At 43.2% G+C, this 288,358-nt stretch overlaps 6 protein-coding genes and 1 long non-coding RNA gene across 8 annotated transcripts; 6 read left to right on the top strand and 1 right to left on the bottom strand.

The window, feature by feature from the left end:
• Window positions 1–63,807: 63,807 nt before the first annotated feature.
• On the bottom strand, window positions 63,808–242,676 carry COL22A1 (collagen type XXII alpha 1 chain). Its single transcript, XM_081918646.1, has 65 exons — window positions 242,571–242,676; window positions 216,550–216,714; window positions 213,874–214,440; window positions 182,291–182,365; window positions 174,403–174,514; window positions 172,679–172,802; window positions 170,661–170,936; window positions 169,650–169,730; window positions 168,645–168,758; window positions 168,052–168,096; window positions 165,006–165,059; window positions 164,355–164,393; window positions 150,642–150,695; window positions 149,093–149,146; window positions 147,985–148,038; window positions 146,491–146,544; window positions 145,764–145,808; window positions 143,562–143,615; window positions 141,576–141,629; window positions 140,837–140,872; window positions 140,317–140,346; window positions 137,903–137,956; window positions 137,150–137,203; window positions 129,312–129,365; window positions 122,299–122,352; window positions 121,219–121,263; window positions 120,157–120,210; window positions 117,995–118,048; window positions 117,462–117,506; window positions 117,083–117,145; window positions 116,013–116,066; window positions 113,374–113,415; window positions 112,161–112,193; window positions 109,207–109,260; window positions 108,046–108,099; window positions 106,065–106,118; window positions 104,762–104,815; window positions 103,971–104,024; window positions 103,427–103,531; window positions 101,662–101,706; window positions 101,477–101,554; window positions 100,174–100,209; window positions 97,826–97,879; window positions 95,315–95,359; window positions 94,414–94,461; window positions 93,813–93,926; window positions 92,348–92,401; window positions 90,171–90,224; window positions 87,089–87,142; window positions 85,264–85,317; window positions 84,374–84,427; window positions 81,902–81,955; window positions 81,423–81,476; window positions 80,288–80,332; window positions 79,913–79,966; window positions 78,786–78,839; window positions 77,612–77,665; window positions 76,169–76,240; window positions 75,920–75,955; window positions 75,349–75,393; window positions 74,528–74,707; window positions 72,566–72,632; window positions 71,508–71,690; window positions 69,194–69,271; window positions 63,808–67,678 (listed from the first exon to the last, which is right to left on the bottom strand). The coding sequence occupies exons 2-65, from the start codon at window positions 216,638–216,640 to the stop codon at window positions 67,491–67,493; spliced, it is 4,848 nt and encodes a 1,615-aa protein (XP_081774772.1). The 5' UTR covers window positions 216,641–216,714; window positions 242,571–242,676; the 3' UTR covers window positions 63,808–67,490.
• A 12,035-nt stretch (window positions 242,677–254,711) lies between these two features.
• LOC309374117 (proto-oncogene Mas-like) lies at window positions 254,712–258,982 on the top strand. Its single transcript, XM_081918966.1, has 2 exons — window positions 254,712–255,062; window positions 257,493–258,982. The coding sequence occupies exon 2, from the start codon at window positions 257,539–257,541 to the stop codon at window positions 258,529–258,531; it is 993 nt and encodes a 330-aa protein (XP_081775092.1). The 5' UTR covers window positions 254,712–255,062; window positions 257,493–257,538; the 3' UTR covers window positions 258,532–258,982.
• Window positions 258,983–262,979: 3,997 nt separating this feature from the next.
• LOC309374111 (mas-related G-protein coupled receptor member H-like) lies at window positions 262,980–264,788 on the top strand. Its single transcript, XM_081918958.1, is given in 4 exon segments — window positions 262,980–263,075; window positions 263,194–263,335; window positions 263,576–264,193; window positions 264,196–264,788. Coding segments are annotated over 2 exon segments (1,011 nt in total). The 5' UTR covers window positions 262,980–263,075; window positions 263,194–263,335; window positions 263,576–263,614; the 3' UTR covers window positions 264,628–264,788.
• A 7,355-nt stretch (window positions 264,789–272,143) lies between these two features.
• Window positions 272,144–273,721, top strand: LOC309374113 (mas-related G-protein coupled receptor member H-like; the record flags this gene model as incomplete). Of its 2 annotated transcripts, none has more annotated exons than XR_014170354.1 (2): window positions 272,144–272,219; window positions 272,338–272,455. XR_014170354.1 is itself a non-coding variant. In XM_081918960.1 (2 exons), exon 2 carries the CDS (start codon window positions 272,714–272,716, stop codon window positions 273,719–273,721), a length of 1,008 nt encoding a protein of 335 aa, XP_081775086.1. In that variant the 5' UTR covers window positions 272,144–272,219; window positions 272,675–272,713. The 2 variants fall into 2 exon arrangements, 1 of the variants encoding a protein (XP_081775086.1); XM_081918960.1 differs by lacking the exon at window positions 272,338–272,455 and adding an exon at window positions 272,675–273,721.
• Window positions 273,722–278,249: 4,528 nt separating this feature from the next.
• Window positions 278,250–280,107, top strand: LOC309374119 (mas-related G-protein coupled receptor member H-like). Its single transcript, XM_081918969.1, has 2 exons — window positions 278,250–278,286; window positions 278,522–280,107. The coding sequence occupies exon 2, from the start codon at window positions 278,576–278,578 to the stop codon at window positions 279,560–279,562; it is 987 nt and encodes a 328-aa protein (XP_081775095.1). The 5' UTR covers window positions 278,250–278,286; window positions 278,522–278,575; the 3' UTR covers window positions 279,563–280,107.
• A 2,406-nt stretch (window positions 280,108–282,513) lies between these two features.
• On the top strand, window positions 282,514–283,840 carry LOC309374798 (mas-related G-protein coupled receptor member H-like; the record flags this gene model as incomplete). Its single annotated transcript, XM_081919978.1, has 2 exons — window positions 282,514–282,533; window positions 282,652–283,840. 2 exons carry the CDS (start codon window positions 282,514–282,516, stop codon window positions 283,379–283,381), a joined length of 750 nt encoding a protein of 249 aa, XP_081776104.1. The 3' UTR covers window positions 283,382–283,840.
• Window positions 283,841–285,804: 1,964 nt separating this feature from the next.
• LOC309374247 lies at window positions 285,805–288,106 on the top strand. Its single transcript, XR_014170448.1, has 3 exons — window positions 285,805–286,232; window positions 286,691–286,855; window positions 287,284–288,106. It is a non-coding gene; the product is annotated as an uncharacterized lncRNA (long non-coding RNA).
• The last annotated feature ends 252 nt before the right edge of the window (window positions 288,107–288,358 follow it).

The following is a 288,358-nucleotide window of genomic DNA, read 5'->3' as shown; positions in this document are numbered from 1 at the left end:
TCAATATTTTATACTGTTTGATTTAAGCTGCTTATAGATAAAGGTAAAGGGACCCCTGACCATTAGGTCCAGTCATGACCGACTTTGGGGTTGCGGCGCTCATCTCGCTTTACTGGCCGAGGGAGCCGACGTACAGCTTCCGGGTCATGTGGCCAGCATGACTAAGCCGCTTCTGACTAACCAGAGCAGTGCATGGAAACGCCGTTTACCTTGCTGCTGGAGTGGTACCTATTTATCTACTTGAACTTCGATGTGCTTTCGAACTGCTAGGTTGGCAGGAGCTGGGACCGAGCAACGGGAGCTCACCCTGTCTAGGGGATTCGAACTGCCGACCTTCTGATCGGCAAGCCCTAGGTTCTCTGGTTTAACCCACAGCGCCACCCGCGTTATACCTGCTTATACATGTTGTTAATTAATAAATATGTTATCGCCATGATTTTTAGATTTGTTTTGAGTCTTGTAATAGAGATATAAAGACATTGAGAGAAAACCGAGCCCTCTTACTTCTCAGTCATATCAACAGAGGAATAAGGCTCCGAAACAGTCCTTGGAACAGATCTTCCCCCCTTTCCTAAATCTCACAATATTGGCCTGCTTTATGAAGAGTAAAGTATTCCAACCCTCCCTAAGTCAAAAATCAATAGAGAGCTCACCAATGTAACACTCTTTAAAAGTGCAATTATCACCAGAATTGCCACCACATTGCAAGACTCACACATCTCGTAACACAATTACACTCCACTTTAGGTTAAGTTGATCTACTCTGTTGTCGATATACTATAGAGGGGGAAAAACCAACAACATGCAAACTTCTATAGAGCCGTAAGGATTGGAACCAGGATGTAATGGATGAGAATTCTAAACAAGTCAATGCTTTGAAAACAACACAAAATGAAATGGATGGATAAACACATTTCTTCTCACCACCCATGACCTAAAATCCACTTGGGAAGGGTCATAGCTCAGTGGTAGAACATTTGCTTGGTATGCAGAATAATAATAATAATAATAATAATAATAATAATAATAATAATAATAACAATAATAATAATAATTTATTTATACCCCACCACTCTGGGCAGCTCCCAATAGAATTAATGAAATAATAATAATAAAGTGATAAAACATCAGATGGGAGGGCATTCCACAGGGCGGGCACCACTACCGAGAAGGCCCTCTGCCTGGTTCTCTGTAGCCTCACTTCTCACAGGGTGGGAATTGCCAGAAGGTACTTGGAGCTTGACTTCAGTGTCTGGGCTGAACAATGGGGGTGAAGACATTCCAGGTTCCAGCTTCAATCACCAGCATCTTAGGTAGAGCAGGAAGAGACCCCAGTCTGAAATTCTGGAGAGTGACTCCGTTTGAGCGCAAATAATACTGAACTGGATGGGCAAATAGTCTGACTTATATAAGGCAGCTCCCCCCCCCCTCTCTCTCTCTCTCTCTGTGTGTGTGTAATCATCTGCACCTAAAAAACCCCAACCATTTCCATTCAGGCCTTTAATGTAATTGCAGGTAGTCCTTATTTACATACCAATGAATGACTGCTGGTTAATAGTTATGCTACACACTGTTCAGCTCTGCCTGCTTTTCTGCTGCTTGGATCGGGAGACAGCCCAGCGTTTCAGATGGGTCCTCCCTGGTAACTTATTGCCAATTGTTTGCTCTTGAGCACTGCAAACGGCAATAAAAAAATAAACAACGCACAGCCTGTGCCCATCAGAAAACCCATCGCCTTTTGATCAGCCGTGGATGAAATAAGATGGGATAGGTGCCCAGGGCAAAGTAACTACCAAGTGGCTAATCATGTAGTAATTGGTTCATAAGTATGCAAGAGGAGCTCTGCTGAGTCAAACTAAACAGCCCACCCAGCCAGGCAGCTAGCCTAGTGCTGTGAAAAAACTTGTGCCTCCCCAGAAACCCATAAGCAATAGCTTTGTCCCTCCTGATCCACCCACATAATGATACTATGTGATATTGTACCTCTGATCTTGGAAGTAGCATATTTTAGGGCTGTGCAGGGCAATTTACCCTATGCCACCCTGGGTGGAAGGAACACAACCACCTCCTTCTGGATATGTCTCTGAAACAATTCAGAGAGAGGGCCTTTTTATTATTACTAAGGGTTGAGAGTCCCATGGACTGCAAGAAGATCAAACCGATCCATTCTTAAGGAAATCAATGGGGTTGTAGCCCATAACATCTGGTAGGAACCACAGTGGCTACCCCTGCCCTTATAAACCAAGCCACACAGGGCAAAGATAATGCGTTTCGGCTAAGCAGCTCATACAAAAGCTCCCAGGTTGAAGTGAGATTTGGCTGAATGCCTGATCCACCTCTGTGCATGACCTGCGGAAAGCATCCTCTTGTCCTTTGCTTCATCCATGGTGTGGAGAAGTGGAGAGGGAGCTTTCATCCCTCTTTCATTATCCTAGAGCTTAAGGGTTATCCAGTTAAGCTTAATAGTGGGAAATTCAGGAGAGATCAAAGGAGATACTTCTTCACTCAACACATTGTTAAACTATGGATTTCTCTAGTGATGGCCACTGAATTGGGTGGCTTTAAAAAAAGAGTAGACAAAATCAATGGCTACTTGCCATGATGACTATGCTGAACCTCAAGTGCTGGAGGCAGTGTGCCTCTGAATCTACTTCTTCTTTGGTGATAACTTGTAGCTGAGTAAGATTGTCTTCCATAAACACGGTTTTAACAATGAGACCGTAAGTGACTGTGGAGGCCAATTCTGGATCCACACGTCCTTCCACAACACCAACTCCTCGAAATATTCCATCAATGGTGTCTCCTCTGAATATGAGCTGCTGAGAATTGCAAGTGAGGAGACTGATGTTCTGCTCAGGTTCTGCTTGTGGATAATGGTATCTGGCTGGCCATTGTGAGATCAAGATGTTGGACAAGATGGGCATTTGACCAGATCCAGCTGCAAAACACTTATTATGTTCTGTGGCACAACATGGCTCATCATTTATGTCTCCAGTGATGCAATTGGCACATGGTCTAATCCATGGGTAGGCAAACTAAGGCCCGGGGGCCGGATCCAGCCCAATCGCCTTCTCAATCTGGCCAACGGATGGTCCAGGAATCACCATGTTTTTACATGAGTAGAATGTGTACTTTTATTTAAAATGCATCTCTGGGTTATTTGTGGGGCATAGGAATTCATTCCCCCCAAAAGAAATAGTCCAGCCCCCACAAGGTCTGAGGGACAGTGGACTGGTTCCCTGCTGAAAATGTTTGCTGACCCCAGGTCTAATCCTACACATTTAGAGCCATACTGCTTGATCAATAGGGTCACATGTAGGACTATGTGACACTTGAAGGTTTGTAGGGGGCTGAGAATTATGGGTTTGAAGGTCTGTGTCTCCACCACACTTTTTTTAAAAAAGGAGATACATAATGTTCACATAACATAAGCATGACAGGAGCATCTTTCTCCTATCTTTCTCCTTCATGTCCTACTTTTGTCCGTGAATGGAGAGCTTTCAATTATGTCTCCCTGTCTATATGGTCAGAAAACGGCACAACCCAATAACGGATACATCATTTGGGGCTAAGGATTGCTCATTTCTGCTGTTTGCCAACACAGCGTAAATAGGACTGTGGCATCAGCTCCTCAAAAAAGCTGCTAATTAAATGGAGACTCCAACTATAAAATTACTTTGTTCCCTAACAGTGACATAGGAGGGCAACTTCAGCGACATCAGAAACACAGCTATAGTAGCGACTGTCAAGCATGAAATGAGACTAATACATTAAATACATAAAATTACAATATTTGCTCAGACAACAAGCTGTCTGATAAGTGGCAGATGGAGAAAAGGTGGTAAAACTAATGGAGGAATCAGCCGTAGTCTAATAACGAAGAACCCAAGCTAGCTGGTTTTGTTCCTTGAGTGCAGCATAGCCTTGCCAGTTCTATTTATACAGAGATGCAAAAGCACAACATCAGCAACCTGCTTTAAAATGGCATATTTCACTGATGGCATGAACCTGGTCTGGCTATAAATATATAAGCACGCAAACATTCTAGACATAAAGATTTATACATCTCTGGGGTTTTGACATCATTTTAAAGGGAGTTTTCGCAGCCCCTTCGTAATCAAGAGAGTCTATCTCCACGGTGCTGCTGCATGCTTTTAGTCAACAGCAAAGTGATGATTTGGAATAATATTTAGGGAGCCCAAAGTAATCTGTAGGCCGCTGGTGGCCTTTCATTGTTAGTTTAGGCTGATGAAATGCTCGCAGGCCTCCATCCATCATCACACAGCCACGTGCACCCTCTTTATTACGTGGTACGGCTCTCTAGGCAATGTGCAGAAAGAAAGTGGATTAAAAAAAATACTGCCTTTGATTTATGGTGGTCAGGAATGAGCTGTTCTCATGGCATTTCTCCATCGCTTTGGATATATTTCATTGGGGAAAGAGAAGGGAGGCTTACCAAAACAATAATAAAAATAAATGTCTTTTAGTCTTCAAGTTGGTGTGTGGGGGGGAGTAACTCACCACAGGCTGAAAGTGGATTGCACAAGCTCATTGCAGCCATTGCGAGATGTTTCCAAAGGGGCAATAATGCAGTATCTCCTATGACCCTAATACAGGAGGGAAAGGAGGAAACTGCCTCAGTGTTTTGGGGGATAGGATAGCTATGCTGCTGAACCATTGTTGTTGTTGTTGTTGATTACCCTACTTTACCCCAAGGTCCCTGGGTGGGTTAAGGTAAAGGTAAAGGGACCCCTGACCATTAGGTCCAGTCGTGGCCGACTCTGGGGTTGCGGCACTCATCTCGCTTTACTGGCCGAGGGAGCCGGCGAACAGCTTCCAGGTCATGTGGCCAGCATGACTAAGCTACTTCTGGTGAACCAGAGCAGTGCATGGAAACACTGTTTACCTATTTATCTACTTGCACTTTGACGTGCTTTCGAACTGCTAGGTTGGCAGGAGCAGGGACCAAGCAACGGGAACTCACCCTGTCACGGGGATTCGAACCGCTGGCCATGAAACACAGGGGTGAGGACCTTCAGACCTGCTTGAAAGCTTCCCAGGGCCCTCTCTAAATGCTTTCTGCCAACAAACAGGCTGTCTGGAACCTTATCGCCTTAATGCCCTGCTTGTGGATTTCTCATAAGCATCTGGTTGGTGAAGTAGATGAAGCAGGGATTTTCTTAAGTTCATTGTAATGTAATATGTAATGTGTCATAGTGAAGGCAGCCTTGATGGACAAATATGAACATACAACCATTTTGCTAGACTGGACCAAGATACATCTAACTCAGCAAGTAGCCCGAAAATAATTTAAAAGCTTCAGCATCCAGAAGATATGATAGTAATAAAATAATTAAATTAAATAGCCAAATACTGGTAATTAACTCTATCACCCACTGTAAGTCTTGATGAAATTTGCACTGATGTTCCACCACAAGCAGAGAGAGAGAGAGAGAGAGAGAGAGAGAGAGAGAGAGAGAGAGAGAGAGAGAGAGAGAGAAGGGCAAACCATGAATTCTTCTCCAGCTTAGATTTTCCTCTGAGACAGAGAATTTGGAGGGGACTTTGAGAAGCTTGCTTTTCCTCTATGCCTGGCTTTTATAAACCCTCTAAGTTCATATCCATGCCTGGTTCAGAAGGACTTCATGAGCATCTCTGCTGCTCGACAACTGGCATTCAGCAGTATCAATAATGTTAAAATGAAGATTAAGCGGGAAGCTTAACATTTACATGTGAAACTTTAAAGTTATTCTTAAAGGACACCGTCTGCTTGTGACTGTTCACAATCTGCTGTTCTCCTGAACATCCCCAGTTATAATGAACGGTTACTTGAACATGGGCACTGTTGCAGCCTTGTACATATGTCATTCATTTCATTTTAGCAATCCATGTGCAAGAAAACATATTTATAGGAACATAATAAGCTGCCTGGGACGCGGGTGGCGCTGTGGGTTAAACCACAGAGCCTAGGACTTGCTGATCAGAAGGTTGGCGGTTTGAATCCCGGCGACGGGGTGAGCTCCCGTTGCTTGGTCCCTGCTCCTGCCAACCTAGCAGTTTGAAAGCACGTCAAAGTGCAAGTAAATAAATAGGTACCGCTCCAGCGGGAAGGCAAACGGCGTTTCCGTGCGCTGCTCTGGTTCACCAGAAGCGGCTTAGTCATGCTGGCCACATGACCCAGAAGCTGTACGCCAGCTCCCTCAGCCAATAAAGTGAGATGAGTGCCGCAACCCCAGAGTCGACCACGACTGGACCTAATGGTCAGGGGTCCCTTTACCTTTTAATAAGCTGCCTTGTACCAAGTCAAACCATTGGTCCTCAATACTGTCAATATTGTCTCCAAGATTTCAGGCTCTCCTGGCCTTCTCCAGAGACACATGGGATCAAACCCGGGAGCTTTTACAAAAAAAGTGTGTGCTCTAACCACTAAGCCACAACGCTGCCCCTGAGGGGCAATTTCCAAATAAATAAGCCCAACAAATTCAGGTTGACTCGTGATTCCCACTGCATTGTTTTTAATGAGAAATACTCAAAACTGCCTTTTACTGAATTGTGCTCTTAATGTTGGACTTCAGGCACCTACACAACTATGTACAGTATATATAAAGGGCCAACATACCAAAATATTGGAAAATCCCAAAGTAAAAAAAGATAAAGACTGCAGTAGTAACTCAGGTTTTGAATTTGTTGTGTCTATAAGCCAGAGAAAACAAATACATTACTTTCCCAAATCATAGTTAAAGCAGCTCACAAGAACAGGAAACAAATCATAAATATGTGCGCACACCAGAAACAATCCTACATTTACTGAACACACAATATAGCAGTTATCAAGTATTAGCATGCTAACAGACATTGCAATATTATAATGTATGAATAGCATTCCTCGCATAAATGACCAGTTACACAAAAATATCTACATTTAGTTAATGAACCTTTCACAAACCAAGTCAAATTACTAAGATAAGCAGCAACAGCAGCAGAAAATATATCAGTATCGAAATGTTACTATTTAAAGTGATTTAAGGAGTTTTTTTAACAATAAATTTTAAAATAAATTCAAAGACGATCTGCAATGGCCAGGTGTAAGTGAGAACTGGACCTCTGCACCTCTAATAATTGTAAAGAGGGAATTTCAGCAGGTATCTCTGGTGATGCTACCTCTCAAAGCATTGGAGAAAGAGCCATAGCTCAGTGCTGGAGCATTTGCTTTGCATGCAGAAGGTCTCAGGTTCAATCCCAGCATCTCTAGGTAAGGCTGGGATAGATCCTGGTCTGAAATCCCAGAAAGCTCATGCCAGTCAGTGTAGACAATACTGGGGTAGATGGACCAATAGTCTCACTCAGTGCAAGACAGCTTCCTGTGCTCCTATATCTCCCTACAACAAGGGAGCAGAAAAGGTAGGTGCATTCATCTCTAACATAAGAGGAACAGATGCCATGTTCGCATTTTCAGTGCACTCAAGGGGAAAAAGGTAATGGAGTCCCCCTGGACGGTTAAGTCCAGTCAAAGGCGACTGTGTGGTTGCAGCACTCATCTTGCTTTCAGGCCAAGGGAGCTGGCGTTTGACCACAGACAACTTTCTGGATCATGTGGCCTGCATGACTAAACCACTTCTGGCACAACAGAACACTGTGATGGAAACCAGAGCGCACGGAAATGCCGCTTACCTTCCCGCCACAGCGGTACCTATTTATCTACTTGCACTGGTGTGCTTTCGAACTGCTAGGTTGGCAGGATCAAGGACAGAGCAACAGGAGCTCAACCTGTTGTGCAGATTTGAACTGCCAACCTTCTGATCGGCAAGGCCAAGAGGCACCACCCACATCAATTGCAAAACCTAAACTAAAGATGTTCACCAGTGCTAAGGAGCATCAACCAGGCAACCCATCTTTCACCTGGGACGCTCTATAGAACATTGCAGTGTTTTGCTCAAAAATACACACATCTCTCTGTTCTCTAGCTTTTCTCCAGATTCCAATAGTTTTTTGGCCTGAGCAGACCCATTAGAATTCACTTCAAATTCAGGTTTCTGGAGAGGAGAGGAAGGAGTCAAGAGACGTACAAAACTTCACTGAGTATTTTCCTTTTTCCTAATCTTGCTAGAATTCTTTTTGCCTTCAGATGCTGAGTGATGGTTTGCTCTATCAATTTTGCCTCAGAACTTGATTTTGGTTAAATATTATTATCTATTTTATTTCGTACAGATTACTGTATATATTGCTTGGTTATAAAAAGCACCGCAACAACCTTTAAGCAGTTTACACAATGAATAAAGCAATAGAATTACCAGTGAAATTAATAACAACTGTTAAAAGCAACTGATGGCGAGTTGAAGGGGCAATCAAATCAAATAAAAAAATCTGCATTGTGGTCTTTAGTATGCGTCTCTGGATATAGGAATCCAATCCAAATTTCTTCAAAGGCCTTGAGTAAATCACAGTTACCTAGCCTTGCTTCCCCATGTGCAAATGAGGATTCATGGTGACTTAACTCAGAGGTTTGTTCAAGACAGGCGATAAACAAATGATCAAACACACTGTCAAATGAAAACTGCTGTTGGAATGATTGCTGTAACTGAATAACATTCTCAGTCATGCAACGAAACTGATTTCAACCCAGGAAGCAAATCAAAGTAAACACAGGAACTGTAGCTCAACTGGTTGGTGAGTCATAGCAACAGAGGCACAAAACAGTTTCAAGGTGGGAAAAGATGCACACAGTAAATTTATTGATATGACACAATCTCCTATGGATGGCTTAAGGACATCCACAACATTGAGACAATCTAATGTTTGCTTACAGAGGAGTTACTGCCATTTGCACCGGATAACAACATCACCATGAGTCTTCATAGCAAGACACGGTATTTCTGGAACACGATCCTATGCACGTCTACTCAGAAATAAGTCCCACAGTGTTGTGTGGGACTCCCTTCCAGGTCAATGCGTACACGACTACAACCTTAGAATTGTAGGGTTCAAAGAAGGAGTCAAAAGGTCCCTAATAAGTATCTAAGAAGAAGATTCAGTGCCTTAGCCAAAAACATTGCTCAGTGCAGGACTCTCCGCCCATCACATCAGACTCGGTGTGCCCAGTGCTCAGTGGCAGAGTGCATGCTTTGCATGCAGAACATCACAAGTTCAGTCCTTGTTATCTTTTGTCAAAGAACCCCAGGTAGGAAGGCTGGAAAATACCTGGACACCAGACATTGGGAAAATGCTTTTAATATGCCTGTTGTGCCCAGAGTATCCAATATTCTGACTCAGTGTACAGAATGTGTTCCATATCAAACAGTACAAACCCAAGCTGTAAATAACAGGGAGCTTATGAACTCATCATCCCTAATTACACTCACTCTCTCTCTCACACACACACTTTTTCCACTATATAATTCAAGCTTTTGAGAAAGACTTTACTAATCACACACACACACACACACACACCTCGCTGCCTTAAAAAATCTCAGCAGAATATTTTTCAGAGAAATTTAATAAACAGATTGAACACAGACCTGTATGGGTTTTCTTTCTTTTTTTCTGAAAAAAAATGAACGATTGCTATGCCAGCCAAGCTGCTGTCCACTTTTTATTCTGAAGCGCTCAGCAATAACCGTTTTTCCCTTTGGATCCAACACATTGCGTCTCTTAATTATGTTCCCCCATCAACAACAATCAAATCCAGTCTTTCTCTCCCCCTCCCCCTCCCCCACTCTGAATATATTTGTTGTTTTTAAGATTAAAGTGATGACGGTAAGAGGAGGAGGGGGGGAATCTCTTTTTTAAAGCAGGCATTGGTTTGTGGGGGGGTGGGGAGAGGGATAATTTGGATACGTTCAAAATGGTTATTAAATCAGAAAGACGTGGAAATGCAATTGAGACAATCAAGGGCAGAGAGTTGGCAGAAAGAGGGAGTTGGGGGGAAATGTCCCTTACCTAGGTCTTCTCCGGCTCCTCTGCAGTGTACTGTCCTCAACTCTCTTTCCCTCCCTTCTTTTCTATCTGTCCATCTTCCAGAAAATGACAGAGTAGCGGTTGCTGCAGCTCATCACTGGTCCTGGTGCCTGAGCAGGTCTCCCAAGCCAGCTGGTTGAAATTGCAGTCAGTGTGCTACCAGGCACTGGCTTCTGCCCAGGCTGCTGCTGCTGTTCCTGGTACTGATGATGTTACGGAGGAGGAGGAGTATGAGTGGAGAGGGGGAGGAGGATGCCGCAGATGGTACTGATGCTGTTGCTATGGCAATGGAACTCAGCAGCACTACACAGTGCAACAGCTGCTAGAACTCCTGGTTCTTTCACAGGCAGGACCCAAGACTGGCTTGTAGCACAAGCTGCAAGGTAATGAGAAGGCATATTCTTCATTTTGACAAACACTCATCCACAACTTGATGACATGTAGCTGTTATTGGCCAGTGTCTGAGCTGCTGTTAGGATCTTATATCTCAACAAGATGCTGGAAACAAAACAAAAAAGGTAAAAAAAACGTGGCAGCAGCAAGAACATTACAGTTTGGAACAGAAAGAGCCTCAGGGGAAAAGGTCTTGAAGGAACAAACCCAAGTTATAGCTCACTCTTGTCCCTAGAATGCCCAGGACAAGAGCAGGGATCATTCTGCAGAGTATTTTATATGGGTCCTGCTGAGCTGGGGCCAAAAACCAACAGAAAGCCATGGTGAAGAGAAGAGCCAATATGGGGTAAGGTCTTGGGACCTGGGAAACCATGGTTCAGATCCCTACTCAGCCATGAAGCTCTTGGCTCTCACCCTAACCCACCTCACAGGGTTGTTGTGAGGTTAAAGTGGGAGGAGAATCTTGAGCTCCTTGGAGGAAAGGGAGTGTATTAGAAGGAGGAGATGAGAACACATGAGGAGAGAACATCAGTAACCTATATAGTGCTTGTTTCTTCCCCCATCACCTTCAGTTCTAGCTAAGAGCAGTTGGGTAATGCAGGAGATCTAAGTCTAGGCATGGCACAGAGTGAAGAGCTCAGAATGTTTCTCATGCTACCATGGGACCTAAACACCACCTCATGGCTGCTTTGAATAAAAGTTTGTCTTCAAATGTTATCAGTCAGGGATGGAGAACCTGTGGACCTCCAGATGATCTTCGGAGTCCAACTCCCATCATAGAATCATAGCATTGTAGAGTTGGAAGAGGCCTTAAGGTCTTCTGGTCCAGCCGCCTGCAATGAACAATCACAACTAAAGCAGCTCTGGCAGATGACCATCCAACCTCTGCTTAAAAGCATCCAATGAAGGAGCGCCTACCACCTTTGGAATGAGTCTGTTCCATTCTCAGACACCTCTTACTGTCATGCAGGTCTTCCTAGTGTTTTGTTAGAAGCTCCTTTCTTGTTGAATCCATTGGTTCAAGTCCTGTCCTCTGGAACAGCAGAAAACAAGTTTGTTCCATCTTCCGTGTGACAGCCCATTACATATTTGAATATTCCTGTCATAACACCTCTCAGTCTTCTCTTCTCCACACTAAACATACCTAAATCCTTCAACCATTCCTCATAAGGCTTGGTTTCCAGGCCTTACATCATCTTAGTTGCCCTCCTCTGCAACACACTCCAGCTTGTCAATATGTTTCCTAGATTGTGATGCCCAAAGCTGGCCACAGTATTCTAGGTGTGGCCTGACCAAGTTATTGTCAATCAGCGTGGCCAATGCTCAGGGATGATGGGAGTTGTGGTGATCAACATCTGGAGGAACAGAGGTTCCACACCCCTACTATAAATTGTGCAGGGAGGATGAGTACAGCAGACTTCCTGTTGCAGGCATTCAGCCCCAGACAGGAGGGCTGTGGTAGTGGCAACAGAGACGTTTTGAAGTAGGTGGAAACATGGAGCTGGTAATCATAAGACGTGAAGAATTAGTAACTCAACCTTATTGTTTAACTAAAAGCACTTAAAGAGCTATGGGGCCCAGGTGAGTGGGTGGTGTCAGATGCTGTTGTGGTTGCTCGAGAGTAACCAGGCAGGATTCTGACCTGTCTTTTATAGGCTTTATTTTGGTGCAAACTATTTAAAGTGAAGAGTGTCACATGTTCATGTCTGGCTCAATCGCTAGCAGAATCCGGGAGTGGTCTGTTTTGTGCCTCCCCCAACAGAAAAGTTTCATCACCCCCAGCCTTTTCTGCCTCAAACTACTGCGCATGATGGGCAATGGCAAGGGCGTGCCTCCCTCCTCTCTGGCTTGCTCAGGTGTGGTATAAAGGCTCTTACTAGCATCCTCTGGTCCTTGCACACCTCTTCCTCACTGGAGGTGGGGCTTCCCTCCTCGCTGGAAGAGGAACTGCTTTGCAAGATTTTCGGAGGCTCCCTGTAATACACCTGCCCCTCTATCTCGCCTCTGAGCCAATGGTAGTTCCCTGACATCCAATATTTGAGTGCTGGGTGGGGGGAGGTCATAGCTCTGCCCCAGAACATATGCACACATTGTTAATCAAGTAGGACCCTACATCTAAATCTCATCTGGCACCATGGTCAAAATAAATCCTCCCCCGGTGGTTACCTTAAAGGAAAAGAAAAGCAGTCAGGACAGCTTGCTGCAGATTTCCCACTGCTTCAGCCTCACACTTTCGATCAGGCCAGCAAACCTTGAGCTCACTCCTTTGTCATTAGACATGACCTCCCCACTGTTTTCTCCCCATGACTTTTCTGCTTCTGTCAGCATGGGCCGCCTTAATAAGCCATGCAAAAATACCGATGCACAGGAATGACTCCAAGGCAGCTTCCAATACACTGAATCAGACCATTGGTCCATCTATCTCAGTGTTGTCTACATTCAGTAGCTGCAGCTCTCCAGGGTTTCAGACAAGGGTCTCTCTCAGCTGTGCCTGGAGATTCTGGGGACTGAATCTGAGACCTTCTGTATTCGACTGAACATATAAAAAGGCTTCCGATATACTGAATCAGACCAGTTAACCAGCTCAGTATTGTTTGAGGGACATTTCTACACCTCTGGTGGACCTGCCCGAAGGTGAAGGCCTTCTGGGAGATGATACATAATGAACTAAAAAAGGTGCTTAGACTCACCTTACCCAAGAAACCGGAGGCCTTCCTCCTGGGCATGGTAGACCAGAGGGTGGCTAAGAAAGATAAAACTTTCTTTATGTACGCCACTACAGCAGCAAGGATCTTGATGGCAAAGCACTGGAAGACACAAAATCTACCCACATTGGAAGAATGGCAGACGCAGCTGATGGATTATATGGAACTGGCTGAAATGACTGGCAGAATTCGAGACTCGGGAGAAGAAGAAACGGAGGAAGTTTGGGAAAAATTTAAGGACTATTTGAAAAAGCATTATAAGTTGTATGAATGTTAAAAAATGCTTCTCTCTAGGAAATTATAGCTTCAGTATCGGTAAATCTTTGAATTGGTAAATAAGGCACAACAAGACAGAAGTGGTGTAATGAAATAATTTTATTGTGTTGAAACTAAAAATTAATGGATTTGGATTGAAATGTTTAGAGACCAGATATCACGATAAAATGGAAGATATATTATTATGTTTAAAATAAGTCAACAAATTGCTGAGGTTTTGGTTTTACAGAGAATGCAGTGTCCGGAAGATGGGGGGAGTCCATTAGATTTATGGAAACATGTATTTGGAATTTGAATTTTGTATATTATAAACCTAATAAAAATTATATTAAAAAACCAGCTCAGTATTGTTTGAACTGACTGGGAGTGACTCTCTAGGGTTTCAGACAAAGGACTGTCCATGGCCTACCTGTAGATACTTGGGATTGAATCTGAGACCGTCTCCATGCAAAGCAGATACTCTACCACTTAGCTATGGACTTCAAGACTTTACAAAAAGCACATCCACTTTTTTGTCTTATGGATATGCCTCTATTTTGTTATGAGCAAAACACATCACTTAAATCTAAGGTCATGCAAAATCGGAGGACCATTTTAACATCTATCTTTGCAACTAACCATGCAGTGCCACAGGCAAAACTACTGTTGTGCTGTTTTCACCTTCATGGTGTCAGAAGTGGTATCAGTAATAGCAGCCCTTGAGTCTTCTTCACACTTGCACTCGTGTTGTACCTCCAGATTTTAGAGGATGCAGACTCTGGGCCATTTAATGCATGCATGCATGTCACTCAGTTTATCTACACTTTATTATTGTACCCTTGATTGGCAGCTGAATGTGTGAACCAGCTCCACTCAAACACATTGCAGTGCAATACAAATGTTCCAGATATGTTGTCTAGGGATGGATAGATCTGTCAATTTAGATTTCTCTCCTTTCTCCAATCTTAAGATCCATTCTCTACATTTCTGAATCAGTCCCCACCTTCCCACAGCTGCCTAAGCCTCTTCCTCTCCTGGGTCCTTCCTAAGCAATCTGAGACTCTGCCGATAAGCCTGTCTCTGTTCCTTCCTCTTGTTTTCTGGTTCTGGGAGACAGGAGGAGTGGGAGAGGGAGCTGGTCACAGTAGGGGTGGGAGAAACCCTGGCTTCTGCACCAACCTGACTCATCTATGCCTCTTGGCCTCTATCCTCTCCTGCTTCAGCTTCCACTTCTGGTTCTGGATTTCTCTCTGTCACAGACTCCCCCTGCTCACTAAAACCTGTTACCTCTTCAGCTTCCAACATCTCCTCCTCCCAATCTTCTCCCACTTCTCTCTCTAACCACTGATTGTCACCCTACCACCAATCTCTGGGTTCTGGGCCTTCATTCCTTGGGGGGTTTCCCAGTTGGTGCCATCCACCACTCCTCTGCTTCTAGCCAGTCCATGACAGTTATCACGTGCAATTCATTACTGTAGACAGTGTTCCAGTAATGATAATGCAAATACATGTGAAAACTGGTCCGCCACCTAAGAAAACTCTGTAACCTATCTCTTGAATTGTTTGTTTTTTCCTCCTAGTTTGAAACAGTCATGGCTCAGTGGACAACCAGTGTTTTGTCTGTATGAAGCGTCTGGGTTTGGCACCTGAGCTTTTCAATTAAAAATAATGAAATAAGCTGGGAAATGTTTCTGTGTGAGACTGATTAGCTGCTGCCAGTTACAGTAGGCACGAGCTGTTTGGACAAAACAAAAACCCACTTAATTTGATATGGTGTCATGGCAGACAGTTTCTTATATTCTCCTATGATGGAGTGTCCACAGGTTCTCCTGATAATTCATTCTGGAAACTAATTAAGGAGATAAGAGTGGAAGAACTGTAGGTCTCAACAGGCCAAATATGAACCTGAAGATCTGCCAAAAAGCCCATAATTGTGGAATATTATTATTCACAAAGTGGAAAAGCTTTACTCCTTTATTACTTTTCTAACCATTTATCTCAGCAGGAAAGTAGTTTTTTGGCTGGATTTCATAGAACATTGTGATGACCATAGTGGAAAAAAAGAAGTTTGGTATAGACAGTTGTTGCTGAGCTGGTCTCAGAAATAAGAACTTGATAGCTTTCCCAAGGATTCAGCTGGGTCAATTCTGTCCCATTCCGCAAATCTTTGCCTATGGAAATGTACTTTTAAAAAATGTGCCATTCAAAAAGCACATTGGAATCTAATACCTACACAGGGAAAATAACTGGGATCATTAGGCTACAATGAAACTATTTCTTTTTTTCAACACAGGCTTTCTGCTGAAATTTTGAAAATGAGGAGGATTTTGGATTTGCATGGAATATCACAGTACTACTTGTACATGAAGCTACAAATTCATGTTTAGACAGGAAAGCAAGGGTTCAGTGGAATCAGATTTAATTTTGCAGAGCTAAATCCAAAAAGGGATTGGTGGAATAACTGCTACTTATGATGGCTGAATTCTTCCTGCAGAGACAGAGTTAGGTAAAGGGACCCCTGACCATTAGGTCCAGTCGTGGACAACTCTGGGGTTGCAACGCTCATCTCACTTTGTTGGCTGAGGGAGCCGGCATACAGCTTCCGGGTCATGTGGCCAGCATGACTAAGCCGCTTCTGACGAACCAGAGTAGCACATGGATACGCTATTTACCTTCGCGCTAGAGCGGTACCTATTTATCTACTTGCACTTTGACGTGCTTTTGAACTGCTAGGTTGGCAGGAGCAGGGACTGAGCAACAGGAGCTCACCCCATCGTGGGGATTCGAACCACCAACCTTCTGATTGGCAAGCTCTAGGCTCTGTGGTTTGACCCACAGCACCACCCACATCCCAGAGACAGAGTTACTGTCCTCCTAAAAACTGGTCACTTGGAAATATGGATGCGAAAGAAAGTTTGCATTTAAAAGTGAGCTTTCCTAAACTGCACTCTCTAAAACACGAACCTAAGCATGTCCATCCTTTGAAGATTGCATTTCTTGATGCCTTCACCCTGGTATCGCTCCCCTTTATCACATACACAGCCCAACAAAACAACGACAAGAATCCACCAACAACATACAAATCAATATGGCTATCCTGATTCACAAACATCCACCCCACTCACACATGAAAACAAAGTTCACCACAGCCAACCATAAACAAGCATCCACACCCTAGGCCAACCCCAACTTCTCTCACCACCAAAGGAACACAAGCGAATAGCAATGAGAACCTGCACAAGTGACGCTGACACAAAACCCCACACATTGTGGTTGTTGTCGTTTAGTCATGTCCGACTCTTCATGACCCCATGGACCAGAGCACGCCAGGCACTCCTGTCTTCCACTGCCTCCCGAAGTTTGGTCAAACTCATGCTGGTAGCTTCGAGAACACTGTCCAACCATCTTGTCCCCTGTCGTCCTCTTCTCCTTGTGCCCTCCATCTTTCCCAACATCAGGGTCTTTTCCAGGGAGTCTTCCCTTCTCATGAGGTGGACAAAGTATTGGAGCCTCAGCTTCAGGATCTGTCCTTCCAGTGAGCACTCAGGACTGATTTCCTTAAGAACGGATAGGTTTGATCTTCTTGCAGTCCATGGGACTCTCAATTCTTCGGCGATCAGCCTTCTTTATGGTCTAGCTCTCACTTCCATACATCACTACTGGGAAAGTAGAAACTTCACCACCCGACCCCACCCGCACTCACCATTCCCCCTCCCCCTCTTCCTAATGTAACACTAATGTCTCAACAAATGAATCTGACCTGTAGAAAATGCCACTTGAAAAAAAAAGAGACATTGCACACACTTTTGTAAACCGAGGGATCTTTAATACAAAATACATTTAAAAAAGAAGTTTGCATTTCTCCTAATTTTGCAGTGCAGTTCACCAGCCATGTACAAAAAAAAACAACACATTAATAAAAACAACGTATAAAAATGCATTATATTACTGAAAAAGTATTTCAAAACTTGTGCATATTTGTGAGCATCTTTTTTAAAGATGAACTTAAGCCTGGGGGCAGCGGATGGAGTGGAAATGAGAAAACGAAACTTATGGAATCACCCATCTTCTGAGCTTTGCAGAATAAATTGTTTGGCTGCTAAGGGTTGGATCATAGGCTGCACAAGACAGGCCTTTGGTCTGAACCAGCAGCCTAGTTGGGGGAGGTGTATGTGTGTTTCGTATTGCTGATTCCTTTATGTAACTACAGTGGGCACTTAAAAGCATTCTTTAGCCTTCTGACTTATAGTCCTACAGGGAAACATGCTCTGATGCCTTTTCTAAATTATTATTTATTTGCCAAGCAGTAGGAAATATACATATAAATTGGCTCAGCAGACAGATGGGGCTGTTTGTTTAAGGGTTTGTTTTCCCTGGTGGTTTTTAACTGCTTTTAGAGTTGACAATGCAAAAGTACCAGTTGGCGCTGTATAATTATATTGTTCTTCCCACCCATGGAAGTTTGCAGTCAAAGCAAAGCAATTTGCATCCCTAATTTCCCACCACCCTGGTTCTACATACCCATCACATAGTAAGGAACAATGACTGCAGTTCAACAGGTTGTGATTTGTAATGTACTGAGTTGAATAGGATCCAAAATGCAGCAGTCTGATTGGTCCTAGAACAATGGGATTCAGAATGCAGCAGTCTGATTGGTCCTAGAACAACAGGGTCCAGAATGCAGTCTGATTGGTCCACAGGAGCCACCCAATCCAGCTCCAGGTGGAAGTGAATCCGCAACCCGATTGGCCTACAGGTGAATCCCAGAATTAGCCAATCACGTGGGGCCCATTGTGTAAATAATGTATATAAAGCAGACATTCTGGGGAAACTTCCATTCCTCCTGACCACTATGAGCTGAATAAAGAGCATGAAATCCACTCTTGACTCCAAGTATATTTCAGGGTCCTATCAGGGCACTATTGAGGAATGATGGTGGCATGGGGGGGTATTGATAAAATGAAAAGGACCCTGAGGTTTGTAGAAGTACAAAAATGGGCACTCACACTTTACATTGTGGGGGCCCTTTGTGGGATCGTGCGTGGTTCTACAGTTTCCAGGGAGCTTACTGGCAAACGGGCTGGCTTGCCTCTCAGTGTTAATTTTTGGAGGTCCACGCCCAGCCTCAGTAATCAAGTTTCTTGCTGGGAAGTGGGGCCAGCCCCATTTATATATAGGGGCTGGAGCTGATAATAGCCAGGCAGTCGGCTCTGGAGATTCACCCTCCCTTTGTTTAATGTTTCTTGTTTACAGGTTAACTTTTTCTTCCTGTTTTGCTGCTGCGGTCTTTGGCTGGTTGCTGTTGAAGGGCCGGGAAGAGATTTTCCCTGCCTTGACAAGTTTTGTCTTCCCCGTAGGAATTTGTCACAACTTTGATGGTTATGGCCTTGGGTGGAATCCTTTAGTCTTTTCTTTCCTATGTGTGTGTGTGTGTGTGTGTGTGTGTGTGTGTGTGTGTGTGAGAGAGAGAGAGAGAGAGAGAGAGAGAGAGAGAGAGAGAGAGAGAGAAGTGGTGACTCACCCCCTTGCGGTGGCAATTCCAGGGTCCCCTCTTAAAGGGGTTATATATATGGATGTCACTGGCCATACACTAAAAGATTGTCAGTGAACTACCCTGACAGGGAGGGGATATGGGCTGGGCTGCCTGCTACACTTACGTCTCGCAGAGCACCCCCATATCCCATTTACCCTGATGAGCCCCAGTTCCCCACGGCTGGGGGGCTGGGCGGGATACACACCGAAGGCCTAAGCCAAGGTCTTCCTACATTCATAAGTTTAATAAAGTTGTGACCTAATTTTAATTCCATATAACGTTGTCAGAGTCTTTATTCCTTCCTTATGATCCCTGGGGGCTGGGGCTGTCGCCGCCTGGCCACACAAAATCATTTTTTTAATGAGTGAGAGTGCAAAGAAACAACTCTTAATTTAAAAAAAAAAGCAGCCCACTGCAGATTGAATATGCTCAGGACCCAAAATCACACATTGAGCTTCATGGCTGAGTGTGGCATTGAACCATAGCTGTCAACATTTCCCCTATTTTAAGGGAAATTCCCTTATTCCGAATAGGATTTCTCACAAGAAAAGAGAAAAGTTGACAGCTATGCATTGAACCCTGGTCTCCCAGGTTCTAGTCCAGTACTCTAACCACTACACCACAAGAGCTCTGTATGCCAGCATACTGCATCCCATAACTTTCTGGGTTAATGGAGTAGTGAATGGATTTTTTCTCAACGCAAAAAAACACAGAAATGAGCACTAAACTTCCACTAGATTCTGCTAGGTTTCTAGAAGTGGCCTTTACATCATACAAAATATACATAAAATGCCAAATTTATCCAATAAGCAAATATCAGGAAAGTGGAAAAGTGTTCCAATGCAGCTAACGTCTCTGAATATGGAAATATCTTTCATTTTCACACATATAATAGTCATCTATCTACCTAGCCTCATAACACATCCTTTAAACATAATCTTTAAAAGATGTGCAGGTGTCAAACACCAACTGGCAAAGGGTGGGGGGCATAGTTTCTGGTCTTTCCGCATGGGGGATGTAGTTTCTCCCAAACTGGGGATATAGGCATAGTATTTTTATTTCTTCTTCAGGAAATGGTAAAGAATGAATACGCATAATACAAGCCAGCTTGGAATCATTGTTCAGACATGGGATTGAAAAACCACCATCACAATTTATCTCTTTCAAAAGTATCATAAACTGAAAACAAGACAGAGAGATAGAGATACTGCAAAGGAGAAACCTGTTTGAATGAAACATGTGATCTGGATGTAATGCCAACAGAAAACATTGTTGGAATGGTGTCTCCAGAGACCACAGTTCTCCCTAGCTGCTAAATTATGGTACCATTTAGCAATTATATAATAATTGCTCCTCTGGAAGAATGAGTAGAGGTTTCTTTTGAATCTCCAAGAGCTGGGAATAGTAAATTTCTGCTGCAGATTCTCTTCTCACCCCAGTGCTGTAAAAAGAGGTTGGGAATTTGCATATTACACAAATTTATGCAAATGTATATCCTCATTTGTGAGTAGGGCAGAGGGAACGGTAAACATACAATGAACTGGGCTCTTGGTCATTAGCCTTTAATCAGGAGTCAGCAAACTTTTTCAGCAGAGGGCCAGTCCACTGTCCCTCAGACCTTGTGGGGGGCCGGACTATATTTTTTTTGGGGGGGGGGGAATTAACGAATTCCTATGCCCCACAAATAATCCAGAGATGCATTTTAAATAAAGGACACATTCTACTCATGTAAAAACACGCTGATTCCCGGACCGTCCGTGGTCCGGATTTAGAAGGCGATTGGGCCGGATCCAGCCCCCGGCGCTTAGTTTGCCTACCCATGCTTTAAATTGTATACTGGATTCTAGCTTGTTTGGACTCTCTGAGTTAAAAAGGTGTAATCGTGAGGTATCACCAACATTTGTCGTGGTTATTATTATATCATTTATATTCAATCTTTCTTCCAAGGAGTTCTAGGTGTGGGCATGGTTCCTTCCCCCAATACCTTTTACTCACAACAACCCTGTGAGGTAGGTTAGGCTGAGAGGTTGGCCCCAGGTCATCTTCACGAGGATTTGAACCCTGGTCTCCCAGGTCCTGGTCCAACACTCTTAACCAGCGCACCACTGTTTCCTTGACAGATGAGGAAAATAGCAACAACCCCAAGCTTCTTTAACACAGAGACACTGCAAAGTAATTACAGTGGTACCTCGGTTTAAGTACTTAATTCGTTCCAGAGGTCCGTTCTTAACCTGAAACTGTTCTTAACCTGAAGACCACTTTAGCTAATAGGGCCTCCTGCTGCCACCGTGCCGCCAGAGCACAATTTCTGTTCTCATCCTGAAGCAAAGGTACTATTTCTGGGTTAGCGGAGTCTGTAACCTGAAGCGTATATAACCCGAGGTACCACTGTATTCTGATCGAGTAAAAAAAAAATGCTGCAACTTTTTCAAGGTAGGAGAGTTAAGGGGGATAAAGAACCCCAAAACTTTTCTTTTGCCTTACCTTTTCAGAGGTCCCTGCCGTGTTTTTCTCTGTCCTGATGTAAAAGCCTTTTCCTACAAAAGGGGAGAGATGTTCCATTATGTGAGGGTGGGGATGGGATTTAGCTGGGGACAGTAGGCAGAGGAGAGAGGATCAATGGACAAGGACAAGGCATGGAGGCAAGCAGCTAAGCAGAAAGGTGAGTGGATGCAATGGAGAATCAGAGTCGAGTGTGGAGAGAGAGTGAGGGAGGAAGAGGCGGGGAGAACGATCCGCTTCCACTGGGGAAGACCGAACGTCAGCAACAGAAGTCAGCAATCGCAGACTCTAGGAGCTATGGAAGCAAGTGTAACTGGTCTAGCAACAGTAACTAACTGTGCCAAGCAATTAACAGCTTGTGTTATTTGTGTTTGCTCGTTGACGTTATTACTTACTGAAAAACTAAACAATAGATAGCTTTAGATCTATCCATCTATCCATCCACCGTAATTGCCAGTCTGTAATCCTCAACCTTTTCATTCATATATAATTGAACAATTAATATTTTTTTAACAGGCGCATAATTAATTGTGGCTTGGAGTTATCTGTGTTTGATTCTCTTCATCCTAGCTGAAATTCAGTTGATAGTGTTGCTTGGTTAAATTCTAAACAAAGCATAGTTTTATGTCTGTCTATCTGTATCAGTTCAACAGAATGCAGAATGCTTCACGTTAGGTTTAAGTTTATTAAATTAGTAAAACAAGGTCCCAAAGTGATTTACAAGTACAGTGGTACCTCGGGTTACATACGCTTCAGGTTACAGACTCCGCTAACCCAGAAATAGTACCTCGGGTTAAGAACTTTGCTTTAGGATGAGAACAGAAATCATGCCCCGGCGGTGCGGTGGCAGCAGGAGGCCCTATTAGCTAAAGTGGTTTTCAGGTTAAGAACAGTTCCAGGTTAAGAACGGACCTCTGGTACTTAACCCGAGGTACCACTGTACAGTGGATGCTCGGGTTGCGAACGTGATCCGTGCGGGAAGCATGTTCAGAATCCGCAGCATTTGCAACCCACAGTGCCGTGTCTGCACAGGCGGGGGTCACGATTTGGCGCTTCTGCACATGCACAAAGCACGATTTAACTCTTCTGCGCATGCGCAAGCACCGAAACCCGGAAATAACCCATGACAATCAGAGGTTTGAGTCAAACAAATAACATAAGAAGAGCTTGCTGGATTTGGCCAATGGCTCATCTAGTCCAGCATCCTGCCAACCAGATGCCAACCAGATGCCAGCGTTATACGTAGGGCTGCCTCGGAAGACAGTTCAGAAACTTCAGCTGGTGCAGAATTCAGTGGTCAGGTTGCTCACCGGCGCAAGGCATTTTGAGCATATTACACTGATCCTGGTCTGACTGCACTGCTACCAATTAGTTTCCAGGGCCAATTCAAAGTGCTGGTTTTGACCTATAAAGCCTTAAACGGCTCAGGACGTCTATACCTCAAGGACTCCCTCTCTCCATATGAACCTACCCGGACCTTGAGATCATCTTCTGAGGCCCTCATTTGTGTGCCCTGTCCTCTAGAGGTCCGGAGGGTGGCAACACGAGAATGGGGCCTTCTCTGCAGTTGCTCCCTGTCTGTGGAATGCTCTTCCCTGGGAAGTTCGCCTGGTGCCTTCATTATACACCTTTAGGCACCAGGCAAAAACGCTCCTTTTTAACCGGGCCTTTGGTTGCCTTGATTGACATCCTATACCTTTTTAAAATGTCACTCTTTTTGGGGTGGGGAGGGGGTTGTTATTGGGTTATTTTTATTTTATATATTGGATATCGGGCGGTATATAAGCTCAATAAATAAATAAATAAAATCAGAACCAAGATCCAAGCACAAGAACCCTCTCCCTTCCTCTGGTCTCCAGCAATTGGTATCCAGAAGCATTCAGAAGCATTACTGCACAGCCATTATGGCTAGTAGCCGATGGTAACCTTTGCCACTTTGAATATGAGGTTAATGCAAGGAATTAAAAAGCAGAGACATCACCTTGCCAACAAAGGTCTGTATAGTTCAAGCTATGGTTTTCCCAGTAGTGCTGTATGGAAGTGAGAGCTGGACCATAAAGAAGGCTGATCGCCGAAGAATTGATGCTTTTGAATTCTGCTGCTGGAGGAGACTCCTGAGAGTCCCATGGACTGTGAGAAGATCAAACCTCTCCACTCTTAAGGAAATCAGCCCTGAGTGCTCACTGGAAGGACAGATCCTGAAGCTGAGGCTCCAATACTTTGACCACCTCATGAGAAGAGAAGACTCCCTGGAAAAGAGCCTGATGTTGGGAAAGATGGAGGGCACAAGGAGAAGGGGACGACAGAGGACGAGATGGTGGGACAGTGTTCTCGAAGCTACCAGCATGAGTTTGACCAAACTGTGGGAGGCAGTGGAAGACAGGAGTGCCTGGTGTGCTCTGGTCCATGGGGTCACGAAGAGTTGGAGACGACTAAACGACTAAACAACAACAACACAAGGAATTGGAAGGTCAAGACCAGAACTTCTGCTAATGGAGGGCATCAGATTTGACAGAGATTGCACCTGTGAATGGAAGGTTCAAGCCTTTGCATCCTATGTGCTATAATCCTGATAACCGATAAGCACCCTCCCATGTCTGTTAGATAATATATTGTTATAGATTTTGGGGTGGCGGGCTAAACCTTATAAATTAATAAATGGTAGGATTCTGATTATTTAGGATGTGAAGGAAGGTGCCGAGATTGGGGATCTGGAAGGTTGCCAGGGTAAGTGGGTGTGAGACGACAGGAAAAGAGAGTTTCTAGCAGGTTGTTGTGGGAAGAAGAAGGGAGAAGAAAGACTGGGATCCATCTTGAGCAGGCAGGCTGAAGGTTGACTGCACTGCTGTGGGAGACAAGCCCCTCTTCAGATGACCATGCTGTAAACTTAATTTGGATGCCCTCCATGTAGACTGAAGGTGTAAAAGCTATGGCAGTCTCAGTTCTCCAAAGCAACATAAACCCTTTGAAATGCTTAATCTGCCTGTCAACTACAGAAGAAGAAGAAGAAGAAGAAGAAGAAGAAGAAGAAGAAGAAGAAGAAGAAGAAGAAGAAGAAGAAGAAGAAGAAGAAGAAAGCCCCAGACAAAGAACCCTGTGTGGATTTTGCAATGTTTCACATTTTGAAAGGCCTGCGATTGTTGACCCAACAGCTTTCAGCGTAAGATAGGCTAAACAGCTTGGAAGAAAACATAAGTAGACCTCTTTCTCTCTCCTTGTCCCCCCTTACACCCTGTTGGTGCTATCTCTCTAATAAATGAAGTGAAGACAGTGGCAACCTTATCTAGCTCATCAGCACAGCATGTGTAGGTCAAGCTGATGAAAGGGATAACTTCGCCCTGCAAGCAGAATTTAATTTAGCCACCAATCACTTAAACAAATACACCCACCCAGAAAGACAAGCCACTGTGCAAAGCCTGAAATGGAATGGACAGTACAAGGGACACGTTCATCTGGGTGAACTGCTCTCTTTCGCTTTGTTGGCCTGTGGGGGATACAAAGGAAATTAAGTGGTAACTTTGGGAGACGCGGGTGGCGCTGTGGGTTAAACCACTGAGCCTAGGACTTGCTGATCAGAAGGTCGGCGGTTCAAATCCCCATGACGGGGTGAGCTCCGTTGCTCGGTCCCTGCTCCTGCCAACCTAGCAGTTCAAAAGCATGTCAAAGTGCAAGTAGACAAATAGGTACCGCTCCAGTGGGAAGGTAAACGGCGTTTCCGTGCGCTGCTCTGATCCGCCAGAAGTGGTTTGGTCATGCTGGCCACATGACCCGGAAGCCGTACGCTGGCTCCCTCGGCCAATAAAGCGAGATCAGTGCCACAACCCCAGAGTCGGTCACGACTGGACCTAATGATCAGGGGTCTTTTGATAACTGTGCCCATCACAATCTGATGACCACATTTTTTTAAAAAAAATATTATTTATTTATTTATTTATTTATTTGTGAAATTCTGCTCTTTTAGGGATGGTTGGCTGGTTGGTTGTTTGGTTAGTTAGTTGTATGGAAAGGTCGGCTTCCTCTCTGGTCTAGGATATGAATAGGGGATCAATTTGATTCAGGTCATATTACCATAATGATTGGTCACTGTGAGAACGGGATGTTGGACTAGGTGGGTCATTGGCTAGAGGCAGTAGAACAGTGTTTCCCAAGCTTGAGTCTCCAGCTGTTTTTTGAACTACAATTCCCATCAACCCTAGCTAGCAGGACCAGTGCTCAGGGATGATGGGAACTGTAGTCCAAAAACAGCTGGAGACCCAAGTTTGGAAAACACTGCAAGAGACTCTTCTCAAATTCTTGTGAAAGGCAAACCTTCCTAATTTGCACTTTCAGAAAGAATGTGCAAACTGAAATGCACCCATCTTTTGAAGTTTGAAACGGGGATGGTTACATCCCTTGATACAAGGGGTGGCAGGCTATAGCAACTGAAGGTGAGGACATAGAAAGCTGCCTTATACTGAATGAGACCCATTGGTTCATCTAGCTCAGTATTATTTATGCAGACTGGGAGTGACTCTCTTCAGACATGGGATTTTCTCAGTCCTTCCTGGAGATTCTGGGTATTGAACTTCGGATCTTCTGCATGCGAGGCTGATGCTCTACCATTAAGCTAATTCTCAGTTCTAGGGTGCTAACTGTAGGGGGCTCTGGGTGCCTGAGAACCCACAAAAAATGTTGTGGGTGCCCAGCACCCACACCACAGGGCCCCCAACTCAACTTCTGGTGCCTCGAGAAGCACTGGAAGTCACGTCCAAGGCCTCGCGAGATCTCCGAGGTGCCACTGGAAGTCAGGTTCTGAGGCCTGGGGGGACGTGCATGTGACGTTGTGACATCATATACACTGGGCACCCATAACCTGGGGCCCAAGTCAACTCCCCTGCTCAGTCCTCCAAGGGTGCAGGAGTTCTGATCAATTTGCATTTGGCCATTTCCAGGTCATGTGACTTCAGCTGCTATTAAGAGCAAGAAGGCCCAGCTTTATTGATATTTATTAGGAGCCAGGTAAAATATGTCACCGTTGCTTTGCCTAGACATTTAATGGTATTTGATTTTAACTGAGTTATGTACTTTTTATGCTGGCTCCACTGTTTTCATTTATGCTGGCTTTTGCCTTTTGCTTAATGCTTTTTAATGCCAATACTTAGGAGCTGGCATTTCCACCGCTCTGTAGATATTATTTTAAATTGTGGGGACCTTGAGGTCAGGATTAATGCAGGCTGTGTCAGAACCATAAGGTCTGGGTATACCAAGAGTTGGGAACCTTTCTCAGTCCAATGGATGCATTTCCTTGTGGGCAACCTTCAGGGAGCCACATGCCAATTGGTGAACATTGCCAGAGACTAAGATGGGTGATGACATAGATGTGACTCAGACCTCTGTACATTGGGCTACATTCCAGTCATTCAAAAGTCATATCCCGTGAAGTTCAGTGGGACTTCCTTCCAGGTGAGTGTATATATGATTTCAGCCTGAGTTAGTTGCACCTGAATCGCCATGGAATTCAATGCAAACAGTTGGGTAACCCCCTGACTTGCACCCCATTGTTTGCAATGCTGTCTAAGTGACAATGCACCCTATGTGGGCCTATTTTTGAAAGTGACTCGGAAACTACAACTAATCCAAAATGCGGCAGCTAAACTAGTGACGTGGAGTGGCTGCTGGGACCATATAACACTGGCCTTGAAAGACCTGCTTTGGCTCCCAGTATGTTTCCAAGCACAATTCAATGGGTTGGTGTTGACCTTTAAAGCCCCAAATGGCCTTGGCCCTATATACCTGAAGGAGAGTCTCCACCTGCATCATTCAGTGCAGACACTGAGATCCAGCTCTGAGGGTCTGCTGGTGGTTCTCTCAATGCAAGACGTGAAGCTACAGGAAACCAGACAGAGAGTTTTCTCAGTCAAGGAAAGCAACAACTACAGTGGTACATCGGGTTAAGAACTTAATTCATTCTGGAGGTCCGTTCTTAACCTGAAACTGTTCTTAACCTGAGGTACCACTTTAGCTAATGGGGCCTCCCACTGCCACTGTGCCGCCCCGCACAATTTCTGTTCTCATCCTGCAGCAAAGTTCTTAACCCGAGGTATTATTTCTGGAGTCTGTATAACCTGAAGCATCTGTAACCTGAAGGGTCTGTAACCCGAGGTACCACTGTATCTGACTTTTAGAAGACACCTGAAAGGAGTCCTGTATAGAGGAGTTCTTAATGTTTGATGTTTTACTGTGTTTAATTTGTTGGAAGCCACCCAAGTGGCAGGAGCAACCCAATCAGATGCATGGCATATATTGTTGTTGTTGTTGTTGTTGTTGTTGTTATTACTCAAACATTATGTTCATCTATGGATGTCCAAGGGCATTAGAAGTGCAATAGTTACTCTCACTTTCAGTAGAGTTAATCTCACCCCCCCACACACACATTGTGCACAGGTAAAAATTAAGGGAGGGAGAGCATCGTTTGACCCATTCCCATTTGCAATATGATAATACTCAGAAGGAATATGTGATCTCATTGTTAAAGATCTCAATGCATCACAGGTACAAAATGTGGTCTTGCGAAAGCCAAATTTGTGCCAGACAGAGAGGAGACTCTTTCAGTCATTGTGTGGTGTGTGTGTGTTTTTTTGGGGGGGATAAATCATTAGTCAGCATCGGCCCTTGTGGACAGCCCCAGTGAACTGACTTGTGCATTGCCTTGGCAGACACTCAAGGTCAATTTCAATTGAGTTACTCCCTTGGCTAGCAATATGGGGCTATGTTTACATCAGGAGCAATATTTTCAGTCTCAATGAGGATTTTGTCCTGCCAGCATTGGCAGCTGTGTTTTAGAGCAGTCTTTGTGGGGTCATTGCAGATACTTGGCCTCATCTGAATAAGAACTCATGATAGGAAAGGAAGGCTTCTCCTACTGTCTTGGTCAAGTATTTTTTTCCAGCTGTGGCAAGCCAGATGCGTCTGAGAATCACATGAGCAGGGCATGAGGGTGACATCCCTCTCATTGGTCCCCAGCACCTGTTGTTTATTGTGCCCTAGGGGGCTTAGTTTGGTCAGAATTGAGGCTTAACTTTGATCAGGATTGCAGGTTTACACTTGACACATTACTTCTTGTAAATGAGCCACTATAGTTGCTAGAGGGCTGTGAAAATTTGTGCCCTGGGCTTTTTAGCTTTGTCTACCCATGTACTGGGGCATGGGTGGCACTGTGGTCTAAACCACTGAGCCTCTTGGACTTGCTGATCAGAAGGTTGGCAGTTTGAATCTCCGCGACGGGGTGAGCTCCCATTGTTCGATCCCAGCTCCTTCCAAACTAGCAGTTCGAAAGCGAGCCAAAAATAATGCAAGTAGATAAATAGGTACCACTCCACCGGGAAGGTAAATGGCATTTCAGTGTGCTGCTCTGGTTTCAGTGTTCCATTGTGCCAGAAGCAGCTTAGTCATGCTGGCCACATGACCCGGAAAAACTGTCTGTGGACAAACGCCAGCTCCCTCGGCCTGTAAAGCATGATCAGCACCACAACCCCAGAGTTGTCCGCAGCTGGACTTAACTGTCAGGGGTCCTTTACCTTTTTTATTTTACCCATGTACTTTGTGAAACCAAAGAGGCACATTGGTTGCCAGATGTAAAAATAAATAAATATCCAGCTCTCCTACCCCACTAATAGGATGTCCTGCAAATGTTGTGAATGAATTACAGTTCTCATCAGCATCAGCCAAGATGACCATTCCTCAAGGATGATGGGAGCTGTGGTCCAAAAATATCTGGAGGTCACCGTGATGGCTACTCCTGTCTTAACAGAATAACAAAAGCATGAAGGATATATGACAATGCACATTCCCCCTCAAGATTGCTCTGTAACGCAAGTTTATTTAATGTAGTGGCTGTAAAATAATAAAAAGACAATGGAAACTGACAGTCTACCATGGGCATTCATGTTTGGTATTAAAAATTAAGTGAACAACATAGAACACAAGTGAAGGGCTTGCAGGAACACAGGGACAGCAATCTTCACTGTACTGTGAACTGGCCTGAAAATGAGTGAAATGGGAGAGAAACCTCTAAGGGAAACTCAAGTGTTGTGGAGAGCATTAGAAACATGTCTGCACATGATAACTTTGCAGAATGTGCAGTACAGGGCTTTGTAATTCGGAAGAGAAATGATTAAGAAGAGACATGATAAGAGGCTTGTTAAAATACAAAGAATATGGAGAATGTGGACGACAATGACTTTTTCTTCCGCTTGCCTAATACTAGGATAGAGTCACTCAATGGAATTAATTAGTGGTAGATTCAGCAGAGACAAGAGAAAGTACTTCAAAGAACACATGATTAACTGCAAGAATTCGGCCGCTTCACAAATTATTCACATCAAGAACATAAGAATAGGCTGGCAGCTGGTTCAGGCCATGTAACACTAACCTGAGATTTTGAATTAGAGCCCAAAAGGCTGACATCTTTAAGTTAAACTAAGGTTTTGCTGAAACTACAGACGGAGGAAAAAGTCATCCCCAAGGGTAATTCAACCCCCTGCAATGCAGGAATCTCAACTAAGGCATCCATGACAAATGGCCACCCAACCTCTGTGTGGAGTTTGCCCTCCTAGGTGTGTGACATTATACTGGGTTCATAAGGAAAGGGTTAACTAATTGTAAAATGACTCACCAATGGGAACCCAAGGGGAGGAGTTAGGAGTTAGAGTTAGAGTTGTTGAGAAGGCAGTCTGGAGTTAGAAGAGAGAGAGAGGATAAGTCTGTGGGTTGGGCTAGTCTGATGTGAGAGAGTGAGAGAATTTGTTAAGAGGAGTCAGTCAAACAGTTGAGATAATCAGTCAGAAGGTATTAGGAAGGTATAGGCCAGTAAAGAAACTAAAGTTAAGATACTGACAGGAATATTATCTGACAAACCATAAACTTGTTAATTTGGTTCACTTTTAACAACTGTCTGGACTCAGAGTTTTACCTGAGAGTAAAGGGTTGGTGGCAGCGGGGAAGCAAGCACAGTGGTGGCACAGGGATCAATAGACCGTTAAATGTCCGGGGACCCTGTGTAATCACCACTCTCTGCTTAAAAACGTCTAAGGAAGGAGAGTCCACAACCTTCCAAGGGAGTCTGTTCTACTGCCGAACAGCTCTTACTGTCAGAAAGTCCTGCTTGCAAGTTTCCCTCATGTATCAGTTTGCCCACTGTGAGAAGAGAATGCTGGACTAGGTGAACCATTGACCTGAACCAGCAGGTTCTTCTTACGTTCTTAACACGTGGAGGGCATCAGGTTGAGGAAGACTGCACTATATGAGCCAGTGTGGTGTAGTGGTTAAGAGTGGTAGACTCGTAATCTGGTGAACCAGATTCACTTCCCCGCTCCTCCACATGTAGCTGCTGGGTGACCTTGGGCTAGTCACACTTCTTTGAAGTCTCTCAGCCCCACTCACCTCACAGAGTGTTTGTTGTGGGGGAGGAGGGAAAGGAGAATGTTAGTCGCTTTGAGACTCCTTCGGGTAGTGATAAAGTGGGATATCAAATCCAAACTCTTCTTCTTCTCTTCTTCTTCTTCTTCTTCTTCTTCTTCTTCTTCTTCTTCTTCTTCTTCTTCTTCTTCTTCTTCTTCTTCTTCTTCTCTTCTTCTTCTTCTTCTTCTTCTTCTTCTTCTTCTTCTTCTTCTTCTTCTTCTTCTTCTTCTATCTTTTACTAAGCCTTCATCACCATGAGCATCACTTGCGTATAATGCATTAGGTGCTATACAAAAACAGAAAATACAAATTGCTGGCCACAGGATCCCCATCTAAAGGAGGGGGAACCAGAGGTAAAAGACCTTTAATTATACAACAGTGGGTGGCATTCTGCCTTTCAGTTCTAACCAGAAAGGATGCATATGCTTCCCGCTGAAAGTTCACCCCCAATTGCCAATAGGGCTTGTTAAGTGAACTGTTTCTTCTATGTTGATTTGAACTTTCATTCAGAAGCATTATGTACAGGCAGTCAATACTGAGCAGGATCAATGAGAATGCACTTAACATCCAGGCAAAACCAACAAGAGGTAAGAATGACTTTAACAAACCTTTAAGATCAAGTCTTATCCCTGGCCATACGTCTGCATGGAACTCAATTAAAAGCCACGCTTTGATGCAGCCATATGCCTGGAGGTCAGTCAAGCTCTGCTTTGCTTCACAATTATAAACTTGATGTTGCACTTCATGAGAATTATAACTGATGGGAATATTAATTATAGAGGCAAGCGGTCATAATGAGAGCTGGGCAATTCATACATGCAGACATATGCAATTTAGAGGAATGTAAAACCTTGACTGAGTTGGCGATTAAAAGATATACCGTATTTTTTGCTCTATAAGACTCACTTTTCCCCTCCTAAAAAGTAAGGGGAAATGTGTGTGCGTCTTATGGAGCGAATGCAGGTTGTGCAGCTATCACAGAAGCCAGAACAGCAAGAGGGATTGCTGCTTTCACTGTGCAGTGATCCCTCTTGCTGTTCTGGCTTCTGAGACTCAAATTTTTTTTTTATTGTTTTCCTCCTCCAAAAACTAGGTGCGTCTTGTGGTCTGGTGCGTCTTATAGAGCAAAAAATACGGGTACATGCAGAGTGTTGAACAGGAGATCTTGCAAAGAATTTGGCATCCTGAGTGTTTCATATTTCATTTGTTTTTAAGTCAGACAGGCCTTTAGCTTCATGAATGCACAAGGAAATTTGACTGCATGCAGGGAGTGTCTGGAGAGACTTCAGACTCTGCAGGAAGGAGGTCTGAGCAGAATTTCAGGGATTAGTGTGAAATTTAGTGCTTTGAATATCATCTTAATACTCCTCATGGACGACAAAAGAAAATACATGATTCCAAACCAGTAGAGGTTATGGAAAATTCCTTTACTTTAATGTTACAGAATTATTTTTTGCATTTCACATTTAGTTAGAGTAGGGTTACTTTCATTTTGTAATTCAGAGTGTGCAAAACATTAATCCTAAATGTCTAGCATGAAGTGAGTGAATGTTCTACTCAAAACAGCAACCATAAATCCTGGACTCTTCTGAAAGAAAGATGTGCCACTGGGTAATATATTAGGCCACCCTGAGACAAAAATCATGGTTCTGAAGACCAGCAGGAAACAGAAATGAAGTCTATTATCAAAGACCTTCAAATGTAGCACATTTTGATCATGAAAAGTGTCTGGTTTAATATTGTAAGTAATTCCTGCACTGCAGGGGCGTTAGACTGAATGACCTTTTGGGTCCCTTTCCCACTTTACAATTCTATAATTTGCTTGTTGTTGTTTAGTCGTTTAGTCGTGTCCGACTCTTCGTGACCCCATGGACCAGAGCATGCCAGGCACTCCTGTCTTTCACTGCCTTCTGCAGTTTGGTCAGACTCATGTTTGTAGCTTCAAGAACACTGTCCAACAATCTCGTCCTCTGTCGTCCCCTTCTCCTTGTGCCCTCCATCTTTCCCAACATCAGTGTCTTTTCCAGGGAGTCTTCTCTTCTCATGAGGTGACCAAAGTATTGGAGCCTCAGCTTCAGGATCTGTCCTTCCAGTGAGCACTCAGGGCTAATTTCATTAAGAATGGATGCGTTTGATCTTCTTGCAGTCCATGGGACTCTTAAGAGTCTCCTCCAGCACCATAATTCAAAAGCATCAATTATTCGGCGTTCAACCTTCTTTATGGTCCAGCTCTCACTTCCATATATCACTACTGGGAAAACCATGGCTTTAACTATATGGACCTTTGTTGGCAAGGTGATGTCTCTGCTTTTTAAGATGCTGTCTAGGTTTGCCATTGCCTTTCTCCCAAGGAGCAGACGTCTTTTAATTTCGTGACTGCTGTCACAATTGCGGCAATTTGCACTTGGAATCAAACTTTGGACATCTAGGAATTTTCAGATCTTAAATAATCTTGCATAATTTTAAATTTCAGATCAATGTTTTATTCACTGGGTAGGTGGGTGTGTAGGTGTTTTGCCATTATGAATTGAGATGATTGACAAGTCGGCTGCTCCACCCACCTGTCACATTTGGCCTATCAGAGGTAAGGGAGATAAAGATATGGCCTGCTGACTAGATCCAGTTCTCCACACCTGTTGTTGTTCAACAACGTATGGGGACATATGTTCACTCTACTAATGGGTCTGTATAGTTAGCCAGGACAACCATCACTCAGACTTTGTCTATGTGGTTAAAAGTGTGAGGGGCAGGAGGGGAAAAGGGAATTTGATATTGACTTTGGAATGAACCAAGAAAAGAGGAAATATATTTTCATCATGCGGCAAGGCAAAAGCCCAACGGGGAAAGATAATTAACGGAAACAAATGTCTCTGCTTGAGGCTTTGACACCAGCATATATATATATATATCCATGACAGGTGAGAATTGGGACATCAAAATAGAAATTATGCCACAGGGGACTTTCGCAAAGTGACAGAAGCCTTAATGAACACAAATAAGTTTTGAAGTGGAAAAGGGAGCGGGGGAAAGAGACTAAACAAAAATTAAAAAATGAAACTTTAATCACTGCTGTTTGAAATTGATAATAATAGAGTAAGTCTGCACATTTCTTTATTAACCACCAAACCATACATATACCTGTAGTCACATGCAAGCCATCAAACCAGGAACAGGGAGACCAGGGTTCAAATTCCAACTCACAACCATAAAGCTCACCCGGTAATCCAGGGCCAATCTTCCTCTTTGCCTGCATTCAGACTGGGACATTATGTCACAAATGGGTTGTTCAGATCTGATTTGTCTGTGTGGGTGATTAGCGCATAAGAGTCTGCACACTCCCATTTTTTCCAGCTGCCATATTTATTTCTATTCCACAGTTGCTGTCTGCACCAGTGGGCAGAACTGGACAGAAAAAAAAAACTTTTGTGTGATTGCTGAAGTTTTTTGCCCCTTCCCTCAACCACTCCACAGTAGTTAAAGTAAAGGTAAAGGGACCCCTGACCATTAGGTCCAGTCGTGGCTGACTCTGGGGTTGTGCGCTCATCTTGCTTTATTGGCTGAGGGAGCCGGCGTACAGCTTCCGAGTCATGTGGCCAGTATGACTAATCTGCTTCTGGCGAACCAGAGCAGCGCACGGAAACGCCGTTTACCTTACCGCCAGAGCGGTACCTATTTATCTACTTGCACTTTGATGTGCTTTGGAACTGCTATGTTGGCAGGAGCTGGGACTGAGCAACGGGAGCTCACCCCATTGCGGGTATTCGAACTGCCCAACCTTCTGATCGGCAAGCCCTAGGCTCTGTGGTTTAACCCACAGCACCACCCACGTCCCTCACTAGTTAGCTTAGACCCATACTAGTTATCTTAGAATAAAACTGTGATTTGTTGATACATGGCATCCACAACAGGACTCTGAATGAGGGCCGCCCAGTGCAGAATCTTGTGCAGTTATTACTTCTGGTGATTTGGAATCTATCTGCACTTCCATACAACCTGTTTGTTGAGGATTCATCCTGATTTGTTTTCGGGGAGAGTAGACAACGTTGGCTATTTAATTAGCATTTGTTTTGATTTGTTGGCAAGCAGGTTGGATGATGTAGCATCCAAGCAAGTGTCATCCTGCATTTCCCCATTATTTACCTGATCACAAAAAGCCTGAATTAGAGGAAGAGGGCTTGTTGCGCAATCAACTATAAATGCGCAACATGGATTTGACAGTTTGTGATTGAATTCCACCTGCAAATTTGGAGTTTTGGAGGGAGTGTTGGGAGAGGGTTTTGGAGTGGGTTGGGATTGAGGTTGAGAGGATAGGGAGGAAGATAGGGAGTGAGAGCTGGTTCTGAGCAGAAACATCCACTCTGAGGAAAATATCACAAGCTAGAGAAAGGAGTCTCTGAGCTTGGAGTGAAGGACAGTGTGGGGTGTCCTGTAAGAGTAATTAGGCCAGGAATTAACTGGGAGGCTGAGTTTGAGACAGGAGAAGTAGAAGCTGTAAAGAGACAGTCTTCTTAGGTCTCATTCCAGTCAGGAGGGGAGAGATTCTTCTAACAAGAGAAGCAGTAAAACCTTGGGTCCATTACTTGGAGTACCGCAGGAGTAGGATTGTCTAAGGGGTGTGTCACTGACAGAAAGTACCACCTTGTTAAGAACCAAATCATTAATCATAGAATCATAGAATCATAGAATTGGAACAGACCACAAGGGCCATGGAGTCCAACCCCCTGCCAAGCAGGAAACACCATCAGAGCACTCCTGACATATGGTTGTCAAGCCTCTGCTTAAAGACCTCCAAAGAAGGAGACTCCACCACACTCCTTGGTAGCAAATTCCACTGTCGAACAGCTCTTACTGTCAGGAAGTTCTTCCTAATGTTTAGGTGGAATCTTCTTTCTTGTAGTTTGGATCCATTGCTCCGTGTCCGCTTCTCTGGAGCAGCAGAAAACAACCTTTCTCCCTCCTTGTCAGGAAACTGCCATCGGAGCTAGAGGCGGAGGGAAGGCTCCAGAGGGATGCCAGAGAGGGTCCCAGTAGGGAGAGAGACAGCCCATCCGCTGGGGAAGGAAATCAGCATAACACCAGTGGAGAAGGGGGGCAGATGGGGGCAGATCCCTGCTCTGCCTCTTCTGTCACTTCCTCCTCCAAATTCTCACTGACACAGGTGTCCAGGCAGGTGTGTGTGTGTGTGTGTGTGTGTGTGTATACACACAAGGTGTGACTGAACAATTCGGTGAATGGTCACAGAAATCATAGAATCATAGAATCATAGAGTTGGAAGAGACCACAAGGGCCATCGAGTCCAACCCCCTGCCAAGCAGGAAACACCATCAGAGCACTCCTGGCATATGGTTAAGAACCAAAGTAATAAGTGTGAAGTTAAGTTAAGAACCAAAGTAATAAGTGTGAAACAATTGAGAAAACCTTGAAGTGAAATGAGTATCCTAAGTTTTATCCACTCGTGTCTCAAACCTCCCTGTTAAATAAAATTTTTATTGTTAATTTAAACAACAAAAAAGAATTCCACCTGCAAATAGCAACAATCTGAAGATGCCCTGAGGTTCTATTACTACAGCCTAAAGTTCTCTGAGCCTCACTTGTTTCAAGGACTGACTTAAAAAAGAAAAGAAAAACAGCCTTCCCTCTTGCAAAGCCAGGAGCGTTGTTGTTCTGCTTCATCAGCAGAATCGAACATTTCCATTTCCTTTTTAAAAGCTCCAAAGACTTGAGCATTTTGCTAGCTGTCAACAGACAAGCACTGCAGTCGGAGCGAGCTGCAGAACTGGCGCACTTGACCCAGTCAAATGTTACGGCGCCAAGGGTCGAGAAATAACCACAGCAACAGACTCGGTGCCAAAAGGGGAGGTAGGGAGGATAACAGCTGGACTAATAAAGTGAAAGATCTCTACAGTGTAACAAGGGTCCAAGCGTTGTCGCTTTGCATGGTGTGTAACTCAGATGGCATTTCGGAGGCACCCACCGTGAGCTGTTGCTTCAGGGCACTGGGTTAACATGCATCAGTGCTGGTGGAAACATCTTGGGGACCCGTGCGAATTGCTCTTTGCCTTAGGGCTAGGAAAAGATGCTGTATTTGAGCGGAAAGCAGGAACTGTGGCTGTAACTTGAATTCAGTGAAGCTTTCAACAAAGTCCCCCATGATATTTTGGCAGAGAAGCTGGCCAAATGTAGGCTAGAGAATGCTACTGTTATGTGGATTTGTAGCACTTTTACTAAACAAACCAGAATGCTCGCCAATGGTTCCTTTGCCCTCCTGGGGGAAAAGTGGAAAGTGGGATGCTGTAGGGTTACGTCCTGGGCCCAGTGTTCTTCAGCATCTTTTCTATGCTTATGATAACATATTATTCTCTCAGAAACTCCAAGTGTCCCTGATTTAGAGAAGCTGTCCCAGTTTCTGATTTGATTCCATAATGTCTGACTTTTCCTTAGGATGTCCCTATTTCCAATGGCAAAGTTTTGGAGGGTATGGAGTTATCTGACCCCTGAGCTGTCTGAAGGTAGGCCTGTACAGGGAAGTGTGTTTTTTTAATGTTTAATGTTTTATTGTGTTTTTATATATGTTGGAAGCTGCTCAGAGTGGCTGGGGCAACCCCATAAGATGTATGGGGCATAAATTTTCATTATGGAATGGGATGTCCTTATTTTGATCAGAGAAATGCTGGAGGGTATATTCTCTTGCTAATTATGCTGTTTTATATTTGACTTCCTTTAGTAATGCTTCATTTTGAAATATTTTAGTTAATATTTTAGTTTCCTGTTAACTATGTTGCTTTAAATGTATACATTATATATCACATTATATTATATATACATTCTTCAGTAATGTTTTATTCTGGATTCTTTTATTTGATGTTTTAAGGTAGGTTGTAAACCGTTTTGAGGTGTATGTCCCCCTGAAAAATGTAAAGAAGTATAGAAATGAAATAAATAATAATAATAATTTTCCGATGACACCAAACTGGGAGGGGTATGTAATATCTCAGAATATAGAATCAGGATTCAAAATAACTGTTACAGATTGGAGAAGTGGGCCATGTCAACAAGATGAATTTGGGTACTCTCAAATATAAGGTTTTCTACACTTAGGCAGGAATAATCAGATGCACAAATATGGGACACCTGACTTGACTTTTGGAGTGATGCTTCATTTGAGAAATGCCAGCTCCCGGAAGTCTCTTAGGACTGCTAGTCTGGTTATAAATTAGACACAAAGGTGAGAACATCATGATATATGTTGGCTGTTGTATGAAATGGCATTGACTCCTGAGGCTTTCAAACGTATGTTTGTCTTCATTTCCTGCTTCTGTGATTTACGGAAGCATCTGCTTTTCAAGACAGGCCAAAATGAGCCCTGGGTATGATGCAACAGACCTCTGTTTACATACGTAGCTGAGATAATAAAGGAAAAGAGCCCAATAAGTTGGGAAGTGTAATGAGACTTGAAGGCACTTTTTACCATCTTTGGTGGACCTGCCCAAAGATTAAGGCCTACTGGGAAATGATCTATAATGAAATTAAGAAAATCCTTAAGTGGACATTTGTAAAGAAACCGGAGGCTTTTCTCTTGGGCATGGTCGGCCAATTGGTACCAAAGAAAGATAGGACATTCTTTATGTATGCAACTACAGCAGCAAGAATCCTGTTGGCAAAGTATTGGAAGATGCAAGAACTACCTACTCTGGAAGAATGGCAGACGAAGGTGACTGAATATATGGGACTGGCAGAGATGACCGGCAGAATCCGTGACCAGAGGAAAGAGACAGTGGAGGAGGATTGGAGAAAATTTAAAATATATCTTAAAAATTATTGTAAAATCGTGGACTGATAAGATGTTAAGGGGAAAGAAACAAAGAACTACAGCTGTAAATGTTAATCTTAAGTAAATCTAAAAGAGACTTGATTAAAAAATTGACTGAAGGGTTGCTAAAAAAGAAAATGGTAAAATAAGGATGCGGTGAAAGGGAGGTATGGGGAAGTCAAATTCTGTTGTATGTTTTTGATATATGTGTTTTGTTCTGTATTGTCTTTTGTATGTTAAGAAAACTAATAAAAATTATTATAAAAAAAAGGAAAAGAAGGCACTTCCCTGGGTACTTGTGGGCTCATGCAGAATGAATGAAAGGTATTTGTTCAACAAATTGCAATCAATGGGGCTTTTTCAGGATGTATGCATGGGTTGTTTTTATTTATTTTTTATTATTTTTATTTATATTTTTATTATCTGAGATGCAGGTGGCACTGTGGTCTAGACCACTGAGCCTTTGGGGCTTGCCAATCAGAAGGTCGGCGGTTCGAATCCATGCGAGGGGCTGAGCTCCCATTGCTCTGTCCCAGCTCCTGCCAACCTAGCTGTTCAAAAGCATGCCAGTGCAAGTAGACAAATAGGTACTGCTGTGGCAGGAAGGTAAATGGTGTTTCTGTGCGCTCTGGCTTTCGTCATGGTGTTCCGTTGCGCCAGAAGTGGTTTACTCCTGCTGGCCACATGACCCGGAAAGCTGTCTGTGGACAAACGCCGGCTCCTTCAGCCTGAAAGTGAGATGAGTGCCACAACCCCATAGTCACCCTTAACTGGACTTAGCCATCCAGGGGTCCTTTACCTTTACCTATTATTATTATTATTATTATTATTATTATTATTATTATTAATAATCATAATATTAGTCACAGAGTAAGCCAGTCAAACACACAGTTCAAAGCTGGAACCAACATATGATCTTCACAAGCTTGGCTGAGTTTCAGGCCTAGTGAGCACAGCTGCTCAAGCCCTACAGGTCTTACTCTATGAACCAGACTAAAATCCCCACCTCCCTACAGCTGCCTATATCTTTTCTTCTCCTGGTCTTCTTCCAAGCAATCAGAGACTGTGTCTGCATGCCACCTGCCTTTGCTCCTCCTGTTTCATACCTCTCCTGGTTCTGGGGGACAAGGAGGGAGAGGAGCCTATTGCAGCAGGAGGGGAGACACTTATAACTCTTCACCAGTCTGACTCATCTCTGCCTCTTGGCTTTCCTCATCCCACTCATCTGTTTCAGATTCTGCCTCTGATTTTTGACTTCTCTTAGTCATAGACTCTCCAAACTCACTAAGCCCTATTACCCCTTCAGCTTCCAACACCTCCTCTTCCCAGGCTTCTCCCTCTTCTCCCTGTGACCACGCATTGCTGTCCCACCATCGCTCCCTGGGCTCTGAGACTTCTTCCCTTGGTGGTTCCCCAGCAGGTTCCTCCAGCTATGCCTTTGAGTCCAGCCAGTGTGTGACATTTAAGAAATTTCTTCATCTGTAGATATCAGGCTGGTTCACAGCATAAAAATACAATGAAAAAAACGACAAAATGCATAATAAAGACAAGAACAATGGGTTAAGAGAGGGAGAGGTGAACACAAGGGTGGACAACATAGTTTCCTCCAGCTGCTTTTGGAGAACAATTTTCATCAGCCTCCGCTAGAATGGTGAAAGACCAGTTATGGTGGGAATTGCTGTCCATTGACATCTGAAAGGAACACAATGGCCACCCCTGGGCTAATAATAATAATACCCTGCCCATCTGGCTGAGTTTCCCCAGCCACTCTGGGCGGATCCCAATCAAGTGTTAAAAACAGTACAGCGTTAAATATTAAAAACTTCCCTGAATAGGGCTGCATTCAGATGTCTTTTAAAGATAGGATAGCTGCTTATTTCCTTCACATCTGAAGGGAGGGTGTTCCACAGGGTGGGCGCCACTACTGAGAAGGCCCTCTGTCTGGTTCCCTGTAACCTCACTTCTCGCAATGAGGGAACCGCCAGAAGGCCCTCAGCACTGGATCTCTGTGTCCGGGCTGAACGATGGGGGTGGAGACGCTCCTTCAGGTATACAGGACCAAGGCCGTTTAGGGCTTTAAAAGTCAGCACCAACACTTTGAATTGTGCTCGGAAATGTACGGGAGCCAATGCAGATCTCTTAGAACCGGTGTTATGTGGTCCCAGCGGCCACTCCCAGTCACCAGTCTAGCTGCCGCATTCTGGATTAATTGCAGTTTCCGGCTCACCTTCAAAGGTAGCCCCACGTAGAGCGCATTGCAGTAGTCCAAGTGGCAGGTAAGGTCTCAGCCTGCATACCAGGTGAAACTGGTAGACAGCTGCCCTAGACACAGAATTAACCTGCACCTCCATGGACAACTGTGAGTCCAAAATGACTCCCAGGCTGTGCACCTGGTCCTTCAGGGGCACAGTTACTCCATTCAGGACCAGAGAATCCCCCGCCCCCGCCCACCCCCTGTCCCCCCAAAACAGTACTTCTGTCTTGTCAGGATTCAACTTTAATCTGTTAGCCACCATCCATCCTCCAACCGCCTCAAGGCACTCACACAGTACCTTCACCGCCTTCACTGGTTCTGATTTAAAGGAGAGGTTGATCTGGGTGCCATCTGCATACTGATGAACATCCAGCCCAAGTGCCACACTAGCTATTTTCTATATATAACTCTGGTCTCCTTCATGGATCACTGCCTTGTCGTGGTGAAGGGGCTTGAATAACTCAGAGAAGTTATGCCGTGCAGGGCCACCCAAGATGGGTGGAGGGTTTTGACCAAACGTGATCCACCTGGAGCAGGAACCGGCAAGCCACTCCAGTATCCCTGCCAAGAACACTCCATTGACAAAGACAACAGGCATATAAAAGTTATGACGCTGGATGAAATGGTTGGACAGTGCTCTCAAAGCTACCAACATGAGTCTGACCAAACTGTGGGAGGCAGTGGAAGACAGGAGTGCCTGGCGTGCTCTGGTCCATGGGGTCATGAAGAGTCAGACATGACTAAATGACTTAACAAACAAAAAAATAACTCTGGTAATTTTGGTTACTGTAAGTGGTCCATTTACGGTATATGAATCCTTCCTTTTGCTGGTTATTTTGTTGCTGTTCCATTCCAAGGTCAAGGAGAGGGGATGAGAAATCTGTGTTAGTAGAGACAGCTATGCATGGCTGCTGCTGTGATTAAGAGTCCAGAAGGCAGCACAAGCGTAGCCCACAGGCTGTATTGTTCTCTGGGCTCATAAATCACAGCTCTCGCTGCAGCCATCGTCGTGCTGAGACCAAGAACTCAAGTTGTGCCTCTGGCCTGATCTAATTTGTGTCTGTGGCATCACTGATGGTAAAATCCATCAGTTTCATACCCAAATAGACCAGGTAAGTAAAATATGGTGGTGTTTGTTTTCAGTACTGTTGAAAACCATCCAAGAAAGGAGGGAAAGGAGAATGATGGTGCTCTGCTCTAAAAAGTTTTCACTAAAAAATCTGATAAACTAAATTTGGGAGCCAGACGTGGCCTCTGGCCACTGCTTGGCCTGAGGCTAAAATCCTGTGCAGACATACCTGGGTGCAAGCCCCACTGCAGAATGTGGAACTTATTTCTGAGTAAGCGTGTACTGGGTTTTATTTATTTATTTTATTTTTAAATTCTACTAGTCTGTTTTTATCCCAGTTTTTCCTCCAAAGAACTCAAAGCGGCATGCATTGCTTCCCCCCTTCTCAAGCTTTGTCCTCAAAACAACCCTGTGAGGTAGGTTGGGTTGAGAGGCAGTGAATGGTCCAAAGTCACCCAATGCGCTTTATGACCGAGTGAGAATTTGAACCCAGCTCTCATGGGTCCTAGCCCAGCAGTCTAACCACTATATCACAGTGCCTCTCTGTGCTTCATTAGGCCTGTAAAACTCTACCCCTGAGAACTGTGAGTATAGGGTGGTATATTATTATTATTATTATTATTATTATTATTATTATTATTATTATTATTATTATCCCTGTGCACCTTCTAGGTTTGTCAGGTGCTTTGAGGAAACTACTGTTTCTCTTTGATATATTAAAATTGAGCATGATGTCTTATTATTTTATTATGCTTCATTTCTTGAATGGTTGTTCATCAGGTACAGAAAGCTGACAATGCAGGTAATTAATAGATATTTGTTTACCAATACGCACGATCGTTTTGCATTGGTAGCTTTGTGAGCATTTGTTTTGAACTGCTGCATGGAAAGTGCTTTGCCTGTCTGTACATCTGCCCCCTGTTCTCTAAAGGTTTGGCTGCCTCTTGAGATATTGGTCGCCAGACTCGGCTGGAGGGTTCCTGAGATGGGGAGTGGCAGACTTCATTGCCATTTGGATGCTAGCTGCCATTTTGAATCAAGATGGTGGACTGAAAGGTCACATCACAATGTTTTCCGGTTTCTAAAAATTCCTCGGCAGCTCTGGGCACTCCCCACTAGTATTCAAGAAACCTGAATTGTATCACTTGTCCCTTTTGTGGCCTGGAGATCCATGCTTGCTCACACAATTTGCAGTAGCCCAGTAAACTATCACACAGACCACATTCACACATTCATATAAAGCACTATGCTACCCCTTTAAACAGTCATAGCTTCCACCAAAGAATTCTGGGAGCTGTAGTTTGTTAAGGGTGCTAAGAGTTGTTTAAAAGGTAAAGGTAAAGGACCCCTGACAGTTAAGGCCAGTGAATGACTCTGGGGTTGTGGTGCTCATCTTGCTTTACTGGCCGCGGGAGCCGGCATACAGCTTCCGGGTCATGTGGCCAGCATGACCAAGCTGCTTCTGGCGAACCAGAGCAGCACATGGAAATGCTGTTTACCTTCCTGCTGCAGTGGTACCTATTTATCTACTTGCATTTTTGGCATGCTTTTGAACTGGTAGGTTGGCAGGAGCTTGGACCGAGCATTGGGAGCTCACCCTGTCATGGGGATTCGAACCGCCAACCTTCTGATCGGCAAGCCCAAGGCTCAGTGGTTTACACCACAGTGCCACCCACGTCTTGAGTGTTGTTAGGAGACCCCTATTCCCTTCAGTGAGCTACACTTCCCAGAGTTCCATGGGAAGAGGATTTTACTGTTAAACCACACTGGGAACTGACGATAGAGAAGAATGCAAAGAACACCACCTTTTCCTGCTTTCTAGGTTGGTGGTTTTGCCCATGCATGTAAGAAAAGGACACAAAGATGATACTGTGCTGTATGCAGCAAAGAGAGATTTGGGAGGTAACCGGGGCTAAAAATGGCACAAGGCAATGGGATGTCAAGTCATGGGTGCCCAGTTATTGGGCCCACTGCCCCCAGCCTTGCAGTGTTAGGCCACCTCCTGGAATTCTGGACATTGCCCCCAGAATTGGTCCTAAAGGGATCTGTGGGGGAAAATATTACCCCAGGGATTCTTGTCATTCTTAAACAGACAGTGAAGATGCCCTACAGGTAAAGCTAACTAGGAAAGCGCTTTGCAATAAAGTGCCGAGACTGAAAATGCAATTAAGTTGAATCTAAATGGACAGAGCTTCTAATCGACACATTAAGGATTCCCAAATGAGTTCATTATGAATGCCTCGCCCGATAATGCAATAATGGGGGAGAAGGGGCAATTACATTTTGGAAAGGGCAAAGGTGGAGGAGGTAAAGATGAACACAGTGCAGAAATGCTGAAACTCAAGCGGAGCGTCTGCTAATGTCCCTTCCCCCTACTTTCTCTCTTGGCTTTGTTGTGCTTTTGTTCCCGCATCTCCAATATGCAGGATGGCAAAGGAACTGCTGACACTGGCAGCTTTGATGCCCATCTTCAACTCAGCAGGCTGCACCGCATTATACAAGGAGTCACACTGTGCCAGCCCCATGTTTCCCAGCCAACAACCCAGAGGCAGATGGCAACAAGGACCAAATCTGCTCACAAAACTAACACTCCCCCTGTCCCGTCCCCCCCATCGTGCTTGTCTGCAGGGAGAATTGCAGCTCTGCTTTAAAGAACGAAAAAGGAAGGAAGGAAAGCAGGCTATCTTGGAGATGATAGAACATCAGGAGAAAGAGATGTTGCGTCAAGAACAGGACTTTGCACCAAGCCAGGACCTTGGGCTTTAAGGAGCATGTAGATGGTCCATCTGGACTGGACACAGCTGGGCTGTAAATGCCATTTATTTATTCCATGTATTTAAAGAATTTGTATTCCACTCATCAGCCCACCTGAAAAAGGCTGCAGGAGCAGCTTGCAAATAGAATTGACAAGATACTCCCAGCCTATAGGCGTATATGTATTAAAAGACATGACACAAACTGACTGTTATCTCACCAGACCTAAATTAGGAGGCCATTATTGTACCAAGCACTGATTGACAGCACAATCCATTGTATGTTTGCTCAGGAGTAAATGCTGCTGAGGAGGGCTGTGGACCAGATCCAACTGAATCCTGAGCCAAATCAGGCTGATTCAGGGTGGATCCTGAGTTTGCCCAAGTCCACAGCTCAGAATCTCCTTGTGTTGGGCTTACGGAGTAACCACAGGCTGTCAAGGGTGTCTAGTGGAGAAGAGAGGTAGGCAGCCCCTTGTGAAGCAACACCCAGCAGTATTGAACTCGACTACAAACAGTGCAGTCAGAAGGAGGGGAATGATACAACAACTCATGCCTCCACTCCCTCTAAACATCCAAACCCTAAAAAATAGGGTTTAAAAAAAACCCTAATTAAACATTAGTCTCACTCATCCTCAAATTCGTTCAGGGTCAAATCCTGTCCAGGTGTCTCCTGGGCCACTCTGAGTGAAGGTAAGACTGAACAGGCCCAGCTTCGGTAGCAGAAACCATCCACAGTCCTGCCATGGATTTCAATGGAATGAAGTCCCAACTATGGGCAGATCTACACTCATAGTTTATAATGTTAAAGAAGGCTTATGGATTGGTCCTTCTTTCAATGTTCTTAATGCATTATTAAAATATGACATCAGAGGGCATTGGAGAAGAACCAGCAACTGGAAGCAGGGAGACAGAAAGAAACCAAGGTAAAAACACACAAAAACCCCCAGGTTAATTTGCAACTATGCCCTGTGACATTTTAGAACAATATACCAGTATCTAATATCATCCTAATAACGTTAAACAAGTCAGTAGATCCAGTCTATATCTTATAAAAATGGCAGCCTAGCTTAAGCTGCCAGTGATGGTGATGGAAAGATGAACCACCTTCTACATCAGCCCCAAGTTTTAAGCGAGCCCCATCTACCCACAAACCTGCCACTTTCCAGATTTTCCTGCACTACAGTTCCCATCACCCTTGACCACTGGCTATCCTGGGTGGGGCTGATGGGAACTCAAAACAAGTCACTAGATTGGGGGAGGCTGGAATACATAACTGAGAGCAAGTGTCCTGTGCAGTAAACAGCTTTAGCAGGGGATGAGATTGAGTCATCCTTACATCAGCTAGAATTTAGGGCAAATTTTGAGGGACTGAATGGAGAAGGATCTTTTCCAGACAACAATAGAAACTTATCAGACTCCTTTGTGTTCTCGTCTAAGGCAGTGAAGGGGAAGAGGAGGGAGGAGGAGGATAAAAGGCTTATTTCTTCATGGTAGTTGGGGAGAAGTGAGAAGGGATTAAGTCGTGGCAGCAGGAGGGAGCGAACTAAGAGAAGACACTCTGGTTGCTGTGATTTGGGGGAGTTGACTTTACTTTGGCAACTTAGTGTTGCCATTAAAATCTATTGGGCATTTTATAACAAATAAAACTATTCAGTATCACTCAGCTTATTTAAAGGGTCTAATATTTCTAGTATCTGGTATTTTGTGAGAGGGCGAAAAAGTTCCTTTCCATCCAATTCCCGTATCCAGTTTCCCCACATCACATATTCCATGGGATGCAATTATCAGCAAAAAGGAATTTGTGGCCACACAAAGGAGCTTCGAAGGGGCTTGTGCAGAGATGGTCAAAGAGCTTTCAGCACCTTGGAGAGCAACTGGGAGAAGATGCTCTTATGCAGAGTGGGATTGGGTAGCGGTAAAAAGAGGGGCTTCCATTTCAACACTGAAGGATATTGTGGAAAGTAAGGGATACTAAAACATGTTCAGAAATGAGTCACATATTTATTTTTTTAATATAATTTTTATTAAGTTTATAATATACAAAATCCAACTTCCAAATACATATTTCCATAGATCTAATAGACTCCCCCCATCTTCCGAGCACTGCATTCTCTATCGATTCAAAACCTCAGCAATTTGTTAACTTATTTTAAACATAATAATATGTCTTCCATTTTATCGTGATATCTAGTCTCTAAACATTACAGTCCAAATCCATTAATTTTTAGTTTCAACACAATAAAATTATTTCATTACACCACTTCTGTCTTGTTATACCTTATTTTCCAATTCAAAAATTTTCCGATGCTGAAGCTGTAATTTCCTAAAAAGGAGCATTTTTTAACATTCATACAACTTATAATGCTTTTTCAAATAATCCTTGAACTTTTCCCAAACTTCCTCCGTTTCTTCTTCTCCCGAGTCTCGAATTCTGCCAGTCATTTCAGCCAGTTCCATATAGTCCATCAGCTGCGTCTGCCATTCTTCCAATGTGGGTAGATTTTGTGTCTTCCAGTGCTTTGCCATCAAGATCCTTGCTGCTGTAGTAGCATACATAAAGAAAATTCTATCTTTCTTTGCCACCCTCTGTTCCACCATGCCCAGGAGGAAGGCCTCCGGTTTCTTGGGTAAGGTAAATCTAAGCACCTTTTTTAGTTCATTATGTATCATCTCCCAGAAGGCCTTCACCTTCGGGCAGGTCCACCAGAGGTGTAAGAATGTCCCTTCCTCCTCTTTACATTTCCAACATTTGTTGTCAGACAGGTGATATATCTTTGCAAGCTTGACTGGGGTCATGTACCACCGGTATATCATTTTCATAATATTTTCCTTCAGGGCACTACATGCCGTAAATTTCATTCCGGTGTTCCATAACCTTTCCCAGTCTTCGAACATAATGTTGTGCCCCAAATCCTGTGCCCACTTTATCATGGAGGATTTAACAATCTCATCCTGTGTATTCCATTTAAGCAGCAAGTTGTACATTCTCGAAATTAACTTAGATTTTGGCTCTAGCAACTCTGTCTCTAATTTCGATTTTTCCTCCTGGAAACCCACTTTTTTGTCCGCTTTAAAAACTTCCTGGATTTGGGCATAATGCAACCAATCTCGCACCTTGTTTTTTAACTTTTCCATACTCTGCAACCTCCAATTATCTCCAATTTTTTCAATTATTTCCCAATATTTAGGCCAGTGGGCCTCCATATTGAGTCTTTTACGTGCTTTGGCCTCCATCGGTGAGAGCCACCTCGGAGTTTTACTCTCCAATAAGTCTTTATATTTTGACCAGACCATAAAAATTGCCCTTCTGACAATATGGTTTTTGAACAATCTATGAACTTTAACCTTGTCGTACCACAAATATGCATGCCACCCAAAAGCATTATCAAATCCCTCCAGGTCGAGGACATCGGTGTTCTCCAATAAAATCCAATCCTTCAACCAGCAGAGGGCTGCAGATTCATAATATAACCTCAAGTCCGGCAGGGCAAACCCCCCTCTTTCTTTCGCATCAGTTAGTATTTTAAACTTTATTCGGGGCTTTTTGCCCTGCCAGACAAATTTAGAAATATCCCTCTGCCATCTTCCAAAACATTCCACCTTGTCCACGATCTGGAGGGCCTGAAACAAAAATAACATTTTCGGCAATACATTCATCTTTATAGCAGCTATTCTACCCAACAAGGAAAGTTTCAGTCTTGACCATGTTTCCAAGTCTCTTTTAATCTCTGACCAACATTTCTCATAATTGTCCTTAAACAAATTCAAGTTTTTGGAGGTCAAGTACACCCCTAAGTACTTTACTTTTTTAACCACATTTAGTTCCGTTTCTTTTCTGAACTCCTCTATTTCAGTAGTTGTCAAATTTTTTGCTAGGACTTTAGTTTTTTGTTTATTCAGCTTAAATCCCGCCACCCGACCAAAGTCAGAAATTAATTCTAACGCTCTTTTAGTACTAGAGGCTGGCTCCTGTAATGTTAATACCAAGTCATCTGCGAATGCTTTCAGTTTATATTGTTTCTCTCCGACCACAATTCCCTGTGCCAACCGGTCATTTCTGATCATGTTCAATAGCACCTCCAGGACTGAAATAAACAGCAGAGGAGATAGAGGGCACCCCTGTCGTGTCCCTTTTTCAATTTTGAACTCCTCTGTCACCACGTTGTTTACTATCAATTTAGCTTTTTGTTCTGAATAAATTGCTTCTATTCCATTTTCAAACCCCCGCCCTACTCCCATCCTTTCCAAATTTTTCTTCATAAACATCCAAGAAATGTTGTCAAAGGCTTTCTCCGCATCAATAAAAATCAACACCGCTCTTGTATTTGAGTTTGTCTGTAGGAATTCCAAAATGTCAATGATGTTTCTTGTGTTATCAAATAAATGCCTGCCAGGGAGAAAGCCTGCTTGGTCCTTATGAATCACTTCATTTAATACTTTCTTAAACCTGCTTGCCAAAATGTCTGCAAAAATTTTATAATCCACATTTAGGAGTGAAATAGGACGGTAGTTTTTAAGTTGGGTTTTTTCAGTTTCTAATTTTGGTATCAACGTGATGAAAGCTTCTTTCCACGTTTCCGGTGCCTTCTTCCCCTCCATAATCTGGTTACTAACTTCCAACAGTGGTTGTATCAACGAATCCTTCAGTACCTTATAGTATTTGGAAGTAAGTCCATCTGGTCCTGGAGACTTGCCCAGTTGGAGGTTCTGAATGGCGCATTCAATTTCTTGGAACGTAATATTACAGTTCAAGGTTGCTCTCATTTCCTGAGGTATTTTTTGTAATCCATTAGTTATGAAAAATTGGTCCACCTCCGAATCTTTTTGTGGCCTTTGTGAATAAAGTTCTTTGAAGTATCTCTGGAAACACTTTCTAATTTCCTCGGGTTTCTGAACCATTCTCCCTTCGATCTCTAGATTTGTAACTGTATTAAGCTTTTGTCTCTTTTTCAACTGCCAAGCCAGCAGCTTCCCACACTTGTTAGCAGATTCAAAGGATCTTTGTTTCATTTGTTTAATTTTCCATTCCACCTCCTGATTTATCAGTTTCGAATATTGTGCCTGGAAAAACTTCACTTCTCTCAATACTTCCTTTGATTTAGGCCTGGATCTCAATTTTTTCTCTCCTTCTCTTATTTTCTCCAAAATCTTCTCCTTCTTTTCATTCCAGAGCCTTTTTTTGATCGTATTCTGCTGTATTAGAAACCCTCTCATAACTGCTTTACTTGCGTCCCAGATTGTTCTTTTTTCCACATTTGTCTTTAGATTTATTTCAAAATAATCCTTTAAAGCTTTTTGGGCCTTCCTAACAATCTCCTGATCTCTTAACAAAGCGTCATTCATTTTCCATCTGAAAGATCCGGTTGTATTTAATCTCAGTTCCATTCTCAAAGCATTGTGGTCGGAACAGGTTTTTGGGCAGATTTCCACTTTTCTAGTCTTAGGTGCCAGTCCTCTAGTTATCCATATTTGGTCGATTCGCGTCCACGTCATATGGGCCTCAGAAAAGAACGTTCCTTCTTTCCCTAGAGGGTTCTTGATCCTCCATATATCAGTCAAGTCCAAATTGTCAGTCATTTCGAAAAAAGTTTTTGGTAGTCTGCCGTCTTTCGTTATGTTAGCACTTTGCGACTTATCCATATTCACTGAGACGACTCCGTTCATATCTCCCAACATGATAATGTTGTTGTAATCCAAATAGTCCAGCATAGTCTCATGCAGCCTCTTGAAAAATTCCGATTTCCCTTCATTTGGGGCGTATATTCCTAAAATTAAAAACTTTTCTCCTTGTGTCTGAATTTCAACCGCCAAAATTCTGCCCTGTTCATCTTTAAATACAAATTTTGGTGACAAGTTCTCCTTTGCATATATCACCACTCCTCTTTTCTTGACTTTGTCCGATGAAATAAATTCTTGGCCTAACCTTTTATTAATTAACACTTTTCTGTGGAGTCTTGTCACATGTGTTTCTTGCAAGCAGATAATGTCCAATTGTTCTTTTTTCAAAATATGAAATACTTTTCTCCTTTTTTCTGGAGAGTTCCCGCCATTTATGTTCCAACTAAGAAGCTGTAGAGACATCCTGGTCTAGTACTTAAGTATCACAGTTGGGTAGCTATGTTATCCTCCGTTCCCGAAGGATGTGGTGCCGGTCCGCCTCCAGATGGTCCTGGTGGTAATCCCGGTGGTGGAGGCCAAGAATCTGCGGCTCTCTTTTGGAGGTCCTCCTCGTTGTCGTGCAGGAACTTCTGCTGGTCCTCTAGTGTTTTAATTCTTACCTTCTTTCCTTTATAGGTAAATGATAAACCTTGAGGGAATTCCCACCTGTAAGGAATTGCGTTGTACCTTAACAGTTTGGCCAAGTCTGTATATGAGGCTCTAAGGTCCAACAGATATTTAGGAATGTCTCTATAAATTTCTGCTCTTTTGCCTTCAACTTCCAGAGATTTTTTAAAATGTTGGCCTAGTATCTTGTCTCTTTCCTCTCTTGTTCTCAAACAAACCAAACAGTCTCTGGACTTGTCTTTCTTAGCCGATCTTCCCAATCTGAAGGCCGTCACAATTTTAAAGTCTTTGTCTTCCTCAACCCCCCAAAATTTAGAAAATAACTACGTCAAAAATTCCTCTAGGTTGCCCTGTTCCAGTTCTGGGACGGCCCTCAGCCTAAGATTGCATTCCTTACTTTTCAATTCCACCATTGACAGGTAGGCTTGCTGTTCCATTTCAACACTGAAGGATATTGTGGAAAGTAAGGGATACTAAAACATGTTCAGAAATGAGTCACATAAACACGGAAATGGACATAGGGATGACTGGTTGGAAACTAGTTTTTGTTCTAGAACAAGGATGAGGAGAGGGAATAACCTAAAGGATTAAAAAAAATTTGCTACTCTTTACAGGACCACGAGTAACAACTGCTTAGAGCTTTTATTACAATCAAGTGGTATATAAAATTTCTTAAATAAATAAATGCCTAACTACAAGAGTTTTAGGTGTTTTATAGCTCCACCATGGAATTTATTGATGTACATCATCATAGGATAAACAAGCACACATTCATTGGGGTAACACAGTCCATGCTGTTGGGTGGCATTTTCCTTATCCCAGTCTTTCCTAGAGATTTGTGCTATATTTCCACCACCCCGTCCCTTATTCAAGACAGTTCTCTCCCCTAGGGACAAAAGGCTGTACCTTGGTTAATGTGGGGGTGGGCAGAAAAGCCCTTCCACCACCAATGACTTCTGAGGTAACGGACAAATGGCATCTTCCTGCTCCACACTGCACCTAGCCCCTATTATTTCTGGGAACACCTTTGACTGGCCGGCTGAACTAGATGGGTCTCAAGCCCTCAGTGAGTTGGGACTTCCTTTGCAAGTGAAGACAGGCTCTGGTGGATTGAGCAGAAGAGACCAGTAGTGGGTCCAACAGCCAAGAAGGTGATTTCTACACATGCTATAGAAGGAAGTGAGGGGTAGCTTCCTATGTTACTAATCACCCAACCACTTTAAAAAAAAACAAACAAAACAACTCGGGGCTAAATATGCACATGCATACCAGGTCCCTTGCCCTTCCTGCCCTCTTGTCAAGGAGTCCCCTGAGAAGAAGTCAACTGAGGTGCTGGTGGGGGGAATGGCTCATTGCATCATTGCATGGGTTGGATTAAAGGTGTCATTTACGAGTCCCTCCAACACATTTATCCCATGGACCAAATCTCAAACTTCATACAAATTCCTTTCCCCTTGGGAAAGGGAGAAGTTGCAACCATGTAATTAAAATAGAACGTGACCATCCTCTGCCTTAGGAAGGACTAGAATACTTTAGCACCCCCTAATGTCTCAGTGTGGTGTTGAACACTTCTTAACTATTGTTTCTCTTGCTGCTGTCGAATAACTGAGGACCAAACTAGACATGGAATTATTTGTGTCTTTGCACTATCTTAACATGCATTATTTTTTAACAAAGCAAATTTGATTTGATCCTGGAATTTCCCGCTTTTCTATAAAATGTCCCTATTTTCATCGGAGAAATGTTGGAGAGTATGGAATAGGACATCCCTATTTTCATCAGAGAAATGTTGGAAGGGATGCAAGGGAGCAAGCCCAGAGGAGAGCAGAAAAACAGTGCCTCTCCACTCTGGCTTGAAGTGGCTAGGAGACTGTATGCCTGTCCACATGTCCCCTGGGCTGCTCCTCCTCTCCCCTTGCAGGGTCACTGATGCAAGTGTACCTATGTAAGTCTCTGCTCAAGGGTCATATAGTCCAACCCCCTGGAATCCAAGAATCTCAGCTAAAGCACCCTTGACAGATGATCACCCAACCTCTGCTTTAAAAGCCCCAAGGAAGGAGAGTCCACCACCTCCCATGGGAGTCTGCTCCACTGTCAAACAGCTCTTACCTTCAGAAAGTTCCTCCTGAGGTTTAATTGGAATCTCATTTCTTGTAACTTGAATCCATTGGTTTCGGTCCTACCCTCCAGAGCAGGAAAGAAAACAAGCTTGCTCCAACAACCATGTGAGATATGGCCTCCATCTTATATTAGTGGAGCTGGTCATCCCGGGCTAAGTGCAAAACATTACATTTAACCTTACTGAAATTCATTTTCTTAGTTTTGGCCCAGTTCTCCAATCTAGTAAGGCCATCTTCAATTCTGATTCTGGTTTCTGCAGAATTGGCCACCCCTCCCAGTTTGGTGCCATCTGCAAATTGGATGAACATCTCCTCCCTCTTTTTTGCTAGTCACCCTTTCTGGGGGCTGATTGGGAATTTTGGGGGAAGCCGTGGATTGGCTCTTGGGACTTCCTTCTTCCTCTTCCTCTTCCTCTTCCTCTTTTTTCCCTACTCCATACTGAAAGGTTATTTGATTTTCTCTTGATACTAGTATTTGTTTGGCACTCAGTTCAGAAAGGTAATAACTTAATTGACAGAACCTTGAGACATTGTGAGGGTTTAAGGGCATTCTTGAGTCAGCTTACAGAGCCTTTTGGCTTGGGACGGTACTTGGGGATGATAATAATAATAATAATAATAATAATAATAATAATAATAATAATAATTTATACCCAGCCTATCTGGCTAGGCTTCCCAGCCACTCTGGGCAGGCAGCTTCCAACCAAATATTAAAATACAGTAATGCATAAAACATTAAAAGCTTCCCTAAACAGGGCTGCCTTCAGATGTCTTCTAAAAGTCTGGTAGTTGTTGTTCTCTTTGACATCTGGTGGGATGTATTGCTTGGTGAATGCTAGACAGCCACGCATGTCAGTGCAAACCCACCTTCCTGTGTTTACATAATTTGATGATTGCTTGGGAGGTCTTCTAATATTATATTTAATTAAATAAATAAAGCCTTTCCACCATGACTCTGCTTTCTGAGTCTTCTTCCCTGGTGTGCTGGCGAAGTGATGTTGAAAAACAGCTCACGTGAGGACTTTTGTAGCAGTGCAGTCCCGACGCAAATGCCACTATTATCGGAGAAAAACATTGCAGGCTATCCCTGACACAATGGGGGCTGCACTGAGATGCAAACCAATGTTGATTTCATTTACTGTAAGTGAGGATGAGAACAACCAAGTGGAGCAGAGAGGAACCGCAGACAATGTAAAGCTGCAGAGAATTGATTAAGGAAGCATGGCAGAAGGAAATAACCTCCAGAGTAAACAAGCCGTGCTGGGATTAAACAAGCCTTATTAATAATGTGAACTTTTATGAAAGCTGAAAAGTTCTTAATTAAGGAAACAGTGGAGCATCCTCCTTCAGCAAATAAGTATCCACTGGAGATACAAGGATAATAGAAAAATAAGGAAAGCTGAACTCTGAACAGGGCACAAATGAAATGCTGAAAGGGGTCCCCAAATCTCTCCATCATTAAAGGTGTAGGGATGTGCATAGATGCTAGGAGAGGATATATTTATTAGAGATTACTCTAACGTCCTGACTTTTATGAGTTCAGCAGAGTTCATACCTAGATGCATTAGCTTGTTTTGCTACTGCATCACACTGTTGACTCATGTTAAGCTTATGGTCTCCTAAGAGGTCAAGCCTATGAAGATCTGTTCATCACAATGACTATATGACTCTCCTGTTACAAAAGACAGTATTCCTCTGAATACCAGCTTCTTGGAGCTCAATGCCCTGCATATTGAAGTCCCAGACTGAACTCTCATTGGCCACTGTGGGGAACATGATGCTCATTTGATAGGTCCATGACCTATAGCAGCAGTTGGCTGTGTGATACCCTGACTTTGTACTAGGTGAGCTATGTAAATTTAATATCTGGTGCAGTGTTAATAAGCAATCCAATCTGCACACGGAACTGCAGAGGGAAGACAGGGGTGAAAGTATCTTTTTATCCCTTTGCTTCCTATCTTTCCTCTGCAATGAGTCAATCATTGGAGGAGGTGATTGGCTTGATCTCTCTCCTTTTGTGTGGGATGGTGCCATTTTGGGCCATACTTGGAAAATGAGTGTGCTGTTGGTCTATGGCAGTGGTTCTCAACCTGTGGGTCCCCATATGTTGTTGGACTACAACTCCCATCATCCCTGAGCTCTGGCCTTGCTAGCTAGGGGTGATGGGAGTTGTAGTCCAACAACATCTGGAGACCCATAGGTTGAGAAAGGCTGGTCCATGGGATGAGATCCTAATGAACATTTCTCTTCCTTTGGCCTGCAAATGATGGTAATATAGCGTGCATCTCCGTGAATGTGACGCTATTAGGTTATTCATCTTTCCTGATGGTATTCAAAGCATCCCCCCATTGTGGAACAGGATGAGCTGAAGAGCTCCTACTCTTAAGAGCTCTTTGTGCAGAAGGCGCTCTCGTTTCATCACGCTGATAGTTTCTGAGCATCTCATCATTTTGCTCCTGGCTCACTTCAAGGGGAGGAAAGGGAGCCATTGACGTTTTAAAATAGCAAGGGAGGAAGAAAAGGGTGTCAAAGAGATGATGGAAGGAGCTGAGTGGCAGTGGGGGGGGGGACTTCTGGAATGCAATGTATGTTGAACCTGAAAAGGAAAGGAAAAGAATAAAATGCTGATGAGATTTTTTTATATCTATAATTCTTGTGTGAAAAGGAACAGCGGAAATGGCATGATGGCTCTTTGAGGCTAAGTTTGGAAGGGAACTGAGAGAAAAGAGAGTAAATCTGGGACACTGGGATGGGGTAGGGGGAATAACTCAACAAAAACCAGGTCAGTTGCAGTCCTATCAAGCAGAGGCCAGTCAAGAAGTTTGGCCAATGATGAGAGGTGTAAGGAATCCATGCATTACTGCTGAGGTCATTTCCAGATAGGGTTGCAAGGTCAGTAATATGCCAGAATCTGAGATGTTGGGCCCAAACCTAAGACCTAGGGTCAGTCCCTGGTGATGTCACGGGCCCCAAAGAGGTTGTGCAATAATTTGCACAGACAAAGGTTAATTGGGAGGGAGAGGAAGGGGAGGCGGTCATACACATCCCAGAGAGTCAATGCAATAATAATTTGCAGCTGGCTCCTGCTGGACTGAAGCTTGCAAGCTTGTTTTTGTGTGTTCTCACTCACCTGGAGATTCAAGTCCCTCCTCCTTCCCCTCCTCCCAGCCCCCTGGAGTGGGTCAAACAAAGCTGGAGACTTCAAGTCAGCCCTGTAGGGTCTGGCAACCCTGTTTCCAGATGTCCTGCTAATTGAGCATACACCAATATATATTTGCAGGGACGTTTTATGAGATTGCATCAAGCGAGTGCTGTTGCACACGTTCCAGTGTGTTTTCTCACCAGCTTCATTACTGCAAATCATATGATCCTTGGGGGAAGTGGGCTTGCTGTGCAAGACCTTCTGATCCACTATAGGTGTGTGACCTTATTTGTCAGCATGCGACTGAATCCCACCCTCCAAAATAGCAACAGTCTGAAAGCATTGCAGGGAGTCAGCTAGGAAAGCACCTTTAGCGAAACACTAAGCCTGACCTTTCTTTCCTTCCTTACTCCTATAGCTGTTTGGTTTGATATCTTAGATCAAAATACATTGGTCTACCATCACAACATAAATGATGAAGCCATTTAGACACAGGAAGCAGCTTTTCTGGGTTTCTAAGCCAATCAGCACAGCTGGACTCAGAAACAATCACTGCCAGTGAAATTCGGGACATCGGAGGGCAAAGAAAAAAGGGTTTTTCCTGGCCATCTCCCCATATGTTGGCTGAGGCATCAAAGCAAACCTCACTGGATGTGAGATGAATGCCAAATAATCAATGTAGTCTCATCAAACAACTTCTTGTTTTGGATACACAAACATATTGTCCAAAGCTTTATCAAGAAGAATCCTTTCAGCAGGTGCCCCCATTCCTCTTCATGTCCCCATGCCTTTAAGGGTCCAGTAACAGAGATGGATTTAGGGGAGCACAACCGGTTCGGGAGCACAACTCGGTTTGCCAAGCCACAGGAGGTGGTGGTGCCAAATTTTGGCATTGTATAGGACACCACTGAAATTTTAAAGCCCAAAGTCCGCCACTTCCTGAAATAGGCAGTGGCTCAATAACAGAAGGTCTGTGTGTTCCTTGATATTTTGCTGTCATATAACCATTAAAAGGCCCATTAGCCCTGCCAGAAAGAACGAGTGAATAAATAAACGAAGGAGTGAGCTAAAACCCCTGCTCCGTGATTTGGGAGCCTGACACTTTAAGTGGCAACCCGCAGCGTAAATCGCTCCAGAGTAGTTAAAGGAAGCTCTGTGCAACTCACTCAAATTGTCAGTGGGCTGCAGGTTGAGACTTTTCACCAGCGTGGACCAAAAGTTGAAATAAACAAGAGGGAACAAACACTACAGTTCAAGCACAAGATAACCGAGAGAAGATTAGATTTTAATGTTGTGGCAGCACCTCAAGTTAATGTTCGCTCTGCGTAATGGTGCCATTAAGATATATAAGGCATGGTTATGTTCTCATCTTTCAACATCCAGGGCTTGTAGGCCTGAGGCAAAAGGACTCTGCAAACATTCAGGATGGAAGGAGGGAGGGAGAACAGTGGAGAGAAGCATGCTTAATGGTCAGCCTGGGAAGGACAGCCAAATGTTTCATTGTTGGTGCTAGTCCTGCACCTTATGCTTCCTTCTGGCAGTGGTGATGTGGGGATGAGTGTGAAGTGGGGGGAAGACTTTATCCCCCTCCCCATCACCAGTGGCAGCAGCAACAGGCAGCTCTTGGGATTAGGGTGAACTGTGATTGGAGGAGGGAGTTGGGGATGAACTGTGGAGAAGAGGGGACTTTGGGGTGAACAGTGAGAAGGGTGGATTGGCCACAAGGTGCAGGGTTTGGCTGGTAGTCTGGGATGGGGGAGTCAAAGGAGCTATGAGGGGAGCAATGCAAGCAGGGATGGCAGCCCAAATCCATATCTGTTTATATGTGTATCTATCTATGTCAGTGGCTCCCAATTAGCTCAATACTCTGGACCCCTGTTTATCAAATTCCAAGCCACTGACCCCCTACTTTTGAAAATGTTGGTATCTCCATGGTAGTCTTTATTATGTGAATGATGCCACCATACTCTGCAAAGGTACGGGCCCCCAAAGTGGAGTGTTGCAGACAGCTGGCAGGTACGTGTCATGGATCCCTTGGGTGTGGTCCACAGAGCCCCCAATTGGGAAGCACTGATCTAGATATTGGGCACATTTAGGTTTCTGCCTGAACACTCAAATGCTGTTTCTGTGGAGAGGGGCAGGATTGTGCAAACAATTCCCATCCCGGACATTTGTCACACGCTCCATCCTGTGCCCCCCTACCCGCTACTCTTTCCAATGCTCTACAGGGAAGGCCTACAGGGGGCTTCTACTGACTACTTACTTGAGTGGAAGTAGGACACTTTAGGCGACCGGGAAGCCTACTTTATCAGTGTCCTTCATTGCCTAGAGAGTTCTACTTCAGTACAAAGCAACGCTAGCTCCTGAATGTAGACAAAAAGGTCTCATTCTGCCCTCCCCCCCCCATTCTACACTGGTGGTCCCCTCTGAACTTACATGGCAGCAGGCAACACCAGCGGTGCAAAGAGAATGGAATGGCTGTCCAACAGTGGAGGAATGGCAGATGAAGATGATGGATTTTTTGGAGCTAGCCAAACTGACCGGAAGAGTCCACGACGAGAAAGAGGAGGAGTACCAAGAGGAATGGAAGAAATTCAAAGACTATTTAGTTAAATATGTTAAGATAACTTAAATAGAATTACGTGCGAGTATCAGATTGGGCTAGGATTTAAATATGTGATGTTGTAGAATACTATGGATAAAAGTCAAAATGAAAAGAAAGAAAGATGTTAATGGACCAAGTAAATATTATGTGAAAATAGTTTTGGAAAACTGCTATAATGATTTATATGGAAACTCAGCCAGGGGGATTCGAGGAAGTCACCCAACAATGATAACAAAAGTGGAAATAAGATAGTTAGGATATATGTCTGTCTGTCTGTCTGTCTGTTTTTTGATGTTTTCCTTTTATGTTTGTGGATATGTTTGTTATAAACTTGGGAAAACTAATAAAAAATAAAATAAAAAAGAGAATGGAATAGCTGTGCCCAGCCAACATTTAAACTGCTTACAATGTGCCCCGTATAGCATCCGTCTCGATCATGGTGGGGAATTAAAATAGCAGGTAGACCTAACTGCCTGGGCACTGCTCAACATGCTGGATCAAAACTTGGTTTTAAAATTCATGAGCTGTAACCTGCTGGGACAGAGGACAGTTGCTGACATTGCCTATGTGGGTGACCTAAATAGAGATGCTGCAACCTCGTTCTGCCCCACAGATTCAGACACAGGCTACTTGCCTCCTACTTCCTAATAGTAAGGGTTAAGCATGTTGTGATTAGAAAGTCTCTATCACCCTCTGCAGAGCTTTTTGCCCCAAACATGGCTGTATTGCACAGTTGTTGTTGTTTAATATTATATATATTTACCGCTTCATGGCAAAATTGATTTCTATGTGATTTGCAAGAATAAAAATCAATTAAACAAGCATTAAATTATAAACATTTATACTTACAATGCGTAATAAACAATTACATCTTCCTCTTCATCATCATCATCATCAGCAGCAACAATTTAATTACCACAATTTAAATACCACTTAATGCCAGAACAGAATTCTAAGTGTAAAACCAACTTCAAGAAGCATTGGGATATAGATATACAGAATTATAATCTACATAAAAATAAAAATGCATGGCTTACTACTAAGAGAGCAACCCTTTTTACAAGAAGCCAGTGTAAATCAATCTGGTGTAAAGTTGCACCAGAGAAGTGGCGCTACTGCTGACGGAGGCAAAGGGCAGCCTGGCAAAAGGAAAACAACCCTTTAAAATAGTATTAGAGTTACACTATCCATTTTGCTGGCCTAGTATATGCTGGGGTGCCAGGTCACATGCTCAGCCTAAGTCCTGCCCCACAACCTGAGTCTTATGTCCCCAGAATTGGGTTGCCATATTTTGAAGAGCAAAAAAGAGGACGCTATGACGACTTCTCATTTTAAATCCCCCTATACTATATGTAGGCTGTAGAGGCTGTGATATGTTGCTTAGGGGGGCAGGAGAAGATAAGGTCAGAGGAAAGCAAGTCTTCAGCCAGCAGTTATGTCTATGTCTTCATACAGAAAGTATAGCCAGAGACATTTTGTCAAATTTTAAAAATCCACCCAAACAGAAATTTTACCCCTGAAAAAGAGGATGTGTCCTGGAAAAAGAGGGCACATGGCAACCCAACCAGAATACCCTCTTCTCAGGGCTTACACCAGTTTCAGATCAGCCATGTTTGGCTCAGCCAGCTGCATGCTGTATGGGTGCAAGGATGCAGGATTTAAGCCAGCATAGCCCAGCTGCACCATGGACCTCTCAGCTCAGCAAGAGATCATCTGGATCCTAACCTGCTCCTCCTGGTGGATCTTGCTAGGGGGTTGCTCCTTAGGTCGTTTGCAACAATAAAAACCAATTATAAACATCCATAATAAAAAACACACACAACAAAACAATCTAATTAAAATATTTAAAAATACATCCATAATTAGAACATATGCAATGCAAATTCAGAGCCAATGCATAGGACACATTGCAATGGACCACATGAAAATGAGAAACATCTATCCAGCGGAGACAGGATCCTGGTGGCATCATAGCCTGATTGCCTAGCATAGATCCTACCCTCCACAATCTGGATGATATGAGATCGTCAAAAGGTGGATTTAGGAACTTCAACATGAAAACACATCAGCATTTTAATATTCATTTCTTCTAAAGTACACATTGGTATGCAATTTTCCCCAATATGCACATTTTTTTTGCAAAGCAATTTCGCCCAGTATAATGCATTTTCTCATATAATGCATTTTTGGATGTCATTTTCATGAATGCGTGCATTTCTATGCATACTCAAATCCATAATATATTTATATTTCATATGCATTATTTGGAGAAGTGTGAATTCCAAATGATGGCTGCCAAGTGTTGTTACGGGAAGTGCAAATTAGATATGCTTCCCTGTAAATGTTAACTTCTCTCTCAGCTCTACTTACCCTACACATAGATTTCTATCCCCTTAAAGAGGCAAAATACTCTCTGATCGCAACAGGTCCTCCACTGCACACTTCAGGAGGTGGTTGCACCAGTGGATTCCCTTCAAAGCTGCAGGAACAGTAATTTGAACCCCAGTCCAAGTTTACCAGCTGACCAAAGTTGGATGGGAGAGCCTTGAGGTTGTTCTGTCCTAGCCAGAGAGTCTTCAAGGCCTTTAAGGAACAGACTCCCCTTGGCAGATGCCTGAGAGAATTGAAAAGCAGCAGCAATGTTTCCAGTTTCTGCAGCTGCTGAATGGCATCAGGGATGGTGCTGATGTGGTTATCAGTAGCATCTAAGAAGACCAGGTTCCTCAGCTGACAAACAGGTGCAGGGAGCTCTGCCAGGCTGTTGTTTGCCAAATGGAGACTATGAAGCTTCTGGAGGCCTCCTATTTCCTCAGGCAGAGAGGCTATGCTGTTGTTGCTGAGGGTCAGTCTCTCCAGCTTGCCTAAGGAGCCTATCTCAGCAGGGACCTCTTTCAGGTTGTTGGAGTCCAGGTAGAGCAAGGCCAGGTTTTGCAAATGGCCGATCTCACGAGGGACAAGATCCATCCTGTACCTCAGGCAGCTCTCTCGTTCCGGAGTCATCTCCAGAACTCGCAATCCTTGCAGTGCAAAGATCTGGCGAGGCACTGACATCAACTCTTTGCCTTCCAGTTTGAGCCTTTTCCCACCTTTGTACTGAGGGTCATGTTCTGTTGGCATTTCCATTGCTGGTCAGCATAGAGTAGGGGCAGAGGGAAGTTGCCGGCTAGTTTCATCCTCCTTCTTGGTGAAACAGGAGGAAAGGGGTCATGGTCCACTGTCAGCTGCTTTTGAGACTTCCCTCAGCCTGGCTCTCAGTCCACCTGAGTTCCTCCTTGTTGTAAATACAGAGAGCTTTCAGGTTGCTCAGCTACATCTGGTAGGTAAACACCTGTGTCTCTGGAGAGCAAAAACTTCCTCATCTTTTGTGTAGCTCCTGACAGAAAGTACACAGCCCAGCCCACACTGTTTTCTTTACTTAAGCAAAGCTAACTTCCATTTCAATGTAAACTGAAACTACAGTTCTGTGCTATTGATTACCTTCACCATCTGTCAGTCCTCACCTGTTACAACCTGTTTTTTCTTTTCTTTTGCAGTCGGACACTTTGCAGTTGCTTTCACCCAATTCAAAAGGCATTGATATCATTGGGAATGCCGGTGATGCAAGATGGCTGTCTTTTTCCTCCATTGGTCTCTACATCACAGACCCACCATGTACTCCTATTTTCCAGGGACAGTCCTGGATCTGCAGAAGCGGTCCCAGTTTTTTATTTGAATCTGGAATGTCCCGCTTTTCCTTAGGACTTCCCTATTTTCATCAGAGAAATGTTGGCGGATACGACATCATCCCTTTTTGTTGCTGTTGTTGTTATTTAACCCTATGTTCCATTAACCCTAAGTTCCTACGGTGGATTGTGATAATCAAAATGTTAAAAACAGTTTGAAATGACTTTGAATCATAGAAGCACATATTTTTAAGGTGGGACTTAAAAGTATACATCTCAGCTGCAAATGCCAAGGAAGAAGAAGATGAAGAGTTTGGATTTGATATCCCACTTTATCACTACCCTAAGCAGTCTCAAAGCGGCTAACATTCTCCTTTCCCACAACAAACACTCTGTGAGGTGAGTGGGGCTGAGAGACTTCAGAGAAGTGTGACTAGCCCAAGGTCACCCAGCAGCTGCATGTGGAGGAGCGGGGAAGCGAACCCGGTTCACCAGATTACGAGTCTACTGCTCTTAACCACTACACCACACTGGAAAATAGGTGTGTTTTCAGCATTTGCCAAAAGCTGCATGATAAAGATGCCCTTTCCTAGGTTGCCACCACCAGAGCTTCTGAAGGTGGTGGAACAACTAAGAGGACTTCCCCCTGCCTATTTTAACACCAAAGGGGGGTCTGTAGTGAAGGAGGTGTGAGCTCCTTCAAATAGGCCCAGAAATGAACTGGTAACCAATACAGCTGTTTTGAAACAGAGTTTATGTGAGAGTGGAACATAATCTGGCCACTGGATTTTGAAACAATTGAGGTTTTCGAGTCATCTTCAAGGGAAGCCCCATGCTGAGAGCAATGCAATAATATGCTTACTATATAATGCTGAATGTCAAAATAGGCTTCTAAGAAGTTTACAAGGACAAAGGACAGTTACACAACCATTAGAATATAAACCTCTACAATATAATCCTCTCAATACATTAAAACAGAAACATTCATAATAATAATTTAAAAATGCAATAAAAACCATTCCTTGAAAATATAGCAATTAAAACTTGGGACTTAGCTGGAGAGATAAGTTGAATGTCTGTGTCACCAAATGTGTATTTAACAATATATGAAATATTTCACTTAGCAAGTTACGAAGGCTGGTCTTTTATTAGCAAGGATGGACAAATAATCCATATCGGCTTCTGATTTTTCAAACCTTATGTTCCATTGGGCCCAGTGACATATCCATTTGTGAATTTTTTTTCTTTAAAAAAGTATGCATGAAAATAAATAAGCATTTTTGTATGCATGCCTCTGGTAACCTACCCATTAAGATAAATGGTGCTTTTTGAATATTTAATTTTATTACATAATGCAAAATAACATGTATATACATTATAGCCTGAAATTATTCCGAGAGGAAAAGGTTTCAGATGCCTGCAATCTTTTGTGCCAGAAATTGAGCACAGCACACAAGTGCAGTGGGCACGTGGGTGGGGAAGGGTTTAATAATCCCACTGAAAACAGCAGCCACTGCCTTAGTCAAATAGAGCCATGAGGCAGTGTTGCAAAAGGGACCACTTACAAGGGACAGGAAACAAAAATTCATCACCAGCAAAATGACCCCCATCCCCAATATTTAGTCCAACAAGAAAGAGACAAAGCTGCAAATCAAACTCCCTTAAAACATTTTGGCTAAGATATTTATTTGCCAGCAAAATACTTCTGAGATTTCTCCTTCAGAGACAACACAGGCATCATAATTATCTGGAATAGAGCCTGCTTGCTACAATCACAATAATTTAGACACTCCACAGATTATACTGTTTCATTTTTTCAAAAAAAAATGAAAGCACTGATGCCATAAAACCCACATAAAAATAGCACCTTTAAAATATATATAAATAACATTTGTCTTTAACACTAAATCAACAGCACAGTCTAAGAGCTTCTTCCGTTGAAATGATGAATTTATTGCATGGGCTTGTTGCCTGTTCCTCCACCACTACTATTGTATCTATTGTACTTGGCTGCTTCAGGTTAAAAAAGCCAGCTCACTTAACAAAGGGGAAAACAAAAGCCCAACCACATGGCTGCCCCTTGGCTAATATTGGCAAAGAAAAATTTGTAAACAAGAAGGCAATGGGTGCCAAACGGAATTTGTGAGATTTGTGCCATGGCATAGCCATGTGAGCTCAAAGTTCCACTATAGAACAACTGCTTTGCATGCATGAGGTTTCAGATTCAGTATTTCCAGTTTATTTATTTTTTCAAAAAGGATCTCAGGTACCCAAACTGGGAATGATTATCTGCCTGCAGTGGAGCTCTGGTGAGCTGACAGAATTTAATGGATCAAGGGCCCGTCTCAGAATCAAATAGCATCGCATCTTCCTAGAGTTCTGGAATTGACCTGGCAGATTTCCCATTGACTACAGCTTCTCTCAGCATCCGGGATGCAATCCTGATTGCAGTGCCCCAGCATAGGGATGCTCTGATCCCACCCAGGCAGTTCTTAGGCTGATTCCAGCATTGGAATTCAACTTTGCCCCTGGGAATGGTTCCCTCTACCAACCACAATCACCCACCAGCAAAATTAATGCCAGCTATTTCTCATGCTCTACAACAGGCATAGGCAAACTCGCCCCCCCAGATGTTTTGAGACTACAGTTCCCATCATCCCTGACCACTGGTCTTGTTAGCTAGGGATGATGGGAGTTGTAGTTCCAAAACATCTGGAGGGCTGAGTTTGCCTATGCCTGTTCCACAAGGACCTGGATTCAGACACCAGGCCCTTTGGCAGACCAACTCTGCATTAAAAAGATGTCTGCAAACATAACATGAAGGCTGGCAATTTCAACCCCACCATGTGGGAATCCCTCACAGGAGACCACAGTGCCTGGAGACAGACAGGTTGTACATCCATAGAAGTGACCAGAGGAGGAATGACCACTGGGAGGGGTGCAGAGAGAAGACGCCATGGTGTATCTACAGCAGCACAACCCAACACCTTCATCTTCCCCAACTGCAACAAATCATGTCTCTCCTGTATCAGTCTCAACAGCCACAGCAGGCTCTGCAACCTTCCAACAGCTTCACTCCTCCATTGTCTCCCAAGACAGATGGGTGCCAACAATTTCACTGCTTCAGGAAAATCTTCCAATATGCTGTGGTATGTGATATTAAAGACACAGTCCTAACATCCCAAATTCATTCTTCGAGGGTCACAGGTAGGACTGCAGTGGGACTGACTACTGAGCAAACAGGTCAAGGATTGCACTATTAAAATGTGTTTTTTCAACTCACAAATTAACCAGTTTACAGTGTTACCCACTCACCCTGAGCCTTGGGGAACTGAGCCAAATCAAGGAACTAGAAGTCAAAAAATTGGGTTTGGACTGATACATTTTGCTGAAGAAGCAAATACTTGTTACATATATTCCATCACTTTTATGTATTATTTATTTTGTTATTTATTGAATTTATATACCCAGAGGTCTCAGGGCAGTTTAAAAAAAAGACTTTTTCTCTGTCATTTTGTTTAATAATGACTGGATGCAGGTATGTTGGGACACACGGGTGAAAATAAAGCAAGAAATATTTAGGAGATGATGAGGACAAGGACAGATTTTCAGTTACAGACCTGATTCTTTGATTCATGGGGCATTGCTTAATCATTGGAAAATGGAAGTGGTACAGAAGAAGTGCACAGGGAAAAGTGGTACTTTACTCCCCCTTCTCCTGCCAGCCACTTTCCCTTCACCCTAGACATCCCCCGCCCGCAGCTGAAACCTTCAGACGTGGGTGAGAAAAGCAGGTGGCCAGGGAGGAATGTATGGGAAGGTGAATGGGCCGGTGAGAAGCCAAAGGCCTGTAAGGGGAGGGGCTGTAGATCAGATGGTAGAACATTTGCACTGCATGTAGAAGGTCTGAGGTGATGACATCTCCTGGGACCAGCTCCCTGTCTGAAACGGTGACCTGCTATCAGCCACCGTAGACAATTCTAAGCAAGATGGACCAATGGCGAGACTTGACAGAAGGCAGATCCCTATGTCCACATTTAATTAGATCCCATATTCAAATCCATGAAGACTAGAGTCTTATTTTATTTTTAGGGGAAGGGCTCAGTGACAGAGCAACTGTTTTGCATTGCAGGAAGCAGGTTCAGTCCCAGATTGTGCTGGGACAGATGCTTGATGGAAATGCTGGAGAGCTGCTCCCTGACAGAGCAAGAAATGCCGTCTAGATGGACCAAGGAGAATCTGAGGCTCCTAATGACAAACTCATATGCAAATTGTAAGATCGCAATATAATCTATCACACTGCCTCCATGCTTTGTAAAGTGGGTATATTCCCTGGGCTGATCTCTATCATACCGTTTAATATTAGCAAGTCCCTCCGCCTTACAACTTGGGCTAAACAAAGCCCTGAATAATTACATCTATGATCTTTAGACAGACAGGAGGTACCTCCAGCTAAGTAAATATCCTGTTCCAGAAACTGATTGCAATGGGTGTACAAATTTACATCGTTGTTCCTAATCTCCCGCTGCCACTTATGACTTATCCAGCCAGAATGCGACCTCTTTCTGTCACATTGTTCACTTCCACGTCTTTACTGCACCCCTAGCTTGGCCTTCAGAGATGATAATAATACTTTTTAAAAAAATCAGCAGCCAAAATGTCTTCCTTTTCAGCTCTAACAGGGATTCTTTCTATACTTCATTGACAATATTTATATATATATTTAAAAAACCTTCTTTTAAAAACAACTTTGAATTTGCCCTGATATTAGAGAAAACAAAAGCAAAACAAAGAACACTTGTCACCTCATAAAAGAATAGCAATTTATAACTTCTTATTTATGATAAACTTGACCGACCGGCAGCATTGGATGGTTTTAATAGTCTACAAGGCCTCTTGAAAAGAAACAGAAGCAGGGAAAACAGGCGAGACCTCGCAACTTCCTTGCTTCCTTCAAGTTTCAGACGTAGGTCCATAGGAGGTCCGTGGGCTTTGGGACCTTGCCTTCTAAGGCCCCTTGACGTTGCTAGGCCTGGCAGCCAGGCTTGCATAGTAAGCACACTGAGAGGGGTCACATTGTCCATTGGCTCCTGGTGGCCCCTGGGGACCCATTAGTCCAGGAACGCCCGCTTCGCCCTGGGGGCCAGGCGATCCTGGCATCCCATCTTTGCCATAGCCAGGTTCACCCGGGACACCTAGGGAACAAAGCATTGTGGGTAAGCATCACTGCCACGTTGCTGCCAGCCTGACCAAATAGTGCTGGTGCTTGGATGGTCAGGCTCAGGATAAGGCAGCTTCACCTGCAAAATGAGCTGCTGTCTAAAGGTGGTAGAAAACAAAGCTGGACCAAAGCCACACATGGTAGCATCTTCACAGTGAAAAGTCTGGTGGGTACCAGATTGGCATGTGCATTTCATGGCCCATCCCAGATAAGGAAGACACATGCGTGATAGTAAACTTTTTCACCAACAAGAGAAACACCCACTGCAGCTTCTGTCAGGAGCTCGTCCTACACTCGAGTAGGACCCTGGCAGAGACACATGCCCGACTGGCATGCTCTCCCCCTCCTGATCGATCGTTCGGGAGCTTCAAAAGCTTTCTTCAGCCCGAACGTCCCAGCGACCGATGCCAACAGACATCGGCGCACTTAGGGATCCGTGGAGTTAGTGCAGCTTGCGTAACAGACCTCAGCAACTCAGCATTTTGGCTAATCTACTTTATTTACATATAAACACACACTGCAACATGGCTCCCTCTCTCTATAGCATCAGACAGCAAAGAGAAAGAACAAAGGATAACATTCTGTCTCTGTCACTTCCCACTTTGTGGAGTCAAAACATACACCGTCATGTTATAGACAAAAATCCAATGACTGCAATCACGGAGCAGGAATTCTAACAGCTTCTACAGTGCTCTGGACAAACACAGAGACACACTTCTAGCCTCTAGGCAGCTGTCCACAAGTCTTGGCCTTGCAGAGCAACTGCAGCAACAGGGTCAACCCCTCTGCTGGCTTATATACCCTCCCTTGACAGGTTGTGCCCCTGCAACCTGAGACTTCTCCTGCTTGGCAGTCACTGCTGCTCTTCCTACTTCAAGTCCCTCCTGGTTATAGGAGACAGTGGGGGCAGGGGAAGATGTGGAGTCTACTGACCCATCTGTTGACTGTGCCTTCCTCTGTCTCAGACTGCCCTAACCCTGTTCCCTTGCCCTGGCTCTTGCGTTGCGGGCAGCGTCAAGCTCCATAATAAGAATAATAATTTATTATTTATACTCTGACCATCTGGCTGGGTTTCCCCAGCCACTCTGGGTGGCTTCCAACAGAATATTAAAATACAATAATCTATTAAACAGTAAAAGCTTCCCTAAACAGGGCTGCCTTCAGCTGTCTTCTAAAAGTCTGGTAGTTGCTGTTCTCTTTGACATCTGGTGGGAGGACGTTCCACAGGGTGGGTGCCACTACCGAGAAGGCCCTCTTCCTGGTTCCCTGTAACTTGGCTTCTCTCAGTGAGGGAACTGCCAGAAGGCCCTCGGCGCTGGACCTCAGTGTCTGGGCAGAATGATGGGGGTGGAGACGCTCCTTCAGTTATAAATTACTAGTCCCCTCTCCTTGTTGCCTGCCTCTGCCCCACACTCTTTGGAGTCCTGCCAGTCCCTGACAATGCTGCATTCTATCATGCCAAGTTAAATCTGCTCATCCCTTTACCCACCTGGAATTCCTGGAGGACCAATTTCTCCCCTCTGGCCAACACCAGCATCTCCTTTCTCTCCTTTGTCTCCTCTCTCACCTGGTGGGGAGGACAAAACAAAATTTGAGCAGCAGAATTCAGAAGATAAAATGGAAGAGGAACCTGATTAGGACCCATTTTATTCTTATTCCACTCTCCAGCATGTTAACATTCACCACTCTGTTCTATAATGAGCTAAAACGTTTGGACTTTAAAAGAAACAAATACTTGTCTTTATGAGGTTTATACTTTCCTGTTGTTAAAAATGGACAATAAGAGAGTAATCCTATACAGTAAGCCCCACTGAGCTTGATTGCACTTACGTCCATGTACTGCATACATTTTAGGGTGTGAAAATGCCATGGCATAGCAAGGAAACAGGGACGTGGGTGGTGCTGTGGGTTAAACCACAGAGCCTAGGACTTGCTGATCAGAAGGTCGGTGGTTCGAATCCCCGCAACGGGGTGAGCTCCCGTTGCTCGGTCCCTGCTCCTGCCAACCTAGCAGTTCGAAAGCACATCAAAGTGCAAGTAGATAAATAGGTACTGCTCTGGCGGGAAGGTAAACGGCATTTCCGTGCGCTGCTCTGGTTCGCCAGAAGCAGCTTAGCCATGCTGGCCACATGATCCGGAAGCTGTACGCCTTGGCCGATAAAGCAAGATGAGAGCCGCAACCCCAGAGTTGGCCACGACTGGACCTAATGGTCAGAGGTCCCTTTACCTTTACCTAGCAAGGAAATAATGCCCAACTGGGCATCTTCGGGAGAAAAGGCTAAGGAGTAAACCCTACACAAATCTGGACTGAGGTCCCTAAGACAGTTGGATGGCATCTTCCATGCCTCCTTCTGGAAGTCTGACCTGCTGGGAACCAGAGGGCACTGTTCCTGCCTCTCTCCACCTGGCCCAGGGCTTCATAAGAACTGCTGCTGCCCAGCAAGGACTGGAGTATTTTGGGGAAAGTTTTGTCAGGAGTTTTTGTTATTATTCCTTTTTTTTGGGTATCTTTATACTTATGTGGAAATTGATCAGTTTGGTTGTGTAGTTTTTGATGTGTTTTATTTATTTTTATGAATACTTTGCTATGTTTGTAACTATAAATCTTTTCATATTGTAAGCTGCCTTTAGGACTGTTTTAAGTGTGGAAAGGCAGTATACAAACAAAATGATGATGATGATGATGATGATGATGATGGCAACAACTGCAGCCAAGCGGGTGTCAAACATATTTGTTATGTACTGAGTTGAAGAGGATCCAAAAGGCAGCAGTCTGATTGGTCCTAGAACAATAGGATTCAGAATGCAGCAGTCTGATTGGTCCTAGAACAATAGGTTCCAGAATGCAGCAGTCTGATTGGCCCACAGGAGCCACCCAATCCAGCTCCAGGTGGAAGTGAATCTGCAACCTGATTGGCCTACAGGTGAATCCCAGAATTAGGCAATCACGTGGGGCCCATTGTGTAAATAATGTACTGTATTTTTCACCCTAGAGGGTGCACTGGCCCATAGGACGCACCTCGTTTTTTTGGGGGGGAATGAATAAAAAAAAAGTTATTTCCCCCACCCCCGAGCTTCCCCTGACCCCAGCCCCTAGAACAGGCTGCTATCTGCAAGCCTTGCAAGCCCGGCGACAACTCCCGCCGGGCTCGCAAGGCTTGCAGATAGCTTCCTGAAGCCTGGAGAGTGAGAGGGGTCGGTGGGCACTGACCCCTCTCGCTCTCCAGGCTTCAGCGAAAGCCTGCATTCGCCCCATAGGACACACACACATTTCCCCTTCATTTTTTGAGGGGGAAAAGTGCGTCCTATAGGGCAAAAAATACGGTATATAAAGCAGACATTCTGGGGGGACTTCCATTCCTCCTCACCACTATGAGCTGAATAAAGAGCATGAAATCCACGCTCGACTCCAAGTATATTTCAATATTGCTCTGCTTTCCTCTTGACCACATCAGCAAGGCTGAGAGGGGGTTTTGGAGTGTGGGCAGCCCAGGACCTCCATACACGCTGCCTAGGCTTGTGCCCCAGGGAGGTCACTTTGGTGCTGCTAAGAATGCAGGAAGCAGCAGTTACAAATTACTGGTCTCTGATTCTCCAGTGGTTTGACTTCACTCCTAGAGTCTCTCAAGACAGACAGGTGCCAACAACACCTTGTTTTTCCAAGATTGACCTAGCTTTAGAATGTCGTTGTGCATCATTTCCTGTTGCAGAAACTCTCTTGTTGTTCCAACTGTTTGCAAATATTAATTCTGAGTTCTCCATCTCAGCCCAGTTGCTGCTCACCGTACTTAAGCCTCACTCACCTTTGGGGCCCATCGGTCCTGCTGGTCCTTCTGAACCAGGCTGTCCAGGCCTGCCAGGTTCTCCTGGAGGACCTCCTCTGCCTGGAGGGCCTTCCTTACCAGGTTCTCCTGGAGGCCCTGGTCTACCCTGAGGTGCTTTGACGTGGGCTGGCTGCATCTGGCTTATGAGGTAGGGCAGTCTGGCTGCAGGAAAACATAGAGAAGGTTATTATGCGTGGGGGTCTGGAAAAAGGAGGGGAAATGTTGGAGCCAATGACCAGAGAAATAACTTCCAGCAAACCTTCCTTACCTTATCAGCTGTTCCCCGAATGCTTAGCTAAGAAATCCTTGGGGCTCTTGGACAAAACCTCATTCTACGTTCTTGTCCTTAGTTGTTTTCAGATGCATTGGGCTCTTGATACTCAGCTTAATATTGTGTCTCATTTTCAAAATTGTGCACCAGGAAAGCATAATTCAGTGACCTCTACATATTTGCAATAGTTCCCCTGTTTTTCATTATTCAGATTTTGATGGTCTTGTCAAGAGGTTAATAATATGAAAGGTACTAAAGTCTCACCTAAAACTACTGGAAAACCTGTCCAAACTTAGTACTAGAAACTTTATTCTTTTAACAACAACATAAATTATAATTCTCAGGATGTTAAACTTTGCATTTAATCAAAGTGAACATGCAGCTTCAGGGAACAGGAATTTGACTTTCTCTCTTCCTTCCCTATAGCCTTCCCTGGAGGCTGCCCCAATTCCCTTGAAAAGATTTTGAGGGTGAATGGGGTATGGTGGAGGACAGGGAAGGAAGGGGAAGTCTTGGAGCACAAGTGGTAGTGAGATGAATCCTTTTTTTTTAAGCAAGACATTTTTGGTCCATTTCATAAACCCATATGCTGAAAATCATCCTCAATCTTGACTGAACCATCTCAGTCCAGGTCTAGTTGCTACACACACACACACACAATTTTAGTTTCTCCTTAACTGTCTGGACTCCCATGTCCACATCTAGGTCTCTTGCAACCATATTATACATGTAGGATGTATCTCTGTCACTTTGTAGTCAGTCTCACCATCAAGTTGTTTTCCTAGCTCTTCTTGGATGAGCCTTCGCAGAGTTTCCACTGATGGAGTGTCCCCCTAAGGAAGGAAGGAAGGAAGAGTTCAATGTTCCAACAATATTTGTGGCTTATGTGATAGGGAGACTTGAGGAATTTGTTTTCTGCAAATTCCAGTGTGAAGCTGACCTGGAACACACCTCCATTTTCCTCTTGAAATTGCATCTCAAGTAATAACATGCTAACTGCCTGTAATCTTTTCTGTGCAGATTTGGATAGATGAGTTTTTCATTCTTCTACTCCCCTTCCCAGCTGTTCAGTGCTTAATGCAAGTCCTGTTATATTAGGACTAGGACTGAACATGTGTGGAAATTATCTCCATATATTGCATTTTCAACTTGAAGAAAGCCTCGGGAACTTTTCAAGGTAATAGATGTCCTTATTTTCCAATTAGCAGAAAAACGGCAATCGCACGGATCTCCAAAAATACTCTCTCTGTTACTTTAAATAAAAAATAAAAAACAACCTCACAATCACTGGTGCAACTTAATATTTTCCCCCATGTATGCTCCTGAAAAATTAATTCTAGAAGGGGTTTTTTTGTTTTTTGTTGTTGTTGTTTTTTGTAGTCATGCCAGTAGTCATGAGTCAATGTCAACAGAAAATGTTCTTTTCTTATTATTAAGGTCACCATCACTGTTACCAGCAATCTGTTAAGGGCAGAGGGACTCTTGACAATACATGGATGCAACTCCCTTTTAGGATGCTCAGGTGTCCTTTTTTATAGAGGACATTCCTCTAGCTTAAGGGCTGCCCAGTTTCAATCCAGTTGCAAGAGAGCAATAGGGGTCTCAAAGTTGCCGGTGAACAATTAGAAACACCATGGGAATAGGCTAGACAAGCACATTGGTTCCCTGGCCCCAGTCTTCCCCACTATGTTAAGATGCACTGTACTTATAATAATAGAAGAAGAAGAGTTTGGATTTGATATCCCGCTTTATCACTACCCTAAGGAGTCTCAAAGCGGCTAACATTCTCCATTCCCTTCCTCCCCCACAACAAACACTCTGTGAGGTGAGTGAGGCTGAGAGACTTCAGAGAAGTGTGACTGGCCCAAGGTCACCCAGCAGCTGCATGTGGAGGAGTGGAGACGTGAACCCGGTTCCCCAGATTACGAGTCCACCGCACTTAACCACTACACCACTGGCTTCCAATTTTATTATTGGCAACAATTTTATTATTTGTTCCCCACCCATCTGACTGGGTTGCCCTAGCCACTGTGGGTGGCTTCCAACAAATATAAAAGCATAATAAAACATCAAACATTGAAAACTTGCATATACAGGGCTGTCTTCAGATTTCTATGAAAGGTTGCATAGTTACTTATCTCCTTGACATATAGTGGGAGGGGATTCCATGGGAGGGGTGCCACTGCTGAGAAGGCCCTCTGCCTGGTTCCCTGTAACCACACTTCCTGCAGTGAGGGAATAGCCAAAAGGCCCTTGGAGCTGGACTTCAGAGCAATGGCTGAGCAATGGAGGTGGAGACGCTCCTTTGGGTATATCCGGCCAATGCCATTTAGGACTTTAAAGGTCAGCACCAACACTTTGAATTGTGCTTGGAAGCGTACTGGGATCCAATGCAGGTCTTTCAGGACTGGTGTTATATGGTCCCAGCAGCCTCTTCCAGTCACCAGTCTAGCCGACACAATATGGATTAGTTGTAGCTTCTGATTCACCTTCAAAGGTAGTCCCCCCACTGTTGCAATATACTTCCTATTTATATTATAGTATGCATTTCTAAAGTTGCATCCATATGCATTAACATATGCAAATCTGTGGCCCCTCTTGTTCTTCTTTGAATATGTGTGTGTAAATGCCTCTTTCTCTTTTTTATAAAACACGATTGACATAATTGACAGAAAACTAAAATGTTGTCTTAAACCTTCTCCTAAAACCCAGTTTTCACACGACTCACCCTAGGCCCAGGAAATCCAGGTTGTCCTGGAGGACCAGGGGGTCCAGACTGCCCTGTGTCCCCTGGTGGTCCTGGTTGACCCATTAATCCAGTGTGTCCCTTGCGCCCAGGAATCCCGGGATCACCAGGTGGGCCTTTCTCTCCAGCTGTGCCTTTTTCACCTTTAGTGCCAGGATCCCCCTGTCGGATAAAAACAGCATGGAATCAAAAAATGGTAAAGTTGGAAGGGATCGACAGGATCGTCCAACCCCTGGAAATGCAAGAATCTCAACTAGAATAGAATCAGAGAACTGTAGAGTTGGAAGAAAAGAACGGAGCCTTCAGCAAAGAGCTTTGCAAAGCATGCCAGATGGATGGGCTGTGGGCAAGGTTGTGATATTGCTCCATTAGACTGAAAGGGGAAGATTGAAACAGGCTATCCTGAAAAAAGAAATGTTCGTGGGAGGGAAGACTATCCTTCAGAGGACCATCTTGTCCCAGTAGGCTTTTATCCATAAGTGTTTTTTGTCCAGACAGCTAGCATACCTCAAATGCTTCCCAGGACCAAGAAAGAAACTGACATTTGGGTGGCCAGGGACCTGAGATATTTGCAAGCTGTCAAGCTGGTTGAATCTGGGTTGGCTCAGAGATATGCCAAATCTTAACCTTCAGTTATAGGGGATATAGCTCCACTTATTTCTGAGCAAGCCTGATGTAAGCCACAGGTGTCTTGCCCATCTCTCATGCATTAAGGAAATGATTTCTGGCAGCATCACCCAGACTGCCCTGGGCACTTCCCCAATGTTGTTCAATATCGACATTCGTGAAGCTCTCCAACTTACCCTGTCACCTTTGTCTCCAACACCACCTGGCTTCCCTGGAGTGCCCTGCAAGGACATAAAGAGGTCTGAAATAAGAAATGCCAATTAAAAAAAAAAAGAATAAAATATAATGTTGCTACTTTTGGTGCTTCCAGAAGGGACTTAATTTGCAAGTGGATCATTGAGATACTGCAAACAGATCACTGGTAAATAAATTTTAACTTATCAAATTTCTTCCTACCCTCCAAAAACAAATTCAGATTAAATTGGAGAGTGTGTGTGTCATATGGACTAGCATTTTTATGGGAAGAAGTAGGGTTTGTAAGGGTGTGGTTGGGGAAGGGGAGAGTCACAAGGCCACATAGAGAGGCCCACAGGGCCAAATTTGAACCCCAGGACCCTTCCCCTGTTGTAATAGTACCTCCCACCCATCCAAAACCAAGAGCAGAAGAATCCAGAAGCACAAGGAAAAGCAATTTGGAGAGATTTAAAGAAGTTTTGCACCTGGGTAAAGTGCACATTGAGAATTAAGGAAGAACAACAAAAGTTGTGCTCTTGTTTCATGTCATCTAACAAAGACGTCAAAACACACCTCTTTCCCTGGGATGCCCTTTTCACCTGGTTCTCCCTGTGAAATAGAAAGCACAAAAAGGATAAGAGCCACACAGTCAGAAGCTACTTCTGATAACCCAGCTACACTTGGTGAAATTCCCTTTGGGCTTTGGGCTCCTGAAGCCTCCTTCACAGAGTTCTAGCAGGTGACACTGAGCAATTACAGACAAATGAGGTCCTATTATTAGTTCTGTCTGCAGTGTGTGACCAAAATTGGTTTGCTGCTTACAGGAGGTCCTCGCGGCCCGATGAATCCAGGGAGTCCTGCACTGCCAGTTTCTCCTTTGCTTCCTTTGGGACCCTGGGGATACGAAGAAGAAGAAAAAAGAATAAAGAAAGAAATGCTGGTTGATATTCTGATCAGTATCATTAAAGATGTGGGAGGACCTACAGACAAATCGTGGATTGCATGACGGCTAGATAGTCACAAACAAAGGATGACTATTCCGCTCTATCACTTGGGAAGACAGGCGAACTAATACTACTGTAATGGAAGAAGCAAAGATCCCCAATGTTGAAGCAATGATTCTTCAACAACTTTGTTGGACTGGTCATGTTGTGCGGATGCCTGATTATCATCTTCCAAAGCACCTACTCTATTCCCAACTTAGAAATGGAAAGTGTAATACTGGTGGTCAACAAAAGAGGTTTATAGGCTGTCTCAAGGCAAATCTAAAAAAAAAATTGTAGTATAAACACCAACACTTGCCTGTGAGCGCTCCAGTTGGAGAACAGCCTTTACCAAAGGTGTCATGAGCTTTGAAGACATTCAAACTCAGGATGCAAGGGAGAATCGTGCTAAGACGAATACACGCTTGGCAAATCCACACTGTGATCAACTCCCGCCCAGAAACCAATGTCCCCACTGTGGAAGAATGTGTGGATATAGAATTGGCCTCCACAGTCACTTACGGACTCATTGTTAAAACCGTGTTTATGGAAGACAATCTTACTCGGCTATGAGTGATCGCCAAAGAAGAAGATCTTGTTTATTGGTCATTCAGATGCAGCCCCTTCTACTGATAAGAAACTGATGGGTTTGCAGATGGCTCAAATAAAGTGATGAGAGAATGGCAAACAGGTTTCTCTGCACACCTTCATACGGTTCACCTTTCTTGAGACCTTGCCAAAGGACTACTTGATTCCAAAAGGGGCTTGTCAGATTCAGTCATCTGGATATGACTTGTCATTTCCCAGAATCCCCACATTTCAGTTGTGCTAATGCTTGCTTTCCAACTTCCTGAAATGGAAGCCTGCCAGATCCATACTGGACTACTTTCCAAGTATCTGGTGTTCTCAGCCAGTTGCACATTTCTTCTCTAGGAGGCTGCCAGCTTGGTCTGATTTCAATATATCCCATGGATAAAACATACCATTCTTTCTTCTCCATTTGGCAATAAATCACAGCATGTAACAACCGCTCATCCTGCTTCATTCATTCATTCATTCATTCATTCATTTATTTCATTTGTATTTCAACTTTTTTCTCTAAGATGGCATACATAGTTCTCCCCCTCCTCATATAATCCCCATGACAACCCCGTGATGTAAATTGCGCTGAGAGGGAGTAAGATGGCCAAGTGAACCTTGGTCTCCCAGCTCCTAGTCCAATACTCTAACCACTACACCACACTGCTTGTAATGAGGCAGGGACAACAAATGTAGTACTTACTGGGTTACCTGGAGAGCCTGCTTCTCCTGGGGGGCCTGGTGGTCCACTCTTGCCCTGGCGGAAGGGGGAAAAACAGCAAGTAGTCTTTTTAAGAACTTTTAAAAATAACTTTATAAGTTTTGTGTCTTTGTTTCTCAATTTGTTTCTCAATTACATGGTTTTCTAAGCATTGTGGTATTTTTTAAAAAATAATGTTTATTAAAGTTTCAAAAAATTACAAAAGTGAAGAAAAGTAAGAGAGAAACAAAATACAGAAAAAAATAAAAACAATTAAAAACAAATCCATCTTTCCATGTCTTATCTCTCATTTACCTGTTTCCTTGACCTCCTCACACCTCCTTTTTTTGTATTCTAGTTCAATTGGTTATTTCAGCAAATCCTTTCCATCCTTGTTTTTATCTTACTAATTTATCTTAATATATTGTAACTTTACATTCTGACCTGTTAACAATCCATTTTTACATACCCCTTTGTAACATTACTGCTAAAACCACATAACTTCATTCCAGCATCCTTCTAACATTCCTTAATTTTACAGTGTTTCTGTAAATAGTCTTTAAATTTCTTCCATTCTTCCTCCACCGACTCTTGTAAGCATTGTGGTATTTTATGCATTGTAACTTGCAGTTATTTTTATTGATCATCGTTTAGTAATTATTCATTGTAATTGTTTCGAGTGAATCTGTTTAATTATTATTTGCTGATGTTTTGAGAGTGGATTTTATTGTGTGCTATTATATTCTACTAGATTATTGAATGTTACTTTATTTGATATAAGTTGTTCCATTTTTAAGTTATGTTTTATTACGACTTTCTGTACTGGGCCAGATTGCTCTAAGATGTGTGTTCTTGTATATTTTGTTGCTGGAAACTTCCTTGTGTATAGTAGTATAGGAAGGTGATATACAAATTAAAAGTGAAATGGAAGAAAAGAAAAGAAAATGAAACTTGGGAAGATGAGACAAAAGACCTACAATTGGAAACATTTCCACACTGGATTATGCATACATTTGCACAATGAGTGCAATTCTGGTTGGTGCACAAAGTCGTGCACACATTGGATTGTTTTCCTTAAGAGGCACAGACTCATCCCTCCAGAGTCCCTTGTACCACTTGGGACCCAGTGGGATGTGTCACACATGTTACCCAAAAGCCATAGGGAGAAACAACTCACTGTGATTCCCCTGAGTCCACGTGGGCCCTGGGGTCCTGCAGGGCCTGGATCCCCCTGCAACACAAGAGTAAAAGAGGCTGGGGTGAGAAAGAGTCATTTCTAAATTGCTAATCACATGGAATATCAAAGCGATGTGCAAGTAAAAAAAAACTGATAAAAGGAAGGAAAACACTGCTTCATTATGATCATCAAAACACTATAATCAGAATAAAGGTAAAGGACCCCTGGACGGTTAAGTCCAGTCAAAGGTGACTATGGGGTTTAGCACTCATCTAGCTTTCAGACCAAGGGACCCAGCGTTTGTCCACAGACAGCTTTCCAGGTCATGTGGCCAGCATGACTACACAGCTTCTGGTGCAATGGAACACTGTGATGGAAACCAGAGCGCACGGAAACACCATTTACCTTCCCGCCATAGCGGTACCTATTTATCTACTTGCACTGGTGTGCTTTCAAACTGCTAGGTTGGCAGGAGCTGGGACAGAGCAACGGGAGCTCACCCCGTCACAGGGATTCGAACTGCCGACCTTCCAATCAGCAAGCCCAAGAGGATAAGTGGTTTGGACCACAGCACCAACAGTGTCCCTATAATCAGAATAGTCAATGAGTGGCTCGCCTGTCTGGATGAGGTGTACTTTAACATGTTTACAGATGAGAAAGGAAGTTAGTTGCAAGCTGGATATACTGTCCAACTTGTGAGCGAGGACTGACTCATTTTCCTCTGAAAGGCGACTAAGATAATAACAAAAAAGCTAGAATCTTATTAAAATCAATGAGCAAGATGGTAATAGAACCAAAACAAAACAAACACAAAACAGGGATGGCCTCATTCTCAGAGGAAATTCATCCCTATTATATCAAGCATGTTCTCATGGCAGCATTTTCAACCCTAGCAGACGGTCCACATACCTTCTGTGAACGCCCCTTTAAAATAGTTCCAAGCGTGGGCCCATCCCATTCTCATTTACCACTTCCATGTACTTCTTGAAATTTCAGGTTTTGAAATTATGAAAGTCAGTGTTTCAGAGCTGTGCCAGTGTTTCCTTTCAGCCCTGACCCTGATAACACTCACTCCACCATTTGCAGAATCATAAGAGCTCTTATTGAAGCCAAAGTGGCACACTTACATCTTTTCCAGGTTGCCCCTCGCGGCCGGGTGGTCCTGATGGACCTGGTTCTCCCTGCAACAGACAAGGGTGGGAGGGAGAAAATTAGAGGTTAGAACAATGTGGAAGTTCCATAAAAATTCCTAATGACCCAGATATGTGATTTGAACTTCCACAGATGGCTGTCCCAAAACTGGACTCAATCTATGAGCAGGCATTGATAGGGTCATTGACAGGACTTGACTCCAGTCCTGGTAACAATGCAGCTTCAGCCATCAATGTTAACTATGAAGCCTGACCTATTCAACACTGGTGATAGGAGAGGTCTTCTTGTGGGCAACTCTGCCCATTTCAACCACTGTTTGAGTCAAACTGAAGGTCCAGTGCATTGCTCACCCTTGAGCCAGGTGGTCCTGCGTCTCCTCTCGGTCCCTTAAAACCCTGAAAGGTGAAATGGAGAGATACGTAAAAAGTTATTATTTATATGCATTTTAAAGGACCTTCTAAGTTACAGCTTTCTTCCACAATGGAACTCAAGGCAAAGGGGGAGGAGAGCTGAAGATAATATTTCACATCTGGCAACCAATACGCCTCTTTGTTTTCAAAAGTCTTAAAAAGCCTGGACCACAAATTTTAACGGCCCCCCAGCATTAACTCTGGATGTGTCTACTCAATTCTGACCAAACTAAGCCTCCTAGAGCACGATATAGATCAGGAAGCTTAGTTGGGTCAGAATCAAGTATAGTCGTACCTTGGAAGTTGAACAGAATCCATTCCAGAAGGCCGTTTGACTTCCAAAACGTTCAGGAACCAGGGCGTGGCTTCTGATTGGCTGCAGGAAACTCCTGCAGCCAATTGGAAGCCATGGAAGTCACGGCGGATGTTCGACTTCCAAAACGTTCAGGAACCAAGGCGTGGCTTCTGATTGGCTTCAGGAAGCTCCTGCGGCCAATTGGAAGCCATGGAAGTCATGGCGGACATTCGGGTTCCAAAGAACATTCGCAAACCGGAACACTCACTTCTGGGTTTGTGGCATTCGGGAGCCAAAATGTTCAACTCGCAAGGCGTGCGACTTCAGAGGTACGACTGTATACGCCTCCAGAGTTAATGCTAAATACGGCACATTACTGCTGGGAAATGAACCACCATAGCCACTAGAGTGCCGTGAAAATTTGTGGCCCAGGGCTTTTTAGACTCTTCTACCTGTGCACTACTGAAACACGATGTTCTTAATAAATTACTTTTGAGGCATGATTATCTCATGCATACCTATGTTTCCTAGTATGCTCGCGTGCACGCATGAGGATGTGCACAGACCCCTCCTCTACAAGAACATACCTTCATTTTCTCCATAAATAGAATCTAGCCTTCAATGAACATTTGCATCATTCTTGCTGCAGGAAGACCAAGCTTCTCAGGTAGTGTATTCCATGCTAGCTAATGGAGAAATATGCACCTGCCCCCTCCTCCAAAGATTCCTGGTGGAAAAGGACATATTTAATGGACCATGGTCGCCTTCAGCTGGACTTACCGGCAATCCTCTTGCTCCCTCTGGTCCTGGCAGCCCTGGCTCCCCTTGTTTGCCCTATAAGAAACAAAGCACATTTATAGCCTGACAAGAGAGAATGATCTCTAACATGTGGGTGCCTCAGGATCAAGCTCGATGTGATAACATTCACAAATCTATGTGAATTGTCATTTAAAAGTAAATGCTATTTAAATAACATATATATGGGTCTGATCCAGAGTTAGACCCTGGGTGGGGGGAGCAGAGGGTCTTTAATATCAACCCCCACCCATATATTTCCTAAAATGCAGTTTGACTTCATTTTATATAAGAATCTTTCTTCACTCAGAAGTAAGCAACACATTCTATGACATCACAGCATCTCAGCCAATAGTGGCCTCATGCCTCCCAGGTCCTAACCCAACACTCTGACCACTACAGCACACTTGTTGTCTTGCAAAGATAATACCAAATTGGAAAATATGTAAAGTTCATCTCCTTACTGGTTCTCCAGGAGGTCCTGGCTTTCCATCTTTGCCATCCTTTCCAGAAATACCCTAAGAGGGAAGTAGTCAAGATTACAGATGCAAGGAATGTATACAATGTTTGTTTCCTTAGGAGCAAATATTGTAGATTCATAATTGTGGATAAGCACCCCAAATACTGCAAGTCAGGTTCCTAACTCATTGATAAATGGAATTTATAGACCACCATCTCAATAAATGTCAGGGCACTGTAAAGCAACATATGCAAGCAGAAGAAAAATAATGTGCAGCATTAAAAATAGCACAATGCATCAGCACGAGGTACAATATGCAAGCTTGTCAACTGGCTGAGCTGGAAACTCCACGGAACGATACCCAGGAAAAGAACAAGTCAGACAGCCAATGTCTCATTAGCTGCAATGTGAAACAACAAGCAAAGTCACATTGCAGAACGTCTCGAGCCAGGGGTCGCAAATAGGTCCACGGGGACCTAAGCAAACCAGAGAACCTGTCATGGGCACAACACACAGACATAAACACTCTGCAAGCCAGTCAACACAGCAACCTAGCATATAGGCTGCAACAGAATGCTTCATTCAAGCCTAATTTCAGCAGGGTGGGAGGGAAAGCGACCAACGTGGCCCCAGTGAAGAATTCTGTGCATACCTGGAGGTGCCACAATGGCAATCGCCTCTTACTGGGGATTAGCCCTGGCTAGAGAGTTCCAGAAAAACATCTACTCCTGCTTCATTGACTACGCAAAAGCATTTGACTGTGTCAACCACAGCAAACTATGGCAAGTTCTTAAAGAAAGGGGAGTGCCTGATCACCTCATCTGTCTCCTGAGAAATCTCTATGTGGGACAAGAAACTACAGTTAGATCTGGATATGGAGCAACTCATTGGTTCAAAATTGGGAAAGGAGTACGACAAGGCTGTATATTGTCTCCCTGCTTATTTAACTTATATGCAGAATTCATCATGCGAAAGGCTGGGCTGGATGAATTCCAAGCCGGAATTAAGATCACCGGAAGAAATATCAACAACCTCAGATATGCAGATGACACAACCTTGCTGGCAGAAAGTGAGGAGGAATTAAAGAACCTTTTAATGAGGGTGAAAGAGGAGAGCACAAAATATGGTCTGAAGCTCAGCATCAAAAAAACGAAGATCATGGCCACTAGTCCCATCACCTCCTGGCAAATAGAAGGGGAAGAAATGGAGGCAGTGAGAGATTTTACTTTTTTGGGCTCCATGATCACTGCAGATGGTGACAGCAGCCACGAAATTAAAAGACGCCTCTTCTTGGGAGAAAAGCGATGACAAACCTAGACAGCATCTTAAAAAGCAGAGACATCACCTTACTGACAAAGGTCCATATAGTTAAAGCTATGCTTTTCCCAGTAGTGATGTATGGAAGTGAGAGCTGGACCATAAAGAAGGCTGATCGCCAAAGAATTGATGCTTTTGAATTATGGTGCTGGATGAGACTCTTGAGTCCCATGGACTGCAAGAAGATCAAACCTATCCATTCTTAAGGAAATCAGCCCTGAGTGCTCACTGGAAGGACAGATCCTGAAGCTGAGGCTCTAATACTTTGGCCACCTGAGGGGAAGAGAAGACTCCCTGGAAAAGACCCTGATGTTGGTAAAGATGGAGGGCACAAGGAGAAGGGGATGACAGAGGACGAGATGGTTGGAGAGTGTTCTCGAAGCTACCAGCATGAGTTTGACCGAACTGCAGGAGGCAGTGGATGACAGGAGTGCCTGGCGTGCTCTGGTCCATGGGGTCACAAAGAGTTGGACACGACTAAACAACAACAACAACAATTCTTCCTGCAAAGCATGGGTTCTACCACTAACCGTCAGCTGTACCTTGTTTCCAAAATGGGTTTTTCTCTGTCTTGTGGCTTATTCCCTGCCTCCCCTCCTCTGATGTTTTCTCCCCTATATTCCCTTTCTCTCGTTACAAATTGTGCCACAAAGTTTTAGCTAGGAGAAATTTCATTGATTTTTTTTTTTTTAATGCATGCCAATTCAGATCAGAAGATCTCTCGAGAAGTCAAGCATAGAATGCACACACAACATCTCAGTATTGCCGCTTATGGGGGGTGGGTGGGCAATGCCTCAAAAGACATTCATGATGATGATGATGATGATGATGATGATGTATTATTTATATGCTGCCCATCTGACTGGGTTGCTCCAGCCACTCTGGGTGGCTCCTAACAAAAAAAATTTTTTTTAAAAAAATACAACATTGCACATTAAAAACTTCCCTTCAGATGTCCCACACCTGTTTATCTGTTTGACATCTGCTGGGAGGGCGCTCCATAGGGTGGGGCCTGACATTCGTGAAGTCACATTCACCAGGAACATATGCAAGTATGCCACACAATCTTTTTACTGTTGAAATATGCCAGGGATTCAAGAATACTACAGTCCCCGGCATATGAGATGTGTCAATGTTTACAAATGCAGGGATAACTCACCAGACGTCCAGGCAATCCCGGTGGCCCCTGAGGTCCTGATGGGCCTTCTTTACCCTGCCAAAGAGACACAGACGTGGAGATGTTCACATAAGCTTTCCAGGCAGAGACATCCCCAGAAGAACAATCTGTTAGCAAGGCCTTCTGAATTTATGCTCAATATTACTTAGGCCTTTGGGATGGGGGGAAGAGAGTGGGTGTAGAAGGGAGCAGAACTTACCTGACCTCCTGCCAATGAAATCACTGCAGCTTACTGGGAGGGAGACTGGAAGGGGCTAGGAGGAGGGGAGGTCAGCATTGCATGGATAAACCTGGAAGAGTGCCAATTTGGCTCTTGACCTCTCTTCCACTTTGTCCCTCCCACTCTCCCTCCGGATTAGCAGCAATGACTTTGCTACCAGGAGGTCAGGTAAGTGCCCATAGTTGATGCCAGAGCAGGAAGTGGGTCAAGCACATATACACACCCCGATATGGCACTCACCTCCCACTTGCAGGACTCTTGTCATTAACATACATTGTTATTTGTCTTTTAGAGATCTTAACATGTGGGACACCACTCGGCCACCTAGAAATATACTTTGACTCCTCTGTGTGTCCCACCGCCATTTATTTATTTTCTGGCGTTGCGGCTGTACTCCCCCTGTTCCACCACACTAATGACACATTTTGAATTTATTCATCTTTCTAAATTAATGGAGAATTTGGCTGAGAGTTTATAATCCACTAGTCTTCATCTGAGCATCTCAGTGGCTTTCAAACCTTACAGATTCATGGAATGCTTTCCACATCTACTTATTTTTCCAAGAATCCACTATGGGACCACTTAGGCAAATGTTGGCTTCCTTGGGGGGGGGGAGGGAGGCAGGGATATGACAGATTGAATAGTGACTTACTATTTCTCCAGGGCTTCCCAGTGGTCCTGCAGGTCCTGGGAGGCCCTCAGACCCCTAAATAAAATGAAAAAAATAACATTTCTGGCCATTAAAGATGGCAGCTTGCTTCTGAATCAGAAATAGTCTCCTCAAACAACATGGAGGCAACTCTTACAAGCCTTTGGACTTTCTTTAAATGAAAGCCCAAAATGGTGGGCCATAAACTTTGCTATGCATTCAAGATCAGCATAATGCCCCCCCCCCCAAATCCAACATACTGTGGGATGTAATCCATTGAAGCAGTCAAATACAACATTCCTTGTTTCCCTAGCGTAGACACAGGCAGGGGGATGTTACTCCAGCCAGTATAACTTCCTGGCTCACTGGTCTGAAGCATCCTCCCCCTGCATGTGACCAGGCAGATGGATGTGACCCTCGCTGACTCTATAAAAGAGCCGAGTCACACAGCCATCTCCCTCTTGATGCCATGCTGCTCTCCTGTGGCCATTTTGTTCTCTTGATACTGTTTTCTTAATGCATTTTGCTGTCTGCTGGCTCTCAGCAAGCAGCACATGAGCTCAATCCCCATATGGGATAAACTCACACTTTGTTATGTAACTACTAGCTAGAGCCTGCCTTCAGGGATCACACTGTGAACTGAATGTGAGTAAACTTCTTGTAAGTTTGAAGGAAAGACTCTTGTGTCCTTTTTTCTTTTAAGAGGGATAAAAGGGGACACCAAGAATAATCCATCTGGGCAAGCTGGATTGGTTTGCTTAACTAAAGAGATTCAAACGAATCTGCAAACTAGCTTCCTGCTGTATTGAGGGGATTCTGCTCTGCTACATGACTCACTAGCGTGAGTGAAGGAAGGATAATATTTAATTAATATATCATCTATTATCCTTAACATTCCCACACATACAAGAGAGGGCCAGTGAATTGCTGTGGGCTTCTTCTGGGTCTATAACCAGATGGATGGGTGCAGTGCAAAAGAAAAAGGGGTGGAGATAGATATAGATAGATACATAGATTAGATAGATGATGATGATAGATAGATAGATAGATGATAGATAGATATATGATAGATGATAGATAGATGATAGATGATAGATAGATGATAGATAGATGATAGATAGATTAGATAGATAGATAGATGATAGATAGATATAGATAGATGATAGATAGAGATAGATGATAGATGATAGATAGATAGATAGATAGATAGATAGATAGATAGATAGATAGATAGATAGATAGATAGATAGAGATAGATGATAGATAGATAGATAGATAGATAGATAGATAGATAGATAGATGATAGATAGATTAGATAGATAGATAGATGATAGATAGATAGATAGATAGATAGATAGATAGATAGATAGATAGATGATAGATAGATAGATATAAATGATAGAGATAGAGATAGATGATAGATAGATAGATAGATAGATAGATAGATATAGATAGATAGATAGATTAGATATAGATATAGATAGATAGATGATAGATAGATAGATAGATAGATAGATAGATGATAGATAGATAGATGATAGATAGATGATAGATAGATTAGATAGATAGATGATAGATGATAGATGATAGATAGATAGATATAGATAAATGATAGAGATAGATAGAGATAGATAGATAGATAGAGATAGATAGATAGATGATAGATGATGATGATAGATAGATAGATGATAGATAGATAGATAGATGATAGATAGATAGATGATAGATGATAGATAGATGATAGATAGATAGATAGATAGATATAGATAGATAGATGATAGATAGATAGATGATAGATAGATAGATAGATAGATAGATAGCATCTTACAGGTGGACCTGGATTTCCAGGCGGGCCCATGAAGCCAGGTATCCCAGGATGTCCCTGCAGAAGACAACAACAGCATTTCACATTCACTTAGCATCTTCATTTGCAAACCACGTCCCCAAAGAACCTCTGGAATCTCATCAAAAGCTTGCTAGCAACCAAGCGACCAGGAGAGCGAGACGCCCAAAACATAAGCTAACTTGGCATCACAATTCCATGCATAGGTTTCCAGAGCGTGAACTTGCATGTTTCAACAAACTGCTTTTAATACACATAAGCTTCTGGGAACGGAGAAGTTGTCAGGAAACATTACAGGGTTGGCTGGGTGCAAGAGGCTAACAACTTGTCGTGCGTGCAGCAAGAAACTGCGCACCCCAACCGCCCCCATCCACAGCTGTGCCGGGTCTTTGCTTTGGGAACAGAATCAATTTAACATAATTCAGCATGCCATTTCCTCAGATCACTGCAAACATTGAATAAACAAACATTCCCCTTGCATGTTGAATGTCTGGTTCAGTGGTTAAGCACATGTTTGGGTCAAGCACATGTAACACAGTAGTGAATATCAGTGTGGTTGGTGATTTTTTTAAAAATAAGAGAGCTGGTGGAGGGGAAGTTTGAGCAGGAAGGTGGAAGGGGTACTTAACACAAACAGGAAGCATCCAAAGGACCCCGTTAGTAGAGGATGTGTTAAGGAAAGCGTGTTGCGTGTTGAGTCCCACAAGCCACCCCCAAAAAATACACACTTCACACAGAATTTTTGTTTAAGGTTTTTGGCATGATTTTGGCCACAACTTTATTCAAATACAAAATATGTGAGTGGTTGCTTAGGCAATTGGTTATGACTATCTGTCCATGCCCTCAGGGACAGAGCTGGGCATCCTGCCATCATTGGAAGCCAGCGTGGGAAACAAATATTGGGTGAGAAAATGGAGCTGTGCCACAGTCCCTCACCTCTCACCCTCATGTTCCTGTGGGGCTTGCACGGCCCAAGTCCGACTCCGGGGACAAGGACAAAAGAATGGCAAGCCCCTGGATTCCTTTAACGGAATTCCCTTTCGCATCATTTGGAGGGGTAGGCACTTACCCCTCCAAGCACCAATTAACCAATGCCTAACCGCCAACCTTACAAGTTGTGACGATTTGCTACGCAGTAGGCAAAAACCAAATGGCACCAGCCAATCAGCCAGATGGCAAAATTCCTACCAGGCCCCCGCACCAAGGCGAACGACCCCATGACAGGCATAGCAAGGTCAATGGAGTATGAAACCACCGGTGTAAATCAGCCAAGAGGACGTCCTACGTCCGTTCCCAATATTTAAAGCCTCTGACCCCTCCTCCATATTAGCAACATTCAATACTCCCCAGACACCAGTTTAACCCCTTAAAGCTCGGGTTCTAAAAATACACATTCACCGCAGGTGGCTTGCTTCCCCAACCGCAACACGTGCTCTCTGCTAGGGAGAACACGCTTTCTCCTTCAGGGAGAGCACGTGTTGCGGTGGGGTCTACTGAGCCACCCCTTTGTTGCTGGGTAAGTTCTCCAAGATGGCCAGGGGGCATTGATTGGATTGCCGAGTTGCTGGGGGAAAAGTTATGTTGCAATTTTGGTGGGAGGGGTAAAATGTTTAAATACTCTGCACGCAGCCTTGTACTTTCTCTTTTGCTGCGTGCAACGAATCACCCGCCCTAGAATAAGGGGTTGTTGCGTTGACCTTGCTATGCCTGTCATGGGGTCATCTGCCTTTGAGCAGGGGCCTGATAGGAATTTTTCCACCTGGCAAATTGGCTGGCTGGGTGGTTTTTGCCTACTGCGTAGCAAATCATCACAACTTGTAAGGTTGTGGTTAGGCATTGGTTATAAATCTGGTGGAGGAGGGGTTAGGATAGGCTGGGCCTGCCCCTCCATGGTTGCTGCGGAAAGGGAATTCCGTTAAAGGAATCCTGGGGCTTGCCATCTTTTCGTCCAATCCCTGGAATGGGACTAGGGCCGGCAAGCCTTCGGGGAGCAGGCGGGTGAGAGTTGAGGGTCTGTGTCTCAGCTCCAATTCTTCCCCGACTTGCTTTCCCCCGCTCTGTCTTTCGGTGGTGCCCGGAAGTCAGTTCTGTCCCCAGGCGGGGGGACAGATAGTCTTAACCAATGCCTAAACAACCACTCACAGTTTGTATTTTAATAAAGTTGTGGCTAAAATCATGCCAAAAATCTTAAACAAAAAATTACGTGTCCGTTGTGAGTTATTTTGGGGGGTAGATTGGGGACCTCAACACGCAATAATCATATACAGAACCTGCTGTGCCTTGAAAGGAAAACTCATTCCCCTTTCATTCTAAATTAATTAATTCAATTCTAAATTTCTCTCCCGTAAGTTTTACTAATTGTACAAATTTGATATTTCACTGTACAGTGGACGCTCGGGTTGCGAACGTGATCCGTGCAGGAGGCACGTTCGCAACCCGCGACCCACGTGTCTGCACACATGCGGGTCGTGATTTGGCACTTCTGCGCATGCGCAAAGCTCGATTTAGCACTTCTGTGCATGCGCAAGCACCGAAACCCGGAAGCAACCCGTTCTGGTACTTCCAGGTTTGGCACAGTGCACAACCCGAAATTGCGCAACCCGAAGCTTCTGTAACCCAAGGTATGGCTGTAGTTCAGTTGGCAGAATATGAGGTTCTTAATCTCAGGGTTGTGGGTTCAAGATCCATGTTAGGCAAAACATTCCTGCATTACAGCAGGTTCGGACCAGTGGGCCCTTGGAGTCCCTTCCAATGATGCAATTCCATGATTCCACACTAATAGCAATAATTTTGTTATTTATACCCTGCCCATCTGACTAGGTTGCAAATTCCATGATTCTATATATGGGCCTGTTCTCTCTTGGGCAACCCGTGCCTTATGCACTTTGCAGTTTAGGGTGACCACTGACAGTCTTCCCTCAAGTCAGACTGGTCCGTGTGTGATATATTGATCAGCGGTGTTCTGATGTGGTGGCTAAAGAGCAGGTCAAAGGTCCTGTTTGGTGATTGAGACATGTTGCTTACTGTACTGTTCCAAGAAGCATCTTTCTGCCTCTTTTTATTTTACCTGTTCACCCTTCAGTCCAGCCTCTCCAGGCGTCCCACGGTCTCCTTTGGCACCCTAACAAAAGACAGAGGAATTCAAATCACAAACCTCAATTACATTTTAAACGTAGTGCACTGCTTTCCCAACAAAGAAACATGGAGGCACACACATTTCAGTGTTTCAGTTGTCAGTGAAAGGTTTTCTCAAATAGCAGGAGCTTAACCTCCTCTCACTGTTTAGGGAAGCTTTTAATGTTTAACAGACTACTGTATTTTAATACTTTGTTGGAAGCCGCCCAGAGTGGCTGGGGTAATCCCTAGTGGGATTATTAACTGCAGGCAGCTAGGTCTAGCAACCATTTTGATTTTTCACAATCAAGAATGCAGCATTGCTCCAAGGCATTGTGGAAAATTTAAACAGTGGCTTGATTCAGCCACTTAGCAATTCTTTGGGGTACTAGTCCAGGGGAGGGTAGCTGATGGGTCTCAGAAGCTCAGTGAGTTAGAGACTTTCCCCTGTATAAAAGACAAGTCTCCAGTAGATTGAGCAGACAAGACCAATAGTGGGTCCAACAGCCAAGAAGGTGGAAATGAGTGGCAGATGGGGCTCATCAACATGGGAACATATCCCATCTAGGAGAAGGAAAGCTCTGATCCTAACCCTCTGTTGCTTTGTGGCTACACTCATTCATGAGAAAGGCCTTGGGAGTAAACCCTGAGGAAAAACCCATCTCCTGTGTGTTGAAGGACATCTTCGGGAGAAGAAAAAGCGAAAGAGTAAACGGGTGGCGCTGTGGTCTAAACCACTGAGCCTAGGGCTTGCCGATCAGAAGGTCAGCGGTTCAAATCCCCACGACGGGGTGACCTTCCATTGCTTGGTCCCAGCTCCTGCCCACCTAGCAGTTCGAAAGCACATCAAAGTGTAACTAGATAAATAGGTATCGCACCGGTGGGATGGTAAACGGCGTTTCCATGCGCTGTTCTGGTTTCGCCAGAAGCGGCTTAGTCATGCTGGCCACATGACCCGGAAGCTGTCTGCAGACAGACACCGGCTCCCTTGGCCTATAGAGCAAGATGATTGCCAGAGTCGTCCGCAATTGGACTTAATGGTTGGGGTACCTTTACCTTTAAATCCTACACAAATCTGGAGTGGAGTCCCTAAGGCTACTTGTATGCCTCCTTCCAGCAACTCCTGTAGCCAAGCTGGTATCAAATGTATCTACTTTCCTTTGGACCACACATTAGTGAGGCCAAGAGGCGGGGGTCTTCTCATCTGGGCAGCCAAGGGCCTCAATACACACTGCGCAGGCTTGCACCCCAGAGAGGTCACTTTGGTGCTAACACAGCAAAAACAACACGGGAGGCAGCAGTTACAAGTTACCGGTCTCTGCAACCACATCAGGCACTGCGATTCTCCAGTGCTTTGACCTCACCCCCAGAGGCAGACTCCATTGTCTCTTGAGATAGAGATAGGTGGCAACAACAACAGGTGGGGATGCCAGTGTGAGCAGAATTAGCCCCAAATGCATTGGGGACAGCTTACCCCATTTTGAAGTAAGTCAAGTAAGACATATTTACATGTTTCTAGATATGTAATAGCTTCTAGAGTCTTTTTAAATGCTTGTAACTGGTTTAATGCTATTTTTTAATTGTATTGTTTTATCACATATATCTTTGCTGCCCTGGAGATGAAGGGCAGGATATGATTTTAATAAATTAATAAATATTGACAACTAAATACACCCCACACAACCTTAGGACCAGTAAGTCAACAGCGGGAATAAGATCAAAACATTTTCACTCAGCCCCAGCCAAGGAGTTCTAGAAATGCCCGAAGGGGAAAATCAGCCACCATCTCATTTTTCTTTGCCTCGTTGGCATTTCCTTGAGTTTCTCCAAGCAAAGGTCAATGGGCTCAAGATTTGAGGACTTGCCTTTTTATGACACGTGGCCCATATTCTCAGAAGTGGACTAAAAGCCATTTCAAAAGTCTGTCAGATATTTTAATAAATGGGAGGACGTTATTTAGGTTAGAACTTCAGCAATTCTGGTAGTCTGGTTTGTTTTCTCTATCTCTCTCTATATTTTTAATTGTACCCCCTACCCCAAAGAAACCCTCTTTCCCAAGAATGGCAGAGATTTCATCCTGTTTCTTTCCAACAAAACCCCTGACATCTCAAAAGAGGAGACAAAACTGACCTTGGGACCTTCTACACCTGGTGGTCCGGGGTGACCTCTGGGTCCCGCCTCCCCCTGAAAAACAAAGAAAGATCAGATGGACTTTGGAAGGTAGCAGAAGACCCCACATATTCTTTTTTATTTTTTTATTTTAAATTTTATTAGTATTTTCCACACAACAACAACACGAAAAATATCAAAAAATAACAATACACAAAACCCAACATACAAAAAAACTCACAAATCCATATGTTACAAGTTAATAATATAAACACTAAAAAGAAAAACAAACATTGACTTCCACCAATCCCACAACACCTCATTTACCTCTCATTGTATCTTCCTGTTTCCCTGTTTCCCTTATCCCAGCATCTAGATATAAAACCCTCTTCGGTATTCTTTCACTTCACAAGGTTATTCCAGACTCAGCCAGATTTCTGTCCTCGAACCTTGACTTTTAAAGTATTCATTTAGAAACTCCCATTCCTTTTTCACTTCACTTTTGGGTTTTTGTCTTATTATATCTGTCAATTTGGCTAATTCTAAATATTCTGAAAGCTTACATAACCATTCTCCCCTAGTAAAAGACCCCACATATTCAGTGGACGGGGAAATCACATATATATGATCCAGAATGCCAAGTTTTCCTTCCATTTTTTTTTTAAATCAATCAGTGGCACAGTTTCAGCAGCTGCTTTTTCCCTATACCATATCTATGTTGGAATGTTGGTGTGAAAGTTAGCATGAAGTACATGGTTGCAATTCACTCATTACGTTTTTGGTTTTTTTTAAGATAGCCATCACCCCCACTCCCCAGTTGGGATCAGGGGAGATTATCCCGGGCTGACTAACCTTTAGCCCACCAGATATAACTGGACCGCAACCCCCATCACCATGACCATTGGTCATTCTGGCTGGGGCGGATGGGAGTCCAACAGCAACTAGAAGACCACAGCTTAGCTACTCCTGGTCTAATCTTTTCCCCACACTGTTGATCAGTGCATTGACATGTAACAGTGTCTAGTGTTCAGCTACCCAGTATATTTCCGAGCACAATTCAAAGTGTTAGTGCTGACCTTTAAAGCCCTAAATGGCCTCTGTCCTGTATATCTGAAGGAGCGTCTCCACCCCCATCGTTCTACCCGGACACTGAGGTCCAGCACCGAGGGCCTTCTGGCGGTTCCCTCACTGTGAGAAGCCAAGTTACAGGGAACCAGACAGAGGGCCTTCTCGGTAGTGGCACCCGTCCTGTGGAACATCCTCCCACCAGATGTCAAAGAGAAGAACAACAACCAGACTTTTAGAAGTCATTTGAAGGCAGCCCTGTTTAGGGAAGTTTTTAATGTTTGATGTATTGCAGTATTTTAATGTTTTTTTGGAAGCCACCCAGAGTAGCTGGGGAGGCCCAACCAGATGGGTGGGGTATAAATATTATTATTATTATTATTATTATTATTATTATTATTATTATTATTATCTTTCATACCGTTTTCCCAACTGGGCCTTCATGGCCAAGTGGACCTGGAAGGCCTCTATCGCCCTTGAATCCTGGCATTCCTGGAAGTCCAGGTGGTCCGGGAGGGCAGTCACTGCAAACATCCTTAAATAAGGGGGAGGAAAAAGGAGAATTAACACTTCACAGTTGTGGCAGATGGCCTCTTTCTGGCTGGTGTCTAACAGCAATGGAAACTGCCTTATTATACAAAGAAAGAACATTGGTCCATGTTGCTCAGTACGTTGACTGGCATCAGCTCTCCAGAATTTCATGCTGGAGTTGTGCCCTGATGTGCACAAGTATGCAAATCAGAGCAACTGATGAAGATAGAAGCTGAGATGTGTTGCCACATAAATAAAACCACTGCTTTCTTAATCAAGTATATTTTTTTTAAAGTTGACCAATCAATTTAATGATGGTGACAATGGCAATGATGACTAGGGGGAAATGAAAATCCAAAATGAAGATGTTTGTGCATCCACTTTTAAGAATCACACACACACTCTGCAATTTTTTTTTTTTAATGGTTTGATGAGATTTTCTTTGAACACAAGATCCTGGAGCATCCCAGGAAAAAAACAAAAAACCTTACCTTAACTAAGAGACTGATGTCACCAGGAGATAGGAGAGGAGAGGCACCCTGAGGGGAAGAGAAAAAGAACGCCTGTCATTTCATGCTATCCTTGAAGAGCCATTTCAGAGAAGCCGAAATCAAAGCATCCCTCAGCGGATGAAAGAGATTAGCCTCACAGGGCCAAGAGTTCAATTGATTATACGCATCATTTGAGGGACAACATTGCTGAATCACCTCTCACGCAGGGAAAGTTGTTTCCATAGCACTGATGCAACCTAAGAAAGGACTGTATAGAAGACTTAGTCCAAGTCTCTGCTCAGTGCTGTTGATGTATTTCTTTGATCAATTAGTATATTAACTACTGCCAAGACCACATAACAATGGTCTTGAAAGACCTACATTGGCTCCCAGTATGTTTTCGAGCACAATTCAAAGTGTTGGTGCTGACCTTTAAAGCGCTAAACAGCCTTAGTCCAATATACCTGAATATACCTGAAGGAGCGTTTCCACCCCCATCATTCTGCCCGGACACTGAGGTCCAGCTCCAAGGGCCTTCTGGCGGTTCCCTCACTGCGAGAAGCCAAGTTACAGGGAACCAGGCAGAGGGCCTTCTCGGTGGTGGCACCCGCCCTGTGGAACACCCTCCCACCAGATGTCAAAGAGAAGAACAACTACCAGACTTTTAGAAGACATCTGAAGGCAGCCCTGTTTAAGGAAGCTTTTAATGTTTGATGTATTACCGCCCAGAGTGGCTGGGGAAGCCCAGCCAGATGGGTGGGGTATAAATAAATTATTATTATTATTATTATTATTATTATTATTATTATTATTATTATCAGGGGGGGAGGATTCTGGGCCCAAAATAGGTATGAAAATGTGACAATATTAAGAGGGAGGGCTAGAGAGGTTGGGGACATACCGGTTTTCCTGGAGGACCTCGTTCACCTGGATTTCCTGGCAGGCCCTACAGGTGAGGAACAAAAGGAGTATGAGGTTCTTGCATTCTTATTCTGCACAATACACACCACAATACTAGCTGACTACTCTAGCCACACCTCCTTGGAAGATAGCCGAGTACCATCGCAGTGGAGTATCTGGGTGGGGAGCAAGAGGCAAGACCATTGATTCTTCCCTGCTATGGGCCGTGTGCCCACCTAGTGTCCCCTCTCCTTTCTCAACAGAAAACTCAGATAATGAAGCCTCACCAGGGAATACATATGAGTTTCCAGAAAGCTGCGACTCTGCTGATTGAGAGCACTGAGGAAATGAGGTATGGATGAGATATGTCCCTTGAAAATGTTCTTGACACTTTCTTGAAACAGGAAGGAGCAATTCCCAGGCAGCACAAAGCAGCCAGAGTCTCATCAGAAACAATTTGAGAGGGGAGAAGGAAGAGGGTCATTTATCATGGGGGGGCTAACAACACACCGCACAAACATGCTTGATGAATTCAATATCTACATATTCGGACACAAATTGTCCCGATCCAAATCTCCTGGATTCGTGCGCACATGGGAACTGATCTGTCCACTAGCTTTTCCACACTTCTTGAACTTTCCTACAAAGTTTTCCGTTCAACTGAAATGTGTATGAAATTAATGATTTGATAGAAATACCATTTCAGGAAGGGGGGAAGCTTGCCCCCCACTTTTTTCTGGTGAAATATACTCGGAGTTGAGAGTGGATTTCATGCTCTTTATTCAGCTCATAGTGGTCAGGAGGAATGGAAGTTCCCCCAGAATGTCTGCTTTATATACATTATTTACACAATGGGCCGCATGTGATTGGCTAATTCTGGGATTCACCTGTGGGCCAATCAGGTTGCGGATTCACTTCTACCTGGAGCTGGATTGGGTGGCTCCTGTGGACCAATCAGACTGCTGCATTCTGGACCCTATTCAACTCAGTACATAACATCTGGTTTGCAGGTTTCTTTTGGCTCAAAGATTACTACAGAAATATTTGATGTATATAAGAAACAATTGTAAATCTTTGAAGACACTGGTAGGGTTGGAATAACTCTTTCAGAGAATGGTAGATAAATATGATATGTAAAATACGAGATTCTAGAATTTATTTGATACTTACCAAAGGAATGGAGGGAAGTCTGAGGCTCGGTAGAGCTTAGTTTAAATATGTAACTTATATATGTAATATATGAATGTATGTATGTTTACTAAAAATTAATAAAAAGTATTCTGCAAAGATTACTACAGAAAGGGGGAAAGACAGATTTACAGGTGAGCATTTGGAAGAGATGGAGATCAGAAACTGACAAGCTTGCCCTGTTCTTCCACTTTTTAAAAAGAAAAACAGCTTGTCGTCCACAGGGGAGGGGAAAATCTTGAGTATTGTTTTAAAAATCTTAACCATTTATAACCTGACCTTCACCTTCACATGTACCAGTTTGTGTGTGTGTGTGTGTGTGTGTAGGATGGGAGTACAGAACATAAAATGAAACAACCTATGGAATAAGTAAAACAGCAGCAAGGGGACGCAATGCTTAATCCTTTCCTGCTCACCATTTCTCTACTCCAACTTGCCCTGCAGATGTTTCGAGGGAGCATACGAACGCAAGAAGCTGCCTTATACTGAATCAGACCATTGCTTCACCCAGCTTAGTGCCGTGTGCACTGTGTGGGATGTGAAACACAAGAGCAGTCAAGTACAACATTCCTGGAGTGAACATGTTTGCACATGGGGAGGAATGTTTGTCCAGCCAGCAGGTAAACTTCCTGTTTCCTTCTGGGCTGGGACAGACTTCCTCTGCATGTGACTGAAGGTGGGTGTGGCCTCACCTGTGCAGGTAATGTCAAAAGCACAGGGCAGGGCAGCCATCTCTCTCTCTTTTTCACCACATGCATTGAAGACACAACATCTACTAAGCCAAAGATGCACTCTTGGCTTCCAGCTAAGAGAGGATAAAAGGACTGTCTTCTTATGAGATAGATTCTAAGTGTATGTTACTTCATTAAGCTAAGTCTGCCTTCTGGGATCTGATTGTGAACAGAATGTGAGTAAACTCTTTTTATACTTTTGTAAAAGACTGTGTCGCCTCTTATATTTTATGAGGGAATAAGGGGAACATACCAGAACAGTTATTATAGAGGCTTTAGCGAGCCTGAGCAAACGCATCCGTTGCAAAACTTAAAATTAAGGGGAATGTTACTCTGCTGAAATTGTGGAACTTGTTAACACAAGTTGGATAAGGATATAATCAGACAAAATATCCTCTCCTGCATCCCTGAACATTCCCACACACTGATTTGGCAGCAACAATCCAAGGTTTCAAGCAGGGCAGGGGCAGTCTATTTCAGCCATATCTGGAGATGCCAGAGATTGGATCGGGGCCCTTCTGCATGCAAACGTGATCTAACACTGAGCTACTGCCCTTCTCATAGGCATACCAAACACCGATATGTTTACTTACATCCTGACCAGATGGCCCTGGTTGACCTTGGATGCCTGGCAAACCTCGGGGACCCTAGAAAAAAGGGGGATAAAATTAATAATTCCAAATATGCTATTTTATTCTCCCCCCCCTAAAGAAAGAGTTTTTAATAGCTTTACAAAAGAGAGCATCAAAATAATGCAAACACACCAATAAACATTTTTTTAAAAATATAAAATACAGTCTCCTACACAAACACACACACACTGCCACACAATTGTTTATTTCCTACATACATTTATAGGGCGAGTCACAGATTTAATTTCAGGAACAGTTATCACAAGAAAACCGATTGGCAATTTGCCCATAAATAACAGACTAACCTGCCTGCTGGGGAACTGCTTGCAGACAACACATACTGTACATGAATTTGTGGCTACAATTGTGCAGTGATTCTTTTCCCCCAGTCCTGCCCTATTATTTTAGGATCTGAACCTGCTATTGGTTGCTTATAGCTGATGACAAACATCCCACCTATGGATGACCTGGATATAGCAATATTTCAGGGCATTCTAAGGTGTGGGTTTGGGGAGATGGTGGCTGCCCCTAGCAGGCACCATTTTTTCCTAGGGTGACATTAGTTCTGTCTTCAGGATTTCCAGAAATCCTTGTTGGGACACAAAAATACTTATTTGAAAAGAGGATTTCCTATTTATTTTTTTAAAGAAAAGGTAAAGGACCCTTGGATTGTTAAGTCCAGTCAAAGGTGACTATGTGGTGTGGCACTCATCTCACTTTTAAGGCTGATGGAGCCAGCGTTTGTCCACAGACAGCTTTCCAGGTCACGTGACCGGCATGACTAAACTGCTTCTGGCGCAACGGAACACCATGAAGGAAACCAGAACACACAGAAATGGCATTTATCTTCCCACCACAGTGGTACCTATTTATCTACCTGCACTGGCATGCTTTTGAACTGCAGGAGCTGGGGCAGAGCAATGGGAGCTTACCCCGTCGTGGGGATTTGAACCACCGACCTTCTGATTGGAAAGCCCAAGAGGCTCAGTGGTTTAGACCACAGCGCCACCTGCGTCTCTTTCTTAAAAAGAGGGAATGACTACCTCACCATGTCATGTCAAATGACAATTTTTGTGTGTGAAGTATTCCTGGAACATAAAGTCGCCTCCACCTTGGGTGCCTTGAGATTATCTCCTTCCCAAATCTGAGCCAAAAGTTATTCCTTCACGGTGAAGCTGTACAAATCATATAACTGGGCTCAGAATGAGTGAGGTTGCCATTGCTTTGTAGCTGTAGGACGACTCGGACTTGTTATTGCAATTTGATCAAGCTGGCAGCTGCAAGCTAATTTCCTGATTATAATCTGCACCATGTCCTCAAGTGACATTAGCTCTTCATCTTCAGTGTGTGCTTGACATGATATAATTCATTTTCTCTCTTCTGCTGATCACATGGAATTGGGAGGTTTGCCTAAAAAGAGGACTTCTACCTGCACAGATGCCATTTCTTCTCAGTACATTTCCGAGCACAATTCAAAGTGTTGGTGCTGACCTTTAAAGCCCTAAACGGCATCGGTCCTGTATCCCTGAAAGAGCATCTCCATCCCCATTCTTCTGCCCGGACACTGAGGTCCACCCCCGAGGGCCTTCTGGTGGTTCCCTTTCTGCGAGAAGCCAAGTTACAGGGAACCAGGCAGAGGGCCTTCTCAGTGGTGGCACCCGCCCTGTGGAACGCCCTCCCACCAGATGTCAAAGAGAAGAACAACTACCAGACTTTTAGAAGACATCTGAAGGCAGCCCTGTTTAGGGAAACTTTTAATGTTTAATAGATTATTGTATTTTAATATTTTGTTGGAAGCCACTCAGAGTGACTGGGGAAACCCAGCCAGATGGGCAGGGTATAAATAATAAATTATTATTAATTCTTATTCTTATTCTTATTCTTATTATTCTCCCCACCCCACCCCCTGAAACTGGCCCTGGAAAGCCCCCAGACTACAGGGAGGGGAGAGAGGGCACCATTATATCCACCAAACTGTAATGCTTGCACACAGACAATGGTTGCAAAAAGCATGACGATGAATTCCACCAATAGAAGTTCAGAGTTGGAAGGGATCCTGGATGTTATCTCATCGAACAGCCTGCTCAATGCAGGGAGATTGTGGACTCTCCTTCCTTGGAGGTTTTCAAGCAGAGGTTGGATGGCCATCTGTCATGGATGCTTTAGCTGAGATTCCTGCATTGCAAGGCTTTGGACTAGATGACCCTCGAGGTCCCTTCCAACTCTACAGTTCTGTGGTTCTATGACACCAACTTCTTTCCTTCCTATCAACACCACAACCTGTGCATACTTAGAAAGACATACTGTACCGATGGGCCTTTATCTCCAGGTGGTCCTGAGGGGCCCTGAAAAACACACAAGAAAGAAAGAAAGAAAGAAAGAAAGAAAGAAAGAAAGAAAGAAAGAAAGAAAGAAAGAAAGAAAGAAGGCATTGTGAGTTTTGATCACATTAGTTGTCATTCAAAAATGGGGGCTATTTCCCACACACACACACTCCCAGTCACTCAGAAAATTAGTCACAGGAAGACTGATCTTAACCATTCTCAGCCTACTCAACTTATGTGAATTCCGAATCTTTTATTCTGTAAAAGTATATTTTATTCTGTTAATCTTTAATCTTGCACTTGTTTATGTTTGCTTGTTTTGTTGAAATCATCCTGAGGTTCTGAATGCACTGAAGGTATAGGATAAAAATGAGCATAACATTAATTTATATATATATATATATATATTAATAATAATTAATTTGGTTGTCAAGGACAACGTTCCTGGAATGGACATGCTAGGGCAGGCATAGGCAAACTCGGCCCTCCAGATGTTTGGGACTCTAACTCCCATGATCCCTAGCTAACAGGGCCAGTGGTCAGGGATGGTGGAAATTGTAGTCCCCAAACATCTGGAAGGCCGAGTTTGCCTATGCCTGTGCTAGGGGGTGCTTTGTACCAGCCAGGAGAAAACTTCCTGTTTCCTCCTGAGCTGGGACAAAACTTCCTCTGCATGTGACTAGATGTGGGTGTGGCCTAATCTGGGTAGAGGAGCACACCTCCTTCTTTTGCTCTCTCTTCTCCATTTTGTTTTTCTACGTCTTAGCAGAAGTGACTGTCGGCAGTCACTTGGGACTAACTCCCTTATGGGGTAGTTCCACATGTATAGATATACTTTTGTAACCTAAGTCTGCCTTCAGGGATCCAACTGTGAACTGAATAAATGTGAGTAAATTACTTTTATATAGACTTTAATAAGATTGCTGTGTCTATTCTTTTTAAGAGGGACAAGAAGGGATCTTACCAGGAATCTTATATGGAGAGGCTCCGATGAGCCTGCAACAATCAAACCCCTGTGCGTTTAAAGGGGAATGTTTAAACTCTGCTAAGATATAGAACTTGCTAACACAAGTTAGGAAGGACATCATCAAACAATATAGCATCTCCTCCCTCCCTGAAAATTCCCACACCTTCTGCAGTGCAGTGCCCAGTCCCGCCACACTGGCTGCAACACCTTAAAACCACCTCTGGCAGATGGCTCAGATCATACAAGTCCTACAGCCCAAGGAGCCATTGACAAATGCTTGTGTTGTATCATAGGCCAGAGGGCAGCGTGCTTGGTACTTACTGGTGGTCCAGAAAGTCCGATGCCTGGTATCCCCCTGTCTCCTGGCTGACCTGGAACTCCAGGAGCCCCTCGATCTCCCTATGAGAGAGAAAATATAAGACTTAGGCCTCAAGAATGTCCATTTGAGAAGGTCTAACACTATTGTAATGATCAAATGCAACAGAATGATAAGATAGAGCACCCACCTTCTGCCCGAAGGGTCCAGGCAAACCCGGTGGTCCTCTTTCTCCCTAGAAATAGATGGAACTATAAAGTAAATGTCACCAACTGAGAAAGATGGAAATGTCTAAGAAACCAGTCTTCAGAAAAGGAAAATGGCGCCTACAACTATCACATTGTTCTTCGTAGAGATAGCAAAACTCAGTTATGTTCCCTGGTGATTATATAATAATGATTATAATAATTATTCTGTACCCAGAACCCAAAGTGTGTGTGTGGGGGGGGACTATTTAAACTGGATGCAGAAGTACATTCCAACAGCAGACTACGATTGCCCTAAAATGTTATTACTCAAGTGCGTGAGGATCACAAGATTCATATGTGAGCAAAAATTTGAAAGGACTAGCGGGTGAGAAAGATGGAGAATTAATATCAAAAAAAGCCTGATATTGCTTAGGGGAAGCAATTCAGAATATCAGATGTGCTGTATATTATTAAAGAAACAGAATTTTCAGGTGTGGAGGTCTTCACCCAGGGAACTGTTTTAGCTCTGTCACTTGCAGGTAGCTGCAAATTAAGACGCAAAATTGCTTGACGGAGACTATATACTGGACTTTCCAACCTGGTGCTCCAGATGTTTCCAATTGTGATTCCCATCAGACCCAGACAAAATGACCAATGGTCAGGGATGATGGTAGATCAAGGGGCCCCAAGTTGGAGAAGGTTGCAATACACGTAAAAGGGGACATTTTGCTCAATCACTGTTCGAAACCAAGCAGGACTTGCTAATGAACTCTTTTTCCTGCCACTTGACTTTATTTGTTATTTTGAGGACACAACAGGCAATGGCCTGTAAAAGCCATGAATTATTCAAGTGCACATTACTGCACCAAGGAAGGAATTGCCTGACCTCTTTGGGAAAGGAGGCAGAAAGTTTGTTGAGTTGCACATCCAAGGTTTCTGGTCCCTCAACTGCTCAAGGCTCCTTTTAGCAATTGTGAACATGTAGCCTTTCTCTACTTCCTTTGATTATCCTACTATAAAGGACCACAGTTCTGAGGTTAGAGACAATAAATCCTCTCCTTCCAAATTTTAGTCTGGTTTTTAAAGGCTGCAATCCTATGCACACATACTATGCCCCATTGAATGCAGTTGATCTCACTGCAGAGTCAGCATTCATAGGATTCCATCATGAATTACTTTATTTTGCATAAAGTACTTAGTTGGCAATCTGCCATTTTCCCATATTTAAGTTTGGACTTCTGCTAGACTGCAGTTCATGCAGCTCATTTCTGCTTTCCTTATGGGATCACACACACCAAAGAAAAAGAAAATGTTAGACCACAGCTCCTACAATTCCTGAACACCTGGAATGGGGCTGAGGGGAATTGCTGTCCAACAACATCTGCACACCCAAGGCTTCCCAGCCCCCTACCTCAGAGGTTAGCAGTGTACAAGCATATACGTGCATTGATTAAATCACTGTGCAAACAGGAATGTTGATGCCATTGCACAATACTTATCAATGATGTTTATTTTTTTGTACTGTTTCGTAACGTCCTTTCGAAAAGAGAGAGATGCAGACTGAAAATTGCAGAAAACTATACGTGTATCTATTTCCAAATTGATTTTTGAAACTTTCCCAGTTCATCCTAAAGGCAAGGCATAGAATACTAAGCAGAAGAACAGGATGGTGATTGACAGAACAAAAAGAAATGGAGCAAGAGACATTCACTCAGTCCTAAATTGTTAACTACTTGGTTGCGCATGTAGTTTACAAGTGAGACTTACTCTATCGCCATCTCGACCCTTGCCGGGTAGTCCAGGTTCTCCAACACCTCCTGGCTCACCTGTAGGCCCAGGTGCTCCTGGCTTCCCTTCTTTTCCAGGATCTCCCTGCAAAATATTTGACTGTGGGATAACCAGCCTCATATAACCAACATGCTTAAGTATAATTAATGCACAAAGGGTTTAAAATCACAGAGTAAGCTGTCCTGCCAGGCTTAGCTCACCTTGGGAAGGGACTAGGTAATCAAGCCTTTGTTCTGCTTTCAGTCTACCTGAGAAGCTCAGCATGTAAAGAAATCTCAGCTGGTTGCTCCAAGCTCAGACCGCATGGCTTTCACAAGCCTTTACCAATAATATAGGAACTTTCACCACTTTGGAATGAAACTAAGTTTTACTGTCTGTGCAGCATTTTCTGAATGCTGTATGGAATAACAAATGAATCTGGCATTTGAAGAATTTGTGAGTAAACCAAACATTTGGTCTTTTTCTATACAAGAGAAAGAGAGATGCTTTGGACAGGCATATTTTCAAGAAAGCAGTTTTGTACCTTTTCTCCTTTGGGGCCATCATTTCCAGGTCGGCCAGGATCTCCAGGTACACCCTGTAGAGAAAAATAAAATGAACCAGTTAGCCTTCTGTGGTTGGAAGATATATGGGAAATCACTGAGAGAATTCATGTAGTATGATATTGCTTTAACTATATGGTGTGAATGCGATCTTGCTTTCTCTCATTTCTTGCATTTTTCTCATTTTAAATTTGGTTCTACCTAAGTTAGATATTTTTTTTAAAGTCCTCATAAAATTCCTTACCAATTTAATATGAATTTCTCCTAATACACATCTTTTTGCAAAGCAATTACCCCTAATATACCACATATTATATGCTATCTTCAGTAAGATATAGGGAAGATTTTTAATGTTTGATGCCTTACTGTGTTTAAATTTGTTGAAAGCCGCCCAGAGTGGCTGGGGTAACCCAGTCAGATGGGCAGCATATAAATACATTTTATTTTATTTTACTTTTATATTTTCAACATTTTGACTGAGTATGCACACTCTTATACACATTACTTGGCTGGAGTATTGCAAAATCTGAAGAAATGCAGATTTTGAAGGATGTGCATTGTTTCGGTTCACACATTGTTTCCTCTATTGCAGAGGGTTGGACTACGTGACCCCTGGGTTCCCTTCCATCTCCACAATTCTATGAAGTGCAAACTAGGGAGATTTACCTTTAAATGCCACCTGAACTGAATCTTCCCCTCTTCCCTAATCACGATCCAAATCACCTTGCTATTCAGGATATACCCAGAGCTGATGGTTATGCCTAATACATACCACATTTCCAGGCAAGCCTCGTGGCCCTGGGGGGCCTGCAGGTCCTGGAGCACCCTTTTGAAATAAGAAAAAGAAATGTTTATAATCCAAATTTGGTATAAAATGAGTCCTATTGCCAGGTACAATATAAAGTGCACTTGCAATTTGAAATGAATTTTCTACAGATAGAGAATGCATTGAAAACACACTGAAAATGTAGACTGGGATAAAAATTGTTCATCTTAAATGAGGGAGAGCCTTTCGGATCAGCTCTAGTCTGGGGGAGGGTGGGACATAGAGGGAAAGCATTTGCCATTACAGTCGTTGCTTGGTTGTCGAACACGTTGGTACTCAGACATTTTGGCTCATGAACGCCACAAACCCAGAACAAATTTCCTTCCAGTAGCACCTTAAAGACCAACTAAGTTAGTTCTTGGTATGAGCTTTCGTGTGCATGCACACTTCTTCAGATACACTGAAACAGAAGTTTCCAGACCCTTCTATATAGTGAGAAGGTGGGGAGGGGTATTACTCAGAAGGGTGGTGGGAATGGGTGATGGGCAGATAGCTGTGATGAGCCTGTTGACGACTCTTAACGACTGCAATAGGTCTTACAGGAAAAAGCAAGGGGTGAGAAGGTGAAAAGTGGCTTTGTCATGTATAATGAGATAAGAATCCAAGGTCTTTGTTCAAACCAGGTGTCTCCATGGTTTTAAGTTTGGAGATAAGTTGCAATTCAGCAGCTTCTCTTTCCAGTCTATTATCACCAAACTTAAAACCATGGAGACACCTGGTCTGAACAAAGACCTTGGATTCTTATCTCATTCTTATCTCATTCTTATTTAAATTGCATCTCTGGGTTATTTGTGGGGCATAGAAATTTGTTCATTTTTCTTCTTCAAAATATAATCCAGCCCCCAACAAGGTCTGAGGGACAGTAAACCGGCCCCCTGCTGGAAAAGGTTGCTGACCCCTGGTAATCCGGCATACACTTCCCTCCGATAAGCCCTCCTGAAATGAATGGGAGCTGGACCCAGATCCTGCTTATTTCAGTGGGGATTTGGGCAGGACGTCCCCACTAGAATGGGCCCATCAACTTTTCTGCATGGAAACACTTACTTGAACTGCCTGAGAACCGAATTTCATTTGAGTGGGGATGCATGTTTTGAATTTGGAGCAAGGGGACTCCTACTGTGTGGATGACTCAACACCTCCTCTCCCCCAGCAGTGTCTCAAGGGAAGTTGCTCATATGTAACAGATGAATTTCTAACGCTCATCTGACTATCTAGGAAAAAGAGTTTCTAAAGCAGAGCAAATACTTACAGTCTCTCCTGGTGCTCCAGGGCCCCCTGGTGCCCCTTCTTGCCCCTTCATACCCTACAGATAAAGAAAACAAGGGTCAGTCTGATGGGAGAAGGGACCAAGTTGCTGGATGTTCAGAGAGCCAAGCAAAACAAAAGCAGCCAGCTCAGAAAGCAGGCGCTAAGACAGCTGCTAAACCTGCTCCCCTAACAAAGGACATAGTTTCCATATCCATTCATGGAAAAGATAATAAACCCTGATCATCTAACTGAGCTGCACAAGGCAGCTGATTAAGGCCTCATCATCGGAGCCCGAGAAATAAGTTCCCCCTCTATGGGTGCCAAATTCAACAAGGAGCTTTTACTGACTGTCAATAACAGAATTGGCTCACCCAATTCCGTGTCAACCGTGTCTCCCTTCTCCCTCTCTCCTTGAATGGGGAAGCTCACCATATCGAAACAAGATAGCTGATTTAAATTCAGCCGCAAGCCAATTGCAAGTGACCAATAACTACCTTGTGGGCTGCAGGTGTGGTGAGGGTTGAAAACAAGTTTCGATATGTGCTACTGAGAGCGTAAATGAGCTGGAAACGCTACCAAACTTTGAGAAAGGAATGGAATTTTTCAGGCCCAAGAAGAAGCACCACAAGATTCAAAGCAGAAAATCAAAGTACTGGACTGTCTTAGACATAGCCCTACAATCTGCTAGAGAGAGATTCCAGCAGCTACAACAAGATACAGTAATTCCCCATTTGGCTTTCTGTGTAATATATACGGTATCAACCCAATAAATCTACTGAAGACATGCTTAAGGCTGCAAGAATTCAAAAAAATCATTGGCGCACAATGGAAACAAATATATTGATGCTGAAGATCTGGGCTGTGAACATACAGCGAAGGCACAAAGACTTACAAAATGTGTGTTGCCACAAGTAGTAAAGGTAAAGGTAAAGGGACCCCTGACTGTTAGGTTCAGTTGTGGCTGACTCTGGGGTTGCGGCGCTCATCTCGCTTTATTGGCCGAGGGAGCTGGCGTACAGCTTCCGGTTCATGTGGCCAGCAGGACTAAGCCACTTCTGGTTAACCAGAGCAGTGCATGGAAACGCCGTTTACCTTCTCGCCAGAGCAGTACCTATTTATCTACTTGCACTTTGAGGTGCTTTTGAACTGCTAGGTTGGCAGAAGCTGAGATCGAGCAACGGGAGTTCACCCCGTCACGGGGATTCGAACCGCCGACCTTCTGATCTGCAAGCCCTAGGCTCTGTGGTTTAACCCACAGTGCCACCCGTGTCCCTGCCACAAAGATTACTTCTCTTCATACTAGAATAAACCCCCCCGGATAATGTAGCTAATGTTTTTTTATTGCTCTAAGGATGTTCCCCACACTTTCAGTGTCAGTGGCAACAGATGAACACAGTTTGTCAAAGCTCAAACTTATAAAAACTTACATACACTCAACCACCCTGCAAAAGAGACTTTGTTGGCTTGGCAACTGTATCAACTGATTATGCCCAAGTACCAGCACTTGACCTGAAGGAATTGGGGGCAATTGCGAAGGAAATGGCATGCAAAGTGAGATTTTGATGTGTCTGAAATGAAAACTTTCAAGAGGTTTAAGTTTTAACATCAAAATTCACAAGGTTATTCAAAATGATTTGTGTGCTAAAACGTTTTCTGCTGTAGTTGAGAAAGGTTATCAAAAATAGCCGTGTTACTTATCCCTGCATTTTCTTGCAGTTTCAAGTGTTGTGCTTTCTTTCTTTTTAATGTAGAAGACATCTGTTTTTGAAAACTGAAATTGGCAAAATAATAAAATAAAATAAATAAAATAAAATAAAATAAAATAAAATGGGGGTGGGCACAACCAGTTAGCCTTGCCGAGAATGCAAAATAGCCTGAAACCGGCACTGCTCTAACCAAAAAAACCGAAAGAAGCAGAATTACGACCTCCACACATGAGCTGCTTTGCTACTTATTAATCAGATCCAGTGTTTCTGGCTTACCGGTGGCCCTGCAGGTCCCTGAAGTCCCACTTTACCAGGAACGCCACGTTCTCCCTGTTGGAAGGAAAGGAGAACGGTAAAAAACCATAAATGTTCCTCGTTATATATGTGATTTTTCTCAAGGGAAATTAAGTATCATGTTAGGCCCATGGAAACCATACAGAGATCAAGCAATAGCCTCCTCTTTTTTAAATGCCACAAATCAAGTTAGATAAAATGTAAAGGCTTCATTCTTCCTAATTGCCTATAAAAACTCAGTAATTCATTAGGATTCTAACATATCGAGTTGCACACAGGGATGGACTGAGCAGCCTAATTTTGTCCTGGTGCTCGGCTGTAGGTCTGCCCAAAAAGTCCATGAAATTGTAAACAGTTTGCATGCATTTTTGTAAGCACAAAAGCCCATTTTTATGTAAAATATGCACAAGGTTTTTCAGTGCATTCATCTGCAAAATATGCACAGATTTTATGTAAGATACATATTTTTGTGCACAGAGAAACTTGATTACAGAAGCCAGAAAAGTGCATAATACATCTGGGATGTGTTCCTGTCTGTGTGCACGTTCAGGAGTGATTTGGAGGTTTGTTTCGAAAAAAGGAAAGCAAACCGATGCCTCCTCCATCCATAGCGTGAATTAATCAGTCATTTCTTAGCTCGGACTGGGAAGAAGAACATAGAAAAAAAGAGGAGATAATAGAGGCTACTTATCAAGGAACAATGAGAGCAAAGGGGCAGGAAATAAATAATAATAATAATAATAAATGGAAGACGGAAAACCTGCCTGTCAAGCTGTCCCTTTCTTCCAGCTACCTGATGTTGTATACAGACCCCATGAAGACTAGAAACTTCATATACAAATTTAAAGTTGATGCAATAAGCAATATGCACCTGCACACATTTTGCAGCTTTTAGTAGACATACAGATACACAGCTCCTATAATCACGGGAATAATGTCAAATTGACAACTTGCATAATGAGTCAGAAGGAGGGTGGGAGATGCCTACAAAAGTCATATCCTATCAGTTCTTCTGTTCAGGTGACACCTGGGTTTTCCCTCCGCTGAACAAACATTTGTAGCATGCCCCACAACAGAAATAGCTCTCTTCAACCTTTTGATGTACTTATAGCAAGCAAAACGAGAAGATTACAATGTGCTTACGGGTTCACCTCTTTCTCCACGGTCACCTTTTTCACCTGGTAGCCCTTGTTCTCCCTGGGAACAAAAAGTATGAGCAAGTTTGTGAGGCCCACATATAGAGAGTGGTGGGTGCAAATCCCTTTGTGCGCAGTGATCCACCTTCCATGTTCAGCACAGCGATGCAACTTTTGTGTGGCAAGTGCTCATGAAAATTCATCTTAGTGCATTTATTTTCTCCCAATATGCATATTTTCTTTTTGCAAAGCAACTGCACTGTACAGGTAAAGGGACCCCTGACCATTAAGTCCAGTCGCAGATGACTCTATGGTTGCATGCTCATCTCACTTTCAGGCTGAGGGAGCTGGCGTTTGTCCGCAGACAGCTTCCGGGACATGTGGCCAGCAGGACTAAGCTACTTCTGGCGAAACCAGAACAGTGCATGGAAACGCCGTTTACCTTCCCGCTGCAGCAGTACCTATTTATCTACTTGCACTCTGACATGCTTTTGAACTGCTAGGTGGGCAGGAGCAGGGACCGAGCAACGGGAACTCACCCCATCGTGGGGATTAGAACCGCCAACCTTCTGATTGGCAAGCCCTAGGCTCTGTGGTTTAGACCACAGCGCCACCCGTGTCCAATTGCACTGTAATGCAGTATAATTTTATGTTTGTTATTTATTTCTGCTTCTGTCCCATGCAACCTTTAACATAATATGTGTATTCTTGGACATGGTACTTGGCTGGAGGTCTAAATTGCAAAATTCAGATAAGTCCGAATTCTGAGCAATTACTTTGTTTTGGTTCTCGTATTGTTTCAGAGCTGCAACTGAAGCAAGTTTGTATTTAAATGTCAAATGAATTGAATCTTTTTCCCATCGCTAACCATAGCTCAGTGGTAATCACATCTCTGCTTCGCATTCAGAAGGTTCCCAGTTCCGTCCCTGTTATCTATAGGCAGGAAGGGAATGTCTGTAGTCTGAAGATCTGGAAGACCAATAGTCTGACTCAGAACAGGGCAGTTTTCTATATTCCTATGCTGATTAATAGGACTGAAGCTTAAGGCAGATATGAGCATTAGATTTGAAGACAGCATCAGTTCTGCATGAAAACTCTCTCTGCTGCCTCCTAGTGGATGAAAGAAAGATGACAGTGCAGTACAAGTGACTATGATAATGAACTTCTCTCTTCAGTTTACTGATTCAAATTGCTCATCTGGGAAAATATTAATAAAGTCATTTCAAGCTTCCAACCCCATCTTAAACAACCAAATTGCTCCAAGTGCAACGCTGAGGGTTAATTAAATTAAAGGGAAGGATATTATTTAATAACTGCAAATGCAGGCCACTGTCGCCATAGAAACGCAGGCTGCCAATTCATCTCCGGAAGCTTGTTTGATATGCTCTCCTTTTAGTTGTTTGATTGCACAGTTTGATCTGTGTTTTCAGGTGGGTTGAAAAGAGCTGCGGAAAAGACACAGCTTCAGTTTGCTAAAAAAGAAACAAAGACCCAAACACCGGAAATAAGCAGGCTTGCCAAGCGCGGTACAAAGCCAAGCCTTCCTGCCATACACTGCATAGAAACCTTTGTGAACCTGGTTCCCTCCGGCTGTTTGAGTGCAACAACAGAAGTATAGTGTCCAGATCAATGAAAGTAATAGAAGAATTCTTTAAGATGAAGGTAGAGGAGGGATGCGGGTGGCACTGTGGATTAAACCACAGAGCCTAGGACTTGCTGATCAGAAGGTCAGTAGTTCAAATCCCCGTGACGGGGTGAGCTCCCATTGCTCAGTCCCTGCTCCTGCCAACCTAGCAGTTCGATAGCACATCAAAGTCAAGTAGATAAATAGGTACCACTCTGGTGGGATGGTAAACGGCATTTCCGTGCGCTGCTCTGGTTCGCCAGAAGCGTCTTAGTCATGCTGGCCACATGACCTGTATACTGTATGCTGGCTCCCTTGGCCAATAAAGCGAGATGAGCGCCGCAACCCCAAAGTCGGCCACGACTGTACCTAATGGTCAGGAGCCCCTTTACCTTTATTCTGCAATGGTCAGACCACACATAGAATTTTGGGCACCACAATTTAAGAAGGATGTTGACAAGCTGGAATGTGTGCAGAGGAGGGCGACCAGATGATCAAGGGTGATCAGGGGGCAGGTAGTGAGGGATCTGGCCTGTGTGGAAGGCTTGGCCTGGTAAGGTAAAGGTAAAGGACTCCTGGACGGTTAAGTCCAATCAAAGGCGGCAATGTAGTGGCAGCACTCATCTCACATCAGGCTGAGAGAGCCACCATTTGTCCACAGACAGCTTTCTGGGTCATGTGGCCAGCAGGACTAAACCACTTCTGGTACAACGGAACACCGTGATGGAAACCGGAGTGCAAGGAATCATCGTTTACCTTCCCGCCACATTAGTACCTATTTATCTACTTGCACTGGCATGCTTTCAAACTGCTAGATTGGCAGGAGCTGGGACAGAGCAACAGGAGCTCACTCAGTCATGGGGATTCAAACTGCCAACCTTCTGATCGGCAGGCCCAATCCTGGATCATGGCCTGGATTGAGTCCTGAGGGTGGACAAAGAACTATATAGAGCCATATTTGCATACCCTGGCCTGAGATTCTTCACGCTTGGGTTTAACTCCTGCCATTCCTGTTGCAATCTCAACAAAGATCTTCAGCTGCTAACTGCACTGAAAAAGAAAGCTCCGACTAACACCAACTGCAGGTTCTTTTCAGGGGGAATGTGAGCTGTGTCTGTGCAATTTCTGCCAGGACTGTGGCAGGGATGGAAAGAGTTAAATCCCCCCCCTTCCTGCTGCAGTCCTGGTCCCAACTACCCATCCAACCTTCAGTGGATGCTATTTGCAAGTGGTATTAAACCACATGTTTGATGTTTTGGGTAGCAGCCTGTCCTTAGCAGCACAATGGCTTTAATTTATCAGAGTGACAAGGCAGAAGAATCAGGCGTGACACTTACAGGGCGACTGGGATGCGGAGTAAACAGGGAAGTCTAGAAAGAGAACAAAGAAAACAAAATGAGATTTCTGTAAAAAGAATATATATATATATGTAACAATGCTTACATTTTGATGGTAACAAATGGATAATGATTCGTGATCTCTGCTAACTTTGGAAATCATTCTATGGTTCAAGAAAACAGCACAAAGTAAGGATTTTGTGCATCAGCATGCACCTTTGATATTACAGTGGTACTTCGGGTTACATACGCTTCAGGTTACAGACGCTTCAGGTTAGAGACTCCGCTAAACCAGAAATAATACCTCGGCTTAAGAACTTTGCTTCAGGATGAGAACAGAATTTGTGCTCCGGCGGCACAGCGGCAGTGGGAGGCCCCATTAGCTAAAGTGGTGCTTCAGGCTAAGAACAGTTTCAGGTTAAGAATGGGCCTCCAGAACAAATTAAGTTCTTAACCCAAGGTACCACTGTACTATTATTTAAAATTCTGTAATCATTAAAACCATCAAAGTGGATTACAACAATTCCTATATACATTGGTACCTTGGTTTAAGAACAGCCCTGTTTAAGAATGATTCAGTTTACAAACTCTGCAAAACCAGAAGTAGTGTCCCGGTTTGCGAACTTTACCTCGGTCTAAGAACAGAATCTGAATGGTGGAAGGGCACTGGCGGCAGGAGGCTTCATTAGGGAAAGCTCACCTTGGCTTAAGAACAGTTTCGGTTTAAGAACGGACTTTCGGAACGGATTAAGTTCGTAAACCAAGGTACCACTGTATAACAAGAACACATACATTTTTAAAATCGCAGATTACCAACTAATCACCATGGAAATATATATTCTAAATTGCCTGCATATACCTGGTGGAATAGAAAAAAAAAATCAGCAAGCATTTAAAGGTTGAAACCGGAAGGTGTCTGCTGGCAGAATATTCTACATCAGAAGCTTTGTTCCTTTTTGATGTCAAATGTGCATCGCCAACTCGGAAGACAACCATCGACAACTCCTGCAGTTATCTCAGTGATCGAGCTGAGATAATAAGCGCTTAGGCAGTCCCTCAGCTTCCGGAGACTGCAGCACAAAAAAACACTGCCTGTCTCTTACAAGGTAGCAGTCCCTCTCCAAACTGCCAAAAATGGTAGTAGACTAATTCCTTTTACAACCCACTTCATTGCCATTGCTGGGCTCTTAAAAAATAAATAAATGCTACTTACTGTTCCTGGTAAGCCTGGGGGACCAGCAGGACCGACATCTCCCTAGAAAAGAAAGCAGAGGTTTAGGGTGTAAAAGTAGGAAACTGACACACAGCTCAAAATCCATTCCTATGCGACTAAAGAACTGTGACAAGAGAAATTGATGGATTATGCAGAACTGGCGAAATTGATGCACAAAGTACATGACAAGGATGACTGTGACTTTAAAAAAGAATGGGAACCTTTCACAAAGTACTTAAAGAAACAACAAAATGAATTGGACTCCTTGGCAGGTTTTGAATAAACATACACAAACTTTTTATTGGTAATATAGATAGATGATAGATAGATGATAGATAGATATAGATAGATAGATAGATAGATAGATAGATAGATAGATGATCGATAGATAGATAGATATAGATGATAGATAGATAGATAATAGATAGATTAAGGATCTTTACAATTTTATAACATGCAGAGAATAACATGTGCTGAGAAACCAGAGAGAGGAGCTGAGGGAAGGTCTGAGACGGGGTGGGAGGGAGGGTTTTTTTTTTCTTTTTGGGGAAGGGGGAAGGAAAAAATGGGGGGGGGGGGTTGAGAATGATGTATTTTTGACTGACTGTTATCTTGAAACTCCCAATATATATAAATTTGTGTGTGTTTATTTGAAGCCTGCCAAGGAGTCCAATTCATTTTGTTGTCTTTTTAAGCAATTTGTGAAAAGTTCCCATTCCTCTTTAAAGTCACAGTTGTCCTTATCTCACAGTTTGTATGCCAATTTAGCCAATTCTGCATAACACACCAGTTCCTCTTGCCACTGTCCTTTTGTTGGGATTTCCTCATTCTTCCATCCTTGTGCTATCAAGACCACTGTTGTAGCATACATAAATAAATTCTTTGTTTTCCTTGGCAGGTCTTATTCTACAATCCCTCACAGAAATTCTTCTGGTGTTGTTGTTTTTTACAAATGTCATTTTAAACATTTTCTTCAATTCATTATATATCATTTCCCATTTTTTTAAAACTTCTCTATATTCCCACCACATATGATAAAAGGTCCCTTCCTTTTCTTTTCTTTACATTTCCATCATATGTTTGACCCAGTTTTGTACATTTTTGCTATCTGTACTGGTGTTATATACCATCTATACATCATTTTCATATAGTTTTCTTTCAAAAGAGAACAGTCACACTGACACACAGGTCAAAATCCATTCCTGTGGGATACGACCACTCCAGTCCAGCTCATCAGAGAGGACATTCGTTCAGTTTAGGGCCAAACTGGACATGGTGTTAATCAAATTGCATGGTTTTGAAAAATAACAGGTGGTGAAAATTGAAGTTGTTTTTTTTCCTGGAGCAAAGAGCATGTGCGTCCTCCAGTTTGGATTAGGACCACAGTGGGGCCAAGACTGAAAGCTCATGTACCTTCATCTTAAAGAATTATCCAGCTCCAAGAAGGATCTCAGGGCCCAAACATGGAATATCTTTAAGAAGGCGGAGTAAATGTTTATTTCTGCCCTTTTATTATGTTATTCCTGAGCTCAGCTTTGTTTTTGTAATACTGGGCTAATATCTTATAATTTTACCCAATGCTTTTTTGTGTGTGTGAGGGTGTTGGGTTAATGTCCTTTGAAGACCATATTGGCAAAACCTGTTGGTGTTTCACAACTTCCTGACTAGTTGCAGGACCTTAGCCAGACCTAGCAGAGTAAACGCAGAGTTCACGGAAGCAATTGGCAACTTGGCTGCAGACAGGATGGACGAAGCAGAAACCAGGAACTTGTAGTTAGGTGTTTATTATATAAAGTGGACTGTTTACAGGAACAGAACAGAACACGGATCTTTAGCTAGCTCTCTAATACACGACTCACAACTCCTACACTCAAACTTGTACTAACACACATTCCAGTTAGGAGGCCATTAATCATTATTCCCATGAGAGAGCTTGACCAATCATGGAGCTGTCTCCATGCCTCTGTATCACCAGGCAGACTTACTCCTCCACATTGCCTTGGCTGTCTGCCAAAACCTAATTGACTCTGTATGAGTAGCTGCACGTATTCAGATTCCCAACAGACCAGACCATCCAAGTGTCCCTATTTTCCAGGGACGTCCCTGATTTAGAGAAGCTGTCCCAGTTTCTGCTTTGATCCCGGAATGTCCCACTTTTTCTATTCATTTGAGAAATGTTGGAGGGTATGGAAGATTAGACCAATCTTTGGGGTATGTGTTTTGGATAAAACTGATGGATGGAAGGAGGCTGGGATGTTTAGCAACATCCCCATTCTGTTCCACCCCAGCAACTCTATGAAATTGTTCAAAATGTCCCCTGAGTTGCCAGCCATTTTAAAATGTTTTTGCTTTAAAATGTTTTTATCGCATTGGACACCAATTGTTGTTGGGGTTTTTTTTTTTGGGGGGGGGTGTTACATTAATACATTTATAAATAAATAACTAAATAGTACAAGAATTAACACAAAGAATGCAAACAATGGTTTGAAGACCAGATCCTCCTTGTCCCTCTCCTGAGCTTACTCAGTTGTACTCTAGCAAGTTCCTTCATCCAAGATCTTACCCTTCTCCTTATTCTTGGCCAGTGTCACATTTCAAATATTTCATAAACATAAAATCCCTCGAATGTTGAAACTCACCTTGTCACCTCTTTCACCTTTGAAACCAGGGAGTCCAGATCTTCCCTTTTCGCCCTGCAAAGGAACAGAAGAAAGTGCAGTTGTTGCTGTTGTTGTTGTTTTTATCACTATTTTTTATTGTGTTGTGCAGCAAAGACATTTTCTGGCAGAATAAACAAAAACAAAAAAGTCACTACAACTCTATGATTCTATGATTTGCTGCCACAATATAAATGGCCAACTGGTGGCAGTAAATCAAACATTCAGATGGAAAGTTCTTCAACTGCAGCACCAACAGTCAATCAAGAAAAGGCAGCAAACATTAAAAAGCCCCCATCCTCTTGGCTTCGACTGCTGAGAAGCAGCATTCTAGGTTGTGGGAGAGAGTAAGGATAGCCCAAATAAATTTAATATGGAGCTCTCCTTTTCTTCAAGGTCCAATCCAGACTAAACACCTCAAAATGGCATAGCTATGAAAGAGTGTTCTTTCATATGTGGTGGGCCTGCAAAAGGGTAAAAGAGTATTGGGAAATAATTCACAATGAACTGAAAAAAAAATGTTTAAAAGCACTTTTCAAAAAAACAACAACCAGAGTCCCTTTTGTTGGGGATAATTCTGATGAAAATTCCCAGGTGTCAGAAAAGGCTATTTATGTATGCCACTACTGCAGCCCGTGTTTCATTAGTCCCAAAATGGAAAACAAGCGAGGTCCCAGCTAAAGGAGAATGGCAACTTAAACTGGTGGAATATGCACAGCTTGTGGACCTAACATACAGAATAAGAGAATAAGGAGAACATACGTTTAAAGAAGATTGGAAAAATATTTATTGAATATCTGGGAGGGAATTGTGTTCACTTGAAAACGTTGGCAGCATTAAGATATATTCAACAGTGTAAATAAGTTTTGATGGATGTGATAATGGAATACTGAATGGTTGAGTTTATGAAAAATATAAAGGGGTTTATGTTATGCAAAATGAACCATGGAAAGAGAAGAAGGGAAGTCATTGATATTTTATGGTGGTTTAAATGAATATTCTAAATTGTAAAAGAGAAAATGTAATAAAAATCACACACACACACGACATACCTGATCTCCTTTCTCTCCTCTCTGTCCTGGTAAACCAGGTGAGCCTGGGAGACCAGCTTCACCCTATGATGGATGAAAAAAGAGTATTGGAACCAAGCTCAAGAGAGATTGCTTCTGTCAAACCCCACCTTGTAGGATCTGACATCACTCTCTTTTCAGACATCCACATGCTGAGCTTCTGGACAAATTCTATGGGGACTCCAGTTAAAAATGTTGTTGAAATCACTATGGATTGTGTGAAATGGTTTGAAGGAGCCCTTGCTTCAGTAACAGAAACAACTTTCCAAAAGGCCCTGTCTCCAATAGCTGCAGCTCTAGAATGAAGTTGCTCTAATCTGCCTTTGTTGTTCCCATAGCTTGGAGGGATTTTTCTACTTACCCTCTCTCCCACTAGTCCAGGACGTCCAGGTTCGCCTGTTTCACCCTAGGAGGAAAAGTGAAATCAAATAAACAGGTTTACTGTGGACTACCCAGGGCAGCCAATTTCTCCCATTTCTTAAAATTCCATTTCACTTTTAAACAAAAGCTTGCAGAATGATAAGAAAGATGAGTTGTCCTTGGTTCCATTCTTTGTCTCAGAAGAGACCACAACAACAAGAGAGACACTGCAGTAAGTTTAAGGCCTAATAATAATAATAATAATAATAATAATAATAATAATTTGGGATGTCTCAGCCAACTATATGCCAACAAGAAGTTGCTCATCCCAGGTCAACTTGCTGAGCCAAGGCAAATTTAAGTCCCCCCCCCACAAAAAATGCCTTTGGGGGGTGGGACCAGTGAACAGGGGGGTGTTTCATTCAACCCAACCCTGGAGTTAGTTACTTCTGACTGGATCATGAGAGCAGAGCAGATGATGATAAATGCAGCTGACATCAGCTGCAAGAAATGGTGTGTTTTGTTGTTGTTTACCTTCAAACCAATTTTCCCAGGAAATCCTTCTTCTCCCCTTTCTCCACGTTCTCCCTGTAGACAATGCAAGCAAAAGTCAGCAAAGTAAACGGATGTGTTTGAATAAACATCCAGCGTAAGAGCTCACCAACATTGCTATGGAATAAAAATTATTGACTGATGAAAGAACTGGGAATTCTGTGCCCCCAGTGTTTCTTGTGGGAGTGGGGAAGGTTTATTGGAGTGGGTGGGCAGGAGGAGTCATCCATCACCCATTCCAACAAAAAAATAACGTGTGGTGTAATAAAGAGGTAATCCTATGGCAGGATCCAAAAGAATATGAAGGTCAGGATGCAGCAGAACTATGGTAAAAATGTAAAAGTAAAGGTAAAGGACCCCTGGATGTTTAAATCCAGTCAAAGGCAACCATGAGGGATGCGGTTGACACTGTGGTCTAAACCACTGAGCCTCTTGGGCTTGCTGATCAGAAGGTTGGCGGTTCGAATCCCTGTGACAGAGTGAGCTCCCGTAACTCTGTCCCAGCTCCTGCCAACCTAGCAGTTTGAAAGCATGCCAGTTCAAGTAGATAAATAGGTACCACTGTGGCAGAAAGGCAAACAGCATTTCAGTGCCCTCTGGTTTCCATCACAGAGTCCCGTTGCACCAGAAGCGGTTTAGTCCTGCTGGCCACATGACCCCGAAAATTGTCTGTGGACAAACGCCGGCTCCCTCAGCCTAAAAAGTGAGATGAACACTGCAACCTTTGACTGGACTTAACCTTCTAGGGGTCCTTTACGTTTACCTATTAGATCAATGGTTCAGCTGGCTCATTCACAGCTGATTCTCAGTGATGTTAAGCCAAGGACACACCAGAGCAATTTGCTTATCCTGGCTCCGAGAGAGGGCAGTTGGTTCAGTTATGGCTACTATAAGTCCCCAAAATGGGTGTTCTGGAGGTGCAAGCAAAAAGTAGGCCCCTAAACTGAATCCTGGGACACGGGTGGTGCTGCGGGTTAAAACACTGAACCTAGGACTTGCCGATCAGAAGGTCGGCGGTTCGAATCCCCGCCACGGGGTGAGTTCCTGTTGCTCGGTCCCTGCTCCTGCCAACCTAGCAGTTCGAAAGCACGTCAAAGTGCAAGTAGATAAATAGGTACCGCTCTGGCGGGAAGGTAAGTGGCGTTTCTGTGCTCTGCTCTGGTTTGCCAGAAGCAGCTCAGTCATGCTGGCCACATGACCCGGAAGCTGTACACCGGCTCCCTCGGCCAGTAAACAAGATGAGCGCTACAACCCCAGAGTTGGCCACGACTGGACCCTAATGATCAGGGGTCCCTTTATATTTAAACTGAATCCTAAGCCCATTCATCTTAATCATGCGGCCTGGAAATCTAGCAAAGAATGCTATTTTATCTCTTTATTTATTTAATTATATTTATATTCCTGACATCACCTTGCCAACAAAGGTCCGTATAGTAAAAGCTATGGTTTTCCAGTAGTGATGTATGGAAGTGAGAGCTGGACCATAAAGAAGGCAGATCGCTGAAGAATTGATGCTTTTGAATTATGGTGCTGGAGGAGACTCTTGAGAGTCCCATGGACTGCAAGAAGAACAAACCGATCCATTCTTAAGGAAATCAGCCCTGAGTGGTCACTGGAAGGACAGAACCTGAAGCTGAGGCTCCAATACTTTGGCCACCTCATGAGAAGAGAAGACTCCCTGGAAAAGACCCTGATGTTGGGAAAGATGGAGGGCACAAGGAGAAGGGGACGACAGAGGACGAGATGGTTGGATAGTGTCTTTGAGGCTACAAACATGAGTCTGACCAAACTGCGGGAGGCAGTGGAAGACAGGAGTGCCTGGCGTGCTCTGGTCCATGGGGTCACGAAGAGTCGGACACGACTAAACGACTAAACAACAACAACAACAACAATATTCCACCTCTATCTACCAAGGAGCTCAAGGTGGTCTACATGGTTCTCCTCCTCCTCATTTAATCCTCACATCAACCCTATGAGGTAGCTTAGGCTAAGAGATGGTGGCGTGCCCCAGCGAACTTCATGGTGGAATGGGAATTTGAACTCTCGTCTCCCAGGTCATAGTCCAACACTCTAACCATCACACCAGAGGCTTGTTTTCCCTCTGCCAGGGTTAGGCAAAGCAACTTTACACCAGCTTCACTTACTTTTGAGCCGGGCAGCCCAGGTAAGCCATCCAGGCCAGGCTTCCCAGGTAAACCCTAAAAAGAGGGAGGGAACAAAACTTAAGATAAATGCAGCATAGCCAGGAGAAACAGGAGTAAAGCCACAAATCCAAAATAAAAGAAATAGAGAAATGCAGGTGTTTCTTGTAAGACATGGAAACACCACCATAGATTAGACTAAGGCCACACATTCATGCCATACATTATAAAGCACTCCCTACTCCTTTCAAAGAGCTACAATTGAACATGTTTAGGAGGGTCACAGTTTGCATCAGTGATGTAGCTTTAACAGAGTAATCTCAGGAAAGACCACTAGATGTCAGCCATGCCAAAGGTACAAGTAAAACAAAGCGTGTGCGTGCGCGCACACACACACACATATACAAAGCAAAACTTTCATGAAGGTTTGCATTATATTAAGTTGGTGTAGGAAAGTACACCAAAGCAAATATTCTTTTTGAACCTCACTCTGGCAGTTCAAAAAGCTAGTTTATTCAATGGCATTATCTACTCCATGTAGGGTCTGATTTGGAACCTCACATTTAAAAAATCCAAGGTTTTCTCTGGTGATTTGAAAGGGAAACAAACCAATTGCTTGTGGTTTTTAAACTTGCAAGAGAATCCCATGAAATTTGATGGTATGCTACACCTTTTTAGGTATACAAAGCCTGCCAAAACAACAAATAGTTACAGGGTTTCGCCTCTCTTTCTTAGGTGCCTTAATAGTTTTGAGTTTTATTTATTTATTTGGTTATTGGATATAAATTTGACAGGCAATGCCAATAAGCTTCTAAATCTCTTGACAGAACTGGATGAAATTTGCAGGCAGAGGTGAGTTCTAAGGATATTAGCAAAGGGGGGGGGGAGTGAGTGGGGGGGTTATTTTACCCCTCCCTGAACACATGCACAGAAACACACACATTTCTTTTCCTAAACTCAAAAGATACAGGATCCAGAACCAGAATTACAATATATCTAACTCTGAATGCATGCATGTTTTCTAGAACGTATCCTGCAGAAAAACAACAACCCACAAGTACTTACAGGTGGTCCAGGGAGTCCATTTCTCCCCATTTCTCCTGGCAGCCCCTAGGACAGTCACAGCAAAAAGAAAGATGACAATTAGTTGTAGTGCCATCTTTTTTGCCACCCAGTACCAACCACCCATGCAGAAATAGCTAGTGTAAGTTGTGCTGGGTGGAAAGAAGGTAGATCTGCATGCGCTGGCAAAAGGTTGGCAAAGGTTTCTGGCTCGCAACTCTGTAACAATAGCGGTAACAAAACGATTCCCTCTGCCACCAAAATTATGGCAATGAAGAAAGCTTGGGGGTAACCAGGGGTGGATTTTTGCATAGATGGATTGTTCACATATGGTAATCACAAATTAGTTCTGAATCCAGAATTATTTAATTCCAACCATAAATCTTTTGCACCAGGTTCTAATTATCTGAAGAAGTGTATCTGAAGAAGTGTGCATGCACACGAAAGCTCATACCAAGAACTAACTTAGTTGGTCTTTAAGGTGCTATTGGAAGGAAATTTTTTTTGTTTTGACTATGGCAGACCAACACGGCTACCTATCTGTAACAGGTTCTAATTAGTGGATCTCAAGGGGGTTTTTTTGTGTGGGAGGGGGTAACTAAGCAGGCCCTACAAGACTGAAGCATAGCTGTCAACGTTTCCCTTTTTTAAAGGGAAATTCTCTTATTCCAAATAGGATTCCTCGCAAGAAAAGTGAAAAGTTGACAGCTATGGACTGAAGTCTGTCTACCCCCAACATGTGCATTTTAACATGTGTATCTTATGGGGGTAACACATATTTTAGGGCAGAAGTGCATTAAAATTTGTGCTTTATGTGAAAGTGCAGGTAAAAATGCATATATTTAGGGGGAAAGCATGCAATTTAAATGCAAAGTTTTTGGACTTTGGGAAAAAAACACCTCTGTAGGAATGGACATATAATGAAGATTGAAAAAGGCTGATCTCTCTCTCTTTACCATGACACCCATAATCACACCCAATATCTGCCACTCAAGACAGCCTCATATGAGGGATGCTTTTGAATCTAAAGCAGCAGAAGGATGTCCTTATGATATCTAATTTTTATGAATGAAAATTTCTTACTGGGGGGCCAGCAATCCCCGGAGGACCAGCAACTCCAGGTGATCCTGGAGGACCCTGTGATGGGAAAAAATATACACATCTTAATCCTTAAACAGTCATATGTCAGGAGTGAAATTCAAGAAATACTGCTTTCAGCATCACTACAGCTGGAAAAAGTCCCACCTCTTAAGTTTCTTCCTTGAATGGTTCCTGTTTAAAGGACTTATAGGCCACCTCAGAGAGCAAACTTTATCAAGGTAGCTTACATTACAAAAGAGTCAAACACAACAAAATACTTTGAAATATACAGGCACAAATATTCGTTCAGTTGGTTTATATCCCTACACCTTAAAAATTATTGGATTCCATTTTCACCTTGTGTTTTCTAACTTGATTGCAGTAGCACGCTAGCAGCCTAGTCTGTTCATGCTGAATAATTTCCATAAAACTAACAGGTGATGGAGCAGTGAGTGGCTCAAGGTTTGGGGCACATTCAAACCTTCCCCTTTTGGAATTACACCAAGGGTGGAGGTTCTGCACCCTTGGTCCAAGTGAAAAAGAAGGTTTGAATGTGCCTCAAATCCCAGGTTCTCCACCCCAGAGGACAATTTTTGCACTGGGTGTGTGTGTCAAATCTTGCTTATGAGGTCATTAAAAAGAGGAAGAAGAAACCATGGCCACCTGCCAGACAAATGATGGTATTCTGATGGAGGGGGTTGATATCAGCTGAGAGGGAACTGGTGTGCACAGCCCAAACAGCAGGATGTAACCTCCACTCACCAGTAAAAGGACTTTTGAAGAGCGCTGCACTGTGATTTGAAGTCCCAATAGTTGGAACTTCAAAGTATAGCATTGCCTGTTGGGTTTGTGAATGTGTGTGTCGAGGGTCTTGGCCACCTGCCAAATTTGGCCCTCCAGGGTTCAGGATATAAGGTACCCTACCCTTGAATTAGACAGAATAAAATAAAATGGGGACAGGACAAGGAAGGGTGGAATACTAGGAGCTGACTCCGAAGACTGAGAAGATGTGCAAACTATTTTGGGAAAGTATCATTCACACAGACTTGAAAATTGCAAATGTTGCTTTAGAGCATCTTGTCACTAGAGGGGGCAAAGGGACCAGGAATGGAAACAAAACTGAAACAAGCGCACACAGAGACACACAAAGGAGGAGGGAAAGTTATTCAGTGATGAAAATAGTGTGATAGTTTTGAGTGCTGAAAATATGTGATATGCCTAAGAGGGCTGTAGCTCAGCGGCAGAGCATGCAGAAGATCCCAGGTTCCGTTCCTGGCTTCTCCAAGTAGAGTTGGGAAAGTCTTTTGATGACATTCCAGAGAGTAACTACTAGTCATTGTATACAATACTGAGCTAGATGGTAGCAATTTCTGCCTGAAGCCGTGGAAAGGCACTGCCAGTCAATGGAGACCAGGGTTCCCTAAACGTGGGTCGCCAGCTGTTTGTGGACTACAACTCCCATCATCCCTATCTAGCAGGACCACTGGTCAGGGATGATGAGAACTGTAGTCCAAATACAGCTGGAAACCCAAGTTTGGGAAACACTGATGTAGATAATAATGAACTCGATTGGACCAATTGTCTGACTCAGTGTAATACACTTTTACACATCACTTGGGAAGACAGGCGAACTAATGTCAGTGTACTGGAAGAAGTATAGATCACCAGTGTTGAAGCAATGATTCTTCAACATCAACTTCATTGGACTAGTCATGTTGTGCGGATGCCTGACTATCGTCTTCCAAAGAAACTACTGTACTCTATTCTGAACTTAAAAATGGAAAGCATAATGCTGGTGGTAAACAAAAGAGGTTTAAAGACTGCCACAAGGCAATTTTTTAAAAAATGTAGTATAAACACCAACAATTGGGAAACACTTGCCTGTGAGTGCTCCAGTTAGAGAACAGCCTTTACCAAAGGTGTCATGGGGTTTGAAGACACTTGAACCCAGGACACAAGGGAGAAACATGCTAAGAGGAAGGCACACTTGGCAAATCCACACTGTGATCAACTCCCGCCCAGATACCAATGTCCCCACTGTGGAAGGACATGTGGATCCAGAATTGGCCTTCACAGTCACTTACGGACTCATTGTTAAAACCATGTTGATGGAAAACCATCTTACTCGGCTACGAGTGATTGCCAAAGAAAGAATACACTTTCTTAAGACTGAAGCACTTGCTAGGAATAGGATGTCAGCATTAGAACTGCCGTGAAATGTGATGAATTTAAAATCTGAAATTGAATTTTGAGGATCCTTGCATGGAGGCAATGAGAACTTAGTTATCTAATACGGTTTCTGGAAGTTGGGGTTTAGACACTTCCATGGCAGCTGTAGGAAGCACTGATTCTATTTGCTCATTGACTGTACTGATGGTGTCACCTGTTTCCCCCTAGAGCCGAATGCCCTGTTTGGGATCTGAGGGTGGCGAAGTCTTGATGCGTCTTAGAACTACACTTCCCACTGAAAGAAAAAGAAAAACCCAACGAAACTGGGAGGCTCCTGTGTAAGGAGAAACATTCAATGAATTTCAAGGGAAGCCAAAAGAGCTTCAATTAGGGCTGCAATGCATGATTAATACATTGCTGCAGTGATAAATGTAAATCTTTTTTTAATCAGCTAAAAACTTTAGCATTTCCAGTTAATCAGGCGATACTTTAACAATATTTTTTCATCTTATAGTTATTTTTAAAAACTGCTGATGGCATGCCAGTAATATGAGATGCAGGAACATTCACTTTCACGCAGGAGGGGCTAGTAGTCTTATGTAAATTTAATTTGTGCTGATTTAATCAATTTGTTAGAACATAGGGGGAAAGGTCCTTAACCTGAGCCAGACCATTGGTCCAGTCTAGTTCATTATTTCCCCTGAGGATCCAAGGTTTCAGACAGGATCCTCTCGAAGAAGAAGAGGGGTTTGATTTGATATTCCACTTTATCATTACCCAAAGGAGTCTCAAAGTGGCTAACAATCTCCTTTCCCTTCCTCCCCCACAACAAACACTCTGTGAGGTGAGTGAGGCTGAGAGACTCCAGAGAAGTGTGACTAGCCCAAGGTCACCCAGCAGCTGCATGTGGAGGAGCAGGGAATCGAACTCAGTTCACCAGATTACGAGTCCACTGCTCTTAACCACTACACCACACTGGGCCCTACCTGGAGATGCCAAGGATCGAGCCTAAGGCCTTCTGCAAGGAAAATGGATGCTCTACCATTGAGCTACAAATCCTTTTGATCACCACTCATTAGATTAATCAACTGCAATTCCCTAAGTCATCATGTTATACTCTTGGTTTCAATCAAACTAGCAAGATTTCTTAGATAAATTCTCCAGTGCCCTACCACCACCAGAGCAGCAATTATGCATTTGTTAAGCCAACTGTTGGAAAGACCATAACATTTGCAATTTTTTTACAGAACAATAAGCAATAATGGGAATCTGGAATAAGCCATTATATTTGAATTTTCTGAGCAAACCTTATTGAAACAAATATGCATCAAACAGGGGAAATTCCTGTCCTCTTAGGATGTAAGGTCCTAGATCATATGTTCCCTGGCTCCCAGCTGTTGTGCTAGTGTAAGGATGGAATTATGAGATCCTCTGCAACAGATGTGCTAGTGGAAATTTCTTGAGAAACAGCTTGTATAGCAGGAAGTAATAGGACTGCAAAAATATGTTGTGTGCAACCAGCCACAAGAACCATGCTAGCTTTTTGCTGCCTTGCTTTGTGCAAACCATCTCACTAGTGCAACTAGTGCACCACTGAACAACTCTAAATTAGGGTGGTATTGAATTCCTCCCTAGGTATTGGGTTTTGCCAGGAAAGCCAATGGGAATTAATATACAATTCATTTCAGTACATCTCGTCTGAGTAGAACTCTGCTGGATATAACCCTGGTTCTAAAGTGATTGTATTTGTTCATAACAGGAGTTGGTTAAGAAAATCGGTCATATAAGATAGTTTCAGCTGTGGGTCTGCATAGGAAGCATGCTAACTGGAAACAGATTAAGGAAAGAAGCTGGATTTTAAGAATGTCAACACAGGCAAAGAAAGGAACGGTTTCAAAAATAGGTAGGGTTGATAAAATGAACATGTATCAAACAGTCTGCTGACTTCAGTAAAGAAACTCTGGATGGAATATGGGGTTATATATTGGAAAAGGGTAGGCAAAGGACAAAGAGAACGACTTGATGGAAAATTATAATAAATAATAGGACAGATGGCACACAATTCCATGGAGGCTCAAGCAAACATGTTAAATTGCACCTGCAGAACGTTGGCACACTGTAAATGTCAAAAGGCATTTGTGCTACACTTATGGAGGAGTCGCCCATTTACACAAAACCTTTGACTAGGAATAATAGGGGGAAAGGAAAAGGAAACAGGACAGGAAGTCCCATTAGGTCCCAAAATAATCTTACAGCGCAACCATACACACCCAGAAGAAAGTCTTATTCACTCAGATGGGGCTTTCCGCCCATTAACCTCTTGACTCTCGCTTTTGACACTTGAGATGTGTATTTTTAGGACACACCTCATTTCTGGGATTGGAAGTTGTTTAAAGCTCTTTTAAATATTGTATTTTAGTTGTTGCAACTTGCCGTGGGACCTCAGCTTGGTAGGCTAATATTAATAATAGGAAGAGGAGGAAGAGGAGAAGGAGAGGAAGAAAAAGAACTGAAGACTTCAGAAGCTTACTTCTAAGTAAACATACATAGGACCAGAAGGTAAATCAGCGGCAAACTTATTTTTTTAAAAGGTCCCTTTAATCCCCATAAAGCATGTTGGCCTAAAATATAAATCTTCCTTTACACACACACACACACACACACACACACACACACACACGAATTTGAACTGAAGCAACAGTGCTAAGTTCGTGAGGTCCTTGGATGCTTATGCTAATGGGAAACCACGACAAGCACAATAGCTATTGTCTGCTCAAAACTGGCCCTGGACACTAATATAATAGCTGGAAAATTACAGCAAAATGCTAAATACTCGGCCATTACACAGCAACAGCCCAGTGCAGCTGACTCCTTTGCCTTTTTAATCATCTTAAGTGTTTGCTTCATAATACCACAACTGAGCCAAGTCCCAGATTATTAAGCGAGGTGGCCTCATGAGCCGTGGGCCAACATTATTTCAGAAAATAAATAGCTTTCTCTACTAAACAAAAAACAAAACAAGAGTACCCAGAAGTGCCCAGAGGCTATCAGTATGTGGAACATGACTGTATTTCTACATAGCACTTCCCTCTGGAGAGCAGAGGAAGTTTTCGGCAAAAAGGCAAGGAGCCATTTGTTTAAATTTGTGACTTAATGGAAGGGTAGAAGTTTGTGATTTCTTTGCCTCATGCTGAAAAGCTTTTATTTGCATTTTTGTTGCTTTGCAGCACTGTGACCTGAATCAAATCATCATCATATATACATATTTAAATACAAACAACATGCACAATGTTCAAGCATTTTTCTACATCATGAATTGTCAGCTTTCCCCACTCCTTTTGTTTTTTGTTCTTATTTTGATGAACTCTCCTTTTAGGAAAAAAACAGTAAAGAGTCTTGTGGAACCTTAAAGATTATGCTTTTATGGCGGCATAAACTCTTATGGTCCAGATAGTTCACTTCACCACATTCTCTGGCTTATGAAACCTTTTGGCACCATCTACTTGCTGAAGTACAATCTTCTGGGTGGCTACTCAGAAGTAAGACCCACTGAGTTCAAAACATCGTAGAAGCATAAAATTGTAGAGTTGGACAAGGACCCAAATTTTCCTCTGGTCCAACCTCCTGCAGGAATCACAGTTCATGGGCCTTGCTTCCAGGTAAGTACTCTTATGAGTCCGGCCTTCATCTTTAAACTGCCAGAGGATGCTTGGTTGTTGCTACGGCAACACACTAACATCGCCACTAAGTGGGAACTTGTCTTTATGGTGCTTCTACATGATATTACATGGCAGGTAGGAGCAAGCTTGAAGAGGAAAGTACATTTGAGAGGCAGCACCAGGTCAAATTGCTTATTGATGGACTTTGGTGATGCATGTCTTTCCAACCACAAATTTATTTCATTTTCACGTTTAATCCAGAATGTGGCAGATAGACTGGTGACTGGGAGCAGCCGCCGAGACCATATAACACCGGTCTTGAAAGACCTACACTGGCTCCCAGTACGTTTCCGAGCACAATTCAAAGTGTTGGTGCTGACCTTGAAAACCCTAAATGGCCTCAGTCCAGTATATCTGAAGGAACATTTCCACACCTGTCGTCCAGCCCTGAGGTCCAGCGCCGAGGGCCTTCTGGCGGTTCCCTCGCTGCAAGAAGCCAAGTTACAGGGAACCAAGCAGAGGGCCTTCTCGGTAGTGGCACCCGCCCTGTGGAATGCCCTCCCACCAGATGTCAAAGAGAAAAATAACTACCAAACTTTTAGAATACATCTAAAGGCAGCCCGGTTTAGGGAAGCTTTTAATGTTTAATAGGTTATTGTATTTTAGTGTGTTGTTGGAGGCCGCCCAGAGTGTCTGGGGGGACCCAGCCAGATGGGCGGGGTATAAATGATAAAATAATTATTATTATTATTATTATTATTATTATTATTATTATTATTATTATTATTATTACATGGTTTGGCTTCCATTGAAATTTCTTTGAATGTTTTGGGGAAAGGGAGATGTGCATAAATTAGGGTAAGTATGGGGTAGGAAAAGGTCAATATTCCTTTTATACTCCAATGCTGGCCTGGAAGGAGGAAAACAAAGGAGCTTTCCAGTTACCATACCTTAGCTTTGAGTTTGTGCACTCTGAATTAACAGCAAATTGCAAGCTAGAATGGGTGAATGCTAAATTGAATGCTTTATCAGCATTTTCTGCCCCAATAACTAGTATAGCAAGGCTAGCTATAAGATATATATTATAAATGTAACTCCTGAGAGCATGGGTTTGCTGGCTCTCCTTGAACACTAAATGAAAAGTCAGGTCTTTTGAAAATAAGTGTATAATTTATGCCATTTAGTTACCGGAGGTCCAGGCAATCCATCAACTCCTGGAACACCAACATCACCCTTCTTGCCCTAAAAATGAAACAGAATTTTTAAAAAGTTACTAACAACATCAAAAGATGACACACAAGCCCAGTTCTTGGTTTGATTACTCTGTCTCGGGGGGGGGGGGAGCATGAACTTGTTCCATCTTCAGTTTCTATGGTACTAAGACATCTTGTGTTCCTGAGGTTCATGAGACAGACAGACAGACAGATACCATAGATAGTATGCCACTCTGACAGAGCCCATTTTCCCCCATGATGGTCCCCGAGGTGATTCACACAAAAATTACACCAACTTCAAAAATGGCAATGTTAAAATGACTACAAAATCGGGCACTGAACACACACATCAATAACAAAGAGACAGACCAAGCAGCTATTTCCGTCCTGTTTCAGCCTCGTTGGTGCTCAGTCAAAGGCCATTTCTGTCCAGGTTTTGCAGGACTTGTGAAAGAATGCACCAAAAGTCCACACACAAAATACTTGTGTTTTAAACCGCAAGCATTTAAAACGGGGAGTCCTGCTAACGCTATGGGACTTCCCCTTCCTTTTCTCATGGGCTCTCAAAATCTGCACTGGAGCATTATTTTGAATTTCCATGTTGTGGGCTACAAGGGGGAAAGGGTAGGGAATTTCTGTCCCATAAGCAAAGCAGAAGTCTAAGAGGACCCTCTGGAGCAGACTTTGATTGTCACCAGTCTACACCTTCTTCTTGCTGAACCTTCTTTTCATGGAGGACAAGGCTATCAGCAGCTACTATAGTTATGTTTATAGTTATGTTTTACTTCCACAGTCAGAGCCGGAAGTCTGGGACTTCCAGTTGCTGGGAATCACAGCGGGCAAGATGGCTGTTGAGCTCATTTCCTGCTTGTGGGCTTCCTAAAGGAATGTGGTTGGCCGGTGTGAGAACAGGATGATGCTAGCTCATTTGATTAGGGCAGCCTTTCTCAACCTGTGGGTCCCCAGATGTTGTTGAACTACAACTCCCATTGCCCCTAGCTAGCAAGGCCAGAACTCAGGGATGATGGGAGTTGTAGTCCAACAACACCAGGAGACCCACAGGTTGAGAACCACTGGGTTAGAGCATGGTGCTGATAATGCCAAAGTTGCAAGTTCGATTCCCTGTTTGGGACAGCTGCATATTCCTGCATTACAGGGGGTTGAACTCAATGTTCCTCAGGGTCCCTTCCAACTCTATGATTCTATGCTGAGCTAGATGAGCCAATTGGCCTGATTCAGCAGGCCCTTTTTATGTTTTTAATTTCTTAACCTTCTGTGCATTTTGGGGAAGAACAAGAGAATGCCCTGCACAGAACATCTGATTACCCTCGAAAAGCAGGCAGCAACAATAGCTCTCTATCACAAATCACAATCCTGGGGAGAGCTTAACAAATAATAATAAAGATACATAGATCTGCCAGATTATATAAACGATCTCTTTCTAGAATGCAACTGAAGAGACTCCCCAGGAAAAATTATACCTGTAGATGTAACACAGTACAAAATGATATCCTGCCTGAGAGCAAGATAGACAAAGCTGGCAATTATGTCGTGCTACTCAGAGCCTGTGAATGTACCCTTTGAATAAACAGGAGGCAACCTGACAGTCAGAAATATATGTTGTTTTTGAAACAAATACGATTTACCTTTTCTGGCAATTATAGTTTTACTCTTTGTTAAACTCAGACCATCAACCAGACATTTACAGAATGCAAAAGGAGCCTGCCGAAATTGAGCTGATGTCCCATCTAGACCAACATCCTGTTCACACACCGGCCAACCACATGCCGAACTACATTGCAAAATTTGGACACGTCTGAATTATGAAGGATAGCTGTTTCCGTACATTCAGTTCAGGAAGTTGGAATCAGGTACGCTCGGATCAATAATATGTATGGAAGTGAAAGCTGGACCATAAAGAAGGCTGATCACTGAAGAATTGATGCTTTTGAATTCCGGTGCTGAAGGAGACTCTTCAGAGTCCCATGGACTGCAAGAAGATCAAACCTCTTCATTCTTAAGGAAATGAGCCCTGAGTGCTCACTGGAAGGACAGTTCCTGAAGCTGAGGCTCCAAGACTTTGGCCACCTCCTGAGAAGAGAAGACTTCCTGGAAAAGACCCTGCTGCTGGGAAAGATGTAGGGCACAAGGAGAAGGGGACGACAGAGGATGAGGTGGTTGGACAGTGTTCTCAAAGCTACCAGCATGAGTTTGACCAAATTGCGGGAGGCAGTGGAAGATAGGAGTGCCTGGCGTGCTCTGGTCCATGGGGTCACGAAGAGCCAGACATGACTAAGCAACTAAACAACAACAACAAAGTTATTATTACGGTCAAAGAACAGTTCAAGAATCACAACTGAGACTACTTTCACAAAATTCTCACATCAAAATGTGAATCTAACAAAATTTCCTCATTCATGATACAAAAACATCAGCAGGCCCTTTACGACTGTTGCCACGAAGTTTTCAAAGACATCCCATAATTACCTATGTTTACTTTCATATGGGGGGATTAAAACAGTTCATCCAAAAGTCGATTAGTTGCCGATTTTGCTGCTGCTTACTCTGTTTTATTGGTTCCAGGGTTTTTGTTTTTCTCTCTCTCATTAGACTGCTGAATTGTTTAATGAATTTTCTACCCTTGGCAGGTTAGGAAAAATTTTAAGTACCTGCCCCCTGCCAAAAGTCAGTAGACATCATGGGAAGGATGAAGGGGATGAGGATACGTGGGGATGGAAAGAGAAGAATGCTGCAGTGCGGCTGGTACAACTGACTTCTGTGCGCACAAGGAAGCTTCTTTTCCTATCCCTGCCTTATCCAGCCCCCCCCCCCATGCATCCTCAAGATGGGGAACCCTCCAGAGCACATTTCCAAGCACAATTCAAAGTGTTGGTGCTGACCTTTAAAGCCCTAAACAGCCTTGGTCTATACCTGAAGGAGCATCTCCACCTCCATCGTTCTGCCCAGACACTGAGGTCCAGTGCCGAGGGCCTTCTGGCGGTTCCCTCATTGCGAGAAGTGAGGTTACAGGGAACCAGACAGAGGCCCTTCTCGGTAGTGGCACCCGCCCTGTGGAATGCCCTCCCACCAGATGTCAAAACAACTACCAGACGTTTAGAAGACATCTGAAGGCAGCCCCTTTAGGGAAGCTTTTAATGTTTAATAGACTATTGTATTTCTGTTGGAAACAGCCCAGAGTGGCTGGGGAAACCCAGCCAGATGGGTGGGGCATAAATATATTATTATTATTATTATTATTATTATTATTATTATTATTATTATTATTCCTACTACTACTACTACCATTATTTGGGAAGCATGTGGGTGAATAAGAGGAAACAGAAGTCCTGCTGCGATAGCAAAACGACATGCATGGAGCCTTGGATACACTAAACCAGCAGTGCACTTCAGAATTTTCTGCCTTTAGCAGTTAATCCAGCCCTGGGTCCAAGAGATGTTCTTCTGTGTTCTCTTGCGGCTAATGGAACAAGGCAGCTAATGAAAGCTCACTGAGGGAGTGCATTCACAGCGGCTCATTCCTCAAGATTTATGTTTCAGCCATCGCAAAATCTAATTGCCAGTTTGGGGGAATTAGATGATCAGAAAATAACTTTCTGGCAAGCCCATGGAGCGTCCCCATCTGTGCTCTTTTGCTGGATTTGTTTCTGAGGCAATTTTGCACAGCTTACCTTTCCAAATGAGCAGCGTCAACTTGGGAAATAATTATATATTCCTTCCGAAAAGGAATTTTGCACCGCTCTCTTTGCAAGCCATTTTACCTGCTATCCTTTTCCTTTGGAAGAGTGAAGCAGTAAAGGGGATAAAATAAATAAATCACTTTATCATTCAGGTATAGATTTAAAATCTATGAGGGATGGTCTCATCTCATTTCTAAATGAGGATTTATTATCTTGGGGTTCATTAAATTATTTCCTTCTTGGTAACCTGGTACAATTCCCATTATTAAAGCAGGATGGAATCGTGCCAGGAGAAAAGTGAATTTACATTTAGATCCCAGAGAGTTAGGAACACTAATTAAAAAAATTGGTCCAGCTTGGTATGTATAAATTATGTGATGCTATGAATATAGGAGAGGCCCAAACTGTTGCATTCTCCCAAAGATGAATTCCACATGGGAAAACTCTTAACCAGATGGCAGAAACCTGGATAGAATCGGATGGTGTTTCGACAGTTCTAAGAATCTGGAGTAAGTCCCCTAAAGTCATCCATTATCAGGGTCACCATCTTGCTATGTGCTCACTTGTGCCCTCACTGTAAAAACAGAGAAAAGTGACTTCTGGGGAAGACTGTACGTGGCTGATTTTGGACACATGTCTAGGCCCTAAGGCCATGTCTGCATGCGTGTCTAAATCCATCTACTTTAGTAATATTTATTAAAGTTTCAAAAAAGTTACAAAAATGAGAAAGAAAAAATGAGGGGAAAAATCAAAAGAAGAAAAAAATAAAAGATACAAAATACAGAAAAATAAAAGCAGTTAAAAACATTTCCCTCTTTCCCTGTCTTATCTTTCATTAACTTATTTCCCTGACCTCCTCACACCTCCCTTTTTTGTATTCTAGTTCAATTAAATATTCCAGCAAATCCTTTCCAAAAAATACATCTACTTTAGATGCAGAAGGTTAGCAGTGACGCATAGTGAATTTTTTTGTAGGGAAAGAGTTAGGGCCAGAGGCACCAGCCTGTGAGGGTGATTGGTGAGTGGGGCCGACATCATGCATATGATTTCTGATGTCCCGATGTCATGCGTGAACATTGTGCCTCCCTCCTTAAGCCAGGCAGAAACTTCCTGGGCTTTGGGAAGGTCCCAGGGGAACATTTATGGATCTAGCCTAGTCCATTGACCGCACAGTACTGTAGGTTAGCAAACTATAATGGGGAAGGCTGTGTCTCAGATCCACAGCAAATGCTTTGCCTGCAAAAGTTCTCAGGTTTGATCCTCAGCATCTCCATTTAGGACTGGAAGAGGCCCATCTCAAGAACTGGAGAGCTGCTGGTCGATGTTGTCAAAATTGAATTAAATGGATAAGCTTCCTATTTTGCTATTGTGGTTGAGTAAGGAGCAAGGAGAGCTGGGTTATTCTGAACCTGATGGTCCCTAACAAAGGGCCATTCTGTAAACAGGCCAATTCCTCCTATTAAATAGGAAAATTGCCATCCTTGAATATCAAGGTCTCTGAGAGTGAATGCTTCTAGAAGAAAATACTGAAGATTGACAGCCAGGACCAGATGGACTGCTCTGCCAAGTTTTATTCCCAAAGTGCAAAGCTCAGGGTTGATGCAACAGGTAGATGACTCCCCCTAACACCTGACAGATGAGAGTGCTGACAAACTTCCATTATACTAGGAATGAATTTTTGGAAAGAACCAACATTATACCAGGCCCTGATAATTGCTACAAGAAATGAAAATTTCCATGTAAAAAAAATCAGTGCAAGTGCTATATTCTCCAGAGCCCCAATTAGGTGTTCTGATGTGGATTGGAATAATCATGCTGGGGAGATGGGAATTAGCCTGCCAGCTCTGCTACCCTTGTTGATATTCTTGCTCTCCATGAGTCAGAGGACAATTGTGTGAAGTGAGGATAATGATTCTATTCATAAGAATGCGAGAAGAGCCTGTTGGATCAGTCCAGGATTCTGTTCACAAAGTGGCCACCTAGATGCCCATGGGGAACCCATAAGTAGGACCCGAGCCCAAGAGCCCTCTCCCCTCCTTTGATCTGCCTCCAACCATGACAGTCCCTGCCATGTAGAAGCTCAGGTTTTCCAGTACACAGGGGACTTCCATAATTGCAGGTGGCTCCCCACTTCATATGTCTTCTCTATTTGGGTGGTAAATATAGCAATGTTTTTCTCCCTGCTGCACTCCAGATTGTAGCTTTCATCTCTTCCAGCTTCTCACTCAAGGAAGGCCAGCTGTAGGTTTGAGGGGGCCATCAGGAAAGAGCTCTGTGGTGGTAACTCTGCCTTCCTAATGGGATTACTCAACAGTAGTGGGCAGCAACGGTCCACTATTGAAACTTCCCACAATGCCCTGATGCAGCATCACCCTTGAGAACTGTGGGCAATTAAAGTGGCAGCTTCAGTGAGGTTCTCAGTTGGAAATGAAAGTGATAGGACTTAGTGAAGGGACCATTTGGGTGGAACACCATTTATATTCCCCACAATGCCCAGGGGCAGCATTATATCAGGGGCATTCTGGGGATGGTAAATGGTGCCTCTCAAACTCAGCTTCCCAATAGGAATGAGGTTTGGGAAACATTTGGTTTTGTAAGGGCCCAGGATAGGCATCAGTGATGGGCTGTGATGAGCCCCTAGCAGCAAGCAAGCCCAGTGTGTGATGTCACAATGCCATGAATGTGCTCAAGCAACTAGTTCTAGATGCAGGTACCATTGATGTACCTGGTTACAACAATGCTGAGCATTGCTGAACATTGTTCACATTTAAAACAGAAGCTGCCTCCCCCATGTCTCATCTTTCAATGGAAACTCCTCTTCTGACAGTATGTTGGATAATACACAGATCAGAAGACATTACACTTAATGACAAAATCAGTCATAGGGGGCTCTATAGACAAGTGAATTCTGTTATGTCAGAGGCCCATTGATGGAATGCTGCCTTTTAATGACTCAAGACTGCAAATCTTGTGAGATGAGCTGCCATTAATAGGAATGACATCTAAATCACAAGGCTGTGTGCTCATTTGTTGAATGCGGTAAGATCTGCTTCCTAAGAGCTGCCAATAAAAGAAGAGAATCAAGGGAAAACTCATTCCCTTTATGGATGCAGACATTTCCTTTTCAAGCCCACATCTTAGATCAGCTAAGCTTTCTCTTTTGCAAGATCCTTCCCCCCACTCATTTCAGGCTGTTCCCCCATGTTCCGTTTCATTAAGATGGCTCCTGTCAATTGCATCCAAGTCCACTGAGACATTTCCAAAATTTTACATTTCCCTAATAAAGACATTTATAAATTGGGTTTTCAGTGATGGCCTGCTTTAAATTGAATCAACGGCAAACTAACTGTGTGTGTGTGTGTGTGTTGAGGTGGAGAAAAACCTAAGTAACAGGAATCATTAATTTAATAACACTGGGAGCCCTTCATATACTGTAGGCTCAACTCCCTCAACTGTTCCTTATAAGGAACGCTTGTTCATCCTGGTCACCTTCTCTGCACAGATAGAAAGGTAAAGGTAAAGGTACCCCTGCCCGTACGGGCCAGTCTTGACAGACTCTGGGGTTGTGCGCCCATCTCACTCAAGAGGCCAGGGGCCAGCGCTGTCCGGAGACACTTCCGGGTCACGTGGCCAGCGTGACAAAGCTGCATCTGGCGAGCCAGAGCTGCACACGGAAACGCCGTTTACCTTCCCGCTGGTAAGCGGTCCCTATTTATCTACTTGCACCCGGAGGTGCTTTCGAACTGCTAGGTTGGCAGGCGCTGGGACCGAGCAGCGGGAGCGCACCCCGCAGCAGGGATTCGAACCGCCGACCTTTCGATTGGCAAGTCCTAGGCGCTGAGGCTTTAACCCACAGCGCCACCTGCGTCCCGCACAGATAGAAACAAAGGCTTTAATGTTCAAAATGGGACTTTGCTCTCCATCAAGATTGGACTTTTGATTACAGCAGTCTACATAACAACATGTGTATAACTGATTACCCCCCCTTTTTCCCCCTTTTGGGCAAATAGGGAGGGCAGTGAGAATTATTGACAGTAGTCTATTAAACACTATCAAACAATTTAGGCATTTCCCCCAATACGTTGGGACATGCATAAGTAGAAACATTGCCCACCCTTTGACCTTGTAAGCCAGCAGGTCCTGGTTTGCCTTCTGGTCCTGGAGGGCCCTACAAACAACAAAAACAAGATATTTAAACAAAGTGATCAAATTGAAGAGGGGGGGGGAATGCATCAGCAAATTACCAGTTTCCACATTCAACATGTGCTCAACAGCTCATCGTGCTTCCCTTCCACCTCCTTTTACTGGTGTTAGTGTTTACTGCTATGTTAGCGATCTGCAAGATATCTCAGGAACTGGTGTCACAATTTTGGAACACGGCTTAATTCTTCTAGATCATATATTTAGCTTTGTCTGTTGTCCTCTGTCCCTGAAGGCAAGGGAAACTGCCTCTGTGCAGAGGCAGAGATTTTCCCTGCACTGAATCTCAGGTTAGACTTCTGAAGCATGCACTCCAAGTTGGCTGAAAGTCAAAGGAGTATATCTTCCTTTGAAATTTAAGTACAATTTCCATGCTACTGGAGTCTTTTGTATCAATTGCATGGGCTTGTCTGAAACTTCTGATCTTTGCATCTGAAGCAAGAACCATGCTTCAGTGTCAACAAACATCTCACATTAACAATATCGCCGTCTTATCCAGGGCTTGCCCATGGTTTGGACCAAAGAGCTCTCACACCCTAGGTTGAGAATCAAACCAACAAGCCAGACCTGAGCATATTCAGGACTCTGCATAATCCATCACTGCACAAGACATTTAAAAATATGAACAAATGAGCAACTCAGAGTGGGAAGGTTGCAAATTACTTACTGGGATACCTGGAGTTCCAGGAGGGCCTATTGAACCTCGTGGGCCAGGAGCTCCCTGTAAACAAATCAAAATTAGAAGGTTAAAAAATTACTTTATGTTGCATCTAAAATGAATTCCTTCAGCAGTGTATCGTATTGATCTGAGCAAGGGAATTGAGGAAGCTCAACTGTGGACAGCTGCCTGCATTTAAAAACTTATTGCAAAAAGTTATAAAGATGCCAAACTATAGATAGCTATAAAAAAATAAATAATAATAATAACAAGAACATACTTAGTTTGTCTCTAAGGTGCTACTGGACATTATTTTTTAATTTTTATATATATTTCAACTGTGTCAGACCAACACGTCTACCTACCTGAAGAGGAGGAGGAGGAGGAGGAGGAGTAGTTTGGATTTGATATCCCGCTTTATCACTACCCGAAGGAGCCTCGAAGCGGCTAACAGTCTCCTTTCCCTTCCTCCCCCACAACAAACACTCTGTGAGGTGAGTGAGGCTGACAGACTTCAAAAAAATGTGACTAGCCCAAGGTCACCCAGCAGCTTCATGTGGAGGAGCAGGGAATCAAACCTGGTTCACCAGATTACTAGTCTACCGCTCTTAACCACTACACCACACTGGATACAGATAGATATGTACAAGATGTATCTCCCCGCCCCCCTTTGCATCCTCTCCTGTACTCCTTTTCCTTTATCAATCCTCTTATCAATTTATTAGTTTAAATCTACATGTGAAGTCTACTTGATGCAAACATGCATTTCAGTGTTTTGGAGGCTGTTCCATAGGAACAGATTATCTGCCTTTGGAGATTTGCCAAAACCTGAGACTGAGCAAACATGAAGACTTTCTGTTCCTTCCATCTCAGCTGCTTGTGATGGTGCATGGAATAAGTGGTTCACTGGATGGGGCAGAGCTGATGTGCTGCCTTCCTGACAGGTAGGTGGCAGTTGCTTACCAGGAAAGAGAAGGGGAGGGACTAAGCGGTGGGGAGGTTGTTGCGGTGCAAACACACTGACAGAGCCAATATGGCACTGCTGGTGGTGTATTTAGCCTGTGCCAACCTTCCAGACACCTCATCCTTTCCCTCTCCCTCCTGGAAAGCAGCAGTGACCCACTTGCCACAGGCTCAACACTACCTCTGAATGGCAGCTCCATCATCCCTGACCACTGGCTGTGATGACTGGGGCTGATGAGAATTGGAGCCTGACCACAAGTGGAGGACCACCGTTTCCTCATCCCTGTGCTAAAGCCGCACTAAGAGATTTGTATGCTGGAAAGTAGTTGTTTGTTTAAACAAAGGGGTGACTCTCCATAATTTAAATTGGTCACGTTTCTGAAAAGTTGCTAAGGAATGGTGGACCAGCATTTGTTTCTCTCACATCTGAAGGTGTTTAGGGAAGCTTTTAATGTATGATGTGTTACTGTATTTTAATATTTTGTTTAAAGCTGCCCAGAGATGGGTGGGGTATAAATAAATTGTTGTTGTTGTTGTTGTTGTTGTTGTTGTTTATTATCATAACATACAATCTGATCCTAGAAGGGTCTTAAAGGTAAAGGACCCCTGACAGTTAAGTCCAGTTGCAAATAACTCGAGTTGCAGTGCTCATCTTGCTTTACTGGCCGAGGGAGCCAACGTCATGTGGCCAGCATGACTAAGCCGCTTCTGATGAAACCAGAGCAGTGCACCGTTTACCTTCCCGCTGGAGCAGTACCTATTTATCTACTTGTACTTTGACGTGCTTTCGAACTGCTAGGTTGGCAGGAGCTGGGACCAAGCAACAGGAGCTCACCCTGTCGCGGGGATTCAAACCACCAACCTTCTGATCGGCAAGCCCAAGATGCTCTGTGGTTTAGACCACAGTGTCACCCGCATCCCTTAGAAGGGTCTTACTTCCAGGTAAACCTGCCAAAGATTTCACCGACTATACTATTTTTCAGAGTACACCTTTATTTGCTTTGCTAGTTCTGAACTGCTGTAGGTTTAAAAGAGGGGAAGGAAGAATATAAACTTTGGAGCAACCATTGAAACCGGCTCCAGATAGTGCATCGACAGCAAACATCACTGAAGAGTGTCTCCTCCTCCACTCTCTGCTCTCCTCGGGTAATGAAAACAGACAAAGCAATTTCATTTCAGAGTTTTCGTGAACTAGCAACAACTGTGTGGGCTGCATGACTGCAACCCTTGGATAAAAGCTATTAGAGGGAAGATAAACAACTTGCCGGTATCGCCTTTGATTCAAAATAAAGTTTATTCAGAGTGGAAAGTGTTCTGAACCACTCAGCCCAGATTTATTAGTTCTGCGGTTTGGGTTGATTTTATCATACTGACTTAGTCAGCACGATCATTCTTGAAAATTGGGATTTCTGGTTATTATTATTTTATTGACAGTGCAAAAATATTTAGAAAGACCTTACCTGCTCTCCTTTCAGACCTTCCATCTGCACCTGAAACAGAAGAAGATAAATATGTAGCACAAGGGAGATGAGTCTGGGTTTCTGCCCTGCTCTCTATCCCATAGAGGGGGGAACTTAGCTGAGCTCTGCATTCCCCCTGAGATCCAGCTGGTTGGAGTTATGCAGCCAAGCAGGCAACAAAAAGTGTAAAAACTCGGCTGCAGTAAGATCATTGGAATGTAAGTCAACAGAGTACTGCAAAAATTACCTCACTCCCCAAGAGACCTGTATTTCCTACGACCATCCAATCTGAAAATTTCACAGCGGGCAAGAATTTCATGCCTCTTTCCACAAAATTCTTCAGAATGGCATGTCCTTCACATTTCAACTTCAGGAAAATCGTTCACCAACTATTTCTAAGATCTGCTCAGGCATTAACGCCCAACATATATTAGCATTTCTTGAGATCCTGAGCACCCATTCAAGAGAACTTGTTTTGTCAACCGCCACAAAACACAGATCAAATGTTAACAGCTCTTACCACTGAGCCAGGCTTCCCTGGAGGCCCTATTTCACCCTAGATGAGAAAGCAAATGAGAGGGGGAAAAACAATCCAGTTAAGTTTACAAAGTTAAGACGCTGGCAAAGCTTTGTTTGATCTTTATCGAGCATTTGCTCTGATTTGATTGTAGGACGGTTTATACATCCTCCTATTATGCATTAATTACCGTATTTTTCATATTACCATATGTATAAGACGTCCCCTATTTTGTGGTTTTTTATCTTGATTTTATTCTGTGAACTGCCCTGAGGACCCCCCCCCCCCGGGTATATAAATTCGATAAATAAATAAATAATATTATTGTTATTATTACTATTATTGTTACCTTTTCCTTTCTTTTTTTCTTTCTGATGGATATGCAAATGGGGAGGGGAAGCATCTGATATATCATCAAAATTCTGATGTGACATTCTGCAGCCTGTGAGGCTGCCATGCCAGTTCCTGACATTTCTAGGGCATAACGTAAGTTGGCATGTAGTCAGAAGAGCCTCGTACGACCTGGCCAACTGATTTACACGGGGCAGGGAAAGTGAGTAGGAATTGAGTATGGCCAGGGCTGCATCAGGATTATAACATTGGGAATATAGTGAAATCCATCTTGGGACAGGGGTTCTGAGTTTGTCCTACATTACGTCACAGGAATGTGAATGCGATATACTGTATGTGATATGTAAGCAAGCATATCTCAGAGGCGAGATTTACACAGACAACACCTCACCTTCTCTCCTCTGGGTCCCATGAGACCAGGTTGGCCTGGACTCCCTTGGATGCCCTGAAATAGAAGGAAACAACACTCAAAAGGTATTTGGATGCATGAAGAAGAAGAGTTTGGATTTGATATCCTGCTTTATCACTACCCGAAGGAGTCTCAAAGCGGCTAACATTCTCCTTTCCCTTCCTCCCCACAACAAACACTCTGTGAGGTGAGTGGGGCTGAGAGACTTCAGAGAAGTGTGACTAGCCCAAGGTCACCCAGCAGCTGCATGTGGAGGAGCGGAGACGCCAACCTGGTTCACCAGATTACGATTCTAGCGCTCTTAACCACTACACCACACTGGCATGTGTTCCAAGCCAAAGTTTTTAGGAATTTGTGATTCCAGGGATTGAATTTGGGATCCACTGAACCATGAATCACTTTAAGCTCAGACACAATAATACACGTGCCCATGCAGAAGTAAGTCCCAGCAAATATAATGAGACTTTGCCCCAGGTAACTATTTATAGGGCAGCAGCTCTACTGTAATATAAAAGGTATTGATCAAATGGAGTAAATACACACATTTTAAATATTTGGAGAGCAATATGATGTGTCATGAAAGACCTAGGGCAGTAATTAAGAGGGGAAAGGGTATGAAACACAAGTTGACAGTTTACCATTGGAAAATGCACCTAATTTACAACACACACACACAGAGAGAGAGAGAGACGGCAAGCATAGCTCTGTATGGATGCAACGTATGAAGGATATGAAAAAAAGAAGGAGGAAAGGACATGAAATACAGTGCTGGAGAAAGATGCCTAAAGGGAGTTGAAGGAGAAGGAAGATAAACAGAAATCATGGAGCAGCTGGAACATGGGTAGGCAAACTAAAGCCCGGGGGGCGGATCCAGCCCAATAGGCTTCTAAATCTGGCCCACTATTTGGGTGATAGATATAGCAATGTTTTTCTCCCTGCTGCACTCCAGATTGTAGCTTTCACCTCTTCCAGCTTCTCACTCAAGGAAGGCCAGCTGTAGGTTTGAGGGGCCATCAGGAAAGATCTCTGTGGTGGTAACTCTGCCTTCCTAATGGGATTACTCAACAGTAGTGGGCAGCAATGGTCTACTATTGAAACTTTCCACAATGCCCTGACGCAGCATCACCTTTCAGAACTGTGGGCAATTAAAGTGGCAGCTTCAGTGAGGTTCTTAGCTGGAAATGAAAGTAATAGGACTTAGTGAAAGAACCATTTGGGTGGAACACCATTTAAATTCTCCACAATGCCCAGGGGCAGCATTACATTAGGGGCATTCTGGGGATTGTAAATGGTGCCTCTCAAACCCAGCTTCCCAATAGGGGAAGAATCTAGGAGCATATAGAAAAATGCTGTAATTTTTGTTGTTGTTGTTTATATAAAAAAAGTTTTGGGAAAAAATACATATTGAATTTGCCATAAATTCACCATCGCCATCTAGTGTCACATAATGCACATAAAACACACTTAAAACTTTATACTGTATGTGCAGCTGTATAGCTGAGTCCAAAAGTGATGAAGAGGTTACATAGAAGGATACAGCCTATAATTATGGTAGCATATACTTTCCAATATTTTGTAAAAATAAGGGACTACTCCATGGTATAATTGAGGCTAGCCTGCAATGAAGAAGAGATAACAAATAGAGATACCAATACATGAAACAAACTTAAATTGGGGGGAAAGAGAGGATAGACATGCAGACGTGAAAAATATGTGCACAAAATAGAAAAAAAGGGTGGAGGGTTTTCAAATACATATCTAGAAACAGATATCTGGTCTATTATTTATTTAGCTGGTATAAGTTCCCCTGAGTGAACATTTACAGGATTGCACTGTGATGCAGACAGAAAATAGAGTAGGGGGCTACATTTTGGGAGGTGAGCGGATGATTTCAAGATGCAAGTTCTTCTCTAAATTCAAAACTAATTCTAGAAAATGGTTTTGTCCCACTTTGAATTGTCCACATACCTGCTTCCCATCCACACCAGGCTTTCCAGGGAAACCATCGAGACCTGGTTCTCCCTAAGCAAAGAAATAGGAATGAGGATTTGAGTGTTGGACATACATCCTGAGTCATCACATCAGCTCTGAACCTGAGAGCATTGCGTGTCGAGGTCCCCAAGCCAAATACAAAACCGTGAGTAGTTGTTTAGGCATTGGTTAAGACTATCTGTCCCCCCACCTGGGGACAGAACTGACTTCCGGGCACCACCGAAAGACAGTGCGGGGGAAAGCAAGTCGGGGAGAAATGGAGCTGAGTCACAGACCCTCAATTCTCATCCGCATGCTCCCCGAAGGCTTGCCGGCCCTAGTCCCATACCAGGGATTGGACGAAAAGATGGCAAGCCCCAGGATTCCTTTAACAGAATTCCCTTTCCGCAGCAACCATGGAGGGGCAGGCCCAGCCTATCCTAACCCCTCTTCCACCAATTTATAACCAATGCCTAACCGCAACCTTACAAGTTGTGACGATTTGCTATGCAGTAGGCAAAAACCAAATGGCCCAGCCAATCAGCCAGATGGACAAAATTCCTACCAGGCCCTTGCCTCTATATAAGTTGCATTTCTCAGTCTGTGCAACATGCCTTTATGAACAGTGACAGCAGATTCCTGCAGCCTCGCCTCAGCTCTGGCCTGTCTTTGACTATATCCCTCCCTCTTTGGTTCTCATCTACCCATCCTGGTATTTTTTATTATTATTATTATTATTATTATTATTATTATTATTATTATTATTATTACCGCGCCCATCTGGCTGGGTTTCACCAGCAAATTTGGGCAGCTCCCAACAAAATATTAATAACAATAAAGCAATAAAATATCAAACATCAAAAACCTCCCTAAACAGGGCTGCCTTCAGATATTTTCTAAAGGTCAGATAGTTGTTTATTTCCTTGACATCTGATGGGAGGGCGTTCCACAGGGTGGCCACCACTACCGAGAAGGCCCTCTGCCTGGTTCCCTGTAACCTCACTTCTCACAGTGGGGGAACCACCAGAAGGCCCTCAGAACTGGACCTCAGTGTACCCCACAACCTGGTCATGATGAGAGATTAGGATGCAGCAGATCTCCAACTCTGCTGGCTGATGCCTGGACCAGCCTGTGTTAAGTCCCCTACCCATACTCAGCCAAAGATACACCAGCATAACTTGGGTTGGCCCAACCATGAGGTGGGGTGAAGATCTTGAGGTGGTCTCCCTCCAGATGCCCAACACCTCACCACTGGCAAAGGAGTGGTCTGATTTCTGGCAAGATCTCTCACACAGCATGAGAGATCTAGCTGGAGATCAGCGAGATCTCACCAATAATCAACACCAATGCCAGCAGTGCTTCTCCAGCGGTAGCAACAGGGTGGGCAGTGCAGGAGGTGGCAAAAGGGGACTCACATCACTTTTCTGAGGGCATGGTAGGGGTGCGAACCCAAGCCAATTCAGTTTGGTCACATGGCCTAGCAAGCCAGTGTAGAACACTAGTTGAAAGGCTTGGTTTCCCTTTTTCAAGATTAGACAGAGTAGCAATATTTCTTCCACTGCTGAATTACATGTTGATCTGGTATAACTTTACGGTGGCTTAATTTACACTGGCTTGCTTTATGCCCTCTTTTTGTGCACAGGATTGCCATACCCTTCAACATTTATCCAATGAAAATAGGGATGTTCCATTCCATAATTGTAATTTTACCATTTACAACCCACATACCTTACTGGGTTGCCCCAGCCACTCTGGGCAACTTCTAACATATACAAAAACATAATAAAATATTGCACATTTTATATATAAAAAAAACCCCTTCCCTATACTGGATTGCCTCCAGATGGCTTGGGGTTCGGATTACTCCATGCCCTCCAACATTTCTCCAGTGAAAATAGGGACACCCTAAGGAAAAGTGGGGCGTTCCAGGATCAAATCGGAAACTGAGATGGCTTCTCTAAATCAGGGACATCCCTAGATGATAGGGGCACTAGGAAGGTCTGGATTGCTCCCTCAGATCTAGCAATCTAATGAGTAACCTTTTTTGCATTTAGAGGCCCCTTATAATCTGAGGCCCTAAACTATGCATACATTTACCCTCAATTTCCCAGTTCCTTCTTGCATTCATGTTTTGAGGAAAAAATGTTCAGCACTGCCACTCAGATTGTTGACAAGTTATCTGACACACACGATCCATACCTTGTCTCCCCGAGGTCCCTTTTCGCCTCTTTCTCCCTGCAGGCCCTGAAAAAGTGGGGAAGAAAAAAGATTTTGCATCGTTCCCTCCATTACCCAGAGTGAAACTTGGATGAGTCACCGATGTGCTAGCAATTTGTACCCAGTGACTCATTATGGGCTGCAGCTCCTGTGCCAGGGAAATGCTGATTTAGTGCTCTGCCTGCTAAGCAGTTGTCTATAATATACCAATAATGTTATTCCCACAAACCGCCTTTGCATATGCTAATTGGCCTTGGACTTGGAGTACTCAATGAGCTGATCAGCCATCCATTGGGATTGTTGAGCTGTTCCGAGACCTAAAAGGAATGATTGTGAAGTCTTTATAACCAAGATAATGAGGACGGGGAAAACTGAATGACCTTCTCCAGTGAAATGTGCATCTGTAACTGAAGGAAAGCAAGGGAAGCTTTCAACAAGTGAACGGTGAACTTTTAACTGGTGGAAAGTATTGTTAAAGATAAAATAACCAAGTGTATAACTAAGCCTTGCTGAAGGAGAGCTATCTATGTGCAAAAATGTTGACAACTGTCCTTATGTGCTGGCAAGGCCACATTTGAGTATCAGGCAACCATTTACCACATGAATGGATTTTACAAATCACACAGAACACTCATAGGATGTTGGCTTATATATGGAACATTGGGCAGGTTAAGTATTAAATAATAAAAATAATAAAATCACAACTTACTGGTGCTCCGACGTATCCTTGGCGTCCTGGGGGTCCTGGCTGACCATCTGACCCCTGACAAGAAATATATAGAAAAAAACAAAGATCAGGACTGTCGCACATGTCCAAATTTTAAGCTTGAAATAGCCATTTACACAGGTAAAACCACACACTGAGCAGGGTAGGCTAGCCTTCTGGGCCAGCAGACATACTGAGAATGTGTCATGGGCGCCAGTCAAAAAATGGCTGCTGTGGGGTATATCGCAAAATGAATTTTGTGGGGGCATGGCATAACCTGCCATGGGGACCTGACATTGTTGAGACTTTGAGTTCGTGCAGCTTTTGGAGTAGACAATTAGTGGATTGGCAACAAGCCAAGTTAAACAGAGTATGTGAGTAAGTCTGCTTGGAGACAGGGAAGCCTAGCAACAGGTGGTGATTGGCTAAGTTCTTCCTTATAAGCAGTATGACACAGCAGTTTGTTGTTGGAGTGTTGAGTTTGGAAAAGGGGTTTGAATCTCGTCTGTGTATATAGTAACTTGTACAAAGCTGTGTTTTACTCTGCTGTATATAATAAAACTAACTAACTAAAAATCAAGTTACTCGTCAGCAAGTTCTGTTCCTGTTTGTCGTCCTGGAATTCAATGATTTGGCAGCTGGTAGCAAGAGTTATGGTTGAGGCCCATCAACTTACATAGCACAGAATGGTTGTCATTGGGGGGCGGTGAGTAGAAAAAGAGACAAAAACACAAAATGGGGTGGGTATGTCTGTCATTAATGAGGTGGGGAGAAGGCACAAACATCAATCACTACCACACTCATTCGTGGAGAGAAACCCTTTGCACATTTCCTCTGTTCAAGAGGGTGGGTGTTCCTGGCATCCAATGAAATGTGGACATGCTTAAGGTGAGACCAAGCTAGTGCAAACAGGAACTGAACAGGAAGAGCAAACAGTAACAACAGTAACAACAACAACAATAACCACAACAACAACTTTCTTTGTACCCCAATCATCTGACCGGGTTGCCCCAGACACTCTGGGTGGCTTCCAACATACATAAAAACATAAAACAGTACACCTTAAAGAGCTTCCCTAAACAGGGCTGCCTTCAGATGTCTTCTAAAGGTTACTCATCTCCTTGACATCTGATGGGACAAGAAAAATGCTTTATGTACCCACACATAGAGTGCTGGGTAAGGGGTGAGCTTGGTGAGGGTTAGAAAGTTAGGTTAAGGAAAGGGATGAGATAAGGAATTGCATTTGAGTTTTGTATGCAGGTAAGATCCCCCCCACCCCTAATTAAAAGTCTGTATACATAATGGAAATTAGGAAAGGAAGAGACAATAGTGAGCATGGGTGAGAGAAGCCCAATGGTAAGTGTGGTACTTGTTCTTTTGCAGAAGTTGGAAGGCACCCTAAGTATAAGGGTGGGCTCTCATATTGAATCATTCAATCAATCATTCGTAAAGGTGCCCTTAATTTCATTCATGATCCTCCTTGATCCCTCTGCTCACCTTCAATCCTGGTGGTCCGGGGAGACCAACTGCTCCAGGAAGTCCAGGTTCTCCCTCAAAAGAGAAAGCATAGCATGCTTGTTGCAAAAAAACTACACATTTTATAAATCGTTGAATGCTGAAAGCAAAGCCTACTGCATCTATGAAGCATGAGAATCTAATATTTACTGAAACTGGAATATGGTTCATCTACTTGGGTCTCCTGCCTCTGACTTGCAAGCTCTCCAGTGATCTGAGCTATGTTTCCAATCCTTGATGTGACAAGATCCTTTGACTGAGTGATAAGGAACCTCAAGCATAGAGCCAAACGCACCCATCTGAGCCTCTTCATATGGCCAGACTACATTCCCCCCACTGCCCTCCCATTGCCCCCTCCTTTAATATTTTTGCCTAGCTTAGATGTGACCTTGATCTATTGCTCTGTTTCTCAAACTTAGGTCTCTAGCTGTTTTTGGACTACAACTTCCATCATTCCTAGTTAGGAGGACCAGTGGTCCTGGGTGTTGGGAATTGTAGTCCCAAAACAGCTGGAGATCCAAGTTTGGGAAGCACTGATCTATTGCTTGCTTGCCTGGATGATGATAAAGTCTCTCTCTCTCTCTCTCTCTCTCTCTCTCTGTGTGTGTGTGTGTGTGTGTGTGTAGAGAGAAAGAGAGAGAGAGAGACTAGCCTACTATTCAAAAGTAAAAATCACATTTGTTGCTCCAGTTACAACACACGTAGATGCCATCTGAGCTTAAGTTCCTCAAATTGTTGGTTGCCAAACTTGTGCCTGGAGTGAAATAAACACCTGAGCTTTCCATAGTTGATTCCCCCACCTCCCACAATACACTTTGTTAAGTCTCCAGTATTTCCAACAACCCTCTAATGAACATCAACACACATTCTTCCTCGGAGCATCCAAGAGCAGTTAATCCATATGACGTCTGCTGCCTTGGCTCAAAGAGAGGCCTGCTGAGGTTATTAACCTGCTGTCATTTGTTTCGGATGCATTCAAAATGGCAACACTAATCCCCAAGACATGCTCCACTCAATGCACATTGATTTGTAGCATCTGGCTTATGATATAAAGAAAAGGAGATTACAAGAGAGGGAGAGAAAAGCTTACAGACTCTCCTTTGGCACCATCTCTCCCTGGGATGCCAGGTGCGCCGAGGGAGCCCTGAAATAATAAGAATTAACATAAATGCATTAATGGGCAAGCATCATCAGCATCAAATTAGCACCAGCTGAAAGCAGAAGCACATGAATAATGTACATTGGCAGGTCTAATCATTTTCACCACAAGTGAAATGAATGTGAGGTCTCAGAGGGGACTCGTTGCCCAACCCCAACCCCCAAACCAAATTTCTGGTATTAAGCACTGTATTTATTAACAGCTAAGTGTTTGCCAAAGTGACAAGGGGGTGCTGTCCCAGTGGCCTGGATAGACAAGAGACACCCTCCCCTTTCTGTCTCATTCACAGCCAAGTCTAGACAAAACCACATCATATTGGACTGTTGCACTCCAGATTCCAGGTGGCAAATTGAATTGCAGAGAGGTATGAGAACACCACTCTTCATTCCTGAACAAGAGGACATGAGACCCACAAACTGCTATTTCTCCTCTCCAAATTATTCTCATCTAACTGGCTTTGCAATAAACTATATTGCTAGTTTACTGCAGGTCTGCCTGATGAGCAAGCTGAAATAAACCAGCAATATATTCTACAAACAACTACGACATTTAGGACATGTTGGAAGGAAGCTGAGCTTAAGCCCTTCTGCCTACAGCCTCAGAAGAGAAACCTCTGGCAACAAAGCTGTTCTATTAAATAGCTATTTGGAAAAAATAAGATGCATGGGCAGTGGTGATATGCACCATAATTGGCTGTGTCCATGTGACGCCTCATTAAGAACTTTCAATTTGGACTATGTGGTTATATTAGCTGCTTAAGTTTGAAAGCATATTTAGAAATGTTGTATCCATAGCATATAATTCACATTACAAAAAAATAACAATCATCTTCCACCAGTTATTGCAATATTGGATGAGGCTGGGGATGATATGTTTGAGTGGAGTGGAAAGTTCATTTTTCTTAACGGCATGCTCAGTGCTAGAAGCTTCAAACTACATCCTCTGAATTTGCAGAAGGGCAATGCAAAAGGGGATAATTACTGCAAAACTTATTTATGGGGGCATGGCTGGAACTTAAGTTCTTTTGTCACTGTGCATTGCATTGTACCATCTGTAATTTGCCAAGGAAGAAACTGCTTGGAAAGCTGTTTAACTTAGGTCAGGGGAGTAAATAAGAATGATAAGATTCAGGGCTTAAGTTCCATTACATTTGTAGGGGCCAGATTCATTGCCCAGGTGCAGAAAGTCTAGAAAGGTCTCCTGGAGGTTCAAGTGATAGATGCCAAGTTGATGATGTGTACTAGGATTCACTGTTGTTGCTTTGCATTGTGCTTTGTGCCGTGTTTTTGTGGTGTTTTAGGGATTGTTGTGCTGCTAAAATCTGTGTGGCTGACCCTTAAGCTGAACAGCAGAAGATCTTTAGGAAAAGTCCTTTACAAAGTCCAACTTTTATTAGTTCACATGTATCAGTCCACCACTTGTGTAGCTGGAAATTCCTGGTAGATATTTCATTCTCTCCCTGTTTTGAATAGATTGTTACCTTTTCTCCTCTTTCGCCCATCAGCCCAGGTAATCCTTGGGCTCCTCTTTCACCCTAGAATGATAAAACGCAATGCGTTTAAAAGGTTTCATATGAAATAAAACACTATCCTAAAATTCACTGAAGGGATGAGCTAGTTGAAACCCATAAGCAGTGTTTGGAGTGGACTGTTTTAAAGCTTGGAATCTACAAATTGGGATAGCATTGTGGAAGGAAAGCTGCGAACCTCAGGCTGGTGAATTTTATGCTGTATACCGAATTTTGCACTTATGAACCAAAGAAGATACAGGGAACCAAGAGCATTCAGACCAAGAACATTTCTCTCACATCCCTTTCTGATGAACCTACCCCGACCACCAAGATCCCAATTTGCACGAAGACCTTCACACTATTTACTTTAAAAAGAAACTCATTCTCACAACTGCTAATTACATAAATAGTGTCAAGTCTACCACTCTGTAAGAAACCCATTATTTGGGCCACATAGATGATTCCATCCTTTAAGAGAAGCATGAAAAGCACAGGATGTCTTGGGAACGAAGGAAGAGTCAGTTACTGAGTGACAGAGCACTCTGGCAAAGGAGACCTCCCTGGAGTCTCAGATAACACAGCTTTGTTATTGAGGCCATTAAAGGCTACAGGAAGGTAATTGCTCTCGCTTATGGTTGCCAGCTTCAGCATCAGGGAAAGTCTCTTGGGCCTTTCAGAGCTGAGCCAAAGTGAGAGTTTTGGCAGGGGCTCCGAGCAGCATGATAGAAGGAGTCATTGCACCTGTTAATCTTCTCCCTTCAATACTGTCTCTCCACTTGAAATCAAGGTGCAAGACCTATCCTTTTGCAAAACATCAGTAGCTTTCTCCCACGTCAACTGTTGCTTGAAACCATTCACTTCTGGTTCCTCTTCACTTTGTCCCCTGGCTGAGAAGAAAATTGTTGCCTACCCCGTTTTCCTTTAACAGATAGGTAGCCGTGTTGGTCTGCCATAGTCAAAACAAAAAAAAATCCTTCCAGTAGCACCTTAAAGACCAACTAAGTTAGTTCTTGGTATGAGCTTTCGTGTGCATGCACACTTCTTCAGATAAGACCTATTGCAGTCGCTAAGAGTCGTCAACAGGCTCATCACAGCTATCTGCCAATCACCCATTCCTACCACCCTTCTGAGTAATACCCCTCCCCACCTTCTCACTATATAGAAGGGTCTGGTAACTTCTGTTTCAGTGTATCTGAAGAAGTGTGCATGCACACGAAAGCTCATACCAAGAACTAACTTAGTTGGTCTTTAAGGTGCTACTGGAAGGATTTTCCCCCCCCCGTTTTCCTTGGCAGAGCATTTGAAGAGGCATTCTACTAAATTATCTGTTTGACCTAGGAGGACAGAAGATGTTGCACTCTAACCTGAATCATTCACATTCTTCCCTCTGCACAGCATCACCTGATGACCTAAGCTACCCTCCTGTTCACACGAGGATGAAAAGTTCACTCCAGTGCAGAAATAGGTCTCTACTGTGTGGCAATACACCAGCCATCCTGAAATCATAGGTAGAACTCTGCTTGATCAGATCAGGGGCCCAGCTATTCCAGCATCCGATTCTCAATGTGGCCAAAGAGATGCCAATGGGAAGCCCACAAGCTGAATCTGAGCACTCTCCCCACGTGATTTACAGCAACCAATATTCAAAGGCATCTACTTCAGCGAGGTAATTCAGCAGAGACATCACCTTGCCAACAAAGGTCCGTATAGTTAAAGCTATGGTTTTCCCAGTAGTGATGTATGGAATTGAGAGCTGAACCATAAAGAAGGCTGAATTATGGTGCTGGAGGAGACTCTTGAGAGTCCCATGGACTGCAAGAAGATCAAACCTTTCCATTCTTAAGGAAATCAGCCCTGGGTGCTCACTGGAAGGACTGATCCTGAAGCTGAGACTCCAATACTTTGGCCACCTCATGAGAAGAGAAGAATTCCTGGAAAAGACCCTGATGTTGGGAAAGATGGAGGTCACAAGGAGAAGGGGATGACAGAGGATGAGATGCTTGGATAGTGTTCTCGAAGCTACCAGCATGAGTTTGACTAAACTGCGGGAGGCAGTGGAAGACAGGAGTGCCTGGCATGCTCTGGTCCATGGGGTCACAAAGAGTCGGACATAGCATTAATTTCATTAACATGACACGGCTCTTTATTTTTATCTGAGAATTATTGGAAGGTATGCATAAAGTTATTCACCTTCTCCTAGTAAATAGAGATCAGGTCCATTGGTTAATATTTATGGATTAGGCCAAATATTTCATAGTAAAACATTGGCACCCATTAGAGTCATTTTAACTTATAACTGATCCCAAAGTTTCCTGCAGATTTCAAGTTCATGAAAGAGCCAATTCATCTCTCTCTCCTATATTAATTGCATTCCTGTTTGCAATAGCACTATGCACTCAACAACAATTTGTTGATACCGCTGCAATAAACAGTTATGATGAATGTTCAAAGCTGCTACACGGGAGCTGCACAAATCATTGCCCTCTTGAAAACCCAGGTGCAGAAACCTATTAGGTTAATTAGATTAAAATGCTATTAGTATCTTGGCAAAGGCAGCGCCAAAGAGGGAGTTGACTTTCTACCACGGGTGAAGTGATTCTTCACAACAAATTGTTGGCCTTGGAACATTTGTCAAAAATATGGGAGGAGGAGAGTCCAGCTTACCAACTGCACTTCATTCTAATTTAAACAATTAGGCAATACTGATGCCATACAAGTTTCCATGCAAGGCCAATCAGTAGAAGAAAATGAGATAAATAGAAAACAGAGATTATTAAGGAGAAGAACAATTCTTATGACCCTGGGATTCATGCTGATACACAAGTTTACAGAGTATTAATAATTGTAGGGTGTATATGTATTCTTAATCATTTTTTCTAACGTACATTTGCTTGCAGTAACTGAACAATATAGCAAATTGATTTGAAATTCTATTTTCCCACTTATAGAATGCTGAAACACAGATTTTCAAAATATTGATTATGAATGTTGAGTTTGAGTTTAACACCTGGAGAAGGGGAGAGTATTGGATTTGGTTAGATAACGTGTGCCACTGTCTCAACAACGATTTTGCGATGGTCCATTATTTATTGTAAGTTCCAAACTGTTTTCAACGTTGCAATGTTTAAAATTGTTGCAACTGGGAATGTAACTATTTATTTGTATTTAGGCCATTTCTACACTGCTGAATATAAATATGCTGGTTAGTCATGTCCATAGAATGGAAGATAGCAGGCAGTATACAGGAAACTCAAGGGAAATAAAGAAAACAAAAATAAATGTTACAGAAAATGCAAAATGAAACTATTAATGCTCATTACTAATAAGTAAGTTTGAGAGTCCCATGGACTGCAAGAAGATCAAACGTATCCATTCTTAAGGAAATCAGCCCTGAGTGGTCACTGGAAGGACAGATCCTGAAGCTGAGACTCCAATACTTTGGCCACCTCATGAGAAGAGAAGGCTCCCTGGAAAAGACCCTGATGTTGGGAAAGATGGAGGGCACAAGGAGAAGGGGACGACGGAGGACGAGATGGTTGGACAGTGTTCTCGAATCTACAAACATGAGTCTGACCAAACTGCGGGAGGCAGTGGAAGACAGGAGTGCGTGGCGTGCTCTGGTCCATGGGGTCATGAAGAGTCGGACACGACTAAACAACTAAACAACAACAACTAAAAAATAAAGTGTTATCTATTAGGATGGCATGTGCTTTTTTCATATCGATATGCAGTCAGGGTCCCAATGCACAGCCCAGCTACCATTTTCTTCTTCTCTTCTGTCAGTGCTTCCACGTATTTCCCCCCTCTATGGTCCAGTGTTTGTACATGAAGCACTGAAATGGCTGCCCCTTAGGTTCATGAGAAGAGCCACCTTCCTTCTCCCAAGGGCATTCTCAGTTATAGTCAAAGACCTCAGCAACTGAGTCACCTGCAACTGGCAGGGGCTCACCTTTTTAACATTTTAAAGGAGAACTAGAAGGCAGCCTTCTGAGCTGTAGCTGAAGAGCTGTAGCTCTGTAGTGAAACATCTGCTTTGTTTGCAAAAGGTCCCAAATTTAATCCTGGGCCTCTCTGAGTAGGGCAGGGGAAAGCCCTACTCAGGACAGCCACTGTCAGTCAGATGGACCATTGATCTGAAATAATAATAATAATAATAATAATAATAATAATACAGTAATTTATTATTTATACCCCACCCATCTGGCTGGGCTTCCCCAGTCACTCTGGGCGGCTTCCAACAAAATATTAAAATACAGTACATGGCATTCATTGCTAGCAGTCATCAGTAGCTTTATCCTCCATTAATATCCCCAAGGCACTGGCCATCTTGAAGGAGATACAGTGGTACCTCGGGTTAAGTACTTAATTCATTCCGGAGGTCCGTACTTAACCTGAAACTGTTCTTAACCTGAAGCACCACTTTAGCTAATGGGGCCTTCTGCTGCTGCCGCGCCGCCGGAGCACGATTTCTATTCTAATCCTGAAGCAATGTTCTTAACCTGAAGCACTGTTTCTGGGTTAGCAGAGTCTGTAACCTGAAGCGTATGTAACCCGAGGTACCACTGCAATTCCATAGCTTAACTATGTGCTCCATGAAGAAATACTTTATTTTTGTCTCTCCTGAATCTCTCATCCTTTGACTTTTTTGGGTTCTGGGTTCTAGTATGAAAAGACGGGAAGAAAACCTCTCTCTACACTTCCTCCAATTTCAATAGGGGCCTTCTGAGGATCTGATAAACCCTCCTGCCTTTGTCGCCTGCCTCATTGCTTCTCAAAGTGCTCCTCGCTCAACAAGAGTCGTATGCTTGTTGTCATCAAAATTATTTTCCAGCTTCTCACAGTTCGGACAGCTTTTTTATCTGCATTCCTTTTCCATTGCTTTTTAGATATTCCTGGGTTGTCTTCCATCCCAGATCACTCCCTTTGCTGCCCAAGATTCTCCTTTGGAAGCCTGGGGGTATTCTGGAATGAGTCCTGATGAACAACAAGGACTCTGAGGAACTGTGATGGGGGGGTGGGATAAAGAAGCATCTTTCCTTTTTTGTTTCTCTCAGTTTCTCATTTCCCCAGTCTTCAGTCCAGTTCTCCATGTTTCCACTTCGGTTTGTGATTTTTTAAAGAAAAGGTCCTCATGGAATATATGTTTCTCTTTCTATGTGCTTCCTAGAGCGCAACTCTTTTTCTCTGTGCTATAAATTCTGTGTCCAAAAAACTAGGATTTCCAATGGACTCTGAGCATCAACAAGAGCTGTGAACTGCTGCAGATTTAAACTTAGAATCCCTTTTCACTTGATGGTATTTACTATCTCCCCTCAAATCCTCACACCAAACCCTGGAGGATAGAAGGAAGAAGACCAGAAAAGAGAAAAAAGAAAAAAAAGCTCACTTCTGAGTTAGAAATCATCCTTCCCTGTCCAGCTGCTGGATAGGGGAGGAACAATGCTGAATCTAAATTTATTACCCTCACTTTCCCCCCTCTTTAGTAATATTGGAGATTCATGGCCAGGTCCTCGCTCCAGATTAGGTTCAGTTCCTTAAAAGAAAAGAAAGGTCTCCCCAAATTGATTCATGTACCTGAACTTTAGACAAAATCTCAAACCACCCAGATAATCGCTTGAAAGGTCCATACGCAAAGGATTTTCACAGAGCCAAAGCAGCCAGCAGGTGTCAGTGCAGCCCCAGAAAGGATTTTCATCCTTACCGGCAAGCAGTAAAGCAGAAATAGAGACAGCTGCGCTGTTCTCCAAAGTGATGCAAAGCAAAATAAAACTGCAGGCGAGCAAGCCCTGCGATTCCTGCGGTGCTGAGAGTTCGGCTGCTGAGATGCACAATTATGCGGTCTTGAAACAATTATGTGCTCATTATTCTGGGTCACAGAAGCCAGTGAATAAAACTAAAACTAAAACCCTGTAATTACAGCAATTTTTTTTTAAAAAAAAATCAACTAAAGCTCATTTCTTTTATCTAAGTATGAAACTGTGACTTCTGAGTATGTGAGTTCTTCTGAAAACTTGAAGACTTGCTAGAGAGGGCAGAGTTTTCTTATTGCAATGTCGTGACACAGGAAGTCACCTGTACACAACTCCCTGGTCTAAAGATGGAAGCTGTGGGAGATAGAGATCAGTGATTGGCTCAGAAAAAGATGAAATGCAGATACTGTCAAATACATCCAACCTGGGCATTGTGACACATGCGCCATCTGTTAGTATTACAACACCACTTTAAACTGTCATGGCTTCCCTCAAAGAATGCTGGGAGCTGTAGTTTGTTAAGGGCACTGAGGGTTGTCAGAAGACTTCCCAATTCCACTCACAGATCTATCACTCCCAGAGTAATATACCAAACAGTCCCTCTTCAGAGGGAACTCTGGGGACTGCAGCTCTGTGATGGTATATGGATATTGGACGAAATGGACCTTGGGCCTGGCCAAACAGAGTTCTTCCCATGTTCTCATGAGCCATTCTGAGCTGAAGGGCCCTAAAGTCTGTTGCTTGCCTTGATGATGTGTTGAGGAGAACGATTGCCTCAAAAAGCCCTCCAAATTTGGGCACGTCCCTGAAATATAATGAAAGGAGACTGGTCCTAATTTAATCACGGGTTCAAAACATATTTATCCATTATTTCCACATTTTTCCTCCAGTGAAAGCCTCCACCTGGTTTAGAATACCACAGATTCATTACCTTAATATATGCTATCATAATATGCTCTATCTCTATACAGTGGTACCTCAGGTTAAGTACTTAATTCATTCCGGAAGTCTGTACTTAACCTGAAACTGTTCTTAACCTGAAGCACCACTTTAGCTAATGGGGCCTTCTGCTGCTGCCACGCCGCCGGAGCACGATTTCTGTTCTCATCCTGAAGCAAAGTTCTTAACCTGAAGCACTATTTCTGGGTTAGCGGAGTCTGTAACCTGAAGCGTATGCAACCTGAAGCGTATGTAACCTGAGGTACTACGGTATATATAAAAAGAGGATACAATAGAAACAATAGAAGAAAATCCTCATTATACATCTCACTGCCCCATTTCTGAAGATGCTAGGCAAAAGCGTATTGCAAAGATGAAATGACAACTTACTTGCCAATAGTAATAACGGATAATGTAGCTAATTTTTCTATGGCAGCCCAAGATATTTTATGATGTGCACGTCGTAGACTGCAAATTGGATTTCTGATGTTTTACTATTGTTGTAGCTCCATGATTTCTGACATGTTAATTCTTGCCATGCTTGAAATTGATGGCCCTAATTTGTATCTCGAACTTTGTTATGGCCTATGGCTAAAACAGATAAAATGGAACAAAACTGAAATACATGTGCCCCCACTGTTTTAATTTGCTGGATGAGGGGATAGGGGAGCAGCAGAAGGGGATATATCCGGACACCCACACATTTGTCTCTAACAAGTCAATAGTCAACAAATTCCAGAAATTCATTGTCATATATTCATGGGGAAGCCTATGATAATCATTCATAAAGATGGCACAGAGAGATGGGACCTCGCTTCCCCTCTTCTCAAACAATAAAGTTATTGCTGCTGTCATTTTAAGCCAGGGTTAGCCAAGGTGGTTCTCCTCCAGATGTTATTGGTCAGGGATCCATCAACATCTGGAGGGTTCCAGGTTGTCCACTCCTAGTGTAAACAGTGATGGCAGAGAAGCAAAGTGTTTCCTTTTCAAACATCAGCTATCACAGCTTCCTGGGTCCCCTTTGCTACCAGGCTGATACCCAAATGCCAGAGGTGGAAGAAGGTTTCAGAGGGCAATGCTACTTTCAGACCTATTTCCAAGGTGAGAACCTTCTCTGTTGTTATGCTACAAGTGCTACCGCGCCAAGCAATGAACAGATCTTTGCAGGCATCCACCTGTCTCAAGAGACAATAGAGGAGTGCGCCTTTCGGGAGTGAAGTCAAACTCTTGGAAGACTGCAACGTCCGCTGTGGCTGTAGAGACCGATATGGGAGAGACATGTTTTGTTGCAGCTGGGGCAGATGGAGGCATCTGGTTGTGCTGTTGAAAATGCACCATGGTATTGTTTCACTCTGTGCTCTTCCCCGCAGCCATTCCTTCTCTGGTCACTGCTGTGGCTGCACAACTTGACTGCCTGTCTCCAAGCACTGCGGTCATCTGCAAGCAATTCCCACATGGGGGGGAGGTTGATGTTGCCAGCCTCTATGTCACATTTGAGGACATGACGCAGGTGGCGCTGTGGGTTAAACCACAGAGCCTAGGACTTGCCGATCAGAAGGTCAGCGGTTCAAATCCCCGCAACAGGGTGAGCTCCCGTTGCTCAGTCCCTGCTCCTGCCGACCTACCAGTTCGAAAGCACGTCAAGTGCAAGTAGATGAATAGGTACCGCTCCAGTGGGAAGGTAAACAGTGTTTCCGTGCGCTGCTCTGGTTCGCCAGAAGCGGCTTAGTCATGCTGGCAACATGACTCGGAAGCTGTATGCCGGCTCCCTCGGCCAGTAAAGCGAGATGAGCGCCGCAACCCCAGAGTCGGCAACGACTGGACCTAATGGTCAGGGGTCCCTTTACCTATACCTTGCAACACAGAGTTGGTCTGCCAATGGGCCTGAGCCTGAAGCCAGCCCCCCCATAGAGCACATCCTTGGGGATCCTGCCATCTTCCATTCTGTGGACATGACCAACCAGCATACTTGTCACTGAGACAGGAGTTTAAATATGCTGGGAATGTGGGCTTGGGAGAGCACAACTTTGTTTGAGACTGTCCTGCCACGTGATGCCCCAAATCTTCCTGGCATTAATCATAAACCTATCCCATTGCATGTTCACATGACTCTGTAAATAAATACATGGAATATACATTTATTTTGAATTATGGTGCTGGAGGAGACTCTTGAGAATCCCATGGACTGCAAAAAGATCAAACCTATCTATTCTTAAGGAAATCAACCCTGAGTGTACACTGGAAGGACAGATCCTGAAGCTGAGGCTCCAACACCACCTCAGGAGAAGAGAAGACTCCCTAGAAAAGACCCTGATGCTGGGAAAGATTGAGATTGAAGATCACAAGGAGAAGGGAACGACAGAGGATGAGATGGTTGGACAGTGTTCTCGAAGCTACCAGCATGAGTTTGACCAAACTGCGGGAGGCAGTGGAAGACTGGCGTGCTTTGGTTCATGGGGTCACGACTAAATGACTAAACAACAACAACAACTATCCATTTAAATATATACTTCAATGCACAGTGTTGAATGTATTGTCTCTTAAAATATATCTTTCCATTTTTTTCTCCAAAGACACCATTTTAGATACATTTCTTTTTTTAAAAAAAAGAAGAGCCAAGAACTATGTTTTAAATTATGCTGCAAATTCTGATAGATGCATTCTAGTTTATTTTCAAAGGTTGAAATGTTCTGAGCATTCTCATGCTGCCGTCAGGCTAAGAAGAAGCATGGATGGTGCAGCTCCTTTTGGGTCTAGGTTCAGAAAGAAGTCCTATAATCCAGAACCTTATTCCCCACAGTTGTCAGAGCTGACAAAGAAGGGGTGATATTGAGAGGAAGAAGCTATCTGTCCTCTGTACTTAGAAGGGAACAAACAGCAGATCACTGAAGTCCAAAGTTCAGGAAACATCTTTTGCTGCATCTGGTAGCTAGGGTTTTGGTGGGCTGGTTCATTTTCTCAGCAACCTTAGCTGCTACTTCAAAAAAAACTTCAAAGGAATTTCAAGGGAAGAACAGAGTGTTCCTTCAACACCAGCAACTTTTCTTGGGGCCTTTTGTGTATCTCAAGAATGTCAAAGAAAGCCTTTTTTTCCGAAGCAATAAATAAATAAAAACACCCACACCCTGATGTCAGAACCAAAGAACAGGTCAATAGCATTAGGTGGCAATTCAGCCAGAGAGAGCGTGAGAGCAAGTCTGTAATACAGCTGCAGCTGAACGCTCCACAGATCCAAAATCCCTTTTGCATTTTGAAGAGGCGCTCAGTTCTTTATCTAAGCAAAAAGAAAACAGTAGCTGTGCTTGGCACAAGCACACATGTGTGATGCTGCCAAACCTGTCAGACAGATGTTGGCAAGATGTGACCAGCAGCTGCGTATCTTCTGAAGTGCCTCCTTGGGTGCTGGAGAGCTGTCCCAGGAACTTTCTAGACGCAAAAGGACTAAAACGACACATCTGGATGCTCGTAATTTAATTGTTGCCTTCATCCTCTTTGGTGCCCATTCAATGATATTTTGTACAGATGCAGCAGACAAAACCTCATACTTAGTCTTTGCCAGTTTTTGATGTAATCTGATCAATAGCCCAGGTTTTAAAATACTGTGTGTGTTTAAACTATCGGGATAATGAATGGAACTCCGCCCATGCACAGAACTTTCAAACCTTCCAGCTGACCCCAGCAGGTGCCTAATAAACTCTGGTTCTGCTACCCAGGCTTCCTCTAAAACACCTAGTTCCATGGTAGGCAGGCCTCAAGAGTTCAATCCTGGTTAATTGCAATATGAAGGGACCCAATTAGGGATGGGGTAGAAATTCCATTTTGTTTGCTTTTGAAATGAAGTTACCCAGTAAGCAAGACACAAGCTTGAATGCCAGCTATCAGTCAAAATTCATGCTTCTCTGAATTTTGTGACACAGTTCTCCAACCAGACACACACACACACACACACACACACACACACACACAGAGAGAGAGAGAGAGAGAGAGAGAGAGAGAGAGAGAGAGAGAGAGAAGGACAAATATATATATATATATATATATATATATATATATATATATATATATATGCAGGTTTTGGTGTCCTCGGGTGTCTTCCCGTGTAAAAGTTGGGGTGTCTAGGCGACGTTTCGACGAGGTCTCACTCGTCATCTTCAGGCTGGTGCTTTCGGCTTCTTGTTACTGGAACAGAGCAGGATCTCAGTGTTTGAGTTCCTATAAATACTGTTGAGGGGGTGTGGTGTATAGCCTCCAATGTTCTGGGCAGAGAGGAAGTTCCCAGGCTAGTGTGCCTTTTCTTCTTTTGTTCCTTAATTACTTGAGGGATATCTTGAGTGATTTCTTGAGTGATATCCTGAGTACCACTTAGGTGGGTCATTAGGTGTGGATTAGTTGCTAAAGTCTTTGTGTCTTGACCTCTTGAACTTTGTGAAGAGTTTTTCTGAGAAGATGGCTGTACTGCACTTAGTTGTGCTCTGGCTTGGCTTCGTGTATAGGGGCGAGCTGTGGTTTTGTGGCCTGTGTCAGCCAGATCTGTGTAGGGATTGCAGGGGGGTGCAGCATCCGGAGGTGCCACCATGGTTTGGCTACTGGATGGTGTCTGTAATTTATCTGTGGAGAGGGTCTGGGTTTGGGTCTGGTGTGGTTGATTGGTGATGGCGTTCTGTGTGCCTCTGGATCTGGTGTCAGTTTTTGTGGGGAGGGCTAATTTCCAGATGTCTGGCAAGCGGGATGTGTCGTCACGCTTGTTCATGTTGTGAGGGTGTTTCTCTATCTCGATGGCTTCCATGATTATTCTCTTGTGGTGATGTTCCATGTTAAAGAGCAATTTGGAATCTGCAAAATTAATTTCGTGTCCTGTTTCTTTCATGTGTTGGAAAAGAGAGGAAATTTTTTCTTCTTTTTTGACGGCATTCTTGTGTTCTGCGATACGTGCATTTATTCGTCTGTTTGTTTGTCCAATGTACGTGGCTGGGCAGACTTTGCAGGGTATTTCATAGACCCCTTGGTTTTCCAACTGGATTTTATCCTTGGGGTTTCTGAGGATATTGGCTATTTTTTGGTTGGTGCAAAAGGCTGTTTTGATATTGTGTTTATGGAGGATTTTGCTAATTTTATCTGTAGTGCCCTTGATATAAGGAAGGAGGGCCATGCCATTGTTTTCTTCTGTGTCTTGGTTTTTGGGGGGTGTTTCTTTTTGGATTAGCTTCGTAACCCTGTTTTGCTGGTATCCATTGGCAATTAACACATTTGAGAGATTCTGTAACTCAGTTGTCAAGTGGTCTTTGTCAGCTAGGCGTTTGGTTCTGGAGATGAGAGTCTTGGCTACGGAGTTTATTTGTGCAGGGTGGTGGTGTGATTGTGCATGTAAGTAGCGGTTGGTGTGTGTTTTTTTCCGGTAGATAGTGTGTCCTAGGGAGCCATCAGGTTTTTTGTAGATTAGGACGTCAAGGAAGGGAAGTTGGTTGTTGGCTTCTATTTCCATAGTGAATTGTATTTTGGGGTGTAGGCTGTTGAGATGTGTGAGGAAGCTATCCAGTTTTTCCTTCCCGTGTGGCCAAATTACAAAGGTGTCGTCAACATATCTGAGCCAAAGTTTGGGTTTGTGTTCTGACTTGTCTAAAGCATTGGTTTCAATGTGTCCAGTTGGAAAACCAAGGGGTCTATGAAATACCCTGCAAAGTCTGCCCAGCCACGTACATTGGACAAACAAACAGACGAATAAATGCACGTATCGCAGAACACAAGAATGCCGTCAAAAAAGAAGAAAAAACTTCCTCTCTTTTCCAACACATGAAAGAAACAGGACACGAAATTAATTTTGCAGATTCCAAATTGCTCTTTAACATGGAACATCACCACAAGAGAATAATCATGGAAGCCATCGAGATAGAGAAACACCCTCACAACATGAACAAGCGTGACGACACATCCCGCTTGCCAGACATCTGGAAATTAGCCCTCCCCACAAAAACTGACACCAGATCCAGAGGCACACAGAACGCCATCACCAATCAACCACACCAGACCCAAACCCAGACCCTCTCCACAGATAAATTACAGACACCATCCAGTAGCCAAACCATGGTGGCACCTCCGGATGCTGCACCCCCCTGCAATCCCTACACAGATCTGGCTGACACAGGCCACAAAACCACAGCTCGCCCCTATACACGAAGCCAAGCCAGAGCACAACTAAGTGCAGTACAGCCATCTTCTCAGAAAAACTCTTCACAAAGTTCAAGAGGTCAAGACACAAAGACTTTAGCAACTAATCCACACCTAATGACCCACCTAAGTGGTACTCAGGATATCACTCAAGAAATCACTCAAGATATCCCTCAAGTAATTAAGGAACAAAAGAAGAAAAGGCACACTAGCCTGGGAACTTCCTCTCTGCCCAGAACATTGGAGGCTATACACCACACCCCCTCAACAGTATTTATAGGAACTCAAACACTGAGATCCTGCTCTGTTCCAGTAACAAGAAGCCGAAAGCACCAGCCTGAAGATGACGAGTGAGACCTCGTCGAAACGTCGCCTAGACACCCCAACTTTTACACGGGAAGACACCCGAGGACACCAAAACCTGCATTCCTGTACCCGTGAAAATCTACGAAAGCATATATATATATATATATATATATATATATATATATATATATATATATATTTTAAGGGAATGTGGGCATACAAATGCCTATTCATGAAAATGACAAATAACAACAATGCATTGCATTAGGGGAAATCATTTGCAAAAATGTGTGAATTAGGTAAAACTTCATAAACACATGGGAGAAATCTAACATGAAATCATATTTACTGTCAAAAATTCTGGTGCTCATAAGATTGTTGTGGAGAGAAAATGAGACTAGGATGCTCCTTGGTGAAAGAGGATGATATAATAATAATAATAATAATAATAATAATAATAATAATAATAATAATAATAATGGCATATTTTTTAGAGTTTACCCAGCTTTGAGTATGACCATACCTTTTCTCCTTTCTGTGCCCAGCCAGCTCCTCCTCCACCCTAAATGGAGAGAATAAATCTACATTTAACACAATAACTAAAGCACAAGAACTCTCACAAATCTCACAGTGAGCTATCACTACCAATGGATATTCTAAGACATTCTGAGAGCAGCTAAGAGAAAACCAGTGATAATATCAGTTGATCTCAAACACGAGTAGCCCAATGGTAAAGGAAGGTACAGAAGAGGTAGTCCTTCATGGAACACGATGGAACTCAGTAGCTGAGTGATTCTAGAAGTCACTGCATGGAATTTCTTTCACTGGAGGTATAAATTACGAATCCAGTAGATGGGAATTGAAAGCAAAGTTACTGCCGCATAGCAGTGGTTGAGCTGCAGAACAATTATTTCAAGTGCATGCAGTCATTTTCAAACCTTGTGTACTTTGTTTCTCCCCTTTTTATTGTTGGTTAGCTCTTCAGAGTCCTGCATCTATAATTCACAGATAAAACGTTGAGTCCTGGATCCAGAATCTAGTTACAAGTAAGTCAACCAGGTGTTATTTGTGATCCTTAGTTTAGTATTACATGCCTATTGTTATTAGCACATGGTAATGTTAGAAGAGGGAAGGAAACAATCCAGAATGTCCGAGCTCTGATAAATGTTCTTACTGGTTCTCCTCTTTCTCCCTTTGGGCCAGGAAGTCCAGTTGGTCCAATTTCTCCCTTGACAAAAAAAAGAACAAGTGTTAGACCAAGTGTACAAGATGCAAGAATCCCCACCCCTGACTTTTATTAGACCGATTAGTAGGGACATCTGAGAATTTCATCAGAATGGGGGAAAGTCTCAGAAATTGTGTCAGTTTGTGTCTCCATCTGCAAACAGGAATGGAAATCGGATAGGTAAATATGGTCTGTATTGCCTGCCATCCTTTTTCAGTCTGCAATTTGCTGCCATTATTTTTGTCTGTATATCAACCCAATCCTGTCTACTCTGACTGGCAGAAGCTTTCTAGAGTCTCAAATGGTGGTATTTCACAGAGCTACTATCCAGTCTTTGAAACTGCAGATGTCAGGAAGAGAACCTGGATTTTATGCATGAAAACATGTGCTCTACCACTGAGCTGCAGTTCCTCAACATGCTGTGTGCAATACTCAAAAGTGTGGGCATGTGTGCATAAAATTATTGGTTCCAAACTGGGCCCTTTAACAATGTAACAAAGAAAGCATGTGATGCAATAGGAAAATAAAAGTGCATTTCTCTGCTTCCTGTTCTATTTGCAACCTGCAAAACTGTTTGCAAAAAAGCCGATCACCCACAGCAAGTCTCTCTATTATTATTATTTTTTCCCAGGCTGCTCATAGAAAAGAAAAAGTAATGTCAGAAGGTCTCCCCCCCCCCAATTTTTAAAAGATGGCTTTTTACATCAGTGTCAAGAGGAACCACTCAATGCCGCTAAACAGAGATGTAGGCGGATAATCCACTCTGTGTGCTAAGCAGGAATCAGCATTCATCTCTTGGACCATTTTAGAGGAGAGATGGGGCATCCTAAATATAATCAGCTTCTAAAAGGCTCGCTTCCATCCCAGGCTCCCCGATAAAGAATTCCATTTCACTTATATTAAACTGATACATTAGCATTTCTAGAGGCCATCGCTGGATCCATACACTTGGGGAAATGGCAGCCATTTAAAATGCACCCTGCTCTATTGCTGCCAGCCCCTGGTTCGGCTCTTACTGTAATTTCTCATGTCATTGTGCAAAGGGACTCTCATCGGTTAAACTGTCACTGATTAAAATGGGAAGCTTCTATTTATAGAGCCGGAGAAATGCAAGGCCCAGTCCAGTGGCTGCTTTAAATGGAAATGGGGACGTTGGAAACAAAGCTACAGCTCTATACCGCTTTAAACCAATGGATAACCTTGCTTCTAGAAAGTGCATTCTCCCTCTTCTTTTGCCAACCAGCAAAAAGAGGATGCTTAACTCTTTAGCTGGAGAAGCATTTCATGTTATAAGAAAAGCAAGCCTTCATTTTCTCTCTATCATTCTGTGACATCCAGTGAAACGTATGGGGTGTTAGAAAAGAAGAAGAGTTTGGATTTGATATCCCACTTTATCACTACCCGAAGGAGTCTCAAAGCGACTAACATTCTCCTTTCCCTTCCTCCCCCACAACAAACACTCTGTGAGGTGAGTGGGGCTGAGAGACTTCAGAGAAGTGTGACTAGCCCAAGGTCACCCAGCAGCTGCATGTGGAGGAGTGGAGATGCGAACCTGGTTCCCCAGATTACGAGTCTTCTGCTCTTAACCACTACACCACACTGGCTCTAGTACTTCTGGCGGGGGACACATCATGAAATACCTGGGGTATTTCATCCACCATTGGTCCCCAACCTGTACTCAGCTCTCTCTTCAACTGGCCAGCTAAACAAGGTGAGGGAAGCCAATGGATCTCAAGTTCTTGGTGAGTTACGGACTTCCACTGCATGCAAAGACAGTCTTTGGCGGACTGAGCGGACGGCACTAATACTTAGTCCAACGGCCAAGAAATCTGTTTCTCCACATGCTATAGAAGGAAGTGGAGGACAGATGGGGCTTGACAACCTGGGAAGGTAGCCCATCTAGGAGAAGGAAAACTTGGATCCTAAACCTCCACTGCATTGCAGTATATCTCCAGGAGAAGAAAAGGCTAAAAGGTAAACCCTACACAAATCTGGAGTGGAGTCCCTAAGAGGTTTGGATGATGCCTTGTACATCTCCTTCTGGCAATTCCTACAGCCAAGCTGGTGCCAAACATATTGCTCTGCTTTCCTTTGGAGTACATCAGTGTTATGTACTAAGCTTGGATCCTAGAACAATAGGCAAGTAGGATCCTAGAATGCAACAACTGATTGGCTGGCAGGAGAAGACCAATCAGGTTCCAGGAGGAAGTTAATCAGCCTATTAGGCTGGTAGGATCGTAGAATGCAGCAAGTGATTGGTCTGCAGGAAAAGACCAATCAGGCTCCAGGAGGGAAGCAGAATCAGCCAATCAGACGGAACTCATTGTGTAATTAATGTATATAAAAGCCTGTGTTTGGGGGGCAATTCAATCACTGTTTTACAAGCTACAATAGAGAGCCTGAAATCACTACAGGACTCCGAGGCTGAGAGAGCAGGGTGTTCTTGTATGGGCAGTCTTGGACTTCCATACACACTGCCCAGGATTGCAGCTGTTTTATCTCATCACCAGGGGCACACTCCATTGTCTCTCAAGACAATGGATGCCAAGAACAGCATGCATGAAAGCTTCCAGGGCCTGGATATTATACATGCTACAAAATTATCTTGAGTATATTGTTGTGGAATTCTGCTACTGAGGTTTGTTGTATCATGGAAGCCAATTAATCAGGCAACGGATAGCACAATATGCTTAAAATCTAATGGCCCATGGAACCCATCATGCAGTGTGAGTGTGATGGAAGTGCGTATGCATGAGAATTTCCAGGGCCATAGCATTTTATAAGCTAAGATGAAACTGTTGTGAAAACAGGAACTCATGGCAGCAATGCAGCTACATGTCTGCTTCCTTCCCACAATAAAATTGCAGCCCAATTAGAGCCCATATTCTGTTTTGGATTCAGAAGCTACTTAACTTGAATTGATCAAGTTTTTTTAAAAAAAAATAAAAATAAAATAAAAAATAAAAGTCTTGTTGGTCCCTCAGGCAAAACTAACCTTCTGGCCTCTGAGACCTTCAAACCCAGGTAGACCTCTTTCACCCTGAAATGAGAGAGAATTATTATTTATCAACATAATTTCTCATTGCTTCCATCACATTAATATAGCCTTAATTGCTCATGTTAGCAACCATGCAATGCATAAGTACATTGCCTTGGATCAGGGGTTGTCAGCCTGGTTCCTACCACCCACTATGGGTGTTTCAGGATTCTAGGTGGGCGGTAGGGGGTTCTATAGCACAAGCTGTATCCTCCTTCCATCAAGCACTGGTGGGCGGTAAGGAAATTTTACCATCAAGAAAGACGCATTAGTGGGCGTTAGGTATAAAAAAGTTGACTACCCCTTTATTATCTTAGATAATATACTAGACCTCAACCTGGGATCCCCTAATATGACCACCTGCCTAGCCAACATGAGAATAAATTAATATAGGATGACCAGTATGAGTTGGCAAAATAAAGACTATTACTTCCTACTGATTCTTTCTTTCTTTCTTTCTTTCTTTCTTTCTTTCTTTCTTTCTTTCTTTCTTTCTTGATTACTACAATGAAAGTCTTCCTTGGGGGGGCACTTCTGATTCAAATACACACCTTTTCTCCAGGTGGACAGGAGCAGTTGACTGTCTTGATATGGCCGACCTGTTCGCTTCCAACAGTGGTTGCTATTTCAAGAGGAGGAGCATCTGTAACAACCGTCACTTGGCACTGTAGCCAGAACAGGTCAGGAATAGCACATATCAGGAACATGTTTCTTGTTAAATTATTTGCAGTTTAACTGCAGCTGAGCTGAAACCTACCCACATTTTCTTGATCTCCACCCCACCCCCAACTTAAACACTTCTCTTTTGCTGTCCCCTCTTGCAGCACACATTACAGAGATGTTCATTCATTCGTTTATATTTTCCTTCTATTTAAATGGTTTTCACTTTTCCCAGTGACATCACCATTAGCTAAATCTGGTCAATGATGTGTCATCGGGCACCCTCATGTTTACGGCATGTTCTCTTATTGGCTAGATCACCCATATGACCAATGCATACACACGGATAAAGAACGGGGCAAAGCAGAGAAAGTCAATGAATCAATGGCACCCAACAGGATAGTGCTAGTTTTTAAATAAAAAGGTTCACACAATCTGCAGAAAAGGTTCAACCTGCAGAACTTACTCTTTTACCTGCAAATCAAAAAATGAAGACTTGTCAGCAGTCTACTAAACTCTTCTGAAAACCCATTGACCATAATGAAGCATACTGAATGACATAACATATTATCCTACCTATTTGCTATCTCCCTTTTTTCACAAGACTATAACATAGGCATAGGCAAACCTGGCCCTCCAGATGTTTTGGGACTACAACTCCCATCATCCCTGACCACTGGTCCTGTTAGCTAGGGATGATGGGAGTTGTAGTCCCAAAACATCTGGAGGGTTGAGTTTGCCTATGCCTGCTATAAAAACTACTCCTCATTATTTTTCTTAATGTACGGTTCCAGAATATAGCTCCATTTTGGATAGCAGATTTCAATGAATGTGCACACTATTTTAAACACACACACACACACACACCAAGACACATGTAATAGATCTAAACTTACAGGCCCAGAGGGAATGTCACAGCAAGTTTCCAGTTCAGCATGACGTGAATCACAGTAAATAACCATCCGCTGAAGGTCAAACTATGGAAAAAGGAAATCACGAAAGTCAGCACTCGAGGAAGCAGGCTAGCAGCCTTTGCTCCCTTTTGATTTGTGTTTGTGGCACACAATCACCTGGGTGATGTGCAACAGAGAACAACTTCATATAGGACATATACAACATCCCCACAAAAATAAAGAAAGTGGGAACAGAAGTACAAATGTCTATGCTGTCCAGATATGCTGGGAAGTCCAACACATGTAGGGGGACTGTAGAAGGTATGTGGATAATTGGAATCAGTGTGAAGGATGTTGGCAATGCACTGGATGTGGAAGCTGGGAATGGGCATGTATATTGTGCAAAAGTAATTTGGAGAAAATAGCAGGGCTGGCATTCTCATTATCCAGTGTTCAAAATCTCAAAATGGCCATTCCTGCCCTCTATGACAGGACTCCTTTGAAATCCATGCCGAAATATTTAGAACAAATAAATGTCAACATACTGGTAAGCTTCCACTGGACTAACTATTATTATTTTAACCACTATGGTTTTGGTGCGTTGACTTTTTCTGGAATATCGTCTTTCTAAATGTGAAATTTCACATTCTCAGACAGAAAAGATAAAAAGGACTGCCTTTCCTTTTAAAGAGAATTGGTTTCTTTACCAAATGGCAAGGTATCTGACAGTTAAAAGCAGCATCTTTAGAAAGAGCGATCATTGGTTTTCTGCAAAATGTACCTCTGCTTACATGCAACTGAATGATCAATTTAATGTGACCAGGGGGGAAAGAGCCCAAATGGCAGATCCCTACAAATATATTTAATGGACTGACATCTCTAGAAATCAGCAATGTCAAAGAAGAAACAGATTTTGCCATCACAACATCACAGTAGAATGGCCCATCAGGCAGAACTTTTGGTTCCCTCTCAATCCCTTTTTCTAACTGAAAAACCTGCATATTTGTAACCTACGTCAATGGGCACGCTGTCGTAGAGGCGCTTGCCAATCACGGTCTTCCCTTGGATGTCAATATTTTCCCTGTCTTCAATAGGCAGCGTCTGGACCAGCTTGCAGTCGATGTACAAGGAAACGCTGTCGGACTGGATGCTCAGGGCTATCTTATGCCAGTTGCGATCAAAGAGGTCACTGACGCGGCCATGTCGAAAGACCACTCTCACAGCATCTTTGGTGAGTCCAATAGCGTTGTATTCCAAGGCTTTGTTTTCACCATCCAGTCTGATAGACACCTGAGGGGGGGGAGGGACAGCAAGACACAAACGGATGGTAAAAATGTAAGATTGTCTGGAGCACAGATGTCAGGCTGGCAGATGTGGGTCATTGTAAGAACATAAAAAGAGCTATGATTTTGATCAGATCAAAAGTACCACAGGGCCGTCTTTAGCATATGCACCGCTGGGGTGCAAAGATCCGTCCAGAGCCCCCAAATATAGTTTAGCTCCCAAATTAACTTTTATTATGCCTTATGTCACAGGTGGCGCTGTGGGTTAAACCACAGAGCCTAGGACTTGCCGATCAGAAGGTCGCCGGTTCGAATCCGCATGACGGGGTGAGCTCTCGTTGCTCGGTCGCTGCTCCTGCCAACCTAGCAGTTCGAAAGCACGTCAAAGTGCAAGTAGATAAATACCTTCCGGCAGGAAGGTAAACGGCATTTCCGTGCACTGCTCTGGTTCTCCAGAAGCGGCTTAGTCATGCTGGCCACATGACCCAGAAGCTCTACGCCGGCTCCCTCGGGCATGAAGTGAGATGAGTGCCGCAACCCCAGAGTTGGCCACAACTGGACCTAATGGTCAGGGGTCCCTTTACCTTTTTATGTCACTATTATCATTTGATAAATAGTGCTCATGCCTGCACAGCTCCCAAATGAGTTTTTATTTTGTGTGTGTGTGTGTTTTGTTTAAAACTAGCTCTTCTAAAGAAGACAAAGAACACATTGGGAGTAAGTGTAGAGACTCCATGCTTGCGCTTACAGTCATAGGGAGGTGTCTGAAAGATGAGACGGGCGGGCATTGTGTGCATGCGTGGGAGAGCCATTTTGGGCAGCCTTTCATTGTGGGAGCAACCTTATTTCTAGAGGAGCTGGGAGGGCCCTTGCAAGCGCACATATACGAGATCTTCTTCCAGGGCCTGTGCGCACTCCCATCACTAAATAGGCACGTTCTCTTTCTGTCTGACTCTGCCTCTTTCCTGTCACTCCCCCACCTCCCAGCTTTGGTGAGCGAGACTTTCCAGAGAGCTCTCCCTGCAGCAGCATTAGCAGGTGGATGACGAGTGATCAGTTGTGTCAAAGGTACCACTGACCCCACTGCCGCAAAGCAGCTCAATACAATACACTCAGGCAGCTTCAGTGGCGGGCATCTGGTGCCCCCCCCCGAATTCAGCGCCCACGTGCCCTGCACCCCTTGTACACCCGAGGTAAAGACTGCCCTGAGCACCACCTACTTCATCCTCCTGTCTCCACAGGTGGAATGCCAAGCACATTGTTTGCCCCCTCCCCAAGCACCTGTCCACACTGCCTCATGGAAGAGTGAGTCATGATCTGCCTTCCTGACAGGTCACCCTTTTTTCAAATATTATTGCTATTATTAGTAGTACAGTGGTACCTCTGGTTGCGAACGGGATCTTTTCCAGAGGCCCGTTCGCAACCTGAAAAGAGCGCAACCCACAGTGGCGCATCTGCCCATGCGCGGGTTGCAATTTGCCACTTCTGCGCATGCGTGTGACATCATTTTGCACTTCTGCACATGCGTGAGCAGCGAAACCAGGAAGTAACCCTTTCCGGTACTTCCGGGTCGCTGCAGGACATAACCTGAAAGAACATAACATGAAGCGGACGTAACATGAGGTATGACTGCAGTAGTAATAGTAATAATATAAAAGCAGCAGCAACAACAACAACAAAATGAAAAGGGCAGCAGGAGGTGAATGGAGAAAACATGTTCCACAAACCGGAAAGAGTTACACCTCCTACCTGAGGTATGCCGTATTTGTCAATAATTTGCCAGATATACCAGTCTTCTCGCCTGGAAGCCTTGCGGAACTTGAAAGTGGTGACAAAGGCATATTCATCAGGAAGGCCTTGTGGGAAGACATCTCTGGGGGAGGACAAGAGAAAGAAATGAGAAGCATTTGGGCTGTGTACATCTCATCTGGGCAAGAAGGTGTTCAAAGATCTGTGGTGGCACAATAAATCCATTGTTTCAGATATCATCATAATATTTTTCCTTATTCCACTCGTTCTTTTTCCTTTATGGTCTCTGATTCTGCTTGCCTTGGAACACTACCAATCTGACCACAAAATGTCATGGTAGAACTAGTAGGCAAGTAAGTAAATAACTAGTTAATTGATCACATCAATTAGGGATGCACGTATAATGGAAAACAGCAGCTCTATCACACCTTTATACCTCTGAAAAAAAATATCCCATACACAACCTTCAATAATGAAGAGAGTTTAACAAGAGCTGCAGAATGCAGTAGCTGGTATTGATTTCCCCCATCCTATCCAATTTGCCAACCAACTGGCAGATTGCAAAATTTGGATTAGTTGAAGATTCATCAGTGTGAATGATGCCTTTTCAGAGTTTTTCCCAGTCACTCCTTACCAGACAGGAAACATGACTAATTTCCTCTGCCCAAAGGTGCCAGCCAGTTGGCCTTGCCCCTTCAAGGATATTCGATTACACACATGCCTTCCATCCAGGACTTCCCTTTTTTATTCCAAGGAATCAATCTACATCCATAGCCAACTGAACTTACACACTGGATTGGTTTTTTTGCTTGCTTGCTTGCTTGTTTTATTTATTCGAGTCTATTCCATTTATACATTGCTTCCCATAAAAAAATCTTGAAGAGTTTTAATAATAAAAAACATAAACAATAACAACAATTCAATATTATTATTTTTTTAAATCCACACAAATAAGCACACACACAATTTCATCTATAAAATGGCTTGGGGTTTTCCTGAGCCTTCTCCCACTTTGAAGTAAATCTACACACACACACACTAAAAATGAGCCAAAAGTTGATCTGAGAATCTTTGGCTCAACTCAGTATTTAAGAGCATTCTATTTGGCAGCCAGGATCACCAGGTTATATGACCCATCAGAACTGCACAGTTCCCAATACTCCTGTCTATGAAGGCGCCTTCTCAATTTACACATTGTGGAAGGACTTGATAGAAACCCTGCAAATCTTGGATGCTTGCAGACCGCCACACTAGCCGCCAAACCTTGGGATCTCCTCTGGTGCTGGGCACAGATCAGTGACCGGGTGTTCAGAAACACCCTGTTTTGGCATCTTACTTTTATAATGGTGGTTGGCAGCCTGGCCTGGAAAGGGTGAAGCTTAAATGGATGTGCCTTGTGCAAATAGGAAATGAAAGTGGCTGCAAAGAACCTCTGGCAAGGAGAGTCTGTTCACAGCTGGCTGTAAGGAACGAGCCACTGTTTCTGTTGGCTTCCAAAATCAAAGGACTCGTACTCAATCCAAATTTCAAACAAGATTCCCCCTTTCCTACACATATATTAATTTATGATTTTACTTATAGATTTACTGTTGGCCCAGCTGTTTGTAGCAAATGCTTTAAAGATCCCTTATTGTCTCCTTGGATTATGTGGGTGTTCAGGTTTGTGCTCTGGCTTGTCCACAACTTTTGGTCTAGACTTCTATTTACTGAGGAACAGATCTTACTCTGTTTTCTGGACAATGGGGAAGCTGCCGAGCCGAACATAAGAGCTGTGGATTCCGTTGTCCTTCATTCCAAATATCTCCCTCACACTGAATAATCCCATCAGGTCAAAACCTGTCAAAAAGGAAAGATACAAAGATGGGAAACAGGTGGGGACAAGCTGAGGTGAAGACAAGCAAGTCAGATAGTTTTTCTCCACTTCCTAAAGGTGATACACAGGGGACACTATTCTGAATTTCATCGTGTGTCTTTGTGGAAGGAGAGCCTCACAAAACTTTAAGCCCTGTTTCTATAAGAGGGCTGTGTGAGAACAACAATAAGAACTTTATAATTGTGAGCATTTCCATTTATTTCCTGATTCAGTCGTTTTGTTGTTTGTTTTTTAAGTGCACACACAAACACAGAATAATGGTAATGATGCTATTGACGCAGATAAAAAAAATATCTGTAGGTGGGGGAACACTCGCTTTCAATGGTACTGAACTACAGAGGAACAGTGAACTTACCGCACCAGAGCCAACAGCCTTACATAATAACTTACAGCAGCATAAAACAGAGGTGAGCAAAGTACCCCTGATCTCACCAGGGGTTGTTTTCTCATCTACTGCTTCTCTCCTTGAACTGTTGGAGTCCATCAAAGTGAGTTCTGAGGTTGTTATCCTAGGATAACTGCGCATGTAAACAGGTCCATATCTGACACAGATGCTGCACCTGATACTAAACTTTAAGCTCCCTTCTAAGGCCACTACTTCGTAGAGAACCAAAATCAATACCGTGTTTGCCACAGTGGGAAGGTGCGTTCTGGCCATTCGCCAAGCTTGTAATTGCATTTATATTACAGGTTACGGTAATTGCCCTGCAGGTATTTTCTTTGTTTCTGGCAGCTTTTTTTCTTCTTCTTCTTGGTGCTTTGCTCCATTTTCAATCAGCAGATGAAATAAGGCATTTATTACCATCCCTTGCCCTACAGCCTCACCCCTTGAAAGACCCAGGGAACAACTTTAATGGGAGAATTCTCTGACATATTGCTACTGGCCCCCAACTGCTCTAATAAAGTGCAGCCAATATATTACTTACCCTGACTCTAAGAGCTCCCAACTGGCCCTAATATAAAATAATAGCTTGGCTTCGCTGTAGAAACTCTATGAGAGCGTATATCAACAGGTTGTATTTACACGTTCTCGCTCCTCCAGGTGTAGAAGGAAAGATGGAGGATTTCATGAGAAAATGATAAAGGGTGATTGGATCAAAAGTTTCTCAGCTTGCAAAAAAAGAAGTAGTACTGATTGGGTAAAGTGTGTGTGTGTGTCATTTTCATCCTGAGGACCACATCCTAGTATGGGCAACCATCCAGCAGCCACATGCCAAAGGTATGCAGGGCCAGAGGCAAAAGTTGACCAGGCCAGAGACAAGAGTGAGTGGAAGAATGGAAGCCTGTTGCATCAGCCCAGCTCTTGCTGCTTATGTGACACCAGTGTGATGGCCTGGGACTTGGGCTCAGACTCAGAACCGGAGGAGTCTCAGTCCGCACCGGATCTTCTGCCACAGGCGGCATCTGAACTGAGTCTGGGGCCTGATTCTGAAGAGCCCCAGTCTGCACAGGTTCCCCTGCAACAAGCACCAGCTGAGCCGAGTCAGGGGCCTGAGCCTGCCCTGGCTCCAGATGTGGGGATAACCTTGTTGCCCTCTGCTGGGCAATCAAGTGCAGCTGCTCTACTACCAGTTGGGTCAGGAGAAGCTGAGGTGTAACCCACCAACATCTCCTGAGCTGCTGGTCTGAGAGAAGGAGGGACCTGAGTACTCGCAGGAGGAGTGCTGTCCTTTGGGTGAGACAGGGAGATGAGTCACTGGGGAATCAGGACCAGCCGTTACCCCATCAGAGATAAAAGGCTGTCGGACCCCACCCCAGTTTGTGGGAGTAACATCACTGCTTGCTGGAACCTGCCTGAGACCCTGTGCCTGACCTAGCCTGGTTTCCTGCCTTGGCCCTGTTGGACTGACTCCTCGTGGAATCCTTGGATTCGGGACCGGACCTGGAACGCGTGGCTCAGGTTAACCCCCGGGCCCAGCACAACCAGCTTCAAGCCACCTTTGCGGAGCTGGGATCATCCCAGCCTTGCAAAGGAGCACCGCCCAGAAAAATGTGCCTGGGACCATTGCCCCACCACGATATGCCCTGGCCTGCAAAACCATAGTTCAAATCCCCACTCAGCCATGAAACTCACTGGGTAAGCTTTGGCCAATCACTGTCTCTTGGCCTAAACTACTTCACAGGGTCATTGTAGTGGTTAAATGAGATGGAGGACAACCATGCAGGGCACCTTTAGCTCCCTGGTGGGGGGGGGGAGGAAGATATAAATGCAATAAAGGCAATCCAAAATGCAATGCAACAAACAGTGGGTGCAGTATTTATGTGTACCAAATTTAAGCTGCTGGAGAAGTACCGTAGCCATTTTGAGTTCTGAGTCAGGGAGCTATTCAAGCATCCCTAAGACCCTCTCTCTAACAACACACACACACAGAGAGAGAGAGAGAGAGAGAGAGAGAGAGAGAGCACATCAAACAATGTATAATTGGGCTGGCTGGAGGGGATCTCAAACTATCGATTAACAAAGGGCCTTGCACAAAGGTTAACCGGCCGGGGATGCCATCCTTTTTTTCATGTGTTCAGCTTCACAGGAAATATCTCTTCCTGAACATGTGTTCTTTGCAGCCAAGGATCCATTCCAAAGGCCTGCAGCTATGCATGAGCAGATTATCAGCCTTGCAAGGGAGATTAGCTAAGGAGACTTCAATATTGAGGGCTTCCCAGTGCAGAGAGTGCAAAGGAAGGGCAGAATTAGTGTTGTTCCGAGGCGGGCAAACAACCATCAGGGCAGCTGATGTCTGCTGCAGCACGGTGCTGGTTTAATGTGCCTCTTTCCTTTGAGGATCAGTGGGCCACTGGCTCCTCTCTGCCAGCGTAAAACACATACAGCCCCTTGGAGAACGTTATAATTAGCTGGTGAGTCACTGGCATCTTAGGAATCCAATCTGCTCCTCTGCTGACCACAGGCCAGCAGAAAGAGGCACCAACAAGCAATCGCAGCCATCCCTGGCTATAATTGTAGGCTATTAGGTTTTACACACGGGCCCTGCAGCACTGGGTGCAAGGCCCCTGGCCATCCCACAACAAGCTATAAATAAGCACAGAGGCCCAGGCAGATGGATTGTTTTCTTCTTCATCTGTCGGGTGGGAAAGAAAGCCCTCAGTCTTCAAAGCAGACCTACACTACTTTAAGCTGAAGATCTGGGGACAGCAGATCTCAGGGGTGGGAGACAAATGTGAGGCAAATGCAGCCCTCCGGACCTTTCTGTATGCCCCATGGAATTCTTCCTAGCCTGGTTCTCTCCCCAAACCATATCCATCTCCAGACCTGCACTGTATAGTCCTATAGTGCCAGACCCACCAAGTGTCCCTATTTTCCAGGGAGAGTCCTAGATTTGTAGAACCTGTCCCAGTTTCTGATTTGATCCTGTAATGCCCTGATTTTCCTTAGGACACCCCTATTTTCATCAGATAATATATGGAGTTATGCGGCCCCCAAGGCAAGAAGATAAGTAATGATTCAAACTTTAGAAGACATCTAAAGGCAGCCCTGTATAGGGAAGTTTTTAATATTTTACGTTTTATATATATTGCCAGCTGCCTAGAATGGCTGGGGAATAATAATAATAATAATAATAATAGAATAGGACATCCTAGTTTCATTGGAAAAATTTTGGAGGGTATGTGAAGCCTTAAAGCCAGTTTAACCAACAGTTGTCAGGTCCCATTGGCCCTCCCATAGATGTCTGACAGCTAGTCTCCACTCTGCTGGCCCCAGCAATCTATGTATGGAGGAATGGCTTGTCCTACAGAGACCTAAGAGAGCAAATCCCAGATGGATTAAGCAGTTTTGATTATAAACATAGGCTGGTACCTGAATACGCCATACTGAAATCAGTGGACTAACTCTTAGATTCCACTCATAGGCTCCATTCCTCAGGCAATCCCTGTGTAAATGATTGGGGTGTATATAGCTTACCAGTGAAATATTGGGGTGTTCCTCCTGAGATGCCCTATCCAGGGCCATCTTACCCATAGGCGCTAGGGGTGCGGGGCACCTGGGCGCCGGGCTCTCACGGGCGCCAAGTCGAGAGCCTGGGGCCATAGAGTTAAGTCCTGGGAAGAGCCTGCCTGTTGGTTGGAGTTCCATGGTGGGCTCTTCTGCTGCGGGCAGCTCTGTGCCGTGGGTTTGGGGGTGACCAAGCCAGTGAGATGCTGAGGCAGCTGGCCAGCTGTGCCCTCCTCTGCGCCTGGGACTGGGCAACCGGGGTGGGACACCAGGCAGATCTTTGCACCCCAGCATCGCATATGCTTAAGACAGCCTATTACAAATTTCAAGGGAGGCAAAATGATAGCTGTTGAGTAGAGTAAGATTTCCCAGAGGGCTTCTGCACATGCCTGCTTCTGATATATCAGAGAAAGAGGGGGGACCCCCCACAGATTTTCCAAAACAAGTTTTATTTAAGAAATAAAATAAAACAAAAATTGTAACCCTATTGAGTGAGTCACCCCAGAACTTGGCTAAAAGACAATCCCTATGCAATCCCACCCCCCAAGCACTCCTCTCTCTGTAGCCTCTGCCATTCTATGGAAGTTTCTGCTTAAAATGAGCATCGGTAATAAATGCTGCATGGAAAATAACAAGACGAAACAGCAAAACCCACCAATGTACGGGAGCTATTTTCCATCCCATTTCCCCCAGTCCCGGCATTGACCTGCAGCCAGGATTTCAGCCTGAGTCACGACTCGCTATTACTATGCTTGTTAAATCCCTAGTGGTGTTTCTGTGCATCGGATCAGAGACATGAGGAGTGTGTTAAATTTGCCTGGGGGTTGCTGCATAATGCTTTGTCATTAACACTGACTCAGACTCCTTGTTCCGGTTTTCCTCTGTCTCTTTGTCTCTCTCTCTCTCTCTCTCTCTCTCTCTCTCTCTCTCTTTGTGGGCTCCTGTAGTTATGCGCCCGCAATAAAAAATACTAATAAAAGAAACTTCAGAGAACAATGTGTCTCCATTTGCCTCCACTTTAACTTCATTATTCTTCCTCTGCTTTGCAGAAAAAGCAGGCGGTGAGAGGAGAGGTCAGAACCTCCTGCTCCAGTAAAAATCACAAACTTATTTACTTTGCTGCGCAACCACCATCCCCAAAATTGCAACTGCTCTCTACGGGACTGCCCTTTGAGACTAAGCCAAAGCCAAATATTGGTAAACCAATCATTGTCTGCCCACTAAACTCTTGGTGAAACACACACACACATACACCATTTCTTGCTTTTTAAAAATACTTCGAAGCACAGAAGTGCAACCTCTCTTGAGAAATCCCTCTAATTTCTCCAGAGCAAAATGAATCCTCAGTTTTAATTGTAGGCTAAAATCTATCAATGCTTTTACCAAATACAGTGGTATCTCAGGTTAAGAACTTAATTTGTTCTAGAGATCTGTTCTTAACCTGAAGCACCACTTTAGCTAATGGGGCCTCCCGCTGCCGCTGCCTCACTGCTGCGCAATTTCTGTTCTCATCCTGAAGCAAAGTTATTAACATGAGGTACTATTTTTGAGTGAGTGGAGTCGGTAACCTGAAGCGCCTGTAACCCGTGGTACCACTGTATTTAATATCTATATGAAGCCATTGGATGTGGTCATTAGGAGTTTTGAAGCAAGGTGTCAGCACTGTGATGATGTTGACACAACTCTCCTTTCTCATAAGATATGAATTGGGAAAGACTGTGAAAACTTTGAACCAGTGTCTTGATGCAGTAGAGGTCTGGATGAGGGCTGATCAACTGTGTTTGAATTGGAGGACAATGGGGGCTCTTTGGGTGGGGAGGGGTTCCCCATGTTTTGGAAATTGGCAAGTTCCCTGTTCCGAGTGGGATTGCGATCCCCTTTGAAGGAGCCAGTGTGAAGTTTGGGGGTAGTTCTGTTCTCATCCTGAAGCAAAGTTTTTAACCCAAGGTACTATTTCTGGGTTAGCGGAGTCTGTAACCTGAAGTGTCTGTAACCCAAGGTAACACTGTATGTCAGAAAAGAAAACCTTCTGAGAAAACTGACTATGGATGCTACACTAACATAGCAAAACTAGCATGGTTGTGTGAATAGCTAGCACAAATAATCCCTACACACAGGACAGGAGTATACAAAGACATTTTATACCAAGCAGGACATTGTTCCACCTAGCTCAGTGTTGTCCACACTGGCTCAGAGGGTATTAGAGACAGAGATCCTGCCCATCTCTATCTGTGCAGAATTGAACTTTGGACCTTCTCATGCAAAGTAGTTGCTCCATCACTGAGTTATGGTCCTTATGGTCCTTGTGAACATTTCTTGGCAGAAAATAGCCCCTGCACACCTTCTGCATGCAGATGAGTAAAAGGGCACAGGACCATTCCTCTGAGCCTGATCTGGATTATAAATGTCTTCTTCATTATCCACACATGGGTGAGTGAGGCAAGAAAGGCTACATGTTTAGGTGCCCATTGAACCTGGAACTCTTAAGAGATGGGGAGTTCCATGTTCCAAGGATATCTGTGTGCATCATGTTCCTTGTCTTTGATGTATCCTTGCTAATTATTTGATAGTAAGGATAAGGCCAATGGGAGCCACATACTATCAGGTGTGGGGTCAAATGCACAGCCCTACAGTTCTACCCCCCCCCCTCACTTGGCATCCTTTTGAATAAGTTTGTGTTTTTTGTTTTGTTTTGTGACCTTTAAATGTATTTTCCACCTGTACAGCAGAGATAGGGAACCTATCGACTTCCATACGTTGTTGAACTCAAACTCTCATCAGCCTCATGGCCAATTGCCAAGGATGATGGGAAATATAGTCTGGAAACACACGGGTTTCCCATAACTGATGCATAACTATGTGCATTGAATCATCTGACAACTAAGGATTCATGCATCTGAGAAACTGCATGGGGAGAGGGGTCTTTAAATATTAGTTCCAACAATGGTTATGTTCTGGAATAGGAAGCCCACATCTGAAATTTGCATTTGAAAAAAGGACCTAGGGGTATCAAGTGGATTTATTAAAAAAAAAATCGCAATGCAGATGTAAATTCATGGTCCCCAATCTAGATTGAGAGACAAAGGGATAAAGCTCCAAAATAGGGTCCCATGTTAGTCATTTGCGTAGGGAGACCCTGTCCTTAAGGACAGAACCATGCAGTCATGGCCAAGTGTAAAAAGGTAAAGGACCCCTGAATGGTTAAGTCCAGTCAAAGATGACTATGGGGTTGCAGTGCTCATCTCACTTTCAGGCTGAAGGCGTCAGCATTTATCCACAGACAGCTTTCCAGGTCATGTGACCAGCATGACTAAACCGCTTCTGGTGCAACAGAACACCGTGACAGAAACCAGAGCTCATGGAAACGCCATTTACCTTCCCACTGCAGTGGTACCTATTTATCTACTTGCACTGGCATGCTTTCAAACTGCTAGGTTGGCAGGAGCTGGGACAGAGCAATGGGAGCTCACTCCATCACAGGGATTCAAACTCCCGACCTTCTGATTGGCAAGCCCAAGAAGTTAGCCCACAGTGCCACCTATGCCCCGAGTGTAATGTGGCCCAGAAGATTCTATTTTCTGTGTACTTGTTATTCACAGACTAACTTCTTCCACTATGTTACTTCTCCTGTTGAAACACTTTTAGCTTCTCTTGAAATTCTTCAAATGTTCCACCTGAGGATCTGGTCTCCCTTAACTGGCTCTATAGTGTATTTGGTTACTTCTCAATGGCCAACTGAAGATGGAAACTAAGATTCCCAACCCCAAGCAAATTGCAGATAGCATCCCATTACCTGGAATATCATCAGTCTCTCCATTGGTGTGCTTGAACCTGTCTCCTTCTACGTGGACACTGGGACACAGCACATCTGAGAAGAAAAAGGGGAACAAAAGATTTACATTAAAAATAAAGTAATTACTCAGGCCTCTAAATGGAAACTAGTCAAGTATCGTATTCTCACAGTGGCCAATCAGATGCCTTTGGGAAGCTCACAAGGTCCAAAAAGTGCTCTCCGGTGTATGTGATTCCCAGCAATCAAAATTCATAAACCTGTTGCCTCTAATATTAGCAGCAGATTAGTGGTAATCATCTATTGGGGCCCATTCTGGAGACAAAGGTTCATTCTGGAGGTTTTCAGAGCATACTATCTGCGGGAGCTGAATTGTTGTATGTTAACACTCATTTGCCTTCTTGCAGTCAGAATTTTAAACTTTGCAACAAAGGCATATTAAAATACAAACTGCAAAAAAAAAAAAACCCAAGACAACCCAAGAATAAATAAAAACATATCAATCTCTAGAACCACAATTTTTCAGAACTTAAAACTGAAAAATTCTCCCAAATCATTTTAAAAATGAAATCTCATTGGGGTGCAAGCTAGAAACATAAAAACTGCTTTGAAAATGAACTTTTTAAAGAAGTGTTTAAAAAAATACATTGAATTTTCCATAAGGCTCACTATCGCCATCTAGTATCACATTGTATATTGCCCTTAAAACATACTTAAGACATTTATTTGCAGCTGTATAGCTGAGTCCTGGCAGTCAGAACTGTATGGGGTTCCAAAAAGTAATCTATACCATTGTCCATAACATTGCCACTGCTAGCATACTGTATATGCTACACATACACATATGCATACCCTACACATAGCAAGCTTGTTTGTAGTGGTCAGGAACCATCTACATTTGAAATAAGAGTACCTCTACTATGGATGTCAGAGAATTTAGGTGCATTCTGCCTGGTTGCTAATTGCTAGAGAACGTGCGACAGAGACTCTGATCTGATTTTAATGCTGTTATATCCTTTCAACAGCTGCAACTTTTTAATGTTTTGGAATTGTGTCTCCTGATTGCTCTTTCTGTTTCCTCCCAGCTAAGCACGTATGAAAACATTAAGCTGTTTTTCCCTAGAGCAAAGGCTAATTTCTGAATAACGGTGAAAATGGACCAAGCAGAGTTATTTAATGAACAATGGAAAATCAATGAAAATCATGGAGACTAAGAAGCAGAAAGCTGACAGGCAGTGCTAGCTCCTGAACAGGTTGCAAAGAAGAAGGAAGGAAGGAAGGAAGGAAGGAAGGAAGGAAGGAAGGAAGGAAGGAAGGAAGGAAGGAAGGAAGGAAGGAAGGAAGGAAGGAAAGTGGACCACAGTGATCGGTGTGGCATTCCCCCAGTTTCCCTAAAAAAATCAGCCTCCACAGTGGACGTTGTGAACCAACAACACCATCTATTTCCAGGGATCCCAATTTATTTCCTGAGCTTTTAATGAGTAGCCATGTAAGAAACAGGTTAGATGATTCTATGAATTGACTATCCCTATCTTGCCATTGTGACACTATCATTTTCCCATAATCCCTATGTGCTCTTTGTCAATAGGGTCCATCTTTCTTCCTCTGCTTTTTCTCTGTCTTTGCAAAGAGCCTTTGCTCAACACAAAAGTTATCCAAATAATTAAAAATAAATAAATAAAATAACCCTGGCACCAAGACAGATTTGCTGGCTACAGGTATCTCTTAGACCAGGAAAGCCATTATTAAATGGGCCAGCCGGATGCTTTGGAAGCTGCCGCTGATAAATCACTTCTATTATCCCAACAGCTGTAGGCATTTTGTTAGCATATGGGAAACATCAACCAACTGCACCAAGTTACCGTGGGTGGATGAATCCAGCTCGAAGCTGCACAACAGCAGGCTGCTCTTAACGACATTTCCGCAAATGTGAGGGGCGAAATGGCACTTTTGCCACATTGTCAAGAAATGTCCAGAACATAGAGCTATATTTATTAGAATGTCTGCTTAGTGGGATCTGACATTCACCTGCTTTTCCTGATGGGGTGAAGGTTATCATTGATGATGATGATTATTATTAGTAGACTGGCCAATTACACATTGAGAGAAAAGAGGAAATTCATCCCCCAAAAATGATGACAAAATTTGCATGGAATATGCTGATTTATATGGATAGATGAAAATTTAGAAATAAGGAATATGATAGGAATATAATACATCTCATTATTGGAGGGGGGCAACTTTGACGTGCACTGGATCAATCTGCTGTCCAGCTGCTATTGATAGACAAACTCAAGGGCTCTCTTCTCCAGTCTTCTGGTACTTTCAACAGAACATAGACTGGATTGGCCTTCAAACACCTTAGGGTGGAGAGACTCCAGTTCTCATCAACCCTAACCAGTATGGCTAATGGTCCGGGGCAGGGGTGCCAGCTTGAATAAAATATTGTGGGGGCCCAGGTAAGCCCTACCCCACATAATATTCATATGACGCACACACAATTTGATTGGGAATGCCCATCAACTTTGGGAGGGGGGTCTCTGGCCCCCTCAAATATTTTATTGTGGGGGGCCGAAGCCCCCACTGCCCCTAGGTAGTTGGCTCCTATGGTGAGAGATGATGGGACTTACAGTGCAACAACAAGGGCTCCCCACTCCTGAAATAGCTCTTCAAATTCGAGGATAATTCAGGAATACCCTGAATGTGGGTTGCTCTTTACAGAGTTAAGACAGGAAGGAAGAAAGGCCCCCACCCTCAGGAACTTATGATCAAAAAGTTGACACAGAGAAGGCAATAATAATAATAAATTTTTATTTGTACCCCGCCCTCCCTGGCCGGAGCCGGGCTCAGAGCAGCTAACATCATATAAATAATGCAATATGCCTAAAACAAGCAATCAATCGATTAAAATGCTTCCCAAAATTAATTCAATAAATTAAAGTTAAAGTTAAAACTGGACAAATGACAATCCTCAGGTTAAAATTGAAAGCGGTTGATACTCGCCAGGACCAACTGTTTCCACTGATACTATAAGGACCTGTGAGTGGGCTGGGAAACCTCCTTCGTGCTTGTTCTTATGCAAAGAGAAAATGAGTCAGACTGAACCCTGACCAAAGGCCTGGTGGAATAGCTCCATCTTGGAGGCCCTGCGGAAGGATGTCAGAGCTTGCAGGGCCCTGGTCTCTTGTGAGAGAGTGTTCCAACAGGCCAGGGCCACGGTTGAAAAGGATGGGGACTGCTGAGCCAAGGCGTTAAGGAAGCATTAAGGAAAATGTGGCTGTACGCTCTGAAAGAGTTCCAAATGTGTTTCCAGCCCCGCATGATGCATTGTGCCTGCAGCATGGAATGAGGGTGGAGCAGGAGAGCGAGTGTCATGGTGTGACAGAAAATGGGCTCAAAATAAGTTTACCAAGGGACAAGCTTTTAGTCACTGGGCAACTCAACTGCTGAGCACTACATTCAGATACATCAGCCACTCAGTTCATCGGCTAAATAAGAGGGCTGGTGTTAACACGATTTCTCCACAAGCTGCCTTGGAAGACCACAAATATTTGGCTCTTCTTTTCCAGGAAATATTTCCATTCCAGATAGTTACTATCAGAAGACCTCTTCCCTCCCAATCCAGTTCCCTTTTGATCCATGTATTTTTTTTTTAGATAGTATGTCTCTGGGTGGTCTTCCTTTTTTGTGATCTGTAAGCAGCTCTGAGAGCCTTTTTTTGGCTGAAGAGCAGAGTTAGAAAAAAGAAGATGATGTTTTAAACAAACAAATAAATGGCCTGCACCTCCTCAGTGTGTATGGAAAATGCTTGGGGATAGAAGGCAAGCTCAGGCCATCACAACCCTGTTACTGCCAACCTGAGTATCTGGCAGCCATGCCTGTCTCCGAGTTGAGTTCTGCCTTGAAGCATGAGTACAGTGGGACCTTGGTTTAAGTACAACTTAGTTTATACACAACTTCGATTAAGAACGCTGCAAACCTGGAAGTAGGTGTTTTGGTTCGTGAATTTTGCCTTGGAAGCAGAATACGTTTCGCTTCCTGTTGAGTGCGTTCCGTTTGTAAATTGAGTCCCCCGCTGCTATGGGAAAGCATGCCTTGGTTTAAGAACGCTTTGGTTTAAGAACGGACTTCCGGAACATATTAAGTTCATAAACCAAGGTAGCACTGTAGTATTGATGTCTTGCACATGACCTGGATAGCTCAGTCGGTTAGAGCATGGTGCTGATAACAAGGTTGCAGGTTCAATCCCTGTATGCAACAGCTGCATATTCCTGCATTGCAGGGAGTTCGATGATGATTCACAGGGTCCCTTCCAACTCTACAATTCTATGATTCTATGCCTGAACTCATGAAGTCATAGAATCATGGAATCAGAGTTCAAATGTATAAAAGGATGCCACATAGAGGAGGGAGAAAGGTTGTTTTCTGCTGCTCCAGAGAAGCGGACACGGAGCAATGGATCCAAACTACAAGAAAGAAGATTCCACCTAAACATTAGGAAGAACTTCCTGACAGTAAAGGCTGTTCGACAGTGGAATTTGCTGCCAAGGAGTGTGGTGGAGTCTCCTTCTTTGGAGGTCTTTAAGCAGAGGCTTGACAGCCATATGTCAGGAGTGCTCTGATGGTGTTTCCTGCTTGGCAGGGGGTTGGACTCGATGGCCCTTGTGGTCTCCTCCAACTCTTTGATTCTGTGATTCTATGATTCTATGATTCTACCTCCAAGGGAGAAGAGTCCTTTATCAGTCGTTATCAATATGCATTAGCAGTCAGGAAGCTGGTATGGTGGAAGAAGACGAGAAAGACCTGCCTCTATAGGGTGGCAGGTCACTTCTTATTTCATATTGCCTTTCGGACGTCTAGATGAGGTCACTCTCAGAATTTCCATGTATTTTATAGGACTGTTTACAGCCCTGTCCACTGACCTCCTTTGGCTGCAAGGCAATCCTTAAGAATGGGATCAATCACCAAAGCAGACAACATGCTTGCCTGATGACTCACCCGGGCAGGAAGAAGGCACAGCAACAGGCGGCGACATATCAATTGCAAATAGCAATAAAGCATCATAAAACACCCCAAATGGAACACCAGCTGAGCACAGGCTTTCCACACACAAACACACTTATATCCAGCATAGTTTTTCCTTCCAGTCTTTTCCTCATTGAAAAAAAGAGTTTTCTTAGATGGTACACAACACCAGTGCAGTTAGGAAAAATGTACAAAACTAGTTAAAATATATGTTGTAAGGAAAAGGAAAGGACATTTTATCATATGTAGTGGGATTGTAATGTAATTAATTTTGGGGGGGAAATTATATGCAATGAATTGAAGAAAATGTTCCATTTAACATTTGTTAAAAAACCCGAGGCATTTTTGCTGGGGATTGTAGGGAAAGACCTGCCAAAAAAGCTGGAAAACATCTTCATGTATGCAACAATGGCCGCAAGAGTTCTGGTAGAACAAGGATGGAAGACTAAAGAATCATGGCAAGAAAAATTGATGGACTATGCAGAACTGGCAAAGCTGACATATAAGCTATGGGACAAGGATAACAGTGACTTTAAAGATGAATGGGAACCTTTCACAAAGTATCTGAAGACGCAACAAAGCGAACTGGACACCTTGGCATGTTTTGAATAAACATTCTCAAACTTTTTATTGATAATAATCAGCTAAATAGTTTGAGGATCTATACAACTTTGTAACATGCAGAAAACAGCAGTCTCAGAGAAACCAAAGACTGGAACTGAGGGAAGTCAGGGGGTGGGGTGTGGGTTTTGTGTGTGCGGGGGGGGGGAGGGAGGAAAAATGGGGGGGGGAACAAGGATGATATGTTTTTGGATAATATGTCTTGTTACAATTTTGATTAAAAAAACTTTAAAAAGAGAGTGATGGGGGGGGGGAAGAGTTTTCTTTATTAGAGGTGCACTGAGCAATTAGTGTTCCCATGTACCATACAAAGCTGGGCTTTTACCCCACTGAGGATTAAGTTTCAGCCTTAGGAGTCCAATGGGTATTTGATGGAAGGTGGAATGCTTGCTTCATTTACACAACCTTCCCCCCAAGCTTGATGCTGTCGGAGGAGGAATGGTGGAAACTGTCTCCCCAGCCTGACCCTTCTATCCCTGCCCTTACCACATGTAAGTGTTCAAGAATAGCTCTTTCTGCAGATGCCATCATTCTGCCTTACAAGCACGGACTATATGACAACTCCTGTTTCCTGTGCCACATTTTAATGGGTGTGCAGATGTGTCATGCAGTGACATGCTTATAAACAGTCCCCCTGAGACTCAGGGTGGATAAACCTAGTTCAGTTTCTATTTTGCCAATGTTAAACTGAGTCCTCGGCATTTCTGCATCAGTTTGTTGTTTTTGTTTAAGTCCTTACAAACATTTTGCCTATCCTGCATATATATATATATATATATATATATATATATATATATATATATATGCAGGTTTTGGTGTCCTCGGGTGTCTTCCCGTGTAAAAGTTGGGGTGTCTAGGCGACGTTTCGACGAGGTCTCACTCGTCATCTTCAGGCTGGTGATGACGAGTGAGACCTCGTCGAAACGTCGCCTAGACACCCCAACTTTTACACGGGAAGACACCCGAGGACACCAAAACCTGCATTCCTGTACCCGTGAAAATCTACGAAAGCATATATATAAAAGTGTAAAAGTTGGGGTGTCTAGGCGACGTTTCGACGAGGTCTCACTCGTCATCTTCAGGCTGGTGCTTTCGGCTTCTTGTTACTGGAACAGAGCAGGATCTCAGTGTTTGAGTTCCTATAAATACTGTTGAGGGGGTGTGGTGTATAGCCTCCAATGTTCTGGGCAGAGAGGAAGTTCCCAGGCTAGTGTGCCTTTTCTTCTTTTGTTCCTTAATTACTTGAGGGATATCTTGAGTGATTTCTTGAGTGATATCCTGAGTACCACTTAGGTGGGTCATTAGGTGTGGATTAGTTGCTAAAGTCTTTGTGTCTTGACCTCTTGAACTTTGTGAAGAGTTTTTCTGAGAAGATGGCTGTACTGCACTTAGTTGTGCTCTGGCTTGGCTTCGTGTATAGGGGCGAGCTGTGGTTTTGTGGCCTGTGTCAGCCAGATCTGTGTAGGGATTGGGACTCTCATCTCCAGAACCAAACGCCTGGCTGACAAAGACCACTTGACAGTTACAGAATCTCTCAAATGTGTTAATTGCCAATGGATACCAGCAAAACAGGGTTACGAAGCTAATCCAAAAAGAAACACCCCCCAAAAACCAAGACACAGAAGAAAACAATGGCATGGCCCTCCTTCCTTATATCAAGGGCACTACAGATAAAATTAGCAAAATCCTCCATAAACACAATATCAAAACAGCCTTTTGCACCAACCAAAAAATAGCCAATATCCTCAGAAACCCCAAGGATAAAATCCAGTTGGAAAACCAAGGGGTCTATGAAATACCCTGCAAAATCTGCCCAGCCACGTACATTGGACAAACAAACAGACGAATAAATGCACGTATCGCAGAACACAAGAATGCCGTCAAAAAAGAAGAAAAAACTTCCTCTCTTTTCCAACACATGAAAGAAACAGGACACGAAATTAATTTTGCAGATTCCAAATTGCTCTTTAACATGGAACATCACCACAAGAGAATAATCATGGAAGCCATCGAGATAGAGAAACACCCTCACAACATGAACAAGCGTGACGACACATCCCGCTTGCCAGACATCTGGAAATTAGCCCTCCCCACAAAAACTGACACCAGATCCAGAGGCACACAGAACGCCATCACCAATCAACCACACCAGACCCAAACCCAGACCCTCTCCACAGATAAATTACAGACACCATCCAGTAGCCAAACCATGGTGGCACCTCCGGATGCTGCACCCCCCTGCAATCCCTACACAGATCTGGCTGACACAGGCTGACACAGGCCACAAAACCACAGCTCGCCCCTATACACGAAGCCAAGCCAGAGCACAACTAAGTGCAGTACAGCCATCTTCTCAGAAAAAACTCTTCACAAAGTTCAAGAGGTCAAGACACAAAGACTTTAGCAACTAATCCACACCTAATGACCCACCTAAGTGGTACTCAGGATATCACTCAAGAAATCACTCAAGATATCCCTCAAGTAATTAAGGAACAAAAGAAGAAAAGGCACACTAGCCTGGGAACTTCCTCTCTGCCCAGAACATTGGAGGCTATACACCACACCCCCTCAACAGTATTTATAGGAACTCAAACACTGAGATCCTGCTCTGTTCCAGTAACAAGAAGCCGAAAGCACCAGCCTGAAGATGACGAGTGAGACCTCGTCGAAACGTCGCCTAGACACCCCAACTTTTACACGGGAAGACACCCGAGGACACCAAAACCTGCATATATATATATATATATATATATATATATATATATATATATATATATGCAAGTAATTTCCTCTGTTGTTGTTGTTGTTGTTTATACCCCACCCATCCAGCTGGGTTTCCCCAGCCACTCTGGGCAGCTCCCAACTGATTAAAAACAGAATAAAATATCAAACATTAAAAACTTCCTTAAACAGGGCTGCCTTCAGATGTCTTCTAAAATTCAGATAGTTGTTTATTTCCCTGGCATCTGATGGGAGGGAGTTCCACAGGGTGGGTGCCACTACCGAGAAGGCCCTCTGCCTGGTTCCCTGTAACCTCACATCTCACAGTGAGGGAACCGCCAGAAGGCCCTCGGCGCTGGACCTCAGTGTGATGTTGGTAGGTTCATTTCACTAATATATATACTTCCACATTATATATATATATATATATATATATATATATATATATATATATATATATATGCTTTCGTAGATTTTCACGGGTACAGGAATGCAGGTTTTGGTGTCCTCGGGTGTCTTCCCGTGTAAAAGTTGGGGTGTCTAGGCGACGTTTCGACGAGGTCTCACTCGTCATCTTCAGGCTGGTGCTTTCGGCTTCTTGTTACTGCTCTGTTCCAGTAACAAGAAGCCGAAAGCACCAGCCTGAAGATGAGGACACCAAAACCTGCATATATATATATATATATATGCTTTCCCCTAATCTACTCATCTTTGGACATGGTTTCTGGTTAGAGAACCACACCATAAAATTTGGAGAACTGTGAGTTTCAAAGAACAGATATGTTTCAGTTTGTACAGTGGTACCTCAGGTTAAGAACTTAATTCGTTCTGGAGGTCCATTCTTAACCTGAAACTGTTCTTAACCTGAGGTACCACTTTAGCTAATGGGGCCTCCTGCTGCCGCGGCGCTGCCACCATGCAATTTCTGTTCATTTCTGTTCTCATCCTGAAGCAAAATTCTTAACCCGAGGTACTATTTCTGCATTAGCGGAGTCTGTTTACCTGAAGCATCTGTAACCTGAGGTACCACTCTATATTTCGGGGTGGAACGTTCAGACTAGAAAGGATCAAACTGAACAGGAAACCAAAACAGACCCGTTCCCCATTATCACCTGAGACATGGGGGACAAAAATTCAGTCTCTCAAACATTCCACCTCAACGTGAGACAGTTTTCTCCCCTCCAACGCAAGCTCAAGTAGCCAGCGCCAAGAGAAACAAGCCTTCTCCCTCACTAGCAAGCGCTTGATCTAAGGCGCACAAGTTCCTTGTCCCTACCAGCTGGCCATCGAAGGAGCGGGAACTGGAATTGATGTGAGGAAATGAAGGGTGACGAGAAACAGGAGGCCAGACACCGATAGAGGCAGAGGTGAGGTCATTGCTATGGAGACATATGGGCCTCTGAGGCAGCACGCACTGAAGCTTACAAGATTCAGCTCAAGGTCTTGTGGCCTTTAATTAACTGGAAGGATTGACAGCGAGCTCGGTTGGGTTATTAGGTGAGACCAATCGATACTGGGGAATTTTGTGCTTTGGGTTGTCTGGTATTCCCCATAGTTCAGGGGCAGGAATAATGAGCCCATTGTTTCCTTCCAGATCCCAGCTTTGGTCATGCATCTGAGGTGCAAGGGATGCTATTTGGGGGGAGAGGCCGTAGATCAGTGGTAGACTACATCCACATTCTTCAGCATCTCAGTTTAAAGAAAAATCTCAGACATCATGTATTAGGAACTACTTCTCCCTGGAACCCTGAAGAGCAACTACCAGTCAGAGTACTCAGTATTGATCTAGGCAGCCCATTGTTCTGACACAGGATTAGGCAGCTACATCCATTCATACCTTTTCCAATGAACTAGCCATTTCAACTCTGTGCTCTGACAGGTCACTGGATGTCTCTTAGCAGGTGTCTGAACTTACTGACTTCATACAATCCATTTCTATAGAGAACGTGACAACGCAAAGTGACAGTTTCCTCTTTGTTTCTCACTGGTGACTTATTCTAATAAAAATGCTTTTGTAGAGTGAAGCAAAAATGCAGCTTCAGGAAACTTCAGCCATTTAAAGCTAGCATTGTGTTTCCCTAAACGACTTACAAGCCAGATTTGAGACAATGTATTCTCTTCAACATAATGCTATGATTCTCCTCCAAACCAAGGCGCTCGCTCTCTCTCTCTCTCTCTCTCTCTCTCTCTCTCTCTCTCTCTCTCTCACACACACACACACACACACACACACACACATACACAAAATTCAAGGGGGCCCTCTTTGACAACATTACAGACCCTATGGGTATCCCTATTTTCCAGGGACATCCCTGATTTAGAGAAGCCATGCCGGTTTCTGATTTGATCCCGGAACGTCCCACTTTTCCTTAGGATGTCCCTATTTTCATTGGAAAAATGTTAGAGGGTATGGAGTTATCCGACCCCCAAGCTGTTTGAAGGCAATCCTGTATAGGGAAGCTGTTTTTTAATGTTTCATATTTTATTATGTTTTTATATATGTTGGAAGCTGACCAGGGTGGCTGGGACAACCCAGTAAGATGTGTGGAGTATAAATAGAAAAAGTATCCTTGTGGAATAGGACATCCCTATTTTCTTGGGAGAAATATTGGAAGGTTATGACATTAGTATAAGTATGGTCATACGTTGGTTCTCAAATGGAATCTGTTCCGGTAGTCGGTCTGACTTCAGAAAACGTTTGAAAACCAAGGTGTGGCTTCCAATTGGCTGCAGGAGCTTCCTGCACTCAATCAGAAGCCGTGGAAGCCGCGTAGGACATTAGGCTTCCAAAAAACGTTTGCAAACCGGAAAACCCACTTCTGGGTTTGCGGTGTTCAGGAGCCAAAACATTCAGGTCACAAGGCATTCCAGAACCAAGGTACAACTGTATAAAATATGCATTAGGGCAATACCTGATCAAGCAAGATGCCACAAAATAGTACGCAAGCTTTGAATTTCCCAGAATTCTTCATTACAGTGGTACCTCGGGTTAAATATGCTTCAGGTTACAGATGCTTCAGGTTACAGACTCCGCTAACCCAGAAATAGTACCTCGGGTTAAGAACTTTGCTTCAGGATGAGAACAGATATCGTGCTCCGGCGGCATGGCAGCAGTGGGAGGCCCCATTAGCTGAAGTGGTGCTTCAGGTTAAGAACAGTTTCAGGTTAAGAACAGACCTCTGGAACGAATTAAATACTTAACCCGAGGTATCACTGTAGTCTACAAGCTAAAAACACACTACAGGAGTAACATCCAGCCTAATGAAGATTTCTCAGGACTTGAAAGCTTGTTTGCTATTTTGTGACATTATGGTTGAATTACCTTTGGCTCCTTGACAAAATGTTTAAGAGGGAATTGGCACTGCCATTGTCCGATTCCTCCACTTTCTTCCCCATACTGCAGCCCCCTGGTAGCTCACAGTCCAATACCTTGAAAACAGCTGTGCATTGATATTTTACACCTATACAGGTTGTTGTCACCATGATGGGCTGCTTAGATACAGTACATTTTATTATTCTTATTGTGTATTTAGGGTGGTATTCAACTACCTTGTCCCATCAGCACAAGGATTTCTATTTGTTCAACCGGACTTCTCATTCCCCCTCATACCCTCCCCAAATTTGTTCTGGAGGGTTGAGGGAACCCCTAGATTAGAACAGATTTGGAGAATAAGCAGAGAATGGTTCGTTGTACAAGTGTGAATCCTTGTGCTGAGTGTGTTGGATACAACCTTCAACTTTCAAGCCATTTTGTATATGTATTATTAGAACATACAGGGTAAAAATGCAGCATTCACAGTCAGAAGGAACTATGAATTTGGTTTGCCCAATTTAATGTGCTAATATTGATAAAACCTCTTGTTCCAAGATCTTAAGTGTGCTGTCCTCAGGCAGCAATGTTCCTGTTCTTACAAACATTGTTGCATGTCTTGCATGGCACCAAGAGTGTAAATTATACACCTGATTATTTACTGCAGAAAAACATCACATGCACTCACAAAAGCAGGAAGAAAAGAAAAGCAACTTTCAGTAACTTTTAGCTGAATAGCTAAGGTCACGTTAACAGAAATCAGAAGATGGTATGAAACCACTCATGCTCACCTAAAACCAGCTAGTGTTTTATCACCGCTTCGTCTGCTGTAAATTATAGGGAACAGGCAAACAATTACAGTGACTGAGTGCCTTCCTATAAAATCTAAGCCTGTAAGTTTCACAGCTCAGCCACTTGTGCCTGTACGGAACGAGTGCCAATCGGGCAGCACATCAATCAGTGCCAGCTGGAGCTCCAGTCTAAGTGCTATTAAAGGCGAGGCAGGCCAGCATCTGCTATTCTCATTTGGCTTCTGCCTTCAGCACAGAATGCAGGCAAAAACTGAGCAGCAAAACAAAAAGGCCCAGAATGTTGCAGTGGTTCAGCAGAAGACCAGATCAGTAGAACGCTCCACTGATTATGAGCATCTAAAGGCCTTTTCTGGTCCCTCCAGTCAGACTTGGCAGCTGGAATCAAATGGGTTTTGCAGGCTTGAGTGAAATTAATATGACCTTTCTTTGCTCCCCAAAATTCTCTTACTGCATTATTGTTATTATCTGCTGCTTTCTTCTGCTTATGCTCTAATTATATGTTTGTCAATGTAAAGGGAATTGGGGTTGCTCGTGCGTAAGTGGCCGCTGCTCTAGGCAACGTTGTCTTGTCTGGCGAAACCTTTCCCTGGCTGGACAGCCCTTTCTCCGTGGCTGTGTCAGCCACTGGCAGAATCTGTCAGTGGGCGTTTCCTGAACTTCTTCCAGCATAAAAGCTCTTTGACACCAAGTCTCCGCCTAGCCTCCCTGCGCGGAAGTTTTCTGCGCAGAGTGGGCGTGGCCAGCGGAGGTCCTGGGCTCTCCCCGCTGGTCTCTGTGGAAGAGTCTTGGAGCCATCTCTCCGAAGTCCTTCTCTGCTCCCCTTTCTTCCTGGTGTCACGCTGATTTCCTTCCTCAGAGGAAGTGTTCCCTCTCTCCCTACTGGGTCCTTCTCCTGCATCGCTAGGGCGCCTTACCTCCACTCTGGGCTCTGATGGCAGTTCCCTGACAGTCAATAAGGTCAATATTGTGAGGATATCATAAGAAACAGCAGGCATTCCTACAAATAAGCAAATCCACTATCCCTACCACATCAGAGCCCCCAAAAAGAAAAGCCTTGTTCCATTCAGTTGCCCTTAATCAACATGGATCCATCTGTCATGGATGCTTTAGCTGAGTTTCCTGTTAGATGAGCCTCTGGGTCTACAATTCTGCAATTCTATGATTCTAAGAACACACCATCTCTCTCTTCGCATCTTCCAAACCACATCATTGTTTTTCCACACAAAACCTGCCCCCTCCCATAATATAGAGGCCATTTCCCACCAAAACACTGGTGCATACCCTCCAACATTCCTCCAAAGAAAATAGGCACATCCTATTCCATAATAATACAGTGGTACCTCAGATTAAGTACTTAATTCGTTCAGGGGTCAGTTCTTAACCTGAAACTGTTCTTAACCTGAAGCACCACTTTGGCTAATGGGGCCTCCTGCTGCCGCCGTGCCACCGGAGCACAATTTCTGTTCTCATCCTGAAGCAAAGTTCTTAACCCGAGGTAATATTTCTGGGTTAGCGGAGTCTGTAACCTGAAGCGTATGTAACTATTACCACTGTAATAGTAATTTTACTATTTAGCCCTTGAAAGCCTTATTCTCTATAAATTTGTATAATCCTATTCTAAAACGATCAAAATTGTGAAAGAATGCCAAATCCCATCAGTTAGATTCAGCCATCAGTGTCAGTCATCATGGTCAATGGTCAGAAATGATGGTTAGGGGGCACTGCATTGTCTACCTCTAAATTATTACTATTCAGCTGATGAATAGAGAAGACTAAGAATATTATTCCACAGTGTAAAATGGATGATCCCATAGAGGAATCAGTTATGTGAAAAACTAGGGCGTTAGAAGTACGCAAAGGTCCCCATTTTCATCTGTAAAAGTCTGAATATTTTCCCTTCTCCTGTTGCAGTATGAAATGTTTTCATCTCTACACCTATAATCTTTACTAAAGCAAACAAACAAAACCCAGTGCCCTTCTCCTGTATTAACTAGGACTTTCTTTGCAGATTTGCTTTGTTTTTTGTTTCCTTTCAACAGTAAGTAAGCCTTCATCTGTCAAAAAACCCTCCTTCGGGAACTGGACTGCAATGAATGTCAGACACATGTAGCTGTCAGGTTTTACCAGAATAAACCAAAGGAGATTACAAGAGAAATATAAGAAGCTTGGGGTAATGGATACATTGCTAATGGGCATTTGCCTCTCCCCCCCCCCGCCCCGTTCTTCTGCAAACACATACTCTTCAAGGGAATTCATAATGCATCAGCTCAAAAAGCAAACTTGCAGTAACAATCAGAGCTATAATTTTAGCTGGAAACCATAGAAGGGGAGGAGAATCTGTAGTTCCCCTGAAGTTTCTGGAGTACAATTCCCACCATCCTGACCATTGGCTGCACTGGTTTGGGCTAGGGATAGGGAAATCTATCAATTTCAGTTTCACCGAGTTTGTCCATTGTCTAGTCTTTAGTTCAGTTCCTTTTCTTTCTTTCTTTTTAAGAGTTCACGGAAAACCAGCACTTCCTCCAACATAATGTATTTCTGTATGTTATCTTCACCAATATATGCTCATTTTTGTACACATCATTTGGTTGAAGAACCACTTGACAAAAGTGCAATTTTAACAAGATAACTGTGTTTCAGTTCCTATGCATTAGAATGTGAACAAAAAAATAGCTTCTCTTCTCTAGCTGAGGCTGATGGGAACTGAATTGCAGCAACAACTAGAGAACCACAAATTATTCATCGGTGAATTACAGTATCATCCCCACTCAGAACGACCTTATTTCCAGAATACAGACACTTCCCTCACTTCTAGCCAGTGATATTTTTAAAATCTATTCTAATGTTAGCAAATTCCTTACTAGAAGGAATGTGCAGCCCCAAACCTTGGTAGGAGATGGAACCTTGCACTTTCCCCAACAGATGTTACTGCATATGTATAGGATCCAACTATTGGTAAGGAGCTTATCTGATCAGGAGAAGTGAAACAAATGAAAGGCTGGAAAAAATGCCCATGTGAACATGGTCAAAGTCAGTCTACAGTGATCAGTTTGTTGTGGAAGTCTAGCTAACATAGATAGACAGGATAGCTGTTAAAGAACTCACATGAGAAACCTTACATTAATAGAACCCAAGGACAGCAGTGATGGATCAGGCCAGAGGTCCACCTGCACTAGCATTGTGTTCTCAGAAGGGACAACCAGATGTCTATGGGAGAAGTCTTACAGCAGAACTTACAGAGAACATGCTGATCCACCCTAAAAATAAGCAAACTTGGGTTGAGTTCTCGTCTTCTGAAAAAAGTAATTAAGCTCATCCTGGGTCTTGATGTCACCACACTATATGTGTGTGTGTGGCACATTAATTGGCTGTAACTAACAAGGGTGGAGACTTGACACAGTATAATTATGTGAGGACATAGGATAACTTATATTACAAATCAGAGAGGGGTGGGACTCAATGCAAGGATGGTGCTAATAGCAGTTCCATAACACTCATGACACATCTCTAATGAGTTAAGCTGCTTTGGAGTTAGGCTGTTATTGGAACTCTTGGCTTCACTCAAAATTCCTCAGATGTTTTGCTTAAGGAAGAATGTCTAAAATTTGGTAGCAGCTATAGACTTAAAACATACTTCTAATGGGGGAGGCGTTGTCCACCCACTCAAGAACTGTCTCCTTCCTGTTTAGTTCCAAACTCCATATTCAGAAACTCACTTTTCAAAAAGTAAGATTCCTTTAATGCTTCTGTCAATAAGAAATGAAGGGCTGCTGTGTTAACTTTGTTAGGCTGGATATTAGAGCCACAAAGGTTTTTCAAACAAGGCTGTTTATTCTCAACAAGGAAACTGTCATTTATGAGCAGCATGATATTGTACGTTAACTTTGATTTTCCTTAGCAACCAGTGTGCCTTGCAGAAATCTGTTCTGCAGAACAAAAGAAAGAACAAAACTTTTGCCATCTTTGAGAAAAAAACAGGAGGTGGTTTGAGTCCCACATGCCTCTACTGTCTACTTCTATTAAATATTAAAAGTCTATTAAACTTGACAAGTTTAGGGAAGCTTTTAATGTTTAACAGGTTATTGTATTTTAATATTCTGTTGGAAGCCGCCCAGAGTGGCTGGGAAACCCAGCCAGATGGGCAGGGTATAATAAATTATAATAAATTATTATTATTATTATTATTATTATTATTATTATTATTATTATTATTATTTCAATAGCACCATTATAAATCCACTATGGAATCCCAAAGTCTTCCTTCCTTCCTTCCTTCCTTCCTTCCTTCCTTCCTTCCTTCCTTCCTTCCTTCCTTCCTTCCTTCCTTCCTTCTCCTGCCCTTTCGTCTCCTAGAATCATGGAATTGTGGAGCTTAAAGAACCCCACAGATCATCTAGTCCAACCCCCTGCAATGAAAGAATAAGGTGATGTGCATCAGTAGTGGGGAACTTCAACCCAAGGGTCTAATCAGGCCCCTTTGGCCCAACAGGCCATTTCAGGCAAGCCACTCCCACCAGCAGAACGACTAACATTATATATGACATCAGATGTAGGGCAGGTAAAGGCACAGCTCATGCTGGATCTTCAGGCACTGCCAATCAACTGGTGTCAGGTGATTGACAGGTGGACAGCCCCACCCACCTGCCAAAGTTGGCCTATGATGGTAGGGAGGTAATGTTCCACCTCCCCACTATGATGTATGTGGTTAACCTCTTCTCATTGTATCCTCACAACCACCATGCAAAGTAAGCGAAGTAAGAAGGAGTGACTGGTCTAATATCATCTAGTGAGCATCAGGGCAAAGGGCTGATTTGTATCTCCATCCCACTAGTCCTTGTTTGATGCTCCATCCATTACACCACAGCTACAGAGATATAAATACCCACCCTTTTGCCCATGATGAATAAGGCTGCAATTTAGAGAGCAAAGTTGGTAATCTTATGGAAATTATATTCACTTCCCTGGCCCAGGCTCCCCACATTTCCCCTGATGATGGCAAAATTTAGCAGCACAGCTGACAGCTCCGTTATTGGGAAATAACCAAACAAGTGGGACCAGGAAGTGCCAAGCAGGTTTTCCAGACGTCCTGACACTTTTCATACACACAGAGTTGTCCTTTGGGGGAAAATACTGGCCAAGGAAATTAGGAATATCATATTCCAGTTCAGTCCCATTGCTCCTCCTTCCTCCACACTAAACAAACTTGTTCAATAGCTATACAGCTGTGGATCATAGGGAAGCGTATTATATTGTCAAATAATAAAGCAACACCTCTCTCTGAGTTTAGCAGGTTTCTGTTAGTATTTCTTTCATTCTTATTTGGTTGTGTGGTGTGACCCTGCTTCTGACTGCACTGTACATTTAATACAATATCACAGATATTCCTAAGTGTCCCTATTTTCATCAGAGAAATGTTGAAGGGTATGGAGTTATGCAACCTGAATCAAGGAGATCAGTAACTATATGACGTTTAGAAAGCATCTTAAGGCAGCCCTGCATAGGGAAGTTTTTTCAATGTTTATGTTTTTATATAACATGGGGAAGCCACCCACAGTGGCTGGGCAACCCAGTCAGATGGGAGGGGTATAAATATTAATATTAGTAGTAGTAGTAGTAGTAGTATAGAATAGGGCATCCCTATTTTCATTGGAGAAATGTTGGAGGTTATAGTATTATGCCACATTAAACAGTAATGATTTCCCCCGAAGAATCTTGGGAGCTGTAGTTTGTAAAGGTTGCTGACAGCTGTGAGGAGACCCCTATTCCCCACACAGAACTACAATTCAAAGAGTGTCTTAATGACCAAGACTGATAACCATAGCCAAGAAGCTTCACATTCACATCTGGCCCCTGCAATGAACTAAATAAGACTATGGCTTTGCTTTCTGATATCCTGAATTTAGCTGAATTTCTTTTTCTTTCATTTCTTTTATTGATTTTCCAAAAAATATTAAACAAACAAACAAACATAAATCTTAACTGTACTTAATCCAATCTTCATAACATTGTTAGGTGACTTCTGCTAATCCCTCTGGCTGTGTTTCAGTATATATCTTTGTAACAGTTTTCCAAAACCAGATTTCTCATAAAATTAACTTAATCATTTAACATCGTTCTTTCTTTTTATTTTAACTTTAAACATTTTATTCTCTAACATCACATATTTAAATCCTAAGCCTATCTGATATTTGCAAATTTTTCCAATTAAGTTATCTTAACATATTTAACTAAATAGTCTTTCAATTTCATCCATTCCTTCTGGTAATCCTCCTCCTTCTGGTCACAGACTCTTCCAGTCAGGTCGGCTAGCTCCAAAAAATCCATCATCTTCATCTGTCATTCCTCCACTGTTGAGACTTTTTGTGTTTTCCAATTCTTAGCTAACAAAATTCTAGCTGCGGTTGTGGTATACAAAAACAAGCTAACGTCTTGAATTTAGATGAATTTTCAGAGTAGAACCCCCCCCCCCCAAAAAAAGTATGTCATTTTTTAAAAAACAACAACAAGGACATAATATTAGTCAACCACACATTAAGCAGTTTAATTGTCAGATGGTCACAGAACACACTGCAGTAAATCAGCACTACACACAGCAGAGCTCTTTCTGTCCAATATGGGCCCTGAACACAGCTGTCCCTAGTATAGAGTCCCAAGGCTGCTTCTGCTTCTTCACAGCTTGACCTCGTCTGGCTTGGCAACGAAACCTTGCAGTCGGTGAAGCTCTGTCAGATCCCTAAATGAAACAAAGACAAATCGCCTTTCTGAAGCCCAGTAGCACGCCAACCCCGGAGGGATGTATGAGCAGGTCAGACTTCTGCAGCTGCCAGTTCCTGGGGGTCACGGCCGGATTGAACACCCTGCGTTGTTCACCCAGCAAGAATCTTGACAGGTCAATGGTGTGAGGAGAAGTTGACGATGATGTGTCCACAGAGGGGGGAAGTGTACGTTCAAGGGAAAGCCCTCAGAGGATGATTCTGGAGCCAGCATGCCCAGCACATTAACACTTCAGCTCCATGCTGGAAGGAAGGAGGCCTACTCACAAGTGCAGTGCTTTTTGCAATCAGCCAAGGAAAGCCTGTCGCCACTAACTGACTCCTCTGAAAGCCCAGGACCTATGCCACATGCTCAACAGAATCAAGGGACAAAGCTGTTATCTGGGCTGTGTCAAGAAAATCCCCAAGCTCCTTCATCTCACTTGCAAAATTCTAGAACTCTGCATCCTGAAGTGTAGCTGATCCTGACATTTTAAATTCCATTCCAGAAAATGTACAGTATCTGGAAAAAGCAGCTCCTCAAAATCAAGGAGAAGAGTCTGGCAGAAGCAAATTCAACAAGTATCCCAAGTGTTGTGGTTTGCTGCTGCCCCCTTTGTGGTCCCAAAAAACATACATAAAAAAAATCGATTAGCATAGCTGGGCTTCCTTGCACAATTACATCCTAGGTAGAGATTGTTGAGTTTCCCAATGCCCTCTGTGAATTAACTTTGAAACTGGGGTTTTTACCAGAGGTAGGCTACAAGAAGTTGTCTTTGTTGTTGTTGTTGTTTGTGGGACAATTTGAGGTTTGGGGAAAATTTCATCTATTTCAGGAGCCTTTTTCTTCTGATACCCAGCCTTTATTTTCTTTCTATGGGAATGGGGAAAATGTTGTAGCAGCAAAATCAGAGGGTGAAGATTGAAGGCCCTCGTCCCAGATGATTCCACACAAATGTAGTCATCACTTTACAATATTGCACAGGGTCCATTCTAGGAGGATTTCTTCACAGACAGAAACTCTTGTAATACAGGCAGAAGTGTTTCCCCCGCAAGTGACAACAGTCACCATTGGATTGAGCAGATGGGATCAATTATAGGTCCAGTGGTCAAGAAGGCAGTTTCTGCAAATTCTGTAGAGGGAAGTGAGGGGCAGATACTGCTCATCAACTGCTCATCAACCTGGAAAGGTAGTCTCTCCAGGAGAATGAAAACTCATACCCTAAACCTCTGCTGCCTTGCAGGATATCTTCAGGAGAAGATGTGACTAAGGAGTCAACTCTTCACAAATTGAGAATGGAGTCCTTAAGACAGTTGGATGGTGCCTTGCATGCTTCCTTCTGGCAACTCCTGTAGCCGAGTTGATGCCAAACACATTGCTCTCTTTTCTTTTCTTTTCTTTTCTTTTCTTTTCTTTTCTTTTTAAAATAGCTTTTATTGACTTTTCTTTTCTCATAACAAATATCCAATACCATTACAAAACATTCCTTTTCCAATTTCCCCCCTTACTGTTGACTTCCCTCAGCTTCCATTTCTGGTTTACTACATCAAATGATAAATTCTGCTGTTTGTATATAATACTATGTTATCAAATTGTTATAATTCTTGTTCTGCTCTGCTTTTCTTTGGACCAGCAAGCAAAGACTGAGAGGAGGATCTTCTCATCGGGGAGCCCAGAACTTCCATTCACACTACCCAGGCTTGTGCCCCGGGGAGGTCATTTGTTGCAAACGCAGCAGTTTCACTTCACCCCCCAGAAGCACAATCCATTGTCTCTCGAAACAGATGGATGCCAGCAACCCTGTGCAGAACCTGTTGGAATCTTTTGAAAGATTTCATCAACGTTGTCTCCGAAAATTTTTACACATCACTTGGGAAGACAGGCAAACTAATGCCAGTGTCCTGGAAGAAGCAAAGATCACCAGTGTCAAAGCAATGATTCTTCAACATCAGCTTTGTTGGACTGGCCATGTTTTGCGGATTCTTGATTATTATCGTCTTCCAAAGCAACTACTCTATTCCGAACTTAAAAATGGAAAGCGTAATATTGGTGGTCAACAACAACAAAAACTCTCTCAAGGCAAATCTAACAGAAATGTAGTATAAACACCGACAACTGGGAAACACTGGCCTGTGAGCACTCCAATTGGAGAACAGCCTTTACCAAAGGGTTGGAAGACTCAGGACAGAAAGGAGAAGCATGCTAAGAGGAAGGCATATTTGGCAAAACCTCACTGTAATCAACTTCCACCTGGAAACCTATGTCCCCACTGTGGAAGGACATGTGGATCCAGAATTGGCCTCCACTGTCACTTATGGGCTCACTGTTAAAACTGTGTTCATGGAAGACAATCTTACTCAGTGATGAGTGATTGCCAAAGAAGAAGAAGAACCCGTGACTGTTGGTAAGGATCAAAGAGAAGATGTCTCTCCCAAAATGCATTTGGAAATGTATTCCCCTCCCCCAAATATACATTTTGGACCCTTTGTTAAGTTGAGAACAGTGCAAAATCGAAATGAATATTCCAATCTGTACATTCATTTGAGAAGTGCAGTTCTGGTTAGTTCATATTAAAAGCTGGAAAAAAATGGAGCTCAAGCATCCCTGGTTACACCTGAATCTTCATACATGTCAAGAGGATGTTCCAAGCTGTGCTCCTTCTCATATCAATATCTGCAGGACAAACTTTTCCTGCCCTGGAAATGTAGTGATTGGGGAAAGTTAATTTCCTGGTCCTCAGGATCTGGATTCTAAAGTTCAGAATTTAGGTTCTGGGATCTGGAACAGGCTAATGCAGGATAGCAGGAGCATAATTTTCTACTATCCCAACGCCACATTTAAAGAAGTAATCCTGGGTACCACATATAAAGGCCACGAGGGTTTCAGACACTTGCCACGCTTCACCGTACTTTGTCAAAGTTAAGGACTATTTAGCAAGAGGGCTGCTTTGAAGTCACCCGTTGGCCCCAAAGGATGAAAAAGACAAAGTGGGCATAGCGAGAACTGTCCAATAAAAGACATCACCTTCTTTATTGTGCCTCTCTCCGGACAAGGATGGCAGGATTAAACCTAATGGCCTCCCGCCTGCGTGGGACGATTATGGCCTCAGGTTGTAAATCACAGCCAGGCAACAAGCTGAACTCTGTCACATTTGCCAGATGCCAACATTTGTCTAGGTAGAAACTCTCTTACCTCCTCCTCCTCCTCCTCCTCCTCTTCCTTGGTCTCTGCTCAAAAATCCCATGAAAGGTCAATTGTTCTTCTCTCTTTGTTAAGGCTACATAGACAGATGGTTTTTAAGGAAGGGTGTTTTATCCCTACCCACATAAAAAAGCAAATGCCACCAGAAGGATTTGAGTAAATATTTTGAAGGAAATAAATACCCTTGGAAAGCACTTAAGAAAATGTGGATATTTAGCCCTGATCTGGCTGGCACAGTGGCTGGCTGCAGCAAAAGGAAGGGCAAATAACAAATTTAAGGGGCAAGGCTGTATCATGGCCCAAACCAGCCACTATATAAAAGCACTTCTGCAAACAAGCCTGGAAAATCATGCAGAGAATGGTGTTCAGCTGATTATCTGCAGGGAAGATGGGGACTGCACTATCCCTTGGCCTGATTTGTGCTGTGTGCTGATGGGCTGGGGGTTAGAATTGGCTTTGCACCCAGTCCAGGGTGGAAGCGATGGGGCATAGGGCCAGCCATGAAAGCCTGGTGAGTCTGTGAAGGGACAGGCAGAGCCCTGGGGTACTTTAAACCCATTGATCTTTGTTCTGGCAAATGGTAAGAGATGAACCACATGCCAGACACTTGAGCTGGGTAGAAATTGTTATTTTTTAGTCCACTTTCTGAAATTGGCCATTTGGCTTTTAGTGTGGTGAGAACAGATAGGAACGATGACCTTTTTCAAAGGGTAGTTGATTCACTGGTTCTAGTTTCAAATAGGATGCCTGATTTTCTTGGGTCCTTTGCATCCAAATGTATGTCTTGTTCAAAGGGTGCTGAAAGCCATGCAAATTTGTCACATAATTGTTTTCAACTCATTTTTTTTAAAATTCAGTCAAACCCTGTTACCGTCTTAAAAGGCTGAGCGCCTCAAAGCCCAGTATTGCACAGCTGTTCTGGTATAGAAGAGCGACTTTTACAGTCAGTTGGGCTGCACATACACTTCCTCGATTAAAAGTAATCAAAATGATTTATTGAAAACACCTTCTGATTTGTCGTGCAGCATTACATGGTTGTTTACTGGAATTTGCTCGGGAAGAATCCTGATTTATTTTTTAAAAAAAAAACATCCAGCAGATGTCACTGCAGCTCACTAATGCAATTTCTCAGATTCCATATTTGTATCAGATCCCTGCTTAGGGTTGTTTCAGAGAGAGAGAGAGAGAGAGAGAGAGAGAGAGAGAGAGAGAGAGAGAGACGAATAAATATAAGAGGGGCAAGTAGTGTCTTTTCAACCATGCTAAAGGTAAAGGTAATGGGACCCCTGACCATTAGGTCCAGTCGTGGTTGACTCTGGGGTTGCAGCGCTCATCTCACTTTATTGGCCGAGGGAGCCAGCGTACAGCTTCCAGGTCATGTGGCCAGCATGACTAAGCCGCTTCTGGCGAACCAGAGCAGCGCACAGAAACGGCGTTTACCTTCCCGCCGGAGCAGTACCTATTTAGCTACTTGCACTTTGACGTGCTTTTAAACTGCTAGGTGGGCAGGAGCTGGGTCCGAGCAACGGGAGCTCACCCCGTCGCGGGGATTCGAACCGCTGACCTTCTGATTGGCAAGTCCTAGGCTCTGTGGTTTAACTCACAGCACCACCCGCGTCCCTTTTCAACCATGCTACTTATACATTAAACATATTTCCTAGGGTGTGAGGGGACTAGCACCCATTTGATGAACTGTGTATTTCCCATCATAACATCAGCTGTTCAGTTATATGGGAATTATTTGCTTGATTTCTCTCCAACCCATCCAGCCTCAATATATGGGACACCCTTTTGAAAATGCACCCATGTGGCACAGCATACCAAATTCATGACAATAGTACCTTGGTTCCCGAACATCTTGGTTCCTGAACAATCGGCTCCTGAACAGCACAACCCCGGAAGTGAGTGTTCCGGTTTGTGAAAGTTTTTCAGAAGCCGAACGTCCGACACCGATTCTGCAGCTTCCGATTGGCTGCAGCCAATCAGAAACTGTGCCTTGGTTTTCGAACCATTTCAGAAGTCAAACAGACTCCTGGAACGGATTTAGCTCGAGAACCAAGGTACCGCTGTATCTCTAATTCCCTACAACCAACCATGTCAAAAAAAACCATGCACATTTGTATCCCAGGTTGTTGAGACTGTCAGTCTGCCCTAGTGACCTGTAATAGGGTACCCAGCTACTTGTCAGTTTGGTAACATTTTACAGGAAGGAGATACCCCATTAATTATTATTATTACTATTATTAATTAAACTTGCATATCACCCTTCACCTGAAGGTCAGTTCACAACATAAAAAAAGAAAATGAGGACACAAAATACATAATAAACAAATACAAATACAAGCCAATTACCACCCCCTCCCGCAATCACATTTCAAAGGTCATAGAAGGTTTAATCAGTCCAAGGCCAGATTGAAGAGTAACGTTTTTGCCTGACACGAAATATATGCAATGAAGGCGCCAGGCAAGCCTCCCTGGGGAGAGCGCTCCCAGAGAAGGGAGCCAACACAGATAAGGCCCATCCTTGTGTTGCCACCCTCTGGATCTCTAGCGGAGGAGGCACACAAAGAAGGGCTTCAGGAGATGATCACAAGAATGCCAGCAATAGCAGGAACAATCCTGAGCAGAGAAAACCGAGAGGTGATATGATGGGTAAAGGTAAAGGGACCCCTGACCGTTAGGTCCAGTTGTGGCTGACTCTGGGGTTGCGGCGCTCATCTCGCATGGAAACGCACTACGCTTTGAAAATCCCAATGAGCTTTCCAAAGGAAGTATCTTAAATAATAATAATAGTAATAATAGTAATAATGAAACAGGGGATTTACATTAGTGAAGCATCTTTGAATTCAGCCCTTGGAGAAGCCAGGAGTGAAATGCAAAACCCTTGCTCTGTCTCAGCGCTTTCCCCTGCACATATTGCTACAAAACACAACTTGGCAGATTCTCAAACCACATTGCCCCTCTGCAGCCTTATGCGCAAGCAAAGTTTTCAGCTTGTTGCCAGTCATCTCCATAGCCCCATGCCTTGCCTTCTAATCAGCAGTGGAGGTTTAGGGTTCCCACTCTTCCACCAACTCCACTATAATCTCCGTTCCTGGGAGGCATTGATTCACTACAGCTGCTTAAGTAATCAAAGAGTCAGAATTACATGTCTAGACTTGAGCAGTACTCTTCCTCCCCTCACCAAGAGTCTGGAAGGTAGGAAGGGAAGTCAGCTGTGAGAATCAAAATTTCAGGGGAAGTCACACCTGTTAGATGTTTTTTCACCTCCAAAGGGGCAGTCTTCCATTGGCTCCCGAGACAGACAGATGCCAGCCAAGTTCTGCTTTGTGACTAGGGATAGACAAATCTGTCAATTTGGATTTCTCTCAGTTTAATTTTTCATCCCCAAATCTTAAGTTTGGTTCTTTACATCAGTTTGCAAAATTCTTTTTCTTTTTATCATGTGAACCGCCCTGAGACCAGGGAGTACTGGGCGGTATATAAATTCAATAAAAATTACTATTTTTAAAAAAATCCTTCTGAGGATTCATCAGCTTTCTAAGGCAAATCCTAATATACACATTTTTGCATGAAATTTCCCCTAATATACACATTTGTGCACAATGATTTTACCTAATACAATGCACTTTTGCATGTTATTGACATTGCTATGTTCCTTCATGCAGGCCCTTTACCCTAGGTAAAGGTAAAGGGTAAAGGGACCCCTGACCATTAGGTCCAGTCGTGACCGACTCTGGGGTTGCGGCGCTCATCTCACTTTATTGGCCAAGAGAGCCGGCATACAGCTTCCGGGTCATGTGGCCAGCATGACTAAACCGGTTCTGGAGAACCAGAGCAGAGTACAGAAATGCCGTTTACCTCCCCACCGGAGTGGTACCTATTTATCTACTTGCACTTTGACATGCTTTCGAAATGGTAGGTGGGCAGGAGCAGGGACTGAGCAATGGGAGCTCACCCCGTCGCGGGGTTTCGAACCACTAACCTTCTGGTTGGCAAGTTCTAGGCTCTGTGGTTTAACCCACAACGCCACCCGCATCCCTAGGCCCTTTACCCTAGTATATGCTTTTTGGACACATGATTTGGCTGGGAAGCTGCATTGCAAAATTCTCAGAAGTGAAAATTCTGAAGGATAGTGATGTTTCAGTTCACATTTTGTTTAGGAAAGTGCAAACTAAGTAAGTTTTCGTTTAAATGTGACCTGGATCATATACTTCTGCATATCTCCTGCACTTTGTGACTCATCCAGCTTGATGCAATCTAGTAGCCACATACTGCCATTTTGGATCTGGGAGGATGCTCAATTGGTATTGGAGTGCAGTGGTGCCAACTTGACTAAAATATTGGGGGCTAAGCCAGCCCAGCCCCACACAATCAATCACATGATGCAGCACATTCACAAAATTGAATGGCTATGCCCATAAACCTTAGAGGGGGGCTGACCTCCTCAAATAATTTATTGGGGGGACCAAAGGGACCTTGGCTCCCTAGGAGTCAGCTCCTGTGTTGGGGTGTATTTATGGATGCAGCAGAATGAAATGGGGACGCAGAGGTAGTGAGTATTGTACTATTTCAATTGCTGTGTTAGCTGGTGTGTTTTTTGTGGGGGGGGGAGCTGTATTTGCATGATCCTATAGAAAAAAACAAAAAGCTTTACAACCAGAAAATAATGGTTTCATTTGGTTTTTATCTCCCTAAGGAGCTGATGGCAATATACAAGGTGACATTAGGTTTCCTCTTCCCAAAAAGCTTACAGGCTCAGGGCATCCAAATACGAGTTGACCAGTTCTGCCCATTAATAGAAGCTACATTTTGGAGTACAGCTTTTACAAAATTCCATTGCAAGTTACATACTTAGATGATGGTACCACTCCCATGAGATGGGAAGAACAAATGCTGTCTTCTGTTTCCCTTCCCTAACAGAAAAATGCTGAACATCTGCAGTAATACATCCTGAGATGGGGACAAATTCTTGACTCAGTAGCTCACTGACCCACCCATCATGAATAGCAGGGTTGGTGACCAACGTGACCCCAGTTCCTAGGTTATGTTTGCGTTTTGTGGAAGGACAAATCCCATTTTGCACACACAGAAAAATAAATCCTCCTCTCATTGGAGCTATAAAAAGGGAAGCAAACTAGCCCTCTGGCAATGAGCAAACAAAACTCACAAGAACCTGGTGTATCCTGGGATCAGCTGTTGGTTTGGTACTTTCAAGTAAGCACACACTTTAAGAATGCCACGTAAAGGCAAAATCGGGAGAATCAGCGATTTTAGTTCCTTCTTCAGAGGAACAATTCTAGGAACAACCCCATGCTCAGAATAAAATGTTGTCATCTTGTTGGCCCACTGGTAGGAGCACCACTAAGCTTGCTTCTAGCTATCGCTGCCACTATGATCCTGGCATTGAATATTATGCTATGGCTTATTTATATATTGCCTTTTGGCCAACAGACCATTGAAAGCAGTGAACAGCATGTCAATTGGTTCCCAACAATCACAGCGACTGCATTGGCTTGATGACCAGAAATGAACATGAGAATTGGGCCGCATGGTCAGCTGAACTGAGTCCCATTCCAGCTGAACAGGACAAACTAAAGAACATGTTTCACTCTGCCACATCGCCTGTGGTACATGAACACATCTGGGAGAGTGAAACTGTAGAGCCTCAATTCACTCTCCAGATTCCTGTTGAGCCCTCAGGAATTCAGCTAAAATGAGAAAGCATTCATAAAACTGCAAAGTTCCTGGAGGGTTGAAATGAGATACGGTCAAGGAAAAGCCATTTTGGGACCCGCGAGACAGACAAAGATTTTGGACCATTCTGGTTTTGTGTGGGATTTTATGGCTTCATGAGTGACACTGAGGGGGCTGAAAAGTATGCAGAGCTGGGGGGGAGAGAGAATCACAATTTGTGACATTGCAAGAACTCTGAAACTGGGAGCGGAGCTATGGAAAGAGAAGGAAGCCAGTCAGCCCAAGAGAGACATCCTTCTCTGGAAAGGTGTCATGAATAAATGGCGCAGAAGGTTTCACTAACCCATAAACTATCATTCCTTGTTCCTATCCGCATTATATCATCTAAAGCACCCTTATACCACTTTAAAATTCATGGCTTCCCCCATAGAAACATTGAAACTGTAGTTGGTTCAAGGTGCTGGGAATTGTAGTTGTCAACAACCCTCACCCCTCTCAATGAACTACAGTTCCCAGGATTCTTTGCGCAAAGCCATCGTTTTCACTATAGTTCACAGTGTGCTTCTAAACTGCCACTGTTTTCAGTGGGATTCAGTCACAAACAGGTACACTGAGGTTTCACAATTAAAGTTGACTTGCAGCTCTCACACAGAAACATATTCTCACACAGAAAAAGTGGACTTTGCAAGAAGGAAAGGGAAAGAAACCTGCCCTGGAAAGTGTGGGATAATACTTGCTTGATGCAATTGGCATACAACCTCCCAGCAAGCAATTCAGGATGAATGCTCAATAAACAACTTGTTTGCAAGTGACCGTGCAAAGGAAGGAAATGGTCTTCTCTTGACATACAGGGCAGGGTTTCTCAAGAAGTCAAATCTCAGCCGTTCCTTCCAAGGTATGAATTCCCAAGCACAGACCGGGAGTGACAAAATGAATGTTTATCAAAAAAAAGTAACTTGTGATGCCCATGGAACTGTGATGAACCCACCATCAATTGGATGCAGTGGTGGAGGAACACTCTCTGGCACCTGGGGCGGGACGCCGAGGGGCGGGGCAAACTGCCCGGTGGCACATGCATGGCATCCCGTACAGACTGTGCACATGCGGCAGCCCGTACAGTCACCAAGCGAGCGATGCCCTCCCTTTGTATGCCCCTGATTGGACGCATCAACCCAACTGCACCAGAGGACATTTCAACATTAAAACCAGGAGATGATCATACTGTAGGCTGAAAGCAGGAAATCCGTCCTTTTGCGTGTAACTTCATGATGTCAGGGGAGTTTGGGACACTAACCCTGCAATTTCAGCTAGAATAAATAACCGGCTGGTTCCAAAACAAGCAGTGTGCTGCACCACCAAGAGGAGAAAGGAATATTCTTAGCCAGCCAGCACAATCTGAGCTACTTTAATGACAATGTCTCTGTGTTAAGCACATGTAAATCAAAACGAGGTTTCGATATCCAGCTATTTTAGAATGCATTGCTGCATGGCATTCCAAAGGCTTAGCCAGATTTCTGCATTGTTGAGATGGAGGCCCTGTATCTTCTCCCCATCAGCTTAGTGAGGGGGATTTTGCTGGGAAGGTTTAAAAGGGGAAGAGCTATTAACAACTTCTCTCTGTCACACTTCCTCTACTCAGATTCTCAGCCTGCCCAGGCAGCTCAGAATACAGGAATGCAGAGGAAAGAATGGTAAGATTTTGCCCAATGTGTAAATTGAACCTCAGCCACGTTTGTTTCCTATGTCTGCCTTAAACATCTTCTAGCCTCTCAGCTCTCTGAGAACTGACAACTGCCCAAGACCGCAAGTCTGCTGAATCCTACGACAAGACCTTGTCTGATTGGTCTGTATGAAGACCTCCAAGGAGCATATTTCTGAAACTTCTAAAAGATCACACGAAAAGGTCTAAATCGGCAGGGACACCTCACACACAGAGAAGGGGAGTAGTTCAGTGATAGAGCATCTGGTTGGCATGCAGATCGTCCTAGGTTCAATCCCTGACATCTGAAGGAAGGACTGGAGATCTCAAACTCTGGAAAACCACTGCCAGTTAGGGTAGACAATACTCAACTTGATGGGCCAATGTTCTAACGCAGTGTTTCCCAACCTTGGGTCTCCAGCTGTTTTTGGACTACAACTCCCATCATCCCTTGCTAGCAAGACCAATGGTCAGGGATGATGGGAATTGTAGTCCAACAGCAGCTGGAGACCCAAGGTTGGGAAACACTGTTCTAACTCAATAGAAAACAGCTGTACATCAGGAATAGAAATATTTAGCCCTCCAGACATTGCTGGACTGCAACTCCCATCATCCCTGACCATCGGCCATGCTGGCTGGGGCTGATGGGAATTGGAGTCTAACAATATGTGTAAGGCCAAAGATTGCTCTGGGGACAAGCCCTCAGATGAAAAATCCAAAGCATTTGGGAGCTTCCTGTTGTCTATTTAATGGTGTGTGGGTGTGTGGGTGTGTGAATCCTTTCAATTAAAATACAATTTAAATGTGCAAAGCTGCTTTCTATGATACATTGGAGGCTGTCTCCATAATGGCCTTTTCATTACGTGCAGTCTGCTTTTTATCAAGTCAGATCATTGGTCCATTTAGCTCAGTATTACCAATACTGACTGGCAGAAGCTTTCCAGAGCTTCTAACAAAAGTTTTTCCCTGTCCTACCAGGGACAGGGATACCACAGATTGAATCCAAGACCTTCTGCATGCAGTGCAGATGTTCAACCACTAAACTGTAGGCCAGGGGTCAGCAAACTTTTTCAGAAGGGGCCAGTCCACTGTCCCTCAGATCTTGTGGGGAGCTGGACTATATTTTGGGGGGAAAATGAATGAATTCCTATGCCCCACAAATAACTCAGAGATGCATTTTAAATAAAAGGACACATTCTACTCATGTAAAAACACGCTGATTCCCTGACCGTCTGCAGGCCAGATTTAGAAAGCGATCGGGCCGGATCCGGCCCCCGGGCCTTAGTTTGCCTACCCTTGCTGTAGGCCTTCTGCCCAACAGAGATCTCTAGATATCAGGCTACTATCCCCTAACTCCCCTAGGTGCCTTTAAGTGAACAAATTGTCTCTCTTTCAACCTTACAAGTCACATAACCATTGAGTGAAGAAAAGCTGATGTGTGATGGCATCATCATATATGAAAGAGTCACATGCTATGTACATTGCTAATTATAATTCCATCAGGTACCCATGAGAGCATGGGTCCAAGGCCACATCCATTGACTTAAATTCAAGTAGAATGCTAAGACAGAAAGAGTACATGTTAAAACATTCTACATAAAATTATTCATTCTTAATCTAAACCTGACATGTGATGGGACTTCAGAGTACCTTCATTTTACCACATCTAATGAAGCCATAGCTCTCCAAGCCCATAGAAGATTGGCTGTGAAAACCTTTGTGCCAAAGAAATGACTTTCTTACTTACTTTCACAAAGCCTTCTCCTCAGTTTCCCACGTATCTTGTCAATAGCATTGTAATCTGAGACATGGAACACATGGGCAGACTTGGGCTCTGAAGCAATTTCATCCAGCTCTTCTTTGAGGGCCTCACCAACCCCTACAGCAAAGATCCTTATGCCCGCTTTATGAGCTGCAGTGGCCGGATCCAAGACATAATCCTGGCTCCGGCCATCCGTCAGAAGAATAGCCACTTTTTTGATGGTGCGGTCGCTTGGCCTTCCACCAGCCTCCGTGGAAAAGCTGTATGTGTTGATGTACCGTAGGGCATCACCAGTATTTGTATTGCCCCCGTAGTATTTGATATTCCTTGCAGCTTCTTTGATCTCCTCCCGAGTCCGATATTTCCCAAGCTCAAATTCAGTAGTTGGTCTGTCGCTATAGCGGACAACACCAACCCGGGTTTTGTCTGGTCCGATCTCAAACGTGTCTACCAGATTAGCCACCCACTGGCGGACCTTCTCAAAGTCTTCTTTCCCCACACTGGAGGAGGTGTCCAAGATGAAGACGAGGTCATAGTGGACATTCTTGCAACCTGCAAGGGAAAATTGAGTATCTCCTGAGACATGGTAGAGGAAGACAGCCACCAACATCACAACATCTGGGGACATTTCTGCTCATCATAGCAATTTCTGCTTGGGGGAATGTGTGGTCAGCCTTCCACAGAACATGTTCCACCTTGGAGAACCATTACCGAGTCTGTCCTTAGAGTTTAGTAAGGCCCAAAGCAGATCTGAAAACAGATTTTGCTTTGTTATGCAAACTTTCTCTCTTTTCTCTCTCTGTTGTGGCTGCTGTGCTTTCGCCTACTCTGTCTGCATGTCTATGAGGCAACTATTTTCTTTTGAAATCTTAACAGACTGCTCTCTGTTCCCCCTCCTTCCATTCCCCTTTAACTCAACATGCTTAAGAACTTTTTGGCAGATCAAGTGTTGCCTGCCTTCAAACCTGCCTTCACAGACAGTAATAGCAAACAGTTGGCATTCCATGTTCTCATTTAAAAGCACCATTATATTTTATTTATTGTCAGCCTGGAGAAATGCTTTCTTTTACAGTGGTGAGAAGTTTTACAAGATTTGTTATATATATACAAATAACAAAACCTAAGTGTTGACAAGGGGGTGAATCACTGGACTGGAGATTGAGTTTTTTGACAACTGAAGAATTCAATTGCTAAGGAAGTGTTGCTACATGCCAGTGAAGAGTGAGTCAAGGATCAAACCCAGGACACCATTTTGAGAGAGCAATAGGGCATCTTGACCTCATATTTCAAAGCATACGTGATTATCCCTGAATAAAGCTTTTAACTTTGACCAAGTCAGTGCTTTCATGCACTGAATGAATGCAGTTTTAGACCAATGACTTTCAAACTATGTTCCAAAGAGCTTCTTCAGAGGTTTATCAGAGATTCTTCTGAAAGGCTCAGTGAACATAATGTCCTTGAAGGACTCACTGGACTAAATTAAACTTGCACTGGCTGCTGATATGCTACTAGGCCAAGTTCAAGTTTTGTGAATTTTCAAGGCCCTTAGCAACTTGATACCTTAAGGCTCATCTGATTTTTTTAATCCCGACCCAATCACTGAGGTCTTCTGCATATCTTATATCCACCAGGATCTCATCACTACGGGTCCAATTCTATGGAACTTCCTCCCAGCTTTGATCAGACAGATTCCCTCCCTGTTGATCATCAGTGAAGACTTTCTTTTTATTATTCCAACTGGGTATTTTAAGGAAGCTTTTCTAATTTTATGGTTAACTGATCTTAAGCTATAAATGATTAAATAAATCAACAAATAAATAAACACACTTTTGCAATGCATAGCTCCAAAGAAGCATGTTCTAGGATACGATCTCAGTAGTCATGAGGGCAACAGGAAGATTTAGGAGGCCAGGACAGTCTTCTGTGTGAACTGACAGTGCAGTATGGAATAGGCCCCAGAATCTGTTGCAACTTGCAGGGATTCCATACCAGAATCAAGGGACCTCTGCAACAAACACAGGCATTCCTAACCACAAATCATTTTTTGTCATACATTTCATTCCTACTGCCAGGTTGTCTCAATCTTCGGCAGTTATATCTATGACTAAGATCACAAGCGTTTATCAGATCATTTGACAATTGATCTAATGAAAAACACATATCCCTTTCAAAACAGCGCATTCCCCTCTTTCTTCCAGATGTTTAGCAGAGTCCTACATGCGGCCTACAAGAACTACAATGGAGTAGTGGCTATGCATTTTTCTTTAAAGGCAATTCCCATTGGGTTCAACAGAACTCACTTCCAAGTAAATGTACGTGGGATTGCAACCTGACCTACCAACTGAGAAATCCTTGGTTCACCAGTCACCTTGGCCAAGAACTAGCCAAGTGATCGTGGGTAAGCCACTAGGACTCTGCCCCAGTCACCAGAATACAGAGGTAATAAATAATGTTGATCTACCTTATAGGATTGTTGTCTGGATTACTGAGGCTCTATATATGAAAAACTTTTTTTTAAAAAAAAACCATGTATCATCTATTTCAGACTTTTGATCTGCTGTCATTCTGCTCTATAGGTTTATCTGCGACAACATGTGAAAAAACAAAATCCAAAATAATCCCTTTATCTATAATTCAATTACAAAGAGTGCCCCTGCTTACCTGCTCTCTGTGCCTGAACGTTCTCTCCACCCCAAAGGAGCAAAAGCAGTATCAAGGTGGAAGGTATCGAGTATCTTCCTGCGAAGGACATGACTCCCTTCTTCTTCTCCAGTATAGTATTCTCTGTTTTCCTTCCACAATGGTAGTTATTCTACTTATCCATATCTAGGAGTGGGGAGAGAAAAAGTCACAGGAAAAATTAGAGCAAAATGTAATTATTATGTGAAGGAATCACCAACCCGCAAGGGCAGGAGGAGAAAGGGAGAATATTAGAAGAGGAGAAAATAAGAAATGGTTTTCCAACTGTACATCTTTTCATTGGGAAGCTGCTTCCTCTCCTGGTTTTCCTCGAGACGCTGCAAACTGTACACAGACAAAAGCAACAGTGCAGAGTTCACCAGTGTGCAAAAAAGCAGCTTAAAATGTCTTTGTTACAAGTGCACAAGCCCAGTTATCTGAAGGGAGAAGATTAGCACATTATTTAGGTTGACGCGAGTCCATCTTTGACAGTACACTCAGGGCAACAGACCGGAAATTATCCCCAGGGCTGGGCCCCTCCATGTTAGACTTGTGCCTCCCTGGGATGTTTATTTACAATCATACCCTCTGAACAGAGCTGATTGAACATTGTGAGATTATACCCACAGCAGTGTCCCTGGCTGCTGCTTGTATATGTTTAACCTCCCTGTGTAAATCTTTGTGCCTCCTGCAAAATAAAAAATAAAAACAGTTTCTTCTAAGAAGCATGGCTGTAAATAGGCGGTGATGTAGGGAAGTGGAAGAGGCAGAATAGGAGCTGATTAAGAACATAACAAGGACTTAGGCCAAAGACCTATATAATTCAGCATCCTGTTCTTCCAGTGGCCAACAAGATGCAAGCAGGAGCTACAGTAAGTCCAACTTGTGATTCTCAGTGACTGGTAGTCGGAGACATGTGAAAGTCAGGCTTGAAGGCTCATGCTGGGTCTACATGTGTAGCAGAACATGGTGGACAAATACATACCGCTCAACCACCCCATTTTTAAGCAGGACGTCCTGGAATTACAGAAGCCAACAAGCTTCTGGCTGGATCCCAAAATGTCCCAATTTTTGGTCCAGAGCTTGTACCAGTGCACAAGGCCAAAATATGATCATTCTGGCATGAGTCAACTGGGTCATGTCGGAATGAAAGCCTCTCACTCTTTGGTCTTGCAAGACCCAAAAAAATGAGTGTTTTTGGTCTCGCACTCCCATGCAAGTGCAAAAACTCAGGATATACAGTTGTACCTTGGAAGTCAAACGGAATCTGTTCCAGAATGAATGAATGAATCATTATTTGCACCAGCCATCGGCCATAGCAATGAAACAACAATACAATATACAAAGAATAGAAATAAAAAGTCAATTGTATAAAATACATTTTGAGGTTTTGAATCAATAGTCAAATGGTGGATCTTATTCTTATTCCGGAAGTCTGTTCGACTTCCAAAGTGTTCGAAAACCAAAGCTGATTAGCTGCAGGAAGCTCCTGCAGCCAATAAGCCACAGAACCCTGTTGGCTGTTCAGTTTCCAAAAGAACGTTCGAAAAGCGGAACAGTCACTTCTGGGTTTCAATCGTTTGGGAGCCAAAATGTTTGAGAACTAGGCTGTTCATAAACCAAGGTACGACTGTAAAAAGGAGCATCCCGAATTTTGTTCCCAGGATGTTGGAGGGCATGTAATTAGATTGTACATAGTCCAGCTACAAGTAGAGCACATGGCTGACCGCTTCTCCACATGCCCTGTACCCCTCCTATCTGAATCTGTTTTCTGTTTGCTTGTTTGTTTTAATGTAATTTCCCCATCTGAACTTGAGCAACCCATTCCAGTACTTCTACAAGCTGTTACCCCATTTTACTCAGTGTATAAACCAGACACCAGAGCCCAGAGACCTTGTAATGAGTGCACTGTGTAGCCGTGATCTGAGAGTCTGGAAAGGAAGAAGGCCCGGGATGTAGCAGAGAAAAACAGAGGTGGTAGAGGAGGCAGTGGAATGAAAGATTCACAGATCACCTCGCATCTAAAAAGATATTGTAGAGTCCGAAAAGGTTCAGAAAATGGAAACCAAAATTATCAAGGTGACTGGCTCCCCTAATATATTCATTTTATGCATATTTCCCCTAGTATATTCATTTTGTACACATTACTTGAGAACTGCAAAATTCAAAGAAGTGTGAATTCAGAAAGATGGCTTTGTTTCAGAAAGTGAAAATTAGATAAGTTCACCTCTAAATGCAAATGGAGTCAATTTTGTTCCCAGTCCTTAGTCATGATATAGTTGCGTTCTAAATGGATGTTAGCAGATAGCAACTCAAACTGGGTGTAGTCCAGCAATTCTCCACAAGGTGTCCGAACAGCATCATGAGATCTGAAACTCTTTTTTCTAGTCGCAAGCTGCCTAACTCACTGAAACAGAGTTGCAGCACCATAATCCATGAGAACAATTCCTGGTGTTTAATATTCTGGAAAACCCTAATCCTGGCTCAAATAAAAACATCACAAGGTTGGCTTCCATATCATGCTCGTTTTCATAGCAAAGCCACTGAGAAGATCTACTACCCGTCATAGCAGACAGGATATTTCCTCTGCTACTGGATACAGGAAAAGTCTGACGGAAACCAGAATGAGAGTATAAACTCAGGCAGCTTTGTAAGATGGGGCAGTGTCAAGCTTGTTCCGATGCTCTTGGGAGTAAAATAATGAGAATTCTCTTGATTAAAATAGTGGGAGAGGGGACAAAAAGGTACAGTGCTACTTCGGGTTACAGACGCTTCAGGTTACAGACCCTGCTAACCCAGAAATAGTATCTCGGGTTAAGAACTTTGCTTCAGGATGAGAACAGAAATTGTGTGGTGCGGTGCAGCAGCCCCATTAGCTAAAGTGCTGCTTCAGGTTAAGAACAGTTTCAGGTTAAGAACGGACCTCCACAATGAAATAAGTTCTTAACCTGAGGTACCACTGTAGAGGAAGGGCAAGAGGGGGCATCTTAAGCATATCTGGCACCGTGGTGCAAAGCTGTAGAGGGTGGCTCCTCCTGTGGGGAAGAGGTGGAGGCTAGATGCGGTGCCTCCCGGCTCAGCTGGCCACTTTGTGCCGGGATGGCCACAGTAGATGGAGGCTCCGGGTGTGGCGCTGCTTCGGCCCGGCATGGCGGAGGTGGCAAGCTGATGCCAGGAGATGCCGCACCCAGCCTCCACCTCTTCCCTGGCACCCTCCAGAACTTGGTGCCCTGGCGCCCCACACAACTAGCCCCTATGAGTAAGACGCCCCTGAATTGAGAGAGAGAGAGATGGAACGTACATTGAGGTGGCACAGAGAAAGGAGGAGAGATAGCTATGCAGTTCCGCAATGTTGCAAACTCTTCCCACTTTCAGTTTTCACCCCCACCCTTTGTCAGCATGCAGTCCTCAATAGATCCCACCACCTTGCCAAGGAAATGCAGCTCTTGACAGATTCCTCACCTCCAGATGCAAAGGGGCCATGGGAGGTGTTGTGCCATTCAATCTGTCTCAAACTGAATTGTATGTTCCTGGTAAAGTAAAGGTAAAGGGACCCCTGACCATTAGGTCCAGTCATGACCAATTCTGGGGTTGCGGCGCTCATCTCACTTTACTTGCTGAGGGAGCCGGCATTTGTCCACAGACAGGTGATGCGACCAGCATGACTAAGCCGCTTCTGGCGAACCAGAGCAGCGCACGGAAATGCTGTTTGCCTTCCCATCGGAGCGGTACCTATTTATCTACTTGCACATTGACGTGCTTTCAAACTGCTAGGTTGGCAGGAGCAGGGACCGAGCAACGGGAGCTCACCCCGTCACGGGGATTCAAACCGCCAACCTTCTGATCGGCAAGTCCTAGGCTCTGTGGTTTAACCCACAGCGCCACCTGTGTCCCCACGTTCCTGGTAATTTCCCTTAAATCTCTCTTAAAAGAATAAAGACAACACAATCCTATTCACAGTCAACAAAAAGTAAGTTGACTCACGTTCACACAGTACACCGTATCAAATCTGAAGGCAGGCTTAAAGACTTAAAATTACAAATAGCAACATGTGGATTTACCCCATATGATGGGGGACATTCAAAGTGCCTCCAGGAGGAACAGGAAGTTTCGACTGGCTGGACCAAACATTACCTTGCATGTCCACCCCAGCATTACAAAGAATGTTGTACTTGACTGCTACCCGTGGATCACATCCCACAGTCCGGCCCTTCCAGAAAACCTATATCAATTTCTTGCTCCCTGCACTATGCTCAGGTTGCAATTCACACACATTGAGCTCTTGCGTAGATGTGGTGGCTTTCAGAGAAGCTATAAATGCTCCCCTGACAGAGTAACAGCCCTGAAATTCCAGAGCAAGGACCAGCTGAGACTCTGGAGGTATATTTTTGCCTGCAGCAGACAGACTCATGGAGTCGGAAGGCTAAACATTAAATGCCCTGGAGTGCGCTCAGCCCAGCTTTTGTGTCCCCAGGGAAAGGAAATAGCTCAACCTTTTCATTCTCCATATATATTAACATCTCCACGATCACAAGTAGTTGACTGGGGAGCTAGAAAAGCACTAGTATATCCCCAACTTGCAAACAAAACCAGTTCCCAAACCACTATCAGTGTTCAAATATGTTCACACCTGAATGTAACTATTACCATTCACCTGTCCATTAAAAAAATAATAATGTTGTTCCAAACCATTTAATACGGGGAGCTCTCCAGTGTTCTGTTCACTGTCTGTAGTATTTATTGACAAGGTAGATAGGTGATATTTTGATTTAGGTGGGAAAGGTGCCAAAAACAGTTTCTCGCCATTTCTCATTTTCTCCAGTCTCAAATTCAATCTGAAATTCTCCAATCTCCAATATTTGCCACATTTACATTTTGAATAAAAAACCCTCTTGAAAATTCACCAGGATTTTAGAACACATTTTTCTTAACTTCAGTATACCTGAAGGAGCGTCTCCAACCCCATCATTCTGCCAGGACACTGAGGTCCAGCTCCAAGGGCCTTCTGGCTGTTCCCTCACTGTGAGAAGTGAGGTTGCAGGGAACCAGGCAAAGGGCCATCCTGGTAGTGGCACCCGTCCTGTGGAATGCCCTCCCTTCAGATGCCAAGGAAATAAACAGCTATCTGACTTTTAGAAGACTTTTAGAAGACATCTGAAGCAGCCCTGTTTAGGGAAGTTTTTAATGTTTGAAGTTTTATTCTGTTTTTGGTGTTCTACTGGGAGCCACCCAGAGTGGCTGGGGAAACCCAACCAGATGGGTGGGCTGTAAATAATAAAATTATTATTATTATTATTATTATTATTATTATTATTATTATTATTATTATTATTATTGCAAGCAATCTCATCTTTCTTTTTAGGTGAAATTCAGAGGCAATTTTCAGCTGATTTCTTTGTATTATATAATATATATTCTTTATATTACATATCTCAGGAATGTTAAGGAATGCAAAAAAAAACTTTCAAAAGAACAAACTAAATTCTTGGGGGGGGGGGCTTCCCCACCCTTTGTTCCTGTCTCGCAGTAGATCCTGAAACTCCAAGCCAGGGGCTTTTAAAAAGAAACAGATTTCACACAAGCCAATCGCTTCATGCTTTTTATATCTGCGTGGAAGTTATTCTGGCTCCATGGATGAAATCTAACCTTTTCTTTTTTAGCGCAGCACAGGATTGTGTTAATGAAAGAGCCAGTGTGTCATGCCTTTTTATAGGAATTGAAGAGTGATGGAGCAACAGGCCTAAATCTGGTTGGGGGGTGGAATACTTGTTTCCCCTATAAAAGGCAAAATATGAGGAGATGCTTGGGGGCACCTCACCTATGGGCAATACACTAATATCTATCATCTATCTATCATTCATCTATCTATCTATCATCTATCATCTATCATCTATCTATCTATCTATATCTATCTATCTATCTATCTATCTATCTATCTATCTATCTATCATCTATCTATCATCTATCTATATCTATCATCTATCTATATCTATCATCTATCTATCTATCTATCATCTATCTATCTATCTATCTATCTATCTATCTATCTATCTATCTATCTATCATCTATCTATCTATCTATATCTATCTATATCATCTATCTATCTATCTATCTATCCATCATCTATCTATCTATCTATCTATCTATCATCATCATCTATCTATCATCTATCTATCATCTATCTATCTATCTATCTATCTATCTATCTATGTATCTATCATCTATCTATCTATCTATCATCTATCTATCTATCTATCTATCTATCATCTATCATCTATCATCTATCTATCTATCTATCATCTATCTATATCATCATCTATCTATCATCTATCTATCATCTATCTATCTCCATCTATCTATCTATCTATCATCTATCCTCACCTATGGGCAATACACTAATATCTATCATCTATCTATCATTCATCTATCTATCTATCATCTATCATCTATCATCTATCATCTATCTATATCTATCTATCTATCTATCTATCTATCTATCTATCTATCTATCATCTATCTATCATCTATCTATATCTATCATCTATCTATATCTATCATCTATCTATCTATCTATCATCTATCTATCTATCTATCTATCTATCTATCTATCTATCATCTATCTATCTATCTATATCTATCTATATCATCTATCTATCTATCTATCTATCCATCATCTATCTATCTATCTATCTATCATCATCATCTATCTATCATCTATCTATCATCTATCTATCTATCTATCTATCTATCTATCTATCTATCTATCTATCATCTATCTATCTATCTATCTATCATCTATCTATCTATCTATCTATCTATCATCTATCATCTATCATCTATCTATCTATCTATCATCTATCTATATCATCATCTATCTATCATCTATCTATCATCTATCTATCTCCATCTATCTATCTATCTATCATCTATCTATCATCTATCTATCATCTATCTATCTATCTATCATCTATCTATCTATCTATCTATCTATCATCTATCTATCATCTATCTATCTATCTATCATCTATCTATCTATCATCTATCATCTATCTATCTATCTATCTATCTATCTATCATCTATCATCTATCATCTATCATCTATCTATCTATCATCTATCTATCTATCTATCTATCTATCTATCATCATCTATCTATCTATATCATCTATCTATCTATCTATCTATCTATCTATCTATATCTATCTATCATCTATCTATCTATCTATCTATCTATCTATCTATCTATCTATCTATCATCTATCTATCTATCAATCAATCTATCATGTATCTATCTATCATCTATCTATCTATCAATCTATCATGTATCTATCTATCTATATCTATCTAGCTATCATCTATCTATAACTATCTATCATCTGTTATCTATCTATCTATCTATCTATCTATCTATCTATCTATCTATTGGGAATTTGGTTGTTCTGACCTGAACAAACTTTCCAACAGTGGACTGTTGCTCCCTCATGTTATGACCAGGGACAGCCCTATGAAGAGGCAGAGTGAAGCAGTTGCCTCAGGCGGCAGATACTGTAGGGACAAGTGGTCTCTCTGCATATGCTTTGGGGAAGGGCGCCATCTTGTCCTTTACCTCAGGCAGTGCCGAATTTACCTCAGGCAGTGCTATAGCTTAGGGCCCCACTCTCTTGGGGGCCCCCAAAAAAATTAAAAGGAAAAAAAACACCTGGATATACATTTCCAAAATATAAGATTAAAAAAAACAAATAAAATAAAACCTACATACAGCAACAGTGTTTTATGTTGTGTAGGCTCCTATGATGTAAGTAATGGGCGCTACCTGCTAGCCTGCTCCCTAAAATATCACTGGTTTGCTCATTTCTGTATATAGGGTGCCTACATTCTGCATGGACTGGTTGCATGGCAACATGGGCAGATGGCTTGAGATACCTATTAGGTCCTTAGATAACCATATAGAATATATTCAACACAAAAAGCAGTAACAATTTGTTGTTGACAAAGGACAGCTGGACATATAAAGGGCCCCATTACCTTCAGTAGATTAGGGCCTTATCAGACCTAAATCTGGCCATCTTGTCCTTTGCCTCAGGCAGCAAAATAACTTGAGCCGGCTCTGGTCAGAGCCACCTATGCATTGCCAAAGGTTTTTGATTTGTAAGCCAGTGTGGAGTAGTAGTTAAGAGTGGTAGTCTCGTAATCTGGGAAACCGGGTTCGCGTCTCCGCTCCTCCACATGCAGCTGCTGGGTGACCTTGGACCAGTCACACTTCTCTGAAGTCTCTCAGCCCCACTCACCCCACAGAGTGTTTGTTGTGGGGGAGGAAGGGAAAGGAGAATGTTAGCCGCTTTGAGACTCCTGAAGGGGAGTGAAAGGTGGGATATCAAATCCAAACTATGACTACTCTTCTTCTTCTTCTTCTTCTTCTTCTTCTTCTTCTTCTTCTTCTTCTTCTTCTTCTTCTTCTTCTTCTATAAAAGCCAGTGTAGCGTTGTGGTTCGAGTGCCCCACTCGGTGGGAATGTAAAAAAGTAAAGAACTTCTGGGAAATGATATATAATGAGATGAAAAAGATGTTGAAATATACATTTTTTAAAAAAACCAGAAGCATTTTTACTTGGTATTATAGGTCAGGACATTAATAGGCAAGATGTTAAATTGTTTTTATATGCAACAACTGCGACAAGAGTATTGTTAGCCCAGAAATGGAAACAAGAAGAAATTCCGATGAAAGAAGAATGGCAGACGAAATTAATGGACTATGCAGAATTGGACAAAATTACAGGAAGGATTCGAAACCTGAGGGACCAGAGATTTACAGAAGATTGGAAGAAGTATATGAATTATTTGAAGAGCAACTGTAATCAACAAATTACACCAGTAGGACTACAAGGAGAAATATACGAAGTGTTTCAAAGTAGAAAATGATAGAGATATTGGTTATGAGTTTGAAATGTAATAGGGAAGATAAGATAAGAAATGCATACTGAAAGATTAGATTGGAAAATTTTCAGACAGGATTGATGGAAGTCAAAAATTTGAATAAGATGTAAAAGTATGTTTAATTATTGTTGAAAATGATATGTTAAAAAAAAACTAATATTAAAAAATTATATAGAGAGAGTGCCCCACTGGGACCTGGGACAACAGGGTTCAAATTCCCTGCTCAGCCATGAAGATTTGGACCTTGGGCCAGTCACCGTCTCTCAGCCTAAGCTACCTCATAAGGCTGTAGTGGGGATTAAATGAGGATGGGAGAGAACAATGTACACCCCCTTAAGCTCTTTGGAGGAAAAAAGTGTGATATGCATGTGTTAAATATATAAATTGTGCTCGAAATTATAGACACAATTATCATTAGCATTATTATTTCAAGCTATCAAACGCCCTTCAACATCAGGCCCCAGGGAATGTTGCAACAATTTAAAATTCCATATTAAAAATGGTCTTAAACTGATTAAAGTCACATGTGATATGTGCAAATATAATACATACAATGCACGTATTATATGTATAATGCATACAAACGCACAACCTTCATGCTATACTATATTTCTACCATATAATTTTATAAGTATGAAGCATATTTATACAGTTAAGAATTTGTTGTTGTTTAGTCGTTTAGTCATGTCTGACTCTTCGTGACCCCATGGACCAGAGCATGCCAGGCACTCCTGTCTTCACAGTTAAGCATATTGCCGTATTTATGTGCTTATGTGCTGGTTGCTTTAGGAAACCGGGAGTGTATAATACTAATACTAATACTAATAATGATACTAATCATCATCATCATCATCATAATATGATATACAACAATTGTTTGTATTTTTAGCAGAAATAGGGAGGGGAAATACTTGCTTTTTGTCAAGATCAAGACCAAGATGGGAATGTGGGGGACTTGTGAAAATAAGCCTGACATGGAGATTTAAAAATAAATAAAAAATATTTCATTCAAATCATCACTTGATGCAACACTGGCTTCTTGGCTGCTGACCTAGGTGCTACATTTGTGGCTCAGTGGCTGTCAGCCTGCAAACAACAACAACAACAATTGCATCCCCATCAACTGTTGTCTCACACTATACCACGACAGCAAATTCTGGATAATCACTCTTCACCTAGTGCCCAGCAAATGCCTCTGAGTGAGAATTACACCCTGATGAAATTGGGTCACAACTCTTGAATTGTGTGCTACATGCAGTTGTGGGTGTGTTTGCTTTGCTTCTAAATGCAGATTAATAGGGAATCAGGACAGAATGGATTTATGAATGAACACGTGTGAGATTGACACAGACCAGATATATACTAATCGGACTCTGTCGCATGTGACCTTCTTCTCGGCTCAGCAAGATCTTTGGATAATACAGCTGCAGCAACTCTTAGTAGTGGTGATAATGATCACTGCGCTGTCGGGGACAAACCTATTCAGGGGCGCCGACTTATAAAAAATATTGGGGGGGCCCATACCGGGGTCCTGCCCCGGGAAGTTTTCTAAATTTTAGATGAAAATTAGTGAGTTTTAAAGTTTTTAAAAAGTATTTTAGAGTCATATGATCAACATTAGAACCCCGAAAACTCGACTCTCTATAACTCCACACTCCGGGAAACTCGACAAGCCTGAAACACTTTTTGGCTTTGAAAAAAGAAACAAAACATAAACACGCACGGTATTTTCGTAAAAAGCTAATTTAATTTACAGTAACAATTATGCTTATAGACTATTACAGAGCAGTGAATTTATAGCTCTGAAAAGACTGAAATGATATTTAAATAAATCCTAAACTATCATTAAAAGAATAAAACATAAAATATTGCTGTCGCACAGTAATAGCGCTTTGATTAATAAGTGAAATAGCTAATTTAAGCTTACTTTGAATAAGGCTGAGGGTTCATTAAATAAAAATAATATCTCAAAGTTAATGCTTTAATACAGTTAAAAAAGTTAATACAGTATGCCTAATACTGTATGTAAATACTGTAATACTGTATGTAAATAATGGCCTTAAATTGGGTCTAACACCCTAGAAATATTTAGGTATTTGAAAATAACTAATACAGTACTATAGTAATATAGAAATACAGTACTAAACTAGTACTAATATTTCAAAACTGAAAATTTAACATTCTGTATGTATTTAATTCTCTATTTTATAAAGATTTTTAATATCTGACAGTGAGTTTGGAGTAGCCCAATGCAAAAATCCTGAGGATCCATGTGGATCCATGCTTTGTAACCACGTTTTTGCACCACTGTGACCCTAGGCAACAGTGGGTGCGTGATTTTTTTGGTGCAGGCTGTAGCCATGGACATGCTATGTTATCTGATGGTGAATTTGGGGTGACCCAATGCAAAAATCCTGAGGATCCATGTGGATCCGTGCTTTGTAACCACGTTTTTGCACCATTGTGGCCCCAGGCCACAGTGGGTGCGTGTTTTTTTGGTCAGGCTGTAGCCATGGACATGCTATGTTATCTGATGGTGAATTTGGGGTGACCCAATGCAAAAATCCTGAGGATCCATGTGGATCCGTGCTTTGTAACCACGTTTTTGCACCATTGTGGCCCCAGGCCACAGTGGGTGCGTGATTTTTTTGGTGCAGGCTGTAGCCATGGACATGCTATTTTATCTGATGGTGAATTTGGGGTGACCCAATGCAAAAATCCTGAGGATCCATGTGGATCTGTGCTTTGTAACCACGTTTTTGCACCATTGTGGCCCCAGGCCACAGTGGGTGCGTGATTTTTTTGGTGCAGGCTGTAGCCATGGACATGCTATGTTATCTGATGGTGAATTTGGGGTGACCCAGTGCAAAGATCCTGTGGATCCATGCTTTGTAACCATGTTTTTGCACCATTGAAGCCCCAGGCAACAGTGGGTGCGTGTGTTTTTTTGGTACAGACTGTAGCCATGGACATGTAATGTGATCTGATGGTGAATTTGGGGTGACCCAATGCAAAAATCCTGAGGATCCATGTGGATCCGTGCTTTGTCACCACGTTTTAAATGGGGAGGGAAGGAAAAACACAGAAGGGACAAGAAGCACAAGAGGGGTGTGCGGAGAAGCAGCTGGCTAAGAATGCAGGGGAGGAGTTTAACGGGGTGGGGGGGAGGAAAGGAAGGCAAAAGTCGTCCCCCCCAAGCCAGCCCTCTCTCTCTCTCTCTCTCCCTGCACGCAGTGTGACTAGGAAAGAATTAGGAGTCGATCCTTTCCTTAACCCTCTGCTTGCCAGGAGGGCAGGGGATTCCCTGCTCTTTGTTGAGTTTGAGCAAACGCAGCAACAGAAGCGGGTGGGCAGTAAGACCCTGAGGCAGAATGCAGGAAAGCATTCTGCCTTCCCTCGCCCGACCGACCGCCCGATCTTATTTTTCCCTGATTTTTGCTGCTGCGCTCCGGCTCCAGGGACCACACATTCGCTCAATAATTTTCTTAATTTATTGGGGGGGGGCTGAGCCCCCCCCAATGAATTTTTGAGGGGGCTCGGGCCCCCTCAGGCCCCATGGAGTCGGCGCCTATGATACCTATTATAAAACTAAAGAAGCTTAAGCTTCAGGGGCCCTAACCCTGGAGGGGTCCCAGAAGCAACTTTGGACCACATCACTTTTTTAAAAAAAGTCTAGCATACCCAATTTGTGTCACACAATTCAAATTGATTCTTTTTTGTTGTTGTCTATATTTCAAAATTTGAGAGTTAGTAGCATAGATGTTGTAAAGGTTTTGTAACCAAGCCCACTGAGGAAGATAACAATCATCACCCAGACCTGACTTCTATAATAATAAAATAATAATAGTAACAACAACAACAACAATTTATTATTTATACCCCACCCATCTGGCTGGGTTTTCCCAGCTACTCTGGGTGGCTCCCAACAGAATATTGAAAAAACCGATAAAACATCAAACATTAAAAACTTCTCTAAACAGGGCTGCCTTCAGATGTCTTCTAAAAGTCAGATAGTTGTCAGATAATCAACTAGAAAGACAGATAGTCTCACTTAATTCAATGGGGCTTACTCCAGCCTAAATGGATAATGGATTGCAGCTTAAATCGTGTAGGTGTCAATTAAGTGCAAAAAGTAATGTCACAGAAAAAAATTCAACACAATCATGAAGGACATTAGACATTAGAAACTTCCCTTAAACAGGGCTGCCTTCAGATGTTTTCTAAAAGTCGGATAGTTGCTGATTTCCTTGACATCTGATGGGAGGGCATTCCACAGGGCGGGCACCACTACCAAGAAGACCCTCTTTCCATGGTTCCTTTAACCACACTTCTCGCAGTGAAGGAATCACCAGAAGGCCCTCGGAGCTGAACCTCAGTGTCCAGGCAGAACGATGGGGGTGGAGATGCTCCTTCAGGTATACTGGGCTGAGGCCATTTAGGGCTTTAAAGGTCAGCACCAAAGGAGCTCCCATAACTGTTCAAGCTTCCAGCCACCAAAATGTCTCTGGCCTGGCAACTATAAATATCATGGAGACAGGGAGAGAGGTAGCATGGCTGCCAAATCTCACCTAAAGCAAAGCAAATACTGAAGCTATTTTGATGGTCCTGATCAGAGAAAACATCTGCAAAAACAAAAGAACTCCCACCCAAACACCCAAAAAGTTTCCAGTTAAATTAACACATACTTCATAACAATGGCAACTCATAGCTTTGTGGAATTACAGAGTTCTATAATTCTGTACATTGCAAATATGTTGGACTGTTTCTTGTGCCGTGGCTCTCAGAAGCTCTAAAGGGGAATAGTCAGACAAAAGAGTCTTTTTAAAAGTCTGGGAACAGGCAGCAAAGAGAAAGAAACAATACTTTTGAATGGGGCAACAATCTGGGGAAGAAGAAGAAAAAACCTTCCATGTTTATCTCCATGAATTCCTCTGGTTACCTCACTTGATTAAACAGGAGACGGTTGGGTTTCTCTCATAGTCTGGAATTTAGAGAGGAGATAGAGGGGAGAATGAGATGAAGGAAGCAGGAAGGAAAGCTTCTATGGCAAAGCGTGTTACGGACAGGGAAAGGACTCCCTGAAAACAAAGTTCTTCTAAGAGCCCACACTGAGATTTCAGGGCCCTTGTTGCTGCACAAACAGCATTCATGGAAGAGTCTGTCATGCTGGTAGCTTTGCAGAGGCCTGACCCCTCTGGCACAGGAGCCGAAAGGAGGGTCACCACAACTCATTCTCTGAACAGGCTCTTGGCCATGTCTTGCCCCCACCCCCTGTCTCTGGCAGGTGTTGACGCAAAGACCGGTCAATAGTCCTGACATTCGCTGGAAGGAATTCTAACCATCTTGCTATATGGTTCCATTTTCTATTTCCCTCCCTCTCTCCTCTTGTCCACTCTTTTACTTCTGATTGAATGATTTATTACGGTCACAGGCCAATACAACGAAACACACAATTAAAATTGTACAACTGGTTAAAACAATTAAAAACAAATAAACTTATTATTATTAAACATTCCTCCTAATCTTCCTTGAAGTCAGTTTTCTTTTGCTTTTTTCAGTCCTCTCAGTGATATAGGAAGAGACATCCCTTGAGTAAAACAATTCCAAATCTACAGAAGAGCTTTTCCTGGGAGAATTCTTAGAATACAAGTTACAATTCCATAGAATATGATCAACAGACTCTGTTTCTCTAGCTCCACACAAACACATACATATGATCATTAACTGGGATCATGTTGAATTGTTGATTTATCAATGCAGAAGGCAGCACATTAAAACAACCAAGCAATCTGAAATGGGCTTTCAGGGTTTTTGAGCGAAGCTCAGAAGAAACAGCATCACTTTTATAGGCTTTAAACATCTCAGCAACACAGGGCATGGTTAAACAGTTCCTGTTTGTGATGAACAGAAGGGTCAATTAAAACAACGGGAGGAGGCGGAGAAGCTTAATGTGGATTTTTAGGATATACTTCCCTTGCAGGAAAATTACAAGGCATTGTAACCAGCCAGGAAATTCTGGAGTCTGTCTCACCTTAGAGCAGGGGTCAGCAAACTTTTTCAGCAGGGGGCTGATCCACTGTCCCTCAGACCATGGGGTGGGTGGACTATATTTTGAAGGGAAAAAATGAACAAATTCCTATGCCCCCCAAATAACCCAGAGATGCATTTTAAATAAAAACACACATTCTACTCATGTAAAAACACTGATTCTCAGACCATCCATAGGACAGATTTAGAAGGCGATTGGGCCAGATCCGGCCCCCGGGCTTTAGTTTGGCTACCCATGCCTGAAGACTGAAGATGAACAGCACCAGTTTCCAAGCACCAAAACCACCCCACGTTCAGAGTTTACTGCAGAATTTGCTACTGCAGCTTCACAGATTAAAAGAGATAATTTTTATATAATGGCTGAGCTTTACCATTCATAACTCTGACAGCTTCACAGCAAGCCCACGAGAGAGGAAATTGATTCTCCCCATTTGCCATTATGCAGCAAAAGCAAATTTTGGGGATAGAAGTTGTCTTCATGTACATCTCTGAGCATGTGAACTCTGCACCCATGGATTAGGGAGCAGGTTTTACTCTGCTGCATATTTCATGACTTTAAATCTCTGATGGTTCAGCAAAGAGTACTTGCCCCAAACCCCAAACTTGCCCCAAGAATACTTGGCATCCAGGAATTCGCCTTTCTCTATTTTATTCTTTCCTTGCCACCAACAAGATTTTCAGCTGAACACCAGTTATTATTTTATCATTGTCAACTATCTCTGGAAGCCCACTGTGTAAATGGATTCTGATGGTTTGTTTTCTTAATCTCGTGACAATATAATTTGTGATAAAGGGCAGGAGTAGGGTCAGTTTGCTCCTAACACAGCTGCTGTCAAGGCCAAACCTGGAAGGTTAGCAAAACTTATTCAACTCTAATAGAACTGCATCTATAATTGAAAACATTGTCCTTGCAAACCTGATTTGTTTTCCTGTGATCCAAATGATCCAAAACAACCAAAGTTAGTTTTTAAGCAAAACAGAGATATCAGAGAAAATGGGGGGGGGCGGATTTGTGTATCCTCTCATGCTATCCCACCCACCAGGAGACTTTGAACACCGCTGTCATTTTGCTCATACTGTCTCATCAGCCTCCAGTCACAAAGTAATGAGGGCTCTCCAGTTGAAAAAAGCTGCTAACTTATTAACTAATGCAAAGTGTGCTTCTTTGAAGTAAGCAAATGATCTCTCACCACACTCCACTGATCACCACAGCAACTTAACCCTGCCTGCTTTGTTTAAGGATCTCTACAAACAATCTTTGTAAAGACATTTATCCCCGCTTCTGGGGATACGCTTGACGTCCCCATTCAACTGATGGTGACACATTTCTTCCTGGCGTGTGCTGCAGTCGGGTTACTGGGGCAACGCCCAAAATTCCTGCCTGGAATCTTGCCTCCTTTTCCCCCACCCACCCTGGGGGAAAAAAGCACCAGATTTGAAACCAAAACTCTCCATCAGTTCTCAAACTTCTACAATAGGTGCTTTGAGAGATCTTTCCCCAGAATATTTAGACCTCAATTCTCACACTGAGTTCAGACAGAAGGCTGAAGACAGTAATACTGTAAACAGCGAGATAAATTTGTTGGTTTTCAGAGACTCTTTGTTATAGTTGCCTCACGGTTGCTCTCTGTACAGTAATGATTTCTTCTAATAGGGAAAGATGCAATCCTGCCAGTTTTAGCCACGTTGCTCAGCACAGTGCAATCCAGGATGAAATTGCAGAAGGGCCAATTTGGATGCAGGAAATGTTCAGTAACAGTGGTGTGGCCGTGTGTAATTAAAATGTAAACCACACCCTGTTTAAAACAGGGTTTTAAATATATATTGTATACACCCATGCATTTCTCCTCAAACACATGTTGTGCCATTTCCACCACATGCCCCAAACCACCAGTGCTCAGTTTTCATCCTACGCAAGCCTGCCTCACACCTGCGTGTGGTTTCCCCAAAACTATGTAGAGGTGTCAATTCAAACTTGCAATTGGAACTGTCCCAAGTTTAGCTCTTGTACTGCAAGAGAATAGGAGGGGTGAGAAATGAGGGTGAGGGACACAGGGGGAAACATTCAGATTGACTTGCAGCTTAATGCAGACCTCCCTAATTTATACATCTCAAAGCAAAATTTGAACTGAAAGACAATTTTCCTTTGAAATTTGCAATTCTCTGAATTTTGCAACGCCGTTCTTTAGCCATAGTATTTGCAAATAAAATGTGCATGTTAATGGGAAGTGTGCAAAAGTACTCACAAACTAGAGACAATAACATGCACAATGCAGGATGGCTCAGTTAGTTAGAGTGTGGTGCTAATAACACTGAGGTTGCAGGTGTGATCCCCATATGGGACAGCTGCATATTGCTGCATTCCAGAGGGTCAGACTAGATGATCCTTAGGGTCCCTTCCAACTTTACAATTCTATGATTCTATGATTATATTTGGGGGAAGTGCTTGCAAAAATCTGTGTAATCTGCAAAACAATTCTGATGGATTTTCGTGAGGACTTAAAAAAAACACCAACCACTTCATGAACTGTCACAGAATGTGGAGGACTAAACTTAAGGTTGGATAAACAAAGAATGGGAACATGAGAAACAGATCAATTAGCATCAATGGATTTGCCCATCCTGCATGACAAAAGATTCTAAACAGGGCATTCATGGGACACATGAAATCTGCAGGCTATTTGGTCAGTACAGTGGACGCTCCGGTTGTGAATGTGATCAGTGCGGGAAACACGTTTGCAACCCTAAGCGTCCGGAACCTGCTGCGCCGTGTCTGCACACATGCGGGTTGTGATTCAGCACTTCTGTGCATGCGCAAAGCATGATTTAGCGCTTCTGTGCATGTGCAAGCGCCGAAACCAAGAAGTAACCCATTCTGGTACTTCCAGGTTCAGCGCTGTGAGCAACCCAAAATCATGCAACCCAAAGCGTCTGTAACCTGACATATGACCGTACAATAGACCCTCCAGATATGAACGTAATTCTTTCCAGGGGTCTGTCCACAATCTGAAAAGTCCATATACACTTCCGGGTTTGCTGTGTTCGCAACCCGAAGTTTACGTATCCGGAGGGATACGTAAGTAGAGGTACAACTATAATATCTCACACTATGAAGATTTTTCTCCAGAGCTTGGAGGCTACCCCCAGATATTTCATTTCACCTAGAAATAATTCACATAAGTCTATTTTGGTATAGTGTTCTTTTCTCTAACATCTGCCATTAAGCGGCCTGTTCTCTGTGATTATGTGGTCTGTAATGCAGTTGCTAAGTTTGCCCAAAGCTGGGAGGGGAAAACAGGAAGTTCAAAACTCTGTCATTATGTTGTGCTGGATGTACACTTGCTTAAGAGCTTCAGGTGCTGCCCACTTTCAGAAATAGAATTCTGGGCCAAAACTACCATCAACCATCATCATTGCAAAGCCATGAAAATGATCCATAAGGAAGAATCACGTACACTGCTATTGCTACCACCGGGCTGAATACTGACAAAATCCAGTCTCCCCAAGATGTAATACTCGAAGAAGAGGGGATGACTAGCAGGCAGAGCAAAAACATAGTGCAAACTGAGGGAGCACAGCAGATCTTGGAATTACATAGTGGGTCAGGCTAGCTTTTTCTTGGTTGTGGTTGAGTTCTCCTTGGCTTCTTTGGAATGCATGTTATATGGAGCTTTTGCAGAGAAGCCTTTCAGAGCCTTTTGCAAGAAGGATCTCAAAAAACCAAGGTGAAAGAGTGATTTTACCCAGGATCCCCTCCACCCAAGTTTAGCCTTGCAAAATAGTGGTAAGGGGGAGGCCATACCTTTCAAGTGTCCCAGTTTTCCAGGGACAGTCCTGGAATTACAAAAGCCATCTCGGCTACCGATTTGATCCTGGAATGTCCCTATTTCCTCTACCTGTGCTTCTGCCACCACACTCATGGTGGCAGCTGTGGCTGCGATGGAGAATCCTCTTGTTTTTCCATGGCCTCACTGTGGCTACCGCTGCCCTTGGGCAGCCCATAGGCTATGATTTCATCTTAAAATAAGGAAGTCTGAAAGCCTTCTGTAGATTTGGAAATCACATGAAAATCTTGCTAATGAAAAATAAGGTAATAGAAAACCAAGGGGCATCAAGGTGAGTAAAAACGAAAATAGAACAGAAAGCGGGCTAGAGAAAAATCAAACACAATGAGTGATTAAAAATGGGCCTTCTTCCCTTGTACAAGCTTACAGGCCAACCCTGCTCTGGGAAGACTGTTCGCCCCCTTATCAGACGAGCAGCTTTGCAGGCAGGCCCCAGGCCTCCCTAGTAAATCAGCCTATCACAGGCCAGATTGTCATCCTGCTGTCAAATGGACTAATAGCAGCAGGAGTTAGGGGGCCTTCTCCTGGGTGCATGACCAAACGACCAATTGCGGTCCTTGGCCTTGGCACCATGCCCAGGGGAAGTTTAAATGCCTGGCCTGTGGGGCCTTTTAATCACTCTCTTGTCGCACCTGTTCTCCCACCAACCGTCCCTCAGATTAGGGTTTGTTCCTGGATGGTACGACCTTGTTATGGACAATGTCAGTCACCTACATTTCAGGGACAGGGCTGGAATTTTTCCCACTTGGCTAATTGGCACAACCATTTGGGTTTCCGCCTAGGTAAAGGTAGCCCTGACCATTAGGCCCAGTCGTGACCGACTCTGGCGTTGTGGCGCTCATCTCGCTTTATTGGCCAAGGGAGCCGGAGTGCAGCTTCTGGGTCATGTGGCCAGCATGACTAAGCCGCTTCTGGCGAACCGGAGCAGCGCATGGACATGCTGTTTACCTTCCCACGGGAGTGGTACCTATTTATCCACATGCACTTTGACATGCTTTCGAACTGCTAGGTTGGCAGGAGCAGGGACCGAGCAATGGGAGCTCACTCCGTCACGGGCATTCGAACCGCTGACCTTCTGATTGGCAAGTCCTAGGCTCTGTTGTTTAACCCACAGCTCCACCCGGGTCCCTGGGTTTCCGCCTACCTCATAGCAATCATCACAACTTTGTAAAGCGGATAGGCATTAGGTAAGCCTAGCCTTGGTTGGAAGGAAGGTTGTGGCCTCTGCCTGCCCCTCCATGGGTTAGGGTATTCTGTTAAAAGCATCCAGGAGGAGTGGCTCCTGTCCAATGCCCAGATGGGGGCTAGGGCCAAACCACTCCTCCAACGGGGACCTCTTGGGGCACTCCCCGATTTGACATAGGACATAGGGCCATCCTAACACTTGCCATCCTAACACTTAGAATCACTCCCAGCACACAAGTGGGAGTGACATGTGCCATTGCTTACCACAATGCCTATAGCCAAACCTCACATCTGTAACCAATAAAGTTGTGGCCATATTTGATCCCCCAAACCAATATGCTGTGTGTTGTCTAGTTATCCGCACCCCAGGGAACAGGGTGGTCATGGGGCCTTGATACGCAACAAGCCCCATTGACTTCAATGGGAGTAGACATGTTTAAGATTGAAGCCTGCCCGGGTTGGGAGGGGATGAATTTCAAGCCCAAATGATGCAGTTTTTAATTTCAGGAACTGGACACAAAAAGTGCTTACCCATACAAACTGGGAAGAGTCTGCAGAAAAAGACATAAAAACAGCTCTCCGAATTACACTGCAGGGGACCGTGTAATTAAAGCAGGCCCAGGAGGAAAATTACTAAGCAAAGAATTAGGCAAGTTATGAAACACGAGAGCCAACTGTAACAAGTGTCCTCATTCCATCTGAATGAAGGGCTGTCCAGATGGAGATACACATCCTAGAATTTCTTCATTAACTCGGTTTACTGTGACAATTTATTTTCTTCACCTCAAAGAAGACGAAGCCAAGAATGTCACTTTTTGCATGTCTGTTTAGTTATACGGAAAATTATCCACGTTCTTCTGTGTCAGCTCTCCTCTGATACACTCCTGGGAGCATCCTACACTTTGAGCTAGAGTGGAATGAGCTGTATCTGAAGTTCTCAGAGAGAGAAAGAAAGGGAGAGAGAGCAGCTACCCTTGAGAATTAATTGATGGGGTGGCTTCTGGGTTCCAGTGATGTCTCATGTGAGAAGAAGAAGAAGAAGAAGAAGAAGAAGAAGAAGAAGAAGAAGAAGAAGAAGAAGAAGAAGAAGGAGAAGGAGAAGGAGAAGAAGAAGAATAGTTTAGATTTGATATCCCGCTTTATCACTACCCGAAGGACTCTCAAAGCGGCTAACATTCTCCTTTCCCTTCCTCCCCCACAACAAACACTCTGTGAGGTGAGTGGGGCTGAGAGACTTCAAAGTGTGATAGCCAAGGTCACCCAGCAGCTGCATTGAAGGAGCGGAGACGCGAACCCGGTTCCCCAGATTAGGAGTCTATCGCTCTTAACCACTACACCACACTGGCTCTTGCTGAGATATCCTCGAAAGCTGCAACTGCTTCTTCTCCTTTCTCAGGCAACAGGGGTGGGCCAGGCAGGGCACTGTCCCTGGGATTCCACTGTCTTGTGGGATGTAATCCACTGGGAGCAGTCAAATACAGCATTCCTTGTTTTCCTAGAGTGGACATGCAAGGAGATGTTTGGTCCAGCCAGTCGAAACTTCCTTGTTCCTCCTGGCTGGAGCATCCTTCCTTTTGCATGTGATAGAAGGTGGGTGTGACCTAACCTGTCCAGGTAACAAAAGGACGAGTCATGAAGCACACCTCTCTCTTTTTCACTTCCATCTACATTTGATCAGCTTCTAGGTAGGACTGCTCTGCTAGCCAGCAGAAGCTGGGATCATTCCTCCATATGGGGTAGATCCACATGTACATATTTGTAACTAAGTCTGCCTTCAGGGATCACACTGTGCTCTGTCTGATGTAAGTAAACTTCCTTTATTGACTTTGAATAAGATTGTTGCGTCTTTATTCTCTTAAGAGGTATCCAAGGGAACTTACCGTGAATGTACAATCCAGTCTGAAACAGACTGAATTGTATAATAGTGAGAGGCTTACACAAGCCTGCAACCAGTTATCTGCTGTGCATGTAAAAAGGGGAATGTAAACTCTGCTAAGTAAAGGAACTTGCTAGTGCAAGTTAGGAAGGATATGAATAAACAATATATCCTCTCCTGCCACCCTTAACATTCCCACATGCCTCAGTCCACCTCATAGGCCAGCTGGCCTTTTCTGAGGTCCTTCTCCTTACGCTCTCGCTGAGGGAGGTGCAGAGGGTAGCATCACAAGAACAGGCCATTTTAGAGTTGCCTCTCAGATGCCTGAACATATCCAAAGTGATACCCAATCTAGTCTTGTGGTCAGAACAGCCTTAACCACCCTGGTGCTTTGCAGAAATTTTGAACTATAAATCTCATTATGGTGGGCGAGCATCTGGTGGGCAATGCGGGGGGAGATGGTTTGGTAAGATTATCCACCTTGAACCATGGGGATTATTATTCAGAAACCTGAGTCTGACTAGCCACATGATCACCAAGTGACCCTGGACTCCTATCAGCCTACTCCACAGGGCTGTTGTCAATAAAAAAGTGGAATAGTTCCTGTGCATATTGTCCTCAGTTTTTTTTTTTAAGGAAAGGTAGGATACAATCTTAATAGACAGACAAAAGGCAATGGTAGGCTGTGAAGTCAGAGTCAGGATTGAAGGCAAATACCAAATTTGACTGATATGTTCAGCAGAACCTTTTGACAGACCCTTCTGGGCACTGTGTTTGGAGGCTTAAAAAGAGTGATAGAGGACATATTGCAGATAACAAGAGTGGCAGGAAATTACAACATTGATTTACCCTGTCAGCTCTGAGATGGAAGAAGGGGTTTTCCCATCCTGAAAAAAGGTACTTTCAGGCATGTTTTCCTTAGCAGGGAAGTATGTGAGGGAAGATCTGAGAGTGATTTAAAACGTGATTAAAACATATGCCTCAAGGCAAAATATGACTATGAGACTTTAAAAAAAATACACACACACACACACACCCAGGGGAACTTGCCTACAAAACATTCCACAATAAATAGCTATGGAGGAGTTTCCAGCATAAAGCCACACGTTATCTTCAAAATATCTACATCTTTCACACATCAAAAGTTGCTCTGACATGCAGCACAGAAATGTTTGCCCTGAAACTATCAGTACTAGCAACAGGATTCACAAAGGAATTTGCTTATAAAGTATTATTAACCCACACATACACAAAAATACACATACATAGTTCAAAAATTACCAGTTCAGAACATACAGAGATGCTCTTTGGGATAAGGCTAAAGACCCATGTTCTCTATTCTTGCAGAGGCCAACCACATGCCTTGGGAATCCTGCAATCAGAAACCGAGTGCAACATGGTTCTCTTTCCTCTTGCAATTCCCATCAACTAGTATACAAAGGCATACTGCCTCTGACAATGGACAATCATAATGTAGAACAGACAACTTTTCTCATGCATGCTCCCATGCATGTCATGGTGGTGTCCACTGCCATTGTTGACATCACCCAATAGGTTCTGTACTTATGCAGGAAGAACCAGATGCACATATATAGCATGGGGGACACCTGGCTTACTAGCAGTATATGTGTACAGGATCTAGGGGTCTTGGTAGACCACAAGCTTAACATGAGTCAACAGTGTGATGTGTTGGGGGGAGGGGAAGGCTAGTGCTATTCTAGGCTGTGTCAACAGAAGTATAGTGTCCAGTTCAAGGGAAGTCATAGTCCCACTCTAGTCTGTCTTGGTCAGATCCCAACTGGGTACCGTGTTGTGTTCTGGGCATGAAAAGTTAAGAAGGATTTGATTTGATGGCCTCAAGGTGTTTTCCAAATCTAAAGGTAAAGATAAAGGACCCCTGACAGTTGAGTCCAGTTGCGAACGACTCTGGGGTTGCGGTGCTCATCTCACTTTACTGGCCAAGGGAGCCGACATTTATCCACAGACAGTTTTTCCGGGTCATGTGGCGAACATGACTAAGCTGCTTCTGGCGAAACCAGAGCAGCGCACGGAAACGCTGTTTACCTTCCCGCTGGAGTGGTACCTATTTATCTACTTGCACTTTGATGTGCTTTCAAACTACTAGGTTGGCAGTGGCTGTGACTGAGCAATGGGAACTCACCCCATTGCGGGATTCGAACCAACTCTATACTGCAAGATATCCCTAGAACAATGTGACCCTTGCCAGATATTGCCGGACTACAATTCCTATCAGCCTCAATCAGCAAGGCCAATGGTCAGGGGTGATGGGAGTTATAGTCCACACTGTTGGCTACCCTTGCCCCAATGACAGTGGGAACAGCACTCACATTTGCTGTCTCTAAAAGAGAGCTGAGTTTTTCCTATTTGGCAGACTGTTCTTACATTCACGTTGAAACCAAAGAAGGCTTCATATACAGTGGTACCTCGGGATAAGAACTTAATTCATTCTGGAGGTCTGTTCTTAACCTGAAACTGTTCTTAACCTGAGGTACCGCTTTAGCTAATGGGGCCTCATGCTGCTGCCATGCAATTACTGTTCTCATCCTGAAGCAAAGTTCTTAGCCCGAGGTACTATTTCTGGGTTAGCGGAGTCTGTAACCTGAAGAGTCTGTAACCCGAGGTACCACTGTAATTAGTTATAAGTGCAAGTGAAAACCACTTTTGAACCTTGCCGAGACCATATATCACCGGTCTTGAAAGACCTACATTGGCTCCCAGTACGTTTCTGAGCACAATTCAAAGTGTTGGTGCTGACCTTTAAAGCCCTAAACGGCATCGGTCCGGTATATCTGAAGGAGCGTCTCCTCCCCCATCGTTCTGCCCGGACACTGAGGTCCAGCTCCGAGGGCCTTCCAGTGGTTCCCTCACTGCGAGAGGCCAAGTTACAGGGAACCAGGCAGAGGGCCTTCTCAGTAGTGGCGCCCGCCCTGTGGAACGCCCTCCCATCAGATGTCAAAGCGATAAACATCTACCTGACATTCAGAAGACATCTGAAGGCAGCCCTGTTCAGGGAAGTTTTTAATATGTGACATTTTAGTGTATCTTTCATCTTTGTTGGAAGCCGCCCAGAGTACAAATAATAAATAATAATAATAATAATAATAATAATAATAATAATAATTAATCTATATTTTGCCTGCTTTACTGTGGAATTTTGCTGAAGTGGTGGCATTACCCAAGGCGGAAATTTTAACCCATGTATAGCTTAATATAGTATTATGTTTTTATTCCATTGGTTATAATGGTCACATATCAGTTAGTGACTTAGCAGCAGTTGTTTGGATGAGAGGGAAATCTGTATTATGCAAAAAGCATCCACTGAAAAACACTATCCTTAGACATCTCCTGTGTGTTCTTCTCCAGAAACAATTTTGTTGAAAAAAAAATAAACTAGGATGTTTCTCCTCATTGGTTCAATAAAAGTCACTAGACTTTTCCAGATTGACATTAGCTTGGCTACCTTCTGTTTCCACTCCTAGGCTGCTACCCTTACCATGTCTACTCAGAAGTTAGTCCTATTGAATTCAATGGCGCTTCCTCCTGAGTAAGCAGGGCTAGACCTAGACTAGCAGGTATACACCCACATCTACTCTGAATACAGAGTATTATAGAAGGGTCTGGAAACTTCTGTTTCAGTGTATCTGAAGAAGTGTGCATGCACACGAAAGCTCATACCAAGAACTGACTTAGTTGGTCTTTAAGGTGCTACTGGAAGGAATTTTTTTATGTACTCTGAAGTTAGTGCTATTTAATTCAATGGAACTTACTCCCGAGTAAGTGGGATTAGGGTTCCACTCATGTCTACTCAGAATTCATGGGATATTGATTTCAATGGAGCACACTCCTGTGTAAATTGGGTTTGGATTACATCCTTAGACTTTAAAACCAAAAACCAAAAACCTTCCTTCCAGTATCTAAAAATTTGTGGTTCCTATTTCTATCATCAAGACACACATTCACAACCACGAAGGGTAGAGGTTCTGTTTTATTCCACCACCGCCACCTTGTCCCAAGACAAAGGATAGCACCAGCTATCAGTTGTCTTCTGGTTGTTCCAGAGAGTTTCACTTCTGTAATTACAATCGTTCCTCTTACCTGCAGGAGAAAAGGCAGCGGAGATCCTCCAGCCCCCGTTGAACTGAGTTACTTCCAGCACCGAGCGAAGATGCACTTGCAGCCTGGTCAGAAACTTGCTCTCCTAAAGGAGGCTTGGGGAATAAACGCAAGGCAAGCCAAACCCAGCAGGGTGTTGTGGGGGAACTTTAACATGAAAAGGGAGGAGGGGGGAAATCTCTCTCCATCCTACTTTCCAGGGACTTGAAGACGCTGTCTTGCAAAACGGATACTGAGTTAAGAGAGAGAGGGAGAGGGAGAGAAATGAAAGACGGGAACAAATGAAGTAGTAGTTAAAACTCCAGAATTTCCACAGTAGCAGCAGCAGCAGCAGCACCCGGGACGGAGCGCTGCGCCCTTGTTGCTCAGAGTGAGGCTAAGTTTGGTAGGATGGGAAGGCGAGGGGGCCAGGGAAGTGAGGAGGTGGTGTTTTTGGGAGGGGTCTGTAGCGGGAATGAAGGGTGTGTGCGAACCGATGCAGAGGGGAAGCTAGAAGGGACCTTGCAAGCGAGGAAGGAAGCCTTAAGAGAAGAGGGAACATGGAGGGACATCGGGGATTGTCTCAAATCCTAGGCAACCCTAAAGGCCCTTTTCTAGGGAGTGAGCCTAATGGTTGCGGACTTCATTTGCATTTTGCAACTCCTAGGTATGCCCTGAAAGAGATCGCAGGACAGGTAGAATGCGGAACAGAAAGGGAAGCGGTGAGGATTTGTCTCTGGGAATGGAGCGGGAAGGGAACTAGTAGCTGAGGAAGAAAGATACAGTGGCACCTCGGGTTACACACGCTTCAGGTTACAGACTCCGCTAACCCAGAAATAGTACCTCGGGTTAAGAACTTTGCTTCAGGATGAGAACAGAAATCATGCTCCAGCGGTGCGGCAGCAGCAGGAGGCCCCATTAGCTAAAGTGGTGCTTCAGGTTAAGAACAGTTTCAGGTTAAGAATGGACCTCCTGAACGAATTAAGTGCTTAACCCGAAGTACCACTGTAAAAGGAGAGAGTTTGGATTGGGGTGGGAATCATTATCTCTCTCAAGAGGGTCCCAAGTCAAGAAGTTCTGGGACAAGACACTGGATTGTAACATTTTGGCTGCCAAGAGTCCCAGAGGTAGAGGATTTAGTTTTCTTGCATTTTGCACTGGGTGCCTTCTTAGTTGGAGGAAGAAAAGCAGGAACCAGATCTCGGTTTGCATGGAGAAGGTCCCAGATGTCATTCTTGGTATCTGCAGGTAGGACTGGGGAAATCCCTGCCTGAAAAGGTGGACAGGTGCTGACAGCCAGTGCCAACCAGCATCTCCGACCTGGCATTCTCCAGATGATTTGAACTACAATTCTCATTATCCCTGACCATTAGTCATGCTGGCTGTGGATAGTGAGAGTTGGAGTTTGCGGGGTTTCAGGTAGGGAAAAGGTGTGCTAGGCATGGGGAGCCTCCAGCCAGCTGGCCAAATAAGATCTAATTTTGATGGTATACCTGTTTCTCCCAAACCTCATCCACCTGTCACACACATGATATCATATCAACTGTGGGGCATGTAAAGAATACATGACTAGAAAGGAACTAGGTTTGGCATGTGGAACTCACTTACAGACAAGCAAGCCCCTTTAAAGTTGTAAGAACACTCCCAAATTAGTTGTAAATATTATTTTAAAGTTTGATCTGAGTACCACGTTAAATAAAAGAGAAACAGCAGAATAAAAGCAAAAGTTAAATGTTTTAATCACATTCATGTGTGTGTGTGTGTGTGTGTGTGTGTTGGTGTGTGTACATATACCACACACACACACACACACACACACACATGAATGTGATTCTCATATATATATATATATATATATATATATATATATATATATATATATATAAATGTGCTGTTTAGGGAAGTTTTTAATGACTGATATTTTAATGTATTTTGAGTCTCTGTTGGAACCTGCCCAGAGTTACTGGGGAAACCAGCCAGATGGGTGGAGTACAAATATTATTATTATTATTATTATTATTATTATTATTATTATTATTATTATTATTTTGCTTCCAGTGTTACAACAATAAAAGCAACCAGATTGCAAAACTTAAATACAATGAGCACAGAGGGGTAAAATAATCACATCTACAATTTTTCAGGGTGAAAAAAATTAAGATTGTCTTTGCGCGGTTCTGAGATGAGTCACTTTCTGCACGTCTCTGGGGAGCACTTTCAGTACATTGGGTGCCACCACAAAGAAGATCCTTCCTTCGCCCAGGTATCACCATTAATGGTAGGACACCCAGGTCTCTGGTGTAGACCTGAGTGCACAGGTGGATAACATGGAAGTATTTGCGCTCATTCAGTCACCAAGCCTATATCCGGCTTCAAAAGGTAAGCATCAACACATTGGATTGTGCTATGAAATGGCTCAAGGCCAGTGAATCTGTTTATACCATGGTGAAATAGGTTCATAATGACTGGTCCCACAAACACTGGTGGAGGAACGGGTCTGCGGAGGGAGCGCACCACCCCTGGCACCACTATTCTGGGTGGTGCCATCATAGCGCCCACCCAACACACGCCACTCACCCCCCCGGGTGCTGGGTGCCATGCCCCCACAGGCAGCCCGTCACACCCAATGATGCGTGCCACGCCCCGGGGGGTGCCAGCCACACCCCCACATGCTTTTCACCCCCACTAGTGGAGCATGCAGCTTCACTACTGCCTACAAAGCAGTGGCTAGTAGCTGTATTTTAAGATGGCCAGTCTTCTAAGATAGCCCTATATTAAATGCATAACACAGGCATGGCCAAACTTGGCCCTCCAGCTGTTTTGGGACTACAACTCCCATCATCCCTAGCTAACAGGACCAGTGGTCAGGGATGGTGGGAATTGTAGTCCCAAAAGTGCTGGAGGGCCAAGTTTGGTCATGCCTGGCATAACAGTAGTCTAACTACAGCATAAATCATAATGGCTAGGCTACCTGGAATCCCAGCTGAACTGGTGGAAGACCCCCCAAGCCACTGCAATCACCTAATCCTCCATCAACTATCTAGGAGGACCCCCAGAGTCCATCAACAACCCTGAGTCCAACCTTGATCTTAAAGAGGAGCATAACTCAATCCAGAGTTGATCACCACCTTTGATCACCACCTTTCCCAGCAGATGTCTCAGCCATCAACCAGGTGAGAAAGAACTGAGAGAGATAGAATTAATTGGTGTCGGTTTGAATCAAGAGAAATTAGAAAAAGGAAAAGGAAGAGACCAGCAAGCGGATGAAAAGAGAAGGGAAAATGAAGGAATAAAAGGCACAAGTTTCTCTATTAGAGGAGGTGAAGGAGAAAAACCGAGACTGAGAGCTCTCATGCCAATTTTAGCCCCGCTTGGCCAAGTATTTTGGTCTTTTTATAGCTGCTTCTGAAATAACTTACTGTGCAGGGGAGAAGGAGGGGTGTTGGATGGATAGAAATATGACCCTAGGTATGTAAAAAAAAAAACCTCCACCCCCTTTGAAAATACGGATTCAGGTATTTTGAGCTGAGGTTTAAGCTGAAGAGAGGAAAAACAATGGGGAGGCAGGCTATTCATCTTATCAGATTTGGATGGGGGGGGGATGTTATTTTGAGATGAGAAGATTCTTACCAAATTGCTTTCTAGCTTGTGGTCTAAATTAAAAGGCCCATGGCAGGAATATTTTGGGTGGTAGCTCAGCTGTGGCTTGATGGCTGGAGCCGCCACTCCACCCTTGTAGAAAATTCCCAGGTTCTTATTTTTGGGACAGCTTTGATCAGAGGCATCTGTTGTGAGGTGCAGAGAGATATCAGCTGGATTAACAATACTTTATGGCCCTGTATCCTTTGCCTTCCAGAAGGAGGATTCTGAATAGTTTTTTTTCCCCTGATGCAAGTTTGGCTTACCTGTTTATAGCACACACAAAAATCCATTTTTTAATTGATACAAAATCATTTATGCTCATTCTCAACATGATTCTTTCAATCAAGATTCTGCCATCCAGATTGGTGTGTGTGGTTACTTGGAGCTGTACTCAATTAATCTTTACCCAGAGTAGACCTGTTGAAATTAATGGTCATAACTGACTTGGGTCTATTACCTTTAGTAAATCTACTCTGATTGAAATTTAATTGAATACACCCCTTCATACATGAGTGAGGAACCTTTGACCCTCCATTGAATCATAGACCAATACCCCCCCCCCGAGTCATCTAAGGGACACCGGTGGTGCTGTGGTCTAAACCACAGAGCCTCTTGGGCTTGCTGATTGGAAGGTTGGCGGTTCGAACCCCTGCGACGGGGTGAGCTCCTGTTGCTCGGTCCCAGTTCCTGCCAACCTAGCAGTTCGAAAGCACAACAAAGTGTAAGTAGATAAATAGGTACCGCTCTGGCGGGAAGGTAAACAGCGTTTCCATGTGCTGCTCTGGTTTTGTCGGAAGCGGCTTAGTCATGCTGTCCAGAAAAACTGTCTGAGGACAAACATTGTCTCCCTCAGCCAGCAAAGCGAGATGAGCGCTGCAACCCCAGAGTTGCAGTTCCCATCATCCATGGCCATTGGCCATGCTCTCTCTCTCTCTCTCTCTCTCTCTCTCTCTCTCTCTCTCTCTCTCTCTCTCTCCCCCTCTCCACACTGTATATATGTAATATTTATAAATTATGTGCATCCATGCAAAAGGCTTTTAAGTCCAAAGGGCTCACCACTAGGGGTGCCTACCCACCATACATTTAATGCACAATTCAAGCACATGCCTTCTCCCAAACAATTCAGGAAACTGTAAATTATCCCTCACAGAGCCACAGTTCCCAGCACCCTCCAACAACTACAGTTTGAAAGATTCTTTGAGAGAAATTATGTGCTTTAAATGTGTGGTGTGTATGCAGCCTATGATCAGTATTAAATGATACAGAGAGAAGAAAAGGTGGTAGGTTCAAGATCTGAAGGGAACATAATCTCCTTAAATATATGGATTTGACAAAGCATTGGGTAGAGCACTCAGAAATCAGAGGAAGCTTCAATCAGGACAATCCCCCTGGTGTGAATGCTCTCAAATAACACTGGGGAACAAAAATTTTGTTGCATTGACACCTGCAGTTGTTCTAACCTAATTTCGATGTGCTGATTTCATATCTGAAGTTGGTTTTGTTCTGTAAGCTCTAGTTTTTTTTGGTAGTTCATGTTTTTCACTTTTCAACCTAATCTTTGTTATTCACAATGCAAGAATCCAATATTTTATTAAACACATAGCCAAAGTAGTACAATATGAGTATAAATGTAAGTGACTTATATAGCATTGAGCATGACATGTATAGCATTGGAAATGACGTGTATATCTATGTACAGTTGGAGGTAAGCAAAAAAATGTATTCCCTTGGAATACACAGTATACACATGACACATTTTTGTCTACTTGAAGAAGCCATGGTCCGATCTGAAAAATACAAATATTTAGGTTACAAAACTATAAAAATAAAGAAAAATTAAGTTTGCAAAACAATAATTACCATGTGGTTAGGGTAGACCAACGTGTCAGTGTCCACTTATCCCCAGTGTAAATATGACATATCGGCAAAAGTCAGAAATTGAAAGATAACTATAGCATGTACACGAAAATCGATTTCAGATTTGAATTCAGCATTGAAAGAACACATAAGAACAGTTGAAAAATCTCATGCAACAGAAAATGGGGGGGGGGGGAATTGTTTCCCAGTGATAACTCCAGTATATAATTATCTGAGAATTAATCAACAAGTAATAGACATAATCAGAGAAAACACTGATGCATAAAAATGATCACTTGCTGCCAAGGCTGGATGAGGTACTGCTCAAATATAATGCTGACCAATTGACATATTCATGATTAAATGGTGACAAGACTTGGGAAGAAAATCTCCATAGGGGTGCCAACAGCAGTATGCAGCCCCCTTATCCTGAATATGGATCTGGCCCTCTGTCAGGTGTGGTGTGCAGACTGGGCACCCCCATCCCTAACAAGGGAGGAGGCACCTCCATGCTGCTGGTAACCACCTTCTGCCTCTCAGCAAGAGGCCAGAGGTGGCCACCATATCCATTCAGCACCAAGGCCACAACCTGTGGCCTAAGAAGAACCCTAGATGTAAGATTTGGTGGGATACAGAGGGAGGATGGCAGACCTACTGGTGATTCCCAATGTCTAAAGGTTAAAAAAATAGGTAAAGGACCCCTGGACGGTTAAGTCCAGTCAAAGGCAACTATGGGGTTGTGGTGCTCATCTCTCTTTCAGGCCAAGAAAGCCGGCATTTGTCCGCCAGCATGACTAAACCGCTTCTGATGCAACAGAACACTGTGACAGAAGCCAGAGTGCATGGAAACACTGTTTACCTTCCTGCTGCAGCGCTACCTATTTATCTACTTGCACTGGCATGCTTTTGAGTTGCTAGGTTGGCAGGAACTGGGACAGAGCAACAGGAACTCACCCCGCCGCGGGGATTCGAACCGCTGACCTTCTGATCGGCAAACCCAAGAAGCTCAGCAGTTTATACCACAGTGCCACCCACATGCTTTCCCCCCTAAAGTCTATGACTAGGTGAGTGACCATGTGATTGGCCTTGTGGGGTATGCTGGAGAATCCAGGTATTTGCCCCACTTTCCTCCTCCCCATCACCAAGTTTTAATTCAGTTACTTTTCCTTTCACTCTCATCCTTTGCTCTGGGCTGCTGGTTTCCTAGTGAAGATAAAAAGGACTTTTCCATAGCACCTTCCTTATTAGGGGAATCCCAACTTTAGCTATTAGGCGGGTTAAACCACAGAGCCTAGGACTTGCCGATCAGAAGGTTGGTGATTCGAATCCCCGCGATGGGGTGAGCTCCCGTTGCTCGGTCCCTGCTCCTGCCAACCTAGCAGTTTGAAAGAACATCAAAGTGCAAGTAGATAAATAGGTACTGCTCCAGCGGGAAGGTAAACGGTGTTTCTGTGCGCTGCTCTGGTTCGCCAGAAGTGGCTTAGTCCTGCTGGCCACATGACCCGGAAGCTGTATGCCGGCTTCCTCGGACAATAAAGCGAGATGAGCGCCGCAACCCCAGAGTCGGCCATGACTGGACCTAATGGTCAGGGGTCCCTTTACCTTTATTCACTTGATACACACACACCCAAATGTAATACATGATCCCCAGTGATGTGTTCTGTTGGGAACTGGCTTCAGACACCTGGCCCATTGGCAGGCAAACTCTTCATTACAAAGATGTCTGCAAACATGACATGAAGGCTGGCAATGTTAAACCCGCCATGTGGGAATCTCTGCAGATGACCTCAGTGCTTGGAGACAAATAACCAGGTTGTGCATCCACAGCAGTGACCAGAGGAAGAATGACCACTTGGAGGAACACAAAGAGAAGAATCGCATCTGCAGCAGCATAACTGGATACCTTCATCTGCCCCAACTGCAACAAAACATGTCTCTCCTGTATTCGTCTCTACAGCCACAGCAGGCGCTGTGACTCTACAACAGTTTGACTTCACCCACAAAAGTGAAATCTTCCATTGGTACCTGGGACAGATGGATGGTAGCAGCAAGACTACAGCAACATGATGCTTGTCTTAGTCCTTTGATTATCCCTTTTCTCCCCAATTTAAAGAGTACCCTTTCTGAAATATGTTATAGCAGCTTGGAAGCAAAGAATGGGGCTGGTGGAATGATGAGGAGCTCCAAAGTTCTTGCAACAGGTGTGTTAGTTCAAAGTAAGCATATGTGTGGGAGAGAGGAGGAGATATTCCTCCTCACTCCCACCCTTCCTGCAATTTCATGACTGGGCATTTGGGGGTTCAGATCTGGGTTGGACTAGGGCCACTCCAAAATGCAGGATCAGAGACACAACTGAACAGTTATACTCCCTGTTAAAACAAAGATAAAGCCTATTTGGTATTCATTTCCAAGATATAGCCTTCTGTAGAATCATGCATTCAGGACTCCCATTAACTTTCCAAGTATAAACCATCCCTTGGAAAAATATTTGGAAATAAATTTCCTTAAAACGTAATGATGTTGCTGAAGCAGCCAGGAAAAAGAACAGCAGAACCTGGCAGAGCAGGGCAAAGACATGTTGCTGCCAGAGGCAAAGGACAAGATAACATCCACTTTTCATTCCATGTGTTAGAAATTTGGTGGTGGGATGATTGCAGCTGATTGTAGAAGGGGCACAGGGTGTCATATAACATGCACACAACTCTATCTGTCTTCAAACATCCTACCTCGCTCCCCAGCACCCACCACCTGCAGCTGCCACCTCACCCTGTCAAATGGTAGGGCTGGCCTTGCAATCTGTCAATGGCTAATGGAGGCAGAGGCCAAGGATTGAACCTGGAGCCTTCTGCATGCAAGGCAGTTGTTCTACCACTGAGCTATAGTGCTTTCTCCTAATCCCTTTCCTGGTTTTTAATGTTATATGGCTGATTTCAAGCAACTGCCTATGGTTTGGTCTTCAACATTCTATGGTGTGTAAGCATCCTTGAATCTAAATTGCTGGTTTTAAATCTTTTAATGTATTTCAACTATTGTTTTTAACTAGTTTGTTTTTACTGCTTTGTATTTTATAATGTGTTTCTAAAAGTTGCTAGCTGTCTTGAATCCCAACTTGGGAGAAAGGTGGGAAAACAACAACAACAATTCAAAACTAGCCAGCAATAACATTGTCTGGAAAACCTTGTAGCTGTACTACCAGAAGATGGCCTGTATTGGAATTGGTTAGTGTCTAAGAGAAGGAAGTTCCCCACAGCTATAGAAACAGTTGCTAGGAATGTCTTTGAGGATAAATTTTATTAAAAGTAAATTGCTATGGCAAGATAGGATTATATTCTGCCAATAATGTATTTACCATAACTGTTATGATGAACATTGATACTGATTTGCTGATGCATTTATTATCTGGGTTTTTTTTACTATGCCTTCAGGCTTGCAATAAACCTGATTGATTGATTGATCTAGCAAAATGTCAGCTGATGAACTGCAGAGCTGATTGACACAATTAGGTTTCCTAATAGAATGGGCATTGTAGTGCAGCCTTGCAAATATCCGCTCAGGTATAAGTCTCACTAAGTTCAATGGGGCTTAAGTAAAGGTAAAGGTAAAGGTACCCCTGCCCGTACGGGCCAGTCTTGACAGACTCTGGGGTTGTGCGCCCATCTCACTTAAGAGGCCAGGGGCCAGCGCTGTCCGGAGACACTTCCGGGTCACGTGGCCAGCATGACATCGCTGCTCTGGCGAGCCAGAGCCGCACACGGAAACGCCGTTTACCTTCCCGCTGGTAAGCGGTCCCTATTTATCTACTTGCACCCGGAGGTGCTTTCGAACTGCTAGGTTGGCAGGCGCTGGGACCGAGCAACGGGAGCGCACCCCGCAGCAGGGATTCGAACCGCCGACCTTTCGATCGGCAAGTCCTAGGCGCTGAGGCTTTAACCCACAGCGCCACCTGCGTCCCAATCAATGGGGCTTACTCCAGCCTAAATGGGTAATGGATTGTGGTTTAATTTGTGTAGAAGGTGCCAATTAAGTGCAAAAAGTATGTCATAGGAAAAAATGCAACACAATCACAAAGGATGGGTAGAGAACCAATAGTTCTATGGGAAAGGCATTGTCTCAAAGTTCCAAAATCATGTTCCGTATAAACTTAAATCTTGGAAGTTCAGTGACCTGCATCTGCTTAGGAGCTGGCCAAAATGGGGTGGGGGGGGAGAGTGGGTGACAAGGGCCATTTCAACAGGCAAATGCTGCCATCTACTGGACCCTCCATAATATAGTGTTGCATTCCACTTGGACCTAGTGGGCAGCACAAGCAATCTAGGGTCTTCTTTCTCTCCATTCAACACCCCTCCCTCTCCCCTGCACAGTATGTTATTTCAGAAGCAGCTATAAAAAGACAAGCATACTTGGCCAAGTGGGGCTAAAATTGACCTGGGAGCTCTCAGTCTTGTGCTCCCCCCTCCACCTCCTCTATTAGCAAAACTTGTGCCTTTTATTCCTTCATCTTCCCTTCTCTTTTCATCCGCCTGCTGGTCTCTTCCTCCTCCTCTTTCTAATTTCTTTCAAATAATACTTAGGAATAAATGAGAAATGTCTTTACAACCAGTTTCAATCCATTGAACACTTACTATACAAGGTTATCACCCCCCAAAAAAATATTACACACACTTGGTGAAAAAATGGAACTTACTTAAAAGTGATCCCTTATCACTTTATTTGTATTTATGTTTTCTATATCTGAATTTACAGTGTTTACACTTGGTTTTTGCTAGGGACTGTAGTTGGGGGTTTTGTGTGTGTTTGTGTGTGTGTGTGTGTTTTACATTGAGAGGGCAGTATAAAAAGAAAGAACAAAAGGATGGGATATAAATGCAACCAGCCAACCAATATTCAGATAGGGCAAGAAGATCCACAAGATCATCTCTGTTACTAGGTTCTGTTATCCATGCAGTGAGAAGAGGATACCTCTGGGCAGGAGTGGCTGACATGCATCAGAACCATTGAGGTGGATGGCATTGAGCCCAATAATTTGTGGAGCCAGAACCAACGACAGGCCGAGTCAACAATTTTTGGGTTTCTGTTCCATCCTCCTCCCTGTTGAGTTCTACAAGGGTCAACTAAGGAGAAAGAAGTTGAAAGGCAGACAGAAAGAGGTTGGTGGGTTATTGCCTCATTTGCCCTAACAGAACAGCCTCCACTATCTTTAAATCATATCATATTTCTTTCTTTATATCATATCACCTTTATATCATATACAATTATAGTGATTTGGATCCAGACTGTGCTGCAAACAGGCTTTCTTCCCCCTTCCTTTTAGATTGAGCAGAGCACAGAACTCGATCTCAGGTTTGTGGGTTTGAGCCCAACGCTGGGCTCAAGATTCTTGCATTGCAGAGGGTTGGACTAGATGGAGCTTTCCAACTCTACAATTCTATGATTCTATGAGAGCCAGTGTGGTGTAGTGGTTAAGAGCAGTAGCTTCATAATCTGGTGAACTGGGTTCGCGTCTCCGCTCCTCCACATGTAGCTGCTGGGTGACCTTGGGCCAGTCACACTTCTCTGAAGTCTATCAGCCCCACTCACCTCACAGAGTGTTTGTTGTGTGGGAGGAAGGGAAAGGAGAATGTTAGCCGCTTTGAGACTCCTTCGGGTAGTGATAAAGCGGGATATCAAATCCAAACTCTTCTTCTTCTTTGCAGAGAGGTTGGCAAGTGTGCAAAAGGGGCTGGGAACCCATCCATTTGAAGGCAGAGTTTGCAGCCAAATCCTTTCAGCAAAGAGACAGCTTTAAAGGGGCTCACTGTCTGCACCAAACAGCTGACAGTGAGCTCCACATGCCAAACCTACCTCCTGATAGTTCCTTTCTAGTCATGTATTCTTTACATGCCCCAGAGTTGATATCACATATGATATCATGTGTGTGACAGGCAGATGAGGTTTGGGAGAAACAGTCTTACCAGCAAAATTGCAGACAGGGACTTTCCTAGCCCTACTTGCAGATGCCAAGAATGACACCTGGGATCTTCTCCATGCAAACCGAGATTCCCCAAACTGGTTCCTCCTTTGCTTCCTCCAACCAAGAAGGTGCTCAGAGCAAAGGTAACAAAGCTAAATCCTTCACGTTTAGAAGCTAGACTCTTTGCAGTGAAAAGGTTACAGACAATGTCCCTGAACTGCTTTGCTGCGGACTGCATAGAAATTGACTATTCCCACAATAAATTAGAATTTATTTTTATTTTATTTTATTAAAAAACTCTCTCTCCTTTTCTCTTTCTTCCTCACCTGCTAGTTCCTTCCCCATTCCATTTCCAGTGACAAACCCTCACCACTCTCCTTTGGGATATTCGACCTGTCCTGGGATCTCTCTCTGTGCAACCCTATGACTTGTTCACTGCAAAGGAAGTCTGCGCTCAATAGACTCACTTCTTAGAAAGGGCGTTTAGGGTTATCTAGAATTTGCAACAATCCCTGAGGTCCCTCCAAGCGCCCTCTTCTCTTCAGGCTTTCTTCCTTACCCACAAGGTCCCTTCCAGCTTCCACTCTAAATCGTTTCACACACACCCTTCATTCACGCTGCAGACCCTTCCCAGAGGCACCGCCTCCTCACGTCCCTTCCCATTTGCCTGCCAAACTTAGTATCTTCCTTCCAAAATTAGCCTCACTCTGAGAGCAATGGGGTCGCGTCACTCTGTCCCGGTTGCTGCTGTTACTACTGTGAAATTTGCGGAGTTTGAACTATTTCATTTGCCCCGTCTTTCATTTCCTGACTCGGTCGGTATCGGTTTTTCAAGAGAGTGTCCTCATATCTCTGGGAAGTAGGATGGAGGAAGGTTTTTAACCCCATCCTCAAATACCCTGCTGGGTTTGGCTTTCCTTTTATTTGCTCCCCAAGGCTCCTTTTGGATAACAAGTTTCTGATCTGGCTGCAAGTGTATCTCTCAGTGCTGGAAGTAACGTAGTTCAATTGGGACTGGAGGATCTTCGCTGCTTTTTCTCCTACAGGTAAGACGAATGATTGTCGTTACGTGGTGGTGCAGTGGTTAAGAGCGTTAGTCCAAACCTCCTCTGCAGTAGGAAGTAACAATGGGACAACGAATGTATTCTAAAGAGCTCTCATCCCCTAATCCCTGAAGGTGTCTGATATGTTTATTTAGCTGTAGCTATTAGATAAAATGTGTTAGTTAAGGACAGAAACGTGAAAAGCAATTATACATATTTGATGATTAAATGATATATAATTATCATTTAACAGAGATAAAGAATGCAATTAAAGATGTGGAATTAGACTTTATTTATTTTTAAATTGCTATCTCAGCCAGTGTGGTGTAGTGGTTAAGAGCGGTAGATTCATAATCTGGGGAACTGGATTCGCGTCTCCGCTCCTGCACATGCAGCTACTGGGTGACCTTGGGCTAGTCACACTTCTCTGAAGTCTCTCAGCCCCACTCACCTCACAGAGTGTTTGTTGTGGGGGAGGAAGGGAAAGGAGATTGTTAGCCGCTTTGAGACTCCTTAAAGGGAGTGAAAGGCGGGATATCAAATCCAAACTCTTCTTCTTCTCTACGGAAGTGAAACTTTCTGGAACCACCAGAAGACAACTGATACGTGCTTGACGGAGTCTCCTTCTATCTTTGAATCCTCAGGGGGGAGAAATAAGACACGATCACAATCCTTCGTGGACGTGAAGGAAGTACCGAATGTGGGACTTGATGGTACAGTACTTTGAAAACTAAAACATTAGAACCACAAGTTTTGAGATGCTAGAAGGAAGTTTCTATTCATGTCTAAGCATGGGTGTAGCCAGGGGGGTGTAGGGAGCAGCTGCCCCCCATCAAGTAATTAAACCTAAATGACTAATTGTATTGCAGATAACTTTGTTCTGGCACCTCCAAACATAAAGCCTGCCTCCTTGTCTAAGGATGTAATCCTAACACAATTTAATCTGGAGTAAGCCCCATTGTAGTACAGATGGCTCCCCATTTACAAGGGAGTACCATTACAAGCCCCTGCGCATGCGCAAAATCACGTATAATGGGGAGCACCCTGAAATGACTCACCCCAGAGCCCAAAGAGCCCCCCCCAAGCCTCCCTGACCCCGTCCGTCAGTTCTGCCAGTCCACGGAGCTGCCCTGCCTCTCCAGCTGGCGAGTACAAACAGGGCAGCTTCCAGGTGGCAGAGGGACTCAGGAGTGGCAGCAGTTTCACCTGTGGTACACCTCCAAGTGAAACTGCCACCTGGGAGCAACATGGACGAAGGAGGAGGGAGCGGCAGCATCAAATGGCCCCACTCCGTTGGCGCTGCGATGCAAGCCCCCAGACTTTGCAGAGGAGCCCTGAGCTTGGGTGATGATGACGAACGTGGCAAAAAGGAGGAGTGCTGGGTCCTGATGGGCTGTTCCCTTGCCCACTCATGATTGGCCAAGCAAGGAAACACTCAGTACAGTGGTACCTCAGGTTACATACGCTTCAGGTTACATACACTTCAGGTTACAGACTCCGCTAACCCAGAAATAGTGCTTCAGGTTAAGAACTTTGCTTCAGGATGAGAACAGAAATCGGGCTCCGGTGGCGGTGCAGCAGCAGGAGGCCCCATTAGCTAAAGTGGTGCTTCAGGTTAAGAACCGTTTCAGGTTAAGTACGGACCTCCAGAACAAATTAAGTACTTAACCTGAGGTACCACTGTATTATTATTATTATTATTATTATTATTATTATTATTATTATTATTAGAGAAAAGTTCTGGCCCGAAAAAGCTCTGCTCCGGCGCAGTATAGGGCCATTGTTTTGTTCAGAGGGACAGATGGAGGGAGAGAACATTAGATCCAGAATTATTGAGTCCTTTGAGTGTTAGCAGATGTTGCAGAATAAACTGGGTCAGGTCAAGGGTTGTAACATTGGGTGAGAACCAAAAGAGGACAAAGAAGAGATACAATGTTTTATCTCACTGTATGATCTCTCTTGTTCATGTGGCACTCAGCCAGCTGAGCTGAGGCTGCTTGGACTGAATCCTATGTAAGTCCTAGAAAAGGCATGTTCTGGGGTTGTTCTCAGGAAGGGGCCAAAGAGGGGGGATTTATGCTGGATCCCAAGCCCATTCAGCTCAGTCATGTAACTGGGTAACTCAGCTTAGAATATGTTCTTAAAGGCTCAGACAGAGCAGAAGCAGCACAGCTGATGGGCAGGGTTTGAATCTGACGTAACTTTATTCCAGCTGAATTTGAACCTGCTTGATTTATGACCGCTTCTAGTCCAAAGAGTTGCTCCCTAAGAAAGTAACGTCACTGAAGCGAGATCTCAGCGCTCCACAGTGATCTCTCCCCTTTCAATTGACAATGAGAACAAAAAAGAGAGATTTATAACCAACTGCAGGAAGCAGTGCAATATTTTTCAGCTTTATAACATAAACTTCACTTTTTTCTCTATTTTTCTCAGTCGGTGACTCTGCAAGAAGTAGCTGAAAGAGAAGAGATTGAACATCATGGCCAATAATGGTCTGCACTCTCCAATCCCTTTGGGTGCTGAAGAGGAATATAATAGAGTACACAATGCAACTGAGCTCCCAGACTATACTGATTATGTTGACGAAATACCATCATATGATGTAACGATTATTATTATCCTTGTCTGCATTTTCCTCATTAGCGTCCTTGGACTTTTAGGGAATGGAACTGTCATCTGGATTCTAGGATTTTGCATGAAAAGGACTGCTTTCGCAACCTATATCCTGAATTTGGCTGTTGCTGACCTTGGGGTCCTCCTAGGCTCAGTTCCTTGGAGGATAATTGCCTTCCTCGATAATTCTCATTCGCCTCTTGCCAATTTCGATGTTTACTATTTAGTGATCATAAGTGCCCATTGCTTTTTCTCCACGAACCTCATCGGTCAATTTCTGCTGACAGCCATCAGCATCGACAGCTGTGTTTCTGTCACCTTCCCCATTTGGCATCGATGTCGCCGGCCACCCAACCTGTCCATCATTGTGTGCGCCATCATATGGAGCCTTGCTTTCCTGCTCACTCTCGTGAACATCCTTAATGACACTGTAGACTTTGGAGTAGCTTTTGATTGGTACGAGTTGCTGGTGAGTGCTGTGTTTTGCCTCCCGCTTATCACTGTCTCCACTCTGATCCTCTTCATCAAACTTTGCTTGAGATCACAGCAGAGGCAGCAAGGAAATGTTTTAATAGCCATCCTGATGGTGCTCCTCTTTTCCATCTTGTTTGCTTTCCCATTTACTTTCCTTTATTTAATATTTTCTTTCCCCCATCTTACATTTCGTAATGCACTACACATTGGGGCCTTATGCTGCTGCCTAAACAGCAGCATTAAGCCACTGATTTATTTCCTGGTTGGGAGGAGAAAGAGCGGTCAATCTAGGGAGAGCATGAAAGTCATACTCCAGAGGCTTTTCAAGGAGGAGGAAGGCTGTAGAGAGGAGGCCTATAATGTCCCAATCCAGACCCAGGTGTGATACGTTCAAAATAACCAGAGAGCTCCACAATTACACCTCTTGCTATGACAATCTATGTTCCTTTTAGCCCTCTTTTTTTTTTTTTTTTGTAAACCTGCTGCTTTTCACTGTTAATTGTATATGCCTGGGGAGGAACAGAGATGAACCCTCATCTCATTTCTTCAACTGCTGATATGTGATGCTTTTAGTACTTGGTGTTTGCTTCACTTTCTTATTGCTCTTTGCTTATTTTGAAGTGATTTCCTATTATTTTGTTGTCATTTCAGGGGTATAGTAAAAGTCTCCTGGACTGAAGGGCATTAAAAAAAAGAAATCAACTTAAAATATTTCCTTAAGAGATGTAATAGGGGGGGGAAATCATGCCACTTCAATCGTCTATAAGGAGATTCTAAAATATGTAGAAAATAGGTTCTTTGCATAGTGGACATATATATATATACACACACACACATACACAATGTGTGTGTGTGTGTGTGTGTGTGTGTGTGTGTATATATATATATATATAATATATACACACACACACATAGCTCCCAAACCTTTGAAAATACATCAGATAACTCTTTGAAAATACTCCAACTAATAATAAAAATAATAAAAATAATAAAAATAAAACTACTAAAAATAAAATAACTAAAAATACAGTGGTGGTGTTGGCGGTGCGGCGGCAGCGTGAGGCCCCTTTAAGTAAAGTGGTACCTCAAGTTAAGAACAGTTTCAGGTTAAGAACGACCTCCAGAAAGAATTAAGTTCTTAACCTGAGGTACCACTGTAACAATATTAAAAATAATAATAAAGAGGTAATAGAACATGCCAATAGCAGTATGTGTTAGGATTCACTCCCTGTGTTGTAGTCATGGGATTGTTTTTATCACATGACGGTGTATGTTTTATTCCACATTGTGGGAAGTGACAAAGACAGGGGTTTTTTTATTAATGTGTTTCCATGAAGTAGGGTTTTTGTCCCTTGTTCTCTTTCTTTGCAGTCTGATGCTGAAGAGGAAGGAGCTGAGTTACAATGCTCCGAGTATATATATATGTAAATAAAAGTAGTTTAGCCAAATGGCTGCACTACTGAGTCTGAACACTGATGGCCTTTATGCTGCTGATCCTGAAGTGTGCTGATGCATCTTGGTATCAGTCGCTGTGGTGTTCAGACTGGAGAAAGCTTTTGAATCTCCCAAAGGAATGGGCAGGAGGGAGAGAACATGCCAGTCAGGCATGTGTCTCTGCCAGACTCCTACTCATGTGTAGGACCTCCTGACCGTATGGATATTAAAAGGCATTTTTAAACAACAACAACCACAAATATCAATAGACCATTGTGGAGGAAGTACTTTAATTGCTTGTATAGGCCTGGTGGAACAGAAAAGTTATCAGCAAGAACTTAAAAGTTGACACAGAAAGTGGCTACCAAATTTCTATCAGCAGTGTGTTCCACAGGACCAGGATTAAATTCTTTTTGTTGTCAAATGAACCTCAACAGCAGAGAGAAAGACCAAAGATACTCATTCAAATGGTCTAATTCCTCAAGCTGGAATATAAGGGTTCAGGTGATCCCTGAGGTATCCTAGAGCCAAGTTGTTCAGGGCTGTGTAAATCAATACAAGAATCTTGAACCCAGCTCAGGGGCAGCCAGAACAGCTGTTTTAATAATGGCTTCACATGTTCTCAACGAGAAGCTCCCATCAGCAATCTGGCAGCAGCATTCTGCATCTGCTGGAACTTCCAAACCAGACCCAAGAGCAGCTCCACATCAAGCACATCACAGTAATCTAACCACGAGGTTACCAATATATGCTCTTGCAGTGGTCAGGCTATCCCTGTCCAGGAATTGCCATAGCTGGAAAAGGTGCTCCTAGTCACAGAAGGCACCTGAGCATCTAGTGACAAAGATGTATCCAGAAGTACCGCCAAACTTCACACTTGCTCCTTCAAAGAGAGTGCAACCCCACTCAGAACAGGGAACTTGCCAATTTCTAAAACACAGGAACCACCAACACAAAGAGCCCCCATCTTCATAGAATTCAGCCCTCATCCAGACCACTGCTGCATCCAGACACAGGTTCAAAGCTTTCACAGCCTCTCCCAATTCCTATGTTATGGAAAGGGAAAGCTGCGTGTCAGCATCATTACACTGCTGATGCCTTGCTCCAAAACTCCTAATGGCCACATCCAATGGCTTTATATTGATATTAAGTAGATATTAAAGTTAACTGGAGTTCAAATGATAATACTGCAAGTACAATATAACATGGAAAGAAGCTTAACATATCTGCTTCAGTATTTTAACTTTTGCATGTTTTAAAGTATGGTTGTGATTGTTCTTGATTTTTCTGTTTATTCATTTGTAAGCTGCTCTGGAGTGTTTTTTCTTTCTTTTTTGCAATCAAGCAGTGTATAAATTTTATGAAATCAATGAAAAGAAATAAATGTGACATTGAGGTGGCATTTGCCCATTCCTTGTGGTTATGTTTGTATAGGGGGATGGAAATGGTTAATGTCGATTGACCAATGAGAAAGCTCAGAGGCAGAACCTACCTGGTTTTGAGGCTCAGCCCAGGGGTTTACCATAGAGGGAGTGAGGGTCAGAGAGAGGCAGAAAAAGTCGAACACGGTGGTTGTGACAGTTAGAGTGAGAGTCAGGGGGTTACCCTGGAATTGCCTGCTAATGAAGGTGGGGAGGAGAAGGATGACATGGTGGATCTGCTCCTTTCCACGAGTCACAGGAAATGACTCTGAATGCTTGCCCCCTCCACCTAATTTGTGTAACCTACTGCCCTTGGTAATCATGTCTCCCCACCAATAGACACCTCCCCCACCCAATAAAAGGCAAATAGGGACAAATGCTTTTGGCCGTTAAAAGGCCAGGAAGTTGTTATCTTGCTTAGACAGCCTTGATTAGAAATGTGAGGATGAGGTCTTGATTTATTCCATTTGTCTGGTACAGATAAAGGAGTATGTGAGATATGACCTGCTTCCTCCAGAACCAATTACAAACCTAGTCTTCATGACTGTAGCCTTCTGGGACATAAATGACAATAGTCTCCTCCTCCATGGAAAAGTGATAATTATCTTCATATCCTATTAAAGAGCATCCTCTTGTCTTATGAGGCAGAGAATCAAATTAAACCCAGATGCAGAACAGGAGGGACCATTTTTCATCTTTGAGTGAGATTGGTAAGATTTTACATTTTCTCCTGGGGCATGAGTGTGGCCACATTTTCTGTCTCTTAAGTCTTTAGGACCTACCATTCCAGTGCAAGTTGCTGTGTCTTGTTCTCTTGCACTCACCATCTCTGAAGACTGCTGATCTGCACTTAATCGCAAGGTTGGGTGAAACATTCATAGGAAAGGCTGTTGATTCAAAGCACCTCAAGGTAGGGTTGGAAAGACCACTTTTTAAAATGCTACAGAGTGGTACAGAGAGTCTGTTTGACAAGTCCTGATCTTGATAGACCAATAGTCTGACTCAGTATAAGGTCACTACCTGAGGTTTTGCCAAGGGAGAGAACAAACATTGTATCCAGACACAAGGAGAATAATGTATTTTAACTGGTACGTAGAATAGGCTGGGTCATTTCAAGTGATCCAAGTCCAGTGCAGGAAATTCACATCTGATTGATCAGTGAAGTCTTGGGAAAGTTGGTCTTATTAAGGCAATACAAAGGGAGCAGATATCAATGTTCCTAGAAGCAAACACAATGATGGGATTCCGCTTAATATATAAACATATACACTCTCTTGAATTTCTTTCTCTGTTCTGTGAGTGACTAAACCCTTAGCGTGAAGCTACAAAACAATAATTATCCCACTGAAGAGTTTGTTTCTCCCCTTTCTAAAAGTCACTCTTTGAGTCAACACTCAGAATGTCAGTGGAGCACTTTCCATAGTCTTGGTCCTTACAAGTGAAGGCTAATCACATCCCCACCCCATCACCAGAGGTCTTCACATTAGCTGCTTGGGTTTCTTACCAGCTCTTGGAAATTTCCTCATCAACCTCAGGACTATAGAAGAAGAGAACCTGGTAGGCAAGGAGGACAGCTAAGTCTTCCCAGCATGTTGTGTATGAGGCTACTGTGGAGGAAGGGGGTGTAGATGTAAACAGCTGCCTGGATTAGGGTCAGGCTCAAAGCCAGGAAGGTGTGATGCCACCAGCTCTCAATTGCAGCTAAAGCAACAGCCCAAATGCTAATGCTCAGTTGCCTTGCACTAGGAAAATGGCTGGGGCATTTGGAGGAGAGAGTATTATAAATCTTCTGAATCACCACCACCAGGGGTATCTGTGTGTGGTTCCCATCCATCAAAACCAGCCTCCTTGGCTAGGGGGGAGCCAATATAGACATATCAGAAAGCTTGCTCTTTTTTTGGGAGAATCATAGGAACTGAACAACAAAAAGAAAATTGAGTTATACGTAATAAGAAAAAATGTGACATTACTGCCTGACTTCTCTTTGAGAACCTCCTGCACACACTCATTCATTCCTAGCCTGGTCTTATTGCATTGGAAGATAGTCCCACCCAGCTGGATGAATGTTCAGTAGGTAAGTGAAATTCACTGCTATAAAACTTTATATCAATCTTTCCCTAAATAGGGTGGCATCTTTCTCATTCTGTCTCAGTCCATCTCCTTCATCCTTACTGATATCTCTTTCTAAGCAGGAATGATGAGCTTGGCCATAGCAAAAGAAATATGACTGAACCCCAATTTTGGAGAGACATTACATATCAGACAATAATGCCAGAAGACCAGGAAATGCTGTGCTGACTTCCTCTCTTGGCACCAATCAAACCAAGTCTCCAGGTAAACTAACTCACTAAAGTCCAAAAAAAAAAAAGCTAAATGAGAAAAAATCCAGAGGGGTGTGGCCCATGTGGGGGATTCAGTTATATTGCAGAGAATTGCACATATATGACTTTTGACTTGATAGACAAATGTTGTGGGTTTATATGCTGTTCAATGGGTTCCTGGGTCTCACATTTCTGGGGTTTGCACAGAATTCCACCTGAGTCAATCTTATTTGTGGTACTTTCCATTTCCTAGAGGAAACTTCTGCTCCAGAAGAGGAGACAACATTTCTACATGCAGTCATTCAGCATGGAAAGACAAATTAATGGGACTTTGCAATCTACTGCGGATGCTGTGACATATAAAGAGTACAATGGCACTTATAATAGCTCATATAATGACCAAGGAAATTTCCAAAATAAGGAATATGAAGCATCTATAATATATGGCTTTATTTTAGTTATCTGCTGTGTGGGTTTTTTGGGGAATGGAACTGTCATCTGGCTTCTTGGTTTCCACATTAGGAGGAAACCGTTCACCACCTACATCCTTAATTTGGCTGTTGCTGACTTTACATTCCTCCTGAGCCTACAGATCTGTACTTTTATTAGCTTTCCTGATTATGTTCTTGATAGTATTGCTTTTTGTCTCTTCTCCTTCACACACAACACTGGCCAACTTCTTCTGACAGCCATCAGCATTGACAGATGTGTGTCTGTCCTCTTCCCTATTTGGCATCGGTGTGTCCGGCCAACCCATTTGTCCACCACTGTGTGTACCCTCATATGGGTCCTCTCCTGTCTGCTCTCCATAGTCCTCTACATTATCACAGTAGCATCTCCCCTTATATCAGATAACATCTATCTTTATTTCCTCCCAATATATTTTCAATATATTTTCAATTTCTCTTGACTGGACTGCCTTGCCTCCCAATCGTAACAATTTCAACTGTGATCCTTTTCATCAAAGTCTGTTTTAAATCACACCCACGAAAGCGGGGAAGGCTTTTAATAGTTATTTTACTTACACTCCTCTTCTTCCTCATGCCCGCTTTCCCACTCAATGCCATTCATCTCAGTGAATTGATTGTAGGCCTGAATATTCCCATTCCATCCCATTATGCCTATTTGTGTGCCTCCCTCAACAGCTGTGTGAACCCCTTGCTTTATTTTCTGGTTGGGAGGAAGAAGGGAGGTCAGTCTAGGGAGAGTCTACTGGTCATCCTACAGCGAGTTTTGAATGAGGAGGAGAATGACAGACAGAAAATGGACCCTCCTTGTTCGATCCCACTTAGGAACCTTTCATAAGAATCCTTTGGCTGAATTATGTCCTTGGACTGCATTGATGACTCCTGCTCACCAGAAAAAGAGGATTGGGTTTTGCTGACAATTTTGAGGTTTGTGTAGTTGAAATGTATCCTACTCTACAAAGGCAGGAGTCATGCTTTTTCTTCTCCCAATTTTTCTTCTGTGTCCTCCCCACGCATGGTATACAGCACCTGAAATGTTGGCCATGGAGATATAAAGCCCTACAGCTCAAAATGCTCCACACTGTGCACCTATATTGCACAAGCTGAAATAGACAAGAAAAAGATCAGCTGGAATCATCTGTAACACTTGGACTGAAAAGAGAAAATAATTGTGCGTTCTTCTTTGGGACACAACTGGTGCCACATTTCTTTCCACAAGTCTTTAGCACCTCCCCATTGCAGCAGGCTGCTCTTGTCTTGTGCTCAAGAAATATGAAGATTGTTCATCCAACGATAATCTCAAGTTTGTAAAAAAATATACCCTTGGTTGAGAGTGTTACTGGGAATCTCCCTTGTTATTTTTTATGTTGTTTAGGTGACCTTGTTATAGTATTGACGTGGTTTATTTTATGTTATTATATCTTTTCCCATGTTATCATGATATTATAACTACATTGTTGTTTTTTGTTATTATGAAATTGTTTTTGTATGGTTTGTTTGAAATGCATCCCTACTGTAGATATTAATATTACTTGGAGTTCAAATATATATTACCGTAAGCACAATATATCATAGCAAAGCTTAGCTTCTATTCAATCTATTTCAGTATTTTAACTTTTGCATGTTTTAAAGTATGGTTGTGGTTTTTCTTGATTTTTCTGTTCATTCTTTTGTAAGATGCTTTGGGGGTTCCCCCCTTTTTCCAATCAAGCAGTGTATAAATTTTATGAAATAAGTGAAAAGAAATAAACATTACATTGGTTACATGGAATTGCCTGCTAATGAAGGGGGCATGACGGATGACCTGGTGTATCAGGTCCCTTCCACAAGTCACAGAAAATGTGACTCTGAATGCTTGCCCCCTCTATCTAGTTTGCGTAACCTACCGCCCTTGGTAATCATGCCTCCCAACCAATAGACACTTCTCCCACCCAATAAAAGGCACATAGGGACAAATGCTTTTGGCCGTTAAAAGGCCAGGAAGTTGTTATCTTGCTTAGACAGCCTTGATTAGAAATCTGGGGATGAAGTCTTGATTTATTCCATTTGTCTAGTACAGATAAAGAAGTACGTGAGATATGACCTGCTTCCTCCAGAACCAATTACAAACCTAGTCTTCATGACTGTAGCCTTCTGGGACATAAATGACAATAGTCTCCTCCATGGAGAAGTGATAATTATCTTCATATCCTATTAAAGAGCATCCTCTTGTCTTATGAGGCAGAGAATCAAATTAAACCCAGATGCAGAACAGGAGGGACCGTTTTTCATCTTTGAGTGAGACTGGTAAGATTTTACATTTTCTCCTGGGGCATGAGTGTGGCCACATTTTCTGTCTCTTAAGTCCTTAGGACCTACCATTCCAGTGCAAGATGCTGTGTCTTGTTCTCTTGCACCCACCATCTCTGAAGACTGCTGAACTGCAGTTAATCACAAGGTTGGGTGAAACATTCACAGGAAAGGCCATAGCTGCAGTGCTTGCAGAAGATTGATTCAAAGCACCTCCAGGTAGGATTGAAAAGACCACTTTTTAAAATGCTACAGAGTGGCACTGAGAATCTGTTTGACAAGTCCAGATCTTGATAGACCAATAGTCTGACTCAGTATAAGGTGACTTCCTGAGGTTTTGCCAAGGCAGAGAACAAACATTGTATCCAGTCAAAATGAGATTAATGTATTTTAACAGGTACACAGAATAGACTGGGTCATTTCAAGTGATCCAAGTCCAGTGCAGGCAATTCACCTATGATTGATCAGTAAAGTCTTATTAAGTCTTATTAAGGCAATACGAAGGGAGCAGATAGCCATGTTCCTAGAAGCAAACACAATGATGGGATTCCACTTAATATATAAACATATACACTCTCTTGAATTCTTGAATTCCTTTCTCTGTTTTGTGAGTGACTAAACCCTTAGCGTGAAGCTACAGAACAATAGTTATCCCACTGAAGAGTTTGTTTCTCCCCTTTCTATAAGTCACTCATTGAGTCAACCCTCAGAATGTCAGTGGAGCACTTTCCTTACTCTTGGTCCTTACAAGTGAAGGCTAATTACATCCCTACCCCATCACCAGAGGTCTTCACATTAGCTACTTAGTTTTCTTGACTGCTCTTGGAAATTTTCCCATCAACCTCAGGACAACAGAAGTAGGGAACCTGGTATGCAAGGAGGACTGCTAAGTCTTCTGAACATGCTGTGTATGAGGCTACAGTTTCATTGCACTAGGAAATTGGCTGGGGCATTTGGAGGGGAGAATAATATAAATCTTCAGAATCACCACCACCAGGGGTATCTGTTCGTTTGTTTATCTATAAAGTATGTTTGCTTCTTAAAGGTGCTGCTACTACTTGGGTAAACAGCTGCAGGGAATTAACTACTCTGGGTCCCTGAGTCAATGGAGCTTGCCCAACACTTTGAATTGATAGGTACAACAACATTATGCCTCAGATGTATCGGAAGTCATGCCGTTGGGAATTTCTTTATATAGTAACTGTTACCCATTTGCAGACCTTTACAGTAGCTGTGTTAAATAAACATTTCTCATTTTAAGTTCAAGCATTGTTTTCACATCTCATCACTTGCAAGTGTCCTGGTGCAAGCGTCAACCAAAATATGATCCAGGGTTGTGAACGGTGGACACAGAGGACATCTGAACATCTAGTGACAGAGATGTACCCAAAGTACCCCCAAACCTTACACTCGCCTCTTCAAAGGGAGTGTAACCCCACTCAGAAAAGGGAACTTGCCAATTTCTAAAACATGGGGACCACCCATCCAAAGAGCCCCATCTTCCTAGAATTCAAACATAGTTGATCAACCCTCATCCAGATCACTACTCCATCTATTCAAACATAGTTGATCAACCCTCATCCAGACCACTGCTGCATCTATACACTGGTTCAAAGCTTTCACAGCTTCTCCCAATTCATATGTCATGGAAAAGGAGAATTGTGTGTTAACATCATATCACACTGTGGATAACTTGCTCCAAAACTCCTAATGACCACATCCAATGGCTTCATATAGATATTAAATAGAAAATAATGTTAACTGGAGTTCAAATAATATTATCGTAAGGACAATATATCATGTAAAGAAGCTTAGCATATATTTGATCTGCTTAAGTATTTTAACCGCTGCTAATTACCTGAAAGAGCGTCTCCATCCCCATCATTCAGCCCAGACACTGAGGTCCTACTCCAAGGGCCATCTGGGAATTCCCTCACTGCCAGAAGTGAGGTTACAGGGAACCAGTCAGAGGGCCTTCTGTGTAGTGGCGCCTGCCCTGTGGAATGCCCTCCGATCATATGTCAAGGAAATATATGAGTATCTGACTGCTAGAAGACAACTGAAGGCAGCCCTGTTCAGGGAAGTTTTTAATGTTTGATAGCTTGACATTTTATTATAATTATTTTTATTAGTAGTAGTAGCATTCTATTGGGTGCCACCCAGAGTGGCTGCGGTATTATTATTATTATTATTATTATTATTATTATTATCATCATCATCATTAAAGTGGAGAGATGGGTGACCAGGTGGGTCAGCTCGCTTCCACATGTCACAGCAAATGGCCCTGACTCCTTGTCCCCCTCCACATACTGGGGTACTCAAGAGCAACCCCCCACTCTACCGCAGGCAATCATGTCTCCCCACCAATAGTCACTTTCCCCACCCAATAAAAGACACATGCGGGGAAAATGCTTTCTTGTAGTGTATGTGTGTGTGTGTGTGTGTTTTACTGTATCCCTTCTTCTTTCTTTTTTTGTAAGACATTTTGGGCATGGGTTTTTGTGTGTGAAAATGGGGAAGAACAAAATGAATGGAAAGAAATTATAAACTCATTAATCCTGGCAGATCTTGGGTTTGGATTGCACTGTTAATATACCTCCAAGGAATGACTATGAGCAGGGAATAAACTACTCTGGAGCTTGCCCAACACTTTGAAGTGATAGGTACAACAACATTATTCCTCAGATGTATAGGAGCTCATGCTGTTGGGAATTCCTTTATATAATAACTGTTACCCATTGGCAGAACTTTAACTGTGTTAAATAAGCCTGACACATTTTAAATCCAAACTTTGCTTTCACGTCTCATCACTTGCAAATGTCCTGGTGCAAGTGTCAACTAAAATACAACCCAGCATTCTGAATGGAGGAGACAGGGGACATCTGAGCATCTAGTGACACAGATGAATCCAGAACTACCCCCAAACTTCACACTGGCTCCTTCAAAGGGGATCGCAATCCCACTTGGAACAGGGAACTTGCCAATTTCCAAAACATGGGGAACCCCTCCCCACCCAAAGAACCCTCATTGTCCTCAAATTCAAACACAGTTGATCAGCCCTCATCCAGACCACTACTGCATCAACACACTGGTTCAAATTTTTCAGAGTCTTTCCCAATTCATATGTTATGGGAAAGTAGAGCTATGTGTCAACATCATCATAGTGCTGACACCTTGCTCCTAAACTCATAATGACCACATCCAATGGCTTCATATATATGTTAAATGCAGTGGTACCTCGGGTTAAAGAAGCTTCAGGTTACAGACACTTCAGGTTACAGACTCCAGTAACCCAGAAATAGTACCTCAGGTTAAGAACTTTGCTTCAGAATAGGAACAGAAATCGCATGGCGGCGGCAGCAGGAGGCCCCATTAGCTAAAGTGGTGCTTCAGGTTAAGAACAGTTTCAGGTTAAGAACAGCCCTCCGAAACAAATTAAGTTCTTAATCCGAGGTACTACTTTAGATATTAATGTTAACTGGAGTTCAAATAATATTACCTTAAACACAATATACGGTATCATAACAAAGCTTAGCATCTATTCAACCTGCTTCAGTATTTTAACTTTTTCATGTTTCTAAGTATGGTTGTGATTTTTCTTGATGTTTCTGTTTATTCTTTTTTTTTTTACAATCAAGCAGTATATAAATTTTAGGAAATAAGTGAAAAGAAATAAACATTACATTGGTTACCATGGAAGTGCCTGCTAACGAAGGTGGGCATGACGGATGACCTGGTGGATCAGCTCCCTTCCATGGGCAAATGGCTCTGACTCCTTGCCCACCCTCCACCTAGTTGGCCTACTCAAGAGCAACCTTCCCTCCCACCCTAGGTAGTCATGTCTCCCCACCAATAGACACCTCCCCCACCCAATAAAAGGCACATAAGGACAAATGCTTTTGGCCGTTGAAAGGCCAGGAAGTTGCTATCTTGCTTAGACAGCCTTAATTAGAAATTTGGGGTTGAGGTCTTGATTTATCCCATTTGTCTGGTACAAATAAAGAAGTACGTGAGACATGAGCTGCTTCGTCCAGAACCAATTACAAACCTAGTCTTCAGGACTGTAGCCTTTTGGGACATATATGACAATAGTCTCCTCCTCCTTGGTGAACTGATAATGATCTCATATCCAATTAAAGAGCATCTTCTTGCCCTATGAGGCAGAGAATCAAATTAAACCCAGTCGAAGAACAGGAGGGATCGTTTTGCACCTTTGAGTGAGACTGGTAAGATTTATCATTTTCCCCTGGGGCATGAGTGGGACCATATTTTTTTCTCTTAAGTGCATGGACCTGCCATTCCAGTGCAAGTTGTTGTGTCCTTGTTCTCTTGTACTCACCATTTCTGAAGACTGCTGATCTGCAGTTAGTCAGAAGGTTGGGTGAAACATTCACAGGAAAGGCCATAGCTGCGGTGCTTGCAGAAGGTTGATTCCCGGCACCTCCAGGTAGGGTTGAAAAGACCACTTTTAAAAATGCTACAGAGTGGCACTGAGAGTCTGTTTGACAAGTCCTGATCTTGATAGACCAATAGTCTAACTTAGTATAAGGTGACTTCCTGAGGTTTTGCCAAGGGAGAGAACAAACATGATATCCAGACACAATGAGATTACAGTGGTACCTCGGGTTACAAACGCTTCAGGTTACATATTCTTTAGGTTACAGACTCTGCTAACCCAGAAATAGTACCTTGGGTTAAGAACTTTGCTTCAGGATGAGAACAGAAATCGTGCTCCGGTGGGGCGGCAGCAGCAGGGGACCCCATTAGCTAAAGTGGTGTTTCAGGTTAAGAACAGTTTCAGGTTAAGAACGGACCTCGGGAACAAATTAAGTACTTAATCTATACTGTAATGTATTTTAACAAGTACACAGAATAGACTGGGTCATTTCAAGTGATCCAGGTCCAGCGCAGTCAATTCACCTCTGATTGATCAGTGAATTCTTGGGAAAGTTGGTCTTATTAAAGCAATATGAAGGGAGCAGATATCCATGTTCCTAGAAGCAAACACAATGATGGGATTCTGCTTAATATATAAACATATACACTCTCTTTAATTCTTGAATTCCTTCCTCTGTTCTGTGAGTGACTAAATAATAATAATAATAATAATAATAATAATAATAATAATAATAATAATAATAATAATAAATTTTATTTATATCCTGCCCTCCCCAGCCGAAGCCGGGCTCAGGGCGGCTAGCAACAATAAAACAGTACAAAAGTACAGCATAAACAACATTCTAAAATCATTCATTATAAAATTAATTAATTCAAGCCACTGGTGAAGCTACAGAACAATAGTTAGTGTGAAGCTATAGAACAATAGTTATCCCCCTGAAGAGTTCGTTTCTCCCTTTTCTATAAGAAACTCATTGAGTCAACTCTCAGAATACCAGTAGAGCACTTTCCTTACTCTTGGTCATTACAAGTGAAGGTTAGTTACATCCCTACCCCATCATCAGAATTCTCCACACTAGTTACTTGGGTATCTTGCCAGTTCTTGTAAATTTCCCCATCACCCCAGGACTACAGGAGAGGAGAATCTGGTAGGCAAGGAGGACTGCTAAGTCTTCCCAGCATGTTGTGTATGAGTCTACTGTGGAGGAAGGGGATGTAGATGTGAACAGCTGCCTGCATTAGGTCCAGGCTGAAAGCCAGGAAGGTGTGATGCCACCAGCTTTCAACTGCAGCTAAAGCAACAGCCAAAGTGCTAATGCTCAGTTGCCTTGCACTAGGAAAATGACTGGGGCATTTGGAGGGGAGAATAATATAAATCTTCTGAATCACCACCACCAGGGGTATCTGTTCATTTGTTTATTTATCAAGTATGTTTGCTTCTTAAAGGTGCTACTACTATTTGGGTAAACAGCTGCCCCCCCCCACGTATTTGCTTCCCATCCATCAAAAACAGCCTCCTTGGTTGGGGGGAGCCGATATAGATATATCAGAAAGCTTGCTCTATTTGGGGGAGAATCCTAGGAACTGAACAACAAAAGGAAAACTGAGTTATACTTAATAAGAAAAAAATGTGACATTTCTGCCGACTTCTCTTTCAGAACCTCCTGCACACCCTCATTCATTCCTAGCCTGATCTTATTGCACTGGAAGATAGTCCCACCCACCTGGATGAATGTTCAGTAGGTAAGTGAAATTCACTGCTATAAAACTTTATATCAATCTTTCGCTAAACAAGGTGGTGTCTTTCTCATTCTGTCTCAGCCCATCTCCTTCATCCGTACTGATATCTCTTCCTAAGCAGGAATGATGAGCTTGGCCATAGCAAAAGAAATATGACTGAACCCCAATTTTGGAGAGAAATTACATATCAGACAATACTGTCAGAAGACCAGGGAATGCTGTACTGACTTCGTCTCTTGGCACCAATCAAAACTCAATGAGAAAAAATCCAGAGGGGTGTGGCCCATGTGGGGGATTCAGTTATATTGCAGATATATTGCACATATATGACTTTTGGCTTGATAGACAGATGTTGTAGGTTTATGTGTTGTTCAATGGGCCCCTGGCTCTCACAGTTCTGGGTTTTGCACAGAATTCCAGCTGAGTCAAACATCATTGTGATATTTTCCATTTCCTAGAGGAAACTTCTGCCCCAGAAGAGGAGACAACATTTCCACATGCAGTCATTCAGCATGGAAAGACAAATTAATGGGACTTTGCAATCTGCTGCAGATGCTGTGACATATAAGGAGTACAATGGCACTTATAATAGCTCATCTGATGATCAAGGAAATTTCAAATATAAGGAATATGAAGTATCTATAATATATGGCTTTATTTTAGTTATCTGCTTTGTGGGATTTTTGGGGAATGGAACTGTCATCTGGCTTCTTGGTTTCCACATTAGGAGGAAACCGTTCACCACCTACATCCTCAATTTGGCTGTTGCTGACTTTGCATTGCTCCTGAGCCTAGAGTTCCATGCTTTTATTAGGTTTACTCACTTTGGTTATGTTCTTTATATTATTGCTAATCGTCTCTTAACCATCACATACAACACTGGCCAACTTCTTCTGACAGCCATTAGCATTGACAGATGTGTGTCTGTCCTCTTCCCTATTTGGCATCGGTGTGTCCGGCCGACACATTTGTCCACCACTGTGTGTGCCCTCATATGGGTCCTCTCCTGTCTGCTCTCCACAGTCCTCTACATTATCACAAGAACATTTCCCCTTACACCAGATAACATCTATCATTATATCCTCACAGCAAATTTTCAATTTCTCTTGACTGGACTGCTTTGTCTCCCACTTATGACAATTTCAACTGTGATTCTTTTCATCAAAGTCTGTTTTAAATCACACCCACGAAAGCGGGGAAGGCTTTTAATTGTTATTTTACTTACACTCATCTTCTTCCTCATGCTTGCTTTCCCACTCAATGCCATTCTTTTCTGTAGATTAATTTTACTCCTGAAAATTCCCATTCCAGTCCGTTATGGCTTTTTGTGTGCCTCCCTCAACAGCAGTGTGAACCCCTTGCTTTATTTTCTGGTTGGGAGGAAGAAGAGAGGTCAATCTAGGGACAACCTAGTGGTCATCCTCCAGCAGGTTTTGAATGAGGAGGAGAATGACAGACAGGAAATGAACCCTCCTGGTTCTGTCCCACTTAGGAACCTTTCGTAAGAGCTCTTTGGCTGTTTTATATCCTTGGACTGCATTAATGACTCTTGCTTACCAGAAAAAGAGGGTTGGGTTTTGTGGAAATTTTGAGGTTTGTGTAGTTGAAATGTATCCTACTCTACAAAGGGATGAGTCATGTTTCTTCTCCTCCCAATTTTTCTTCTGTGTCCTCCCCCCCCCCATGGTATACAGCCCCTGAAATGTTGCCCTTGGAGATATAAAGCCCTACAGCTCAAAATGCTCCACACTGTACACCTATATTGCACAAGCTGAAATAGACAAGAAAAAGATCGGGTGGAATCATCTGTACAACCTGGAATGAGAATAGAAAAAATTAGACATTCTCCTTTGAACACAACTGGTATCACATCCCCCCCCCACAAGTCCTTAGCACCTGCCATCCCAGCAGGCTGCTCTTGTCTTGTGATCAAGAAATCTGAAGATTGCTTATCCACTCTTAGTCTCAACGTAGTCAAACAAATACCCTTGAATGAGAGAGTTATTGGGAAGGTCCCTTTTTATTTTTGATGTTGGAGGCTACATGCTGTTTAGGTGACCTTGTTATAGTATTGACATGTGCTTTATTTTATGTTATTATATATTTGTTTTCCCATGTTATCATGATATTATCACTATGTTGTTGTTGTTTTGTTATTATGAAATTGCTTTTGTATGGTTTGTTTGAAATTCATCCCTGTTTTGTTGTTGTAAGCCACTTTGGGCATGGGTATTCATATGGGAAGATGGGGGGGGGGGTAAAATGAATGAAATGAAATTTTAGACTCTGTAATCTCGGCAAATCTTGGGTTTGGATTGCATTGTTAATGTACCTGCAAGAAATGACTACAGGCAGCCCTGTTCAGGGAAGTTTTTAATGTTTGATTAACTAATCTGCGTCCCTGAGTCAATGGAGCTTGCCCAACACTTTGAAGTGATAGGTACAAGAACATTATGCCTCAGATGTATGGCACTCATGCCATTGGAAATTTCCTTATATAGTAACTGTTACCCATTTGCAGACCTTTACAGTAGCTGTGTTAAATAAACACTTCTCATTTTAAGTACGAGCATTGTTTTCAAGTCTCATCACTTGCAAATGTACTGGCACAAGCGTCAACCAAAATATGATCCAGAGTTGTGAATAGTGGACACAGAGGACATCTGAGAAGTCATCTAGTGACAGAGATGTACCCAAAGTACTACCAAACTTTACACTCGCTCCTTCAAATGGAGTGCAACAACACTCAGAAAAGGGAACTTGCCAATTTCCAAAACATGGGGACCACCCACCCAAAGAGCTCCATCTTCCTAGAATTCAAACACGATCAACACTCATCTAGACCACTACTGCATCTATACACTGGTTCAAAGCTTTCACAGTCTCTTCCGATTCATATGTTATGGAAAGGAGAGTTGTGTGTTAACATCATATCACACTGTGGATACCTTGCTCCAAAACTCCTAATGACCTCATCCAATGGCTTCATATAGATATTAATTTAAACTGGAGTTCAAATAATATGATCGTAATCACAACATATTATGTAAATAAGCTTAGCATATATTTTATCTGCTTCAGTATTTTAACCACTGCTAATTACCTGAAAGATCATCTCCATCCCCATTGCTCAGCCCAGACAATGAGGCCCTACTCCGAGGGCCTTCTGGCAATTCCCTCACTGCCAGAAGTGAGGTTACAGGGAACCAGGCAGAGGGCCTTCTGTGTAGTGGCGCCTGCCCTGTGGAATGCCCTCCGATCATATGTCAAGGAAATATATGAGTATCTGACTGTTAGAAGACAACTGAAGGCAGCCCTGTTCAGGGAAGTTTTTAATGTTTGATAGCTTGACATTTTATTATAATTATTTTTATTAGTAGTAGTAGTATTCTATTGGGTGCCACCCAGAGTGGCTGTGGTATTATTATTATTATTATTATTATTATTATTATTATTATTATTATCATCATTAAAGTGGAGAGATGGGTGACCAGGTGGATCAGCTCGCTTCCACATGTCACAGCAAATGGCCCTGACTCCTTGTCCCCCTCCACATACTGGGGTACTCAAGAGCAACTCCCCACTCTACCGCAGGCAATCATGTCTCCCCACCAATAGTCACTTTCCCCACCCAATAGATGAATCCAGAAGTGCCCCCAAACTTCACACTGGCTCCTTCAAAGGGGATTGCAATCCCACTCGGAACATGGAACTTGCCAGTTTCCAAAACATGGGGAACCCCTCCCCACCCAAAGAGCCCCCATTGTCCTCCAATTCAAACACAGTTGATCAGCCCTCATCCAGACCACTACTGCATCAAGACACTGGTTCAAAGTTTTCACAGTCTTTCCCAATTCATAGGTTATGGGAAAGGAGAGCTGTGTGTCAACATCATCATAGTGCTGACACCTTGCTCCAAAACTCATAATGACCACATCCAATTGCTTCATATATATATTAAATGCAGTGGTACCTCGGGTTAAAGAAGCTTCAGGTTACAGACACTTCAGGTTACAGACTCCTGTAACCCAGAAATAGAACCTCGATTAAGAACTTTGCTTCAGGATGAGAACAGAAATCACATGGCGGCGGCAGCGGGAGGCCCCATTAGCTAAAGTGGTACCTCAGGTTAAGAACAATTTCAGGTTAAGAATGGCCCTCCGGAACGAATTAAGTGCTTAACCCGAGGTTCTACTGTAGATATTAATGTTAACTGGAGTTCAAATAATATTACCTTAAACACAATATACGGTATCATAACAAAGCTTAGCATCTATTCAACCTGCTTCAGTATTATAACTTTTGCATGTTTCAAAGTATGGTTGTGATTTTTCTTGATGTTTCTGTTTATTCTTTTTTTTTTTTTTACAATCAAGCAGTATATAAATTTTAGGAAATAAGTGAAAAGAAATAAACATTACATTGGTTACCATGGAATTGCCTGCTAATGAAGGTGGGCATGACGGAGTTCAAATAATATTACCGTAAGAAGAATATATCATAGCAAAGCTTAGCATCTATTCAACCAAAGTATGGTTGTTATTTTTCTTGATTTTTCTGTTCATTCTTTTGAACTGCTTTGGGGTGTGTGTTTTTTTTAATTGAAATTTTATGAAATAAGTGAAAAGAAATAAACATTACATTGGTTACTATGGAATTGCCTGCTAATGAAGGTGGGCATGACGGATGACCTGGTGGATCAGCTCCCTTCCATGGGCAAATGGCTCTGACTCCTTGCGCCCCCTCCACCTAGTTGGCCTACTCAAGAGCAACCTTCCCTCCCACCCTAGGTAATCATGTCTCCTCACCAATAGACACCTCCCCCACCCAATAAAAGGCACATAGGGACAACTGCTTTTGGCCGTTAAAAAGCCAGAAGTTGTTATCTTGCTTAGACAGCCTTGATTAGAAATCTGGGGATGAGGTCTTGATTTGTTCCATTTGTCTGGTACAGATAAAGAAGTACGTGAGACATGAGCTGCTTCGTCCAGAACCAATTACAAACCTAGTCTTCATGACTGTAGCCTTCTGGGACATATATGACAATAGTCTCCTCCTCCTTGGTGAACTGATAATGATCTCATATCCAATTAAAGAGCATCTTCTTGCCCTATGAGGCAGAGAATCAAATTAAACCCAGTCGAAGAACAGGAGGGACCATTTTGCACCTTTGAGTGAAACTGGTAAGATTTATGATTTTCCCCAGGGGCATGAGTGGGACCATATTTTCTGTCTCTTAAGTCCTTAGGACCTGCCATTCCAGTGCAAGATGTTGTGTCCTTGTTCTCTTGTACTCACCATTTCTGAAGACTGCTGATCTGCAGTTAGTCACAAGGTTGGGTGAAACATTCATAGGAAAGGCCGTAGCTGCAGTGCTTGCAGATTGTTGATTCCCAGCACCTCCAGGTGTGTGTCTGTCCTCTTCCCTATTTGGCATCGGTGTGTCCGGCCGACCCATTTGTCCACCACTGTGTGTGCCCTCATATGGGTCCTCTCCTGTCTGCTCTGCGTAATCCTCTACATTCTTGAAAACTATTACACTTTTCCATATTGGTTATCAGAAACAGGCCAATATGTCTTGACTGGACTGCTTTGCCTCCCGCTTATGACAATTTCAACTTTAATAATAATAATCAGGACTTTAATAATAATAATAATTGGAGAAACGTTCGGGCCAAAAAAACCTCTGCTCTCGCAAGTATAGGGCAATTGTTTTGTTCAGAGGGACAGAGGGAGGGAGAGAACATTAGATCCATAATCATTGAGTCCTTTGAGTGTTAGCAGATGTAGCAGAATAAACTGGGTCAGGTCAAGGGTTGTAACGTTGGGTGAAAAACACAAGAGGACAAAAAAGAGATACAATGTGCAGGACTCACATCTTTTCTCATCCCAATTTTTTTTTCTATGCTTGCTCTATTTTAGGGAGAAGCCTAGGAACTGAACAACAAAAAGAAAACTGAGTTATATGTAATAAGAAACAATGTGATGTTACTGCCTGACCTCTCCTTCAGAACCTCCGGCACACCCTCATTCATTCCTTCTCTTGGCACCAATCAAACCAAGTTTCCAGGTAAACTAACTCACTAAAGTCCAAAAAAACCTCAAAGAGAAAAAATCCAGAGGGGTGTGGCCCATGTGGGGGATTCATTTATATTGCAGAGAAGTGCACATATATGACCTTTGGCTTGATAGACAGATGTTGTGGAGTTATGTGTTGTTCAATGGGTTCCTGGATCCCACAATTCTGGGTTTTGCACAGAATTCCAACTGAGTCAGACATCTTTATGATATTTTCCATTTCCTAGAGGAAACTTCTGCTCCAGAAGAGGTGACAAGGATTCCACACGCCGTCATTCAACATGGAAATAAATACCAATTGGACTTTGCAATCTGCTGCGGTTGCTGTGACATATAAAGAGTATAATGACACTTACAATAGCTCATCTAATGGCCAAGGAGATTCCCATTACAACCCATTTGTAGTATTTATACTAAATGTCTTCATTTTAGTTACATGCTGTGTGGGATTTTTGGGGAATGGAACTGTCATCTGGCTTCTTGTTTTCCACATTAGGAGGAAACCATTCACCACCTACATCCTTAATTTGGCTGTTGCTGACTTTGCATTCCTCCTGAGCTTAGAGATCTATGCTTTTACTAGGTTTCCTGATGATGTTCTTTATATTATTGTTGTATGTCTCCTATCCTTCACATACAACACTGGCCAACTTCTTCTGACAGCCATCAGCATTGACAGATGTTTGTCTGTCCTCTTCCCTATTTGGCATCGGTGTGTCCGGCCGACCCATTTGTCCAGCACTGGGTGTGCCCTCATATGGGTCCTCTCCTGTCTGCTCTCCATAGTCCTCTACATTATCACAGAAACATCTCCCCTTATATCAGATAACACCTATCTTTATTTCCTCACAATATTTTTTCAATTTCTCTTGACTGGACTGCTTTGCCTCCCTCTTATGACAATTTCAACTGTCATCCTTTTCATCAAAGTCTGTTTTAAATCACACCCACGAAAGCGGGGAAGACTTTTAACGATTATTTTACTTACACTCCTCTTCTTCCTCGTGCTTGCTTTCCCACTCAATGCCCTTCTTCTTGCTGTATCCATCGTGGGCTTGAATATTCCTGGTCTATTCCATTATGCCTTTTTGTGTGCCTCCCTCAACAGCTGCGTGAACCCCTTCCTCTATTTTCTGGTTGGGAGGAAGAAGGGAGGTCAATCTAGGGAGAGTCTACTGGTCATCCTCCAGCGGGTTTTGAATGAGGAGGAGAATGACGGACAGGAAGTGGACCCTCCTTGTTCGAACCCACTTAGGAACCTTTCCTAAGAGTTCTTTGGTCTGGCTTTAATGTGTCCTTGCACTGCACTGATGACTATTGCTTACCAGAAAAAGAGGCTGAGGTTTTGTTGAAAATATTGAGGTTTGTATAGCTGAAATGTATCCTACTTTACAAAGGGAGGAGTCATGTCTTTTGTTGTCTCAATCTTTCTTCTGTGCCCCACTCACCTATTGTATACAGCCCCTGAATTGTTGCCTATGAAGATATTAAGCCCTTTGGCTGAACGGGGCTTCCCACCATTTAACTATACTGTACCAGCTGCACCACTTTCTACAGCAAACCAAAGTCTACTTGGAAGTTCTGATGGTGACCTTTAAACCTTGCTGATTTGAAACTTGGGTATTTCAAGGACTGCCTTCACTCCTGTGAGACCACCTGCACCGTATGATTCACTTCACAGACTCTACTTAGGTGCCTGTCAGCAATCATAGGCAGAACCAGGCAGAGGGCCTTCTTGGTAGTGGCTCCCTCCCTGTGGAATGCACTCCCACCAGATGTCAAAGAGAACAACAACTACCAGACCATTAGAAGACATCTGAAGGCAGCCCTGTTTAGGGAAGCTTTTAATGTTTGATGTACAAAGTATTTTAATATTTTTTTGGATGCCACTCAGAATGGCTGGGGAAGCCCAGCCAGATGGACGGGGTATTAATAAATTATTATTACTATTATTATTATTATTATTATTATTATTATTATTATTATTATACAAATAGGGCACATTTGTAGAATTTAATTCCATGTATGATTAAACAAGCTCGTGGTTGGACGAGATGCCCCTGGATACCCCTTCTAACTCCACAATTCTTTGAGTGTAAGATTCCAGGAGTTCCTGAATTCCATTCTCTGCAATAACAGGCAAGTTCCATTCTTTTAGAGATTTAAGCCTTTCCTGAAGATCACACACACACACACACACACACACACACACAAATACAAACAATTCATTGTGTGTTTCAGCTTCATCTATCACTCTTTAGACATATATTTTTAATGACTAGCAGGAATTTTGGATGCCTATTTTATAATATAAAAAACCCACCTGTTTTGTATTTTTCATGGTTGTCATTGTGTACTTGCACAATGCTATCTGAAGAGTTGGCTTCCTGAAAGTCAGTCTATATTTGTGTTCAATAAACAAGCAAAGAATGATTCCATATTGAGGCAAGGACTTGTATTAACTGCTGACATATACATTACAATGCATAGTATTATCTTTTTTTGCCCTGCTTTTGTTTCTTTTTAGATTTGCTTTCTCTTGTTGTTGTCCTGTACTCTACACATAAATAAAAACCATTCTGAAAATCTTTTTTAAAAGTGTTTTTAAAAATACATTGAATTTTCCATAAGCCTCTCCATCGCCATCTATTGTCACTTTGTATTTCGCAGTTAAAATTCACTTAAAATGTTTTATTTGTAACTGCATGGCTGAGTCCTGGGTTAAGGAAATAATTGCATGCAGATGAGGGTGATGGACAGCTAGTGAAGGACCCTGGGTGAAAAGCAAGGAAGGGGAGATCTCCCAGGGTTAGAGAAACTCCCTATGTAAAGCTGGGGGGGGGGCACACCAATTTCTGTCTGGTGTAAAAGTTAAGATATATTTGTGAGACAGGGCTTTGCATGGTACTATCCCTTTCTCTTTCTTTGTTTCTTCTCTTTTTCATTATTATAGTTTGTTTTTTATTGTATTATGAAATTTCTTAGTAAAATTTCATTTTAAAAAAGAACACATGGTATTGGGTGTCTGCCTTACCCAATCTCCTTTTAAGGAGGAGGAGGAAGAAGAAGAAGAGTTTGGATTTGATATCCCGCTTTATCCCTACCCAAAGGAGTCTCAAAGCGGCTAACATTCTCCTTTCCCTTCCTCCCCCACATAAAACACTCTGTGAGGTGAGTGAGGCTGAGAGACTTCAGAGAAGTGTGACTAGCCCAAGGTCACCCAGCAGCTGCATTTGGAGGAGCGGAGACGCGAACCCGGTTCACCAGATTACGAGTTTACCGCTCTTAACCACTACACCACACTGGCTTAAGTTAAGGTGGGCTTCAGTGATATGTAGCTAGCAAAGAACTGTCACTCTCATTGCCCATTCACCTGTAGAAAAAAATAAAGGAGTCTTTTTATAATTTTTATTAAATTTTCTGTTTTACAATTTTAAAAAAACGACTCATAGAATCATAGAATCATAGAGTTGGAAGAGACCACAAGGGCCATCGAGTCCAACCCCCTGCCAAGCAGGAACACCATCAGAGCACTCCTGACATATGGTTGTCAAGCCTCTGCTTAAAGACCTCCAAAGAAGGAGACTCCACCACACTCCTTGGCAGCAAATTCCACTGTCGAACAGCTCTTACTTTCAGGAAGTTCTTCCTAATGTTTAGGTGAAATATTCTTTCATGTAGTTTGGATCCATTGCTCCGTGTCCGCTTCTCTGGAGCAGCAGAAAACAACCTTTCTCCCTCCTCTATATGACATCCTTTTATATAGTTGAACATGGCTCTCATATCACCCCTTAACCTCCTCTTCTCCAGGCTAAACATGCCCAGCTCCCTTAGCCGTTCCTCATAAGGCATCGTTTCCAGGCCTTTGACCATTTTGGTTGCCCTCCTCTGGACACGTTCCAGTTTGTCAGTGTCCTTCTTGAACTGTGGTGCCCAGAACTGGACACAGTACTCCAGGTGAGGTCTGACCAGACCAGAATACAGTGGCACGATTACTTCCCTTGATCTAGATGCTATACTCCTATTGATGCAGCCCAGAATTGCATTGGCTTTTTTAGCTGCCGCGTCATTTTAACATCCTTAAGAACCAATTGCTCTTGCATCCCACTCCACTTCTCACCTATGGATTTACACAGGGAAGAAACAGCAAAACATTTCGGAAAATCTTATTTTCCCTTCTGTGCTCAGCCCCTCCCTACAAAATGTGCATATTGGGTAAATGTTTTTTGCCGTTAAAGGGCAAGGATCTGTTATCATGACAGGTCCCGAGATGTTTTATTTGGCCGTTACAGATAAAGAAGCACATGAGACATGTCCAACTGAGTCAGACATCTTTGTGATATTTTCCATTTCCTAGAGGAAACTTCTGCTCCAAAAGCTTAGAGATCTATGCTTTTACTAGGTTTCCTGATGATGTTCTTTATATTATTGTTGTATGTCTCTTATCCTTCACATACAACACTGGCCAACTTCTTCTGACAGCCATCAGCATTGACAGATGTGTCTCTGTCCTCTTCCCTATTTGGCATCGGTGTGTCCGGCCGACCCATTTGTCCAGCACTGGGTGTGCCCTCATATGGGTCCTCTCCTGTCTGCTCTCCATAGTCCTCTACATTATCACAGAAACATCTCCCCTTATATCAGATAACACCTATCTTTATTTCCTCACAATATTTTTTCAATTTCTCTTGACTGGACTGCTTTGCCTCCCTCTTATGACAATTTCAACTGTCATCCTTTTCATCAAAGTCTGTTTTAAATCACACCCACGACAGCGGGGAAGACTTTTAACGATTATTTTACTTACACTCCTCTTCTTCCTCGTGCTTGCTTTCCCACTCAATGCCCTTCTTCTTGCTGTATCCATCGTGGGCTTGAATATTCCTGGTCTATTCCATTATGCCTTTTTGTGTGCCTCCCTCAACAGCTGCGTGAACCCCTTCCTCTATTTTCTGGTTGGGAGGAAGAAGGGAGGTCAATCTAGGGAGAGTCTACTGGCCATCCTCCAGCGGGTTTTGAATGAGGAGGAGAATGACGGACAGGAAGTGGACCCTCCTTGTTCGAACCCACTTAGGAACCTTTCCTAAGAGTTCTTTGGTCTGGCTTTAATGTGTCCTTGCACTGCACTGATGACTATTGCTTACCAGAAAAAGAGGCTGAGGTTTTGTTGAAAATATTGAGGTTTGTATAGCTGAAATGTATCCTACTTTACAATGGGAGGAGTCATGTCTTTTGTTGTCTCAATCTTTCTTCTGTGCCCCACTCACCTATTGTATACAGCCCCTGAATTGTTGCCTATGAAGATATTAAGCCCTTTGGCTGAACGGGGCTTCCCACCATTTAACTATACTGTACCAGCTGCACCACTTTCTACAGCAAACCAAAGTCTACTTGGAAGTTCTGATGGTGACCTTTAAACCTTGCCGATTTGGAACTTGGGTATGTCAAGGACTGCCGTCACTCCTGTGAGACTACCTGCACCGTATGATTTAATTCAGAGACTCTACTTAGATGCCTGTCAAAAATCATAGGCAGAACCAGGCAGAGGGCCTTCTTGGTAGTGGCTCCCTCCCTGTGGAATGCACTCCCACCAGATGTCAAAGAGAACAACAACTAACAGACCATTAGAAGACATCTGAAGGCAGCCCTGTTTAGAGAAGCTTTTAATGTTTGATGTATTACAGTATTTTAATATTTTTTTGGAAGCCGCCCAGAGTGGCTGGGGAAGCCAAGCCAGATGGGTGGGGTATGAATAAAATATTATTATTATTATTATTATTATTATTATTATTATTATTATTATTACTACTACTACTACTACTACTACTACTACTAATACTACTATTATACAAATAGGCCACATTTGCAGAATTTAATTCCATGTATGATTAAACAACCTCGTGGTTGGATGAGATGCCCCTGGATCATAGAATCATAGAATCATAGAATCGTAGAGTTGGAAAAGACCACAAGGGCCATTGAGTCCAACCCCCTGCCAAGCAGGAAACACCATCAGAGCACTCCTGACATATGGTTGTCAAGCCTCTGCTTAAAGACCTCCAAAGAAGGAGATTCCACCACACTCCTTGGCAGCAAATTCCACTGTCGAACAGCTCTTGGAAGCATGCCCCTTCCAACTCCACAATTCTTTGAGTGTATGATTCCAGGAGTTCCTGAATTCAGTTCTCTGCAAGAACAGGAAAGTTCCATTCTTTTGGAGATTTAAGCCTTTCCTGAAGACCACACACACACATACACACTTCATAGTGTGTTCAGCTTCATCTATCCCTCTTTAGATATATATTTTTAATGACTAGTAGGAATTTCGGATGCCTATCTTTTAATATAAAAACCCCACCTGTTTTGTATTTTTGATGGTTGTCATTTTGTACTTGTACAATGCTATCTGAAGAGTTGGCTTCCTGTAAAACCGTCTATATTTGTGTTCAATAAACAAGCAAAGAATGATACCATATTGAGGCAAGGACTTGTATTAACTGCTGACATATTTATTACGATGCATGGTATTTTCTTTTCCCCCCTGCTTTTGTGTCTGTTTAGATTTGCTTTCTCTTGTTGTTGTCCTGTACTTTACACATAAATAAAAACCATTCTGAAAATGCTTTTTAAAAAGTGTTTTTAAAAATACATTGAATTTTCCATAAGCCTCTCCATCGCCATCTATTGTCACTTTGTATTTTGCACTCTTAAAACTCACTTAAAACGTTTTATTTGTAACTGCATGGCTGAGTCCTGGCTTAAGGAAATAATTGCATGCAGATGAGGCTGATGGACAGCTAGTGAAGGACCCTGAGTGAAAAGCAGGGAAGGGGAGATCTCCCAGGGTTAGAGAAACTCCCTATGTAAAAGCTGGGGGGGTGGCACACCTATTTCTGTCTGGTGTAAAAGTTAAGATATATTTGTGAGACAGGGCTTTGCATGGTACTATCCCTTTCTCTCTCCTTGTTTCTTTTCTTTTTGATTAGAATAGTTTGTTTTTTATTGTATTATGAAATTTCTCAATAAAATTTCATTTAAAAAAAAGAACACATGGTATTCGCATATATCATGGGTGTCTGCCTTACCCAATCTCCTTTTAAGGAGGAGGAGGAAGAAGAAGAGTTTGGATTTGATATCCTGCTTTATCACTACCCAAAGGAGTCTCAAAGCAGCTAACATTCTCCTTTCCCTTCCTCCCCCACAACAAACACTCTGTGAGGTGAGTGGGGTGAGAGACGTGAGAGACGAGAGAAGTGTGACGAGCCCAAGGTCACCCAGCAGCTGCATGTGGAGGAGTGGGGAAGCGAACCCGGTTCACCAGATTACGGGTTTACCGCTCTTAATCACTACACCACACTGGCTTATGTTAAGGTGGGCTTCAGTGACATGTAGCTAGGATATAACTGTGACTCTCATTGCACATTCACTTGTAGAAAAAAATAAAGGATTCTTTTTATAATTTTTATTAAATTTTCTGTTTTACATTTTTTAAAAAAAATTAACATCCTTAAGAACCAATTGCTCTTGCATCCCACTCCACTTCTCACCTATGGTTTTACACAGGGAAGAAACAGCAAAACATTTTGGAAAATCTTATTTTCCCTTCTGGGCTCACCCCCGCCCTACAAAATGTGCATATTGGGCAAATGTTTTTTGCCGTTAAAGGGCAAGGATGGTTGTATCTGTTATCATGACAGGTCCTGAGATGTTTTATTTGGCCGTTACAGATAAAGAAGCACATGAGACATGTGTTCAGTTTCCCCTTCAATACTCATTACAAACTGTCATTGGGGGACATAGATCTTTCAATGACAAGAGTCTCCTCCTAGGCCAGATGGCATTTATCCTCACAACCACTTAAAGAACATGATCTTGCTACATGAGGCAGGGAAACAGATTAAGCCAAGACAAAGAATGGGTGGGATCGGCATGAGATTGGTAAGATTTCCCATTTTTCTTTGAGGAATGATTGGTGCCCCATTGCCTTGCTAAGACCTTAGTACCTACCATTCTGTTGCAGGATACTTTGTCTCTGTTGTCTTCTGATCACCATATCTGAAGACTCCCAATCCATACTTTTTCAGCAAATTGTAAAATAAGTACCCTCTGGGTGGTTGGGTGAAGCTTAGTGACAGAGCAAATTAGAAGCATGCATGGGAAAAGACGGAGGAAGAAATGGCCGATTAGCTCAGTGCTTTGCATATGGAATGTCTCCATTTTAGTCTCCAGTTGGGATCAGAGACAACCTTCTTTGAAATCCCTAGGAGTGTCTGGTAGTCAATGTGACCAATACTGAACTAGATGGACCAATGATCAGACTCAGTTTATGGCAGATTTTTAGGGAAGAGAGAGAACATGGGATCCAGAGTCAATAAGTACATTGTGTGTTTTTGCAGGTATTGTAGAATACATCATAAAATCACAGAATTGTAGAGTTGGAAAGGAACACGGGGATCATCTACTCCAAGCCTCTGCAATGCAGGAATCTTTCAGCCAAAGTGGGGCTCAAACTCACAACCCTGAGATTAAGAGTCTCTTGCTCAACCAGTCTCATGCTCTAGGTGGGAGCATGATACGGAATAACTGTTATTATCTTCCCTGGGTGGTAGTGAATCTCAATGGTTCAGGGAGGACATTCCCATATCTACCTGGAAATGCTAGGGGTCAGTTTTTGTACCTTCTGAATACAAAGCAGACATGTTCTCCATGAGCTCCAGACCTTCTCATATGGGTGGAAGAGAAAGAGGGAAAGCAGATGTGGGTGGATGGGGTGGAAATCAATATGGTATCTCAAAAGGGGTGGACATGAATAAAGGGGGAATGAATAATGAATACCTTGTAAGGAGACAGTGCTATATTTAATGAGGCAAATGGAAATGAATTGGTTGGGTTCAGCCATACCTACTTTGACATTTGTCTCCCAGAGGACTGGTGATGGGTCATTGTGTCCATTGGCAATCAAAATGTTCCACCAATCTTATTCTTATAGGTTATTGGAGGGAAATGCCCCTATACAGCATCTATTCTGGAAGGATATTGAAAGGGATCTGCTAGAGTGTCTACTGGTGGGAGTGGATTTTGATCGAAGTAAGACAGCATGGACTACAATGACCTTTTCTGATTCCTTTGCAACAGCACCACCCTCAAGTCTCTGAGCAAAGCCAAACTGAGAAGAACACATCATTCTGGGTCATGTATGGAATTCCACTTGAACTGTTCCACTTGAAATGTTCTCTGTAACATTTTATTTCTCTTAGCGGGCACTCATACTCCAGAAGAAGAGATAAGGATCCCACAAGGAGCAAGTGAGCATGATGGTAAATAGCAGCTGGACCTCCAGTTCCGATATGGAGGCTTGGACAGGTTATGAGCATGATAATAGCTCATATACTGGCCAAGAAAATGACTGGTATAATCCATTGAAAGAAGCTATTTTCTATATGTTCAGTTTGGTTATCTGTTGTGCTGGATTTTTGGGAAATGGAACCACCATCTGGCTTCTTAGCTTCTGCACTAAGAAGAACCAGTTCACCACCTACATCCTGAACTTGGCTGTTGCTGACTTTGCCTTCCTCATGACTGTAGAGATATATCATTGTATTGCTTTGACTCGTCTAGGCAAAGATGCTTCTTTAATAACTCTCCATCTCTTAATGTTCATGTACAACACTGATCTACTCCTCCTAACAGCCATCAGCATTGACAGATGTGTGTCTGTGCTCTTCCCTATTTGGCATCGGTGCTACCGGCCGACACATCTGTCCACCACTGTGTGTTCCCTCATATGGGCCCTCTGCTTTCTGTTCACCATAATTCTCTACATTCTCCAGTTATTTAGCATATTTAGCTATTACTTCACAGCAAGCCTCCAATTACTCTTGTCTGCCCTGCTTTGCCTTGCACTAATGACAATTTCAACGGTGATCTTATTCATCAAAGTCTGTTTTAAATCACGCCAGCGAAAGCGGGGAAGGCTTTTAATGGTTATTTTACTTACTCTTCTCTTCTTCCTCATACTTGCTTTTCCACTTGATGCCCTTATTGCCCTTAATCATTTTCTAACT

This window comes from Podarcis melisellensis (assembly GCF_964234715.1).
Source record: "Podarcis melisellensis genome assembly, chromosome: 7".
Classification (NCBI taxonomy): domain Eukaryota; kingdom Metazoa; phylum Chordata; class Lepidosauria; order Squamata; family Lacertidae; genus Podarcis; species Podarcis melisellensis.
This window is presented reverse-complemented; position numbering and strand designations above follow the sequence as displayed.

Coding starts and splice junctions, on each gene's coding strand:
- COL22A1 (XM_081918646.1), bottom strand. CDS start 216,640: ATGTCCTTCGCAGGAAGATACTCGATACCTTCCACCTTGATACTGCTT. Junction 137,204..137,902: donor CTGGAACTCCAGGTATCCCA/GTAAGTAATTTG, acceptor TGTTGTTTGTAG/GGCCCTCCAGGACCAGAAGG. Junction 85,318..87,088: donor CTGGAAATCCAGGTCCACCT/GTAAGATGCTAT, acceptor CATTTTATTTAG/GGGTCTGAGGGCCTCCCAGG.
- LOC309374117 (XM_081918966.1), top strand. CDS start 257,539: ATGGCCAATAATGGTCTGCACTCTCCAATCCCTTTGGGTGCTGAAGAG.
- LOC309374119 (XM_081918969.1), top strand. CDS start 278,576: ATGGAAATAAATACCAATTGGACTTTGCAATCTGCTGCGGTTGCTGTG.